Source organism: Trichogramma pretiosum, unplaced genomic scaffold (assembly GCF_000599845.2).
Source record: "Trichogramma pretiosum strain Unisexual culture from Peru unplaced genomic scaffold, Tpre_2.0 scaffold18, whole genome shotgun sequence".
NCBI lineage: Eukaryota > Metazoa > Arthropoda > Insecta > Hymenoptera > Trichogrammatidae > Trichogramma > Trichogramma pretiosum.
The window spans coordinates 1471604-1746197 of NW_019641681.1; the positions used below are offsets into that span (position 1 = coordinate 1471604).

Below are 274594 nucleotides of genomic sequence, written 5' to 3' on the forward strand. Positions count from 1 at the left end.
GTACTGACGAAGAACGAAGAAAATAAGTACTCGAAACTAGTACTTGCGATTTATGAATTTTTTAGATTTATTAGTATTCTTTTGTACATAGATACGACATACTGTATATCAAAGCTGCAACGTACGCAGGCCTATATGTATTCGTTACATCATACGCTTGGATGTAACAATTTTTTAATTTTGTCAATTGTATGAGAACACGATTGTAAATAGCGTTATATTCGCGCGCCGAAATGAAGGCAAAAGATCAAAACGATAGACCGTATGCGTTCTGCAATTATATTGTAATTAACGATCGCGTATAACAAAAAATTGTCTAGTTTTCTTTTGTTGTTGTCATGTTTTTTTTACATTTAGTTGAGAGATTATTGTTCTTATTTTTATTGTATAATGATCCTGATTGTTGAGCATGAGACTGACTGATTGAAAAAAATTGTCCTCTTCCGGATGAGAAAGTGTGATGTATAAATTTTATATATTGTAGTCGTTAGAAAAGAAAACTACACAGTCGAGGTAATGCGGTAGATGACAAAAAAGTATGCTCAACGTAAACGAAAAACAGATTACGAGTTTATATATTGTATGCCATTTTCATGTTCGACGATGACTAGAATTTTCATTGTACGGTAGTCATGACACAGGCGTTTCTATGTAGTTATCGTATAAAGTCTTTTTTTTCGCATTGTAAATAGGCGATTCCATTTACACTTTCGAGGCTAATTGTGCAAATACATTCATAAATCATGAAATTTCATCGAGGCCTATTGTAATCGTTAATTAGGCTCTTGGCGCGAATGTGTTCGTTTATATATAATATGTAATTCACACACACGTACATACATACTCGATTCGCATGAGAAGCATCGTCATTAATCTTTTTCGTTTATATTACCTATAAATGCATACCGCATTATCATCATTTTACTTTTATTATTCGAGGCCATAAGCACAAGAGCGACGTGCCGCTCGAAAAGTAAAAGAGAAAAAATTTGTAAATACATTAATGATCGAATGTAAATATAGAATTTTAATAAGGACGTTCAAACGGAGAGAAAAAGAAAAGACAAATGCGCACGGGAAGAAAACTATTTTATTAGATTATAAGTACGTATTAAATTAATACTCAATACGAATGGGGTTTATATTATAAATCTTACAATCTTATGTGAATACTAGAATTTTTTAAGTAAAAAATATTTGTATATCGACCATAAAGGGCCTTGTTTATTGCTTTATTAATCTATATGAACACGTATAAAAAGAGAATCGCGCGGATAAAACACACACGTCGGAATTCCAAAAGACAGAAAAACACCTGTTGCCGCGTGTAATCATATAATCATTAAGCCTCGACGAGGAAAAAGAGAGGAGTAAAAAAAAACCTTGTATCATCATAATGTTATACTCTCACTCTCGTGGCGGCAGCGGCGGCGAAGCGCAGGAGCCGCATCAGCGCAGCGCCGGTAATAAAGCAAAAAAGTCGAGCATAACGAAAAGCGGAAAAACCGCAAAATTATACAAAAACCGCATGTTGCGCCGACGACAACGAAGCTGACAACTGCGCCTCTTTCTCGTATATATATACTCCTTCAAAAGTTGGAGAAACGTTTAAGGCACATACACATGCAGACAAATACACGCGGAGAGATAAAAATTCTGGCGAATCTCCGTGAGTCTTGTCGTTTGCGAAAAAGAGAGCAGCAGCAGCAGCATCAGCCGCTATACAGTACCGCATCACCAGCTGTTCTGCCTCTTTCTCTCCTATATACTACGTGCATATATATAGTAGTCTCTTCTGGACTCTCTCGGCGCGCTCACGGGAGGCCACACACGACGTCGCGCCGGTAGCCGCTGCAGCGAAACTCGCGGCGGTGCAGGCGGCGGCGGCTGCGGCGCGGCCTTGCCTCTCTTTACCCTCTTTCTTTTTTTCAATATATATACATACACCATAATAATATAATAGAGTATATGTATGTAAGGAGAAAGAGAGAAAGAGCGAGAGAGGAGAGAAAACGTGTATTTGCAGCGGAAAATCAATGCAAACGACGCGCCAGGGCCCAAGTTGTAATTGCTGGAAAATGATTAGGTCGATGAGTGATTGAAGCTTGTATCTCTGTAATAAGCCGCGCATATCGCATGTATTTGAGTATACACGTATGCGTCTGCATCGATTATGCGCGTGGAAGTTTGCTGATTGATCGCTGCACTCGCATACATTCATGAGGGATGATGATAGAGGTCCCGACGTTTGTAGCTCCATAATGAGGAGGTGCACATACGTACGCTGAGAATGAGAAAATAAGAGCGACGACCGCCTTGAGTTATGATCGAGTAATTTCGCAAATGTCTGTATAATACCGGCACATAACTCTGGGCACATCGTTGATTTGAATTTTCGTTTCTTATTTTCTCTCTCGAGTGCGTGCAAACGAAAGCTCTGCAAAATTATAGATAAGTTGATATACATTATTTATAGACGACCCGTACGTGGTAGAAGACAAAGACAAGGACTCGTCAAGTTCAAGGTGATAATTATTTTGCAAAAATTCAGAGGATTGACTAATTAAGCGTTTCACGCGTGCACGCCAAACGCCTGTCCGTATAATGAAAGACTCGAAGCGCGCGCGCGAGTGTGCGGGAAAAAAGAAACAATTTGTCTTTGCCCGCGCCCGCGCACACATTCTCGCGACGTTACAGTGTGCAACACGTTTATTTAGCTCTATATACGTGTGCACTGTACGGACTTATGTAATCGTTTTTAAACGCCCCTGCGTTGCGGCGGATCGTCTTTGCGCTAGACGTGCTCTCTGCTGCGTGCTGCGGCCTTCGTATGTGCAAGCTGTGTGCGAGTGCGCTCGGGACGACCTTGTCCTTCCTGTATGGTTCTACGTGTGCCACTCGCGCGAGCGCAAGGAGGTGGTTTATTTTCTCTGCTATTATATACAGATCGTCGCGACTTACCGGCGACTTTCTCTCTCTCTCTATTTCTCTCTCTTATTAAGACTCCTCTTCGTGGCGCAGAGAAGCCCCGAGTTATCGTCATTATGTAGCAGTTATTATGCGCGCGCGCGAGCGAGCTCCGGTAGAAGAGTAACATTTTTTATTCTTTTAACTCTTTCCTCTCCGTTTTATTTTATTGCTTTTTATTTCGTTTTATATAACCACAGTGACGAATTGAGATGTTCGACTCGTGACACCGGGGAAATCGAAATCACGAGCTTGGGAGGTCTTTCAGCTGTATAACAACAAAAGCGTGGGTGTCCTTTTCTCGCGCGCTCGTTGTTTCATTTATTTTCTTTTTTTCTTCTACCCAATTCACGAAAAAAAAAATGAAGCTTCGGAACCAACGTACGGAACGCGCGCGTTGATGAGTTCCGCGAGAAAATGTGTATTTATGTATGCATGACATTATATACGTATAGACGCGAGAACGGAGATGACGCGTAAAAGCGAGCATTAGCGAGGGAGAGAGAGGATTTAAATGTGGGCGCGCGCGCGCACGGGTATTTAAAAAATCTCTGTGGATTCTTAGAGCTGCCGCCACCACGATCGAGTGAGTGAGAGAGAGAGAGACAGAGGGAGAATGACCCAGTTTGGAATATGTATGTATAGGATAGCTCCGATTAGGTGAGCAGATTTCGAGGTATCCAGGGGTTGTTTACGATTTAGTTTTTTGTCGCGCGAACTCACACGTTTTGTGCGGCTCTGCCGTTATAAGACTCTACAGTGGTATATAAAATAAAATAAGAAAAAGAGAACTAGGTGGAGAATCAATCTGTAAATTCGTACATGATGAACACGTTTTTATTCGTGTATAGGCTAATATAGTTCATTTTCCGGAATTATGCTTATTGGGCAATTTAATATGAAAAAAAATTTTTTCATGTAAGATTTAGTGGTACTGACTAGTTGAAGCAAAAATCGCGAGAAAATTCATACTGCCTGTAATAAAAAGAAAAGTATCAAACTTTTAAAGTGTAAGCAAGAAAAAGCTCGAAATTTTATGAATAATCGGCAGATACAGAGAACGTTAGGATATCTTTCAGTGCCATTCATAGTTATTGGATAAAAAGTTTCCAATAATGCTACCAATCAAAACAAACTAATCGGTATAACAAAATATTTATGCTCGAAAATAATTGCTATGGACCAGATATCACCTACTTTTATCAACTACCTTATAGGTGAATTAATTAAATCAATTAAATTTTCTGAACAATCTAGAATTTAGCTTATGTAAAAACGAGCTTTTTTACGCCTCAAGGTACAAAGAAAGTGTTACCAGCTCGAGAATTTTATATCAACAAAGATAATCATTTGATGAATCATTTGACGTGTTTTTTCGTAGGCAAATGTAGCTACACGTAAGTACAGAAGAATTTACCTTTTTCTTTAAAATCGAGAAGAATTCAACAATATTTAATAATCGGTGCACTTGATAAATTATTTGCATTAGCTTAGGAAAGTGGTACGTTGACACGCAATAAGTAGAATTCTGGAGAACGAGGCGTTGTGGTCGAGGCGTCTACAGCAGATATAAACTCGCGCGCGACAATCACTTTTTCGGATCATTAAGCAGATATCAATCGCGCCTGAGTAAATAAATCAACGAAGCGAAGGTTCAACGATCCTGCAAAGTTGGAGCTGTACAAAAACAACACGTGCCCGACGGTGCACTGTAAACATAGTTCAATAGCCTTTATAACAAAGTGTGTGTATGTGTATGCGTGTTATTACGATCGGTTGGACCCCGGTCTTTTGCGTCGTATCTTTCAAAAATCGGTCATGCGTGAGAAAGAAAATATGACACACGCACGTGTATAGGCACAGGCCCCGCCGAAAAAATCCATGTCGCAAATAATATCGCGTGTATAAATACGCAGAGTCGATCAGATATCTCGAGCTCGTGTGTGGACTACTTGCTTGAGGATTGGAAAGGCGTTAGAAATAAAGAATTGTATTAGTTCACGGGCTCACTGCTGACCACTGTGTTGTGGTTCTGTATAGGTGTGTGTCTAGCCGCTCCTAGAAAGTAGTCGCGTCATCGATCCTGCTCGCGCGCCCAAGAGAGAGAGAGCTCTTAGGTGCAGACCCCAACCGGAGACAGTTTGGCCCACAAATGTGTCCGTATGGCATATAAAAGATATATATATATAACAACAACACATGCACATGTATGTGTGTGTGCACATATAAAACGCGAGTAAGACAGAGAGAGAGGAACGGTTAAATGTGTCTGTGTGCATGTGTGTGTGTGTGTGTGTGTGTGTGTATGTATGTAGCTATGGCGAGAGGGCCCACACACGTCGTTCGTTGCTGTGACTTGAGCCCGTGGGCGAGTGAGAGAGAAAGAGCGACAGAAAAGGTATATATAGGTATACAGCGAACCCGCGGGGCCCACTGCTCCTCACTCTCTTTCTCTCTCTTTCTCTCTTGCTGTATATATACGCTGTATATATACTACCTCTGCGACTCTTTCTGTCTCTTTCTCTCTCTATCTCTCTCGTTCTCTCTGTCCGCGGTGGTGGACCACCCAACTCGCTCGAAGCGCGCAACTTAGAATCGCTCATGGGCTGCTCATACATATACACGCGTACCTATATACGTATACAATCTTTTTCGTTATACATTATATATATTTTTGCAGCTCCTTTTTTTTTTCGAGGTACATAGATTGCGCTTATTACTCGGCGGACTCGGACCCGCGCGTGCGTGCGGTATTATTAAGTTTACGTAACGAAATGCGCTCATCAAGGGATACGAGAGGATCGCTCGAGCTCTCGACTCGCGGCTGCTACTGTAATTATAATGCGATTAAGGCAGTACGTGTCATTTTATACGCATTAAACTCGGCGGCATAGCGGCGCGATTCAAAGTATGATGAATGAAAATCAACTGATTGCTGCGGCTGCTGCTGCTACGCGAAGCAGCAGAGGATGAAGAGGCGAGTTCGATGGCTTAATTTCGAGAAAATTACGACGACGATGCGTGCGCACTGCGCACAGCTAACGAAGGACGAGACCTTGCTCTGTGTAAGAGTGTATGTGTACACTGGGTTAACATCGATTCTGTTTGGTCCAACAGATTGGTGGAATGTGTTTAAGCATAGGAAATTCCGGCGTTACATCGGACAGAATCCATGTGTTAACCCAGTGTACGTTACAGCTGGATGGAGCGCGCCAACGTAACGAGCGAATCGCGAGACGTATAATCGGTATGGGGTGGCTACGACGCCTTCGTGAGTTTAACCACTACTACACCGAAGATCGACGGGTTGCGTATGTAGGCATGCACGATACAAACCTATCTTGAGATCGTTACATTTTAGCAGAACTAAAATGAAAGCTTTTACCGATTGAGCTCGCTGCAAACTTGGGTTTAGTTTTCCTGGTGCACATATAAGAGACAGAATGTTATTAACGTAATTTTCACAAATAAAATAAATATTAAGAATATCATAAGTTCGGTTTTATTATTACAGCATAAAGCGCCAGAATGTTGAAATTGCCTCGACTGGTAAATTTTATTACTCATAAAAGTAATATTTTTTACATTATATACCGATTTCAGTAATTAAACGTATTCAGGCCAAAAAAGATTGTTTATTAATCTTGAGAAAATTTTTTATACAATTTTTGATGCTCAAATATTATGATTACGATCGATAAAAGCGTTTTCTTTATCATCATCCAAAAAATCGTTACTCTGCTCACAGCGACTAATCGATCACTATCACTATTTAAGCTAGTAAATACTCGAAATAGTATATTATACAACAGTCGAATATCGATTAACTCACCTAATATAATTTTAAATACGCCCACGGTAACACCCACGACTTTTTGCGACAGCACCTATTACCGTGGGCCAAATGTCATGTAAATATAACCTATCTAAAATGTAAATATAAACTTCCTAAATTCAAACTGTAATCGGGTCTAGGTGAGCAAGAGATACAAACGAGAAATCATAAATTTATGGAATACGGCAATCACATCATGGCGTAAGGGTGGCCTATTTTGGAACAAATATTAAAATTTTTTTTGTGCTACCCCAACCTAAAGTAACATTTTACTCCTGCTGAGCAAAATAAAAATGTTACTTTAGACTGGGGGATTCACAAAATTGTATTTGCACCTATGTAGCGAAAAAACAAAGTCTCAGAGCACGTAATTATCAACCTCGGCTTTGCCTCGGATGATAAATTATACGTGCTCTGAGACTTTCCAGTTTTTCGCTACGTAGGTGCAAAATATACTATTTTATAAATGTGTGTAAGGATCTATTTACTCGATCATTTTTGTGTGAACTTATACTGTCTATAATTAGTTGTTCAGTTCCCACCGAACACATACACATACATGGCAATAGCAGCAGCTAGTGAGACGCGCGTATATCGTTTTCGCGTTATTGAATAGTCTTATAAATATTTTACGCGATGTAGTTTGTTTTATTGACCCGCTGACTTGACTCACGTGAATCGGACTCGTCGGAACGAGTCCACGCGCTACGCCTTCCATCTCACGGCCATGTATGTGCGTGATTCCCAGTGTCGTTAAGGGGTTACATTAGCTTTGAAATTTTTTTTTTTTTTTGAAAACTTATATTTTTAAAACGAAAAGTTCAATCGATTTGAAATTTTTGCACAATGAAGTTTATTCATTAGAAAAGCTGTAAAAAAATTTCAGATAAAAATATTGAAAATTGTTAATTTTTCATCAGTTTTCCTCGGTCATCCTGTTGTCCTGCGGTTTGCAAGATTTTTCTTGCCAGGATCATCTGAAACCAAAAATTCGACATCTTTTTTAAAGGTTATACCCTTGGCTAGTGATTGATCGAAGGAAAAGAAAAAAAATGAAATTTGATGAATTGACACGAGTTTGAATGCGTTTTTGCTTTGATTTTTAAGCATTTTTCAATTGTTGACCATTTTTCACTGCTAAATTTTATTTAAAATAACAACAAGTCGACCGATCAAAAATCCCTTCGACCAATCACGAGTCAGTACCCTAGAGAGGAACTGTGCAAAATTTCAGCTCAATCGGTCGACTCAATCTCGAGAAATCATGCCTACCGCACACGAAAACGAAGTTTCGAGTGTAATAGCGTCGTTGGACCTCTTTATCTTATGGTCTAGGCAATGCCCACTAACCACTAGTCTCTTAGATCACTTTCAAGTTATCTTGGTTATCTTGGTTATAAGGTTATAAGGATATAAGGGTTGTGTTTATCAATGTGATGGTTATGCTTGTTAAGGTGATAATAGTATGTGCACTGGCAATTTATTTGATGATTATTGATGGAAGCCAAGAACAACTGTCAGTAAGGAAGATAATTATTTTATGTCCACAACGACAAGCGTTGCTAACTGCTGAAAAAATTATCGGAATTGGGAAGATAATTATTCTCTGTCCACAACTACAAGCGTTGCGAACTGCTGAATAAAATTATCTAGATGTCCAGTTATGCACATAACTGCTGAATAAAATTCGCCGAGGAGGAAGATAACTATTCTATGTCCGCAACGACAAGCTTTGCTAACTGCTGAATAGAGTTACCGGAACGAAAGGTCAAGTAGGTGGATTGACGAAGGAAAGAAGGTAGCAAGATTAGTTTTACTTACTTTTAAAATAATGATTCCTTTTATTTAACAAAAATGAATAAAAATTGAGTTCGTTGTTTGGTTGCTAGGTAAGTAGGTAGGTAGAGAGAGATAGTAGCTAGCTCTAGACAAGAGCGATAGCTACAGTGTGATCTATTCGGATGTCGAACGAGAAGTGTCACTCTCAGGCCGAACAAAGATCTTTGCTTGTTCGAGGCCTTGTAGAGAGTGCGTGAGCGAGAGCTCGGTGAGCGAATGCTGCTAGGGAGCGAATGCTATCGATACTCTCCAGGGCCCCGTATTTATACGATTGGCGGGCCTGGCTGGAGTGGGATGGAGAAAGTAGGAGGTATTGGAGAATCTAAATGTTTAAAAAGGAGAGGCTATAAACCTATAGTTAGTAAAATAAAGGAGTTGGAAATTAGGATTGTAGGGAAATTTTCCTTTCCAACGATACCTCATGATGCATAGATAAATACAAAATGATTGTTAATAATAATTTTCCTATACTTTGTAACAATGTAGCTTAAATAAATACTTAGCTAGTTGACCATTATTGATATTAATATTTTATATAATTGTTGTGCACGTGTACTCAGCTGTGCAAGCAATAATTAATTGTATAATTCAGGTATGAGTTGATATTAATCGTTAGCAATTTATATTTTAACATTAACTCTAGTCACACTAAATATACGTATGCAACAATGTACAATTGTAAAATTGAATATAATTTTGATGTATTGAACAACTGTGGTTCGAATTTGTTTAACATAAATTAATATAATGTTTAATTGATAATAATGAGTAGCTCTGTCGAACGGCGATAGAGATGTAACAAATAACGTTTTATTATTTATTTAGGTCGACGCTTATGCGTCATTAATTTTCAGCGGTAATTCTATTACTTATGACGTTATGGTAGTTAACTAAAATTAACTAAAAATTATAATGTAATAAGTCAGCGACTTATAAGTCGGCTGTTACGGTGAGTCTTGTTGAGGAATCGGGTCGAGTTTAGTACCGATTTACTCGTTTTATCAATTAGAATGTGATACTTCATATAATAATATCGTGTGGTAATTTGTTTAAGCAGTGTAGCCAAAATTATTATTCATTAAAATACATGTAGAAAAAGATCAAAGTTATTTGTATGTCGAAATCAATAGAGTTGGCGAACACATGGCCTAGGAGAAAGGTGTGAAAAGCAATAAAACGTCTCGAAATAGATGTAACTGTCGTTCGGGCATGTAAGTAATACGCTCGAACTACAAGTTACAAACTATGTACAAGTAAGACAGCGAAATATAATTTTTTTATTTTAAAATGTATTTAGTTTGAATATTTCAACGATACACCTTGTAGATTAAACACATAAGAATCAGTTTATGCAGCAATTTCAAATATTGCAGGTAATATTTTTGCTGCAATTTTCCAAATAAGCTAATTACAGCTTTCGTTGTTTTTCTGTGTGAAACCACATACTCAGCTCGTCATAAATTGGTTTGATTGCAGCTAATTCATCATCTGGAATTGGTTTATAATCATGCTTGAATGTCTTCAAAGCTTTTTCAGCAGAAGCACGTTGACATGGACAATAAGATTCAGAACTGAAGATACCTTTTATGATGCGATTGCTCATTGTCAAATTTTTTTCATTGAATACTCTATAACTTCGGGAATATTGCTTGGATCTACTTGATATTTTGTCATAATATTCTTAAAGACATTTACTTTCGAATAGAATAATAAAAAAAATTTCGATTTTTAACCCCTCAAGACACTGTCGTTCGGCGGCTCTGAGCTGTACACAACATATATGGAGACTATAGTTTTCTTTTGACTACAGCCTCGCGCAGACCACGTTCATTCGCACATCATCGCTCAATACTTGAACAATAAAAAGAGGTTTTTTTATACAACTTTTTCCTCTATAATTGAAGTTTTTTTATTTCTCAAATTGATCCTGCCTAAATCAATATTTCTGAGACTTCAGAACACTTCTGCAGTTCTCGACCCGACATTAGTTTTTTTGGTTATTATTATTAGAATCTAGTTTTAGCAGAACAAGGTATGAGTAGATAAATCGGTACTTTGATTGTACACAATATGATCATGAACGAAATTGACATGGTTTCGTTAAGGCTTATAATGTTTATATAGTGAAATTAGTTTGAATGATAACTGTCCCGATGAAAACCAGTCATAATACCGAAAGATAAGTTTTACTCATTCAGTTTCCGTGGCACTTAATAGAAGAATCCATTGTTTAATTAGTTCGTCATAATGGATAAAAGTGAGAAGAAATCCGAAGAAGTTAACCCGAAAAATAATTCCAGTGAACACGACATTGTTGTGTCAAACGACAAAAAATACGTTTGCGATATTTGTCAGAAGTCATTTACATTGGAATCAAGCATGATAACACACCGAGACACGATTCACATTGATCAGATATATTACAAATGCGACAAGTGCGAAAAAAAATTCGAGTTCCGAAGTCATTTGAGTCGGCACCAAATATCAGTTCACAAAGGCCGCCAAGATTTTGCATGTGACAAGTGCGAGAAGAAATTTGTGAAAAAATCAAGTTTGATTATGCATCGAAAAATGGTACACGAAGATCGAAAAGAATTCATATGCAACAAGTGCGAAAGAAAATTTGAAAATAAATCAACTTTACAAAAGCATAAGAAAATATTCCACGAAGTCTTTAAGAATTACTTATGTGAAATGTGCGCGAAAAGGTTCGATAATAAGCAGAGTTTGCTTTTGCACATAAAGACAGTCCACGACGCAAAGATTCGCAAAGATTACGTATGTGATAAGCGTGAGAATAAATTTACACAAAAAAGGCTATTACACCTAAAGAAAGTCCATGATGGTCGCAAAGATTTCGCATGCGACAAATGCGAGAAAAAATATGGACTTGAGCATCATTTACAAACGCACCAAATGACAGTCCATGAAGGTCGGAAAGATTATCCGTGCGACGAATGTGAAAGGAAATTCGGAGAAAAATCTACATTGACTAAACACCAAAAGATAGTCCATGATGGTCGCAAAGATTTCGCATGCGACAAATGTGAGAAAAAATTTGGACATAAGCATCATTTACTAACGCACCAAATGACAGTCCACGAAGGTCGGAAAGATTATCCGTGCGACAAATGTGAAAGGAAATTCGGAGAAAAATCTACATTGACTAAACACCAAAAGATAGTCCATGATGGTCGCAAAGATTTTCAATGCGACAATTGTGAGAAGAAATTTGGACGAAAATGGATTATGATTCAGCACCAAAAGACAATACACAAAGGATGCAAAGATTATGCATGCGACAAATGTAAGAAGAAATTTGGATTTAAATCAGGTTTGTTGAAGCATCAAAGGTTAGTCCACGAAGGTCGAAAAGATTATGCATGTGATAAGTGCGAGAAGAAATTTGGGTTTCAAAGCAATTTGATAAAACACCAAAAGACAATCCATGAGGGTCGGAAAGATTACTCGTGCGACAAATGTGAAAAGAAATTCGGAGAAAAGTCTAAATTGACTCAACACCAAAAAATAGTTCATGATGGTCAGAAAAATTTTGCATGCGACAGATGCGAAAAGAAATTTGGACAAAAACCTCATTTGTTAAGCCATCAAAAGATAGTACATGAAGGTCGGAAAGATTATGAATGCAACAAATGCGAGAAGAAATTTGGATGTAAATCAGATTTGCTCAAGCACCAAAAAACAATGCACGAAGGTCGCAAAGATTATGGATGTGATAAGTGCGAGAAAAAATTTGGATGGAAATCAAATTTATTAAATCATCGAAGGATAGTACATGAAGGTCATTAAGATTATCAATGCAACGTTTGTGAGAAGAAATTTGTGAATAAATATAATATGACTCAACACCAAAAGACAGTACACGAAGGTCGAAAAAATTACGGATGCGACAAATGCGAAAAGAAATTCGGATATAAAAACGATTTGTTGAAGCACCAAAGAATAGTCCATGAAGGTAGTAAAGATTTCCAATGTGACAATTGTGAGAAAAAATTTGGAGTAAAGTGGATTTTGATTCAGCATCATAAGACTGTACACAAAGGATTCAAAGATTATGCATGCGACAAATGCGAGAAGAAATTTGTGATTAAAAGCAATTTTATAAAACACCAAAAAACAGTCCACGAAGGTCGCAAAGATTTCGCATGTGACAAATGCGAAAACATTTTTTGCTCTAAATCAGATTGGTCGAAGCACCAACGAGTAGTCAACGAAGGTCGCAAAGATAACGCATGCAACGAATGCAAAAAGAAATCATAATTAACAATTGTAAATATTTATCGATATATACTAATAAATGTTTTTCAAAAATTGTAATAAAAATTGACGAAATGATTATTTGACATGAAATATAATTGGTTCACTATCGTTATGGTGTTTTATTTTTTAACCAGATTTTGCGAACTACTAATTACTTATACTCTCTGTTCATTATTTGGCTACTTAGTTGTTAGCTCTTCATTCAAGTACATCAGCCTAGATTTTTGTCACGTATTGTTTGGAGATATGAGGGCGAGTGTTTATGAGGGTGTTTATGTATTTAGATTTTCATGAATGATGATTTTTATAAGTGATCGATAATAACAATAAGTTTTCATAAAAAAATTAAGTGGAAACCAGTTAATTTAATTTATCAAAAAGTATTTTCTACATTTCTTCAAAATTGGTAAAAGCCCTCCATAATCGTTTTCTCCCTTTCTTAGTAATTTTATTAGTAATTAAATGAGCAATTATTGAGATTCTTAATTTTCCAGAAATTTACAATTTTTCGCATCATTGAAGTGGTTTTTGAAAAATTTGCGTAGAGATTATGAAAGTAGAGCAGTTAGGTTTTAATTTGCGATAAAAAAACGTGGAAATACTTTACATAGGCGGAAGAAGATCTTTGCGAAAGTATTGACAGTAATTTTTAATTATATTTGTTTTAACGTGACAAACTTCGAAATCAATTAACTTTCAAAGCAAGTCATCTTAGCATCAATCAAAAATATTAAGATTAATGAGTTTTCTCCCAGTATTCCATTCAGAGTTTACTATAGGATTTATTGAGGGTATGAATTAATCATGTAATTTTTTCATTTTATAGATTTTCATAATAGTACATGAAATCTGCACTCGTCTCGTCGTAGTTTATTTTTTTCGTATTTTCAAAAAGGCTTTTTTTTGAATTACCGTAACAACTATATAATCGATCAAATAATGACTGCATTTGAAATGATTTAATTCGTTTTTTAACATCCAGATTTCTGTGATAAATAAATTTCAAATTTTAAAAAATATCGTGCCTCAATCGGTATTCTCTTTGTCGGTCAACTGTATGTTATGGTGTATTACCAATATCGCTAAAGCTTAATACAAAGTCCAATTGATTTATCTTGATTATGCACTAAATGAGCAGTCTGTAAATCACTGACTTTAATTCTGATTTATTTACCACAAAAATCCCATTATTCATTAAAATGTTACCAGGCTATTATTGTCACCTTTGTGAAATGAAGGGTATCCCATTTTTCAAATCAATTAATTCGGCAGACGTCTCATGATGGATTATGAATCATTTAAATGGACTCGTATATGAATGAATTTATTAGCTTACATGAGTTCATTGAACTACGAAACCAAACGTGTTATTAATTCGTAGATAAGCTTCTTCAGGTCTTAAGATTTTCATGTTTACACAAAATGAGCTGTGATTTCAATTTTATCTGCTCATAGATTATTTTGAGATGACGAAATGATGTTGGATGAATCATCTTCAGAATTATCTGCTAATGAGATGTAAGTACTTTTTCAAACAATAACACAAAAGTTTCAATGATTAAAAATCATAATTTATTGGTATAATTTTTCACTTGTATTAAAATTAGAATAATAACAATCACATATTGTGTTATCTATCTATTCGATATAATAACACTCGTATTAAAATGAGGCGACATAAAATATTTAGACACATCATTGGATGAATCGATGCCACAGAGCTTAAAAATCACGTAACGTTAAAAATATATATAATGTATACATATATAATATATATTTATATCCATGTATGTATATTTATAAACTGTCTTCGAGTTATTATACCTATAAATATTATTTTTATCTAAAAAAAAAAACTTATGTGGCAAATCGACCGCTCTTTTTCACGATCGAAATAAACAAACAAACGAACAAGTAGAAAGTTTATCTTTCTCATTTGAGCTTGATAACTTTGAGGCACCAATGGTATGCGCGAACCCTGTCTTTGGTACATAAGACCGATTTAATTTCATTGCATCGTTAATAATTAACTGTTGCTAAAATCTTTACACGAAGTTCGGAAGAATCAGGGCGAGAAGAAGAGATGATTGTTTGGAAGCATTTTAATGATAACTTTTTTTTATTTTTTATTTCGGCCACGGAATGTACTTAATGTAATTCAGCACACTGACCCTTCCATTGCTTGTTGGTTTTTTTTCATCTTTCTTCGTACTTTTAATTTTACAACTTAAACACTTATTACATATTGCATAATTATTAAAAATTAATCTACAATTGGGACGTGATACAAAGAACAAGGGAATTGAGAAGAAGGAAAAAGGAGGCAACTCTCATGCATTCCTTAAAACCAATAACTCGTTTACTCTCTCGCTCTCGTTATCGCTTACGAATTAAAAATTGTCATCTCACTAGGCATTTCAACGCTCACAATAAACAATAAAAAAAAAAGAAACATATCTCTCATACGTACAATTCCACACGTTCGTTTATAATATAAATTATGTATAATTTACTTGATAAAATTGTTCGTTTCGCACTCGCACACGCACATACTCTCGCATTCTCTTATCGAGTATAATACTCTTTTACATTTTACTTTTTTACCAACAATACAATGCTGCGGCAGCTCTCGCTTTGAATTTCAATTATTTCAAATCAATTTTACAAAAAATTGTCATTTTTTTTATCTAAATATATATATGTATATTGTAAAAAAATTTCCTAAAATTTCTTTGATTCAGATTAGAAATGAACAAGCTGGCCTGACTCATCACTGACACTATTTTTTTACAATACAAAAAAAATATGTATACACTACATAACTATTTCGGTGCTGCATTGTACCCTCAAGTTTGAAATGTTTCATAAGCTCAGTCTTCTTCCTTCTTTTCTGGCTTCAAATCAACCATTGCGTGTAATTCTTCGGGCGTGTAACTGTAAGGATAAAACAGAATATGAACACCCATTCGCCACTCTTGCTAGGCCGTTCAACTAATTATAAAGAACATTCTTTAGATTTGCGTATTCAACTGACCCTAGGAGATTCTGGAGATCGCAGACAAAACGGTAAACGTATCGTTTGCCAGCCGTTTTGTGAATTATGTTCTTGTCGTAATAGTAGCGCAGGCCACGACTGAGCTTTTCGTAATTCATTTTGGGCTTGTTTTTTCGAACACCCCAGCGGCGGGCCACCTCGTCTGGATCGGTGAGTTTGAACTCCCAACCGTCACCAGTCCACGAGATGAACCCTTGACAGCTCTTGTCTGTCAGAAGTTCCAACAGGAATTGCCACAGCTGAATGGGGCCAGAGCCTGTGAAACACGGACCAGCGCCAGACACTGTTGAAACAAACGAACAAAAGTTAATAATGTTTTTCTCATCGTTGCATCAAATGAACAATAAAAAATTATAAATACATAAAGTTGTTTTACCAGAGTTCGATTCGATGAAACAACTGTATAAGTTCAAAGTACCAACCTGAGTATCCGGCAAGCATGGCGCTCGATAAAAGTGGCTTCTGATGATCCTGATTCTGTACAATCTGGGCCGCATGATGAGCCGCCGTGTCTCTGTGGCCGAGGCCAGCGATGAATGAGGAATGATGCGTTAGCGTGTCGCCGACAGGCCCGACGGCCCACTGTTGCTCGTTGCCACCAGGTCCAGCCGGTGTGGAGGTGCCGCTGTTGCCGGGCGTGCTGCCCGGTACCGTTTGGAACGGCGCGTCGTACTGACCGTAGGGGCCCTCGTTGTAGCTGTCGTGATGATAATTGCGTCCCGCTGCGAAACGAGAACAGAGATGAAATGCGTTAAATAATGGCGCGTAAGAAAAAAAAGAACAGAGCCTAGCGCGCAGCACTCAAGTGCGTAGAAGTAACGACGACGAGGACGACGCGTCGCGCGTACAGATTCGAAAGGCAATATGATTCATATCTCGAGCGAGCAAGCGAGAGAGGTGCGTGTCTTACACAAAAAGCGGATGTAGATAAGCAGAACTGCGCATTTTTTTACCGAAAAATAAAAAAAAAAGTTAAATAAAAAAAAAATTCGAGCGAAAGAAAGAACTCGGTTTCTTTTGTCGCAGCCGCGATACACGCGAGCGAGACAAAAAAGCAACGATCGGCCCATCGAATTATTTTCACACATCACGTTCGAGCGATAAATTATTATGTTCGGACACATGTTTCGCGAAAGAGTTTCTGAATCGAGATGTCTTTGTCGAGATTTCATCTTTATTATGTAAATCGAGCTCACGGTGGCACGTGGCGCCCGCGAGACACGCGACCGACCGAGACAAACAAAAAAAAATCGAAAAACCCTTTCACGTGGATGTATCTAATCGAATCGGTGGATCTACATCATTGCCGATGCTAAACGGAATAAAGTTGTATAACATAAAAGAAGAAGAAATGAAGAAAAGCAATCACGTCTGATATAGACACTTACCACGAGGGTAGCCTTTGAACGCTGCTGCTGGATGATACTTTTGCTCGATGCTATGCATGCCGGCATTGTAGAAGCCATCGGGCGAATTATCGAGCCCGTATCCGTGTGGGTTCGAGTGATGATGCTGCTGCTGCGTTTGCTGCTGCTGTTGCTGCTGTTGCTGCTGTTCGCTCGACGTGCCCAGGGTGTGAAAATCGGCGGGCTCGTCGTAGCCCGAGTAATGCGCCGGCGTGAGGTAATTGTCGCTCGCCCCCGATGCCGAGGACGATCTGAGATCGATCTCACCGCCGGAGCTGAGATCGCTGCCGGCCTGGGACTGCATGCCCTGCGCGGGCCCGTGGCCCGTCGTCGCGTCGCTCGGCAGCGGACCATTGGTGTACGTCGCTAAACGAGGAACACAACAACCAAGTTGAGCGTTAGTCAGACCCGAGAGATACAGAGCGGTTAGCTCGCGACACGAGCTCTGATTCGGAATCGGTTTAACGGGCTTACTTTCAGCTTTCAGCTGATTGATGTTCCGTAGGTTGAGGTAGGCGTTGCTCGCCGTCGTGTTATTGTTGTTGTTGTGATTACTGCTGTTGTTGTTGTTGGAGGACTGGGGCGCCGTGGGGGCGGCATTGCTGCTCGCGCTGTTCGACGTTACTGACAAGGGACTCGTCGATTGCGGCGAACGGTCTCGGCCTCGCGTGTCCTGCTCCGCTGGACTTCGCATATGATGATAACCACCTAAAACCAGAAACGAAAAGTACATTAATAAATTGAATTACGAGCTGTCTCGTAAGAGACGTTAATAATATATCATTTGTTAATTAAAATTGATGCAATACGCGTATGAATTTAATGCAGCGCATCGTTAAACGTCACGAGAATTAATCTCAAGGCCGCCCGCATGGCAATCTCAGTTCTATCTCTCGTAGTAGTACAGCATTAGTTATTGGAATAAGATGGCATGGCCAGATTTAAATTGATCGATTCAAAGAAAATAGCCCACATGGATAGTTAAAAGCATATTAGTATGATCTTTTCAAATGACATTCGAAGATTCCACTCGAAGATGACACTTGTACACTCATGGACATTTGAGCTTGATTAAAGTACACACAGCGTCTTGTCCGAGTTTCGACAGTGAATGAAAAATATTTATTTAAAAATACATTGATTTATCGATTCGGTTTAAATACGAATGATCAGCGCATGTGTTGCACGTTGTATCTGTGCTGTACATCATACGGAGAAGCAAGAGAAGGGGGGCGTAGGCAGTCGAGATTCTGGAGCCTCGATTGGTGGATCCTAACTCCGCCTCTATGGCTGCTGCGAGTGAGTTTATTGGACTCTTCCCCCTCTTCTGGCGCGCCGCACGCGTCTATACACACAGCACACAGCTTACACGTTCGATCCTATCTACGCCGTGTATTATACGCTTACGCGACTTGCGGTGCACGGCGCGCTCAGATGAAAGAAATAATATATGATCCCCGAGCTTTTGATAGGTGACTTTGATGCTTCTAATGGGAATTATGTAGGAAAAAAATTAAGAAGCGCTCGATTTTTAATTCGATCCTCGTGTTTCAAATGAAATCAACGTATCTGAAGCTGCTTCGTTCAGTATTCGTGTGTCCCATCCATCTAGCGCAGATTACAAAAAGGCGAGACCTGCCAGAACTTGTTTTTTCATTCGTAAGATGAGACAAATTGTCTCATGGAAAATATTATATGATACATAAAACTGCCCCGTCAAGGTATCTATCGGTAACTTATTAAATAACGACTAAATGTGCACCTTGGAATACTCGACACATCATAACTTTCCTTACACATTAAACCCGATGTACATTGCATAAAAGCACTCGAAAGGTAATACGGCCTACGATGACATTTCCAAGTAGAATGAACTCGTTTAATCAACTCGCATATGGAATGGTAGCGCCATTAATACGATATCTCAACGAATTTGGCTCAAGTATCGATATACATTGTTCTAAACAAGTGACCGTATGTTATAAGTATGATTAATAAGAGAAAAAGACGAACAGACAATAGTATACACAAAACGACGCGTATCGTACATTTAAAACGATCGAAGAAAAAATTTCAGTTTTACCCTACCAGCTGTTCTTAGGCAGCTATATATAGTCTCCTCGGTCGAGTACCTTTCGCAAGCCGCGAGGTGTATATCTTGGGCTCAGCCGCGATGATCATCGAGCGCGCTACAAAATACACCTGCCCGAGTAGTGTGCGGCCGAGTCGAGACGAGACAGCCACACAGGCCCATTATAACAGCAGGTCACTGTGTATATTACAAACATCGCGCGCCGCATTCCCTTATATCTCTCGGGAGTTTTTTTCGGACAGTTTAACGCGCCTCTGCGCCTCTCTTTCTCTCTATAATATAATAGGCTGCACACAGCCAGCACCGCTGCTGTGCATTTGAATTTTGCTTCTGCTGCTGCTGCCGCCGCGTTAAATGACGTTTTAGCACGCGCAGATGCAGAGCAACTATTTTCGAGAAAAAAACAGCTGGCTCTATCGTCGCTCTGCCGAGACAAGAGCGAAGAAATACAGGCGGAGGGAGAGGAGAAGACACCATGAAGGCAACGAACGAGACGCGTGCCTCGTTGTCGTTCAATCGTGAAATACATGATTGAAGAAGTGCACGATAAGCGAATCAAGAAAAAAAAGATGATAATAATAATACTAAAACGACGACGGCGAAGAAGAAGAAATTTATGTATACGAATCAGCTACGATCAGAGAGACACGCGAAGGCACGCGCCAATTTAAGTGTTATTTCCGCTTTCGTTCTCTCTCTTTCTCACTCGTTCGCTCCTCGTTTACTGAAGCTGCTTTGCTTCTCTCTCTCTCTCTCTTGAGTATTATAAATATAGCACGGAATGAAAAACTAATGCCTTTAAGCACATAATACGCGCGCGCGCGCCTCGCGTTTACATATTATACATACACATAAATGGAAAAAATGGCTTTTTTCAGCTGCCTCCCTCTCGTTGAACAACAACACGATTCTAGACAAACTCACAATGTACTTAAGGGCTTGGCACCGCAAGAGAGAGAGAGAGACACGCGCACAACGAGCTTTTTGAATAATGTACATCATAATACAAGCTCGTCTCTCGTAGCTGGATTCCTATTTTCGATATAATTTTCCATTTTGGAAAGCTAAAAGCGAACGGGCCTCAACTAGGGGGCAACAACTGCCTGTCTGCCTCTGTCTGCACTTAGAAACATTCAAACTAACTCGAATCCCCAAGGAGTAGACTAATACCCACCCATTGTGAGATTACACAGCTAAAATTATGTACAAAAGCTCATTGTGAAATCATAAAACACTCATCAACACACACCTTGCAGCGCACGCGCGCGCGCAGTATATATATTATGTACACGGTGTAGAGCTGCTAATAATACAAATCAGAGATGCCGACGAGAGAGAGGCGAGTTATATGTGCGTAGTATATACATGAAAAACGAGCGATAAGAGAAAGAGCAAACATGACCAGGCCTATAATACAATATATTATATCAGCGCGCGCTAAGCAAACATAGCACCGACTTACAGCAGAAGAAGAAGAAGAAGGAGGAGGAGGATAAAACCCTTGAAGTATAGTATCATCATCACCCAGAGAGTGAGAGAGGCGAAAAAGAACAGGTGCTGTTGCTGCTGCTGCTGTGGCACGCGCCTCTTGCTCTGTAACTCGCAGGCATATAACAGCTGCTTCGCGTCTCGTGTACATTATGTATTATATCGTATAGTAATACAAGTCCTAATTTCGGCGAGTTAGACGGCGAAAAAAAAGGACATTCGTAGAACGTTTGCGCATTTTAAATGTCGTTTCACGCCTGCTTTTCCAATATATTACAAACTCTTGTATACAAAACTTTTGTTAATCGAGTGGATCGCTTAATACGTAAACGCATGACTCGGGAGAGAGAGAAAGATGTTGCCCAACTAAACAGACAAATAAAAGGGAAAAAGAGGATCGAATGACCCATCGAGTTTTTGCTGCTGCTCGCGCTGAGGAAAGAGAGAGAGAATTTCGGCGTTGTGTGTATTATATATTTTGGCCTCTAAATTGGAGCCTTTTGTAGAAATTCTTGTATCAATTCGGCAGAAATACCACAGCTCGTTAAAAGAATTAACTAAAATATAAAAAAAATACAGCTTATTATTACGTACGTTTCGAGAATCAGGTCAACGAGTAACAAAAAAAAATTTATAATAATGATAAATTAAGGCGCAACGCACGCGTAGCGTCTTTGTCGCCTCGAGTCTCTGATTAATAACTCGCTCGCGCCGCGCGCGGCGTTCGAGAAATATTTAATACTGTTTTTTTTATCTTCACGCACATGCGTCGCTCCGTGCAATGAAAGGGCGATCGCCGTCGGTTGCTTATGGCGCACGAGTAATTAGAGTCTGCGATCGAGCTGCTACTTACTTTGCTGCGAGCAGATGTTTTTTTTTCTCTCTCTCGGCACACGTCCTATAAATATACATGCAGCCAGAAATTGTAATCCTTTTACGCGCAATCTTAAATTTTCCGTTAAATTGGGAAGCGCGAACGGTTGAAAGATTTTTTACTTTACTGCACTTCAAATCTGGTAAAATTATATCATTACTGATCGTTTGATCCGTCGAATTAGCATTGTTACGATTAAGAAAATCATATTATTCATGTGGCATAATTTTTATGATATTTCAATTATTCATTGCTATTCAATTTCCTGAATAACGATCGAAGGAAATGCAAAAAAAAATCGATTGACAATTCGTAGCGCTTCCAATCGTCGATTAAATTTTATAATGTCATAACTCTAATGATATTCAAATTAGTTGGATTAATTTCAATTACTTGCACTATGACCCAATAAAATGCAAATTATAAATTTTTCAAGGCGCTTCGGAAGAAACTGAATAATGACTAAAACTCGTTAGAGACTTTAAAATATTGATTGGTTAAAAAAATCTATTCCACAAGGAATAAATACATTTTCGGCATTAAACATTTATCGAATACATACGTTATGTACACGAAAAGCGATATTCAAATAATTGAAAGGATCATCACAAATACATAGGTCGATATCCGGAGAAACATATGACATATGAAATATAAATATCCGTACGTCGAAAGATTTTACAATAATTACTTGAAAAGTTGGTGGTGTCGCGCGCACGGCAGCTTTATTTGATACAAAAAATGACGAAAAGCGCCGCAATTGCGGCGCTCTAAATCGAGAAAATCATTCGCTAATCCAATATCCGGTCGGAGAAAATATTTATACGTGTGCATAGACGCCGATATATTATCATTGGGGATTTTTCGCTGTGTATATACGTAGTGCATACGATATATAACGACGAGCTATGCCACTGCTTCGAAGCTCGCGCTGTTCATCCGGTATAATCAATTGATGTTTTGCTCTTTTTCAGTTTGGGAAAGCGAAGGAAATCACACATAGTCGTTGGAATTATTATTTCAAGTTTCACCAAAGATCTTCTCGTGTGCGTGAGCATTAGCCCATTAGAAAATAGCGCAATTTTTGCGCTAAAAAAGCATTGATTTTGATTAATTCAAGCTTTATCTTTCGTTCGTCCTCTCGCTGTTTCTTGTGTGCACGCGCTTAAAAAAGTATCGCATTTTTGTAATTAGGCACTTCCGCCCGAATGAAAACATAATGCACGCAGAGAGTCGCGTTGCTGCTGCTGCTACCGCACCTCGTTACTTTCGCTACTTTTTTGCTCTCCGGGGCTTATATTACTATACAATTTCTTTATACACCACACACATATACACGATCATCAAACGCATTTTTTCCCCGTCCGCGAGGCACCGAGGCTCGCCAGCGCGCGTTCTAATTTTCTGCCGTCCGATAAATACACTTTATCGCGCGCGCTTCGCGACGACGAGTCCTGCAATTCAATAATTCTCTTCTGTGTTTTTTTTCCACTGCCTGTTATCTCCTGTATACATGTGTTTGTACGTGTGTATGTGCGCGAGCATGGACGCGTTAATTAAGTACGATGAGGTTTGATAATTCCTCGTTCGTCTCTCTTTTTTTTCTTGCTCGCGATTTTCCAGTAATAGGCAGGGATTCCTTGAAATTATTTTTTTAAGGAGTTCAGCGCGAGTTGCGCGCCTGACACACGACAGAAAAAAAGAGAGAAAGAAAGAGAGAGAGCGAGAGAGAGATAAGGAGTTTTGTTAACACTATCGGGTTTGGTTTATTTATACACATGCCTTATCGGCAAAATTCGAGAGAAAACGAAGTGAATAAACCTTTTTAAAAGAGCGTATATATTATTATACGCGTAAATACTTCACACCATTGTTTGGTGTGGTATGCTATGTACGTATAAGCGCATTTTCCAAAGGATTACTCATCATTGCGGTGTGAACATCTACATAAAAAAAATTAATCATGAAAAAATGAAAAAAAAAAAGGCCAGAAAAAAATCCCAACTTCTATCCACTATTGCTATACCGTTTTTTCGCGAGTACACGCAGCAAAAATACAGTGGAAGAGAGTGAGAGAGAGAGAGAGAGAGAGAAAAATCCGTGAGACTGTAACTGCGTATACATATCAATACACCTTGTGTGCGTGTATATACGTGTATATACAAGCATATAATACACAAAACTGCCGAGCATAAAACACTGAAATTCTCTCTTTTTTTGGTTCTCATTCATAAAAACCACAACAGTCTCTCTCGCGCTGCTCTCTCTCTCTCTTTCTCTCTCACTCGCGGCTCACGGGAGCGGGCTCGCAAAAGCAAGAAGAAAAAGACGGAAAACCACTCGCTCATTCAGTTTTATCATCTCTCTCAGTCTTTCTCTCTCCTCCGCGTATATATCCCAAGTTTCCCCCGAAAGCGCACCTCCCGGCGCAAACACAGCGTAGTAAAGTAGAGAAGAAGAATATAAAAAAAACGTTCAAGAAGAGCATGCGATGTGCACAAGCAAAAGAGAGAAGCCCCGCGCGCACTAGAATGAGCGAGCGCAAAAGAGAGAGAGAGAGAGGAGAGAGAAACACACAGAGCGGAAACGGAAGCGAGAGTGAGACAGAATGACTCTGCTCTCTGACTGGGCTCCCTACGAGCGCAGTACTGTATGTGTCTGTGTGTGTGTGTGTGTGTACACATACAGTAGAGTACAGTATGTATGGTAGTCGGATGCTCTCTTGTGAATGTAAGACGCTTTACTACTACTACTACTACTACTACTCATGTACGTACATACGCGCGAGGCTGAAATTTTTGCTCTCGATCGAGTGTATATAGTCGCTTCGTTCGCGTGGTGCATGTGTGATATATATATTATCCTAACATGCGTGTTGCTGCACGCGGCCGAAGCGCAACAGTCTCAACGCATTCGCGTCGACGATCATCACAGGGTTGCAAGTGATGCAGTCGGTACGAATGGCTTTTAACGTATACGGACGATCGTTGTTCGTTTGAAAAACTTTTAATCGTCGATAATTTTCAACGCAGATCGGAGATGATTTGTTTATTTACATCAAGAGAATAGCCGAAATTAATATTGAGGTAAATTAAAAGTCACGAGAGTTTTGAATTAATAATATAATAATGAAAATTACTACACTAAAATTTTATTCACGATTAATAATAATTTTCAACAAACCTTTCGAATTTATTCAGGTAAACGTGTTTAATCGTAAGAAAGGAAACACCAATAATTCGACTACATGAAACTCGAAGCCACGCGCCTCAGATGAGCCGATTAATCAATCAAAATGAGAAGGTGTTGAAAGGTGTCAAAAAGACAATATATGATCTATGTAAAACAGATGTCATTATCTCGGTTCACTCGATCATTAAGTAAGACAATGCAACCCACAGAGTGATACACGCGTCACTTTTTCGGGATTAGTAAACGTCACGCCTTAATCCGAAACGTCAATAGAGCTCAATAATCTCCTCGATTTACACCTTCATAGGCATAGACCGCATGCTTCACAGAATACGCGACCGGGGTGTAATTATATATCATTTGATTTATACCTGTGGTATGATTCGTGGCGTCTAACGCGACGCTATTATGACTACTCAGTAGCGGCTGTGCCCTACAATGTTGCTGTGGATGTTGCTGTTGCTGTTGATGTTGCTGGTGCAATCTTCTTTGGCTATTGAACATTTGTTGGTGCGACAATTGCTGAGTAGTCTGTTGCTGTTGCTGCTGCTGCTGCTGCTGCTGCTGCACGTGGGGATTATTATTCATCTGATGCTGCATGTGGTGATGCAGATTCGTCATCGTGTCGGTGGTGAAGCTCGGGTAATCAGCGTAAAACGGCTCGTGGGCGCCGATCCCGCCGATGCCACCTATGGCCCCGTTGCCGCACAGATTGTCCAGCATCGACAGAACCATTTCCGACTGCTGCTGCTGCTGCTGCTGCAACGGCTGCTGATAGGACGAGGAGGAGGAGGAGGCGAGCTGGCCGGCGTACGACGACGTCGCGGCGGCCGTGGTGAGGCTGCCCAGAAGGCTGCTTTGCTGCTGGCTCGTCGTCGTCGCGGGGCCTTTTTGGTTAACGCAAGCCCGACCCAACTCGATGCTCGCGCTAAGCTTTTTTTTCTTTTTTCTTTTTTAGTTCTCTTTCTTTTCCTCTTTATCCACTCTTTTTTAAGCCGCCGTGCACTCTTTTTTTAATATTTATTATCTCGTTTCACCAAAAAACACAATTGATTATAAATACTCGGGGCACGGGGCACGTATATCACGAATATCAAGTACACCACACTTTAATCACTCGACGTCGATGACGACTGCTACTCTTAGCACTGACACTACTCGGTGTAAACACACGGCGTCCGAGAAGTTTTGAAGCTCCCGATGAATCGTCGGAGTACGAGGCACTGAGTTTATAATAAAATTCGTCGCAGAGTCGTTTTCGTCGAATCACTGCACTGCCGAGGCCCGACATTTATCTTTGGCATAGTAGCTACAATGATTTTCATCGAAAAATAACAAATCCAACTTTCTTTGCACTTTTTTTCAGCTTTTAAATTAAAATTTAATTTTCCTCGAAGATAATCAACGTTTCTCTAATTGAGCACTCGATTAACTTAAATGCACACCCACTAAATAGACTATATTTAGATAAACATTAAAAAAAGAAACTGAAAGACAAGAAAATTCAACAATAATAGATCGTTCTTTGGTCGTCGGGAACGAACGTGCGACACGGCCGATGGGGCTGAAGCGGCGGCTCTGCAGAGAGCTTTCTGTCTTGGGGCACGCGCTATGTGATACTGAATATAATATTCGTTTCAACCAGTGGTGTGCCTGCCTGGTAGCTTCCTTTTTTGCCCCCACTCCCGTCTCTCTGTCTCTCTTTCTGCTTTGCGCGCTCGCACACAGTCTCGCACGAGCTTACACTCACAGAGGCGAGTGTACAGGCTACTCCCTCCCTCCCGATTCACGTCTTGTACTCAGCTCTCGGAGCCATTCACTGCCTCCGAACTCCGAAATGTATACATGTATATACACACGCGATATATACAGATATACGTGTACGCGTGTAAAATGTGCACGCAATGTTTCCCAAGCAGTTTTATTGCAAACTCGAGTGGGGATACAGTGTGCGGGCATTCGCGCGAGTGAGGGAAGTTGCTGCTATGCTGCCTGTGCTATGCACGCAGGGCACTCTTATGTACGTTCGCATAAAATGCTTCTATATGTCTATGTGATACACATGTACGTGTACTTGTATACACACATTCACAGGCCGGAAGAGACGACGACGACGACGGCGACGCTGCAGGAGGGGTTGCAGTACGCCCCCGTTCCTTCGTTTACTGCTGCTGCTGCACATATTTGCGCGTGTATGTGTATAACCACCTGCTGCTGTTTTTCTCTTCGTCTTCAGCTTCGTCGCTGCTGCTGTCTTACAGCTACCGCTATATCTGCTGCTGCTTCAATGTATATGAGCAATTCTCTAAATGAAACGCATTTTTGGAGGTAGAATCGCGGCAAATTTTTTTTTCAATCTTCGCGGATACGGACCCCCGGGAAATGTTTTTGGGGGTCCTAGGAACATGTAACCACGTAGGAACCATTGAAATTTCAATAGTGCTTATTTTTATAGCTACTTTTGTGATTTAGAGGACGAAAAATCATGTTTTCTTGCAAAAGCGGCTAGTTACTCAATTTCTAAGTAACTGAAAAAGTGTGAAAACTCATTTAAAAATAATAGCTGGCTACTGTATTCGATAGGAAATTTTCTCAGCTTTCCAATGGTCGTACCAGATTTTCCGATAAGACGCACATTCACCGAGAAAATCGCTATCAAACATGCCAAGCTAAATATCTCGAAAAACTCGGTAAGGAAAAAGTGATCTTTGAGGTTCAATTTCGATTTTTCCTCGTGAAAATGAAATATATCGGAAAATCTGACTGCACCATGAGAAAGCTGAGGAAATTTTCTATCGAAATCATATCTTCATTTATTTTTTCAGTGGAGTTACGAGCTAGTTTTGATTGTGGCGAGCCGAAAACCTCGCGACCGCGCTGAATACAGCTAGGAAACAGAAAACAGCGAACAAAGTAAAAGAAATTCCCATGTATAACATTGTAATTCGACTCAAAAAATAAATGAATATATGATTTCGATAGAAAATTTCCTCAGCTTTATCACGGTGCAGTCAGATTTTCCGATATATTTCATTTTCACGAGGAAAAATCGAAATTGAACCTCAAAGATCACTTTTTCCTTACCGAGTTTTTCGAGATATTTAGCTTGGCATGTTTGATAGCGATTTTCTCGGTGAATGTGCGACTTATCGGAAAATCGGATAACACCATTGAAAAGCTGAGAAAATTTCCTATCGGACACAGTAGCCAGTTATTTTTTTTAGATGAGTTTTGATACTTTTTCAGCGACTTGGAAATTGAATAATTAGCCGAATTTGCGAGAAAACATGATTTTTCGTCCTCTAAATCACAAAAGTAGCTATAAAAATAAGCACTATTGAAATTTCAATGGTTCCTACGTGGTTACATGTTCCTAGGACCCCCAAAAACATTTCCCGGGGGTCCGTATCCGCGAAGATTGAAAAAAAAATTTGCCGCGATTCTACCTCCAAAAATGCGTTTCATTTAGAGAATTGCTCATATATGCGCTATCGCCGGTTACACACACACTTTTTTATTATTAGACAGACGCGACTAAAAATATATCTAACTCCCCACGATTGACGCGCAATCGGACGTCGCTTGCGCGCGTCAGGGGCTTTTCTCTCATTTTCGACGTTATGCAAAAGTTCGTTAGCCTTTTGACGTTTTTATTTGTTTTCTTTGCTCTTATAATATAGTTGTTCGCTGTGCCGTTTCTTGGCTATATTTTAGAAGCGAACGAGGAGATTTATACTTTATAGGTGGCGCCAATTCGCTCTCGAGAAAGTTTTTATGAATATTTAAAGGTGATCGTTAGTACAAATTAATTTCGTGTCCAGCGCTTATGGAGCGCTATTGGAGAAGCTGTGTATGCGGGTGTTACGTGAAACTTCATCACGTGAATTGGTCCAAGAAATTTTCAGACGAGAGTTTTCACGTATATATTTGTCAAATCCAGGTGTATCCAGGTCTCGAGTATCAAAAGACAACATATTTTGAGTCGTTAAGACGTCTCCTAGGTAGCATTCTCGAAAATACCGTTAATACATCAACGTTGTCACTGGCAATGATAATAAGAAATGAACTTGATATCGATCGAATTACTCGAGAATTCTGGGGACTCATCGAAGTCGCTTGATTGCCAATTGACCCCCGCATATGTTCGACACCAGATGACCATATGAGATGAGAAAAATGTTTGGGAAAAAAACGGACTTTCGAAGCTCGCTCGTACAAGTGCTTACAAACAATTTCATGTATAACGATATAGCTGCACAGCTACGAGTAAAAGAGCCTCTGCCTATGCAATGGTACGTTCGGTCTGACGATCTTACGAACTGAGGTTTCCAACGTCACGAGAGCCAAAGAGTGAGAGAGAGAGAGAACTGGAGACCGGATGTTAAAGGGTTGCATACACGATACACGGCCGGATGTACTCTCTCTCTCTCTCTCTCTCTCTCTTTCTCCCTCTCTCCTCTCCGCGACGCCCTCACTCTCTGCTCGCCGTAATGCCTTCTCTCTCTCGCTCGCTCTGTCTCGCTCTTTTATTTTATTCGCGCGTGCACTGGGTAGCGAACTGTTTTTCGGACTTTTTTTCTATATACCGCAACATGTGGGTATATATACGGCGGCACACGCACACGTACTTGTATGCAGCGCGTATAATTCACATGAGTATACGTACGTAGAGTCTCGTAGGCATGAATGAAACGATGCTATTGATGCACACGTTGCTTAGAAAAAATGACAATTATCGGGAAATGAATACTAGATGGAAAGGTATATGAGCGCGTCCAGCATAAGTCGGCCACCCCGCGCGATTACGGCATTTTTAGCCGAAAGTGTCGTATGTTTAGCTCGCTCGGAAACGTTTACCAAGGGTCAGAAAAAAAATCCAAACCCATAGATCGATAGATTTTTTCCTCCTCTTTCTAGTGGTGTAACTCAAAAAATTCTTAAAAATTGATTTTGAGGTTAAAACTCGACTTGAATGTTTAAGTCCATTTTCCCAAAAAATGTATCCTCCGATTGCAATTTAAACTGCACCAATCGAAAGAGGAGGCAAAAATCTATCGAAAACGATGTTTTCCAGGATGGAGAAATGATAAGAACTATTAAAGATATCGAGATGAATAGCGCGGGACGGCGCGCGCGGACCTGTTTTCCGTGCGCCAGCGGCGGCACACGCGCGGCGCCGTGTCTTTGTCTTTTCGACTCGCTCGTAATCGCTTAAAAAAGGCTAGAAAAATGATGTGAACACGTAAATCGATAGATTTTTTCCTCCTCTTTCTGATGGCGTTGTTGAAAAAATTCCCAAAAATTTTTTTCATAGTCAAAACTTGACTTGAATTTTTAAGTCAATATTTCTTCTAGTATTTTAGTATTTTGACCTCAAAATTAACATTACCAATCGAAAGAAGAGGAAAAAATCTATCGATTTACGTGTTTAAATTATTTTTTCAGCATTTTTTTAGCGAGTCGAAAAGACATAGGCAGGAAAACAGGTCCGCGCGCGCCGTCCCGCGCTATTCATCTCGATATCTTTAATAGTTCTTATCATTTCTCCATCCTGGAAAACATGGTTTTCGATAGATTTTTGCCTCCTCTTTCGATTGGTACAACTTAAATTGAAATCGGAGGATACATTTTTTGGGAAAATGAACTTAAACATTCAAGTCGAGTTTTAACCTCAAAATCAATTTTTAAGAATTTTTTAAGTTACACCACTAGAAAGAGGAGGAAAAAATCTATCGATCTATGTGTTTTGATTTTTTTTCTGACTCTTAGTAATCGTGTCCGAGCGAACTAAACATACGACACTTTCGGCCAAAAATGCCGTAATCGCGCGGGGTGGCCGACTTATGCTGGACGCGCTCATATAAAGTAAATTAAGGGAATATCACATGAAAATAAAATCATCACTTAGTTTAAATTTTTTAACAGTTATAACAAATTTTTAAAATTGGTACAAAAGTAACGTTTGCCTAGGTATGCAGGGAAGACGCCACCCTGATTGGTGTTAGATGCCATAATGGATTGAAAAACAATTTTTACACCCAGGGCGAATTTCATTTTTATAACACAATTCGTGTATCCTCTTTGAACATTTTCCACATTAACCGTAATCACATTTTGGTTTTTCTACACTGTTATAACTCTTTTTTTGGTGTGGCCATGTTGTCCCTACACTCGTACTGGAATTTTACCCCAAATACCTATATTGTTTTTTAAAGTGTCACAAATAAAAAGATTTATGACTTTGGTAGAACTGCGCCAAAGCAATCGTGAAGACAACACTTATTATTAACAATGAACACTTACACTTAGAATTGAAAAAAACTCAAATAATTAACAGCTGACGCTTACCGAAAAATTCGGAGCAAGCGAGGCTCTTCGATGCTCGAAAATCAACTGATAATACGAAGTGAGTAAAATGTAGCAAAGTGGCATCTTTCCCAAGCTAATGTTTATCCCCAATTGACCTTAACACAAATTTTTGAGGCATACCTAGGTTTTCCCTGTGTATCGTGGAGCACGTTTTCAGTTTGAAAAACATGAAAAAAACGTATGAGTTTTTCTGTAATTGGACTGATTTATATTTGTAAATTGACACTGTCATTGACCGATTTGGGGTTTTCTCAGTTTTCATGGATCAAATTGCCAACTTGTTCTAACTAAGATAAAATATACGAGTCTTTTTCTAATTTGATTGATTTATTCCTAAATTGACATTTTTCAAAATTAATAAAAAAACATCTGGTTGACACGTTCTCAATAAATTTTCCATCAGAGATCTTAGGATCTCTTTGATCGACAGCTTCAACTGAAATAACACCTTCTCGAAAGAAAGGGGTTACAATTCCCTAGTGAAGTACAATCTTTCGAGGTATTCGTACGAAGAAAAATTTATTCAAGGTCGAATTTCACACAGCTGATGCCGAATATAAGGTTGCATAGTCGATCCTAGGCGCCCAGAGGAGAGAGGGCTAGGGAGGAGGGGAGTAACGCACGTTGTAACGCAACGATCATAGGCCGGTCGCATGTGTGTCCGAAAAAACACACATGTGCGTCACATGTGTATCAGTTTTAATACTCGCACGGTGACTGTAAGCAGCGAGAAAATGAAGTGTACAAGGCTTAATTGATTTGAAACGACGAGTGCAGCTACACAATCCCGAGTTTACGAGTGTCTTCGGACTAACTTCGTTCATGTAATTACGCGTAGCATAATGAAAGCCCTAAATTGCGTATCTCTCTTGTGTCGCGCGCGAGCGCATAAAGTGCGCTTCTTTTTATTTTTGCCTCGGCTACTACTGGCAATCGCGCGCGTTAAGATGCTCAACAGCTTATATGCGATGGTACACACGAGCCCACACGTCGATTAAGTCCGACGCGAGCACAACTGAATTAATCGGGCCGTTGAGCGAGAGATAGAAAATCTCGTGTTACTGCTGCTGCTGTTACTCTCGGCCCTCGCTTTGGGATGATCTCGAGAGGCATATATTTTTTTTATATACACATGTATATTCCTGATGATGTATGAGATTTTGTAGGAAAAATATCAAAATCTTGTGGTTTGGAGATACGTTACGTTCATCGAATCTATGGCGCTCGGATACTTATATAGGCGTGTGTATAACGTATAGAGATTCGACTGCGCAGAAGTTCGATAGAAAAATAAAAGAGAAAAAGGACAGAGGATTCTGAAATTTTACGTGAGTGCGTGTGTGGGGTACGAGACTTTGTAGATAAATACTGCTGCTGCTGCTGCTCTCGAAAGCTCTCGAGTTACGCGAGCGCGCGCAACATCAGCGGAAGTGTCCGTAGAAGGAGGTGGGGTTTTTTCATACACATCTTCCATTTACAACAAAAACTGCAAAAGATAGGAGAGAGAAAGAGAGAGAGAGACACCCAAAACTCCGCGCTGCAAGTACCTTTAATAGGCTCCACCCTTAAATATGGAACGAAAGAAAAACTAGTTCCTTTTTCTTTTGTATTGTAGTGCGCGTGCTATCTGCGCCAGGAGCTGCCGCTCCTCCCATTGATGCCTCGAGTATCTTTTTTTCTTCTACTTCGTCTTATTTTCTTGAACTCCGATGTGCCTAGTGCGCACATATACCCCCTTATATAACGTATATAGAAGATGATGATGAAAATGAGGGTTGTTACGGGCGCGCGCGAGCGAGAGCAGTGCCTTATTAAGGGTGTTGTTGCACGCACTCGAAAAAGTACGGACTTCATTGTTGTAAATGTGTGTGTGTTGTAGCCGCGACAGATGCTCGCGAATCTCAATTGTTAAATACCCATGAACTTTTTCTTCGATGAAAAACGAGAGGAACGACGGTTGGTATGGCCGCGCGCACGTGTGCATCGCGCCGTTTTTTATATTCCACATACGAGAAATAAATAAAAAAAAAGGAATTACATCCTTTTGATTAAGGCAAAAGCATATAGGCAAAAAAAAACGAAGAATCATCGACGCGACGACGGACACATATTGAGAGTATATAGAAACTAATCGAAATGCATCGAAGCGCGCATATAACGTATATATCGCTAGCCGAGAGAGAGGCCCGAGACGGTTGTCGATCGGTAGGCAGTGCGTCGTGCGTCCATAAAGTCTCTGTCTCTGTCTCTGTCTCTCTCTACGCATCATGCAGTATAGGCAGAAGCGGCAGTGCTTACTTGCGTATATATGTGCGCGGCTGTCTGTGCATCGTGCGCGTGCAGAGGTGGCGGCCCTTTTTTGGACGACGATATTATATGCATGAGCGGTGCTTGCGTCTGCCTGCCTATGACGTCGTTCGGCGCGTATCGTTCGACAGAGACGGAGAACGAAAGAGATGCGTATGTATTTATCATGCGATATTATTAAGTCCTTATAGTTGACCTCGTCTCGGTATATATTATATGCGAGCGAACCTCCGTCGTCGACGTCGCCACAAGGTACGACGGCAGCAGCCACCAACATCGAAGTCGTCGGAGTACGGCGCATGTAGCGAAAATTGTAATTTCCAGTCGTCTATATATATTTCTCTGATTTGCCTGTACGATTAGAGGCATAATATACGGTATATTATCATTAGCTCACATACGCGTGTACACACATTGGGTCAGTGTTTTTATCGAATATTTTAACGATGAGTCAGTTGCGAGTTTAATTAAAAAAAGAAAAAGTATTCGCGCAGCCGTGCTATACAATGCGACATTTGCGCCGAGATCGTTCATGAATATTATAAAAGCTGCGTGCGCGATTACAAACGAGCGCGATATAACCCACAACGTCGCAACGTTATTTTTTCCTCCTTTTCAATTTTTTTTTCATTTGCAATTTGACGATGATTTCGAAAGTTTATATATAGGCGACACATCGGCACGGCCTATCGTGCGGTGCTCTCGATTAGGAGTCGCATCGAGTAACATACAATGAATCGCGACGTTTGCGTGAGCTACTATTAAAGTGTGTGTATTTGTACGTATCGAAGCGTAAACAGTTGCAGCAGAAGAGCCGTTTCGGGACTTTCGCCGTTGCGGCGGCGACGGTGCATCGACTCTCTGGCATCGGGTTTATTATAGCCACGCGCGCAAGAAGAGGCCCCGATTCTTTATACGGTCGCTCGAGCCGTTGTCTATATTATCCACCCGCGCGGCTGTATACGTACGAATTCGTGACGCAATATCTCCTCGTCTTTTCTAACTGTAATTGCCCCTTCGAGGAGTAACTAGACCGAACGCGGCGCGCGGGCCGCCGTGCGCTGTTTTGCGTACACATACGTACGTACAATCCAGAGAGCTGTATATATGTCTGTCTCGTCTGCATTTCGCAAATTTATGTTCTCTCTCACACGCAAAAGTCGAATACAATAGCGATTACAAATAGACTCGACATGATACTCTTCGTACCTATATATATAATAATGATAATAATAATGTACTCGCGGCTACCAGTGCCGAGTGCAGCAGTACGCCAGCTCTTCGAATTTATCGTCTTTTTATCGTTTTGGCTCGAAAATAAAAACATGAAGAAAGAAAAAAGGGAACGCGAAGCGAAATATAAGAAACGCGTAGTAACGATAAATCGAAAATGAAAATCATAAAGCTGCGCACAGGTAGAGTGAAGGAACGAGAGAGAGAGAGAGAGAGGCATAATGAGCGAGAGACACGTTAGTAGTATCGCAACTGCATATATACCGAGCGATGCGCTTCGAGTATGTGTGGCAGGCCACTATGCCGCGCGAGCGCACACGCGAGAGACGTTAATGCAACTTTGGAATAGATGCTATCACAGCGACACACACACACATACACAAACTCGAATGCAGTGCACAACACACAGAGTGCGCGAGGGAAGGCGGACTCTCTGGCTCTCTTTGACGTAACAATGAGAAATACACGGCGTCGGCTTTCGTTTGCATTACAATTGGCCAAGAAAAACGAGCTTGTCGCGATATATATTTTTGTCGTACAGCTCGTATACTCGTCGTTATATAGCTGCTGCTACTACTACTACTACACTACACACTACCCACAGTGGGAAAAAAACATTTGTATTTGCGCGCGCGCGCGTGGCATAATTTATGTACGCGTATATAACAACAACAATAATTTGGCTAAAAAAAAACTTACCGTCGGTGTGATAAGACCTAGTGGGTGGCATGGCCGAAAGATTCTGCGGCGATGATCGAGCGTTATTGTTGGCTATCACGGGTTTCGTCTCTCTCGGATGCTGCTGGTGCTGCTGCTGTGAATGATTATTGCTGACCCCTTGCTGCTGCTGATGCTGTTGCTGCTGTTGCTGTTGCTGCTGTTGATGCTGCTGTTGACTGTAACTCAAGTAATCGCCCAAATCGGGCATGCATACGGACTCGTACAGGTTCGACGGCATGTTCTCCAGCGAAGCTTTCTCGTTATCGACATCTACGAAAAAAAAATTAACGAAGAGAAAAATTAAAGATACGAAAATTATACACTTTAATTTGGCATATATATGTGAATTATGAATCTTGATGTAGGCAGGCGCACGCGCGGGCGGACATTGCACATTGATAATGAAACCCGAGCGAGCGAAATTTCATATACGCACACGCTTTCAAGTTTATATACTATATACGCAGTCGGAGCAATTTGCGCAACGGTCATTGTTAAAAATTCGTTATTTTTTTCGCGTATATAGATATAATTAATCGAGATAAGAGAGAGCCAAAAGTTGTACATCGTATATAGTTCAAGTTTGTTATTTTACAACTCCCCCTTGCAGCAATCCGTTATATTCAATTACTCGGCGGCGGAGGCAAAGGTTATTGCGTTAAAGCTCGCTTCTTCTTTTGTAAACCCTCGAAAAAATCATGCATACGATCGACTACTACTATACAGCGTGTACCATATAGTAATATAAAAAAAGAAAATTGCAATCGCACACACGTGTCTATATGGCATGGCTCTGCTACCGCGGCGAGCGATGCACTTGCTCCCATCGTTTAGAGCTTTGTATAGTATTAATTTTTATCTGCGCCTATACGAGACACTACATACATACTGCTACAACAGGTTTATTTTCATTGGCGCGCAGTGCGCGCGCGTGTGTGTGTGCGGCTCGGTGCAGTTAGATGGTGAGGCCATCGTTACGGCTATATAATATATACACGATAACGTCGCCAGGGCGCGCGTTGTTTCGCATGCTCGCTCTCGAAACAAAGGCAGAGTATATACGTATATAGAGTGAGAGAGAGAAAGAAAGATTCCGATCTCTCTCTCTCTTTTTTTAGGCGCTATATATATATTCAGGCTCGAGAATCGCATTGCAAAAGGCCCCCGACGCATGTGAGGGAGGAGAGTGGGAGGAAGGGGGACATTAACCGAGGCAAATTACGCAGCGCACCGAGGTGTACGCCCTCGACTGAACCTATCTCTCTCTCTGTCTCTCTTATACTCTTTCTCTTTTGCGAGCGCGCGAAATACAGCAACTGCTACTGCACACAGGCAGTGTATAACGAAAAGGAGAAAAAAAACAACAACAACTACGACGCGACAGCGACAAGTACGACACGAACACGAGCAACCCATTGGAAAACGTGTGTCCTCCTCGCGCGCGCGCGCGCGCGGGTTACGGATCGTCGGATGCTGCTACTACTGCCCGCGTGCAGAAAGGGAGAAATCGAAGCTTCCTGCTTCGTGCTTTTTTGCTGCTACTGCTGCTGCTACTCCTGCACTTTATATCCTGCACGCGCGAAAAGAGCCTAGGTGACGCTTTACTTTTGACCTTTTACGAAACCGCGCGCGCGGCAAAATTTTTTTGCGAAATTGAGCATGCAGCAGCTATTATAAACGACGCGACTTTCCTTTCGCGCGTGATTTGATTTTTCGTAACGGTATAATTCGCGGGAAACGGGACGACACGCGCGTGCACTGTGTCTGCTATTTATTTTCCCATTTATTCATTTTTTTTTTGGAAATTAGCTATTATTTATTTTATTTGTTTCTTTTTGACATGAACGCATGAATGAAACGTGCGTACGAACGAATGAATGAATGCGAGAATGAATGAATGAAAATGTATAAAAAGAGCAAGTGCGCCACGGATTGACCGTAAGGGCCCTCGACTCACAAATCCCCGATTCGAGCACAAAATTGTCAATCGCATAATATAATGAAAGGTAAGAAAAAAAAACTTTCACTCAGATGTCTGTGTGTGTTTGTATATGCTCTCGTACGCAAGTACGCGCGTGGTGTAGGCCCCTCTTCTAGATTTCAAAACGTCACTCGTACACATCAATAGCACAACATAATCACATCCCCGCGCGCGTCCACGGAAGCCGTCGTTTTTCGTCTTTCTTTACACTTTATATTATATATTATATATGCGCCAAAGAAAAAAAGGCCCATCGATGAATTTGTGTATGGCCTATACATATATTTGGCCAAATGAATGAGGTCGATTTGCGTGTCTATATGGCACATAATACCTGCTTAATGTGATCTTTATATGTGCGTATGGATGTATAAGCAAAGTGCGCACTCTACTCCGCAGCACCCGCGTCTCCACTCTCTTGTGGCTATTATGCTGCATTTCCGGAGACTGCCAGCTGACGTCGTATTATATATACAGCACATATACCTATAAGCAGGGCCATTTCTCTTCTCGAGATCAGAAAAGGAGAGAGAGAGAGAGAGGAGAGCGAAGCTACCTGTTGCTGCCCTCATCATCGGCCCGTGGAGATGAGTACGCGCGATTTTGTCGTTGCTCTCGCCGATACGCTATTATACGGAAATCTGATCTATTTTTCACCAATATATATATTAGACCGAATCTCAACAATGTCCAGAGTCACGACAGGATGTAAGAGAGACATGCTCATGCTCTTTTCTATCCGCGCGCGTCGATGCTTTCGCTTCTTTGCTTTTTTTTTCTCTCTATCGCGATCGAACTGTTCTCCTTGATTCGTCTTTTCGCGTTGCATTGACACGGAAAAACGCGATCGCAATCGAACTGCAAGTGGCTTTTCGAGCGTCGATTACATCGTCCTGTATATATAAAGTAAAAGCCGCGCCCCCTTCGTCGTCTTACCTTTCTGAAGAATTTCGAGATGCTCCCAGAGTATGTCGCCCATGAAGACCGGTGCATGTGCCAGGAACGACTCCTTGCCCATGTTGCAGATCTGCTTGCCGGTCATGTTCTGCCAAGGCTGCATGGCCACGCCCTCGAGTGAAAATTCGCCGATGGCCCATTGAAGCCAGTGCTTTACCGCCGATTCCGTCCATTGGCGTGGATCTGCAAAAAAACATTTATACGTATATTCAGCATCTTTGTACACATGAATAATATTTTTCGATACCCGATGGAAAAACAAAATGAGTAATCCACACTTTGTTGGGGAATTCAAATGCAGAGCTTTATCTTTAGTTAGAAATAGATGTAAAACGTGTGAACTTTTCATTAGAGCCCTATACAGAGGAAAAAAAATATGAGTAAAAACCAACGTTTTTTCCATTATAAATCAGCGGTGAATATACACTTGGTTAGTGCGTGACGCGCGCGCGCGCAAATACGCACACGAGCGCTGTTAAATATATAGCATAGGGAGCGAGCTTAAATAGGCGCGTCGCGGCGCGTTTCTCCGCACATTTGTCTGCTTTTCCGAATGGGACCCGTCCTGCGCTCGGAGAGAAATAGAGATCAAAAGCGATCGGCCGACGAGGCAATAGGCCATCGATGATGATGATGTGTGTGCACACATATTATACATAATATATACACACGCACCAGCTCTCTTCGGTGTATATATTTGCTCTCGCGCGCGAGCGATGATTCTCTATGCTTAAGAGCTCAATGCCTCGAACTATACGGAACAGCAAGAGAGAGAGAGAAGACCTTCTCGGTAAAATTTTTCAGGAAGAAAGGATATAGCTCCGGTGTATATATAGATATATTGGAAATGCCCAGTCGGCCGTGATACTTCCGAATACACTTGTGTGTGTTGCCGCTGCCGCTGCTGCTTCGTCGCTCTGTGTACCGAGGTTTTTTTTCAAGTGCTCGTGCCTCACTACTGGCTATACGCACACGGCCTAATAAACGATTATGATCTGCGGGTGACGCGCGCGACTCTCAAGAGGTGGACATTGAAAAAGTGGAGAAAAAAAAAGTAATAATAAAAGAGACCGAATAAAAAAAGCGGTTTGATACAGTTACCGAGAGACACAACAACACTCATGACCATAAAAAAAAAAAGCTAAATAAAAAAAACACTTTGGCAATGATGGGGAGCCGATGCACTGCTCCGAGAGTATATACGCGTGCGCGTGTATGTGTGTGTGTATGCGTATATAGCTCGCATCCGGTATGCGCATTCAGAAGCACGCGGCTGTGACGATACTTCCTCTCCTGCTGCTGCTGCTGCCGCTGGATTCTTACGTTATATATGTGTTGTTGATGCCTCGCGTACACTCTTTCTTTCTTTCTCTTTCACCATGGCTTTGACTCGATTTTGCGCGTTCGAGTATGTATACATACATTATGTAGGCGAAACAAAAAATTTATATTAAAATCCGAAAACCAGATCAGCGCCACTCACCGATTTGGAATAATGTACGTACTAACGGTAACGAGAGGCATGCGTGCGCGGGCGCGGGGATTAATTATTTGGAATTTTTCTTCTGTCGCCAGCGTCTATCGGTGTGTCGCGTACATAACTACAAGAGTAACGTGCACGTACATACCACTTTTTTTCGCAATAGAAACCCGAAAAAACGAGTATTTCGAATCGGATTAAAATAAAAAGAGAATAAAAGCTTGTCGCGCCCGCGCCTCAAAAGAAATTCCTTATGATTTGTCGCGCGCGCCCGTCGTCGTCTCTTTCTCGGCTCGGCTCCTGGCATTCAAGCAAACCTTTTCTTTTTTATCCTTTTTTAATTAAGATACGCTCGTGTATGTACAAGAAAAAATTTACTCGTTTTTCGTCATCTTACAATACGTAGTACGCCAGGGCCCATGGAGGCCCATGCACACGCGAGCCAAGACATACGTTCCTTAGTATTCATAAAAACTATAGATGTATATATATATAGTAGCCGAGTGCATTGTGTACTGACCTTTGGTTATATTGAGGCGAATTTGTTCCTTTTCCCACGAGGCGAAGGAGGCCTTCAAGGCTTCGGTCATCTTCTTGTTCGTGCCAGGTGTCAGCGGTGGCACTTGCGCCGGTATATCTGCAACAGACAAAAATGACAAATATGCAATAAATATCAACGATCCACATATCCATCGCACACGTGTACTACTTTCTTCGTACATATCTATGTATACATTAATATAATACATGCATCGATTCTAAATTGCACACATGTGTATTTTTTTTCCTTTACATTCTACTCTCTGTACGAGTACATGTAAATGCTTTCAAGTCGAGGGTGACGCGCGAAAAGGGTCCCGTCTCTGCTGCGCTCGCTCCTCGTGTTGTGACATTTGCGTTCGAGTATTGTCTCTCATGTCTGTTATAGTCTGACATTGGCCCGCATAAATAGATGCGTGGGTATATGTATTGAAGAAAAAGACTGTGAGAAAAGCTCGATTATCGAATAACACGCGAGCACAACGACTAGTATGGCTTTAAGTAATGTAGAGAACAAATTTTTATCTATAAAAAGTACACTCGTGTATTTTTCGACGAAAAGAATTAGTTGACTTTTCCCTGCTCTCTTTTTGCTTGTTTTTTCCGAGACACGCCAAGGCCATCGGTAATTTTTGGCTCGATATACGCGAATGACCCTTTGACGTACGTAGCTCTCTCATACACCCACCCACAAGCTCGCGCTCGAGTCGAGAGAAACGAGAGCAAAGCACAGTAGTTCACGAAACGAGCCATTTCCTTTGCGCTCGTCTCGCGCGCGCGCCCGACGCGCAGCAGCAAGTGCAAAACCCACGCGACTAATTGTCAAGCTTGGAAAATACACGCGCTCTCGGGATTTTTTTCTTTATTCTCTCTCTGTCTTGTGTTTTCGAAAGAAGAACTGCAATCCACGCCAGTTAACGCGCAAAAATTTCGTTAATTTCTTCATACACAATAGCGCACGAAGCCGCTGCATACACTTTATGTGCGTTATGGCAGAGCCGCAGGGAGAAACAAAACGAAGCTGACTTTAATTACGTTATATATATACGCGCATACTGAAACGAGCCTCATCCACCCACGCATAATTTTCGATGAGTCTGCCACTGTCTGCGTGCTATATATAAGTGTGTGTCTGTGTGTGTATATACGCGTGCTCTCTGGAGCGCGACGACTCCGAGGCTCTCTTCGCGAAAAAAGGGGTTTGCCTGCGCCTATATACCTACGTACCTACTGCTAGCACACAACTACGCAGACAAGGTGCGCGTCGTCGTACATATGTACACACGTGTGCGTGTATAAAAATACGTACACGCGCACACACATACACAAGCGCGGGTTGGGAGTGTCACGGAGTGAGACACACAGAGTCGAGTAAGTGAGCTTGCGTGTGAGAATCGCCATTAGGACGGCTTCTCACACGGTAATACATACACACACGCACACGGATCCCATTGTCTGTGTGGTGGCCCTTATAACTGCGAGCCCGAGCGGCAATGCAAGTAGCTTTCGTGAGCGCGTCAGGTGCGTCGCGCCGCACACAGCTCGCCCCCGATATACCATCGCGATGATGATGATGATGATGATGATTCGCTGACGTCGTCGTCGTCGTTGCTCTCCCTATTTTATAAAAAGTGAGAGAGAGAGTAAATTTGCTGCTCTTTGCTATGATAGCATCACGTGTGCGTATATGCCAGCACGCAGGTGTTTTTTTTCCTTGTAAAACTAATTTTTTCTTTTCGTCATATATATTACACCATAATTTTTTTTTCTTTCTAATATATTAATTATAATTTACGAGCGTGCAACGAGTGTACATGTAGCTCGTTGAAACTACTATATTATATGAGTGCAGGCTCGCGTATAACTACATACGTTTTTTTCTATCGCAATTGTCGCGTTATCGTTATCTGGTGTATATACTCGTCAGGCTTTCTCTCTTTCTCTCTCCTTTTTTTCCTCGCACGAAGACAACAACGGACGAGAGAAAAAACGATGATGTTCTGGCGCTGGTGATCAACCGCAGAGTTTTATGTTCAACACGACGTGTAAACACAATTTTTTACATTTTCAGATCGTCCCAAAGATTGTTGCTTATTACAGATAAATTATACGATTTCGTATAATCCTCGTTTTTGTATAGTGTTTATGCGACGAGCTCAGCCCAAAATTAAAATAAAAGATTCACGTGCACGAGCGCACGCGCGCGTGAACTCGTCCGTGGATTCATCTTTTTTTTTTGTGTCGTTGTCAACTTTTAATCATCGCAACAATAAACGCACGAGTTGTGTGGGTCACTCGGTCTTTATTTTTATTTTTGTGGGTTTTGGCATAAAAATATAATAGGGCCACAATGCTCGGTACAAAGAAGAGACTTAAATATTAAATCGATCGTGTCAAGATACATCGTTATATACGACAAATCTGCGCGCGCTATAATAAGCTACGTACACTCACAAAAGAAGGAATTAAATATTCCGCAAAATCGTGGCGTTGCCGTGTGTACAACATACACATATCGCCCAAATACACGCGGCACACACAGCGCCACGCACTATCTTATATAGCGCGCAATATCGAGGCTCATTAGCATGTGAATCGACGTATTTAAATTTTCTAAAATAAGGATCGCTCGGTTTTATTTATTTATTTTCTTTCTTTTCTCATTTCTGGCTCCGAAATATATATTTCGTATCTATCTGTCGTTGCAAATTATTTTAAACGAAATCTCGCGCACGCACTACGGCAACATCGAGTTGACGCGATAGATCGTTTGACTGCTGCGAGCGAGCGTTGCTGATCGTCAATTTCGTGAAACGAAGAATTTTAATTCGGATTGACCGACTCGAGTTGCTGCGTGTGCTGTATGCTTTACAATTATATATACGAATACACGGGGTCAATCGACACCTATAACCTCAGCCGGAGTCGCGCGCATACATTTACATAAGCGCCCGATATAATACGTGTAGTCGCGGCGACACAGGCGCGCACGCGCTCGATCGTTATTATTTCGTGCTCTCTCTCTCTCTCTCTCTCTCTGTTGTGGCTTATATACAGTTTTTTTTTGTTGTAACGCAGTTAATCGCTTCGATGTAAGGCTTCTTTGTCGTTGTTATTTTAAATCTTTTATTTATATTTATTAATTTTTTCCATAGCTTTTTTACTTCATAATTCACGTATATACTTGAGCGTTCTCCGATCCTGAGAAAAAAAAGCAAGCCTGCCGACACTTGTACTTTTCATATCACAGTCACGCTATATAAAGCGCGAAGGTAATTCATATCTAGACAGAGAGGGAGTGCTGGAAAAAAAAATAGCGCAATGCATCAGCGGTAAGCAACAACAACCTAAGAGCAAGCGAGAGTAAGAAGAATCCACGTAGCCGTATTCATATAAAAATTATAGTTGCCGAGTAGTAGCACAAGAGCGTGTCATATGGGGCAGTCGAGCGCACTAGGCAGGAACCGCACGACGTCGACCGTCTGTGTTATGTGTGGGTGAGCGTCTATTTGTGCACTGCATAAACGAGCTCGAAAGAAAAAGCTATATGCGATGTGCTCTACTCGCGGCAAGCGCACACTTATATATATTTATACAGCGAAGCAACGCGCGCCCGAGCACGTGACTCCTATATTTTCGCACACACACACGAGTCTGGAGTTTATTAAATATAATCTGGAAAAAAGTGTGCGCTAGTTTACCGCGTACGAACACGAGTCAGTGCTTCTCTTTGTACGTTAACTGATAGTACACGATAGTGCACACATGCGTTGTTGTATACCTGTTGCTGCGTCGGGCAATGTCATTGCTCGAGCTTTAGTACACCCCTAAATATAAAAGTATCTCGCAACTTGCACCCGAGAAAGAGAGAGAGAGAGAGAGAGAGAGGCGAGCGGGCGACGCGGTGCACCTGTTGACTCGAGCGAGAGAGCTGCTCACTTGCGTCGCATTAATCACGCCCGTTGACTCCCTTGTGCGAACGTGTGTGTTTGTGTACACACACGTATATAGTATCGTGGCAGTAAACTCTCCCCCTTGCTACAATACAGCGCCTAACTGCTGCTACCGCTATATATACGTACAACACTATATATAACGCATGCCAGTGCGGAATACAAGCTCACCACCGAGCGATAATTTCATAAAATTAAGCTACTCGCATGACGCGCGAGTAATTGCCGGGCGAGCTTGTGTCTTATGTATAGTATTAAAATAAAAAATTTACACCTGAGCGCACTTGCTGCCTATATTTGTTTGAATATAAAATGAAAAGTTCTCAACTCTTGACGGACGAATTACAACAAACTCACCGCAATCGGGCACTCTACCTATAATATAACACTCCCTCGCGCGTTCGATTGGCACCAGGGGCAACAGCAAGGGCGCATATGGAAAGCGCATAATCATCCTCTCCGTCTGTTGATACCAGCGCGCGAGGTATATACGTGTACATCGCAAGGGCGTCCACCGACTCGGTGCTATAGAGCGAGAGAGCGAGAGAGAGTGCAGGCGGTGAACGGCATTTTTCACATACATATAGGTAAGTGAGTGTGCACCTGTCGCACTTTTTATTTTCAAACGCGTACCACATACTGACGTACACAAGTGCGTATATGTGTGTCTGTGTGTATTATACGCATTAACATAAGAGATATGATCAACCGTTTATCTGTTATACTTTGAATTTTTTTTTCTTCACCTGTCGTCTCTCTCTCGCTCTCTTAGCCTTTGCGCCCTGTACGCCACAATACGTATACGCGCGCGGTTCAGTGCTTAACAGATTTTTTTATTTATAGCTCGGCAATGGGCTTATTACGCAACGATTTCTCAAAGGCGTATAATATATACGAGTAATTGTCCAAAAAGAGAAAAATATATTTATAAAATTCGAACCTCGAGTCGTTAGGAATAATCCGCTCGGCAACGGTAGCTTATACGCGCATTTATACGCGTTATACATAATATAAAACATAAAACATATATATGAGCAAGTAACAACCTCGGGGAGAGTAGCAGCAGCAGCATTATACATTTTATGCAACGAATTACACGCTATTAGGTTATATCGCGAGCGTAAAACAGCTCTCTTGGAAGCTCGCTCGTAGATGTATATAAATTAAAGCCGAAGGGCATGAAACGGCTAGATACGCGCTTAAAGCTCTCCTCGAGTCGTCTTGCTCGTCGTCGTCTTATATTGCTCAACTTTTCTTGCAATTGCCGCGTGGGCTCAATTATATTTACCGCATAACGATATTGATCGATAGCTCCGATTTTTTTCAATTTTACAAAAAAAAAAAGAAGAATTAACGGAAGCAACGAATCTAAAGTTGTACTGGGTGTAGGCGTGAACCAACATTGAACAAATCTGTAGGGAAATTTACTCCGAGTCCGAACTGTCTTTTATTATCTCACTCGGGCAGCAATGAGAGCTCGAGAAAGACAGAAGAGAGCGAGAAAAGAGAGATATCAACCAGACGCAGGCCACGCATATTATACGCTCGCGACAATGATAACGAGGCAAACAGCTCATGGCGTGTAATGTCTGCGAGTGGCGAACCGACTCAATGGCAACATTTTTATACATACAACAGACTTGATGGACGTGCTGATGATTTCGTACGAAAAAAAGGAAGAAACGCTCCACCGCCAAATCGGAAGTGGAGGGTAAAGTAATCATTTTTTCATCATCATCGAGATTTCGTGCTATCGAGTTTTCGAGCTGATAGTATGAGTTGATTACGACTTGCACGTCAGTAGACTGTGTTTAGCGATTATTAAATTGTCAAATGTCGCGCGCACGACGTTTTCTCTATGCGAAAAATGACGTTGTACTTCGTTGACGCTCGCGCGCAGACAATTTGTCCGCTATTGTGTTTTTCGAGTCGACCGCGGCAAAAATCGCGAGTGATTTTTTCAACGTCTAATTCGCAAAAAGCTGCATCGCGAGCGAACATCAACTTCACGAGCACGTGTCTCGCGCGCAGCGGAGCAGTATCGGATAATCGGTCATTTCGTGATTTGACTTTTTGACTGCTGTATTTTATATACACAGCCATCGTCCTCTTCACTCAATGATGCAACTGTGTACACAGTGATACAATGAGTATCCGTCATCGAATTTCCATCAATCAAAATTAAACTCACGATGCGCGTAACATCACATGCGCGCCGCTGACTGCTAAAGAGCCCGTAATCCATAATAAAAATCGTCGCTATGTTCGTATGTATTTCTGAAGATCTTCTTTTTAATATACACACGCACACATGTTCCAGATACAAAAATACAGCAGCAGTGCAAGTTCTGCGGGTTCACTATACGCCGTGGTGGAAAGTTGGTGGAGTTAGTAGTAGCAGCGACGCATTATGTGCATGTGTGTGTGTATCTGTGTACTCGATGTATGTGTTCTCTCTTTTATCCTTGAATTACGCGCATGTACGTAAATTGAGGAGCTATTATTTCTTGATTACCCTTCGCGCTCGCAACTAACATATACTCGCATATATAGCTTTTGATGTTTTGTAATTTGTACGTGCACATATCTATATATACACGCACGCACACACGACATGCGGACTATCCGTGTGTGTCTGTCCGTTGCTCCATTTTTTTTTTTGCTATATTTTGTCTTCTCTTGCTCTCTGCGCGCGGCTTGTGCACATTCAACTCGACTTAATTGTATAATTTTATCATTTCTTCGAACTCGCATTACCTATAATACAGATCCACTCGTGCACTCACACACGCACATACACACATGTGTATAAAAATCGGCATTCATCCCTTCTCATACGTAAGGTTGCTCGTATTATATACGTGCTCGGGCAAAACAACGTCGTTAATCAGAAACGTTTAATTATTAAACGTTTATTTATGCAGCGCTATATTGTGAAGATCCCAATCTGTCTCTCTCGAGCCGTACGAATACGGGTTTTAAGAGCTGAGAGATTTTTCTTCGTTCTTCTTGAAAATTATTCCCATTGTCTCGGCTTGCATCAATCTCTTTCTAACTAGCCACACACTGCAGATACTATAGCGTATATACACGTACAATACTGCACTCATACTTTGAGCGCGTCTCTTATTATTCACTTGACTAAATCTCCATTATTCCACTTACGTAAGTATATATAGTTTACTCGTGTCTGCTGCTGTTGCTGCTGCTGCTACTGCGTATGTGTGTGTGTTTGTGTGTGGGTATTCTGGGTGCATCATTCGTTTTGGTTTCGTTGTCGCACGTAATAAAGTAACGTTACATCGGATACACGATTTTCGGCTCGTGCATACCGATATGTATCGGCGAGAATAACAGTCGAAAAAAAAGGCATGCGAATAAAACGCGATCGCGTACAGGGAGTTACGAAAACGCACGGCAGATGTCGGTCGTTGCATCTTCGCTGCGTTTAAATCGTTTCACGTATGTGTGTATACACAAGCAACGTATATGTATACAGCATGTGTATAGGTATGCGTATAGACGCGCGCGCGCGAACGGACGAACCGAAGGAGAAGAGAAGGAGGTGGAGGAGGAGGAGGAGGCGCGATCGGCAACGAGCAGCTTATTACGCTTGGCCGCGTATCGGGCGCAACGCATACACCGAAGCAAAGTTTAACACTTGCGTATATAGAAGGGACCGTTGCATTATATCTGCACACACGTACATACACTTTCGTCTGCGAATCGCTTGGAGCGTATAGCAGGCATAAATGCTTACAACAAAGAACTTGGAGAAAGAAAGAAATGAAGAGTAATCGATTTTTGGATGTACCTATGCTACCTCTGAGTCGTCGATCGAACGGTTTGACGGCTTTGAGGCCCATACCGCCGACGTGAGCAGCCTCGGCTGCCGCTGCCGCTCCGTAGTCCACGTACATGTGTCGCCTTGCTCGTCGTTCCCCCGTCGTCGACGTCGTCGTTGGCTTTGAATCGCTGCCACTCGCAGCGGCAAAGGAGGAGGCTAATACTGCAGCGGTACCAACAACGCCACGACTCATGCATCAATGAAACGAGGGTACACAAGATCGGCAGCAACGCAGCACAGATGAGATTGTTCGTTTGTGTAACTGGCGATCGATGGCTTTTGGCGCACTTTTCATCACTACAGCGGGAATCACCGCAAACAACTACATCGTCACTATGTATTTGGAGCACTGATTCACTTGTGAAATGCTTGCGGATCACTTGCAGAATTCATTCGCACAATTAAATAAACATAACACGAAATACAGTCACAATACGATGCTCAAGATCGGATGTTAAGCCGATCGACGAGATCGAGTGACGTTACAGGTGCACCAGCGATCGAGTTTTGTATGTATACACTGCACAGAGCGTGAATTCAGCGGTAGCGGTAGCCACTGGTACTCGCGTGAGTCCTCTCCTCGTGCGTTCGCGTGCTCTATGGTATTATTATATCTATATACGTCGTTCGGTTGTGTGTGCGCCGGAGCCGTGCGCGTGCGGAGAGCGCGCGAGTCTCTCGCTCACTCGCTTATGTTGCCTGCACGCTCGCGGACACACACTGCACACTGCACATATGCACTCGCACACACAGACAAACTCGCGCGTTGTATAGAGAAGAGGAGGAGAGGAGGAGGAAGGGAGGCAAAAGGTGTGCTACAGCACCGCTGCACACACGCACTCACTCGAGCACCGCGAGTATACACGTATAGAGAAAATGGCCAATGCAGCACAGTTTATACGAGTGCAGCCCTTTGGCGCGCGCGCGCGCGACTTCACTCGAAGTTGATATAATACAGCACGTACTAGGTAGGTACACGTATGCTGGACCCGAGACGAGATCCACTCGATGTAAGCTCGCGCTCTCTACTGCTTAAAGAAACAGAGAGAGCCCGAGACGACGAGTAGCAGCAGCAGCAGCAACCACGCCGCGCAATTTCTTCCTCTCATTCTTCGCAAAACGTATGAATGAAACGGACAAGAAGCAGAAGAAGAAGAAGTAGAGGAGTGCGGAGCGCCAAAAATATACCCGCAGACGAGCAGTCACGAATACATACATACACGTATAAATACAGACAAGTTGCTCCGTTTATATACACATATACGTGTACTGCGAAAAAGGAGAGACGATTATATACTAGGCAGAGAGAGAGAGAGCACTATATATACGACTATACTTTGTACGATTCATGAAGACAGGTTCTTCTCTCTCTCTTATACTTCGCAGCAGCAGTCGTGCTGCGGTGTGCTGTGGACATGTGCCAAATAATCATGATGACGACTAGATGTGTGTGTGTGCTCTGGGCTCTCTTATAACATTATATACAGAGCTCGTCTTCGTCGAGTTCGTAATCGTCACGCGCGCAGAGAGACTCCGATCTTCTTCTCTCTCATACTATGCCAGCGTGTGAGACACTTTTGGCTTCTCTTCTCTCTCTCTCTCTCTTTTTCACTGTCTTGACGCGTTTATACCGGTTCAATGTATAATATACCGAAATTTCGCTTTTTTTCGGTTTCTCGGATTCGCCCGAGATCGCTTCGCACAAATAATATATTGGAGACACAACACTGAGAGAGCTTGGGAGCAGCGATCAGGCATCTATATTTTCGTGCACACGTGTTTTTTTTTACGTAACGCAATCAAAGTCATCGTCGTTGTGTATATATGGCCGATTCTCTGTGAAATCGAATGGCCAAAAAAATTTTTTTTCTGCAAATATGAAAAACTTGCTGTTCCCGATGTCAGAAATGTCCCCAAATTTTATTAGAATTTTTGGGACCATCTATCACTCTTTTTCAGGGGCCCGAAGTTGGCCATTTTAGGGTTTTTTTGAAATTCATGAAAAATCACAAATATTAAAATAATTCCTGGATTAAAGTAGAATGATTCAAAAGTAAAAGTGCCCAGCAACTTTTTTGTTGGAAATTGTCCAAATTTTCAGAAAAAAAATATGCCAAAGTGATTGGAACAATCTAGGTAAGTGTAAAGCAAAAAAACTGCCAAAGGGACATAAATGATGAAATCTAATCGAGTTCGAACCGGACTTTCATTTCCTAAACTATGTAAAAAGCTTCCCAAAGATGTCAACTACTGCCTGATAAAGTTTTGTAATGGGTCTTAAAGTTTAACGCAATGTAGACAACAATGTGTGGCGAAAAACATGCAAAAAAGGTCAAAAATAGGCCCAAAATGCCTAAAATCACCAAAAACAGCCATTTTCAGGCCTTTTTTGCATGTTTTTCGCCACACATTGTTGTCTACATTGCGTTAAACTTTAAGACCCATTACAAAACTTTATCAGGCATTAGTTGACATCTTTGGGAAGCTTTTTACATAGTTTAGGAAATGAAAGTCCGGTTCGAACTCGAGTAGATTTCTTGTTTTATGTTTTTTTTTTAATGTTTTCCCACTATGCTCTCTTTGGGTGGCTCCAATCACTTTGGCATATTTTTTTTCTGAAAATTTGGACAATTTCCAACAAAAAAGTTGCTGGGCACTTTTACTTTTGAATCATTCTACTTTAATCCAGGAATTATTTTAATATTTGTGATTTTTCATGAATTTCAAAAAAACCCTAAAATGGCCAACTTCGGGCCCCTGAAAAAGAGTGATAGATGGTCCCAAAAATTCTAATAAAATTTGGGGACATTTCTGACATCGGGAACAGCAAGTTTTTCATATTTGCAGAAAAAAAAATTTTTTGGCCATTCGATTTCACAGAGAATCGGCCATATACACAAACATACGTGTGTGACGTTACCGATTTAATTCTCCTCTTTTTTTTTCGGAGTCGAAAACAAGTGCAGCGGGTGATCGTACGATCGATACGTGTATCGATCGTACTCTTTTTTGTCTAGCTGTTGCTACACGGCACACATATATAAATACATGATGTATGTGTTATAAATATACCTTTGCAGGGGACGCTTATAAACGAGTATACAGTAGTACTGCACATACACATATCCTCGTCCGCTGTAAGCTCCCACCACTCTTTAATGCTCTTTGCAGTGCGCGGGGCTCTCTGTGTATCGAGATCTATATGTGTGCGTGTATACGTGAGAGCGAAAGCAATGGGTTTTATGAATGAACGACGACGTTCGCGCGCACCGATCCATTCATTCATCCGTGACTCTCGCTCTGTGTATATAATGCATATATCTGTATATACATGCGTGAGTGTGTGTATGTGAGTACATTTTCTTCGAAGTATATATAGTGGCAGCGCGGCCATTCACTTTTTCTACCGCAAATTTCGTTGGTTTCACAAACGCTCGCGTATATATTCGAGAGAAAGAGAATCGGAACTCGAGGGGATACTACTACTACTGCTGGTACGACTGCTTCGTGGGTATGTGTGTGTATACTTCAAGGAGTCGACCGATTCTCCATGCACATAATACACTTTGTGCACCCGAGTTAATTTTATGCGCGCAAAAAAGTAAAAAACAAAAAGCAACGAGGCAACGTAATAGATACGAGTGAAAAAGGAAAATATATACAGTATATAGAATGCATATAAGGCGAGGATGCAATCAAAGCTCTGCTATACGTACGCTGCAGCTCATAATACAGAAGCGGCCCCTCCAGTACTGGATAGTAGTGGTAGTAAGAGATATAGGTCTATATAATATAAACGCAATATAGCGCAATATAGTGAGAGAGAGAGAGAGAGAGAGAGAGATAGATAAGATAAGAAAATGAAGTCGCTGCTACTGCGCCGCGCGCGCAAGACACAAAGCACACGCCTATATACAATTCGATGCTCTCCGCGCGCCGCGTAAATATGAGAGTCCGCGCACTTGTGCAGTGTGCACCTCTCCGAGTTATATATATACACACATGCGAGCCATTAGCGCAAGAGAAACCGGAGGCAATGCACATACACACACACACACACACACACACAAGCGCGTATAATAAAGGGGGCTCACACGAGAGATCCACAGGTGGTATATAGACTATATGTACGTTGCAACGTATAGAGAGAGAATTGCTCGAGGCAGAAGCAAGAGCAGCAGCAGGTTTTTCAGATATTTTTCATTCTCTCTCGTTCGCGCTCGCGCCCGAGCGCGGGGCAGTAGTCTTATACAGATATAGTACCTAGGCATACACATACACACACACACACCCGCAGATCGACGCACTTGTAAGCGCTCTCGAGTATACGTATAGCGTGTGCTGAGGGAAAAAAGCCTCCTTTTCTAGCTCGGCCTCAGGATGTGATTCATTCACTCGCTCGCTGCACGTTTCATTCATACGTTTCGTTCGCCGATCCTCGTGCATGCAAGCATCTACGTATATGCTGCTAGTGTTTGTGCGCGGAAAAACAAATGCGTAGTTAAAAGTATAGCCGAGCGGCGCGTCGTGCGATCGTGCCACCGCGATATAAATGTGGCGTATAAATCTACTAACGCAGTTCGATGCGCGCAAAAATTATTACACAATGTATCTATAAAATATATTATGTATGTTATATTTATCGATGAGAGGTAGAAAGCGAGGGTGCATACACATAGGGGCGTGAGAACTGTACGTATAGTACATTAACGTCAAAAAAGGGAAGAGAACGAAATGCCGTTTATAACGTCTTCTCTCTCTCTCTCTCTCTCTCTTGGCTCTTGCACTTGCATGTGTGCGTGCGTTGGCTTGCATTAACCGCTCGCCCGTCGTTCGTTCGGCGTCACTTCCTTGGCAAAAAATAAAAATAAAGGTGCACTTGGCCGCAAAGACTCTCACCTGTGTACAAAGTCTACACGAAACGAGTAAGAAAGAGAGAGGGAAGGACTGGACGCGCACGACACGCATCCGGCCTAGACGAGCTACTTCCGTTCTCCGTAGCCTTATATGCACGCGCGTGCAGATATCTCTTCTTTAACCCGCAGCAGCAGCAGCAGCAGCAGCAGCATGAGCTTTTGTGCAATATATATGCCAAACAGACAGACATCGCACGGGAATCGACTGGCCATTCGAGCTTTTGCGCAAATTTTTATAAGGCAATATCCTCGCGAGTACGCAGACTGATGAGATGTGCATCTTATCGATATGATTTTCTCTCTCTGTTTTTCTCATATGTACTTTGCGGGCAGGAGAGCGCGATAATTTACAACCTAGACTGCGCGCGGGGCGCACAATTTCGACACGTTTATATATGATATCGCGCCTCTCTTTCGCGCGTATACATTATTATATACGTAGACTTTTGAAAGTGTTGCGATCGCTGCGCCAGTTAGAAATGTGAGTATATATGTGTGCCGTGATTATTACGTATTATATATGGATACGAGAAGACCCTCGAGACTTCCTGCCCGCTCGCACATGCAGCAATATCGTACGTATGTGTGTATAACAATATAAGCCCAACACCTATCAGTTTAATTAATGATAAACGGACGCAATATTGTTTCCTCAAAAAGGAAAAAGAGGAACAACACCGCGCGCCGAGAGATTCACTCGAGCACGCGGCCGATGTAATAAACTCCGGCGACTGCACAATGGAGGATTCGCTCGATTTTTCAGAGGCGTACGTTAACTCTCTTCTCCTTCGAGTCGAGAGTATTGTTATTAGTGACATCCGATTTGTCGCTCGATTGGTAAGCGAATATTTCCCACCGACTGACGAATCCGCATAATCGCCGGTCGACGATTGTCAGAACTAGCAAAATTATCATCATCGTTATATTTCTTCGCTACATAGGCGGCCCCCGTATACTGGATTACTGTATCCGAAGGGGGTAGGTATCTATATATATAAGATGTCATGAGATTTGCTGTGTAGCAGCTGAAGAATTAGCTGGCAGCATCGAATCAGCAGTATCAGAGGTAGAGAAACTGCGCGTATATACACACAGATCTCTAGCAAATAGAGAGAGAGAGAGAGAGAAAGAGAAAGAGAGAGCGGAAATGACGAGATGGCTCACGGCATCGGAGAGATATTTAAACTTATTACATCACGCAAAGGAGTCTCGAGACGATAGAGAAGATGGAGAAAAGATTTTTTCTCACTTTTTTCGGATCTTATTATATGCTGCTGCTGCTGCTGCTGCTACAGCAATACACAGCAGTTCAGGCCGATATTTGCCGTTAGTTTTTTATGAGACTCGAAAGGATTCTAATCCGGAGCCTGTGCTGTATACACCACGCAGTTGTAAACTATACTACGTATCTCTATCTCTCTCTCTCTCTCTTTACTTCCTTCGCGCGAAAGCTCGGTCATCATATAGACATTTATTTTTCTACGCGCGATAGTAGTATAGCAGAATAGTATACGCGGCTGAAACACAAAAAAATATAAAAGTATATACGCGGCTAACGCAACACCTAAGTATTTCGTACGTTTCCGGTCAGCGCCGGCTATATAGTACTGTATGCCTCGCTCGCAGAGCACACATACGTACCATATGAGTTTTCCCTTTTGCTTTTTCAAAAGACAATATCACCGAGAGAGAGGCTTACAGTGTATGTATGTATAATACGCAGGTAACAGGTTTGCCTTTGTCGTGATACGTAAACATGCTGTTGTGTATATAACGCGGCGCATTGCAAGGTACACATACGTACGTAAGGCGCCTAACGACTAATGAGAATGTATATTAACGATACGGAAGGGCTAATTGAGTCGTATAAACTCAAGAGAGAGAGGAGGTGGGTACAAATGTATGTGCATCGCGTATACGTATGGCGTTATTGTTGCTAATGAAGCCTTTTTAGCCGCGACGTTCGCTCGACGACGACGACTCGTGTCCAATGATCGATGCTCTCCTTTTTCTCTCCCTGTACGCGAATCCGACTCCTTATTTTCTACTTTTCTTTTTTTTCGTGCGCGCTCGCAATTAAAAGCCGTGGCGGAAAAGTGCAGCACTGCATGCGAAACAACAACGAAACGGTAGAAGTTCGTCAATCAGTGTTCATACGGACTTTAATTGATACGTTTGGGATCTATGTTCTCTTTTTTTTCATCTCTCTCTCGCTCTGTCTCGCGCCGCGCGTCTCCGGCGGATATTCTGAATTTCCTTCAAGCCGCGGGAGCGCTTAGTAGAGAGAGAGATGCACCGCAACGAGCTTGCGAGCTGCGCGAAGACAGTGCGCGGCATCGGTTTCGTAACATTTTTTCTTTCTCGCTCGTTTTTATTTTTTTGCATACCCTCCTCTTGTCTCTTCTAAACTCGCGCGACGCGAACGAACGAGCCGAGCGGTGCAAATCTTATTTAAAACCCATCAAGATTGATTACTTCCTCGAAGCTGCTTGTTGTAATTGAAACGAAAAATGAGCCCGAGTAATGTTTACAGCTCTCTCTCGTATTTGTGTAATAATCTTTCTCTGCTGTCACGATAGTGGCTGCTGTATAGAGACCTGCCGCGGCGCGTGGCCACCGCCGATGTAATATAATAATCAATATCGCGTATATCGTAAAAATTTTTACGGCCCCGCGCGACGACGACGCGCTGCGCTGAATTTTTTTCCCTACTCTGATTTTTCTACGAAATATTTATTCGTTATACACTCTGCCCATTGTTGAAACCCAGGTTGGGGTAATGCATACACTCGAGCGCAGCGTAATATAGTTGCAGAAATATCGTGTGATGCAAAGCAGCCACGCCGTCGCGGCTTTGATTATTATACTTTCTAGAAATCCGTTGCACTGTGGCCTATAAGGCCCGCAACTGTGCCGTACGCGATCTTTCAATTTTCTGGCCGTTTTTCTATATCTCTCGTTTTCTCCCCACTCTGTGAAATCACAATAATCGATAAGACGAAAAAATGTATGTGTACATGTATCAAATGTCTCTTGCATTCTGTTATTATCGCAGATTGTCAACTGTGTGTGCATTTTCAACACTGCAGCGATAAGTCATCGCGTTCGCATGAATGAAAAATCCTTCGGCTTACGAACACATGCACCCACACATACTTAGTCATAGAGACATGTAAGCGTCGAGCGTACTTGAAAAGTATAGAATGAAAAAAAAGGAAAAAAAACGAAGAAGAGAAAAAATAAAATACACGAGCGAATCAGAAGGTACCAGTGGCGGCGGCGGCGATGGTCGTCGTCGTCGCGTCGGGCACCAAAGCACATGAACGCGAATCACACATGCAACTACGCGTACCTCGCTGCGAAACTAGCGAGGCATGAAGCAATTTGAGCCTCTCTCGCGGCGTGGCAAACAAAATATATATACCTATGCGTGCGTGTGTATAAGCCTTTGCGCCGCGCCGTTGTCGTCGCCGTCACCGCCGTCAACGGCATGGGTATATACTCGCACTTGCGCACACACACACGCACACACATTTTATAATACACATGCACGCACAAAAACCTTTTCTCTTTTGTCTCTCAGGCGTATCTTTAGGGGGCAATCTTCGTGCGAAATCGCGCTAAAATTCCTATATGTACGCTCAAATACACGTGCATGTGTACGCCCTTTACAATACCCGAAAAAAAATCCCCCAGAAGAAATAACAACTTTGCGATGATTTTTTCGTGAGCTACTTTAATTGCTACTTATAATATATTACTCGCCAGATTCGCTCTCTCGCTCGCTGCTGTGTAGTGCTCCGTGTGTGTGCATAGAAGACAGGAAAAGGAGTTGCCAACAATTAAGAAAGAGAGAGACGCGATCGTACATAAGCGCGCGCGAGTTTTAACGAAAAAAAGGAGAAGGAATAAAAAACGAATTAACATCATTGTTTCAATCACGCGTGTACGAGAGTTCGTGGAGCAAATTTTGACTACTCGCATGGTTATTGGCTGCTCGTATTTGACTAATATGCTGCGAGGACGCGATGTTTGCTCGGGATTCACGTATATCCTCGTTATCTTGCGCGTATTTAGTGTATAGTTAATATAAAGGAGTGGCGATACCACATACTCTCAAATACGAAGTTATACATCATAAGTCAACAAATGTCCTCGTTACTTTTTTCTCTCTCGCACTCGCGTCGCAATCGTGATACATGCGAAGCTCGTCGTGGCGAAGGTAAAATAGGAGAGCACGGGGTTTTATTATAAAGAGAGAGGTAGAGACTCCCGATGTACTCCAGGAGCAAGAGCGTCAGCAACAGAAACAGCAGCAGCAGCAGCTACGGACCGTACACAAAGTTCTGCCTGGCTGAACGCGCGTCCGGTCATTAACGGAGCTTATCTACATGAGCACACCTCGAATGAGCGTGTGTATGTGTGTGTGTGTGTGTTTACGTGCAAGTGTATTATATATACGATACGTACGTATGTAAGCGATGAACAGCCCGTGCGACTCTTCGAAATTTTTCAGTGCATCATCGTGCACTTACGTAAGTTTCGTGTATTATACACGTACACAATACATACACGCGTACAGGTATATGTGCGTACGTGCGTTTATATACCTTTGCGACTTTTTAGAGATCGATCGTTTTGATATATTATATCGTATAATAAAATGTATAATGTGTCTTGTGTATAGGTGAGTGCGATATAAACAAGCGCTGCTCGATATACGTGTTCCCACGCGGTGGCAGCGGCGGCGATGATTTACATTTTTGTATATAAGTACCGAAAAATTTGGTATAATTGCCTTCGAGGGGTTGCCGTTGCAATTAGCGAATTATCATATATCGCAGCTTGTGTATTGCACACGACTGACAGATACACACGTACGCACACACACGTAGTGAGAGAGACATGTGGCGAGCAGTGAAGCTATATATTGTGTATAGTAGCGCCGCGAGCTTGCGCCGCTTCAGCGAGCGAGCTTTGAATGAAACAAACGTATAGGTATATGTAGGAGAACACGAGTGAGAGAGGTCACCCGAGAGGTTGAAGCCAAGAGAGAAAGAGAGAGAGAGAGAGAGAGAATGAGAGGGACAAGTAAGGTGGAATTACGCTTCGTTGCGTTTCGTATGCCTCTTCGCTCTTTCTCTCTTTTATAATACTGCCTCTGGCCGACGGCATATCACATCGCGTAGGTATACCTCAGCTCTCGAATACATCCAGTCAGTGCATATATATACTGTAGAGATGTATTCGTATTCTACAGACGACTGACCGCACTGATAATGGGAGAGAATTGCCATTTTTATACTCGTCAACTTGCCGCTCGCACACGCGCACGCTATACATTTTATTTATTGTACCTATCCAATTGACTGACATACGAGTGCACACGTGTGCGGAGGAGAGAAAAATTAATTTATATATCAGTGCGTAAAATTTTCTGACCTCAAGAGCAGCAACGCGCACTCATTGCGTGTATCTTAAGACTGGATGATTTTTTGCCTATACCTCTCGAGTTTGTGCGCAATAACACAAAAAGCCGAGACAAAAAGAATGAAAAAAAAAACAACGACGAAGAATAAAACAATCGAAGGTGTACATCGAGCGCGCGGTAACGTAATGCTACTGGAAAAACTCGATGCATCAAGCATAAATTAGCTAATTGCAGAAATACACTTATGTATATGATGTTTAACCTCTGTGAGCTGCTACCGCTGTGTACTCGATGTATCATTGCTAAGAACGCTGGAGCCGAACGGGCGCGTAATAAATTTATTCGGTTTTCTCACATGGCACCGTAGATATCTGTATTATGACATGTAGCGAAACGCCAGATGAAAATACAGATATATACAATGCAAGCGACAATCAATGCACATACAGACGTATATATAAAACATAATTGAGAAATTGAAAATAGCCGCGACGTAGAGAGCCTTGTAGAATTTCAAAATTTACGTCAGCACGTCCTGTCCACGGGCGGCTACTGTATACGCTACTACTATATAATAATGCCGATTGGTGTATATGGCGCTCCGGCCAGGATTAATTAATCGCAAATTAACCCGGTTTCGCCGCGACTGTGTGTATTATATATACCGAAGAGAAAAGAAAAATCGATCGCTGCAAGCACATTAATAGAACACAAATGTATAGACCGGGTCTAGCCCGTAGCAATCGTAGCGATATATTTTCATTGAAAAATCTCGACTTTTACTCGCGTGGAGCGAGCGAGCGAATGAATGAAAGCTCTCGAGTCACCTAGCTTTCGTCGACGCGTCATCACTTATTCAACACTCGTCGTTCGATAGTTGCTACATAGCCGTTTCGTATATACACCGCGAATTTTTCATTTATTCATGAAAATCATAAATCGCGCGATCGCGATCGTCTACAGCGTTTTCCCATTAAGATAATTTTTTTCTTTTCCTCTCCCTTTCTTTCCTCTATATCGTATATAAGTGCTATGCAGATGGACAATATTAAAAAAAAAAGAAAAAAAAAGACCAGCTCGAGCCGGCAACAAGAAGGAATCAATCTGTAAACTGCGAGGGCAAAAAAGAATCATATTAGCGGATTATCCACTTTGGTTGCGCGCGAGCGTAGAGAGAGAGAGAGAGAGAGAATATATATAATACACGCCGCGCTATATAAAGCTGCGCGTGATCGCCCCGAGCGAATCGCGGCGTAGTATAGTTTCGCGAGGGAGTGAGGGCGTATATAATTAAATCGGCGGGCAAACAAAGCTCGGGCTAAAGTCTCTCACGAGGATTCATACACACGCTGTGTAGAGTGCGTTATATACGTCGTATCTGCTGCTGCTGCTCGATATATATATATATGTAATACAACGCAGCCGAGTACGTTAAGCGAAAAACGGAGCGCGCGGGGGAGGGTATATAAGTAAGTTAGCCCCAGGGTCTTTAATTAGTTGAGGCGCCTCCCCGTGTGTATATATGCACACACGTATAATATAACGTATGTATATGTACTCGCACACATACACACAGACAATGCACAAGACGCGCATACGATATATTACGTTTAACCGAGAAGAGATGATGAGACTTTCGATGATTAGAAACTCGTAAGTGGCGGAGCGATTGACTTTGGCAGCTCCCGCACAACCGAGGCATATAATGTACCGCACCGAGCGAGTACTTCGCCGATTTAATTAAATCGATGCGCGTACACATTATATTATACGTAGCCGCCTGAGAAAGGCCCGAGCAAGTGTGTACTGCTCCATGTCTGTCTGTCAAGTGTACACACAAGGAGAGCACACATCATACAACATAGGTAGAGGTACATTTTGTCCATTATCTCGACGCGGTTTTACCCGGCACATGGTACACACATTTAAGCGTGAATTCTACGTCGAAGCTTTTGTTTCACGCGCGATCAAAGAGCGACTTTCGTGCAGAGAGAGAACTTGTAATATTATACAACCCCGCGCCCGATTGTGTGCCAGGGCCCTAAGTAACACCTGCCGAGCGCACAGAGAGTTTACAGGGGTGAGTAATATGCATAGTAAGGAGGCGAGATTGCGACCCGTACTTGTACACTTCATTTCAATCGCGTCTTTATATTGGCATTCAAATTTTCGTTTGTGGAGAAAGTCTCTCTCTCTCTCTCTTTCTCTGTCTCGCTTCCTATGCATTATACACCCGCCCTTGCTACGCGAACTTTCTCTTCCTTTGATATTATCCAAGCAATCGAGCGAGTTTCACCCTTTTCTTTTTCTTCGTTCATACACGGCGCGCACGCATATATATATTTAATTAGCAACAATTTACCAAAAATTACAATGCGAAATCCTTCGGAGAAGCGCGTCGCAGTCCTTAGAGGGTTATAGAGAATAATATGAGAAAGACGAGTCAACGGTTATAAGTTGCGCCCGTAAAGCTCGCTCCACTACATTATATACGCCCTCGCGAAAAATATAATATATCTCATTCTCTTTCTTTCTCACTCTCCGGCTTTACGATGCGAAACGACAATAATGGAAAAAAAGAGGCACCTGTGTGTGTGTGTGTGTGAGTACTGCGAGCGTTGTGTAGTGTATATACCAACGTAATGCGCTACGAGCCACCTGTAACTCAGAATTCATATATATAATCGAAAAAAAAGGGGGAACTCCACTATACCACTCGAGAGTCCTTCTACTTTATTACGCTTGTTCTTTTTACTCGTTTGCGCACTTTTTTTTCCTCGCATTACTTTTCAAGGCGCGAGTGTATACAGCGAGCGCAACCGATTTTTTCTCTCTCTCTTTCTTCTTTTCTACGCAAAAATTTTGACACACATACACGTATGCGTTCCACACACGTGTGTCCGCGCATCGAGTCACGCTACTACGAGGAATCGCTTCTCTTTTCTATATTTTGCAATATTGTTCGCGCTCGCTGGCTACTGCTGAGCAGTACAGCACGTGTGTAGTTATACGCAGGCGCGCGTATCTTACTGCACGTAGACGTGTGTGTGACGCAAAATTAGCCAGAAATTCAATATAATTACGTCGTCCAGTCATCGCGTCGAGTCGTTGACGTTCGAGAACTCGATAATTTGTACAAGATCGTCGTGTACAAACTCAATTTTCTTTTTTCCTTCTTTTCTCATACATTTTCAAACCTGTATCTCTGCACCCCCGCGAACGCATGATTCCGGACGTAGAGTTATCCATCGGTTTGATCTATGATTCACCGGTCGATCGCAATAAATATGTTAATGTGCATTATTTATTGGCCATGCGCGCGTTGGCACATGCGTTCGCGTGATTTTTTCTCTCTCTCTCTCTGGTTTTTTTCCAACTGTGTGTATATGTATGTGAGTACGACGCATCTAGTGCGCGCCCGAGTGCGCCAACAATGGAAGAGTCAAGCGTGATGCGTGTCTTTCCTTTTCATTTCACGCGGCAGCGGTTCGCGCGCGCGGCGCGTACATACGTATACACAGCAGAGAAAGAAAGAGACAGGCCTATGCACAGATCGTTAGATACGCGACACTGAGTAGTTATATACCGAGCGCGGCAGCTCTGAATTGTTGTCGCAAACGACGAGCGAGGCTAGGGCGTTGATTATATTATTTTTTTTCCTTCTCACTTCATAGTCTCGTTGTTTATCGCGCCGCCGCCGCCGCCGAGTGCACGCATTATTTTATCGCCCAGGTGCGCGCGTATCGTTAATAGATGCACGACGATATTGTGCGGTGCAATGCATGTAAAGCGGTAAATCGATTCCGTCGGTACGCTATAGTACCGCGCGTGAACCTTGGCATTTGCATTTTAACGCATTTGAATAATAATACTAAAACAAAAACAAAAAAACAGAGTATAGGTGAATACGATAAAGGATTTTAATCGACAAAAACAATCTGCTATGCAAAAATATCTCACGGTCAAAGTTTGCCGGCTTGCGCGCGCTCGCGCGACTGTATAATACGTATACTACATCTACGCGTATATACAACAATGCAAGCCTTGAAGCGAAGCGGCGGCGGCGGCGGGAGGCCAGAGGTTGTGTGCGCGCCTCGCGAGAGAGAAGGTGATTGGGTACGCGAATAGAGAGTAGGGCTCGCTCCGATCTCTCGCAAGCTCCTCCCGCGCACACAGCATATATACTAAGCTGCTGCTACTGCGGCACACAGCTCGCTCGCCGCGTACGTACGAGATGCGACGAACGCCCCGGTGTTTAGACGCATAGAAACAATCACGACACAAAGATGATCGCGTCGAATGCAAAAATTATCACCGACTCCGTGTATTATTACGATCCTGATTTTGTACAGAGATATACGAGTGAGTGATTTCTGTATACGAGTTTTTATTTTTCGGCCTTCGCCTTTAGTCTCCGCGAGCGATCGCGACCTCGCATTATCATCATCATCATCATTATTATTATTATTAGCTTCTCGTCTTTACTCTCGCTCATTCGATACGTCATTTACTTGCACACGTGTATCGTATATATGCGTATGCACTCGCACACTGATGGGTTTATTTTTTGCCCCCGATTATAATGACGAGACGGAGACAACGACGTAATTAGCCTCACTCTCGCTCGATATATTATATTATCTCTCTCATGCTACTAACTAACTGACCAATTTTTGTTTTTTTTTTATTTTTTTTCTCTTCTCCTTTTTTGATCACATCGGACAGCTTTGAGCTAATTTTCGGGAGCACTGCCGCTGCTACGCGCGTGTGTGTAATTTGTATGATTAATATAATAAAAGTAATATCACGTGTATAATACTTTGAGAGCTGCCTGCGCTCGGCGGCGGCGGCGGCGAATCGAGTGCGGCCCCGACCAGAGCAGCAGTAGCAGCTACTTTGTGCACAAACCAGTTTCGCTGCAGGTGCACACTGTGCACGCACACACAGATATAAGCATCGGCAGAGATCTCGTATACACACACACACTTTTGATCGAAGCCGATCGAAAGAGAGCAGCGGAGAGATTCTCGGGCAGATTTCGATATTAACGCTGGTGCGCGCGGCGCGGCGTTATTTACAAGTGGATTTAAGAGAAGGCAAGAAACTTTGTATAATACGATATATATTGAGGTGCAGTCCCACACGCGCTTGTGCACGCGCGTACGGGAGTCCTCTCTCCCGATTATTGAAAAATTATTTTTCAATCAGGTGCGCGGTGCGAGGAGATTTTCCGTCGAGTTGCTTGGCGACACTCCCGTGTGTGCAGCGTGTGTGATGTACACGCGCTAATGGCTGATTAATGTCACTCGCGATCGCGAGCAAGCCTATAGGTATTAGAAGAAGTAAATGATCATGGAGAAGAAGAAGAGAGAAAAAAACGAGCTGGTAATGCGATAAACTGCGATCGGACGTTACACACATACACACACATATATATATAAAATTATAAAATCCCGGTTCAACTTTTATATACGTACGTTCGTACATCCGTCGAGCTTTCGCTATATAAACATATGTAACACGCCTATATCATCGCCGGGGGAAGGGGTAAAAAAAGTGAGCCTAGCGCAGAATTTCTATAGATCATCGAGACCATTATCATCATCGAGGCCCGAGCTCGTAATATTCTACTTATCATATAAACTGCTGCGCGCGTTCCTATGTTTATAATGGGTTATATATGCGAGATCGCGCGCGCACACTTGTACCGTTACTAGCTAGATCTCTGCTGGCCCAGCATCCCCTCGGGGTTACTTAACGTTTGATGTCGGGGTAATTCAATCGCGCGTATAGGCTAAATTTCTCTCCTTTTTTATTCCTGTCCGCGTGATCTTTTATCGACTCGTTTCCGGTCGCGCGAGTGCGAGGCACTTACGATGATAACGCCCTATAACAACCTAAAAACCTCTTAATCGCGCGGCGCCGCACATTAATGTGAAGTTTGACGTTTCTAAAATTGTCCCGAACGACTGGAATATTATTTTGTCTTTTGACATGTTAAGTCGTTGAGTTGATCGATTCGGAAACTATTTATAGAAGCTACGATGCTTTCTCGATAATCGCGTACAATAAATCCAATAAAACTTTCAACGCAACTGTGGTGATAATGCTCGAGAAAATCGTCTCACTTTTTCTCTGTCTCTCTTTCTCTGGCCGACGTTTAAAACTCAATCCTTTAGGGCGCAAAGGTTTCTTTCATCTCCTCTTGAAGCGAACAATGAAATAAACTCAATGATCGGAAAGAAAGAAATGAGAGAGACACACAGAGAGCCAAGGAGAGAAAAAAAAGGGCACAAGCAGATGAAACATTCCAAGCAGTAAAAAGGACATCAATACACACGCATATAGCAGCAAAAGAGCGAGCGAGAACGAAGAAGAAGAAGAAGCTGCCGGTGTATAACAAGGAGAATAAACGCGGAGAGCGCTATGGGCATCGAGAGAGAGAGAGAGAGCCGAGAGATGCAACGATAATGCCTCGGAGTCGTTGCAGGCTGCAACGGCAGCAGGCAGTGGCGCAGGAGCCGTTCTGCAGGCTCTCCTCTTTCTCTCTTTATAAATAAATCTTGATCGCGTGGCTTTCATCCCTACCACCGAGTCTGGCGCGCGCCCGTTTTCTCTCTCCCTTTTTTATGCTTTTCTTCTCCGTATGTATGTGTGTGTATGTGCTGCTGCTGCTGCTGTTGCTGTTGTTGTTGTTGGTGTTGTTTTTTTTTATTCCGCACTGCCGCCGGAGGCCTTTTAAAGAGAAAAAGAGAGAGAAGGAGACGAGTAGCAGCAGCAACTCGTTCTGCACTATACGCTCGCGCGCCCGTGTATATATACGTACATAGGGCCCTGAAGGCATTGAAACTCCCCCTTTCATGCGCTGCAGAGCACAAGTGTACGTACATAACATGCGCCAAGTCTGATCATCTCACGTGCTATAGCTGCACATATGGAGAAAGAGAGGCCCGTGCAAGTTCTGCGGTATTATTGCGCGAGTTATGGGAGTAATTAATAATCGTAGAGAGAGAGAGAGAGAAAGAGAGGAACGGAGAGGCAGAGTTCTTTTTCTGCGTTATAGTTGTGTTGGCCGCGTTGTTGCATCGACTTGTTCCAGCGCGAATAGATAAGATCCCGTATCCACTGGGCTCTCGGTGGAGTCGGAGCTATAGGCGAGCTTATAAGGATTATTGTCTGCTTTATATACTAGCATACTTATTTATGCACGATATGACGCGAAGAAATTCGCCAAACTGCTCTTCTATTCTGGCCATAATAATAATTTCTCCCCGCGCGCATGTGTGTGTATGCGCACTATACTATATGTTCTATGAGGCTTATGTATACGTGTATACGGACTTCTCTCAACAGCCCCGCGCGCGCGAGTTCGATGATATATACTTTGCCGATCTACGGCAACGATAATAATTGCCAACACTGGCGGAGCACGTGTATATACAGTGTATAAAGTAAAGCTCGGACTCGAGCTACTATCATCGTTCGAAAATCTATCGAAGCGATATTATATGGAAGAAAAAGTCCTCTGCGTATGTGTGTGCATAATTAATCGCGAGGCATATTTTAGCTCCGTGTGCGCGCGGCCACTCTCTGGCCGATTGACACGCTCGATAAATGCCCCGCGCGTATTAATACGAAAAAGCTATATATGTGTGTGTGTGTGTGTGTCCGAAACACATACAGAGCTACGCACATTTGGTTGCTAAACTCGTGCACCTCTGCGGCTGCTGCTGTTACCACAGATGTATCTCTGCAGATTATCGACGAGACTTGGAAACTTACATAAGAAAATATATATAGATCGCAACGACGTATAATACGAAACTACACACGCATATATACACACGCGCACGCATTGCAATATGTATCGAGGTAAGTGAAGAGAAAACTCGTTCGGGGATTGGGTATATTATGGCGTGTGCTCGCTCGCGCGCGCGTCAATTATTTATTTCGCTACTTTATTTGCCTAGAGTATAGTGCCTCTCATAGTCATTACCGAGGCTATCGAACTCTCTGCCGCGCATATACGTAGCAGCAAATGTACCACACATACAGCAGCAGCAGCTAATGATCGTGTAGCGCTCGCGTATATGTATGCAGTGCTGCAGAGATCGAGAGCTGCTGCTCTATTGATCCTGTCCAGAGCAGTGCAGGATCGTTACTTTTTTTTATTTAACTGCTGCTGCTGCTGCTGTTTCTCTGCTCTCCTTATTTTTGGTGTGCGTGTGTAGTCGCGTGCCTCCGCGCTGTATGGATGGATGCATGTAATGTGGCCGCGCCGCGATCCTCGATGGATTATTACGGAAGCACGTGTGCAATATGATGCACGCGGGTCGTCGCGTGCGCGCAGCATAAAAGGGAAGCAGTAAGAGAGAGATATTGAGTGGACGTTCGGTCAAGCTCTCGCGCAGATGCGTAATATGTGTTCTGTGTTTCTGTACGCGTGTTTATGCAAATATAGTATAACTCGAATGTTTATAATCGCTTCAACGTAGAGTAGATTCCATTTGAATTTTTATCCAATTTAAATTAAATCTTTATGTATATTGCGTATTATATGGCTGCGAATGGTATATAAACGCGATAATCTTTCGATCGAATGTGCTGCTCTATCCAAACCATACCGAGCAGCAGCAGACAATGATCGGAGTTTTATTCTTGAATGAAAACGATAAATTGTCCACTTCCGAGTCCGAGATTATATTGTCGACGTCTTCCAGCTCTTGACGGAAAGAAATAAAAAAGGCAAATCTAAATAGATTTGTACATCTTGATTGCGTCATTATAATATGGGTAGCGGTCGCGCGACTGCCACACGCCAGAAGCAGCAGCAGCAAAACAAATACGATCGACGCAGTTTATTATAACTATATAATCCCATTATGAGAGACGATAAATGAATTCTCCTCCTTAATGAGAACGTTAAAATTCACCGCACGACGACGTGTGCCGGTATCATATACGATGGAGTATGTATAACCGATCCTATCCGAAGCTCGAGCGCTTTTCTATCCTACGATATTATATTGGCTCGCAACGAAAAACCACAGCTATAAGTACGTGAAATCTGATATACATATTTGTAGTAGCCGCAATTATAGTACATCATGTGTTCTCTCGAGTATCCATCTCTTACATAGTCCATATCGACAATAGATCGAACATTTTCCATTGGTCGCTTATACCTTGGCTCGTGCAGTAGTGTAGTAGGGGCTGCTCCTGCGTTAAAATAATTCTCATTCATAACAACGACGCGCGGATTAGCATAGGCAGAGCCCCTTCTTCGCTGTACTCTCACTTCGAGCTGTAGCAGATCTGCAAACGGAAGCAAGTGCATGATGTGCGCGCTCATATGTATAGCGGATTATCCTTGGCGCGTGCATTCCTTCGAAAGAGCCCCGGCTATCCCTCATTTATATCGGAAAAAGATCACTGCCACCGCGCGCACCAACCGATGATGATCGTGGTTGTTTTTGGCCGCTCGCGCGCTCATAATGCAAAATGTTAATAAGGAACCCTCTCGTCTCCCTGCGCAGCTCTATACGTAGGCGCGTGCGCGAGAGAGAGAAAATTACCGCACGCGCGCATACCTGCGTTGATCCGTATGCACGTACGCGAGTGAGTAGCAGCTTCTGTGTAATCGAGCAACTCCCCGCGATGCTTTAATAGAGCGATTTTGCCGGTGCGTATCGCGGCAGCGCGCAGCGCTTTGACAATATATATGGATACAGCCACGCGCTCATATTATCGCGCATGACAGAACGAAAAATGAAAAAAGAAAGGAGACAATCTCGTACGCTAATTAAGTTGTATGTACGTACGTATGCGCGTATATAGTATGTAAGTTTTTATCAGGGAACGCGAGCTGCGAGTATAATATCTAGGGAGCTACCGAGAAACAGAAAGAAACAGAGAGAGAGAACCTCGCGCGCATCAGCTGATAAAAGTCAAAGCCGCAAAACATTATATACACATATATATACACGCGCGAGCACAGGAAGGAAGTGGGCATACACACACATACGTGGCCTGGCGCACTCGTATACATACACACACATATATATAGCTAGGGTACATATTCACTCAATTAGCGTAATATGTATGAAATGTCTTTATTATCGCGACGCGATTTCACGTGTCTGTGTGTCTGCTAGCTATGTGCTATGCGCGGCTAAATATATTGAACGAAGATAGGACAAATCGGCCGAATCGATAGCACGTAATATATTCGTAATATGTATCTCTCCATTCTTTTGCGGTCTCGCTCCGACACATAACGTATAAAATACGTTACAGTGTACTGCTCGCGGGGCGGGTTTAAAATCGTGTGCCCTTATCTACGGGACAAGAGGAAAAAGAATCTTTATCGAGAGACTGATGCTAGCTTCCGTTGCATGAGGCCTTATAATCTGCCGGCCGATACGCTGCTCTTCGCCGTGGCAGAGCTTTTGTGATTCAAAACGCGGAGCGCGTCATTTTATAATAATAATTATGATAATATATGAAACGTAGACGATAGTAGCTGACCTGCTATCAGATACAGCGCGCTCGAAGCTTTTGTGCCATGCCACAAGCCGTTCGCGTGAAAAATTTTTATATTACATATTACTATTACTAGAGAGATGCGCGCATCTATTATCATAGTAATTCGAATGAAGCTTATAAAAGAAAGGATGAACAAAAAGAAGTGAAAAAATGGCGCTTTACGCGATCATCGGCGATCGGCTCTTAATTTATGCAAATGGACCAGTGATAGTACGTTACATATCGCTCTTTGCGCGCGCGCGCAACGTCGAACCGGTTACCCTCATCGCGTTTTATATATCGCACGCTCCAGCGAGCATGATCGGTGCGTCTATATATATACGTGTACGCGCACACGCGCGCGAGATGCGTATTATACGACTCGCGAGCGATGCCATTGATGACAAGTTTAATGAATACGCCGGTATTATACGATCTTCTATCCTATGTATGCGCGTGCGATCAGCTCTAGCTCGCTTGTCTCCTCGGCTTCCATATGTATACATTATAAGCCCAGGCTAGTGTGCTATTATATTATAAATCCTTGTTGATTTTTCATTAAAAACGTTTTTTGCGCCTTCTCTCGCTGCCCGCAACTATGTATCCTACGCGCCTGTCTATAATGCTATACAGCTTCTATGCTACGCGCGACTCTCTGCTATATAGGAGCGCGATGACGGTGCGTAATTTTTGCAATTTTTCCACAGCATATCTGTGTATTATTAAACATGCGATATATCGTTTAAAGCAGCTGCGTTAGAAATATTGTAATAATGCGTGTGTGTGCGTGTACGTAGCAAGTGTACCGAGAGCCAATTCATCCAGATCTGTGCGTGAGCACGGCGCGTGAAATAGCAGCGGCTCTCATGTACATACCGCAGCTGCAATACAATTGAATGCAGTCTGCATTACGTATGCAAGCGCTCGAAACATATACAGCAGCAGCAGCAGTGCGACCGGTGCTACACGTCTAATTGCAAAAATGCGCGTACTGCGCACAGCCCGACGCGACTGCACGCAGGTTTATATACAGACCCGCCGCCGCCGCCGCCACCACTGCTACAGGTAATATAACGAAGCCATTTAATTTCCAAGAAGCCAATTCTCAAACACATAGTATATATACCATTTACTATCTATCTCGCGGATAATTTCAATGGCAGTTTGAGAATTATTGTTGCGCCTCTCGTGCGCGCTAGTAGTACGCGCGCCGTAAATCGCCCCGCGCGCCGCACACGCACTGCGCTATAAGATAGCACGCAGCGAGGCGACTCAGAGCTGCAGTGAAACTACACTATAATATAATGTGTACAACAAAAAAGCTCGAGAGCTCTTTAGCTCGATCGCTCCCTCAGCGCCGCAATTTCGCCCAGGCGCATGGGTTTTATAACGACGCGCCGCGGAGCTATATCGGCAGTGTTGCGTACAAAGTCGCAGTGAGAGAAGAGAAAGAAAATTTCAAGGCGTGAAAAAGTGCATTTTTGAGGACTCGAGACCGAGAGAGAAAGAGAGATATGAGAGAGGGTCGAATATATGCACGCAAGTATACAAAATATATAGGCGGGGAAAATTCTTACGGTGCAGATATTGTCTATACACGTAGCAGTGGTGTGCATTTGAAAAATCATCGTTGTCTCGGACGGAGAGCTGGCGGCAAAAAGTGGCGCCTTTCTCTGCATTATACAGATGCTTAACGCGAGTTACGATACTAGATAATAACACCGGCTCCTGCAACTTTTGTATTATATATTATATGTATTACATACGACTGGCGGCGTGTACACATAACGCGGACTTATTATAAGTACAGCTTTTTGACTAGCTCTTAATTCTACACGCTAAACACGCATCGATGGCACAAAAGCGCTCCAAGATTAGATAGTTGCATCGTGCGTGCTATAAGCTAGGTTATAAAACAAACAAAAAATAAAAAAAAGAAGGCGATCGCTAATAGGTTTTTGTCCATACTTGCGGTCGTACGTATCCACGGCATCTTCGAGCTCGACCCATAACGATTTCATCAAACTACCAGCAGGCTCTTGAGCACACGCGCAAGCCACTATCTCTATACTGTATACCTTGCATTAAATTCCAAAAAAAGTCGCATTTTACGCCTCGATGTGTGTGCATGTGCAGTAGTTCGTATAATAATACGACTATGAGGACGACGATGAGGACGACGAAGAAAAGCCGCTCTCCCGATCGTTAACGAGTCTCTTGCATGTATAATAACGTGCCGATCTCTCTCTCTCTCTCTCTCTCTCTCTTTCTCGCGTGGCACGCGCCGAACTATAAAGTCCGCACCTGCAGCAGTTCGCTCGTTACGCGAGGATGTGCTGCAACTTGTAGGCTCGACTGCGGCCGCGCGCGCATCTCGTAGCTGTGTAGTATGCTGTATGCGCGCTGCAGAACACATTACAAGCACACACATACGCACATTTATATCCAACATCATCGCATGGACAAGAGCAAAAGGTGTCGGCGCGAGAACGAGAGCGGCGGCAGCGCACCGGTTCTAGTTTTTATTCATTTTTTCCCGATGAGATGAATGAACCCGATGCTGCAGCATAGCCGTGTTGCTACTACTACTGTATATAGTGCCTCAGTGCCAAGGACCCAAGTGTGTATCGCAGCAGCAGCAGCTGTAATCTTCTTATATCTCCACGCCCTTTTATATATATAGACGACGACGAGTAGCATCAAAGAGTGAAAGAGCGAGAAGTACGATATTATATGAAAACCAGAAGCCGCGATCGGCGCGTCTATTTTGCTCGGATCCGATGCCGTGATATTCCATTTGCTGCCGCATCTCTTTATATACATGTATCGCATGTGTATTATACGCAGCATTCAGCATATAAAGCACATATCTCGCCGATGAGATTTGATTGAGCTGGAAATGAGCTTCTCTCTCTTGGGATATATTATAATATTTATATGCCTGCAAACGGCTCACACTAGTAGTGCGAGATCGATTCGGAGCGATGATGATGTATCGGTGTATATACACGACGATCATGTGCATTATATACAGGAGAGCTCCGCAAAGGCGTTGAGCGAGCAACAACGAATATTAAGTATAGTACGGATCGGCTATATGTGGAGAAAATTCGACTTTGATTACCGAAGAAATGGCTTTTGAAGATCTCTGCTGCTGCTGCTGCTGCTGTGTGTACGAGGCGTTTCCGGCGATTATACAGATACGCGCGTCGATGTGTCGCGTGATCAACATACATACAGTACATATAGTACATATAGGTATCGTAATACACGTAGTAGTAAGCGTAGAGTTCCGATTTATTATTTTTTTTTTTGCGTCCCGCTCCAACTCGTGGTAGTGCGTTATACGACGCTGAAATCAATTTGAATCGGAGTCGTAAAACGATAAGTACTAGCCTGCCGCAGCTAGCAGCAGCCGCAGCTCTGTGAAAACGGCCAGAAAAATCTTTCAGTCACGCTAAATAAAGCTCGTTAGAACAATTCGATATCCCTCTCGTGCTCGAGAGAGCTCTAAGCGAGCCGCGGTGACTATATATATGCCAGCAGCAGCTACAGATAGATCGTAAAACATTGGTACAGATATGTATATATACAACACACGGTTTCGCGCTCGCGCTTGCACGCGCCGATCCATTTCTTTCTTCAATTATAATCTGCTTCCTGCTGTATCGCACAGAGAACCTTTTGCACTGCTACTGCCATACGGTACAATTTCTCGCGGAAAATCGCCAAGGCGATTAAAAATTCATAACGCGCGAGAGCATGATATACACTGCTACTACGCAATCTCTTTCTCTCTCTCACTCGCTCTCTGGCTCCGGGTAGATATTTTGAAATGTAAAAATAACAAGCTTAAGCCCCGTACTCTAGACTAGGTACATATAAGCCCGAAAGATACTCGCGGGGGGATTTGTTATATTATAATCTCGAGACGCGAGAGAGAGAGAGACTGAGAGAAAAGTCGAGCCCCCACGGGTAGGGGGATAATACGTATACACAGTCAGCGTTAACTTGCACTGCTGTATGTGTAACATTCGCAATAATAAATGCTGCAGCTCTCCGGTGGCTTATTACAAGAGTGCGAGCTGCAGTGGCGAAAGTAAAAACCTTCATTCGAGACCCGCGACGTGTACGTACGCGCATAATACATACAAAACTGCTATGCGTATACGCGATGCGGTATATTAATGTAATAAGCGAAATAAAAGATGCTGGGCGTGAAACAAGAAGCTCGATTCGCCACTCGAGGACTTTTTCTCCGAGATTCTATGTATATGCGCGCGGCGAGCGTTGGAGCTCGGTGCTGATCGAGCAAAATAAGCGTCGCGCGGGCTCTTTTGTGTAGTAGCTGCGAGCACAGCCGATAAGCGAGCAGCTCTCCTTTTTTCTTTCTCTTTTTGCCTGCTGGCCGAGACTGCGTGTTTTTTTACACTGAATGCGGGCTAATTAACGTACCATTTATACACACACATTTAATATGGTATATTATACGCGAAAAAAAGCAGATAAACTGGGGACTTTTTGTTTCTTTATCGGTATAGAGATAGCTGGTGTAGCTGTGTAGCTGCTGCCTCCACGCAGCCAAGAGAGAAAGAGAGAGAAAGAGAGCTTTTTTCGCGATAATAGCGTTTAATATGATTGCTGCGCGTTTGACGCTCTCGCATGCTGATGTTGCATACTTATAAATACCCATAGGCCGAGCAACTCAAGAGAGTTAATTAGTAGTAAAGACTCATTAATTATTAAAAAGTATTTCATATTATACGGCACGCGCCCGCCGTGTATGTGTAGCATATAAACGTGTATATAATATACGTACGTGTGTAACGATTTATTTGTTTTAGCGTCTAGACAAAAAATCCTGAAATAATTAGTGCCTCGCGGTGTGGTGTATACGATGCCCTGTAATGCGGCAACTATACTTACAACCGAGCGCGCTATAATATGCACGCAATTTTTATTCTTAGGATTTATGCGAGCAAAAATACCATTATATCGTAAAAGTGCAGCCGCCGCCGCCGTACCTTTGGAAAAGTAGTGCTGCGCGGTGCGTAACGAGAAAAAACTGAAAGCTGATTGAACGAAAAAAACGAAGGAGAAGAAAAAAGTAGGAAAAAAAGAAGAGCAAGGCAGCAGCATCTCGCTGCAGGTACATAATAATACACCGTGTTTTGAAAGTAGTTTAACGCCCGAAACTGGCGTTAAACTACTTAACAATCGCGAATTTAATAAACCCTAATATCTACATGTCGTAGTCTAATTCGTAAAATTTCGACGTCAGCTACTTGCGGCATCGTCGAGAACGAGTCGTTTTACTTGATAATCGCGAATTTAATAAACCCTTATATCTACGTCTTACACATAAGTTCGTAAAATTCGAAATTAGTACGAAAATCTGACAAATTATTCATTGATTTTTTTCTGGGCAGCACTAGAAGTCAGGTAGGTACAGCGTCGTTGACAACGAGTCGCTTAACTTAGAATCGCGATTAAACGACGTTCTCGACGATGCCGCAAGTAGCTGACATCTCCTGTAGCTCAGAAAAAAATCAATTAAAAATTTGTCAGTTTTGTTTACTGACATCTAATTTTACGAACAAGACTACGACACGTAGATATTTGGGTTTATTAAATTCGCGATTATCAAGTAAAACGACGCTTTCTCGAAGACGCTGCATTTAGGCGACGTCTAGTGTTAGTGTGTGTGTGTGTATGTGTACCCCTCGGGAGCACGCGCGAGCAACAACATTACGATCTACAATTACGCTCATTCGTGTGTGCGTTTGCATACACGTGTGTATGTGAGCCGCGCCGTATAATAGCTCCAATGCAAAAGTTATATCGTCCGTATAACCGGCCGGAAATTTGTATATAATATGTTGTAAAAGGTGTTGGTGCGCGAAAAACCGTATATGGATTTTTTTTCTCTCTTACATTATACCATGCTACACATATAACACACGAAGCTCGGCCGAGAGAGGAGCTCTGGCTTTGAGCGCGCATGAATGAAGGCGATCTGTGTGTGCGCGAGGCAGGCAAGCAAAGGATCGAGAAAAAGAGACCGCCTCTCGAGCTGCTGCTCTCATCTAGTGGGGAACACTGTGTGTGTGTGTGTGTGCTGCAATATGCACTAGTATGTCTCTCTCTTTTCTCTGTAGCGCCGTTGGTTGCACACGAGGCCGGGCCCGAGAGAGAGAGAGAGAGAGACTCTTCACGTCGCGCCGCGTATACGTCCAAGTCTATCACACGGCGTATCACGAGCTTCATGGGCTGCGAGAATGGGGGAGAAATGGAAAAGTATCTTGGCGCTCGCTCGCGTTCGGCCATTGATTTCGTAAAGGAAATCGCCGTCGGGTTTTCTACGTCTCTTTCGAGACTGTATCAGCTGCAGCGGCAGCGGTGCAGATTCCAAAAGAGACTTTCAACTTCCGCCGCAGCACAGCATTTCGCGCGCGGGGTATATACTCGAGAGCAGCACTACATAACAGTTGGACAAGCGAAAGAAACTCTTTCTCGCGTCTCTTTCTCTCATTCACTACTTCGCCTTCGGGAAAAAAATCTTGGCAGGCAGGTGTGACGTAACGCAATGCAAGCAAAATAGCAGTTCATAAGCAGCAAGGGGGGGTTGTCAATATCTCTCTCTCTCTTTTCGGCCCCCACTCGCTTTCCATGTGCCTGTCGTCTTCTCGAAAGCTTGCGATAATAATTCCCCGACACGAGATGCTGCTGTCGCGGATTTTTATTTCATATAATGTGGGTATAGGTATATACCACTGCTGATGCGATGATATACACACCCTCTCATCTATATACGAAAATATATGGAAACGGCATCTCATGAGAAACGCGATATATCGCAAAACGAGAGAGGATCCACCAACGAATTTACGGATGAGATCGTCTTCCTTACATGCGGACACACACCTATGCTGTATACCTATCGCGGGCGAGCAGCAAGTATATGCGTGTATGTGTGCACGTATAAGTTTTCGGTTTCGCCTCCACGTAACTGCGCTGCTGCTGCTGCTGTTACTGCTGCTGCCCATGGATATGCTTCGGTGCGAAATCTTCGAATCTCGCAATATATATAAAAATGTACGCACGTACACATATAATGCGTCAGAAATTTACGAAAAAAAAGGAGAATAAAAAGAAACGAAGACTAACTGAATCGATCCCGCTGCAGTCGTGAGAGAGAGAATGAGCGAAAAGAAGCGTATAGAAGCGAAGGCTTTAATTTTAGCCCATCTATATATGAATATAATACGAATACACGTATATAGCCAGATGATGATATTGTGCAACCGTTTGTGCGAAAACGAGGCCGAAGATAATGGCAAAAGAGGTAGTAGCAGCAGCAGCTGAGAAAGAAGAGATGCGAAAGAATAAGAACCAGAAAGAAGACGGTGTGTGTGTATGTGCATGTGCTATATACTACGCGTTGTTCCCACGGATCACTTCATGAATGAACTCGCGTGGCTACTCTCGGGCTCTCTCGGATCGCGACGCGGCCGCACCGCCGCTGCACACTACCGCACGATCTCCTCTCTCTTTCTCTCTCGAGTGGGGGTCTCTCACTCTCTATCTCTCTTTCTCTATACTCCTTCATTCACTTCCTCTCGATCGATTCCCTTCGCTCTCTGCGTTCGTACGTGTGTATATATCTATATCCCGACTCCTCATCGTCAGCCAAGAGTCTCTCCTCGCGTAGCTCCTTTTTTTTATCTTTTTCATTTTCAACTCGTTGTCCAGATGATCGTCAGCCACAGCAGCAGCAGCAGCAGCAGCAGCAGCAGCAACGCAACACACGCGAAGAAACCAGTATTTTATACGCGAATTTATTGTTAGTAGCTTCGTCTCTCTCTTCTCCTCTCGCGGGACCGATTTTCATTTACCGAGAAGTAAGACGTCATTATACGAACGTGGCTCGCGCGCCTATAGCGAGCGAGGCTGAGAAAAGGGCGACGCGCGAGATGGGTAATTGCACGCCTTGACTTTAATAGAATATATAGATGATTATGTTGATGATGATGATGATGATGACGATGATGATGATTATAATAATAATGATAATGACGACGACGACGACGATGATGATACCGATTACGACGATTGCGCGAGAAAACTTGAAACCGACGATTTTTCCGTACGAAAATGGCGCTTCAATGTCTCGGCGATACTGTCAATGTACACCTAGACGCGCTCGTAATATACACAAGATTCTAAAACCGGATGTTTTTGGTTGCCGCGCGCGAAGTAGTATAGTACGTTGACCGAGGCGCGCTCGGTGGCATTATGGTGCGGCGCTAATTTATAAGTAAGAAAAATATCCTCCTCTCGTAACGAGCACGAGCCGAAGCACCGCCACTGCTGCTGCCGCCGCCGCCACTGCGGGAGTGAAAGTTTCGCCAGATTTTGCGAAGGTTATAAGCCTTATTATTACCCGAAACCCGGCCGTGTGCATGTGCGTGCGTGAGTCGAGTTGAGTGATTTGAATGAACGTCGTGAAGGGCTTCGTCGCAATTTTGTGCAACGAAAAATGTAACGTGCAGAAAAAAAATTGTTAGAAAGAGAGAGATAAAAATGACGAGGAGAAAAAAAAACTCGATCGAGCGCGCGCGCGGCAGCCCTTGAAAAGAGTCTCGAAGTAATCTTCGCGATACATAAACGAGGCCTACATATCGTGAGATTTCAATTAAATTTTATAACCTTTGAGATAAATTCGATTCTCGTTTCGATTTAACAACTTGAATGAAGAAAAAAAACGGCAGCGAAGGCATGTTTCGAAAGAGCATAGGTAATAAATCCCCTTTACCTAAATAAAAAAAAATGACGTAAAAAAAGAATGAAAAAAAAAAAAATACAGAGAGAATGCGATTTAATACACGCGCGTACATGTGTAGTTTGAGCAATCCGCGTCAAGTAAATTCCCTCTTTTCCTCACTCCTGTTCTATCCTCCATATGTATAATAAATGCTGGCGAACATCGCTGCCGTTGCACGCAATACAATACGCATATATATATAGAACCAACTGTACATACATACGAAGCGAAAAAACAAAAAAGATATATATTATATGTGTGTGTACTGTGTACGTGTGCGAGCTCTAGTACTCATGTGTAAGGGAACGAAAGAGAGAGAGAGAGAGAGAGAGACACGCATCGTACATATCGGAAGAAGGCGCAGAGGCAAGAGGGAGAGAAAAAGCGAACGAAACGAGCGAGTCCGGCGCGTCGTTTGTTGCTGCTGCTGCTGCTACTACCATAACACAAAGCAGCACATCGGCCAAGGCAAAAAAAAGGGACCCCTCGTATATTTCCTACCTGTTGCTTCGCCCACACTCCCTATACTATACTTGCATACATGTAATATACTGCTACTGCTAATGGTGCATCGCGCGACCGCCGCGCGGAACACACGTGTGTAGAGCGTAGAGTACACAGGTGCCCCTGAAGGCACGACTGGAATACTCTACTGCTATTACCACGACGACGACGACGACGACGACGATGATGATGACGATGCTACTGCCATTGGCACTGTACAAGAAGAATGAGACGCGGATTTATTTCCTTTTTGTGTATTTTGTATTGTATACACACATCGCGGTGTATAGCGCATCGACATGGACACTGTGTGTTAAAGCTTCGATGATTTTTATTGCCGCCGTGTTTCCGATTTATATTAAAGTGTACATCTAGCTTTTATACGTATAATACATTGTCGTCGCTTGATGCCCCTTAAATGGCGCGATCTTTTGACGAATACAAATCGGAGCTCGGATAATAAAATTTATATACGCAGGGGTAATTTTCTAGTCTGAGAGATGCATTGGATTAAGGTGTGACTTCTGATGGATCAAGATCCCACCGTCTAATCCTCTAAGATGAATTAACGCGGTACTTTTCGCTGCTGCATAAGCTCCACATTCAGAGTTACAGCGCACGACCGTTATGGAGAACGGCAGAGACCTCGCGTACCGGTTTCATTCATAAAAGTTTGTATGTACGGCTTCGCGCACGATTACGTTGATACACACGCTTGGATCATTTACCGACAGCTTCTACTTTACCAGCCGGAGATTCCTCTTGGTTTAAGTACGCGTCGATGCCGCAAAGGCGAACTCGATCTGACGTACAACGAGCGCGACCTATCGGTGGATCATCGAAGCTCGAAGGTACTCGAGATCGACGCCAGAGGCTGCCACTTGCCTATCAGCACTCGATGACAGATCGAATTAGTTCTTGCTTTTTAATGCTCCGTTTTTTGTGTAAATAAAGACTCGAAAGGTAAGTTTCAATAATCGATTATTGGTTTAGAGTGAAAAATAAACGAAATAGCGAATATTCACGCTGGTTTCGTGCGCATCACCGACGTTGCTAGCTAAACACTTTTATGAATGAAACGTCACGTGCTACGGTGGAGGGGAGGATACGCGTAGGTATCGTTTCGATGAATGGACTTGACGCGGGCGCGCTCACACACACACACACATACACATATAACACGCGAATGAAAGGTTGATGCGAGGATTAGTTATGTATACGTATACGAGCTAGCCTGTGTGTATATATTATCGAAAAAAGAAACCCGACATCGTAGGCGAGCGTAACCGTGTGCGCATAATGCGTCCATACATATATTCACTTTACGAGCTTGTGCAGTGCATTGTGTACTGCCTCCTCCACCTCCTCCCCCTCCTTCTCTTCTCCGTCTCTCTCTCTCTCTCTCGCTCTTTTTTCGTTACTTTACTTTACTTTTAACGAATGTAAACACACATGTGCGACGACGGCGCGGCAGAGTACTGCTGCGACGCTGCCCACAGAGCTTACAATGCATATATTTACAGTATGAATAAGTGCATACTGCACAGCACGCCGAGCAGCGTATCATAAAAAATAATAAAAGGAATAATTCGCGGAATGTGAGCTTACGCGTCGTAGTTCGCAGTCGCAGTCGCGCAGTCGTTGTCGTTGTTGGCTCTTTCAACGAAATACGATATAAAGTCGAGACTCTATAGCACGGCGCAGATGACTCGCTGCGCTCATGTGTGCCTCGCGAGAAATTGCCCATGAGGGTTTTGATGCGCGCGATGCACTTGCCACAACGTTCGTTATTGTATGCGAAACGAAACGAGTGCACACGCGGTACCTATATCGTATCGATCCAGATTAGCTATTATTAGTACATGCACCGCAGTGAGCTGGCGATGGCAATGAACCGTGACTGGGCTCTCTCACGCTGCTGCTGGGTACGAATTTTATCACACGGCAGCGAAGATTCGTATACATATAATAATGCATCATCGATCCATACCACGCTTAGATGCGTCGATTATTGTACGGTAATCGTGCACGTGCAAAAATATTGCGATTCGACGAAACAATTAGCCGCACTGTTGACAATGAGCGCGAAATTATAATTTCCGCTGCGTGTAAGTACATAAAGAAGCGTGAATGCGTGCATGGTTATAGGTATACGTTTAAATAAAGGCGCTAACAGCCGAAAAAACCTCAACGCACGGGGTGAAGCGAACAAATAATATCGCATAAAGCTCACGCATGTGTGTATAGCAGAACACTGCCCTCGCGATTAATATCACGCAACGTCGAAGCTTTCTCGCGAGCAACAAACACCACTACCACCAGAAGCAGCAGACATCGAACGTGCGTGTATTATTATTGATGATGGTCTCTCGTGCACACGCGACATCCGATCGCAAAGCTCCTCTTCGTCTTCGTCTTCTTCTTTTCGGCCAGCTCCGCCAGGGGTATTATGTGTCTATACGTGTGTGTGTATTCTTATATGGACGCTCGCTCGATGCGCCCAGTTTTTACCCAAAAAATATTGTAATAATATCAATCGAGAACGTGAGAACGCGTGTATACATACACATGGGTGTATGTGTTATACACATAAGATGGGAGGTTTTTATTTTTACTTTCTTAGCTCCCTCGCATCTCCTTTTCTTTCTCTCTCTCTTTCGACATCCACCTGCGGTTGGTGTCTTTCACCAGCTACTTGTCCGTTGCTGCTACTGTGGCTGCTGCTGTTTTGCGCTTCGTGATAGATGCACGTATCCTTATAGTGCACGTGCGTTTCTTTTCGTAACGTAAGCGAAACACGCCTTTTTCATTTTCGTGAAGGTAAGAGAGAGAGAGAGAAAGAGAGAGAAATAATACGTAATTACGTTTGTGTCGTGTCTGGGTGGAAGTGACGACGCGATCAGTCGAGATTGAAGCCTTTCAATGGCACTGCACTGCACACACGACATCGCGCGGCTGACGTACATTTGAAAGCAGTAAAAAAATCGAAACTCACAAGCCCTCTCCTTCTGCTTTTTGCACGCGCGCGTAAACATTATCACGTGTGCCCGAATGTATAGATTGCAACACATTATATATACCTAGATGATGGGCTTCGAGGGTACACATTTTACCCGTTTTTGAGCGATTTTTTTCGTTCCCAGTAAAAAGTCCAAAGTTGCTTTGAAAGATAAATATTTACATAGAGCTTCTTTCTTGCGCGACGCGTTTCTTAATTGACTTCGTTTCAAAGGCGGGCCCTGTGTGTGTGTGTGCGCGCGACACGGGACAGATTTTCCCTTTTCCTTCTATTCAAAGACTTAGAGAACTAACGCCGAGTGTTAAAACAAATTTCAAAATTCGTAAAATAACAAAAATAGAGCACATTAGAGAGGGCGTCAAGTGTATTAACCCATGCATTGCCGTAATATATGCTAAAAGCGAGCAAGTCCGGAAACGATCGTGTCTACGCACACCGTATAGTATAGTTCCGAAAATTTCGAAAGTTTAAATATCACAACGGTGACATTTCTCTCTTTCTCTCTCTTTCTACCTGTGTACCTGCTGCTATGTACAGGTGCGCTCGTGTGTACATGATGTACGGTATGAATGTATATATTCATAAAATGTACGCGCGACGTCGCGACGCGCCGAGAAAAGTTATATGCCTGCGTACATCGGCGTCCAGTTTTTCGCACAGGAAGTTTGATCACGCGCGCCGCGTGCGGAAGAGAGCCGCGAGGAAAAAAAGTGTGTCTTGACCTAGCCCGCTCTATTTGTTGTACATGTATCTTACCTGCGCGCATGCTGCGCAAAACTCGTTTCTCGCATTTGATACAGCGGCGTTTCCATAATCTTTGCGCGATTCGCGCGCGCGACACGTTTTGCCCGCGACAACGCACAGCATACACAGGGATCAGAGACAAAAAAAGCACCGTAAAGTCGATGAACTCTCGCGTCGAGCCATACACCTCGCTCTGTGGGTCTCTCTCGCTCTTTCTTCTGGATGACTATTCTCGCATTATACACGCTGCGTGCGCACTCAAATTTTTTCCGAAAATTTTGTTCGCCACAGTTGCGCCGAGCTGCGAAATTCAAGCTTTCTTTTTTATCATCGAATTTCAAGCGAGTGAGAGAAAGAGAGAGAGAGAGAGAGAGAGAAAGAAGGGGGTACTGCGTATACTCGTTTAATACACCCGAGACGTTTTGCGTGGCCTGCGAACTGCAGCTGACGATCACCGAGACAAGAGCTCTGCGAATGCATATGGGAAGAAGAGCCGTTGCATCTCTTCTTACCGTAAAAAAAAGCTTCGAGAGAATCTGTCTCCTTACTCGTCTATCTCTTTACGGAGCGGACAAAGACATCTTCGAGTTTTTCCTCAATTATACGTTTTAATAAAACGAGTCGTGTGTCGCTGGGCATTAGCAAATTATTAGGACTGCGAGAGCTGCGCGCACACGTTTGAAGACGTTAATTTTGTTAATTGACACTTTTGGCAAGCTGCGCCGGCGGCGGTGGCGACGCTGCAGCGATACACCAGAGATTGAATTTCGCGCGATTAACGTAATAATGTGTGTATATAATGCGAAAAAGGGAGAGAGGCAGAGAGAAAAAGCGGATGCAAGCGATTGTGTATGTGTGTATGAACGCCGCGACGAGCTTGATTATATAAAGTTAGAGACTCTCTTGGACGACGACGATGCTCGCACCCGAATGATGATGTTAAAGATGAAAATTGGATATGCGCAGCTTTTGGCTCGAAACTTTGGAATTTTCTCAGGGCTTTTTTGTATAACATTAATATAACCGCGCGCGCGAGTTTGTCATCGAATGTATATGCGCGTGCAATTGGCGTCGTTCCAAAAATTTGCAACTTTTCTTATATTATACATAACCGAACGATATGCATTATGCGTGTGCTAATGCAAAAAAGAAATTAGAAAAAAAAGAATAATCGAACAATCGGTAGAGTTTATAACGCCGCCGTGCGTTCGAACGCACACTTGTTGTATTATAGACTCACACGCGTTAAAAGACACGCAGGAGAACAATGCGCGAGTTTAATTATAAAATTACACCGTTAAACGACCACCACGTGCTGCTGCTGCTGCTGCTGCTCGCGATGCGTGTAAGTGTGTTTTTGCAAAAGCTTCTCTCTGCTCGAGAGCGCAATGCCATTGTGCTTTGTTGCAGCGCGCGCAAGCGAGCCTATGTACGCGTACGAATACATACATGTAAGCGCGATTTTCTTCTTTTAATAGAACACATCGAGACATTCTGCAATTATGATTGCACGTATGTATTGTACAGAGAGGATCGACGCACACGCGTTGTACATAGAGCTTTATGCGATCAATTAAGCTTTTACGGACGCAAACTTTCGACTCGCGTCGCGCGTCGCAGTAAAAACAGAATAAGTAGAAAAAAAATTGAAGAAAGAAAAATATATGCTTACGCCTGTAAAATTTATTAATATAAGTCAATCAAGCGTTGTATGTGTCTGCGACGAGCAAACCCGAGTTTCCGCTTTGCGTGGCTATAATGTATGCGGAATCAGCTGCAAGCGCGGGTGCAAATTCGAATTAAAAATAAAATAAAAAGAACAGAATGATAATCGTGCGTGTGTGTATGCGTTTGCGATTTGATCCAAACTGTTCTTTCGTTTATGGATCTTTCTCTCTCTCTTTTTTTTCTTCTCGCTCTACCTCGTATATATAAACTCTATTTTATTGCCCACGACAGCCCACGTGGTGTTGTGCTGCATATATAAATCCGTCAACGCACACACGCGCACTAACTAACACACTGTATATATTGCTAACGGGGGCGTATAGAACAGAGCGAGCGAGAGAGAGAGGGACCCACTCGCAGCGCATCATTGTAATGAGGATGCCGCTGATTATCCAATTCGTAAATTCTCGCTTATACGTATATGGTGTGTGTATACGCACTACAACACAGCAGCCGCAGCAGTGCGTTCTAAGTCAAGATTCGCGTCCAGAGCGTGCGTTCTCCTTTTTTTTTTTTATTTTGCCTTTGCTTTGGCTTACGTGCCGCACGCTGATGCTTCTTTATTCGGATGTACACAGCAGCAGCAACTCGGACGAACTCATAAGACGTAATCTCTCTCGCGAAGTTGCTTAATTGGTCGAAAAGATAATTCGGAAGTCGTCGGTTGACGACGGAGAGATTTTTTTTTCGCTTATTCGGGGCTTCTATACAGCCGAACGCCCGCGCACGCGCGCACAACACGCGCTCAGCATGATGAGCGACAATTGGGGTAATTTTTTTCTCTCGTTCTAAGGTAATATGTGCTGTACAATACACTGCGCGTGCGGCCGATTAACAACAAAATTTTGGTCCAGTTCGTTATTTTCCGTTTTCTGTATTTAATTTAGACTTTAATTATGGGAAAATGAGAGCAGCTAATACGACTGCTTCACGCGAAAGGATCAATCATGCTACGAAATCATTATGGGAATCAAGAGCTCGTTATGAGCTTTGATATGCATACACAGAAATGATCCATTGGATTTTCGCCTCGTAATGGCGCTCAGTGGTAGCGACGTCATGCCGTTCGTATAATATTTTCAAACGATTTTGATATATACTTTATTGTATGGACGTGGCCAAATTCGAGCTCTTTAAATCATATTTTCTATAATTATCGAATTGCCATTTTCAAGCCAAGTGGTACGTGTCTATGTGTGTGGCGTGGCGCGTTTCCGCAAACGCAAGTGAATCGCGGAAATATTACGACGTGATTAAATTCGCGAGCTTCGTTTCTTTTCCTTTTTTCGTTTGTTTCGCATATGCATAGTCACACACAAACACACATGTGTGTATCATCACACGTACGCATACGTATCGCATCGATACGACGACGTTCAATGAACTTTATATGTACGCAGGCCCGACTCGCAATCATCATCAATTCTAATATATATTTTTTTCTTTATATGACTCTTGCACGCTACCCGTATTATATTCGTAGCTCCGAAATTGAATCGTGGCAATAGACAATTTATAAGTACGGATGCAAAATTCGTTCTCCTATATACCATATATATATCGAGCTTTAATTGCCGGTTTTTGAGCGACGTAAAATATACGTACACACACGCCATTGTGAAACTTTATCTCGTCGCGCGCTCTTGAACTATAATCTGCTGCTGGGGGATTTTTTCGCGAGAGTATAAAACGATTAAAGGCCGCTACGCGCCATGCCTTGTAATCCGAGTGTCGAAAAGTAGCCGTTGCTGCTGCCATATACGTTATACGTACGTATATTTATATTATATGTAAGAGAAAAAACAAACAAACAAATGTGTGCATCGTGGCCGCTCTCAGTATGTCTCCACGTAGTGAGCCTCGGTAAAACGATCATCGCCCGTGCCCGCACCGACTTGGTGTGGTCGGGCGCAAAAATTTCATGAAAAGCTAGTGGCCGCAGAATATATATTATATTATAGTATACTTGTGTGTATCTCTTTTGCATCATTATTCCAACGACGCAGAGAGGAAGTGTCGCTGCTGCTGCAACTCGCACAGGAAGCACGATATCGAGTGTGTGGTGCGAAGCGTGTATAAGTCAACGCAACGACGACGACGAAAGGGCGCGAGTATATAACCGTTTTATACACACGATATGACAAAAATATAACGAATAAAACGAAAAACTCGAGAGCGAAAAATAAAATGAGACTTACCGAGCGAGCTTTCGGGATCGGAGAGATCCGAGAGGGACGGCACTTTGCGCATGGCGAAGGAGCCGTTCATGCGTCCGGTGTAGCTTGGCACCACGCAGCCCTCCTCCTCGGCATCCGAGGGCAACTCTTGCTTCATGTATTTGGCCACCTCGGTCATGTCTCCAGCGGCGTAACCCAAATGGCCAAGAGAGAAATGTACATTCCGCTGCAAGAAGAGGAAAGAAAGAAAAATGTGATTAATTCACTGCTTTTGTACAATTTGTTAGTTCATTAATACATATTTTAAGGGACGATAGTTATTTATAGATCTTTTACCATATTTGACAATAATATAGAAATATTGTTCTCTTGACCACTTTCCTCAATCATCTTTACAACAACAGTGATACACATTGTATATAGGTTCACACGCAATGTTATGGTTCCCTCTCTCAGCTGAGCGAGACGAGCCCATCGGGCAATAACACGCCAATACAATAAATTATATTTTCTTTACACATAAATTTTAGATTTTGGTGAGGAGAAAAAAACATCTACGTAATTTTATTTATTTTTTTGCATAAATCTAGGCAAAAATTCGTGGGAGAAAGCAGGACGTCATGTAAGGCACGCGTGTGTATATGTGTTATACCTCTTTCTACAATCAGGTAAATGATGCGCATGCTAATGACAAATTGATCTTTTTTTGCGGTCAATTCTTTCTAGGAATTACTCTTTTTTTGCCTGGCGCCGCGAGTTCTCAATGTCGTCTCTTCGATGAAAAATATATTGCTCGAGAAATATGTCGCCGCGATTGGGTCAGCCTCGGGGGCTCCTCCTCGCATCGACAGATAGACATGTCATAATTAGGAAATAATTTCAGCAGCAACACTTTGACAATATTATTATTTCAGTTGTTGCGTGTATAATATACAAACATTATCGCCTCCCGTGCAGATGAAATTCCGCATATTTCCGGAATCAGGCGGATATCGAAATTTATCGGAGCAAAAAAAATTTTTATTCCCCTCCCCTTTATGAATTGGATTTCAGATTTTTTCTCTCCTTTTTTTATACGGTTTGAGGTTTGTATAACGCCCATATGTACTAGAACGAGATGACGACGCGCGCATATAATCGTAATCGGACCTCGCGCAACCGCGCATGGCTACGATAGCTGCAGCAGCATTTGCCGACCGTGCTAACGTACACGTATTTCATTCATGAAATTCTGTCTGCGTTACGCTTTTACGAAATCGTTCAGTAAACCGAATCTCAAACATCATCGCGAGGGAATAACGTATACTGCACTGTATTCACGTTATTCCCGGCACACAAAGACGGAGAAAATTAGCCAGACGCGGCGTACATACGCTACACCGAGAGACGTGTATTATAATATACATTCACGCTCTCCGGTATACACAAGGACCTGTAGAAAGGGCGTGAGGAGGAGGGAAAAAAAGGCACAAGAGCAGCGGCAACCTCGACCACAAGGCAAATAAAAAATAAAGAATCTAGCGGAAAAAAGGCAGAGAGAGAGAGAAAGAGAGAGAGTTTACAGTGGAGAAGTAAAGAAGAAGAAGAAGGCAAGTAAGACGGAGACGAAGAAACTGGAGAAACGCAAAAAAGGGGATGTGTATAAGATGCACTCGGACACATACAGCACGTACACATAAGGCAGAGGAGGCCCAAGACAAAGAGTCTGGGTGAAAAAGTGGAGTAAAGGAAGAAAACGAGAGAGAGAGGCAAGGAGGAGGAGGAGGAGGTGGAGGAAGAGAACGGCGAGAGATGTAAGGCTTCGCACATTTTAAAACCGACAAAGAGCAAGCCTATATACATGTGATTTGTGTGTGTACACAAGAAGCGTAGTACATACACGTACACGTATATACATATACAGCACATGTTCGGGCTGCGAATGAGCCCATGAATAATTTTTTCAACGGATTCATCGGTGTTTGCTTTGCGTTAGCTCCGCGCGCGACACGACTTTTGCGCACCGAGCCGCGCGGCTTACAATACAATACATTACATACATATTTATAATACGTTAATAAGGTAATGAGAAAATTAATAGAATTTTTTTTGTCATATAGTTGGACTTCGAGGACGACGACGACGACGTCGAAGTAGATGATGATGATGAAGACGGTCTTCAAGGCTAAAAGAGATCGAAAGTAATTCCGAAATTTCGCATTTTACGATTTTCTCGCGCACCTCGAATTGCAATTTCATTCAAGCTTTACTCGTAGAGTGCAGCTTATCGACCTCGCGTGCTGTGTGTGCGACATGCAACGGGCAGTGAGCTCGTTCGCTCGCGCCCACGTCAATCAGCGCTTCAACCTTCGATTACCAACCGACCTCTAACGATCCTTCCTCTCTCTCTTTATCTTTAAATGCGGGGGGAGCCCTTCGAAATTCAACGCAACGCAATGCGAGCACCATGTGCATAATGCGCGGCACGTAACCAGCAGCAAAAATAAAACAAGTCAAAAGTAAATTACAAATACATCTCGCGGAGTTGGTACACGCACGAATTACAGAGGAGGGGCGAAGAGAGAGAGAGAGAGAGAAGCGAATCCATGAATGAAACGCGAACCTGTATACACGGCTACCTACGAGCGTGTATGTAACGTACATTTACCGCGTATATCCTACGTAACACACACAAGTGCAACGGCTAAAATGTGCAGGGAAACGCCAGGCGGAGGGAAACGGACCGCTGACCACTTGACCTTCCTCTCTCGGAGCTGCATGCAGTGTACGTATATGTGTGTGTGTGGCTAAAGCAAAGACTCGTTAAGTAGCTGTCTGTGTGTATGTGTGGGGCTTTCATGAATGAAACGCGCGTAAAAGAGAGATAGAGAAACTTTACTCTCGTGGGCTCGCTGCTGCTGCACAGAAAGTGACGTAACCTATTCAGACTGGCTCTCGCTACGGAATTGGAGCGGTCAGCCGAGCCGTGTTGTTGCGGTCGTTTTATGTATACTTTGCGGCGTGGGAGAATATTTACTAAAATGTCATCGATTTGGCAGGTTTTTTTTTCAATACATATAAATTGATACGCATCCATGGGAATTCATCATTTTTTACGTTGGTACTTTCTGCGGTATACGCGTACGAAGCCCTACGCGACACGCGAATATATCGTTGTAATCTCACGGTAATCACGTTGTTGTGAAAAAAAATGAAAAACAAAAATTGAAGAGTCACGTGAGAGATGAAGAATAAGAAGCGACCGAGGCAAAGGTTTTACAATACCAAAATTGCGTTACATCTTCGCGTGAAAATCATCTCTTGCAATAATTGCGTATACAACGATTAAATATTATCGTTATTATATTATGAGAAAGAAAAAGATACTCGTTGCGAAACTACGTGCAAATATTATTGTCGAATTTTCAGTCGTGCGCGATGTATCGCTCTTGTTCGTTCGTTCGCCTTTTGCACAGAGAGTGAAATCTTCTTCTTTTTTTTTCTTCAAATTCCACATAAATACGAAGTGTACTTTTCTCTCGTCTCCCGCGCGTTCTCTGTTCTTTGCCGCCCCGCAAGTGCAAAGGCAGAAGGCCAAAATAACGCGCGGGAAAATAGAATAAGTTTCTCGAAAAGCCCAACGGTAGGGGAACTATCCGCGCGAAGAAGAAAAGAAAAACGGGAGAGAGAGAAAAGATCAAGGACCAATTGGACGAAGCACACTTAAATTAGAATCTTGACGCTCTCGGCACTCTACAAACGAGAGAGGTCAGCGAGCGCGTAGAAATCAAGCTAATATCATCACGGTGCTTTACGCACTCATCGAACATTGCGCAACAAAAGTTTCGCGCATCCGAGTCTCTAAGGATATTCCTTTTTTTCTCATACGGAACAAATTAATTCTACGGAGATGACTTCCTCTATCTCTCTTTCATGTACCTTTAAACGCCCGCGTACATAGCCAAGCATTTGTAATCGTCTTTGTAAGAATAGTTTTCGTGCGTGTGTGAGATAAAAATGAAAAGTAAAAAATCACGCTTTAATGGGATGCTTGTAATATATGGTCGCTTGTATATACCTGTACACAAGTACACGATGCTCTAAAGTCGTGAGTGTTCATCATCATCACCTGTTGCGTACTATATCTGCGTATATTTAATAAGTTTTTCCACTTTTGACCAAGAGCTGCTGCTGCTGGCCGAAGAAGAGAACGAACAAAAAAATGAGCCTCGAGCTCGGTGGTCCACCGTTACGAACTCATATACTGTTCTCACAATAATGTACGTACACGCACACACGAGCGCGCGTGAACAACAAAAAACAAAAATCTTCGCGTTTCACTGTGTATGGATGAGAAAAAAAATCAAGACGTTTTCTCTCGTAAAGCAGCAGCAGCGAGATGACACATTGCCAAGATAATAAAAACTGTCCGAGTCGAAGAAAGGTGCGTTGTTGTCTTCGTACGCATGGCGCGTACCATGCAACAGCAGCAGTTTTTTTCTATTCAATATCTTATATCGATGCAAAATGAACTTTGGGTAGTATAAAAAAAAAAGAAGTAAAGAAAGAAGAGTTGGTTATTTAAAGCGCGCAGACACACTGGCTCGCGCTCCGAAGCGATCGATGGGTTATAATACAAAAAAGAAGCGCGCGATGCAACCGATCGTTGTCATAATATAAGCTCGTAAGTATGTATACTCGTTGCTTAAGTGCTCGCGCGCCACACGCTTTATTATTATATAATTGTTTTGGCCAGCCGTCGAATTGTTATTAACATTGTGTATTGTGGCGCGAGCGTGCACGAGATTGGCAAATCGAGGTGTTTTATGTTTTGGAATTTCAAGTTCACATTCGAGACGCGCGTCGCACATGGTGCTGTGCGGGTCGGGCCATAGCAACTGGGAAAGGCCATCGAACTTGCGAACTATTTGACAATTCGCATTTTATAATACACCTACAACTCCGATTTTCGACGCCCAGTTAATACGTGTGTGTTAAGCCGTCGCGCCGTTCGTAGAATATCATTTTTTGACATTGCCTTGACCCTCGCCCTCTCCTCTCTTGCGCGAGCTCTAGTGTGAGAGCTCTCAAGCCTCGCTAAGCTAGTCACGTGAGCGAGAGAGAAACAGAGCTAAATTAAGAAACACCGATCAAATCCGCCTTCTTCGATCGCGAGCGAGCGCCACGAAGCAAAAAAGCAAAAAAGCGACGCGGCGATAGCAAAACCCACGCCTCGTTTGTTGCAAGATCGATTTCTTTTTCAGCTATTAACTGCGCCGTGAAAAATAAAAATCATACATGCAACGTTCGTATATTGTAACGTGTATATGAGCGTTCGCGGGCGCGCGAGAACGAGAGTGAGTGAGAGAGAAAATAAAAGGCCCCCCTCAAACGCGGTCGATAAATATGCAAGGAGCGATGCAGAGAGTAGAGCTACGTCTATAGCTATAGTCATATACGTGCTTCGGTGCAGCGTCGTGATACACACGCGCGCCGGGTCAGATGTGGCATAAATTTTCGCCGTGTACGCGGTCCGAAATAGAATTATCCGCGGCGTACAGAGAGAGCCAGAAGGGGCGAACAAGAAGAAGAAAACGTATTTCGTAGAAATATGTACGCTATGTTGATCTGCGAGCGCGCGAGTCAATGGTTCATTCATGCTATGCTAGAGATCGTGCAGCGGTTTAACCGAGTTCGCCTCCCGCGGTAAATGCATTATCGCACATTTTATCGACTTTTTGTCGTGTACGCTGCTGCTCGTTTTCTTTTCGTTTTTGACTGATGTATTAGTAGGTGAGAGAAGAGTCTCGCATTGTCAGTTTTAAAGGTGTGCAGCAGCAGTGTGACTCTGATGACGATGACGTTGCGATTATTCTACCAGATTGTCATCTGAGTCATATACCCCCGCTGCGAGATTTTTTTAATAATCTATTTGTTAAGAAATATCGTGTAATTTCGTTAGCCTCACTATAACGTAATAATAAAGTCGATTCCTCTCGCTCTGTATCACTGGGAGCGACGCGATTTAATGAAAACGTCGCGCGCGCTTTTATTCGTTTCTTTAATTATGCACGAAGACGGAGAGAGTCATACATCGAGTTTTTTATTTCAAAAATTTTGTGTATCACGAAACGAGATTAATGTGCATTTCCGCTGCAAAGTAGTCGAGCTGCAGCTAGCCCCGAAAGGGCCAAGCGCGTTTATTTTTAAAACAAAATATCGAATTCTCGCGATCACAGGCACTTTTTCTTCTTCGTCTTGTTGGCTGTATAGAAAATAAAAGTGTAACCTAATGAAGTATGCGCGCATGCGGAGCAGCGCAGGTAACCGTAAACCAAGAGAGCAATAACATTGGTCGCGATGCGCGCTGCGATATTGACATTGTTTAGGAATGACGTTGGCCGTGCAAAAGGGGGTGACGAGTTGAAAAGATAATGTATATTTTTAACGATATTACATACAGCTGTCAATTCTTATCAGGTGACTATGAATTGAGTGAGGGACAGAAGTCTGAGCTTTTGCTCCGAAAGATGTAACACAAAATTGTCAAAATCTTTTTGACGTTCGTACTTCGTGAGTCAGTCTAGCGCAGATAAGATTTGGCTAGAAAATCCACAAAATCTTTCCACAATAACAGAGTAGGGCAATCGGTTATTTTATCGTTTATGTGTAGATGAAGTATCACTCAAGAGATGACGCAGTGTATCTATTCACAACTGTAAAAATATTTTGAACAAAAAGTCAAGCTCTCGTCCAATGCCATCGACGATTAACTCCTCCGTTGACCGAATATCCATAGATAAAATCAATTTTTAACAGCCATACTACGCCGTATAGTATAAGAATCGCTCTAGTTGGTTGCCCTCGTGCACTCAAAAATAATTTCGCGTAAAGAAGGGCTCCACTCCTTTTTGGTAAATCTTTGATAAAAACGTATGTGAGCTAGAGCGCGCAGGCATGACAAATGATTCAGAGATTTATCTAAATCCTAATTTAAGATTCTACCCTTTCTCATTCGTGCGCGATGCGGTGGCGTACATACGGTTGAAAAAGTCAGCCTTGTACCGTCAGCTAGGCACAGCATTAAGTGCGCAGAGCTGTGGAACGAAACGAAGCAAAAGGTAAAAAAAAAGAAGAAAAAAATAGAAAGAAGATGAGATAAACCAAATCTGCTAAAGTCTGCTGCTGCCGCATGTGTAGAGCGAGCTGAGCTTTGAATAATAAAACAGTCGAGCAGCTCTCTCTCTCTGTCTCTCTCGGGCGCAGTTTGAGAGTGCGAGAGAGAAGGCAAACCAAAGGATCATCGCTGAAATATTCAATTAGTATCCATGCACGTAAATATAAATTCGAATGCGAGCGAGATACAGAGAGAGAGAGAGAGAGAGAGAGTCCAGGATTATATAGTGTAGTATAACTTGGAGCTGCTCGAGTTCATGTAATATGTAAAGTATGACGATTCAAGCTCTCGAGCATCTATCCTCCTCCCTCCTCTTTCGCGTGCGGCACACATTTTATCCATAAAAGATAATTTTAAACTTAGCCGCTGCGCGCGCGCACGCGATAGGTATATGATATATCCATCTACGCTTTATATATCTATACAAGTATACGAGAAAATCTGCATGACGAATTCATACCATTCACTCGCTGGGGCCATCGTCTGCCGAGGCGTTTATATACACGTTAGCTCTCGACGTGAAAATTACTTCAATTTGACATTTATAATGCACGTATATCGTGCGCAAGTTCGCTCGTTTCATTCACAGCTCTCGACTACTCTTTCTCTCTCGAACTCGAGCGAGTGGATAAATAAAATAATGCGAATGAACGGCGAAGCGATAATTTTAGAAAAATCGTTCTCTCGAAAATTGCGTCACACGCAGATAATACTTGTACGGACAACAGAGAGAAGCTTTCGCGGGCTTAACTCAGCTTGCGGAGACGCGTCGAAAACAATCCGCGAATAACGTTACAATTATTACTTTCTCGTCGACAGAGTTATTTGTCGGACGCGCACGTTAGAATGCACGTATACGACATTTGTGTACGATACGAGCTTGCGACGACGATTACGCGTTTATAAATGTGTATTATGTGTACGAGTGTATGCTGTGTAGTACGATGCAGTCATCGCGTTGCAAAACAACAAGCCGCAACGTTTTCATTATACGACGATCGGAGCTGATCACGATCAAGATCGTGTGCATTGACTGTGCCTCTGCAGCACATATCGCACACACATACGTCACACACGTCTCGTTATCACAGAGAGAGAAACCCGCTGCGTATATTATATTATAGCGATCGCGCGATCGCCCGAGTACGTACGAGACGAGAGCATTTCAATGTATATAAGTCGCATTAGAGATATAACATGTGTATGTGCAGTTCGTACTGCAGAGAGAGGTAGGCGTGGGAGGGGGAGAGCAAAGGCAGCAGCAGCAGTACAGCGTATAAATACTCGATTATTCAATTATTTAGCACTTGATATGGCCCGTTGCAAGAGCGACCGGCCGACCGTAATTGAATGCTTTCGCGTCTGCTGCTACTGCCGCCGCTGCAGTATATGTGTGAGTGAGAATTTAAACTGCCTCTCTCGGCCGCAGTTACGAGATCATCGTCTGCGTCAAAATACATATTATATATAATATTTTAAATTTGTAATATGATGATGATGATGATGATGATGGTGTACCTTCAACGGACGATGGTCAATTGGATATCCCTTGTGCGCACCAGGAGCCACCTGTGATGCTTCGTAAAAGTTGTGTTCTTCTTCCGCGTAGTCATACAATGATTCCATATCCATGTTATGAACCTGCAACGAGAAAAGGAGAAAAGAGAAACCGTAAGATTTGATGTTTTGTTTTCATTCAGTCAGAGATTTAAAGGTCCATTATTTTTTAATTTGTATACTAATACTACTACTAGTACGTGTATAACGTAGTCTTTCAGTTTGACGATTTTGTGAATGACGTATGTCACTCCTCGAAAAATCAACCCCCGCCCAAAGGCATTAGAAAGAAGCGTACTCGAATGTAGAGCAGCACACAAACAATATAATGACCGAGGCCGCCTCTCCTCGCGCGCACATTATATATAGACCAGTAATGCGTATATAAATGGGCCCTAGCTCATAATGTGTATAGGAATAGTAGCCCCGTTGAATGAGCTATTTTCTCACGTTGAGAGATCTCTCCCTACGCAGCAGCACATGTATATATCTGCGCCAGCGCGCGCTAAGATCCCGCATATCCCACACATAGAGCCGCGACGGCGGCATGTAACCCTCGATGTATACCTGCTCCCGTTGCGAGCTGCTCCCACACTGCACATGCTGGGCATTTGCGTACTACGTATAGCATCATGGCCCTCGAGAATTACCGCAGATTATCTTCGCGCCGAGGAAAAACAAAACCCTTGCCTCGCGCGAGCCCTGTTCTCCTCCGCGACGCGCGGCATATTCTCAAGCCGCAAATGCACTTTCTTGCTCTTTTTTTTTTTTAATAAACGAAGGGCCCTGAATGTTACGATATATACTCTACATAAGCTTTGGACATGCTGCTGTAGTATATGTATAGCAAGGCAAGAGTCTATCGAAGAAGTTGGGCCCCGCCGAGTTGGATCGCGCGAAGACTCTGGCTTTCTCTCGCGCCAGCACACGAGGATCGAATTTCGATGCGCTGCGCGGCGCACAACTTCGACGCGACGACGACGACGACAGATGGTACGTGCGTTGCTGCTGTTTCTGCGCTGCAACGTGTGTGCACAAGTGTCTAGCTCATGTGCTGGGACCGTGTGTATATATTTAAACCTGCTAAAACATCCAAGGACGTCTCTCACTCTCTCACTCTCTCGAGTGCATGCAACAGCAGCAGCAGAAGCTTTTTCAGGCGCGGAACTTTTCATCTTATAATGTTATATCGTCTGGGTGGCTAATATACTCTCTAGAGCGCGTTTCCGGACGGCGCGGGCGCGCAACTGTAATACTTGACGCATCGGTGCACGACGGTGCAGCACACGTCTGAGTTTTTCGGACGACTTGACTGATTTTTTTCAAACGTCGCGGTGGTCCTCTCCGTATAATAATATGCGCGCGTAAATCATTGGTGCGATCGGCTGTGTATTTAGGAAATTGATGCTAATTGAGCGGTACATGTCGTATTACACGAGTGTAACCCCGAAAATTACGAAAGTGTAATGTACTACTGGTTAATAAAAATTCCAGCGTATGTAAAGCGCGGGTGATATCTCTCGGACAAGAGCTGCGAGTGATGTGCGCGTAATTGCGCAACGAGGACATTTGAAGCTCGCTTACTTTCTATATGTTACAACTTTTTTATTTTGACTCACGTATACGCGAGAATAAAATTTCCCAAAAGTTCTTAATGTTCAAAGGTCGGAGTGAGTGCGTAAAAGAAAAAAAAAAGAAAGATAAAAGAAAGATTAATTAATAACTTCTCGGGCTGGGTCGGTAATGCACAATAGAGAGTGTAAATATATAATAAATTAGCATCTGAAAAGCAGCATTGTATGAGCTTGGGTCGCCCCAAGTAAAAAAAAGTCCTGCGAGCGCTCAAAAGGCCCCCGCGCGAAACGAGCGAGCGAGCGAGCGAGACAGCGCAATGATCATCGCAATAACGAGGGAATTCGATCCTCGCACGGCATAGCAGGTAGTACATATGAAGTAAGGCCCTTCTCTCATCGTGCGACACATACAGCGAAGCCATATTACACTGGTATATAATAATATAAAACTCAAAGTCACTTCCTTCATTATGTACATCGAAGAATCGTGTAAAAATCGTGAGAGAACGAGCCCTACTATATACACAAGTGAGCCGGCCCATGGCCATCGTAGAGTCTGTGTGACATTTATACGATCCGCGCAGATATATATAGAGAGTTTTGCGAGCTTTACACAGAAAATGGACCGAAAAATGAACTCCAAAGCCTAGGGGGTAGGGATTTGCTCGACGCGATATAATAGCCGAGGCGTGTGTACCATATATTCTTCGAGAGAGACCTGTGCGCCTTGTACATACATGTGGTATTAGCGCGCACTTGACCCTCTTAACTTTGGCAAATATACTAGTCTCGTTGTGTATCCCAAAAAGAAATCAAGACCCAAAAAAGTGGAGAAAAAAAATGTCTAAAAAAATGAAAAAAAGAGGAACGTTCTTTTCTCCATCGTCTCGGGTTTATATTTATTTTTCTTTAAAGCCACGTCTATGCGCCTCCGAGAATATTAAAGAATACACAGAGCGCAGAGTATCATAGAGTTTTCATTGTACGCGGCAAATGACGCTCGAGCTCGTTGATATTACATTATATTTAAAGAACACAGTCGTCGTCTTGGCTCCGTGTGGGGTTACAGCAACATGAACGCATCCTAGGGTTGTTTGTCTCTTATACGAAAACTTGTACAGTATGTGCCGGCGATCGTGCCTGCGCCCATCAAACTCGAAGCGTTCGAAGAATCGCTAATGAAAATATTGTCGATTAAAAGCGTATTAGAACGCGGATCGTTAAAGAGGGGGCCGATCCAGCCGACTACCACTACCACCTGCAAAGTATAATAAAGAACGATTCGTCCTGTTTATAGAACAGAGAGTGCTATCGATAATCACTCGATTCTTCCTTGTGTTACGTTACTTCCGAAAAGTTGACCACAGCGTTAACGTTTGGAGATGATCGTTTCCGCAACAGTAGCAGTAGCATTAGGAGCAGCAGCAGATGAATAAAAAGTTTTATAAGGCTCGATTTTATTTTTAGATCGACGCGATCGTGCGCGCGCGCGCGCGGGGGCGAGACCAAAAAAATGTGTATGCTTGCGTTTATACACACGACATATTAGATGAATAAATACGCGGTTAGAATACTCCGTAACGATCGCATTGGTGCGCGATATATGCACAACAGCAGTAGCAGCACATGCGATGCCGCGTATATTATACATCGCGCAGCATCTCAATACAACAGGCTCGGAAGAAACTTCTCCTTGCTTTTTAAGGCTCCACATGTGGTGCGCTCGTCGTCGTCGTCGCGCTTTATATTCGCTCGCACGTTTGCGCGTATGTGTTTGTAAGGCATAAAAGATCTTTCTCTCTCTCACTCTCTCTTTCGACTTGGCAGTAGCTCTACAAAATTAGCATCACCCTCCCCGTATACGATGGCTTCTTGGTGCGTAGCAGCAGCAGCGAGTGCAACACTATACAACAGTTTGGAGTTATAGAGGAAAATTGCGTAGGATATTTTTAGCAATTCTATAAGAGCCCGAGAGAGAGGTATAGTGTGGCATTATATATGTGCTTGAGAGTACACAAGAGGGAAAAATATATATATAACTCGAGTTTGTACGAATATAATGAGCGATGGCGAGTTTTGGGTAAAATAAAAGAGCAACGCCGAGCCACGAAGAAAACACACTACTACTACTACAACTAAGCTCGCGAGAGAAAGAGACAGAGAGAAAAAGAGAGAAAGATTCAGGTGAATTGACGCAGCTCGGCCATTTATATAAATCTCAGTTCGCCGCGCGGCACATTCTTGGAAAGTCTCTTACTGGCCTTTTCGCTATTGTAAATAACCGTAAGGAACTCCAGCAATACGTGAATGTGCTCCGTGCGCGTGTATGGATATACGAAAACGAGCCACGCGATCGTTTATGAATGAAATCGTATACTCGCATAATGTACGCGCGCGCACCGATTGCGAGAGATTTTGGCAGAAATTTTTTTTCCTCTCTTTTTTTTTGCTGCTTTTGCTCGATTGCCTTGGCTATATAGCAGATATTTATTCATGATAATTAGGCTAGACTCTCGATTTTAATAAATGAAGTCCACTTTAATCGACTACTCGAGTTTGATTTTTATTAATGCCATTCAACAAAATACACACACACGATATACCCATTGACACACACAGGCTCGCGCGCCGGATCCACCAGAATAATTAATCGACGCCGTGTGTATCTAAAAGACACATCGAGCGAGATTCATTTTTCATGTTCCAATGGTGTATGTATAATAAAGTTTGTAAATAATGGATCGATTTCGATTGCCGGGGGTTTGACGAGTTGCGTCGATTTAGCGCCCCGCGCTAAATTAAATCGCAATTGATCAATTGCACCTCGAGGCGAGATCATCGCGTTTTAAAAAATGAATCGAGCGTGTTAAGAGAGCATGGTAGTACGAGGAGGTAAAAAGAAGAATAAAAAACATCTCGATCTCGCGCGCGCGCGCTGACAGTTTTCTCAAAACCGAATCTCGTCGCCTGCTCATAATACATCATTGTTCGCGATCAACTGCGTGCATCTTGCCCATACGTGTATAGCAAGTATTATCTATCCAATCCATCTTTGCTTTTGCTTTTTTTTTCATCATCGTCGCATCGCGTATATAACCAAGCTCGAAGTGTTCCGCGTGCTGTTGTTGCTGCTCATTGATTACCTCATCGAGCATAGAGACGCGACGAAGGAGTTGGAGATGCTCGATCGAGTCCCCCGAAAAATACAATACCCTTTAACGTTCGAGAGATCTCTCGCTTCACCGATCACGCATCGGCTCAAAAGGGCTGCTGCTATAACCTCCTCGAGTTGCATCTTCTCTCTTGGCTGTCGCGGGGGCGAAAGGGGATATATAACGACAGTTTAAACGAAGACGAAACAGCTCCTTCACACGCTGCCACGCTACCCCATAGCAGCAGCCAGTGCATATTATATTGCTCGAAGTGCTAGAGAAGCAGCAAACGCGAAGAAGATGACGAAGATCGACGAAACTCGGGTGAATGTTTTTTATCCGATCGCTCGCGCGTCTTGGCGAACTAGTGAAATCGACGCTGCTACTACATGCTACTACTGTCGCACCCGCATATGGCGCGGACAGTATCTCTTTGCCTATACTACTATATGTAACGCACCAACAACGTATACTAAAGCATGAAAATTGAGCTTTGAGATTGAGAAAATATGCATGGAACAAAATATATCCAAAAGTGCGTATCATCGTTGTTGTTGTTGTTGTTGTTGTTGTTGTTATTGTTATTATTATTATTTTTATTAAAGGCCCCAAGAGAAGAGAATTCTCGATAACGGTACATTTAAAAATCAAATTTTCTCTCTCGTAATACGGGTGCATTACAAAGTAAACTCGGCGCGACTGCTCTGTGCATCCCTTTCGACCTTCCTCCCAATAATTATCTTCAATATGCCGAAGTGAAAGTATATTAGTACGAAGTTCGCGTCGAAAAAGTCACACGATAGCGACAGCACATTGTACGGTAGCCATCGTCTTCTTCTTCGGTCGTCGCCACTGCCACCGCCAACGTCTCTACTATCGCAATAAAGCGTACTAATGTATTTTTTTAAATATAAACATACATCGATGAGTATCTGTTACAAGAGCATTTGTACACATATTACAGACGTGTTTTACTTTTCTCCGGAGCAAACGTAAAATAGAGTTAACGACAGAAGATGTTACTGTTGCAACAGAGAAAAAGAGTAAGAGAGAGAGAGAGAGAGAGATTCGGAGTCTGCTCCGAGTTCGATTCTTCCATGTTTAGGCTTGCGCGGCCGTTACGTACAGACGACGGCAAAGAAAGAGAGAAAGAGAGAGAAAAAACTTGCACGGAGAGAGGAAGCATCAGCAGCAGCACAAGCTAAAACAGAAGAAGAAGGCAAAGACGACGACGAAGAAGACGCGCGAAGCTCACAGCTCGCATCACGCGATGTTGCCGCGCTTATATACTATAATATAATAGCGAGTTGGGAGAAAGGGTTTGCGCAGTAGTAGTGTTTGTGCTCTGCAACAACAGAAATTCTCGCGGCTACTGAATCACGACGCGCATTGCATTTAAGCTGCAGGTTTCTCTACCACACTACTGTACATATAGCAGGCTCGCATAGAAAAAAACTCAAGGTCTCTTTTTCAAGATAACGGGGTTGAGATTTCACGACCTTGGCCTAACCCGACCCGCACAAACCAGCTAGTAGAGAGAGGGAGAGATAAGAAAATTATTTTTGTATCGGGAAAAAAGGATATCTTATGTACCCGTAAGAGTCGAGTGCATCCTCGATAAGGAACGAGTTATTTATTCTATATATCTCGAGTTACTAACCGATCGATTTGTGGCTTAGGCAATCATGATCGGCCGTTATGACATATATTATTATGAACCCGAGAGATGCTGCTGCTCGTTACGCACAATCGCTCCTCCGACTTGCGCAACATTTATATTACAGCCTTTTTAATTAGTCTCTCTTACGAATCGACTCTCATTTTTTGCGTATCTTTGCGAATGAAAAATTTTTGCGCTTTATTTTTATTTTTATTGGCGAACTTAAACGAAACGAATTCAATAAAAATCAAACGATCCGCGTCGCGCATCAAATAAACCGTCAATTAGAAACAATTCGATCAATCGCTCGCATTAATATGGACATCAATCGCCCGTTTGTATTTTATACGAACACACACACACACATACATATCGACAAGACATAGATATACCGCCGAGTGCGCCTCCGTTCATTGATCAACACTCGCGTGCAATACAGAGAAAATGCTGCGCGAGGGACTAGTCGTATCGTAAAAAATATTTTTACTTTTTTTAATTGGAAAAAAGAACGAAAATAAATTTCTTTTTCATGTGTCCGCTGCAGCAGCAACTCCGCGGGGCAGTAGTAGAGCCAACTCCTTTTTTTACGGTAAATTTCGATGATGTTTACTCTTTGGGCCGTCATCACAAAGCAGCACCCGCGCGCGACTCGTTTACGAGTGTATTAAAAGAAGACGAACCAAGAAGAAAATAATAATAAAGTTTCAATTAACAGGTTCACTCTCTTACGCTATAGTAGCATATTTAAAATTACATGCGTGTGTATGTATGTATGCATGAATCAGCGATGAATCACGGGCGTACGTAGAGTCTCGCGCGTACTCGTTCGCGCGCAAAGTTAAATAATAGCAATGTATTACATTCTCGCATCACGAAAATTGGAATATTTGATGTTCAAATGCGTGCAAGTGACTGTGTATGTGTGTGGGTGATGGGATGTCCCGTCGATGGCGGTGGGCTGTTTATTTCAAGTGGATATAGCCTTCGGTGATGTATACACACGACATCGCGAGGAGCGGCTGTTATTATTACAAGTGAATTAACGTTTATCAAAACTATAAACGATGAATTTTTGTTTTTTTTCTTCGTCGTCTTCGTCGTCGTCGTCATCATCGTATTACTTGGCCAATTTTTCGCGTGACATTGAAAAAAACAAAACAAACAATAATTAATTTAATTATTTTTTGTTTCGATCGTTTATACGCAAACACATACATTACGAGTGGAGAGTCTACCAGCTGGTGACGCGCAATTGCGTAATATTTTGCTTGTTGTATGCATACACACTTGTACAATCGCGCGAGAGAGATAAAATGTGCATCGATACCGTACAATACGGCAGAGCAGTTCGCTAAGGAGTGTCTCTAATTTTTTCTCCGATACCTTATCGAATTAGTTAGCCTCTGTGGCTGCTGCTCGGCGTACAGTAACGCGCGTCTAAATAAAAAAATTCAACGAGATAAGGGAATGAAATTGCGTTATTTTCCGCGGAATCAGCGCTACGATGCGTGATGCCGCAGCAGCAAAACCAATTGCGAATGCACACGAGACTCCACTGTATATACTTTGTTCTCGTATAAGATTTTCGTGCAACGCAATATACATATGAATTTCAAAGTACATATTGAGACTGACGAAGAAAGATTTCGGAGAATCGCGGCTCCGAATCGTGTTTCATAGATATTTTTTTTGTAAAAAACACGTGTTTTTGTCATGAAAAATAATACTAAAAAAATAAATCATCAATCAGTATCGAATTTATCGAAAAAAAATGAAGAAATTATCAGCAATATAAGGACCATAATGATACGTGTCGTACACTTACTTACGAGAGAGACACACGCAGCATCACGAAAATCGGTATCTACGAATCTATTAATAATACGCTTATACAAGTGCTTCGTGACTAAGACCCGAGCGAATATCTCGCGCGCGATCGAATTATAAGCTCGAGAGCGTTTTTTACCCGAAAACCAACATTAGATTCGTATTATACATATTATAAGCGATTCGTCATCGACTAATCTCGCGTGTAAAAAAGGTCACGCGCGCTCGACGGTACGAAAGAAAGATCGCATCGTGCCTTCTTCCATTCTTCTTTTAACTTTTTGCGGCTATATTAAAAGTGTCCGAGGGACCCCCTCGACGACGCGTCGCGAGAAAGAAGAAAAGTTCAAAAACCTAAAATATAAACAAATTTAAACCCGCGCGTGAGTGGCTGTGTGTGTGCTTTTTGCGTCGGCAAAAAGGGCAATGGAAACGAATTGCCGGCGCGCGGAGTTTATACATGTATACAAGCTAAAAGTCGCTCCGATGGTGTGTAGGAGGAAAAAGGAGAAAAGATATTGGCGCAAGACTTTCTCAACGGGTTTTATACATATTATACGTATGTGTGCAAGTGTACATGTATACGGTTTGGAAATCATGTATTATACACACGCGCGCGCGGCGAGCTAGGGTACGGCTTATTAGAAACATTTATTTCGAAAAATTCGTGCTGATTATTCATGAGATACGGAATTTTGACACGCATCGATCGTGCCCCACTACACATAATAATAATGAACATAACATAAACTGACGTTGATAAATGAAGCGAGCGAAAAAATTTAACAATCGCCAAGCTCGCGAAGTGTATAGAGAGATAGGACAGCAAATAGCGAAAAAAACGAGGAAGAAAAAGAAGAGGAGAGAATCAATGCCACGGAGAGATATATCTACACGAGCTGCTATTCGATAAGCGCAGGAGGTAAAAAGTTAATACGGTTTCGCGCGCGAGTATGTACAGCACCCGATGCACAGCCGCATATTATATTGCGAAATAATGAAAACTGGCAAGTCTAAAAATGTTATTTTTGCCTCTCTCCTATCTCTCTCGCTCTGTTCGAGTGCAGCGCAGTGCGGCTAGCCCAGCGCTCAGCAGTCAGAGTTGTCAGGATCGGCAATTCTCTCTCGTAAAGCCAGAGCTGTGCTCTCCGCTGTGTGTAGTGCTCGGTCGGTCGTTTGGTCTCCCACTCGGAGTAGAGCCTGCAGAGCAGCAACAGTGCGGGGCCGTTTCTCTCCTTCGATACAAAATACTCCACCTACGGACTCTACTGTGCTCTGTGTTCTGTTTTTGCACTGCGCGGCTGCCGCGGCGAGCTCTCGGCCACATGTTCTTTCTCTCTCGTACACATACACAGAACACATACACACACAGCTGCGTTGGTAGCTATATATATTTTTGCGCGATTCATTCAACTCTCATTCATGCTCTCTCTCCCTCTTTTTGAAACCTCCTCCTACTCCTCCTCTTCTGGCTCTCTCACTGTGCTTTCAGTATGTATGCGAGTGTGTATGCACGCGTCTAGCTGTGTCTGCGTGCGAGAACTGCACCGTTTCAGCTCTGTGTATATCAAACCGAATACTCTTTTCTGTACCATCTCTCGCGCGGTCTCGCTCGGCCTTTTATTCGCCAGCTTCCTTTTATAGCCCTATACACCCATTATCGCGTAATATTATTCAAATCAAAAAGGTGAACTTGCCTGTCGCACGCATTCACACACGCATTCACAGGCATACACAGCGGAGCAACTATAAATGCACTACCACTGCATAGCTCGCAATCACCGCTGTATGCAGAGCAGCAAGAGCAATTACTGCCAATGTTGTAGGCGAGGGACGAGTTTTTATCAGCCCAGATAAATGTAAGCGCGCGCGCGCTCGCGACAAAATAAAAGAATGGAGAAAAAAAAACACGAGCTCCGATAAGAGGACTGCGCGCGGCCGTTGTTGTATATTATATGCATGCGCACGCGATGTGCACTGTGCACAGCGTAGAAGAAGATTATCGAACGGCGTAATATTAGGAGATGGCATTCGTAGAAAATGAACGAATATGTGCATTTATATGGATCATCTCGCTGTCAATGTGTATAACAAAGATCCGCGCCACCGCCGATCAGAAACGTCATAATATTATTATGCGAGAGAGAAGAAAGGGCGATTTTTTCCACAAAAAGAAGAAAAAGAAAATTAATGACTAGATACGGTTTTGTACCGATTTCTGGCGGCAGCGAAAATTTCCTTTTGCCGTGCAGTAGCAGCAGCAGCGCAGGGCACAAAACCGATCTCACTCTCTATGCTATATATTCGCCGACTCTCGACGCAGAGCTCGGAAGCGTGTCTTTTTCAAGGTTATAATATAACGCGCCTCGCTGTGCTTTCTCGATTCCTCTTCTCTCTGCTCTTCTTTTGCGCTCGTCCGCTCCGTGTTCTCTTCTCTCTTTCTCATTCATAGCACTTATAAAACAGCGAGACAGAAAGCGCGCAACAAACATATACACAACACAGCACACGCACACATAAACACATACACGAGAAAAGAGCGTAGGAGAGAGAGGCTCGCAGTACGGAGTTGAAAAAAAAAAGAGGAAAGAAAAAGAAATGTGGTCTGTGTGCCGCTATCGCGCGAATATAAGTATACGTGCGTAAAAAATAGCCAATGTATTGTAATATACCTTCGTAACGATTATTCAAGCGAGTGGTGGAAGGGACCTCGCTGCTGAAGTTTTGATACACGTTATATGAATGTCTGCTCCTCTCTTCGCAATTTATATGTATCGCGTTTGAGAGATGTATTCACATTCGAGCTGGACAACACACAAAACTAACTGTCCGAAACAAAACTGCCAATTTCACATGAATATATGTTTTTATAATATTCCAATAGACAGATCACACTCGGGCCACGAAGCTTCACTTTTTTTATCGATTCGTTTTGAGAACCATTCACTGGTCAATCATGAAAAACAATTGAATAACAAATACAAGCACTGTATAATCGCCCTTTTTCGCAAGGTATGTATGACAACAAACAAATATTGATATCGCAGCACTGCTTCAAGCGCACTGCACTTTAACGGTTTTTAATCCGTAAAATAATCGAACGTGCACTTTTTTCAAATTATTATACCATTAGAGCATCAAAACATTGGAACGACGGGTACAATACAAATGATATGGTGCAGCGGCGCGCCGGGATGGTGAATACACACAACGCGCGTGTATGTCTCGATCTATTCGTATACAAAAACGCAGCATCAAACTGTCGACGAAACGAGACAACAACACGGCGGCACGCAGAACGTATGTTGTATGTGTGTGGTACGGTCGCGCAGACTAATCGCTCGGAACTGTCGGAGGGACCATATCGTTTTGCCCAGCGAGCCTCCGCTCTGTTGCTGCTGCCTGCTAGTTCTGCCTGCGGCTGCCAGTGCCAGCGCCATGCCTCGCGCGAACGCTTCGTTCATCTGTGTGTGTGTGTGACACAATGTGTGTGTGTATAGATGTATGCGTGTGTGTTGGCAACCGGCTTCGCAGCAGCAGCGCGAGCGAGTCTCTCTCGCTCATGAATGAAACGAAAACGTTCTCTCCCTTCTTCTACGGAATCGCGCGTCAGAGACGTTTCCTCCCTCCCGCGCCTACCCAACGGCCAGTACGCATATAGATACTACTACGTCTGCAGCAGCAGCAGTGTCGTCGTCGTGTCGGTTCGGCCGAAGCTCTTCTCCTCTCGCGCTTTTTGTCAGCAGTGCGCGGCACGCTAGCGACATCTGCAGATTTCTGCCGTTGCTGCAGGTACTGCGCTGCAGCCCGCTATGCTCCGTTTTTGGAGTCGCGATATATGAAATGAAGGAGGAGCGGGGACCTTTTTTCGGAGTCGACGCGTAGTTTAGCGTTGGAAAAATCAGCTGGGCCTTTCGGATGGCACCGCGAGTGTGTGACACCTTACTCTCTTGCTGCTGTCGCGCACAAGTGTCGGCTCGGATTCCACGAACTAAGCAGTAGAGCAGTCATTGATATATGAGTCATTTCACGTCAAGTCTCCTAGCGCGGTGCCCGAGCGGCATTATTAATCGAAATTGCTCAATTTGTAACTCGCCAGAAAAGCACCTAAATGCACCCAGAAAAAATATGTGCCATATGATTTTGATAGGAAATTTCCTCAGCTTTCCGATGGTAGGGTCAGATTTTCCGAAATTTTCACTTTTCCCCGGAAAAACTTGACATAAACTTTCAAACTCAAATATCTCAAAAACGGCATTTTTAAGATTTTTTTAAATAGTGCCAATCGAAAGCTGAGAAAATTTCCTATCGATATGCAAGTTTTCAGAGAGTACTTTTGATAATTATTCAATGAAATACAGCGACGAACGTGTAAAAACGTGACATTTCGGCCCGTGCGGCAGCTGTTCCCGCGCGCAGTACCCCGCGCGGCGCAAAATCTCACGTTTTTACACGTTCGTCGCTGTATTTCATTGAATAATTATCAAAAGTACTCTCTGAAAACTTGCATATCGATAGGAAATTTTCTCAGCTTTCGATTGGCACTATTTAAAAAAATCTTAAAAATGCCGTTTTTGAGATATTTGAGTTTGAAAGTTTATGTCAAGTTTTTCCGGGGAAAATGGAAAATTTTGGAAAATCTGACCTCATCATCGGAAAGCTGAGGAGATTTCCTATCAAAATCATATGGCACATATTTTTTCTGGGTGCATTTAGGTGCTTTTCTGGCGAGTTACAAATTGAGCAATATCGATTAATAATGCCGCACGGGCGCCGCGCTAGGAGACTTGACGTGAAATGACTCATATATATAGCCGTGCGATATGAAAATATAAAAAGTATACTGGCGCGATGAGGAATTCCAGCCCGGCTGTGATTTACACTCTATGCGGTGTTCAGCTGCAGATTTGTTTACTAATCGTTATCGACTCCTACGTAAAATATATCGCACTGTTACTAATTATCCCGCGGTGCATTATTTGCTAATGCCACATGTAGCCCCACGCCATGGCTTTTTAATATTGCGTGGGCGGGAAACTCGTCTGTATAGACATGCGACAGTGTAGCGCGTGTAGCGATTCAAAAGGAGCCCCCAATGTTTTTCTCACGCAACGATCTCGTCTGATTTACGAAAATATGACTTTCTCGCGCTGTATACATACATGCATGTAATACGATGACACTCGATACGCGCGCGAGCTCCAGCACAGAGATCGATTTTTTATTTCATTCTTTTTCTTCATTTTGTAAATTTTCTCTCTTTCGCGCTGACTCGAGCACTCGAATGAATCGGAGCCGATGTGCGCGTATAATAATAATCGAGCCGCATGTGCCCGCTCGATATTCCCATGATTCCCATGAGATCGGTATAAAAGCGATAAATTGCCTACCCAATAAACTCATCTACCGCAAACCACAGCACAGCACTCGTGCGTGTGTGTCATATGTATTCGTATATAATAAATATTATATGCACGGCGAGACTCTGGGCTACCTCAAGAATCGTGTAAATGACCAATTATACAAGCTGCTGTGTCCAACAACGCGTCGTATTATATATAGCTGCCCTCGAGCTGTGTGTACATACTCTGCGCTCTGTGTGTCGTTGCTGTTACACACACGTCCACTGCTTATCAATTGACAGCTCTCGTCAATATGCGCGAAACGCAGTACAGCTTCCACGCGAGGCAGTATACCTTATACACAGCTCGTTCGAGATGGTGAAGAGAGAATGAATATAAAGAGAGGAAAAAAAAAGAATACGAACGACGAAACGAAAGAGCCAAATAATGTATACACAATTGCGTGACGGCAACGACGACGACGACAAGGCATGAAGCGCGCACCACGTATATTATCACGGCCACGCATGCACACGACGAGTCCTAAGAGAGTTGCAAGTTGCGCATACGAGATGAGGCTTTAGCGCGTGTGCTGAAACGCATCGGAGAACCGAGAGATGGACTGCGGCTGATGGCTTAGCGACAAAAGGGCTTGTGACTTGCGAGAGAGTGAGTGAGTCGCTGCTACTGCTGCTGCTGCTGCTGGTTTGACGCACACGCGAGAGAGAAAACAGTCAGTGCTGTATATGGCAAAAGAAAATAACAAAATCATTTTTTTCTCTTCTTTATTTTTTTCTTGTACGCACGAGGTGGTAAATTTCGACGCGTCGATGGAATATTGATGATTCAACGACGAGGTGCAGTGGTAGTAGCTGTGTACGTTTTTCGACTTGGCGGATATAAATAAATATACGCAGGGGCAGGAAGTTACACGATTATGCGAGTTGAATGTTATCGCGCTCGCAGCTCGCCTCCCGTATATATAAACCCCGCACACAAGTGCACAAGTGAAAACTTGATGGATTTTGGACAAATCGGAAAACAGCCGCACTCACTTGGGTGAATCTCATTAAATCATCGCGCGGCACTTGAGTCTGACAACAAGTGTCTGCCGTGTATAATATCTGCTGCAATCGCTATACTAAGATCGTATTGCGATTGGCGCCCTGAATTGTCCTCCCCCCACGTAATATATTCGAGCTTTTGTACATTGGCTCATTTGCCTCGCAGACGCGATGGACGTGCATTAGTTTCGTGATTTATTTGCTCCAGAGCTACGTGCGACGACTTGTCTCATACGCACATGTGCAAAGTCGATGCGACCAAAATGCACATGGGATCTTGTATTGGTAGCAAGTTGCGCTCGAGGGAATGTGTGAGATGAGAGCTCGGCATTGATAATATTCACACAACACTTTTGTAATTCTCGAATTACTCGATCATCGGTTCAGTTTTTTGCTCGATCGACTTTGTGGTTCAGATCTAAAGTTATGCTAGAGTAAGAGTTATATGGTAAAAAAGTTTATCGTCTGTTACTATTTGCTCTAAAAATAGTGTAATACTCGAAAAAAAATTTGCTGAGATCAACTTGGTGCACTGACATTGTTAGTTTTAGAAGTCCGAAAAATCCCTCGAAAAAATCTTCGCAATATAAATTTTAAACTGGATCAAATATTATAATAATATATAAGCAGATAATTCGGTAACTTAATGGTAAACAATATGATTGTAAACTATTTTGACATAGTTCCTCGAACCGCTGATCATGTTTATATGGTGAAAACTAATTACTTTGAATGTTGTCTTTCCGATGAAAACAATTTCATACCAAAATATAAGTTTTACTCGTTCAATTTTCTTGGTAATAAGAGGAAAAGTCCATCGTTTAATTTAGGCGTCGAGATGGATACAAGTGATAAGAAATCCGACTCGGAAAATAATTCCAGTGAACACGACATTGTTGTATCAAATGACAAAAAATACGTTTGTGATATTTGCCAGGAGGAATTTACACAAAAATCAAGCATGATAACACACAAAGACACAAATCACAATTTTGCATGCCAACAGTGCAAGAAGAAATTTGTGCAAAAATCGAGTTTGATTATGCACCAAAAATTAATACGTAAAGATCGCGAAAATTTTATGTGCAACAAGTGCGAGAGGAGATTTGAAAATAAATCAACGTTACTTAAGCACAAAAAAATATTCCACGAAGTTTTTAAAGATTACTTATGCGACAAGTGTGCAAAAAGATTTGGAAATAAACAGAGTTTGCTATGGCACATAAAGACAGTCCACTACGATAGCAATGATTTCACATGCGACAAATGCGAACAGAAATTTAAAAAAAAATCACATTTATTCTTCCATGTGAAGACAATACACAGCGTCCTCAAAGATTACCAATGTGACGATTGTGGGAAGAAATTTGGACATAAAAATACTTTGTTCTTGCACGTAAAAACAGTCCACGAGGGTCACAAAGATTACGGAGAACGATTTGGGAATCAAAGCAATTTGATAAGAGATAAAAGAATAATCCACGAAGGTCGGATAGATTACATCTCAAAAGAATTCAAAGATTACTTATGTGACAAGTGCGAGAAGATATTTGGAAAAAAATCACATTTGCTCGATCACCAAAAGACAGTCCACGAAGGTCGCAAAGATTTTGCATGCGACAAGTGTAAGAAGAAATTTGGGGTTCGAAGCAGTTTGATCAGACATCAAAACACAGTGCACGAAGGTCGCAAAGATTTCGCATGCGACAAATGCGAGAAGAAATTTGGACAGAAACCGCATTTAATAGTTCATCAAAAGACGGTCCATGAAGGTCGCAAAAATTTTGCGTGCGAAAAATGCGAGAAGACATTTGGTGATCCGAGCGTTTTGATCAGGCACCAAAAAACAGTGCACGAAGGTCGCAAAGATTTCGCATGCGACAAATGCGAGAAGAAATTTGGACAGAAACCGCATTTAATAGTTCACCAAAAGACGGTCCATGAAGGTCGCAAAGATTTCGCATGCAATAAGTGTGATCGGAAGTTTGGACTTGCACGTCATTTGTTGTGCCACCAAAAAACAGTCCACGAAGGTCGCAAAGACTACGCGTGCGACAATTGCGAAAAGAAGTTTATCCAAAAAGGGTACTTGTTTCAACATCAAATAACTGTCCACGAAGGTCGCCAAGATTACAACTGCGAGAAATGCGATAGGAAATTCGGAGTACAGAGAAATTTAAGAAAACACCAGCAAATAGTCCACGAAGGTCGCAAAGATTATGAATGCAACAAATGCGAGAAAAAATTTGGAGAAAAATCGAAATTGATTAGACACCAAAAATCAGTACACGAAGGTCGTAAAGATTACTCACACGACAAGTGTGAGAAAAAATTTTGACAACAGGGGCATATTTGTCGGTTTTGTGGGCTCTCACTAAAAGACAATCTATGAAAGTTGCAAAGATTAAGCATGCGACAGTAGTAAGAAGAAATGTTGATTAATAATTGTAAATATGTATGGATACTTATATGTATGTATTTTTTAATTTTCAATCAAAATTGTGCTTGCCTGAACCTTAGGCGTTTAACTATTATTACACCGTTGTACTCTGTTGTTGTGGAGAATAATTTATGCTAGTTACTACTTTCTTTTCATGTTTTCGACACTTGGTCCCTGCATTTATTCATGCAGTAATTGGCTGAGAATTTTTTTCACGTCTTGTTTGGGATGTTGAATGGGTTGAGTGTTCGTTGGCTACTGGTTTTTTTTAATAAACTTCACCTAATGATACGTGACCTTGATTAAATCGACCGTCCCTACGAAGAGTATCACCGTTCCAGTGAAGCACGATCAAAAAAATCTCTCCTGAAAATTTGTGGAGAAAAAAACTCTCTTTCGAAGATAAGGTCCAGAAAATCTCTCCAAAAATTTATTTTTTTTTGTTTTTGTTTTTTTTTTTTTTTTGAAGAGATTTTCTTGATCGCAGATTTTTTAGAGAGATTTTCTTGACCGCTTCTTTGAAAGAGAGTTTTTTTCGCCGCCGATTTCTGAGAGAGATTTTTTTGACCGCATTCGCATGAGTGATTGTCTTCGTAGGGACGGTCGAAATAAAACATGCACTAATAACGGATTTTGATAAATTTACCGATACACTGATTATTGCTGATAAGAGAGACGTGATTGGTAATCACAATAAGTTTTTACCAAAAATAACTAACGTAGAAGCTAGTTATTAATTTAATTATGTATTAGAGTTTGGTGAAGATCTGTGGCCCAGAGACGAAAGGCTCTCATTGTGAGTGGACAACCTTGCCATGTAATTTAGCGAAAAAACCGACTTCTCCAGAGAATTTCTCGCCGAGTCTAGTTTTCGACTTGGTGCAAAATTTATATTTTAAATACTAAATTCATTATGTATGCATCTGTACTTGATTGATTCTAACTTATGACTCAAGTTGACGAGTTCGAGTTCGAATCGAGTAAAACTCGAAAAATTGGAAACTCGGACAACAATGATATAGAGGAGAGGCGGAGACTTCTAGGATTTTTTTTATTATCTCGGCCGGGAGCAATAATATTTTTATACTATCAATTAATATTGTAATATTCTAATTTCGTTTGATTATAAGAAGCGTAAATTTTATCAAAAATCCACGTATACAAAATTTTTAGTTAAGAGTTTTTTGAACAATTATTTAAATACAAATTATTCCAATTCCAAATCATGAAATAAAAATTTAATTCTGTGGTGGAAAGGACTAACGAGATAACTCCATTTTTTTCGAAATCGAGTTTATGACATGAATTACCTATATGTTATGTCTACTTTAAGGTACAAGTGTCACAAAAGCTGAAAAGAGCACCTATCGTTCAATATAACACCGTGCCTAACGAGATAAGTCCATTTCGCAGCAAACGAAATGCGATTAGATTGATTTGAAAATGGAAGAAAATGATATTCCAACATACAAATGGCTCTTACACTCTTCGAATGTTGTGAATTTCACTATACGATTGGTACATTTGAAACGCGAGGGGCCATTTTCGCGATTTTCAGTGTGGCCTTTTTTCGTTGCATGATTTGAGATCTGACACCAGTATAACGTTAAATGAGCTATTTAATCCATGAAAAATCACTATGATGCGCCTCTCAATTTCATAAATACATAGTTCAAAAGATACCTCATAATAGGTAAAAATGTCATAGGTACAGATCTTTAGTCGTCCGCGTCTAGCTAGGCCTTCGTGCGCAACTTAAAACGCGTTTTTCTCGAAAACACGAAAAATGGAGTTATCTCGTTAGGCCTTTCCACCACAGAATTAAAAGCCTATCGTTTATTCATTTAAATTAATTATAATTAGATAGAATGAATTATTTTATTGAAAATGAAACTTTGATCAATATTCGTTTATTTTTAAATTGCGGTGTTTGTAAAAATGGATATTTTTTCAAAAATGACATTAAAGATATTCGTTAAAATATTAAATTTATTATCGATATTTGAATCTTGATGACACATAAATTGCCGAGCATAAAAATAATTTTTTTTTACAAATTTTTCATTAAAATTTCCATATTTCCATCAAGTTGAAAAATTAATTTTTGAATATGGAGGGAATATTTTTAATCGTACGCATGAGTATAGTAAAGATTCGTTTGAAATGACCACTTATTTCAAATAGATCTTCATACACAGAGTAGGAGTGGGAAAGAAAGTGAAATCCAATTTCATTTAGATTTGAACTAACGGACGTATTCCCCGTATTGATTGAATTTATCTTTTTCGTTTCAGTACAGATGTCTACGTACAAACACACTTAGTATAGACATGTAGCACACTCAATTGTGTTTTAATCACAGCGACTATCTTTTTATTGATGTGTATTTGATTTTATTAAATTTTGTTATAAAACAAAAATGTATAGACCACAGTGCGGAATTTGTCAAGAATTTATTGACGATAATAGTGTTCTTTTCACAATACCATGTGGTCATATCCAACATCATCATTGCCTGCTTCGTGTGTTGAGCGAGTAAGTCTGAGAAAAAGTTCACGTTTTCTTTTCTATATTTTTGTCTTCTTCGCTAATCTAGTCAATAAGCTTAAATAATTTGTTTGTATGAATTCTTATTAATCAATACCATTAGAGTCTAAGCGGGTTAAAATTTATGAACTCTTTTACCGTGATTTTTGAAGTATATTTTTTTCAGTAAGAACGAAATTGATCTAAGAATAATTTACGTAAAATATAACTTATAAAAAGTAGTAAATGAAACTTCCTATAAAGTATACCAAAGTTTTTTAATTTTTAGTGCGTGATCAAATACACGAACGATTGTAATTACATAAAAATCATTTTTTAATTTTTATCATTCGTGAAATAAAATAATAAAGTTATGCAAATTCCAATCGATTGTCAAAAATTATCCCATTTTTAAATTAAATTAAAAAGACTCAATTTTTTTCTGAAATATACCAATTTTATGTCTCTTTATTTACCTTATTCCTTTACACATTAGTCGGTCAAGTGCTTAGCAACCAACATGATAAAAATGATGATAAAAACGTCGACAGCTAAGTCGAGCACATAAGAAGCCATCAGGAATTGCCTTGATCGTCATCGATTTCATGTCATTGTATTTACGTCATTCATCTCCGCATCAGAAGGTTATTTGCTTAGCCATTGACTGAACCAATCAGAAGGCGAGCCCACGAAAACGCCGATATGGTCACTTTACTGATTTGCCTGGAGGAATAACAAACAAGGTCTCTCATTTACTTAACCCGCAACACCTTCTTTGTTATTCCACTAGGCAAATCAGTAAAGTGACCATTTCGTGATGTACGGCGTGACAATCTGAAAGCGCCCTTTAGAAGATGGGCACGAACCACCAGTGATCGTTTGGTTCCAACCTATTTATCTGTCAGACGCTGTAGTTTACATTTGTCTCCGCGATATGTTCCGGTATTTCTGTCGTTATAATCAGTAACTTTTCTGTATGCTTAATTCCATACCTCCACTGCAGTTGGGTAGAGCCTCTCTTTGCTTTGCGGTGCTCGTTGATATTAGTGAGGGCCAATATTTCTATCATCCTGTAAAATCTACATTTTCAAAACTAAATTGGTTTCTTGAAGATCTCAAGATTAACGAGTTGAACTGATGCTTTCGCCGATCAAGTTGGTTAAACAAAGACAACTTGGAAGCCACAACACTAAGAAGAAATAAAAATCTGTCGACTTTAACGGCAGTCACACTGAAGTACATCATGCAGATAATTATAAACTACATGGTTAGTAAGCTTAGTAAATTGGAACCAATCGATCACTGGTGGTTCGTAACTGTCTTTTATTTCGTCGTTTTTGTCTTTTCAACGTCTGATCGATTCAACTAATAGCTAAGCACATGACCGACTGATGTGAAGATGAATAAAGTGAACGAAATGACATAAAATAATTATATTTTTAAAAAGCTGAGTTTTTAATTAAGTTTAATTAAAAAGGTGGATTTTATTTTAACAATCGATTAGAATTTTTATTTTTATTTATTGACACTGTTTTCTTATTTTATTTCATTGACGCAAAATGTATAAGAAATCTATTGTATTATCTTTTGTATTTATATTGTTCTACATTTTCTATGATAATAAGGTTCGATTTATTCATGCGTGCTGCTTATCGATAATTTGAATGTAAAAGTGTCCAAATTAATTGGAAAGTTTATAAGGGTTATTGCATCTGTACAGATGAAACGTGTTAAAGTATATGTAATAAAAAAATGTGTAAAAAATGTACTACGAGCCCAAAATCATTTCCGCACCTCACATTTTCTTATACTTTTTTACTTATTGGTAAACCTCACAACATTGCTTATTCTAGCTAGAAAAATTTTCCGTAGGAGATTATAAACTTAAAGTTTGAAAAAATGTTCAAAATATATTCACAATTTGTAGATAATCTATAAAGAACCCATGTAATATTTTAAATTTCAATGTTATATTGTTGTAGTTCACAGACATGTCCCATATGCCGACAGAAAGCATCGCAATTGGATGCTAAGAAAGTTTTTTTAAATTTTTCTGCAATCCATGATGACGAGGAATCGCCAAGAATAAAAAAATTACGTAAAAAAAATATGAATTTGTTAGCGAGGCTGCGTTCAACTGAGCTCGATCACGAAAACTGCAGAGTGAAATTAGAAGAAGCAAGACGGTACGCGAAAGTTCTTGAAAAGGACTACTGGATAGCGTCTGCAAAAGAAATAAAAAGTACTCGCGCTTTACTAGAAGCGAAGAAAAGAATACAAAATTTGCAGTTGAAAAATAGTGAACTCCAAAAAGAATCGACCAATGAAAGGGAAAAATTTATTGAAACCATAAAGTGAGTTTTTAATATTTATTTTGTGCCATTAAAATATCTAATATTTATTGTTAGAGAAGTTGTTAAATTAATATTTATTGTATTTCTCTCAGAAAACTGGAAGAATGGAAACAAAATACCTATTGGGTAGCAATAGGGTTTCATACTTGCTTGTTGATTATCATGCTTATAGACCAATTAGGTGGAATAGAATATTTTGGTATTTCGAAAAGTACGTTTCTTTCGAACCTCGTTTTTTTAATAATTATTGTTTCATCGACACTTATAGTAGATGGATTTCAGTGAGTATTTTCGATCGAACTGCGTTACATAAAATAAGTATATAATAGTATAATAAGTAGTTAATTGTAACTATTATTGTGATATTATTGTAAATATGGTTATAAATATGGAATGATATAAATTACTTTGGTAACAAATATCATGCGACACCTAGTGTAAAAAAATTATAAATCTTACAGTCCTTTTAAAGAATTATTATGATAAACAATTAGAAATGTAATTATGATCAACGAACTATTGCGAAATTCATGAAAATTTTTATGTAAGATGTGACCAAAGACTGTGAAAAAATTAAGGTTTATGTTTCTGGTTTCAAAGTCAAAAAGAAATGATTAATTGAATCCGATATGAAAAAGTAAAAATTATACTTTTCTAGTATAAAAACTATTACTACAATTATCTTACATGAATAAGTTATGCTATAAAGACGATAATATTAATAAGATGTTATGAATTCATAATCACATTTTATATTAAGGTCATTATTATCGCATTATATTGTCTGGTAAAAAATAAAACACGACTTCTGATTACTTATTACAGTTTTTATTTATTTTTATTGACTTTCTTTGAATAATGATTTTTTTATAAGTGAAAAATCACTGAAAAATACAAGTTTTATGTTATTCAGATCTATTTGTACAAAATAAAGCTTAACAAAAGTTTTTAATGGTTCATTATGCTTTTTTAGTTTTCTGGCAAGACTAAAAATTATCTGCCAACCAAAAAATGAGTATTTAAAATTCAAAATTTTAGTTTACTATTTGTAATGGCTGTCAAAAATACAAATTCAACCTCGAAAGATGTTAGAAAACCAAGTAAAGCAGATTTTGTTCTTGGAATTGAAATTTTTATTCAAAAAATATTTTTTTTAATTATGTTGTATTTATTATCGTCAAAAATTGTCGACTTGTGACATTTAACATTACTGCGCATGCGCGCCTCAAGACAGTTTTCTGCTATGTTGATTACTCCCACTCCCTACGGCAGTTGACTTCAGTAAAATCGAAGAACAATATGTAAGTCGAACATTTTTTACTTCTATTGTTTATTTTATTTCGCACAGTGAAAGTTTTTCAATTTTTTTGATTAAATAGGTTTTATTTGACACTTTTTAACTCATTACAAGTTCTAATGTTCGACTATGATTTGACAAGTGGCTCATAATACAATTAACCTCTAAAGTACTATAAATCAATTCGCGGGACGAAGAATTCGCAAAGCGCAGTTATGTAACGCGTGATTTTTTTAACGATTTTTAATATTTATCAAATATTTTTTTTCCAGCTCATCAAAACAAAGCAAGAATGCTGTCAAAACGCTTGGTTGCAGCTGTTCCACAGCTTGCAAAACGCAATTTTGGAGTTGCTGCTCCAGCCCTGAAACAAGCCACTGACCCTATTCAACAACTTTTCCTCGACAAAATCAGGGAGTTTAAAAACAAGTAAGTCTTATTTATTTATTATTATTTTTAGATGTTTGATTTGTTATCTATAATGTATGTAACATTTCATGAAAGAATTTTGAAGTAATGTAAATTTACTGCCAACGCAATTCAGCATTCTTGTAAAATAAATGAACCTTTCAAGTTAATTATAAAAATATTCAATTTGCAGAGGTGGCAAAGCTGAATTGACCCCTGAACTTGCTCAAATGAGGAAGCAAGAACTTGAAAAAGTTGCCAAACAATTTGGCGGTGGTGATGGTGCTGACATGACCGCTTTCCCCAAGTTCAACTTCCCAGGTTAGAATTGTTTTCTATTTTATTTAAAAAATATTAATATTTTCAAAATAATTTTCAATTTTATTTATTTTCTTTCAGAACCCAAAGTTGAAGTTAATCCCGTCAACAATTAAGTATCTTTATTAAGTGTAAAGTTCACAAAAAATTTAGAATAAAAGTTATTAATTGTTAAGGGTAAATTTTTATTCTTTTTGATATCCTTATACTTGAATATTATCTATACAGCTAATAATAACAAATTTACAATTTATTAAATCAATGCTATTCGATATTTGTCAACATGAAGTCTAGGCTTTCACCTAATAAAGGCATTTGACATCTTGTAGATATAAGCCTCAATATTTTCAAAGTTCTTATAAAATTGTCTCTTGACAGCATTGTTTTAAAATAACCAGAGCATGAACATCGTTCAGCTATGTTATCTTGTTTTACTTCATTACATGTTAAACACTGAACATCTTGGATCATATATCCTACACTCTGTCTATTCAATGAATCAATTAAATTAAATTCAATCTGATCATTATCATATGAAAGATGGCAATTCGGACATTTCCACATTTGTCTGAAATACAATAACAATTATGTAACTTTATGTTTAATGCTCAATATAATAGCTGTAATTTGAACTCACTTATTATCTTCGATATGCTGATAACTATCTTTACAAAGATCAATATTTCGAACGTGATTACAGTTTTCACAAAGAACTTCTGGCAATGTAAAGGACACACATGGATCCTTCCATTCTGCTTTATCACTAAATGCTCCTACATCTATCAGTCTTAATAAATTTTTATGCAAGTTAGAAACCTCTTCTTCGATTCTTGGATCCAAAGACAAAACCTATTAGAAAAGAAATAATAATGAAGAAAATAATTTAAATTAGATAGTAAAATTTCAAGGCAAATTTTACCTTGCATATTGCTTTTGATAACTCAAGGGCTGGATTTATAGTCATCTTTTTGCTTTTATGATCAAAGTCTAAATGAGGATATTCTTCAAGGGTCAATTCTTTTTCTGGATGTTTTTTATGTATAGCTTGAATGTAACTAAAAAATAATTTTATTAGTTACAAATACGAATACGAATTTTATTAGATACAAATTCAAAAACCTTTAAAAATTTTTAATTGACTTACTGAAATAGTTTCTGAGACATTTCACCAGATATAAGATCTTTTACAGTTTTGACAACATCTTCTGGTTTACTTGTTAGTAAATTTTCATATAGAGTACCATAATAGGTAGAAATTGTTTTTGTAAAGGTCAATTGACACATTTCTATTGGCACATATTCAATCATGTTCCAATTCATTACTAATTCCACCTTAAAAAAGAAGATTTATTTACTTATTTTATAATTCCTATATAATTGATTAAAATTAAATACCTCTTCTGATCCCGATTGAGACTGTGCTACCTCTGATTCTTCAGGTGGAGTCATATTTACGTCTGTTTCTTCTAATCTTTTATTTTTTCTAATTCCAGCAAAATTTGACTATGAAAATAAAATTTTTTTTAATAATCATTTTATCATTTGGAATCATTAATGTATGAACCTACCGCATCCAACCAAACAAGAAATTCCCAACATCTACGGACTTCAAAATGAATACTATGAAAGAGTTCTTTGTTCAATATTGATTGAATGATAAATTGGGTATAACCCTGCGCATCGCTCGTGACTTTTTTCTGTGTACACAATATGATTTTTGTAAAATCTGCATGAATTATGGTCGAGCCCATTCTTTGGAGCTCTGACACCAGCTGGACGAATAATTTTTTCGTGTAATTGTGTAGAGTACGACGTAGAGCCGGGTCATACAAGAACGATGTGGGCGAACGCAACCATCTATTCGATTAGAAATGAATTATTACGTTAACAAATGATTCCATGTATCAGTGAATGCTTTTAATTTATTCTTACCGATAAAAGTGCATGAGCAAATAGTCAGCGAATGGATTTTTAAACTGACTGACTTCTTTGAGCCAAGTAGCTACCATATGCTTCATAACTTTGAAAGCTGGGTTACACAAGGCTGCCTCATCATAAGAGGGTATTCCATTTATTAATGCAGCATCGCCCGATACAATATCCTTTAACGAATTATTGGATTAATAAATTATATTTTTTAATCTAAAATAATTGATTTTTAAAATTTATACCTGTAACGATGCTTGCTGCGCATTGTGAAACGCCACATACGAACTGGTACCTTCAATATCGTTGATGTGATGCGACTGCACCAATGCAGTCACAGCTAAACTGATTAAATCCAACTCGAAGCAAACGTTAATATAAACACCAGGATGAGTTTTAGTACACCCAGATTTCTCTTCAATATCGGTGAGTAGCCTACTGTCGTCGTTTTCGCTGCCTCCGAAATCTGGTTTTTCGGTAGCCGACCACCAGAGCACAAAATTGGCTTTCTGCAAGTGTCGGGCGTAAAACAAGTCGGCGCCGAACATAATGACGTCGGTTGGTAAATTTCCAACCGGAGCATAAAAATATCGAGCCTGCTCGATCAAAGTCCTCAGGACCATTTCGTTTTTGAAGTAATGCCGTAGCATCATCTTGGATCCAGCCCTCTGCCAATCGAGAGTATCGTAAAGATCGTCCAGATCTTGAATGTGATTTTTCACTACTGGAAATTCGTTCAAGTACGGCATTTTCGACGTCAACATCGTTAGTGGCATGGGTGTTTGAGCAACTAAAATTGTAGCCCCACTCACTTCTTTTTTGTAATTTTTCAAGGAGTTCTGTATACGCGTGTAAATGGCTTTTACGTCGGTTTCAAATTTCACTTCGAACTGCAAAGTTTCGGGAGTTTTATCGACAAACTCTAATTCCTCCATTTCGATTCTATATAACAAAAATTGGTACTTTCAAATTTCGAACGAAATTTCATTTTCTCACAATTATACTTACGCTTTGTTTCTTTCGTTGGTGTACAAGGTATTCATATTAGGCATGCGATCGGTTCTAACGGTGTCCAATGCAAAAATTTGACAAATCTTCTTCTCGGGCAAAAACAAGCTCCACATGCCTCTTTTAAAATTACTACTGACAGACCAATGGTGATACAAAAATATTTTCTTCATTTCTCCGATCTGTATTAAGAATAACATTTTAATGAGTATTCGATAATGTCGATGGAGAATGATGTTGTTTAAAATTAACGCACTTGTTTTAGATATGGCTGTGTGGAAAAAGTTCTAAAATTCAATTGTTCCAGATCGAAGGTATCGGTGTCTTTGAGCTTGGGCATCGCTGCCCTGTCAACCGCGCACACGCATCCCAAGTTCATTATTGCACGAAACTCCAGAGACATTTGCGTTTCGTAAATACCCTCGATATCCGGTTCTATGATGTCGTTCATCAGCGCTCTAAAATTAATGTTAAAATTAAAAATGTACGTTCCGAGTGATGAAAATGAATCTCAATACGCACCCACTGTGTGTTTTGAAGGATCGTTCGGGTAAAGAATACCTATAGAGATGATAAACCGGTCGCGAACGCGGTAATATTCTGTGGCACTTTTTCCAAGCTCTTTTCTCATCATCTCCTGCTTCTTGTCTCTCTAGGCGAGTATTGACGTAAAAAATCCTCGGCACGTTGAGTTTGATCAGCTGCAGCTCTTGGTCCACGAGTATCCAAACTCGGAACAAACCGGGTTCGCTGGTTTCTATCATCTAAATGAAAAATCATCTCGTTAGTCTCAAGCCCGATTAAAAGAGGGTGTCATTGAAATTACCTGAATAATTTGCCACGGTGTTTCCAATAGCTTTTGTTGAGCGCGTTGCAAAAAGCCACCGAGTAATCCTTGATTCTTGGATGCCGGTTTACTACTCGAGGGAACTGCAAAGCCCATATCCATTCTCGATCGTTTCGGAGCACCGAATTTCTTTTTCGCGGCTCTTTGCTTCGCTTGGTAGGCCCACTTTTCTTTGTGGAATTTCAACCACGCTTCAAATTCTTCCTGTCATAATGAAAATCAATAAAATTGTTAACGTTGCTTGAAAATCAGAGAATAAAAATTGAAACTTGAGCTTACGTGAGTGGTTGGATTTGCCGGTGGATTACCCAAAACTTTCCTCCAATTATCCTTCATTAGGCTCTCGTGCTCCTTCTCGGCCGCCTCATGCTCTTCGTCGGAGAACGTTCTCTTCCTCTTGGTGACGGTGTAACCGAAAGGTCGTTGACTCGCTGAACCAGGAGCAGCGCCGATGTCCTCCATGTCCATTATCGAGCGCTCGGCCTCGGCATCCGAATCATCGTCCTCCTCGCCCTCTTCCTCGTCCTCGTTCACTGGTTTCTCGATACGCTGAAACACGTCGGTGATCTTTCGCTGCTTCCGGCCGTCCGTCTTCTCAAGCATCTTCTTGTGCAGCCAATCGGGATGCGGCACCCTCGGTACCGGATTGGAAATCCCCTGCAGAGCCGCCGGAATGGTGATGATCTTCTGTATGGTGCTGCCCAGACGCTCGATGTAATACTGCCAATCGAGAATATCTCGAATCTCGATCTCCTGGATGCTCGGATCCTTCAGCCAACGTCGCAGGTAGTGCCGGGTTACCGAAGGTTCCGACTGGAAAATAGCCAACGGCACGGCGCGTTCCGTGACCGGTGCTCCGAGCGGCTTTCGCGATATAATGTATTTACAGGCCAATCCGGCGTCTTTGACCATCTCATCGCCGAGAAATTCGGCGAGACGCTTGGCCGTCGATATGGACGTCGATTTCTGGGCTCCGTACTCGTCCAGTTTCTTCGACATGCTCTTGTTTTCCGAAATGAGATCGAACAGCTCGGTGTCGGTCACGTGGGCGCCTTTTTGAAACAGAATGTCGAGCCAGTAATTGGCAACTTTGGCCACCTCGGCGTAGCACTCCTCCAGCGTGCCTCCCTTCAAGAAAGACTCGAACACGTTCGATTGGAAGAGTTTAATGAGGCGCAGCTCTCCTCGTCTCTTCACCTCGAATCCCTTCAGTTCCGCCAGCGAGCCGTCGAAATTGAACACGGCGTATCTCTTCTTCAGCTTTCTGCCCTCCTCCTTGGCGGCTGGCAGCACCATCGCGAGGTACGGTCCGTCGACCTCGAAGAAGATCGAGTTCTCGCTGCGTATCTTGTAGCCTCGGTTGGCCGGATCGACGAGCTCGTGGTACTGATCGTTCGTGAACTGGTCCTTCACCATGAAGTTCAGCATGGCGTTGGGATAGGACACGACGAGCTTGCTCTTCTTCGGGTTCGTCGTCTTGACGATGAAGTTGTCGGGAAAAGAGCCTGGCAGGATGCACCAGATGCCGTCGGTGTCGAGTTCGAGCGGTCGGCCGACTTGCTCGACGATCTCTCGAGCCTTCATGATGATGTGGGCACCGGTGTAGCACACGATACCGCCCATCTCCATGCTGAACCAGCGCGAACCCTTGCGCATCACGTATCCATAAAATGAATTCAGAATGCACTTGTGGGCTAGCTGCAAGGAGTCGTAGAGAACCACGCGACTGTTGGCCGATTTCACGGCTGCCGCATCTTTGTTGGCCTTGGCCTGATCGAGCTGAGCCTTGGCTCTCTTCGTCAGGCCCTTGTACTCGTATCTTCGATCTCGGAACGCCCTGACGGTGTCGACGTAGAACGAGTTCTCGCGCTGACACACGGTCTGCGTTCTCTCCTCCGTCTTCGTCTCCTTCACCTTCTTGTACGTGCGCTTGCAGTAATCCGACAGTCGTTTCTTCTCGATCGCAGCTTGCTCCTGCTTGCTGAGCTCGTGGAAGGCCCGCTGTCTGCCGCCCGGCAGCAGCGGCGGAAATTTCTCCGTCTCGAGCTGCTGCTGGGTGCGCTGGTACTCGCCCGCAGTGGCCTTGAGGTACTCGCCTCGCCACATCCATTCCATGTTGCGCTGGCACTGGGCGCCAGGCTTGTTGTAGTCGCAGGCGGCGCAGGCCGACTCGTCGACCATGGCGTACGGTTGAAGACGATTCGTCAGGATGATGTTGGGGTACATGGCGCCGACGTCCAAATGATAGATGATGGGTTTCTCTGTTCTCAGCGGCTGGGCTCGCAACGCCGCGAGTTTCTCCTTGACCTCTTGCACGACCTCGTCGAAATTCGTCACCTCCGACATCGGTACTTTCTCCTCCTCCTCGATGGCGTGTCTCAGGGCGTTCTCGACGCCCTCCATAAGCTCGTCGACGGCGCTGGGTACGATCTTGAATTTGTACGGAATGTCAGCGCGGAAAACGCCCGATTCGAGGGCCTCGACGTGTCCACCGACGTATGTTTCCACGTCCAATAAATGCCCGTCTCGAGTGAATTTGGTCCACTCCGCTTCCTGTTTGTTGGGATAAATGACGTTTACTCGTTTGGCTTCGACCATGAGCAGCGATTCGCACAGAGTTCCCGAACCCTTGCGCAAAACTTCCTCTGGCTCCATGGGAATGATGGTGCACAGAGCGAATATGAACGGATGGACGTATTTGTGATAGAGATAGAATGTGGCCACGGCATCGGAGACCGAATAGTTGCACATCGTTTCTGGATCCTCCGCCGCGAGACGACACATGTCCTCGGGATCTGAAAAATTTCAGAATTCAATGCCGATGCATTTTACGATCGATGCCAAAGCTAATTTGGCGTTTTACCGATTTCAACCGGATCGTAGCGCAATTTCGCTTTGGAGACGGCTTTGAGACCTTGTGATCCTACGGGTAGATACGAATCTCTTTTTACCCAACACAAACAATCCAAGTGCATCGCTGCTCTACTCGTGTAAACGCCATCCTTGTTTTTGGCAAAACCAATTCGTTCTTTCATGTTGATATCGTGAATTGCTGCGCGAGCCTCAACGAACGGCCAATCGAAAAAATCGCCGTTGTATGTAACGAATATGTGAGGTTTTACTTCATTTATATGATTGAAAAATTTGTTTATTACAGCTTTTTCGTTTGGCTCATTCCAGACTGTGAAACGGCCTTCATATTCAGGTTTAGGTGTATACTCAAAATCGTCTACATCAGCTGATATGATTTCTCTGTTATTAATCAAATAGCCCTATTAACAGAATCAAGTATTAACTAATTGAATAAAATATTCAATTTAATATTTCAAAAAAGTTTACCTGTCCATCTAACATATAAGAGATCATCATAATTTGATCAATTGCAGCATCTGGAAATTTGAGAGGTAATTTTGTTGTTTCAATATCATAAGCAAGAACTACTGGTTCTGGAGGTTCAACAAGATCAGCTTTGGCAGAGATAATTGGTGGTGCAGTAGCTCCTAAAGTTCTGACATTGTACCACTTGCCAACAAAGATTTCTAAATCAATTGATACTCTTACATGATGGGGAACATCATGTTCTCTAAAAAAAACATGTACTTGAAAATGCAAGAAATACTTTTTCAAATGTTAATTTGAGTATCATTTACCTTATGTCAATGACATTATCCATTTGATCAATAATTTTCCTTTGATAGTGTTCTTGATTTTGAAATGTTTCTGCCAATAGCTTAGCATAATGAGTATTGCTTTTTTCTCGTTCTTTATTAACTTTCACAGCACTCATAATATCTCTTTTAACTTTTTGTAAATTAACAATATTTGTAAATGATAATTTCAAATAATCTCTTGTCAAACCGGCTAAATGATTGGGCTGCAATAATTGAAACAAGATATTTTAATGAGATTAAATATTTTTATATAATATATATTGTAATGTATAAAATTATTACCAAATCTAGATCTTCTTTAGAAACAATTTCTATTTTTAATAAAAATCCTGAAAATTTCTTTTGCATGTATGTTATTACTTCTTGATTGGTACCATCTCTACACAATACATAAAAGTATGGATTATATGGTAATGAAATTTTAAATCTTGAACCATCATCTTCAAGAAAAAACAAATCGACTCCAGAGAAAAGTTGTTTATCATCTTCAACGATTTCAGTCTAAATAAAAGAGTTATTTATGAATTTAAAGTTTTACATGTTGCATAAGTAGTAATGAATTTAAATTGATAGTAAACATTACTGTGTGCATATTTATAAGGAATCCGACTCTGTCTTTGACATCTGTAACTCTGTGAAATCCATAGAGACCTTCGCTATGATTGTTTTCTTTGACTTGATACAATCTACCCTCTGGAGTATTCTCCCTAAGCATAGAAATTTAAATATATTGACATAACTTCTATAAGTATATCACATCATAATCATGTCATTTATTCATAATTTTTTTAAAATAATGGAGTAAATTATCTAACCTCGGAATACCTCCATCCTGGTAATTGTAATCTTTACTCCCCCTATCTTTAGTATATTTTCCCGTGTTGACAGGCATGATGTTGACTAAAAGTTTGATCAATAATTAGTGTCAACACCTCACTTCATCATATTTGGCTTTAAATGAATATTAAAGTTTCAGCGCTCTAATGTCACACTTATTAACGTTGAAATTGCTAACAACTTTTCGCGCGAAATGTGACGGCTGAATCCCGAAACTGTGGCGCTTTCGCAGTATAAAGCGGCAACGCGCTTATTTCAAGTTTAATTTCTATAAGTGAATGAAAAGGTTAATGAAATAATGTAGGCACATTTATAAATAGTGATAATTTTTTTCTTAAAAAAATACGGTCGTTTTATTTACAAAAGAATAAAATAAATAAAATAACAATTAGGCTATCTCTTCTAACTCGCTTAAAAATGTTTTACACTTCTCCTTCAAAACTTCAACAGCTTCAATAAATATGGTGGAAGAGGGCAATGCTCCAACCGATTCAACAGTAACTGTAACATAATTATTTTAAAATGTTATCAAATAATGAATAAATTAATTAATTAAATATTTATGAATTGAATACTAACAAATGAAGTGATCAGCGACCCTTGATAGCTTAATGCAATCCTTCAAATCATCGTGTCTGAAAAAGTTTCTGGAGCAACTTTCATATCTAGCATCTTTTACTACTGCTTTTTTAATTCCCTGAGAAACTTTTACATCAATAACTCCAGGACTAAAACATGATTGCAGTCTTTCAGCAGCCTCTCCTGTAACTTCCTTGACTATCTCTATGTCAGGTAAAAGTCTGTACGCAGCAGTTGCTAAAAAATAAATTCAATCATTTAATTTTAAGCTTAAAGCTTTAGAAAATTTTTATGTTTGACAATGGAAATTTTTATAACTCTTACCAACTGGTGAGAATTTAGCATGATCTTTGCCTATTCCTTTAACAGCATATAATTGTGCGTGGATTTCATGCCCTGGTCTCATTTTAGCAATTAAAATATCATCATGAATTGGACCAAACTTCTTTGCTCCATCAGGATGTAGCAAATGTTGCTCTCCAAGTGGTACCCATTTGATGTCACTGCTGTAAACTTTTATCAAAGTAATTAGTCTCTTAATATCAATAAAATAGAATAAAATAGAATAAAATAGATGATAAAATAGATAGAATAGGAAAAATTTAATATTAGCAGGTGCTTACCATTGTGATGTAAGTAAATGTCACTTGGTCTTCTTGCGTCTTTGGGAGCTTGTGGATTTCTTTTACAAGTAACTTTTAATTCAAAGCTCAAAGTAGATTGTTGATCAACTTCGTCTTGCTTCCATTCGCCAGCAGGCCATTCAAGTAACTTAGGATGAGCTTTTAATGGTATCAAACCCAATCTATAAAATTATTGATTATATTAAGTAAAATTTTTCTATATTCTAAAATCAAATAAAGTTATTTCCTTTTTACCTATGAGAAAGTACTTCATCCTGTATGATGCTGGTGTTATTAAACATATACACTTTTTCTATTGCTATTGTTGGCACTTCGCTGAGGAGTATTCTCCTAAAAGCATTGGCCAAAGCAGCATTACACCCAATCAAATCAAACTCCAATTCGAATTTATCAGGAGTTTCTCTGACAATTTTAACAGAAAAACCCTAAAATGTTGATTGATTTAGTTTTAATTGAAATGATTCAACGGTATATTTTAAAAAAATTTAAATTTCAAGTACCTTTTTAAACTTTTCAAATGACCATACAGACGATCCATCGAGAAGGTTAGCAAATTCGAAAGTCTGAAATAAATGAAAATTAACGAATTAAATCAATTTTGTCTATAACTGTATTTGTAAAATATTTGAAGGTATTATTTACATTGGGAATGCCGTGTTCTCTCATGAGAATTTTACGATCTTTTTTGCTATTTTTTTCCATTTTGACAGATTTGTTAACCGGCTCACACGTGTTCTTTGTAACCTCGAAAAACACCAACACTCAGAGCAGACGAGAACAACGAACACTGAGTGAATGATGCTAGCAGCAAAGATGTCATACAACGTGCTCTCGATTTGAAACGCCGATCACGATCGATGCTCGCAAGAGGGAGTGAGATAGAAACATTGTTGGCGGCGCACATGATCGACCACATATTTAATTTCATATATTTTTTCTCACTTTTTCGTATTTCTGTCAAATTCGAGCCGTTTTCGGAAAAGTGACAACTATGCCGAAAGATTTGGGGTAACAGTACGGTTTTTTGGTGAGTGCCACTTATCCAAACACTGAATTTAAAGCATGGGTATTATTAGCCTCAAGAGATTTCAATTATAAGGCGATAATAATTATAATATTAACAATAAAATTAATAATTACGATGTACTTTCAATGAAATGAAAACTCATGGTTTTAATTAATTATAAAATAATTATTTTTATTGAGTCTTTCAAAAAGTGCGTTTTATGCTTTTTTAATTTGAAATTAAAAAAGCATTTGTAAAATATTTTATGTTACATTGTTTCATTTCAAATTCAACATGAATAAAATTGTATCTAATCATTTAGTAACTACGACCAAACAGAGTATAAAACTTTGGTGTCTCAGAGCAGCTGTTGTGAATGCATTTCAAAGATTTGATGTTTTCCGCAGATCCATCAGGTTGATTGAATGGTATACACAATCCTTTAGCGCCCATAGCTGGAGCACCGTCGTCAGCTTCATCGGATCTGGATTTAGAAAATTTTTTATGAGAAAAAAACGTATGCTATATTTTTGAAGTATAAGAAGTTGATTTTTTAAAGTACCTTGCACTGTCAGCCTTTATCTTTTCTTCACATTCTATTCTACCACAGAATGGAGCAAGAATGACATTCTTTTCGTCAAGGTAGCTACAGAATTCATTCCAGTCATGGGTTTGCTTTGTGTGCTGTTTCAAATCCATTTTTGCTCTATAAAAAATATATTCATTAGTAGTGCTGCATTTTACAAAGAAAAACTACAGTTATGCAAAACAAAATGTACTTTTCAAACAAGCTCATTTGAATATCATCCAGCAATTTCAAAAGCATGGAATAAGCTTCACTCCTCTTAGCAGTTGTTCGTTCAGCTGTATCTCTTCTAACAAAGGTTACTTGTCCCTTTTCCAAGTCTTTAGGTCCCAATTCAATTCTGACTGGTACACCCTTGAGCTCCCAGTGATTGAATTTCCAGCCAGGACTGTAATTGTCTCTGTAGTCACCCTTTATTCTCATCACGTCATCTTTTTTGAGTTCGTTTTCTAATATATTGCACTCAGACATGAGTTTGTTTTTCTGCTCTTCGGTTGTAGAGGCAGTTATACCGCAAGGAACAATTACCGCTTGAATGCTAGCTACTTTAGGAGGAAGAACAAGACCTTTGTCATCTCCGTGAACCTTGAAAAAAAGTTAAGATTAGCGGATATGATTCATAATTTTGATAAGTTAAACTTACCATAATCATAACTCCAATCGTTCGTGTTGTAAGACCCCAAGAGTTCTGATACACGAATATCTTTTCGCTACCCTCTTGAGTACCTTCGACCTGAATGTCAAACATTTTCGAGAAGTTTTGACCCAAGTGATGACTCGTACCGCCTTGAATTGCACGTCCACTTGCCGATATAAATGCTTCGACCGTTGTGGTGTAGTCACCACCAGCGAATTTTTCTTTTTCAGTCTTGCGACCCTTGACTACGGGTATGGCCAAGTATTCCTCGTAAATACGCGCGTACAAATCTAAAATTTGTAGCACCTCCTCGTCAGCCTCGGCTTTAGTCGCAAACGCTGTGTGACCTTCTTGCCATAAGAACTCCCTCGTGCGCAGGAATGGTTGAGGATGTTTGAATTCCCATCTCTGAAGAAACAGAAATTTTCATTAATTTATATTATGAATTTTTTCTAATTGAAAAGAATCGTATTCACTTACCACAACATTGTTCCACTGGTTAAGTTTGAGTGGCAGATCTCTGTGCGATTTAAGCCATTTGGCATAAGCGGGGTACATGACGGTTTCAGAGGTCGGACGGATGGCAATGTGTTCGGCCAGATCGGATTCGCCGCTCTTGGTGACCCAGGCAACTTCTGGAGCAAAATCGGCTATGTGAGTCTTCTCTTTTTCCAGTACGGTTTTACTGACGAAAATTGGGAAGTAGCAGTTTTGTACTCCAAGTTTCTTGATTTCCCGATCGAAGAAATCCTTTATGACGTCCCAAATGGCGTAACTCCATGGTCTGAGGATGTAACAACCAGAAACGTCGTAGTACTCGATCATTTCACCTTTGGTAATGACTTGTGAATACCAATCTGGCAAGTTTTCAAGTTTCTTCGCCTCCAAGCCAAGCCTCGTTCCAGTTTTGCTAACTTCTTCTTTCACTTCAGCTTTTTTGTTGGCCTTAGCTTTTTTCTTCGACTGTTCAGCTTCCTTCTTTGGAGCTTCACTCTTAGCTGGAGCTTGGGCAGACGAAGAAGATGCTGTGCTTGGTTTCCAATCTTGACCAGTAGCTGATTTGTATTCAGCCTTGAGGCTCAGAAGAGTTTTTACTTCCGCGTCGATTTCAGCTTTTCCGGCTTTAGCTGCTTTGAGGTCGCGAACCTTATTACCTTGGGCAACGATTTTATCATTGATGGTAGCAGCAGGTCCATTACCAGATGATGCTGGCTCACTCTTTGGAGCAGCTTCTACTTTAGTATCCGCAGGAGCTACAGTGCCTGGTTTCCAATCTTGACCCGTAGCTGACTTATATTCAGCCTTGAGACTCAGAAGAGTTTTTACTTCCGCGTCGATTTCAGCTTTTCCTGCTTTAGCTGCTTTGAGGTCGCGTACCTTATTACCTTGGGCAACAATTTTGTCATTGATGGCAGCAGCAGATCCACCAGTAGAGGGTGCTGGCTCACTCTTTGGAGCCGCTTCGACTTTAGGGGCAGCTGTAGGAGCCATACCTGGTTTCCAATCTTGTCCAGTGGCTGCTCTATATTCTGCTTTCAGGTTCAAAAGAGTTTTGACTTCAGCGTCGATTTCGGCTTTTCCTGCTTTGGCAGCTTTCAAGTCTCGCACTTTGTTGCCCTGAGCTACAATCTTTTCATTGATGGCAGCAGCTGATCCACTTGCTGAAGAAGCAGGCTCACTTTTGGGAGCAACTTCTACTTTAGGGGTAGCTGGTGGTACTGCGCCAGGCTTCCAATCTTGACCAGTAGCTGATTTGTATTCAGCTTTCAGGCTCAAAAGAGTCTTGACTTCGGTGTCGATTTCGGCTTTTCCTGCTTTGGCAGCTTTTAAGTCTCTTACTTTATTGCCTTGAGCCACAATCTTTTCATTGATAGCAGCAGCTGATCCACTACCTGACGAAATGCTTGTAGCAGTCTCAATTTTAGGAGCAGATGCCGGTGGTACTGTGCCAGGTTTCCAGTCTTGGCCAGTAGCCGATTTGTAATCAGCTTTGAGACTCAGAAGAGTTTTGACAGCAGCGTCAATTTCAGGTTTGGCAGCTTTAGCGGATTTCAAATCTCTGACTTTATTGCCTTGAGCTACAATTTTTTCGTTTATTTCAGCCGCTGAACCACCACCTGATGATGTGCTTTTAGCAACCTCGACTTTAGGAGCAGCTGCAGGTGGTACTGTGCCAGGCTTCCAGTCTTGGCCAGTAGCCGATTTGTAATCAGCTTTGAGGCTAAGAAGGGTTTTGACTGCGGCGTCAATTTCAGGTTTGGCGGCTTTAGCGGATTTCAAATCTCTGACTTTATTGCCTTGAGCTACAATTTTTTCGTTTATTTCAGCCGCTGAACCATCACCTGATGATGTGCTTTTAGCAACCTCGACTTTAGGAGCAGCTGCAGGTGGTACTGTGCCAGGCTTCCAGTCTTGGCCAGTAGCCGATTTGTAATCAGCTTCCAGACTAAGAAGAGTTTTGACGGCAGCGTCAATTTCAGGTTTGGCCGCTTTGGCAGATTTCAAATCTCTGACTTTGTTACCTTGCGCGATTATCGATTCATTCAGAGCAGCGGCGTTTGGTTTGTCGCTTACAACCTGTAATTCAAATTAAAAATAGATGTGAATGTTTTATTACAATAATATAAATATCAATGTTTCTTAAAATACTTACAGCACTTGTCGCGGCAGCAGGTGGTGCATTGGCATTGTAATCTTGTCCAGTAACGGATTTAAACTGGGCTTTTAAAGCCAACAATTCCTTTACAGCTGCGTCAATTTCAGCCTTGGCAGCTTTAGCAGTTTTGAGATCTCTGACCTTGTTACCTTGAGCAGTAACTTGGCTATGTAACTCAACAGCTGATTTTGTTGATGAAGAGCTCTGTTAAATAAGTAAAAATTTATTTTTAGTTAAAGAAAATATTTTACACGGATTAAAAATAAATTTGCTTGTGTACGTGTATGGCGCGCGTAATGTGAATGTACGATAAAAGTCCCTGATTTTTGGCGAAAGGAGAAAGGTCATTCAAAATTCAACGCGAATGTAGGTGAGACAGAGTGGGAGAACTCCCAATCACTCCTGCCCCACTTTCTCTTTCATTGTATAATCATAAGCATGTAATCAATCAAGTTATTTCAAAACGCTTAAATTTTAGTAAGATTTTGAAAAATTACCTCTTTAGACTTTTTAGAGTCTTTGGCGGAGGCTTTGTCGACTGCAGCTGATGCAGTGCCGGAGCTGCGCCCATCAGGTATGTGGAACAATATTAGTGGTTGTACCCTGTTAGAGTAAGGGCTTGGACCTCCATAAGGTACATCACACCTGAAGAAACCTTTTCTTTGAAGCTCGATAATTTCTCCCTGTTTCACGCGTCGAAGTTCGGGCTCACCGACCATTTCGACTTCTCTCTGTAAAATTCGAAAAATATTTTTAATATTTAGAAAAAATTTTACGTGACCATACGCACAAGAATATTTACCCTAGTATCTTTGGCGATGAAATCTTTGAAGTCATCGTCCTTTGCTAATACTGGTTTCGTTATGATGTGTTCGAAGTAGACGGTGTAACAGGGTATCGTCGTAGATTCAGGTTTTTTATAAACATCCGTAGGCTCATCGGCGATGATCCACGTTAATTTGACGGTGTTTTTGAAATCTTTGTTATCAAGATTTAGAGAAGCGTTAACAGAGACAATTTTGTCATTTTCTTTGTTAATCTTTTCAATCATTAGATTTCCCCAGTTGATAAATGTAGCATTGCTGCCTTCTTTAAGTTCTAGTGCATCTTTGGCTTCGATTAAGATTTGTGGGCCAATTCGCACTTGTTTGGTTCCTTTTGATGGGTCTTTGGGATGATTGTTAACAGTGAGGACACCTGCCTCAGCTCCTTTTACGTTTACTACTACCGTTTCGCCGGCTGTTAAGGCAGTATACCTAAATGCAACTGGATCGATCACTTTTTTGTTGAATGCCCAAATTTTATCCCATTCCATAAATACTACCGATCTCGAACTGCCTTGGGCGATGATGAATTGTTTTAAACCCTCGACCGTCATACCCCGACGCAAAATACCTCGCACAGTTGGGAATCGTGGATCATCCCAACCATCAACTAAACCTTCAGCCACGAACCAAGTCAATTTACGCTTTGATAAGACGGTGTTGGTCATATTCAAACGAGAATATTCATAAATGTGAGGACGGTTAAGACCAAGATGTTCGATGAACCAGTAAAATTGTTCGTCCCGATCATGGTACTCAGTTGTTCGCAACGTGTGCGTAACATTTTCTACTGCGTCGACGATGGGGCACGCAAAATCGTAAGTTGGGTAAACCCTTAAAGAATTATTGCTTTATTAAAGAAAAGCTTGTTAAAAATAAATGAATAAAGGACAAGACGTTACTTGTATTTGGTGCCAGTCCTTGGGTGAGGTTCTGGTTTACATCTGTAGATGGTTGGATCACGCATGCAACCATTGGCAGATTCGTGGTCAATTTTGGCTCTCACACAGCATTCTTGACCTTTTGGTGAACCCTTGACCATTTCTTTCCACATCTCTAAATTTTTCTCAATAGCTAGATAATTGGAAATAATGAATAAGTAATACAATTTTGAACAAAATTTAATTGAATAGAAATTTCAACTCACAGTTATTTCTATTTGCTGATGGTAACTTTTGATCACGGAGCTCTTTCATCTCTGCTGCTGGAGTATTATCAACATAAGCTTTACCTGCCTTCAATAATTTTTCACAGTATTCTAACATCAGATCAAAGTAATCAGATGAATGAGTAAATCTATCTGGCTTAATTTCAAGCATTTTAAGATCTTCTAAAATGGCTTGTTCAAACTCAACATTTTCCTTAGCAGGATTTGTATCATCAAATCTCATGATAAGCTGACCTTGGAAAGTCTGAGCATAATACTGATTTAGAAGAGCTGCTTTAGCGTGACCAATGTGCAAGTATCCACTAGCTTCTGGAGGAAAACGTACAATAACTTTTCCCATTTCTGCACCAGGCAGTTCAACAAATTTGGCTTGCTCTTTGTTGGAAGACTTAGCATTCTTTTGAGCTTCAGCTCTACTTTTGCCACCTACTCTTACTACAGGCTTAGATTTTGGTTTTGCACCAGGCAGTGAACTCAAGCATTTTTCAACTTCAGGCATAGAGGCTATCAGTTTGTACCATCTAGCAATATTAGGGTATTTTTCTGTAAGCGTATCAATGTCAAATTCGCTGTGAATTTTTGAAAACATACAGATGTCAGCAATAGTGAATTTTTTAGCTACTAGCCAGGTTCTGGTTGCAAGAGCTTTTTCCAAGTATGCCAATGCTTTTTCAGAATTATATGCATTATTATAGGGTTTTTCAGCATACATAAGCCAGTGATCAACTTCAGTGGTTTCAAAAGGATCTTGGCAAGCTGTAATTTAAATTTTCATTATTGTTCTGCACTCATAAAAAATCTTATTTCGTTTGAAGAATAAGTTAAATTTACCATAAAGTTCAGGAGCCTTTGATCTGGCTAAGTATCGAGCAACATCACAACTTCTATTTCCCAAATCAGAACCGTCATTGGCAATGAATTTTAACTTCTCGTTTGGTGCAAAATCTTTGGAGAAAGTGACTTCGACACTTCCAGCTAACTTCGATGCCAATAATTCCAAAGTAATAAGAGCTCCTGCAATATTGAATTTATTTTCATTTATAAAAATTCATAAAACAATTACGTTAACTTTGCACAATAATTGAAGATGATGTTTTCATACATCAAAAACAATTGAATGGAATTCATTGTTTATAATAACGTAATAATAATAGCCACATATTGCACTATAAGAATCAAAGAATATCGAGATAAATGTACTAACCTACTGGACGATTAGTTTCATTGATGATGATTTTCACCATTTTGGCAGAGAGATATCCTCTCGGACGATAATAAAATATTTACTATTTACTATCACCCAAAAAAACACAGATATCGAGTTTTGCCGAACCGTAGGTTAGAACTTGTGTCGAATTCTTCGAGCACACGTTGTTTCCTTTTCCAGTATTTTAAGTATCGTATACCGTATTGCACCGCACAGCAGAGCCGAGACGGGTTTATTCACCCAATTCGCCGCTATTCTTGAAACATGCGGCGCTTAAATCTGACGTCATTCGTGGAGAGATTCGTTGAATATTTGACAGTAAGAGGACCCCACTAAAACGTGCATGAAGAGCAGTCGAGTGCTGTCATAAGACCGAACGTAGAAAACTCGGATTGCGAAAAGCCCCGCACATCGTGCGAAGCAAGTCCAGCGCGAGCGTCGACTGCTTCGCTGCAGGTGCAGCAAATTGCAGACAGACGATCGGGGCTGCACAGAGTAGGGCTCTCGAGAGCTTTTGTAATATTTGTTACACCGACCATCGTGTGCCCCAGTGATTACGTTACGTGCTAAAATCGTGCGTTATGCAAGTGTATAAGGGGATCACGGCGTCGCTAGTACTGTTTTGTGCAGTTGCACTTCTGCACTGCACGGGGTGATATTATAGATCATGCGCAGAGCTGAGCTTGCAAGTTACGTGTGTACGTAATATAAACCCTCGTCGCTCGGCGTTCTGCTCTCGAAATAAGGGTGTATTATAGAGGCGGTCGTATCATTTGTACTACGATATGTAGGTGGACGTACGCGTACTACAATTTCTTAGCGTTGCATATAGCTTTCCAACCATAGCAGATCTATATTGCCGTAGAGCTATAAGCACTTGTCAAGCTTGCGTCTACTGCAGCGGCGTGTGTATGTACACACCTTATAAAAAGCTTAGCCGTGAATTGGTCGATAGAACATATATACGTTTCGAAGAACTTGAAGTAATTATTTGATTTAGAGCTGAAAATCTACCGAAGGTGACATTTGCTATAGCTCCAAGTGTACGGAGAGCCGATGCAATACCTGACTCACAGCACTGTCGTACCTGCTAGCTCGTATGTACACAAGACATTTATTGCCGGTGTCGCGTAGAATGTAATAGCGCAATTGCAATGTTTTTAGCATAAAAAAAAGGGATTACATTGCACTTGTGCCCTCGTGATATCGCAGTTTTATAGTCCACAGGCACGCGCATACTACACGAAAGCCGCTGCTCGACGGCACATTATATACTGTGTTGCTTTTCTTATCTTGAGAGGAGGCGAGCGAAATATGCAAGTGCATGTGTGAGCGATCACCGAGTGCAATTACAAATCCAAAGATTATTTGCTAGAATATACTCGATATGTACCGACACGTATCCACGTAGGACGCGTAACACGTATTGCCTAGTCAAGAGTAAGAGAGAGGCCACAAGATGCTTCATCGATATTTGCTCAGTATTATATACACCGCGACAGGCCGCAACACTCGCGAGTGGCCGTTTTATTTGATCTAAGCTATAAGCTTTGAAAATTATTCAGGCAGGAGCGTACACGAATAGATTTATGAATGTGCGAGAAACCAACGTTGTCGAGGTCAGCTGTTATTGAATTAAGAAGTCATTTTACATGTGAATTTTCTCAAAAACACACACCGCATTTGCATAATAATAGTGATGAGGCTTGGCAGAGAGTACGTCAAGATATCTTGCCAGTGTGTTATTACTTTTAGTCGATAAAGGATGCAAAGGATAGTATCCATTTGAGCAACAGTATTTTCTTTGTTTATTGATCAGCAATAGAAAACAAACATGAAGGAAGAAAATGAAAAGTTCACGGATGTGCTTACAGAAAGGAGGAAAACTTATGATTTCCTTTGGGCATCAAGAAGCTTGCAGCTTCAACCAGCTTATAAAAGGTCTGGTGGTTGGATATACTCCAGAAAAGAAATTATCGACCATGTTTTGGAGAATCAAAATGTAGAACTTGCCCTTAACGTTATGGCACGTCAAAAGAATGTTCCATTGACTGTTGTTCAAAATGAAGCTCGACTAATTATTGAAGAAATAGCTGGAAAAATGCATATGCCAACAGTCAGATGGCTAGGTGAGTAAATGTCTTTTATGAATTAATTAAGCAGTAAACTTTATTTTAATTGATGATTGATCATTTTTGTTTCAATTTATTTACCTTACAGCTCTTATACTATCAAAAATATTGAAAAGGATACTAGTTAGTATTAGATTGAACGACGATATGCTTATTCATGTAAAGAATGAAATGCGCAAGAATGTTTCACAGTTTGTTTTTGTGCCTACCCATAGAAGTTACATGGATTTCATTTTGTTATCATATTTATTTTTTACCTACGACATGACAATACCCAATATTGCTAGTGGAATGGATTTTTACCACATGAAATATGTTGGAGAAATGTTGAGGAAATTAGGTGCTTTTTATATGAGAAGGACTTTTTCCAATGATCCATTTTACAAGCATATATTTAAAGCTTATATTAGTACATTAGTCGCACACAGTGACAGAGCCATAGAATTTTTTATTGAAGGAACAAGGAGTCGTAGTCAAAAGACATTAACTCCTAAATATGGTAAGTTCTCAATATTTCTATATTCTACTTTTCAACACGTATTTTTATCTTTGCACTCTTCTTCTGATAAAATAAATGATTGTTGTTATACTGACAGCTTTGTAATCTGGAGATAAGATAAAATGATTTTTGACTTATTTCAATATCTTATTAAAATATTACGACAATTGAGAATGATTCTAGCTTTTATGTCAAATGAATTTTTATAAATTTAATTATTGAATTTGAATTTTTAGGTTTATTGTCTATGATTTTGGAATCTTTGTATCTCAGTCAAGTGCCAGAAATAACATTTATTCCTGTCAGCATTTCATATGACAAGCCATTAGAAGAGCGTTTATTTGCCTATGAGCTTTTAGGAGTTCCAAAACCTCCAGAAACTACTTCTGGGCTATTTCGTTCATTGTCAATACTTAAAGAACCTCTTGCTTATGGAAATGTATTTTTCAAATTTGGAACACCAATAAGAGCTGGTGATTACATTACTCATCAAGTGAGGTTTGAAAATGTTTGCAGACCAGAAAAAAAGTTACCACACGAAATCACTACAAAATTGGCTTATGATATTATTGAATGCCATAAACAAAATACCATCTTATTGCCATTTAATCTTGTTGCATTGTTATTCAATAACAGAGTATATACAAATCCAAAAGATTTTTATTCTGTGGATAATTTAATTCTTGATTATAAGTGGCTGAAACAAATTTTAATAGAAAAATTTCAAATTAATTTTAATCCTACAGCTGTAAAGTAAGTTCAAAAGAAAATATCTCTCATAATTTACCAAATTTTTAATAAAAATAAAAATAAATTTTGTTTTAGTGCACCTACACCTGAAAGTATGAAAGAAGATATTGACAAATATGAAGTATTAAATTCTTTACAAAATCATAAAGACTTACTAGGAATTGATTCAGATCAAAATATAAAAATTAAAGATAGACACATTGGAGGTATTCAATCAAAAAGTATTAAAGGATACTCATTGAAAGAAACAACTTTGAAATTAGCTATACCAGTAATCAATATAATGATATACGTCAATCCTGTTTTTGCATATTTAAGTAGACCAGCAATGGCAGCGTTTTGTATACTAACATCTCAAAAAGGTACAATTTTCTTATATCATTAGTCATATGAAATTACTATTTTAAAAAGAGAGTCATAAAAAAGATGTAATTGAACTTTTTTTTTCAGATTTAGTATTGAAAAATTATATAATGTTGAGATCTCTTTTGAGTGGAGAATTTGCTTTGCCCACAAATTTAAATGAATCGGACATACAAAAAGAAGGAGAGATGATGACTGAATTTTTATCTCAAGATATTTATATACAACCTTTTGATGAAAATGCTATTGATAACAAAAATCGATTAAATTTAATTTTGAGTATTTTAATCTTGCCATTTGTAGGATGTTTACAAAATATTTGTAAAGTTTTGATAGAGGTGAGTTATTGCCTTTTTAAAAATTAATATTATTTTTGGAAAACTAAATGGTTTATTTTATTAATTTTTAGTGGTGTAATGTGCATAACTTATTACAAAAAACCATCGTGATAGAATGCCAAAAATTAATGGAAGAATCGTTGTATCATGCAACTGAATTAAGTAGACATCCGTACACTCTTGCTTTGGATGTTTATCCAGCTATATTATCTAGTCTTGTTAAGTGTGGACACGTTACCCTTGATGAAAATCAGTTTTACAAACCAAACAAAGAAAATCTAGTATCAATTGTTGTTGAGCTAGATAATATGTTAGGACAATGTTCGAACGGATCATATTTGAATGCTTTTCCCTCACTCATTCCAGAGGAGATTTTAAATCTCCAGGCTAAACTGTAATTACCCTAGTTTCATTCTCTAAGTCATGTTCATTTATTGTATCTTATAAATTGCAATAAATTTTTATTGTTACATAAATATTAAAAATCTGTCTTTTTATTTTTATTTATTTCACAATTTTAAAATAGCACTTTGTTCGATCGATAAAACAGTGTCAAATTTTGAAATATAGAGACCGTCGACCGGCCGGGTTCTCAAACTCTCAGTAGTCGTCTATATTTACGTATCGCGCGCGAACAAAGAGCAAAACAACAGAAAAAAGTACATTCTCAGTCATTCTTCACGCATTCTCAAATTAATTGTTGCTTACAAGTGATCAAGGTCAAGTTCTTTGAAGAATTAAGAATTTTTTATTAATCCCTTAGGGGTTTATTCAAAAAAACGTAGTTGGACACGTAATCGGCATAATCATTCTTTATTTATAACAGTTTTGTGTTAAAAATTTTTGGCAAGATGAGACGTAGCGCATGCTGCTGCATATGTTCCTTATTTGTCGCTGTTTTGATAGTTTTCGGGACTTTTTACGCCTATTCTTTAATTGATTCTGCAATAGGTTTGTACAAATAATGATTCAAATAAGTAGAATGAAAGATAAACTTCGCTCTTTGCTTTACACATAAAATCTTTATTGTTTTTTTTTTGCAGCCGGTCATAAAGATTGTGAATGCATCAATTATGATTGTGGTTGTTGTGCTCATGTGCACGTAAGTGATATACTTGATGGGAATTGTAAGTATAGGCTGTATAAATTGATTTATAAATAATAACATTTGACAACATTAAATATTGATAATTATTAACCAAAATTTTTTTTTCAAGTATGTTCTAACTTCACATATTTACCTGATCCTGACTATGGTATTTCTACAACGATAACTTATAATAATCTAACTATATTCAATAAGACTGTATCAGGTATTAATTTCAATCATTATATTGAATTATATTTTAATTCTTTACTAATACATTTATAATATTTTAGCAAGAAATCCACCACCAATTTGTGTAATCCATGTAGAGAAAATTGAAATGGAATTTTGCCTTCGTTTTGAAGACTTGGAAATAAAAGATAAGTGTTTTACTGGACATACAGAAGTTGAAATAGAATTCTTCCATGTCGTACCACTAAAACATATAGATCTAGGACATTTTGCAATTAATTGTCCTAAACCCCTTGCTTGGTATACAAAATTATGGAATTTAGTTAACGTTCCTATTTAAAAATAGTGTATGAGTATTGGGATTATAACAGATAGAGGTATTCATTCGATTTTTTGTTACTTAATTGTTTTCTGATATACTATGTTTTTATAATTAAGAAAGAAATGACAATTTTATTAGGCATCTTCTTCAAATGATGTAAATGCAATAAACTATGCGATTGCATTTGAAAGCTGGACAGATGTTGATTTTAAATAGACACTGAACTTCACTAAGGTGTATTGATGTATCTTCAAAAATTTTCTAATTCAGCATTCCAATAAGCATACGTTTTCGTTCTCCTTCAACATCACTCTGCAAAAAGTTCGATAAACAATCGTACTAACTAATTTCATTATTGTATTCAAAAATTAGTACTAATAGACAAAAAAAATTAAGGTCAATTTTTTGTTTAAATTGGCGAATTTATTAATGATATGACAAAAATATTATAAACGTATTATAAAAATACTTGTGCAGTTTTATGCGAGCAGATTGTAAATTAATTGAAATGTTTGGATGATTCGTGTTCTTCATAAAATTAGAATTAATTCAATAGCGCAATCAGAAGTCGTTTCAATTCACCACCGCAATCGCTCTGCAAAAATATTAGAAAATACAATTTCAGTGTTTTTAATCGTTATTTGACAATATTCTCTGGATTGATTATGTTTATCCAGCAATAAGTTAGATTAAATATTTATAAACCATTTCGTTAAAAAAAGCGTACCCAAATTGATCTTAAACGCATTTACTCCGAAAAAGTATAATTATTAATACTAAAAAAGCGAGTTTAATTTTAGTTAAATTTTTCTAATACCAAATATCAACGTTAATGAACAGATTTAACTTATAAAGTACAAATGAATAGGTATTTTTCTATGCTGTTGACAAATAATTATTTATAAATGAATATTTTTAATAAAAATTTTGTTGAAAAATAGAAAAATAATACGTAAAATTATTTGAATTTGTCCTTTCTACTTTTTATTTCGTCTATACAATCCTAGCAGTCTTCTTGATCTTACACAAAATACAACAGAATACATTTTCAACCGATTACATGCAAATAATACGGCGCACGAACGCATGAAATTTTTTCACGAGATACAAATCGTTAATCGCAATTATACAACGGAAAATCGTTACAAGTATGCGTAAGAGAAAAATAAGAGAAAATAATCCAATAACCATTTATATAGGCGGTCATGCTTTATAAATTGTCAAAGTTCAACTTTGACTTACACAGAATATTTATTTAATGTATGAATAAAATAAATATAGAATTAGAGGCGATGTAAAACGGTTATAACAAACAATAAAGTATAAGCAGATCTACGTGCGGCATGTATATTACACTTATATATTTATGATTCGTGGCCAATCAAAGTAAGCAATAGTCTCTTGTAGTCTCCCGAACAGTCGCTCTGAAAGTATGCATTAATTCGTAAAGGTGATTAATCACGAATGACGTGATACGATATATTGAGAAAAATTAAAAGTGAATCAAGTTAGGATAGAAAAAAAAGGAATGAATAAAGTTCGAGAAGATGAGGGAAAAAAAAATTTAATATGAATAGTGTAACTCACATCGATATCGGCAGCCAGCTGCGTTCCGTATTTTTGCTCGTAAGCCTCCTTGATGTCGCCCAAATCGATTTCCGAGCGAGCGATGATGATGCGCATGAGGGTCTTGTCGTCGGTGCCCATGCCCTTCATCGCGTGCTTCAATCTCTTGGCGAAGTACGTCGTCTTGTCGCGAGCGCATCTCACTGTTCGACAATATTTTTCAATTTTCTTTTTCTTTTCCTTTCAGAAATCGATATTCTTGTTCTTATGATAAGTTATATACGGACCAACGGCGAGATAGCCGGACTCCAAGTGTCCGGAGAACTCGCTCTTGACGGCGTCCTCGATACTGTTGCCGGTCAGCCGCTCGTACTCCTCGAAGATCCGCCTGAGGTGGGGGAAGCTCTTGGTGATGAGGATGGCGTTGAAGGTGCTCTCGTCGGTGCCCCAGCAGCCCTCGCCTGCCTCGATGAGGCGCTCGGCGTCGGCCGTCGCGGCCGCGGGATCGACGTCCGGGTCCTCGTTGCGACTGGCGCAGCACAGCGAGACCAGCAGCCGCTGGAAGTGGCCGGAAGTGTCGCCCTTGATGTCGCTCTCGAGATCGTTGCCGTACACTGCAGAGACACGCGTCATAAAGTAAATCCAACATTTTAACAATAACAGTTTAATTATCAAGCTTATAACTCACGATCTTTGTAGACGGCCGAGATGGTCTTGATGCCGTAATTACTGAGCGAGGCGAGGATCTCGATGATGGTCTCCTCGTCGGTGCCCGCGCCGCTGATGGCGTCGTGCAGCTCCTTGGCGTAGAACTGGGGCAGGGGCGTCATCAGGCCCAGCACGGCGTTCTCGAAGTCACCCCCGAGCTCGGACTTGAGCTCGCTCACGAGGTCCTTGCCGTACATGGTCTTGAACTTGTCGGCGATCTCGAGTCGCTGGACGACTCCGCGATGGGCGAGGACGTCGATGATGGTGCGCTCGTCGGTGCCCATGCCCTTCATGGCCTTGCGCAGAAGCTCCGCGTCGAGCTCGGGCTCGAAGGGATCGGCCGGATAGACCGTCGGCGTGCACTGCGCAGAAAAAGATTGGAAGATGAGGATCGATCGTTTAACGATGAGTCGGACAGGTAATTGCAAGGAATTATGCATTAGATTATGGAGCTGGAGATCGTTAAATCTCGACAAATGTTACAGCTCACGGCCCGCGAGATATTTGGATCCTCGCACAGAAAACCGAATTATTTCGACGCGGTATCTAATTGCTACATAACGATGCGCGAGCTTTGCAACGTAGTCGCTTCGAAGAAATGCTCATAAAAGTCCATTAAACGAACGCGGCCGAGGTCGCGTCTATGTGCAAGTATATCAACTTTATACAAATAGCTGCACTTACCGCGCGCGGAGCTCGTATGGCATTTAAATGGAAAAAAGAGAGAAAGGAAAAACATCGATTCGATGCTTTGGATTCACCCAGTGAGATAATATCAGATACGATGATATTGGCGATCGCGAGCGCTGTGGGAATGCATACATAATACATAATGCATCGGGTGACACACGCATTACGAAAAAGCTAATTATTAATTTATATCCATAGTAGGTACGTGCGTACGTAGCGTCGCGCACGGATATTTTTAACGTCGTGATTAAATAGACGAGGTAGATTACGAATCGTCAGCGCTTCAATTTTTGATATTCGTTGCACGAAAACAATTTTTTTTTCATCGATTAGAAGTTTGAATTATCGAAACGGAATACATGTTATATATTGTGGCGACCTCGACGCTCCTCTTTCTTCCTTTCACACTAGACAGGATATATGTTTGTGTATTATAGATGTGCTGCAGGCAGGATCGATTCTTAATTTCGCTATTACGACAATGCGCGCGACGTCGCGCCTTATGCGCGGTGGTGATTTCATCGCCTGTCAATGGCATTTTTGCACCGACACTATATAGGCTCGCGCCGTGTGAGATAATAACATATGAAATGCCTCTATAGCTCGTTATACCTTTCTCTATCGGGCGCGCGCGCGCTGCAGGTGAGTCATTCGAACGCATCGCGCTAAATATTCATCCCGAAATCTTCCTAGACGATTTTTGCATAATTTATTTTTTCTACTTCGAGATCTATCGTTCACAAACAAAATAAATAAAAAGACTCGATTTAAATAGATGCTCGATGGTACTCAATATAAATGTAATACGGCGATGCTTATAAGCGCGAGCGCATATATTTATTGTCTGTACTTGTCGGCGTGCATAGCGGCAATTGTGCCAAACGACGACACGCATAATCCATCAATTGCAAAATGAGGATATTTAACTCGTCACGCCACGACGCGTCGTGCTGCTGGCCGAGTGCAATGACACTTGTTACGATATATTTAATATTAAGTTTGCGATTTTATAATTTTATAATGTGAGCACTGACCTGGACGTGGTAGTACTGCGAAGCTGCCATTATATCGCGTTCCTTTGGATTTTGTCTGGAAAATGTAAAAATTTTTGGGTAATTCTACGTGACTTAACTAGAGTAGAAAAGTAAAATATAAATTTAGGTCGAGTCGACGAGTTTTGTATATGTGCGGCGGCATGGGTGCAGTTTCTCGACGCGTGCAGTGCTCTCCGGTACGTAACGATTCTACATGTCGGCATTTCTCACGATCGCGTTTACGATGCACGGTTATAAATTCATTTAGTGTGCCTTAAATTTTCTCGAAACTCTGTGACAGCACTTTCTCAATTGCAAAAAATCTTCACACATACGCCGGTTCTGCGAGTTTTTTTTGTGGCGCACAGCTTGTGGAGAATAAAAAACTCGAGTTTGACACACATCGATTCGATTATATACCCGTAGGCATGTGCACTTCCATGGGTGGGTTAAAACTCGTCGACCGATTTCTTCGCATCGTGTCACTGCGGTATGCGAGCAAATACATAGAGATAATATAAAAATCAATACAATGTATGGATGGAAAATAAGTATGTATACCGAAGCAAGCGAGACAGAGGCAAACTATATATCGTCGTATTATTATCTATATAATATGTTGCTGGTTGGAGAGTCGAAGCTCAACTGCAGCTAGTGGCACAGCTTGGCTTCGGGCCAGTGGTAGTATAGCGAGCGTACGGCGAGAGGAAGTTACCACGTACATATAGCGCGTTACAGAGCTCGGGTGTGGTACCGCAAGCATATACGTGTATGTATACTATATCGCCGGTCTCTCGTCGCTATATACTCCGCGCAGCACGACTACAAGCTCGTTTCTCTTTTTTCGCGGAGCTCTGTGCGCGATGATGACGCTGCGTGACTATATAGGATGTAGTAGATGCACGGAGATTTCGCTGTAGGTGTTTCTTTCACTTTTGGACAAATCATCATCGCGTTGTGTACCGTACGCAGCTCGATTTTCGTTTTGTTTTCGTGATAATAATACCGATCGTCGTTGAGTTACGCAACCGATGTATTATGATTCATATAAAGCTACGCAACGGCAAATTTAACGCGCGTATTTTTTTTCTCTCGATCTGCAAATGGAATCGATACCTCTATAATACTTCGCAAATGAAAACACGGTTTTGTAGCGCAGATGTATGTTTGGATCTAGAAATATATATATATATACGTAGCAGTTGTATAAATGGATGAAGCGTAACGTCGCTCGAGCGCGAGTCGAGACGTCCAAGGATGTACACAGTCTGGAAAAGCGGCGACACCGTGACGGACTACGTCACGGAGCGATGACGATATATATGGATGTTTTGTATTCCTTAAGACTGTGTAAGCATATACCTATATCTCTTTACATACTTACGCTCGCTATGTACTATAATATGTACTTTTGCAGAGACGAAATCCATTGCGATCGATTCAATTACGTTGAAAGTTTTTATTTTAAAAAGTAACGCGACGTGAGTTTATTAAATTGCGATTAGCTAGGTTGCGCGAAGAGGGACAGTCGTTATGCACTCGGCTTAATTAGAAGCATAATCCATTGGGTATTTCCTTGGAGGCTCGTGCAATGTGCAAATTTTTTAAAGATAAAAATTAAAAAACAGTACGCAAATCATCCAAGAAATGCGAGCAGTTTCGCGCGTGATTCATTCCGACGATGTTTTCACAACCGCGAAGATTACGTGATTATGAAAATATCCTTCGTTTTTCCAGTCATCGCGTGAGATGTATCACGTCCATGGACAACGAGGAGTCGTACATATATTTTCGTCGCTTCCGTGATCGCACGTGCGTCTTCTAGACGGATTTTAATTACGAATTCTATTTTCCCGCATTATATAGATAGACTGGGTGCGATCGATATAGTGCATTCTTTTCTATATACGCTCGATTGCAGATAAATATAGTTTAATGAATATGTCTCTGCGAAAAATGACTCACCTTTCTCAATTTAATATACTGCTCTATGATTCGTTCCTCGTCAAAAGTACTCGTGCACAACTGCAACTCGCTCGTATATACTGTCACTCTTATACGATAGTGCCGCAGCTTTGAAATTTCGCGCAATAAAAGAGCGCTGATATGTAGAGGGAGCAAAAGTTCGAATTTGTTGAGCGAAAAACGATCAAAAAAGAGAGCCGGAGAAATGCGCGCAGAAAAAAATCGTCGTTCCTCTTTCTATCTACTTTGCGTTGCACATGCCAAACACACAAAACACAGCGCAACACAACACAACACAACACACAACAGCAGCTCAACAAGTTGGTGCTGTATATCTGTGCAGCGCGTAGCTCGTCGCACAAGTTTTATTTGTACACGGAGCAGCGTCGTGATAAAAACAAGGCTTCGAGCGTCACTACTCTCGCCCATATAGAAGATCAAATAAATTCGTGAAAAATGTCTCTCAAGGTATGTTAGTTTTGGCCCTCGATACGAACGATTCATTTATTACGTTTTATTAATTAGAAATTTTGATCACGATTTTTTGATCGACTCGAATACGGACGAGCTTTGAATTTATAAATACACATAATCTCGACTCGCGATAAAATGATCAGCTCATGCGTGGAAAGATAATAATACTATGTTAGGCCATTTTTTTGCATATCGATGATATTCAATAACGATTTTTAATAAGGACTTATTCGAATAATAATCAAAATTTTTCAACAGCCTATATTGTACTCGTACTGGAGGAGCTCCTGCTCTTGGAGAGTCCGAATCGGTAATTATAATCCAATTCAAAATTGATCAGTGTAGATTCGCGAGCGTCGCTGAGCTTTTTTTTCTTCATCTCTTTCATACATTGCCCCGCAGCTTTGAACTTGAAGGGAATCGCTTACGAGACGAGAACGATCGACTTGTTAAAGAATGGAGGGGAAAACAACAGCGAGGATTATCGAAAGATTAATCCGATGCAACAAGTGCCTGCGCTCCACATCGATAACCACACCTTGATCGACTCGGTGAGCTATCGAAATTTTTACTACTTTTTGTGAATTAAATCTCATACATCGTTATATCGGTTTATTGAAAAAAAAAAATCCTCAGCTCAACATAATAGAGTACTTGGACGAGACGCGACGCGATCCACCATTGCTGCCGGCCGATCCTGCAGAAAAGGCGAGAGTACGCGAGATGTGTCAAGTTATCGTGGCGGGCATCCAACCGGTTCAGAATGTCACTGTGCTCAATCGACTCGACAAAGAGCGCCGCTTGGAGTGGGCTCAGCACTTCATCTCTCGCGGTTTCACCGGTAAGCTATCGCGCCACCGACGATGCAATGCGGGAAGAAAATTTTGATTTTTTCTTTGTGCTTAATTATGAATTTCAGCTTTTGAAAAATTACTCGCCATGAGCAACAGTAATGGCAATTATTGCTACGGAGACAACATCACTCTGGCCGATTGCTGCCTCGTGCCACAGGTCTACAACGCACGCCGATACAAAGTCGATCTGACGCCGTTCCCGAAAATCGTCGAGATCGATCGCAATTTGAGCAATCATCCCGCCTTCCTGGCCACTCATCCGGACAAACAGCCCGATTGTCAACCTGACTAAACTTAGAAAGACTGTACCAGTTGTACTATTTTTTCTACTTCATTATTTATCATAATATATTAAAATCATTTATTACAATTTTTTATCATTAAAATTTCTTATTTTCACAAATAAAAAAAAAAATGTATTCCTTTGTCTTCATCGAGTATCAGAAAATCATGAAATTCGGAGTAAAAAATAGTACCAGCGCCATCTTACTGCGATTCGAGTTACTTCTGCTGCAGAGTGGAGACGGCTTTTTTCGTGAGAGTTGAAAAGAGACGGGTATATTGACTCTGCGGTCGTTCGTCGCATTGACAGACAGCCACGTGGTCGTCGCATTGGCGCGCCGGGCCCCCACATGTGTTCATTTTCAGTTGCACTTGAACTACAGTATAACCTAAGCAGAAGATTTAAATTCTGCGTACACGTGACTCGTGTTTTTATTTAGTATATTTATTTGAAACCGTCAAATAATTCACCATGAGTTCGGGTTTGTTTGTTTCTAAAAACTTTGAAGATGAAGTCAGTGCCGAGCAGGATCATTTGGCTGTGTTAAGACAGCAAATTGCAGCGAGAGCAGCAGAGAGAGAAAAACAACAAAAAGAGGCAAAAAAAAATGAGGTCAATGAAAAAGATCTTAATGCTCCAGCAAGTAAAACACAGACTGACAACAATGTTAAATCAATTGAAGAGAACGAAGGAAAACAAGGTGAAGGAAAGAAGGCTAAAGTGCTATCAAACTTTACAATTTTAGGCAAAAAACAAAGTACAAAACAGTTGAAAGTTAAAAGAGTATTGCAAGATTGGATAGCTCATCCAAAAGTTGTGAACTCAGAGCTTAGTAAAGGTGAAAGTGTTGACAGTTTTGAACCATTGTTGGACTCGCATCTAATAACAAAACTCAAGAATGATGGTTTTGATAAATTATTTCCCATTCAAGCAACTGCATTGAAATGGTTACTTGATACTCATCAACATTATAGACAAGGCATGAGGCCACGAGATACATGTATATCTATGCCAACTGGAAGTGGTATGTAACATCTGTTCACTTTTATGTTAATAACTAAACTTTTTGATGTTCAATTAATAAACTTGTAATGTTTATAGGAAAAACGTTGTCCTATGTTCTACCAATTATACAAATACTTAAAAATAAGTTTGTTCGGTTGGTTCGATGTCTGATTGTGTTACCAACGCAAGAGTTGGCTACACAGGTGTATAAAGTTATGACTACATATACTAAAGACACTCATTTAAAAGTAGCTGTAATAACAGGAGCTTCATCATTTGATGAAGAACAAGAAAAATTAGTGAAAAAAGGTAAAAAATTGTTAATTTAATTGTTACTGAATTTCAAACAATTTGAAAAAACTTTATGAATTTAAAAATTTAATTAAAAATTTTTTTTTCTAGAGGAAAACGGAGAATATATTAGTAAAGTTGACATAGTAATTGCTACACCAGGGCGTTTGATTGATCATATAAAAAAAACAGAAGGGTTTAACTTAGAAGCTTTAAGATTTTTAGTAATCGATGAAGCAGATCGCACTACAGATTGGCTGCGATATCTTCCACCTCTACAAGTTACACCTCCACAGATAACAGTGAATAACTCTTTTGTTGGTCTTAATTGGTAATATTGAATTTTTTTTTTTTCTATTGCATTTATAAACAAAATGTCAAAATATAAGCTAAAAAATTATTTAATTGCAGTAAATTACCAGCTCAGAAGATTCTTTTAAGTGCTACTTTATCTTTAAACCCGGAAAATCTTCACGATTTTTGTCTTCATGATCCAATACTCTATACATCAGCAGCCGGTGATCTGAGTGAATTAGATGGAGATTTGAATCTTGACGAAGATTTCACTAGCTGCTATGGAAATCCCAGTGAACTGACTGAGAGAATTTTCCAGAGCTCCCAAATGCAGAAGCCTCTTGCAGCCTATCATTTGCTCTTGAAAAAGAAGGCATACAAGAAAGCTTTAGTTTTCACAAATTCCTGTGAGTCTGCTCACAGTTTAGCTCTGCTTTTAGCATTTCTTGGTGAAGAAAAGAAAATTACAGTAGGAGAACTCACTGCTCAACTTGGCTCTAAACAACGAGAACAGACTCTCAACAAATTCAAAGATGGATCTTTACAAGTGTGAGTTTAAAAAAAACATCTTTAATTTGATTATTTTGTATTAGCCTTTAGTTGATACTAATCAATGAAGTTCGTGAATAAAATTAAACTAAACTCAGTCTAATTTCAAAGATAATTCACGTACTTCATGGAACTGATTGCTAGTATTAGCTCAAGGTGGATTGAGATCACTTATTGTGTAGCAAAAAAATTGTGCATCCTAAACCGCAGAAAAGCATTGGTCTTATGAATCAATGTTGAACCAATGTGTTTCTGCACTTTAAGATGGACATCGTGATGTCAAATTGAAAAATTTTCCAGTATTATATAATAATATATTTTTTGCAGACTCGTGAGTTCTGACGCTCTAGCTCGTGGATTAGACATTCCTAAAATAAAATTAGTGATCTCCTACGATCTTCCAAAACACGTCAAGGGCTACATACATCGTGCTGGCAGAACTGGACGTGGAGGTGTTCCTGGTACAGCCGTTTCTATTCTTTTAGACAATCAGATTCCTCATTTCTCCAAGATGTTACGTAATGTCGGCAAGACTGTACCAGAGGTCGAGACCGAGAGTCTCGATGAATTGGCCGAGTCTGTGGGTTACAAGAAGCATTTGGAAAAACTGCAAGAAAAGCTTGACTTGGAAGACGAGGAGAAAAAGTTGTCAGGCAAAGCAGTAAAACGACCGAAAAGAAACTAAAAAATGTTCTCGATGCCCATTGAAATAATATTTTTGGTCCTACGTTGAAGACGAAATAGTACATTATGCAACGGGGGCAGGAGATTGACGACCGTCCCAGTTGCGTATTATATTTTTGTTGTCAAAGCGTACAGGAAGTCGATTTGAGGATTTTTCCGTACGCTGTGCTGTGTGAAAAAGTAGCACTTTCATCATGTAGTGATAAAAATTTTATTTTCTGTCGGGGGTTGAAAAAAAAGTTTGAGCATCATCTGCAACATTATCATCATTATTAGGAGCATTATAAGAGATGAAAAAGAATGTCTAGATCGCATGTAAATTAATAATCGAGGCGACAAAGCAGCCGTGTTTTATTTCGGCATCGCTTCGGATTTTTTTTTTTTTTTTTTTTTAAATATAAATTTAAGTATATCTATACCAATTACATAATTTCATGCCTGGGTTGAAGATTTATATGTGATCCAAGATGTACCTTTTATCTCTATTGATCCGTAATCGAAAATTTTAAAGCAGTGTAAATCAATTTTCATCAATAAATAAACTGGAACAATTAACATCGATCATAACATTTTATTGTCTTGAAGTTAATAGTATTATATATAGTCTTCACTTTTCTCATCAGCTGCAATAGCTTTCACACTCTTTTCACTGTTTTGCCATTTTTCCTATTTTTTTTTCTCAACAAACACTAAAAAATTCTCGCGTTCTACACTACCTATGATATCGCTCTAGTCGTGCATTTTGTTTGCATTGACCAAGGCAAGATACGATTTAATTAATATAACAAAAATAATCATTGCGAGATCATTCATCTCTTTATAATTTTTCCCCTTTATTGCTATTATTTTTTATTAACAAATTCGATATGTTAAAAAACAAACAAAGAACTGTTTGTATGCCGCGCTGTTATATTTTTTCGTTGTATCCAGCATTTTTCATACATCAAAAATAATGATTTTTTCCCCATTTTCGTCAATGCAATTGCAAGATTCAACTGTTTTCCTTCTTTTTATTTATTTTTTTTTAATTTGTACAAATATATTTTACAAAGTTAACCCGCTGATTCAAGGGTACAAGCTAAGAAAAATGTTTTAAAAGAAAAAGCTTTGAATGGTCGTAATTACATGTTATTTATCGTTTAACTTTACATTAATGAATTCGTATTTTTTGGACCACTCGAAAAAACATTCCTAATGTATCGAATTGAATACGATCGATCGTAACTTGCAATTCGAAGATTTTGGTAATTTTTCCACAAATGTTCAACGCACATTAACTAAATCATATTTTTTTATTTCGCTGGCAGTGTATTTTCGCAAAATGGAAAACAATTTTATACGCAACTTCACGAACTATATTTCTTCACTCTGTCGTACAACAAAAAACAATACACCAATTAATGATTATTTTTTCATATTGCTCACTAGTGTCTCGGTAATCGAGTGCCAATGACGAAAAATAATCGAACTTTTGTTCCTTTTATACACCATTAAGATATGCACTGTCGATTCATCAAAAAAGGATGAATTTACATACGTTGTATATTATTTTTTTCATAGATCATAACAATATTCGAGTTTATTATTTATTTTACGAGTTATACAAGTTACATCTCTTTTAATATATATAATTTTTTTATTTATTTATTGTCGTGATTCACCCTCTCACAGGTTCCATACATACTACCATATGTACTTTACGAGTAATAATTTTATAAATATAATACGCTGATGGGCGTATCGCTCGTTTTAATAAAGCACCTGAGTGAGTTTTTTTCCTGCTCGCACATGTTTAGCTCGTCTATACAATATGTTTTATATTATCCCTTTTTTTTACGTCATTATACACCGTTTTATTTAATTAAATTTATCTTACCGGGTTTATTATTATTATTATTCATCTTTTTTTTTTACAAATGTTTACAATCGTTTGCGCTCGTACCGTAAAATTGCGCCGCAATAAACGCAACGCTCGTCAGCCTCGTAAATACACGATTTACCAAGGAAAACAATTGTAATACCGCACTAGACTTGCTCGGCATACCCACATTCACACACATACACACATACACACATCTACACGCGCATACAGTCATTCCCTGAGCGTGTTAAAACTGACCACTATCTCGTATGGCAGTAGCAGTTGCAGTAGCAGCGGCAGCCGCGTCGAGCTTAATTAACATCGCGCTGCGGAGCTTAATCCGCATCAGAGTAACGCAGTGGCACGTATATCGGATACTTCTTAAGGAGCAGAAAAAAAATACACACACACACATGCACACGGGGTGGACACTGCTCTGGGCTTGAATAAATTAAACGGGATTTCAGAGCAAAGCGTTGTGAGCACGCGTTGTTTTACGAGGCTGGACAACAATGAAGAAAAACAAAAAGAAACACGCTTGCACGAACTTTGAAATCAGAGTAGATTATTTTTCTCCATTGGATTTGCTTTTTACAGTATTGTATTATTTTGGGTACCATAGATATAAAAACTTTGATTTTCATTGCTGCGTACATGTAAGGATAGGTATATACAGTAACTAGGATTATTATTATTTCTTTTTTTTTCTATTTTTTTTTTTTCGTAACTCGCTCAGCTGGAACGGTATGGAATTCGATGAACTTGCTCAATTTTAATTTATTCTCAATATATATTTTAAGTACGCGTTATTCATCGCAGTTATTATTATTTTTCATATAAATACAATGTGGTTTTGTGAACCACGAATCATTGCAATTTCCCCTTGATTCGCTGTAAACAGTGAATCTTTTTTTTTTATTATACCATTAACTTACGTCTACGATTAATATATGTACAATCGAATAGTCTGAAGCATATTGAGCGATGGAACTCTAGATATTTGAAGATGGATAAGTATCGTATGTATGCATGCATCGAATGCATTTATAATGATAATTATAAAAAAAGGAAGACGAAGTTATGCTCCTTTTGTCTTTGGATCGCAAGGAATAGATAAATATATATTATTTATATTATATACGTATCCTATATGTATATGATACAATATTATATACATTCACGCACGAGCGAAACTGCGCGGGTCGATTTTTTGCCGGTTCACTTGTCTTTCGCGCAGCAGCTTCGGCTTCTTCTTCTTTTCTCGCTGACGCAGTGCAGTTGTTCCGCGCGCGCGAGATATCGTAGTCGTGCTGCTGCGAGTGCCTTCCCCGCCACACACAGCAGAGACAGAGATAGAAAAGGAGAGAGAGCAAGAGATAGTCAAAGAGAGAGAAAGAGATAGGCAAGAAAGAAGAAATATATCGCGAGTACGTGCTCGGGGTGAGAGTCGCAGAAGCGGTTGCGTTTATTACGCGCGGCCCGGAGTTTCGATATCGCTCGCGCGAGTCATACGCGCGCGACGACGACGAAGACGACTTCCGAGCGAGATCATCCGCGCGGATTGTTAGAAACGTAAAAAAAAATCGATATGCACCGAAAGAGCTTTTCTCGTACACGATATGAATCGTTTGAGAAAAAATTAAATTTTAAAGATCTCGATATTATTCGATTCGACTGCATGTAAATAATTTTTTTTCGGGCAGCGGATGACGTATATATTTACAAATCGCTTTGTACAGCAACGATAAATATCCCCCTTTACTGATTTTAAAGTATCCTCGACACGATACCGATCATCGCTAGCATCTGTAGCGAGCCGAGGCTCGTGGTTGCTCTCAGCATAATACCGATCGAGCCCGAGCCCGGATACGAGGACGATCTCGGCTTGTCGTAGTTGCGATGCTGCTGCTGCTGATTGCCCGAGCCCGCGCTGCCGCCCACGCGCTGATGGCCGTTCTTGCCGCCGCTGCCCCCGCCGCCGTCCATCGTCTGGGTGCTGCTGTGGCCGAGACTGTTGCCGCTGTTCGAGGAGGTCAGGAGCTCGTTGTCGTGGCCCTGGCCGTGGCTGCCGTCGTACTCGCCTCCGCCGCCCAAGCCTCCCTGATTGTCGTCGTCGTCGCCGCCGCCGCCGCTGTCGTGATGACGCTGGCTGAACTTTCTGCGCGACGACTTGGAGCCCTGCTGCTGTTGCTTCTTGCGATTGGGTCGCAGATCGTTGGGACGCGACTGCGTGCCCGGCGCGGACGTCGTCTGGTACACGTCCCGCACCAATTCCAGCTCTGCGAATCGATCGTTCACAAAAGATCGTTTTTAAATTATAATTGTAATAGAGAGGGTGAGACGTGTATTGCATGGTCCAGACGTACCTTGTAATCTGACGGCACCTTCGGCTTTGCCAAGGGCATTTTCCGACGAGCAGACGTAGCCGACAAAGTCACCTTTGTCCAGGCTACGGATCGTCAGGTTCATTTCCCAGGAGTAGTGATTTATCGGGGCCTCCGACATGGAGTATTTGTCGTTGGGAAGTAATTTTTCACCTGCAACGAACACATTCACAGATACACGTATACAATACCCCGTGCGGAATCGTTTGTATCTATATCAATCATTATTTTTTCTTTTGGGGATTTGTTTTTTTTTTATATCCGACCGATGGTAACAAAAACAATAACAAAAAAGTAAAAAGACTAAAACAATTCGTTAATTTGTGAGCAGCCGAGTGGAATGCCTCAAACACAAAAACTAATTCCTCTCTCTTTTCTCGCGCGCGTAGTGTGCTTTCCCCCGGTGGGGGTGTATGTGCGTAGGTGCATTTGATCCCTTTTTTTTTTACTTTTCACATAACAAGTCGAAACGGATATCTGCGCTACGATTGAAAGAGTATGCGAGCGCTTTGAGAGAAAAAAAATCAATTCGCAATGATTGCAAATGCCGATGGCTGGCGTTGTTCCACTTTTTTCCTTCTCTCTGTCGGCGCAGCACACAATCGCGTATCTCTCGAATTGTGCACCCGTGTAAGAATTATCCCCGCGCGCGCCGCGTTTTGCCCAACCAGTCGAGATTACACACGCGAAAAGGCAAAATGAAAAATTCAATGTACAGTTTATTCAGCGATAAAATATGATACTCTGGCTCGCGCCCTGTGTATATGATACAGCAGATCATTAATTACCTTTGTCAGTGAACCACGTGTTCATGGCTTGGGGCGAAGCTTCGACGATGCACTGCAGCGTGACGTTCTTTGTCACCGGCGCACCCACCACGTGATTCGTCACTTTTATCGATGGCTGGACTGCATCGGCCCCGCACAGAATGAAATGTAAAGAATTTTTTTTTTTTATATATTGATAAAGGTATGCGCGATTTGATATTATATAATATTTTGTAGCTTCGGATGCGTATGCCGCGCGCGTCTTAATATACGTATAGGCTTTGGCATGAATTTTGTCGATAATTTGCTGAGCGCGCGTATTTTCACGTAATTCTTGTGTTGAAATATTTTCATAAATGTGCAGAATTTTTGTAAAAGGAATTTTTTCCTGTACCCTTCTATATCGATGCAAAACAATGCACAATTTAAACAAGGACGCGTTATATTAATTGTGCGTAATGTAGGACACGCTGCATTGTTAATTAATTGCTATTTTCTTCCTCGAGCTTTATATATTTTTCGACCATCAGTGAAAATAGCTTTCGAATATTTTATCGATCGGCCCTTGGGATTGGATCGCAGCGATCCGAAATATCTCGCATCGAATCCGATACATTTAAGGGAAAATTACAACAACTCACACTGCACATTAACGGCGTAGCGTTTACTGACTGTCGGCGGTATGCCGTTGCTCGCTATGCAGAGATAAGTGCCCATCTCTTGGCGCAGCACGCCGGTTAGCTCGAGCTGCTCGCCCTCGTATTTCTCGAGTACTGCAAAAATAAAAGAAGAATCAAGAAAATAGAGATTTTGCAACGTTTAGATAAAAACACATTTTTCTCTCTACTATCGCTCTGCGTGCGCGGCGCATAGTTGAAATTTCAATTCAGTCAATATAATCGTAGTCGTCGAGGCTTACATTTTTTTTGTCCGTTCTCTCTCAGCACAATCTTATGGCCGTCCTCGCGCTTCCAGGTGACGTTGGGCTCGGGCGAGCCCGTTGCGACGCAGCGCAGCTTGATATTGCCACCCTCGTGCGCCACCAGGCCCTCCGAAGTCTCGTCCATGATATCGGGCGGAATGACGACAGTCATGTAACCCATCTGTTTTTTTCCATTCGCCCCCCGCACGAATTCGGCGCAGCAGCGGCAGCATCGTGTGCAGAGAAAGAGGGAAATGAAAAATTCAACAATTTTTTCCTATTTTTTTTTTCTACTCGCTCCCTCAGCTCCTTTTTTCATAAAAGAAAGAGCTGGAGCTGCACACGTAAGTATCTAAGAAAATCTGATAATATTCACCTGGCTGAGCATGGGTTCGGTATTGACTTGGCACATGTAGGTGCCGGAATCATTTTTCTGCACGTTCGACACGTGCAGCTTCCAGGTGTTGTGGCCGTTGTGCGTCACCGACAACCGTGGATTGTGCGCCACCAAGTGCGTGTGTATGGCCAGAATCGCCCTCGAGTCCGACTTGATCCAGGCGACCTTTAATTATGATAAAAAAAACAAAAAATCACGCAAGTTCGAGTTATGCGCCGGACATTGTTTCAGAGCTTATGACGTTATATAGCTTTCGTATGTATAATGCGTGCGGCTGAAAATTACTCGATTAATCTTACCCTGTAGGACTGAAGATGATTGACGACGCACGTGAAGGACACTTCTCGGCCTTGGATGACCGTGTGGTTTTCCAGCGGTGCCAAGAATTCCGGCATAATCTCCGGCGCTATTTGACCTGCAACAGCGTATAGAACAATGCCATTTTTTACATCATTCTTATAAGATATTTATACATGTGCATTTCGTATTATATACGTATAGAAGAGTGAGATTCAATAAAAGAAAAATAAAATCGTAGCTAAGGGTAAAAAGCTCTCGGTACACGACTTTTGTTTCGCGAAATTTGATGTAAGCGAATATATCCAATACAAAAACGTCTCTACGATGTACGAAGATTTATCTGCCCGCGCCTTTGTACTTGATTTTAAGTCAGCGAATTTTTTCTCGCGCTTCCCATCCGCCCGCCCTTGCGCAAAAGGAGAAGGAAGTAAATAAATGCCATAAAAAAATTCGCGAAAGAGAATAATACAATTCAATTTTCACCAAAAGTATATATAAGTACTCTTATACATGAAAAATAAGCTCCGGAATTTGAATCCCTGGCAAGAGTGAGCGAGCGAGCGAGCGAGCAAGGAGGAGAGTTATGAAACATCTTTAATACGAATGCATTCATACTTTAATCTTATCTCACATATTTTAAACACACACGGACGCGCGCGCGCAAACTCATACTCCCTCTCTCACACATGCATACACACACTTATAGACACACATGCACACACGTGCGCGCATTGAGTGCTCGAATATCTCGCACGCGTTCGTGCGAGAGAAGCGATAAATGGAAAAATTCTTCGTTCGTTTTCCTGAAGAGTAGAAGCAGCAGCAGCTATCCTATATGCTATGTAAGTGTGTGCTGCTGCACGACGACGACGACGACGACGTGTCGGAGCGAGCCTGAAGCATCAAACACTCACAATGGTAATCCCAAAACTCGCGAAGAGCGAGAAGCATGTGTGCCTCGTGCGAGAGAAAAGATATCTCTGATGCATGTGCCCAAGAGTGCTAGCTGCGCGAGTAGTCCTTTACCATATTATATCTCCTGCGCAAGCTGAGAAAGAAAAATCTCAAGCTTTTTTCCTCATCTCCCGTTCGTTCGATTAATTGTCAAATTTTTTGCTCCTCTCCCGTGTACTCTAAGTAATCGGCATTAAAACAAAATCTCGGGATATTATACCTCCTCCTAGCCCGGGGAAGAGGCTACTTTATACATAGGCTATATATGCTCGAGAGTTTTATTGTCGGCAGTGCAGCTCAGTAGGAGGGGAACCGTATAAGGAATTCTAATTTTGCGTTTAACTCTTATTTGACTGGCACGCGTACACGGAGTAAGCCACTTTGAGCTGTTGAGAGCTTCAGCAGCAGCAGCAGCAGCTTCTTTTCTGCCACTGTCCCCCTTCATTCGTTTATCTTTTTTTCTCTCTCGTTCTTTCTCTTTTTTTCTCTTTCGATCCATTCACTGCTTTAAACCCTCTCGTTTAACCGATATACATATATATTATACGCTTCGCGAAAGAAAAGCGGTGGTGACGGCGGCGACGATGATGATGAGATTTTCAAGAATACGCGTCCGCGAGTTGTGAATATACTTGGGCGGGGGAGATGGGAAAAAGATGACTGCGAGAAATTATGCAGCCACAGCAGCACAGAGTCTCTGTGTAATATAACGTCTGAAAAGGGTTATATGCGAATAAATATATGCTAAAAATGTTGCGCTTTTCAAAAGTTAGCTGCCTCTCGCGCGCTTCCGAGCTCGCTCCATCTCTCTCTTTCTCTCTCTTTCGCGATGACGACGATCGCGATAGCTTTAATCGCTTTCAAAAGTGTAGCATAGAAACTGACTGGCTTGGGCTAAGCGCGCGGCGCAGTACGGCAAGGGTAAAAGGGAATAGTAGTGGTAGTACGACTACGACTACTGCTACTACTACTACTACTAATCTCTAGCCGAGCTACCGGGCGAGAATAGTAGGATTCAGTCGTAATCTCCAATGTTAACTGCGGATTAAATTGGAAGGGAAAAATTTAATTTAAATCCCTTTCTCGTTGAATGCAGAAAAGCAAGAGGGAGAGGAGGAGGAGGTGAGCCGAGTGAGTAAGAGAGAGAGAGAGAGAGAGAGAGAGAAATAGTATATAGTAGAGACGCAAAACTTGGACGCTCCTCTTGCAGGCGCGTGAGAGTAATTTTCTGAAAAGATTGTTACGCATGGATTATAACGTGCGCGAAAGCGGCCCGGCCAGCGTTATTATCATACTGTTTCTTCGAGTCTCCAGTACATAAATTCATTTTCTAAGCTGTGTTGGCCGTACTCTTTTTGCTTTTTTTTTAATTTTTAAATTGTCTAAGCCTCGTGTGCGAGTACGGATAATTGGAAGATATATTATAAGTTTTAGCCTCTCCTACGACTAGCTCGTACAACATCGCCTGGCTCCGGGAAATATTCTTCTTTCCGTATACTGTGCACTGACGTCTCGATCCTTAATGGTTATGTGCTTTACGACTTTGGTACACAATATCCGCGTGGTAGAGAAAAAAAGTCTCGACGATCGCGAAAGAGAAAGAAAGAAAGAAAGAAAGAAACGGAGGTAGAGGTTGCGAGAGAAAACTTTTTTTTGCTCTTCGATTATCGCATTACACGACGAGGCGCCCACTCCCCGCTTCACAAACCGTCCTCATAGACCCGAAGATATAGCGTATATAAACTTCAATTTTACGCTCGAGAAGACTCGCCTTAAACACGCGATGGAGAAAGACACTCGGGCAATCAGCAAACTTATGCATTCGCCGCGAGGAGGGAACAGTTCTGCCTTCTTTATACAGACACACACAGGGGAGAGAGAAAGTGAGTCAACTTTTCTTTATTCTTTCACTTCGACTTCTACAGCCAAGCTTGGCGGATCAGGGTTAAAGCGCGCGGGGGAGAACGAGGTAAACTTTCGACGGACGATCCGTAGCGCGGGGCCGCGGCGCGTCATGGATATAGATACCGGAGCATCATTATCCATACGATACGAGATTTACCTCGATGCCCATATATATTTCCTTGGGACGAGCAAATTATCGAATGTCCGGGCTGAGTTATACACGCATAGGGGATCGTGTATCTCGTATGTGGAAATTTCATCGCTCGTTTGTTCGCGAGTTTGCTTTTGAATTTGGAAAATCAAATTTTGGAGAAAAGATTCGTTCCGACTTATTTCACTATGTGTAATTAGTCGTGTAAATAGAGAGAAAGGGATGGAGGCAAGAGAGGAGGTCGGGTTTGTATACACGTAATTTTCCGCAATGCTTTTCTATGCACAGCTTGTGTTATATATACACACACACTGCACAATCGGGTGGTAGCCGAGAGTTGTTTATTTTCCAACCAAATGAGAATTTATACGAGTCCCCGAAGAACTCAACTCATCAAGAGTCTCTCTGGCATATCCGGTTCGTATACCCGCCGTAACATCTGCCTCGGCTTCGCTCTCGATTTCGCAGAATGGGCCACGGGGTTATCCGGGAGAGCTTGTTCTTGCGCTTTCTATGTACGCGCGGCAAGCTGCAAGCTGTGCATATACTGCATCGCACCGCAACGAGCACAGGTTCCTTTGCATAATGATTTCGTGTAAATTTTCCTTCGCCAAAATTTATTTATGCATATACAGGGCATCGATGTTTATTTTTACGGACTCGTCTGCGAAAGCATCAGCAGTTGAGATAATTTCATCCCCGCAGCTTCGGGGAGCTGTTAACACTTTTCCATCCTTGTTTATCGCTCTCGTGGCCCCCCTCGACGCAGCACAGCCTCGACAGACTTAATATTTTCGACAAGAATTTTGATTAATCAAATTTCATCGTACAACTAAGATTCGTTGCGGAACTAAAATCGCGCCTTTCGCTCTCTCTCTCTCTCTCTCTCTCTCTCTCAGCCCCTCTTTCTCAACTCGACTCAGTCAAATTGCTCCAGAGTGTCTTATTTAATTTGTACAGGGATGGAGCTTGTTTTATTAAATTAAACGAGAAATTTCAACTTGATGTAATTACAGCCTTTTGGTGGTATCTGTACGTGTGCCGCGCTCTGCCTTCGCGTGTAAAATCACTCGAGTGTACCTATATATACCGCTCGATGTAACTCGTTCCAATAACGACGACGCCGGTGATACTTCAAGGTACGATCCTCGCGTGTTAAGTATCTGATCTCTTTTTAACAAAAAAAGAAAGAGAGAGAAAAGGAAAAAAAAAGATTTTCATTTCAAACGGACTTCCATGGTTTATATCGATCGCAAAAACTCGTATGTTAGCCTCGGACTAACCGCATTATATATATACGTCGACGAGAGAGAAGACAAAACGGCCAGCCCGAGTCTTGATTTAGTTTTGAACCTCCGCAAACGTTTCTCTCTCTCTCTCTCTCTCTCTCTCTCTCTCTCTCGCAACGCCTGTATACGAAACAGAAATAGTAGGAGGATTCGGCCTAGCGGAGATGGTATTTATTACGCTATAGCATATTGTGCAACTATCTCTCTCTCTCTCGCCGCGCATTGTTTGCGTTTTGTGCACCGTGGCATATGATCCTCCCCCGTTCCTTTTTTTATTCCATCTGGTTTCTTGTATTAAACACTGCCTGCACGCGCAAGCTTGTCAAGAGTTGTGTAATTTTCCTTGTTTGTTGCCGCTACACGCGCGTACCACGCTATATAATGCAATGCCGCGTTTTTGGGTACGCTTTTTTTTTTGTAAGTTAAATTTTTGCCCAAACGCGCTGCATGTGACGCGAAGAAAAAAAAATTAAGTAAATAAAATTTAACGTTTTTGGGATCGATGTGCACGTGGAATATATATGCTATGCACCAACGTACCGCCGGAAACGTTCATAAGCCTCTTATTAATACAAATGTATTTACAGACTATAAGCGAAACATATTTTGGAGCCGACAAAACTGTCGCGGGCTTTCGATGTATGACAATAAATACTTGCTTGCAAAAAGCCCCCGAAATATCATCCGGATCCCGGCTGAATTTGATACTTTTAATGCGCCCCCGCGTGTGTGCCCGTATCTATATATTATTCATTTCCCACGCGACGCTCAAGTGTGCGTATACGCGCATATCGCTCGAATTGTTAAAATTGTTATATCCCGTGATCCGCGGTAAATAACATTCGCGAAGCCAATAACAAAATATTCCCCCGTGCTTGTGTATTTCGATGGAAAAAAAATTTCGTTCGCGCACGACGCACGCAAGTTTGCCATAAATTTACGCCGGACATCGTGACTTTACGACTCATTATCGTCGATTTTCTTTTTTTCCCCGCGTCAGGGGAGACAATAAGGTAAAAATCGTAAAGTTAATTATTGATTTTTCGATGACGCGAATGCGATTGATCATAACGTATTCCATTTACAATGTTCACCGACAAATGAGGGCCTCTTTAGTATAAATGTCTGCTGCTGCCTTTCACGCGCGATACCCATTAACTGCATCATTCCTGGGGGTTGAGTATTCAATTTTTCGAGTTTCAGTCAACTGAAGAAAATTCGAGTACAGTAGTTTTTTTCAGAAATCCAAATTTTTTTGCAGAATAGCCCAGTATTTCAACATTTTCAATGCGCTGGAGTCAGGGTCGGATTATGGAGTACGCTAATCACACCATGGTGTGATCAACATTTTTCAATTATACATATGAATGAGGATTTATTCAATCGATGTTTTTTTTCGTGAATTCGATGATATCTGTCGAGAGTTGATTTGGAAGTACTTGGTTTTAGAAGACCAACAAATTTGTCAAAGGAATCGTCGCCAAGTTGGAATTAAAGATTGTTTCAAATATTTTAGGTATAAACAGATAAATCGGTACCTTAATAGTAAACAATATCATCATAAAAGATTTTGACATCGTCGCACGAATGCTTATCATGTTTATATAGTGAAAACTAATTAGTTTGAATGTTAGCTGTCCTGATGAAAACAAGTCCTAAAACCAAAAGATAAGTTTTACTCATTCAGTTTCCGTGGCACTTCATAGAAGAATCCATCGTTTAATTTGGTCATCGAAATGGATAAAAGCGTGAAGAAATCAGGAGAAGTTGACTCGGAAAATAATTTAAGTGAACGTGACATTGTGGTTTCAGACGAAAAAAAATACATTTGCGATATTTGTCAGGAGTCATTTACATTGGAATCAAGCATGATAACACACCGAGAGACGATTCACATTGATCAGAAATATTACAAATGCGACAAATGCGAAAAGACATTCGAGTTTCGAAGTCATTTGAGTAGACACCAAATATCAAAACACAAAAATAGCAAAGATTTCGCAAGAGACAGATGTGAGAAGAAATTTGTGAAAAAATCAAGTTTATTCACGCACCAAAAATTAGTACACAAAGATCGCCAAGATTTCACGTGCGATAAATGTAAGAGAAAATTTGAAAATAAATCAACGTTACTTAAGCACAATAAAATATTCCATGAAGTTTTTAAAGATTACTTATGTGAAAAGTGTGCGAAGAGATACAGAAATAAACAGAGTTTGCTCTTACACATAAAAATGGTCCACGATGGTCACAAAAATTTCCCACGTGACAAGCGTGAAGAGAGGTTTAGAAAAAAATCGCATTTGTTTATGCACATGACGACAATCAATGAAGGTCACAAAGATTACCCATGCGACAAGTGCAAGAAGAAATTCGGAAAAAAATCGGATTTGTTCAGGCACCAAAAAATAGTACACGATGGTCGGAAAGATTTCGCATGTGACAGGTGCGAGAAAAAATTTGGAGGAAAAAAAAATTTGCTAATCCACATAAAGACAATCCACGAAGGTCGCCAAGATTACGCCTGCGACAATTGCGAGAAAAAATTCGGACAAAAATCGAGTTTACGGTTCCACCAAAGGACAGTACACGAAGGTCGCAAAGATTATATATGCAACAAATGCGAGAAGAAATTTGGGGATCAAAGCAATTTGAGAAAACACCAAAAAACAGTTCATGAAGGTCGTAAAGATTACGCATGCAACAAGTGTGAGAACAAATTTACACAAAAACAGAATTTGCTCAACCACCTAAAGACGGTACACGAAGGTCAGAAAGATTATGCATGTGAAAAATGCAAGCAAAAATTTGGATATAAATGTATTTTGCTTTTACACCAAAAGACAGTCCATGAAGGTCGAAAAGATTACAAGTGCGACAAGTGCGAGAAGAAATTTGGAAGTAAATCAGATTTGTTGAAGCACCAAAAGACTGTTCACGAAGGTCGCAAAGATTACCCATGCGACAAATGTGAGAAGAAATTTGGTTATAAATGGATTATGATTCAGCACCAAATAAAAGTTCATGAAGGTCGCCAAGACTTCGCATGCGACAAGTGCGAGAAAAAATTTACACAAAAAAAGAATTTGTTCTTACACATACAGACAGTCCATGAAGGTCGCAAAGATTTCGTATGTGATAGGTGTGAGAAGAAATTTGGACATAAACAGTCTTTGCTGTTACACCAAAAGACAATCCACGAAGGTCGCAAAGATTACGAATGCGACAAGTGCAAGAAGAAATTCACACAAAAATCGGGTTTATTTAAGCATCAAAGGACAGTCCATGAAGGTCGAAAAGATTTCGCATGCCACAAGTGTGAGAGGAAATTTGGGGAACAAAGCAATTTGAAAAAACATCAAAATACAGTCCACCAAAGTCGCTAAGATAACGCATATAACAATTATGGTTAGAAATGTAGACATAAATCGAGTTTTATAATACACCATAAGACAATACTCAAAAGTCGCAAAGATTGAGCATGCGATAATCGCGAGAAAAAATGATGAATGAAAATTGTAAATATGTATTGGTACTTATATATACATTTATTCTAAAATTTCATTAAAATTGTGCTGAAATGATTCTGTATAACCTGAACTTTACCTCTTATCTACTACACCTTTGTTCATTAACGTTGTGGTTTTTTTCAGATTTCGCGAACTACTGATTACTTTACTCTCTATTCAATTTTTGGTCACTCTGTTCTGTATTAATTTTTTCGGTCAGTTTACGTAAAAAACATCAATAATTATATTTATTTATTAGTAATTATATATACGTTTTGTGTTTTTCTGGACACTTGGCATGTGCATGGAAGAAAATTGTTAGCCAGAATTAATGGAATGTTCATTGCAAGTTGGTTCAATAGTTTTAATGACATGCGGTACCGACATAAATCGCAATACATAACATGCCTAATATCGATGGTAGAGGGGGAAAAACTATGAAGAGTAGTCACTAATATAATAAGTAGCATAAGTCAGTCTGGTATCTGAGTCTCTACCTACAATCAAGGTACAGTGTTGGCTACATAATACACATAACCTCGAAAAATTATTAGTGTAAATCGTGAAAATTCACAGTAATTTCATATAATAAAGTTAAAGATGGAAAGTAAAGAGGATATAGTTAGGTGTGCTTATTTTTGTGCTAGTAATGATATTGTTTATGAAATCCTTTATTCGAATTTTATTATTTTATAGGGTAAGAAAAGAGTTAAACGATACTTGGACCAATGCACCCGATGATAATATTTTCTATGTAATGAATTCTTCCAAAGCCAAAAACTTTGAAACATTTCCGTACTATGAATTGCCAGTGAGTTTAGTGATATGAATTATGTTTTAATTTCCTACTATCAAAAACTACAAAGCAATTTAAATTTTAGACCAATCTCAAGTATGAGGTTATGGCGTTACAAGAAAAGTTAGACGAAATAATATTTATAGATTTTGAGTGTAAGTATGTACCTATAATAAAAATAGAAAAGCGAATTCAGACAAGTTACACGAATGAAAAAAGTCTAATAATTTTAATTGAGAAAGGATTCGATTACGATAATAAGTGCCGATTTCAAGAAAAGTCTCAATTAAAAAGTGACGAACATAAGGAGGTAAAAATATTGAAAAAAAAAGTCTCCGACCAAATCATTTTATGAGTATAAAAAGCGTCCAAAAAATAAAGAAGTGATTCTAAACAGATGTACAAGCACGCCACAAAAGAGCATTAGACCATATAAATGTGAGATTTGTTACAAATCATTGGCAAGCAAAAATAGCTTCAAAACTCATGTAAATAAAGTACATATTCATCGTAAACCCTTCGAGTGTGATATTTGTCACAAATCATTTGGAAAAAAGGCAACCCTCAAAACTCATAAAATTACAGTACATGATCGTATCAAACCCTTCGAATGTGATATTTGCTACAAATCATTTGGACAAAAAGGTAATCTAAAATCTCACGTTAATACAGTACACGATCTTAGTAAACCCTTCGAGTGTGAAATTTGTCACAAATCATTTGGAGTCAAGAGCAATCTCAATCAGCACATAATGGCACTACACGATCATAGCAAACCCTTTGAATGTGAAATTTGTCACAAATCATTTGGCCGCAAGAGTGACATTAAAACTCATATAATTACAGTACATGATCGGAGCAAACTCTTTGAGTGTGGCGTTTGTCACAAATCATACGGCCACAAAGATCGCCTCAAATCCCACATCAGTTGAGTTCATGGTAATATGAAGCCCATTACAAATGTGACATTTGTCACAAATAATTTGGATACCAGCAGGGAATCAAAAAGTCTTCGTGAAAATGTAAGCACTCACATGCGTACACTGCGTAATTTTGTAAAATGTTATCTTAATAAAATATTTCAAATTGTTATTATTTTGTTCGATTCATTCTTTCAAGTATTGAATTCCCAATTCTCCATATTAGTATTGCGAGTAGAAAATCTTGATCTTAAGAAATGATTATTAATTGATATCTTCCAGCAACTCCCGCCCGTACGCAGTAGATTTAATAGCATCTATCTAAACTCTGCTAAGGAATGGCAATTCAGTTAACTTGTGTGGTGCCTGCATGAGCCGCAAAGAGAGAGTTGGTGTGCAAGCAATAATTCCAACTGCTATCACAATACGTTCTGCGATGACACGATCAGGCCAACACTTTTTTAAAAGAGAAAAAATATATTCGAAAAAACTTCCTCTCGTTTCTCTAACTTTACGCTCGTATTTTTTAAAGACGTATCATCCGTATACTTTCTGCACGATTAATGTACTAATTTGAAGTGTACTTTTTACTGCCTTAAATTATAATATTATAAAGTATATATCTCGATAAATAACTCATTTTAAAGCTCAGAAAAGTTGAATCTCTTGTCAGGCGTCCATAAAAAATGCAGTCACGCGTTATCGTATTAAATCGTCGTAAAATCATGCGTATAAGCGTAAGCTGTCCACGCGCGGCTCGGATGCAAATGCGAGAGCCTCGCTCCCCTCCGCCGTTAGATTATCGTGAATATTTCAAGTCACACACTCGCGGGGGGGAAGATATACGTTTAAATATATGTATATATAACGTCGAGGCTCGACATCAAAAGGATATATCCCCGGCAACAGGTTTTCCGACGTCTATATGCATGGCATTCGTCTGGCGTTGGCAGCAGCTGCTCCTTTTGCGCTCGCCGTATCTATATATTGCGGCAGCCGCGCCAAGCCTCTATATATAATATCTATATGTTGGCATTTGAAAGGAAGGTACCTCTAATAACGTGTATAATGCAGGCTGAAGTCGATAATATAAAGCACAATATTGTGTATGAGGAGACAGACTTACACAGACATAACTGAAGCAGCAGCAAGGTGGCGAGGAGGAGCGAGGTAGCGGCAAATTCGTGCGATGCCATCGGGACCGAGAGACAGCGCCTAGCTCCTCCGCTTGCTCGGGCTCGTCGTCAGGTACCTGCAACGAAATAATCATGTTATAAGACATGCGATGCAGACTGCGCGTCATGAAAAATTATCAATAATTCATCGTTTTATATACCTCTCTCTTTCTCTCTCTCTCTCTCTCTCTCTCTCTTTCGGCGCAATAAAGAAGAAACGAAATTGTCGCTTGACGTCGCGCGGGGGCCTTTGAAAATCAAAGAGCGAGGAAGATAGAGAGAGACGCGATGACGTATAATCCGTTAATGGCGACATGTATAATATACCGTACATAGTAATGCAGCCTCGCGACTATCAACCTGCCTTAATACTACGGTGTATATACCTTTATATGCACGTGTAAAAGCTACGAATCCTCAGCTATTAAGCGGAGCTTCAAAAATTCTCTCTGTGCTGCCGTGAGCGTACATATATATAAAGCTCACATCAGCAGCCTCAGCTACTCTTCATTCATCAAAGGAAAATTCACTGCCGCCGCCGCCACTGCTGCGTGCGGCGTACTGCACTGTGCAGCAGCCTTCAGCGATCGATCATCTCTCGCTCACTTTTTTTCCATAATAAACATCAAAGTTCAATTTAGCCATATATACGTGAGTCGAGAAAGGGGGGAGGGGGGTCAGGTTTGAAAAAAATTGAAAAATAATATAAATTATGTCGATCGATCCATCGAGCTCGCTCGAGCGTCGCGGTGCAGTCAGTGGTATAGTCGAGGAAGATGTGTGTATAATTGAACGATTTTTCAGCGCATAGATGCTAGTTTCGGAGAGCAGTGCTATATAGCTGCTTCTCTCTCACTCTCTCTGCATCGAAGTGTTTTCCGTCAAGCGCGTGGCGCGCGGTGATTTCGATGTATATGCGTATACAACGGCGCGAACAAGGAAAAAAGAGAGAGAGAGGGAAATGTATATATGTATATAGGCGCGTCCTACTGCACGTGTACAGCGGCGAGAGTGAAGCGACATAAGTTATGACTCGCGCCGCGTATGAATTTATGCATGAGATACGAACTTTATGCTTTATGCATTGGACGCAACTGGCGATAAGAGAGTAACTCGAGGTATATACACACACACACATACTAATGTATATACGTATGTGTGGATGTGTGTGTATGTGTGTGGAGGAAAATGGAGAAGAGGTGAGGTGAGAGAGAGAGAGAGAGAGAGAGAGAGCTTTGTGCTGCTATACACAGTCCTAAGGGTAGTTTCATCAATTTAATCGTGCGAATCGTATTCTTTTCAATTTATAGACATTATATAGCCGAAGCGCGTGGAAGTATTTTCAACTGCGATCTGCAGTCTAGTGTATGTGTGTGTGTGCTCGCGGCTGCAAAGTCACGTGCGCAACGCGCTTTGCCTCGACTCGCCCACTTTCTTCGAGTGAAATTTATATACGAGCTCTCTAATAAGATAAGAAAAACTAGTTTTCGCTCTTTCTGTCTTTCCTCGCGCGGTCTAACTCGCTCCCTCTGCACCGCAGCAGCAAGTTGTGCGCCTAGGAAATTTATGCTATTGTGAAGTATACACAAAGTCGTGCGGTGCGGCGCACACACGTAGGTATATACGCAAACGAATATATAATATATAATAATAAACACGGATTCTTTGCCCGAACAAATAACTTCTGGCACAATGAATAATCATAAGAGTAGATATATAATTTTTGCGCGCCGCGCCATGCATTCGCGCGCCAGAGAGCTCGACAAAACATTTGTCTTGCTCCGCTTTCACGCGCTTTTAGTGACTTTATTAACTCTCCAGACCTCGTGCGCAGCACACACGCGTCTATATATATCTGGCTTTTATTACACCTGCCATATATATAATAGTTGGCAGATAAATTTCCAAACTGTTTGTGGGTTTGTAGTGTGTTTCTCCCTCTCTACCTCTCTCTCTCTCTCTCTCTTAAGCGCGGTGCACTCGCGATGTAAACGCGATAAAACGCAGGTTCCACGAAATGAGTATTTATCGCTCTCGGGCCCGCGCAAGCTCGCGCGAGCTTGCAGCACCAAGTTTTTGTCCGCCCCCGCGCACGGAGCTAGCTCGCACACGAGAGAGCGATAATAGACATTGCATATTTAGCCGGTGCTCGCGCGCCGTGCGCGGGGTTTAAAAGAGCTGCGCCGCAGTTTGCAGCGACCGGGAGCTTTTTCACCCTCTCGTCGTTAATTATACATACAACTGCGCTGTGTAGTTTTGCGCTCGCACACTTTTGAATGGGAAAGAGTCGAGCGTGGCTCGAGTGCAGCTGGGCCGGGTGGGTGGCGGCGCGCCGGTAAAAACGTGTAATGAATATAATTGTGTATTTATTGTGCGAAATGCATCACGCGGTCTCGTAATTCAAAAATAAGTGAGCTCTCGCACGGAATCACAGTGCAGACTCGGACGTATTATCTTCGAGACTTTTCGACGTAGACGATCGAGTCGGTTGAGCGTTAAGTGCGTGATAGTGCTTACAAAAAGCCATTGAAAATGTGTAAGGGTATCAGCCCCGGACGCGCGCAGAAAATCGGTATGAAATTTGTCGCCCGTAGATATTGCCAACGACGCCGACGCACGATGACGCAGCTCTCAAGCCTTTCTACATATATTTTGATCACGCAGGGCAATTCTCCTTTTTGATTTAAGTTCAAAAGGCACTTTTCTAACACGTTGCAGCAGAGCCGAGCGGAGGGACGTCGTTTGGAAAAGCTGCGCGACGCAGCAGCAGCAGCCGTAACAGCATAGCAGCAGCAAGCAGCTTCTAGCCCCGGGAAAATATACTTGGTATGCGCGACCGCGAGCTAGCCCAACACGTTTCTCCTATCACGAGAGAGCGAAAGCGAGGTTCTCTCTCTCTCTCACTCTCTGGCCATCTCGTTGCGAAAATGGACCTTTGCACGCAATATATTTCATAATATTCGCCTTTTCTCCTTCGCAGAGCAGAGCAGCTATATAGCGCGTGAGAAGCCACGTCGCGCGTATATAGAGAGAAAAGGTGACTATTAATCCTCGCGCGCGCTCGAGCGCATACGAACTAGAGGGAGAAAGATCGTCATATAGCCTCGATTTATCCTGTTTTTCCATTTTCCCCGGGGCGTGAGACTGAGAGAGAGAGAGAAAGAAAGAAAGAAAGAAAGAGAAAGAAAGTGAGTGCACGTAGCGATTTATATATAATAAGTCGGAGCTACAGACGAGGGCGAGTAATTTTTTTCTATTGCATCCGTGCGCGCTCGCGATATAGATATCGCAATTGATCGTAAAAGCGAGTATGAAAATGCGTGCCCACCGTTAAAAAATATATACGAGACACGAATCGTGAATAAACCACTGCAGTGCTATTAATTAACGATGATATTTTCGAAATAATAAAAAAAAAGGTAGATAATAAGTCTGAAAAAAAGAAGGAAAAACACATTTAATCATATTGTGCACAGGTTGTATTCGCCGCGTAAGCCGTGGCAATAAAATAAGGAAAAATCGCCCCGCGACGTTAATAACCTGTATTAATATCAACGACAAAGAGGGGACAAAACTTTACGATAAAAACACTCCTCTCCGTTTCTCCTTAAATATATACGACAAAAGAAAAAAAGTACAACTGCACACACAGCTCTGCTACTGCTGCTGATGCACGAACAAACCGCAGGGCGCGAAATACCTACTTTTCTCGTCAAAACAAAAGCTTTCACCCAGGCAGCTCGTGCGATCTGCATTTTCGTAGAGAGAAAAAAAGATGGCGCATTTAAAAAAAAAAAAAAAAAAGAGCGAGAGAGAAGCAAGAAAGTAGAAGCGCAAATGCAAATTATCGTAGCGGTAGAAACGAAGCAAAGAAGAGAGAGAGGGAGAATGAGATTTACATCCGTAATGCGGTACATAAGCGCGTAAACTCTGTGCCGGTGCCGCTGCTGCTGCGCGATTGTCATTGCACACCGCCGCGTCTCTCGTAAAGTTTTGCTCGCGCTGTCCCCGACGCTACCATAGCGGACGCGTTATATACAGAAGGCAAGATTCTTCTTATGCGTTCGGCCTGCACTCGTGGTAGAGCACGGCGAGAGATTAGATCGGTGAGAACGATTATTTCATACTGTACGTATTATAGATAAAGTTTTTGGTGGGGTAATAATTGTTCGTTTAAAAAGTCGTCCAACGCGTCTTTCTTTTTTTCTCGGATATATTTTTTTGTCACCAATGAAAATTGCACGAGACGCATAAGAAAGTTTAGCAGCAGCGAGAGAACCGCAAGCCGGCTGTATAGTAGGAGGGCAGTGGCCGAGGCGCGTGAGCGCAAGTAAAATTAACGAGAGTACAAGATTAACGTAATACGCGCGTGGTCCGTAGTATATCTCGTTGGTACCCTACAAACTTGCCCATACGCGTGCTGCGAGTCTGCCTCGTCGCGAGGAAGGGTTAAAAGCAGTACTCTGGACGTATGGCGCGAGGTATAATAAACTTTTTCAAAAATAAAGGATTACCATTAATATCCATGGTAATTTTGACGGGGTTACGCGAGAGAGCTAGAGCCCCAAAAAAAGGAATATTAATGAAGCCGTTTAAATTTTTTTTAACCCTCTGGATTCTACGCGCGAAAATAACTCGCGGCTGCGGCGGCGTCGCAAAGTACGTCACGCGTGTGCGTGTAAAATTTTTTAGACAGACATTTATTTTGTTTTTTTTTTCGTAAAATGCGTGCGACACTCTTGAACAAAATATGTATGTGCTGCAGCGGTATTTCTCTCTCTCTCTCTCCTCGTAACAACGGAGATAAAAAAAATTTTTTTTTTCATTTTTATCTTTCAACAAATTTTCAACGTTACAACCTTAAAATCATTCTTTAGGCAGCCGGGGGAACTTTATCTATATGGCGTACACGTTTTTTGCACATCATCCAAGAGGCAAAAAAAGAGTTGGCGCGCACACGCATAGATACACCAAGAAAAGCTCATATAATTCGGGCTAGCTTGCACCAGCAGCGCAGCCGTGGCAGTGCTGTGCTCGCGCGAGTAAGCACAAGTAACAATCCTCTAGAGAATTTCTGTCTCTCTCTCTCTCTCTCTGCAGTGCGTGTGTATTATTATATGGTGACTCGTGTTGTGCAAGAGAGACAGAGAGAGAGAGAGAGAGAGGGAGAAAGGGATGGAGAAGAAGAACAACAATAACAACTACAACAACACGGTGGAGTCTCCGGGAAAACTTAATTCAGGACTCGACGTCAGTGTTTCTGGCATTTTGGCTGCAGCGCCGAGTGTATTCAGCTCCTGGCGCAGAAAGTGAAATTCTTATACGATTGCGAAGTCGTATATAGGTTATACCTACGAATCCGATGTTTATATTACGCGTGTATAGTATATGCGGTTACCCTGCTGGATCCGCGTCGTCGTCGTCGCCGTTGTCGTGCGTATAATACGAATACGTATATGGCGCACCGTAAAAAAATTCATTTCACGCGCTCTATCTATTATTTTTCCTTTTCCGCGAATCATCGCTCAATTTGCATTTCATTTCACTTTGGCGACAGTAGTAAATAAAACATTCGCGCGCATCTAACGATAACGCAGAGCGAAGAAATTCGTGCCGTGCATAGCTCTCGTATGCATGCGTCTTCGTTATAACCGACCGCACAGCCATGAGGCATGACAGCCTCGCTAAGAGATCGTGATTGGACTTCCTTCTTAATGAATATCTATCGGTCCGAACTGAATATCTTCCAATTTCGATTTTGAAATAAAAAAGCTTGACTTTTGACACAGAGGTGAGCTTGCGGTGCGGTGCGGTGCGCAGTGAGAAGGGATATGAAATACCCTTTTTTTTTTTTCTCAACCACCGAGACTACACGATGAAAAAGAGAGAAAGAGAGAAGTATGTCCTCGAAATCCAGCCGTTGAAACGATGATTTACATCGCAGTTTCAAACAAAGCCCGAGCAACGGAGCTTCGCTAATAATAAAAAGCTCGAAAATATAGTATATATATTTTCGGTGACTATACCTGCCTGTGAGTGTGTATGTGTATGTGTGTGTGTCGAGAGTCGCGGGGGCCGATAGTCTCTCGGGGGAAGAAGAGAGAGGGAGACACGCGAAAAATGGGACAAAAGCCAATTGAAAGTAATGGCATATAGATATATCCATCGGATCGCGCTGTACAAGAAAAAAAGAAAAATAGAAATGAAAAGCTAAGATCAAAGCTGCAAATTTCTCATATCCTTTTATATTTTTTTCCTCTTATTTCCTCTTTCCTTTATTTTTTTTGTCTCTCTCAAGGCCTAAAAGAGAGCCGCACACAAGACGTACACATAGAGGTACGCCTGCCGAGCATAAGACCGAAAGCTCCTGGGCGAAGCGCGCCAGGTGGGCCGTATAGTCGAAGATCTATCGTTGTGGTGGATGACGCTGGCACCCAGGGATTAGGATAGCCACCGACGTCGCCACATACAAACACACGCACACAAACACTCACCTATATACAGCTAAAGTCCTGATGCTGAGTTACAGCTAGGCCTAACCGCCGCACCACGTCCCACGATGACTGACCCGTAAATATACGAAGCGTATAGCAAGCAGTGTGTGCTGTGTATACACACAGCTTGCCGAGAGATCTTGACGCGCTCCGCAAGCTCGAAAGATATCGTGTGTGTGTGTGTGTGTGTGTGTGTGTGTGTGTGTGTGTGTGTGTGTGTGTGTGTGTGTGTGTGTATGTGTGTGTGTGTGTGTTTGTGTGTGTATTAGGGAATCACTGAGATTTTTCTTTCTTTTTTTTCTCTTCGCAAAAATTACGCTTCGTCGTGATTCGTGTAAATTCGTACACGATAAATAAACTACAGTAAATTCCCAGCTACGAAGGGTTGATATATAATTCAATTTTGGTCGGCGTGCGCGACGCGATCGTCCTGCGCCGGGTAATGGCTTTATATATTTTAGCGTGCGCGCGAGATGCGTCAAATGATACTCCCCTCCGTGTGGGGTCCAGACCTGCAGCGACGAATATAAAAAATCGTATATTTTTTTTTCTCCGTCGCGCGACCGCCGAAAAACCGCAGGTTGTAAATCGAGTGTCAAGCCGATAATCTTCCGGCATCGAAGTTCGTTGCGTAGTGTATCTATGTATTCAGTACAGTAGATGTATATATACGCTTGCAGAGTTTCCGCAGTAAATATCCTTCGCAAAAGCGACGTTGCAACGAGCAGATGCAGCATCTGGTCGACGCAGTATCCATGGTCATATATAGAGATATTAATAATAACCAAAGGTCAAAAGCAGCCTCTTGCTCTGGTGTGCATGTCTACATGTGCGTGTGTGTTTGTGTGTAGGGTGCTGGGATTATTACGAGGGAAATCAAGGATACATGTGCAAATTGTACGTGTATGTGTGCTCGTGTATCCCCAATATATATATGTCTATACATATATTGCATACACAGAGATCGCGTTACGTTTGACCCAAATATTATTCGATGCAATGCACTTGCCTCCGTCCCAGTCCCCCCTTGCACCGCCCTGCGCTGCACCTCGATTTATCGGCATTTGAGCATATATAACGCACAAACACAAGGTACACAGCTACTGTACAGTACGGAGCTCACAAGAGCGAAGGAGGAAGGGTTTACTCAACCTCTCACGAGCCAGCAGCAGCAGCGCATCACGGTCCTCCGCTCCCCTCCGGTGCTTGTCTCTGTCACGTCTGCACACTTCAACGCGCCTACCCCGAACATTTGATTTTAATGCACGCCTGTGTTTGTATATACGCTCGAGCTATATAATAATATTATATATTCAATGCCGGACTGGCGCGTGTGTATGTGTATGGGTGCGACGAGCGAAATATAAATTGCAGTTAACCCCGCGCGTTCGCGGAATTAACAATGATCTTTCTATTCTTTTTTTTCTCTCTCTCCATATATACGGACGACGACGGTACGAGTTTGTGTCAGTGCACGTGGCGAAATTTCGCAGCCCGTGGCTATTACGGTGAATTTGGCTCCCCGTACTACGGCAGCAGCACATTCGAATGCGGCGCGACGACTATGCAACAGCAAAAAGCAAAAAAAAAAAACGGTAAAAAGAGAAAAAGTTTTGAATCACATTTAACTTTATGAAAGTATTTACATTTCAATTTAAACGTGTATGTATAGCTCTGGCTCGAAAAAGGCGCAAAGTTTGGTGTGTTTGCAAATAAAGCAAACGCGTTTAAATGCATAATGTAAGGTTATCGTTGCGCAATTAATAGATTGCGCCCTTTCGAGCGCGCGCACAAATCAAATTTATATGTATACACTCGCGCGTAAATCGAAGCGATTACCGCGGCACAATTCGTATAATCAGTGCATCGACGCGTTCATTTATGCACATATGTGTGTGTGTGTGGGTGTGCCGAGATTATAGCCTGTGACTCGTAGATTGATTTTGTCATGCCGTCGACATACATACGTTACTGCACCGAGGAGAGAGAAAGAGAGAGGCAGGTGTATACCTGCAATGCTCGTGAGTATTAAATATCATCGTCGTTATGAATTTGTCATAAACAGCTTCCTAAGTAATCCAACACTCGATATACACACACGACTCGTAAAATTATAATTCTCACCCTCTGGGGAATCCCACGCAATCGAGCTGGCCAGTGCGAGGAGCACAATCGGGCTTCCAATTAAAAAACAAAAAAGTCCGAATCACGCGCGCAAATAAAAACATCGCAACATATACACACAGATAGAGGCAGACACGCGCCAGTCCCTTCTGATACTTTCAATCTGCCATCCGAAGAGTAGAGAGAGCGAGAGAGTTGGATTTAAAAAAAGGGCGTAACAAAAAAGTCGGGTGCAAAATAAAAAGCTCGCTCGGGCAGCGTGCAGCAACAACGACGAAAAAAAAATAGCCAAAAAAAAAGGGACAGAAAAAGTAGCCAGAGCCTCTATCTCTCTCTCGCTCTCTGTGCCGTGTGCCAGTAGTAGCGTCGTCACGGCGTAATTTTCGGACTGACGTATATAACACTCACTGGCACCGACGCACACACAGACACGGACACATGCCGCCCACACTCGGTAATGGCTATTGTATGCCTCGAGCGAGACTCTCTCTCTGTATTTGTATTTATGGTATAGAGCGTTTATAGCTTGGCTGCGCGCGAAGCGTATAGTATAGTAGCTAGCACTTGTGCGTGCCACGTCCGTCCGTGTGTGTGAGTGCGAGTGCATGTGCGAGAGCCAGCAGCCGCACAAGGGAGATAGAGAGTGAGAGAGAGAGAGAGAGAGAGCTAGCTGTCTCACGGATGGCACCGTTTGATTAATTAGTCCACGCATAGCAGCCCCTCCGCAGCTCGCACACACAAGCTGTTACTACTTATAACGCATCCAGCTATTATATACCGCCGGCAGAGGTATTATAGCACCACCTCTTTTCCGGCGTCCCTCTCGCCAAAGTATGATTTTCATTATTCTTTTCTCTTCCTATTTTATTCTTTTCCATGCGGCACTTCTCAATCGTTAGCGCGCGGGGACAACAAATTCGCTCGGCGTTTCGGTAATCAAGATAAAGTCGAGCGCTTTGTACGCGCGTGTACACGTTGTGCATTTCAATCAGAGCATAATTGTAAACGGCATGGCGACAAACAAGGGGGAGCTTTTTCTCTCACTGTCTCTCTTTGTTGTGCGTGCGCGGGATGGCAGTAGTGGCGGTGGTGTGTTTTCAGCGATTGCAGAGCATTAGCAATACTTTCTGCTGCTTCCAGCTATAGCAACCGAAACTTTTTTACGCAAAACTTTTTCTTACGAGATTTTTCCGCTTGTCTTTTTTGTTATTCACCGACGGAGGAGGAGGAGAACTCCGAGATGGAGGAGGCAAGGGGGAGGGAGGAAAAAAGCTTTTTCGCGAGCTCGTTTACGCGCATAATGCGGCCAAAGTATCTTAGTGATATTTTTCCCTCGTCCTCGATTTATAAACATTACACGCGCGTGCATGCAAAAGCTCGCGCGTACTAGTGTACCACTGGGTGCGGAGCTGGGCACAAAACGTTGCTCGAGCATACATTAAACAATTGTGTATTTACGTCTGTTGCGAGTTTCTTTTTCATTTCTTTCCTTTTTTTTGTATCGTTTTATTTTATTCAACTCACTTCTTCGGTTTTCTTCTTCCTCTTTTTGTTGCGTCCTCCTTTTCCAAACGAGGAACGCGATGTAAAGTAATTACTGAATTAGAAAAGTGATCCAATCTATTGTGTTTCGTGTGACATTGAGCTGTTGAAGTAATTAAAGGTAAGCGTGCTCGGGTGCAAAAGTTTCTCTCTCGAACCGAGCCCGTTGCCGCCAACGCCGCGTCCCTCGCATAAGGCAGAGAGAAACAACTAGTCTCCGACAGAGAAGAGAAGTATAGCAAAGCTTTGTTCAGCACCGAGGCCTGACTTAACTTGGCTTAATGCTACTTGAATGATGAATTTTGCTATCTAAGGATCAAGAACCAAAAAAAGGAAGAAAACAAAAAAAAATACAACAATAACCAGGCAATTTGAGGAATTTATCGGGGGAAAAATAAAAATACAATTAATGCCTCGGCGCTTCGTATGCATCCGAATAGAAAAATGCAGTCTGCTCGCGCACACCGCTTTAGCATATAAAACCACTTTTGTAGCAGCTTACGTATACCTATATGGGCTTTATTTTGCTCTGCGCAAGAGTTCGTATATTGCCTCCTCTTCTTTTTCTTGCTGCTACTGCTGCTCTTCTTCTTTTTTTTTCACTCAAAAAATAGTACCAAAGTTAAACAAGTATCAACTGCAGGGTTTGTGTGTTGCGCGCCGCTCGCACGCTCGAGCTCGTGCCTCGCCAATTTTTCGCCCGTGCAGAGAGTGAGAGAGAGAAAAGTAGTTCATTCTTTTGTGTCCTTCTATCTGTGTGCCGCAGCACACACATACAGGACTCGAACAGACGAAGTGTATTGTACAACCAATCGCGTCTGGTATATAAAAATTCGCAAAAGTTTTGGGTCCGCGACGCCCGCACCGCAATAGTTTCCCCATAATACGGAACTTTTTTAACCCGAATGTAAAGTGCGCGCGCGTGCAGTATGACGCGCCGCTGCTGGAAGAGGAGGATTTTTTTCCCGCTGTTGCGGTTGCTGCCGCTTCGCGTCGTTCTTTTAATCCATACGGCCAATAGCAGTGTCATCGATTTTAATAAGTAGCCGAACGTCTTTGTTTCGACGCTGTTGAAGTTTTTCCCTCATCCTCCTCTGCTTTTGGAATATAGAGGAAAGAATTTCAGGCAGCGGCACGGCGGCCAATTGTGCACAGCAACAGCAGCAGCAGTAGTAGAGATAACAGCAATAGTGGGTGGAATGCGAAATTTTCTTCTAGCTTGAATTTATCGAAGGTGGTTGACTCGTGGGTTGGGGGGTATATGGTAGTGCCTCTCTCTGTATACACGAATAATGGGGTATAAATTTATTCCAAACGTTTGTTCGAGGTGGTATGCTTTGTGTCGAAAGTTTTGCCTTGAAGTGCTGCTGCTGCTGCGACGGGGGGCGCCCGCGCGAAATATGGCTCTTTTCGTAATAATTTAAAGCATTAAAACGTCAAAGTACACTCGATAATGTAAATCAATGTTGAATTGTAAGCGCTCGCGTGGCGCCTCGCGAAAGAGGTGTGTAATGTACCTTTCGGATAAAGTCGTTTTCAGTCGAGTGTGACGCGATAGAGGAAGAAAGGGGAGAAAAGAAAATTTATAAAATATTGCACAATCGTCTACGGCTGAAAAGTCTAAGGAACTCTCGGGGAGCTCTTTTTGCGGTCGGTCAAGCTTTTGATGTGCGTTGCGTAATATTCCCTTACACGCCGCTTCTATACCGTCTACTGGTATACATAAACATTCATTCCCCTAGTACATATACCGGCGAGCGCGCGGTTTATATTGCCCCGCGCGGTTTTAAGGTTTATGTTATCTCACTCGCTCATTGTATAACTCCGAGAGAGAGCTCGCGAGCTCAAGCTAAATCAAATGGGGTTTGGGCTGTATAGCAGCAGCAGCACATGTATGTGATGAATCGAGCCTCCGCTGGATACGGCACGTACATGTACGCGATATATATTTCAAATTCGTATTTACAGGCATTACATTATGCACTGCGTATACACTAGGCAATTGAATTATGACGATTTTATTCATTCAATTTGTAAACAGCAGCAGCAGTGGCAGCAGCCGAGAACGTGATGAAGCTGCTGGTCCCTATATTATAGTAAAGTAAGATATTTCAGGGCTCGTACATAATACGCGCGCCGTTCGATAGATAATGTGTATACACAGTGTCAATAGACCTCCTAGTCGTAAAATAAATCTTCGGAAGATTAGCAAAGTGTATGTATTATGCGTGTACGTGAATGTGTGTTAAAAAGCTCAACTATTGCACAATGGAGCTTGCGTAGCATCCTTGACGCAGCTTTATCAATTCCACAGACGCACACGCAAACACGTACAGCAGCACGCATGAGTGATTTCAGTAAATGCGTATTCGATGTATATATGAATTAATCTCGACAGAGACAGGGCCTGAGAGAGGGAGAGACATCTTGTCTCAGGGCTTGCAGGCGCGCTCGCGCGACGTACCCATCCAGTAGCGGCTGGCATTGACGCGTATACGCGCGAGCAAGCGAGAAAACGGAGGTGTACAGGGCGGCACTATTGAGCACACACACACACACACACACACACACACACACACACACACACACACACACACACACACACACACACACACAGACACACACATACACACATATACACAATAAAATGTGTACTTACGGAACACAACAAACCTAGCTACATACTTCATGGGAACTTGCACCCACACACGCGAGCAAGATGGTCGCGAATAAAATCGAAACTTGTAACTCGCGACGTTACGGACAGCCGGGGGCCGGATGTACATAAAAGTAATCGCTGCAATTCATAGTTTTGTGACCTTAACATCCTGTTTTTCTCTCCCTTTCTCCCCTCCACTTCCTTTCGCTCTCGCTCTTTCATGCACGCGAAGCTCAGCTCGGGAAACCTACTCACAATTACCCGGGTATATATAATACCATGTCTTTCTCTGTCTATCTTTGGGGCGCGCACATACTGCACATACGTCTATGAACGAGGGACTGGTATTACCGTGCAATCACATCGGCTGCATTTACATCTGCTTACCGACGAAATCCGCTTTACGTTACGACGGATAGCAACTACTGCTACTACTACTGTTACTGCGACTACTACTACGACTACTAGTGCTAGCTACGACTGCCGCTGCTTTTACGTCTCTCTGGCAAACTATATATGCCATATACTGATTGCTAGCGAGCTTGCGTACATGTATGTATGTACTTCTGGATTTTCATTCCTCCGACGCACAACGTATCAAAAGCCTTCTTATTGCAGTTGTTTATTCTTGTTTTTATTGCGCTTTTCCCCGAGGCTTGCTTACGCGGCGCGAGCGGACGGCTTAAAGCTTGAGCCAGCTGTATTACATACATACGTCATTCGAAAGCAGTCATTGAATTTACCTTAATTTTTCACTCAATCGCTCGAACGGATGATAACATAATTTTCTATATTATATAAATGGCAGTAAGTAGTATAGCTCAGCGCGTAGTCCGACGATCGCGCGCTTATGTGCAGGGTGAAAAAATTGAATAGCCGGAATAAGCTGCACGCGTAGAGCGCAAGCTGTGGCCTTTCTTCGTACGTTCTATAAAAAAAGCGACGAAGAAGCAGCCCATAAGGGCGGTGAGAAGGACAAAAAAGATAGAGAAAACATAATATAGTGACTGCGAAGGTCGAACTTTTTCTCCGCTACTGCTATTCCCAGCTCCTGCTGCGCCGAGCGCTGAGTCGGTGCTTTTTTCGGTCATTCGCGATTTTTTATGTTCGCGCCGCGCGCGCGCTCGAGTCATGTCCGAGCCGCGCAGTACGTGTGCACGTGCCCGACCCACTCGCGTGCATATATGCAAATGTCTCGAAAGAAAGGCGCGCCTCACTCCGCGATTACAACGTTCCATCCTTCTTTTCTTTATACTATTTTTCCTCCCCAAAAAGTCATAAGAATAATGTAAAAGTTTAAAAAATCACCCGGAAATTCGGGCGTAATTGTCCCTTAGGTCACACGCATGACGTAACCCGGATGGGCGCACGTAGTGACTTGAATATCATTTTATTACAGCATAGTTCGATGAACCGGGACACACGTACACGCGTATACTCGGTCACGCTACCACCACAACTGCGCCAAGACAAAGTTGCACGCGCAATGATTCGAAATTCTCCAAAGGCTATTTCTTCGATAATGAGAGTTTAATGAAAATATGTTTGATATGGCTACGTGTACATATTTATACACACGCACGTATTATACAATGGTGCTCTGGGTAAGAGATCGCTGCTACCACCGCCGCTAGTTTTAAAGTTTCGGTCAGGCAGGCAGGCAGGCACGCGAGCGAGCGCCGCGCGCGTAGCAGGTTCGCTGATCAAAGCGAATGAAACGAGCCGTATATAAATTTGTTCGACTTTGAGAGTGTCTGCGTGTGCTGTATGCTGTATATATACACAGCCAAAGCCTTGAACCAATAATTTTCGCAAACAGGGGGAGGGAACAAAAATTCAATTTTGGACGATCGAGCCTGGCGTGCGCAGAGATAGCTCTTTCCCTCTCTCTTTCGACTCGTGCTGTATTCTTTGCCCGGTGCGCGTTCGCTACTATATACACCAGCTATATATATATGGGCTTGAACTTTAATGACCGTAGCTTTGTTAAAAAGTAAAGGAAACTGATGCTTGGAATTTTCAGCACGATTTACGATGTCAAAGGAGTTCCAGGGGAAGAGAGAGAGAGAGAGAGAGAGACAAAATTTCGTGTTTGACTTGACGGTAAAATTTTTCTCTACTTGCGCACCAGCAAAGTGGATGACGACGACGACAACGCGACGATGTAGCAGCAGCAGCAGCAGTAGCGATGCTCCAATTCATTATGATATATACACGAAGCTTAATGCAAATAGTCGCCTCGAATTTGGACGTGGACGATTTCGCAAGGGAGCAGTAGCTGTGCGCGCGAAGTGAGCTAGAGCCCGAGAGCTGCCGAGAGAGAGGCGATAATTAACGACGCGCAGTTCGCGTGTAACTAATCATTTTCCGAATGCTCGGGGCCCGCGCGTTATACATATCTATACGTACATACCCTTTCGGCAGCTCCGCAGCGCACCGCGAGGCATAAATCACGAATCCTCTATATTCGCTCGCTGCGTATACGTATACGAGGTAATTACCAGTTAAACAGGCAAAGACGGCTATAGCCCAGCTTTTCCCATGCAGCGGCATACAGCGCGAGGAGAGTATGTCGCGATCGGCACGCATATTTCGCGAAATTCCGTAATTGTGTTGTTCGCTCGTGTTGTGCTCCCTGTGCTGTATGTTGCGCGTAACCGAAATTAAAGAAGAAAACAGACTGCGCGGCACCCGTGTGTGCGAGAGAGAAAGAGAAAGAGGGAGAGAAAGAGAGATAGGGGCTTGAGAAACACTACCTCGGGCCATGGCCTAATGAGCTTCCTGCGCCCTCTTGCACTCTCTCTCTCTCTCTCTCTCTGCGAGGAGCATATACTTTTCGCGATTATTCAGAGGAGCAGAGCTTGCGAGATAGAGAGAGAGGCAGAGAGGAAGATCCCGGAGGCCGCGGAAGCGCTTCGAATAAAAAGGGCCAGCGCGAGGGAGCGCTACCGCATTTTGCAACTCCACTCTTCAGCCCCCGTCAAGAACGGAGAAGAACTTCAACAATCGGCCTCCTCATTGTCTACTTTCTCTCTTTCCCTCGCCCGTACACACACGTATATAGACGCACACACACAAAGTTAAGCTTTGCTTTTTTACGCCCGACTGTTTTAATAACGCCACGCTTATGTCTGCCGTGCGCTTACCGTCTAGCGTCTCTCTCGCAGTGCTTTCTCTTTTTCTCTCTCTTTCTTTGTCACTCCGCAGCGCGATTCAGACTCGCTATGCCGCTGCAACTAACGCTCTTTCTACTGCTGCTAGCTGCAAGAAGCTCTCCTCCGGTTTTGTGATATAAAAAACATTTATAATAATATATAACGTTCTCTGAACGCGTTAAACTAGGAAGCTCGAGAGCATAGAAAAAAGCCCCAAGGCCTCGGCACGAGGCAGGCAGGCAGTCGAGAAGCTGCTTCGTTATTTTCCTCCACCGAGCTTATCATTTTTTTCGACTGAGCCGGGTTACACGGAGAGAAGCGTTAAAAGTGTAAGTTGCAGTGCGATTGAAGCTGCCGTACTGCTGCTGCACACAGTGCAACACTCGGTACAAAAAGAAAGACTTTAGCAAAATGATGTATACTACGGGCGTAGTACGTACGCGCGAGCAGGAAATAAATGTATTATAAGGACTTGAAGAGAAAAAGATTGCCGTTGTGTGTGCACGCATTTGTGTATGTGCATGCCTATACATGTCGCATATACGAGCAGCTATACTCGCGTTTACGTAATATAATATACGCGCGCGACTCGTTGTTGTAGCTTTCTCTGTCTCTCTTATATTCGTCAGCACTTTTTTACACCGGTTGTGTGTGCCCCGCGTGTTATGGCACCGCCGCCGCGGCAAGCCCGCTGCGTGCGTACAGTGCGCAAAAAAACATATATATAGCTTTGACGAGAGAGAAAGACTCGAGCAAGCGAGCTAGGGCAGTGAAAATACGTCGACGACGACGACGAAAAAAGACAAAACGACAAAGCAGAGAGTGACAGTTTCTTTTTCGCGCATAAAGGTGTGCGTTAGCATGTGCGCGATATACACAGGCGAAGTACGAGCAAAAAAAGAAGAACGAAGGGTCGTTTTTTTTTAAGTTGAACTCGCGCGCGCGCGGGCGAGGTGATAATGATGTGCACACACGGATACTTTTCGGGTGCTGCTAGCGCGTGCGCGCGCCTAGCGACGAAACTTTGTCTCGATAAAACAAAAAGAATAGAGAGATAAAAAGGACGAAAGAAAAAGGGAAAGAGAAAAGACAAATTCGCGTGCGGAGCTCGCTTAAATTGCTCGTGTCAATTTTCCAGCTCGCGCCGCGATAATTGACTCGCGGGGAGCGCTCCGTGAAAAAGAGATATATAAATACGCTATTAGCGGACGAGCTTTGTTAACCGCCGTGAAGCTGAAAAATACGCATTATATTATAGCGTTGAAGCTGAGAAGGGGGGCCAGGGCAAAAGTCAGTGGAGCGACTCGACAGCCGCTGCTGCGGGGGGAATATAATAAAGAGCTTTAAACGATATATCTTTTAAGCTGAGCACGGCACGAGCTTATTTTACGTTTAGAAAAGACAAACAAATATATATATGCCAGACTTAATGTATGCCAAGACGTGCATGTACGATGTAAAGCGCCGTATGCGCTTTTGAACGCGCAACGCAACGCGGGGACAACTTAAAAAGGGCGCCGCGCGCACGGATCTCAACGAGCGAAGTACGTTACAGTATTAATCGCACCTGCAACGGAAACGACCGAAAACAATAAAGCAGCAACAGTATAAGAGAGAGAGAAATGTATATAACAAAACACACACACACATACACAAACTAGGTGTAACGAAATGCACGAGCCCGAGCGCAAAGGAAATAATGTCCTCTGAAGATATGGCGCACGTCGCGTCTAATACTATTATATAGCCTCGTTCGGGCGCGGGGGAGAGAGAGCGGCATAGTAAAATTATGCCGTCAGCGGTTGTGTGTGTAGTAGTCACAGAGAGAGAGAGAGGACTTTTAAGCGCACTGCTGCACGACCGAGGCGTTTCTTCGAGAGAGAGAGAGAGAGCTTACACAAGCTCGCGTCGTTCAACTGTGCCGAGTTGCTGCTGCTGTTGCTCCGCTGTGGCTGTGCCACTTCTACTCGAGCATAAAATTACACGATTTTACGGTCGCAGCTGTTGACTTATATCGCGCTACAGTGCGTGCCTTCAACTCTTCCACCTTCCAGCACAGAACCGAGTCGAGAGAGAAATCTGATACGATTTGTTTATAAGCGACGTGATATGTATGTATAGGTGCACTGGATAGATGCTACATATATATCGTGTACACAAACTACTGACACATTGGAGCTGGGATATCGGATAGCATATATTCCCCCAAAACGAACCGAGTTTCTATATATTTTTTTCATTAACGCCTTGGCTGTATATCGATCGTGTACATATAACGTCCTAAAAGACAATTCAATTTGATCCGTGCGGCTGCAATTTATACGTCACTCTTAATTACCGGCGCGAGCAACAAATAATGTTAACTGTCATTGAAATCGAGCAAAGGGTTATGAGCCGCTAAAAGTCAGCACTTTTTTTCCACTCACACTCACACACCTATTATAAAGCGAAGCTATTTCAAGCATTGCAGTTACCACCAACGTGTCTCCTATATATCGCAAGTTTCCAGCTGCTGCTGCGGCGCACTCTTCTCCGCGGCGATTTTCGGGGGCTTATATACTTCCTTCTTCTCCGTCGGCTAGCGGTGCAAAGGGGGTGAGGGTATAGTATATTATATAGCGTTTGACCATTTTGCGCTGTATATGTATTTTAGGATAAAGTTAGGCCGCACGATAGTCGCATATATAGAGCTCGCTCTCTCACTCTCAAAGAAGCCGCTCCAGCGAATTCTCACGCGCCGGCTTCGCATGTGCAGTGTATAGGAGTAGTGAAAAGCAGCAGGCAAGTTTTCAGCGGCAGCAGCAGCGGCCCCTTTTCGCCACTATACCGTACCTCTAGCCCCCCGCCACCGTAGCCGACAAAGGAAGGGTGGAGCGCGCGGCGCACGCGGAAAGCTCGGGGAAAGAGATATGCTTCTTGCCACGGCCGTTTATGCTATACATATATACCAAAGTATACGCGCACACACGTACAGAATATATACTCGAGATTTGTTTGTTAAAGCTTATTGTTCGGTTGTATGTACGAGCTTTGTGTATATAAATCGAAGGTATGTCTGTGTGTGTGTTAGTGTATAAATGACTGAGCTAGTCGTCGAGATTGAAAACGAGTATTATTTAGCTTTGATAGGATTTTTCGATTACAATACGCGAGAGTCGAGCAGAGGTAGAGTTATAGGGAGCGCTCGCGCGCGACGTTCGCAAAGTTTCGAATTGACAAAGAAAATTATCCTTTTGTCAATTAACGAATTTAATAAATTGGTATGTGCAGTTTACGATCGGGGCTGCACCAACACCAGCAGCAGCAGCCAGCGAAATTCGCGCGATAAAACAGAAATCGGAGAAGTAATCCGATAATTGAAGGTAAACATTGCATTCGCGCGCGCGAACGTCCGCGTGTGCATGGCAATGGAAAACGAGAGCGAGACGAGAGAAAGGCAGAAAGAAAAAGAGATCGAATTTAAAAGCGACAATTGTTTCCTTTCTTCTCTTATTTCTCGGCTGAGCAGCAGCAGCAGCAGCAGCAGCGTACGTACGCGAGAGAATGAAGCTAATCGAATTCTTCATTCGACTACCAATCCCTGGAGTAAAAGAGCGAGAGCTGGGAAGAAGAAAAAAAGGCTCGCACGCGTGTACGTACCTACGTATGTTATCCGTTTGCCGATATTCACCAGCTCTACCAGTTTCTCTCCACCGAGATTATATATTAAAAAGGTTAGCTTGCTCACCTTTGCTCGCCCTCGATATTCAATACTGTACTCGTTAAGGCTTCAAAGTGATTATTATAATGAAATAGTTTCGGATCGGTTGGCTCACGCAGCTCAACTTTTCGGAAACATTTTTCTTTCATACATAACCAGCTCCAGTTTCTTCCTCCCTTTTTTTTCGTTGAACTCGACACGATTGCACGAGTACATTCTGATTCGAGTGGCCGTATTCTCCGAGAGCGCAAGTGTAGGGAATCATAAACTGACTTTTGACGAGTTTGGCCGCAGCAGCAGTAGCAGCAGCAGCAGCAGCAGCAGCAGCAGCAGTGGTGGTGGTGGTATGCCGCGCCACACGTTCGCACACGTACGTATTTATGTGGCGCTGGGGCAGCAAATGAAAACTTAATTCTACTACCTTCCCTTCATACTCTGTATATACCAGCTACGACTCTCTCTCTGCACGAGCTACCAGTTACTACTACTGCTGCTTCTACTACTACTACCTCTACTGGTATACGTTTGGGCTGCATTGGATAGAGAGAGAAAGATATTAGACGCCGGTGTGTATATACACCTTGGAGAATTCAGAGCCTTGGCCCTCCCTCCCCAAAGTTTCGAGTGCAGTTTTCATTGAAGTTTGATTGCGCCAAATTCTCTCGAACGTATAGACGCGAAAGCTTAGGCCCCCTACCGAGCTTGCAGCAGGAGCAGTAGCACCGTCTGCTCGAAGTATTAAGATTGCGCTCTTTATTAACGCAAGGCGCGGGGACTGAACGAACGTAACGTAAAATTTTCTATATACTGTACTTATAATGTATGCTACGTACCAGAGCTTATCAAGCGAATCGGTGCAGGCGTTGCATTGACGCGCATCTGTAACAAAGAAAGAAGAAAAAAGAATGAGTATACTCGTAAATAAACACGCGGCGAATAATCAACACCGCGCGCGCGTGCGACCAAAGTACCTTTTCGCGCGCACAGCTACGTGTTTATGTGTGTACTCGTGACACAGAAAAAAGAAACAGCTAGTAAAAGAGATACGGTCTGGGCAATGATGAATACACCTGTGCGGCGGTCCCCCCGGTCTACAGCCGATCGCGTACAATCGCAACCAGGCACGAACTCTTGCAGCGAGAGACTCTAATGAGTCCTCCTCGTCGAGTCGAAAGCTCGTTGTCGAAAATATAAATGCGGATAGCTACAACGCGACAATGGATGAAAAATTTCTTAATGAGCTTCGGGTGTTGGTAGTGTTGAGGGCGTTGGTTGGTGGTGACGAGGAAAGAGAGAGAGAGAGAGAGAGAGAGAGAGAGAGAGAGAGATAGAGAGAGAGAGAAAAAAAAAGAGAATCAAAAGGGAATTCGCACGCGCACTAACGAACATCCCGTTTTCGCAATGGTATACGGTATATATACAGGCTATGATAGTAAGAATAGTGAGAGGGCACAAATCGCGAGCAGCAGCAGAAGAAGAAGAAGGAGAAGAAGAGGCAGCGGAACGGCTCAAGTCACAGCTCGCTCGGCGAATGAATAGTCATTCCAATTTAAGCATAAGATATTGCCTTCTAAACTATTCGAAATGAGACTTTCCTAGACTTGCGAATTGACGAGTAGCAGAGAGTGAGAAAGAGAGAGAGAAGCTCCGCGACTTTTCGCATTGTTGCTGGGAGAGGCCGCCTTGATGCAGAAAAATTTTCATAATTAATCAAAGCTCGATCTATAAACGCGCCACGCGCACCTCGCGACGCATTCTTAAACTCTATAGCCTGACTCTTGACATGTCGGAGCTCGCACCGTGCGTGGCACCGAGATATATAAACATTGTTAGAAAGCTCGCGCATACGTATGCTCGAAGTCTTCCACACGTACTTTGTCTTTCTCTCTCTCCCTCTCTCAAGAGGAAAGGGAGTTTAAGTCAATCTTCGCAGAGTCAATCTTCTATACATCTGCAGGCGCGCGCGCGCCCCTGCGCAAGACTTAATTAATATTAAGTTTGACATGATGACAGACAGCAGCTGCTGTTATATTACTTCAAAGCTTCATTACCATGTGGTTCGTGTCTTTCTTCGTATGTGCGTGTTTCTCTCTCGACCCTGTTATTCTAAGGGGCAAATTGCATTTTCAAAGGCAAATTTTCGCTGCGTAAGTCTGCGCTGCGCTCCGTTTCGCTCCTCTACAGTGTGTATAGCACGAGCTTGCAGCGCGCAAATGACAAGTAAAGCTTACAAGGACTTCCAAATCTGCTAGCCACAAATGCTCTACTGTATGCACATATGCTACGTATACCTTAGGCATACACACGCGAAGCATATTATTTAGGCTTTGATATTGCACACTTAATGGCACGTGTAACATCTTCGAGCCTCTTTGCATTGCGGCGTGATATATTTGCTTTCTTCACAAGGAAAATCTGTGGTAGGCTCGAAAACGAATTTTTTAATTAAGTGTTGTAAAGTAATAAGCTTTTTAGGTCAATTTTTTAAAATAAAAAAAAAAGATTTTTGGTTTTTTGTATGGTTGCAGTAATTTTTTAGAATATATTCACAGTTATTACAAAAGAAGAGAAGTAATTCTTTTCTTTAGGAAAGAATCGTGAAACGTTAAGATATTGTTACTGTTTTTTGCCGAGTCTTACATGTAGACCTTATGAGGTGCGGAACACCAGTTTCTGAAATATTTTTTGGGGTCTTCATTAAGGTTTAATGGTAACAAATAAGAGTACCTAATAATGAAGCTCTCTATGCTTACTTTAATCCAATGGGTCTTATAGACCATTTAAAAAATGATTTTCTGTTCTATAAAAAATCTTTGCGATTTTTCATATTAAAAAAGAATGAGTTTAGAAGAAAAACTCTAGGAACAAAAATGTCTCAAAATTGCTCAAAGAATATTCATATGAAATTGAAAGAAATAGTTATTATATATTATTATTTAAAAAAATTCAATTGTATTCTCTAATTAATTCTAAGATTTGTTATTTTTTCTATTTTGTTTCCTAAAATCCTTTCTTTTCAAGATATAAAATAGCAACAATTTTTTAATAAAAATATATCGTTTTTTTATATGATCACTAATACCAATTGAATCTAAGTAAACGTAAGTGGTTTCATTATTAACCCATTAACGCGCAAAAGTGCAATTTTGTGCATGAATTTTCCGTTGTAAAAAAATTATAGATAAAGTTAAAATATTTTCTTGAAAATCCACACCCAGGGGTTTTTGAGTATGCTCTTTCAGTATCCGGTGTTATTTTTGCGATAAATAAACATTATCATCGCATATTTTGCCATTAAAAACAAAAAAACGTGATTTTTTGACTCAACATTTTTTTTCAAAGTCGATTTTCTACCTTGCCCTGCCTTCGGAGGGCTCCCATAACACCAGAAATCGTGCACTTTTTCTCTGAACCTACGAAAAATGCGCTGCCGCGATTTTTATCTAGCCCCTATATTTCTAAAATGGCGAATTGGGCAAACCCTTTAAATGTGAAATTTGTCACAAATCATTTGGAGTCAAGAGCAATCTCAATCAGCACATAATACCAATACATTATCGAAGCAAATCCTTCGAGTGCGACATTTGTCACAAATCATTTGGACGAAAAGATTCCTTCAAAACTCACATAAAGATAGTACATGATCGTAACAAACTCTTTGAATGTGAAATTTGTCACAAATCATTTGGACAAAAACAACACCTCATACATCACATAAGTGCAGTACACTATCTTAAAAGGCATATAAAGGCAGTGCATGTTTATAGCAGTCCATAGGAGCGTGTGGAATTTGTCTGGAGCCGCAATGAATACATCTACAATCATACGAATGCTCTGCGAATTTTTTTAAAAATGTTCACATAAATATATTTCAATTTTATGAAAAATAAGAGAGTACTATAAACTGTTACTAATTTAGTCGTGACTGTGAATTTATATTGCTCATGCTTTTTACATTAATTAAGATATAAACAATATTTCTAAAGTACCTATATATACCCTTGCTTCGAATAATTAGAATTATTCTTAAACTTATCTTCTTGCCTCTTTGACTGATTTCCATGTAACCATCAATTTTCAATTTTCTTTTAAATTGCGTAGTTAAACATTTTTTTCTATTGACAAGACTAGCTTTTTCAGAGTTCCGGACTAGTTTTCAAGAATACTTTCACATGCAGCTTTATTGAAGAATATTTTAAAAGTGACATTCTAAAAATGAAATATCGTTTTTTTTTAATTTCTTAAATGTTTCTACTTTCTTTTTCAAACATTTATAATTTAAAAGAATAACAGTTTATTTTATCAACATTCATATATTATTGTAAAAATAATCAAACTTTCAATAGAAAGCTCTTTGACAAATGTATTGGCAACGGTTTTTTTCTCAAGTGATAAATATAATGTACTTACACTTTCATTCTGGGCTAAATAACTCCAAGTCTCGAGTAAATAAAAATATTCACAAGAGAATAAATAATTCATCGGGGCAAATTTTTTCATATTAGCCAGTGGAGAACGACGACGACAACGACGAGGACGACAACGACGGGCGAAGAATCTTTAGTATGAAATTCAAAGTAGGCGATGGAAAGAAAAAAGCTACGATATAATAATAATAATGGTATAGCAGAGCCGAGCGACACGAGACGTGCGCACGAGAGAGAAAGGAAGAAAAAAAGAAAGAAAGAAAGAAAAGCTCGAAGGAGTAAAAACAGTCGCTTCGAGCTTTCAATCTGTTGCGGGATATTTTATCCCGCTCGCGCACTCGTCGTCGCTATATATAGATACATGCCTCGAGAGCTGTTGCTGCTGCTGCTATTGATATCCGAAAATGCGATCAAAAGTGTCGTTTCGCTCGCAGATTTTTTTATACCTCGACCGCGCGCATATAAGTACTATATATAGGTTCTCTGGCTTTCTTTTTCCGAGTTATAATTCGCAAAATAAATCCAATAAACCACGTATATGCCGTACACGATTCGCTAAGTCACCGACTGTGTGTGTAGCACTATAAGAGGCGCGCGCGCTTGTCTAGCCGTGCGGTAATGGAAACTGTGTTTTGCATGGTATTCAAGAGTTCACGCAGGACATGTACACACCCACATCCACATGAAAAAATAATACATGTATCTGTGTGGAATATATATTCCAAACGCAGCAAACTCCCTTTTACCCTAACATACATACATACATGCGCGCGAGTCGGGTAAAAACTTTATTCTTCGAACTTTGTACTGAGGCAAGCATCTTTTCAATGTACATATGTATGGCCGTGCGGCGGCGGTGGCTAAAGTGCTCGAGAATAAAAAAAAAGAATGGAAGAAATACTTTAAGACTTTGAGTTTGCAATAAAAATGCATATATCGCGCGTATATACGCTTAGGAGAAGAGGCTGGTGCGCGTGTGTAGGCAACGCCAACTCGCAGTTATACACGCGGTTAGAACGAAGATTTGATACGATTTAAAAAAAATACATGCGACCTTATATGCACAATGAGAGCGCGTAACAAAACAACTGCAACAGCAGCAGCATCAGTGGTAGCAGCAGTGTTAAAAAAAAACGAGATTTTTGGGTCAAAGCCTCGGCGCCGGGTCAGACGGATACGCATCCTTACACACACAACACATGATATTCGTCGAACAAAAGCTTTTTCAAAGTCTTCCTTGCAGGCTGAGACGCGTATGCTGTCGTATACTCTCACTCGAGAGCTCGGTCATTCTCTGCTGCTCGGTATTCACGCGCGCCTCAAGGCTGCCAGCTCCCCGTATACTACTCGGCTCTTATATATATACAGTGTATACATAGAACAGCAACAGCAGCACGTAAAGTGCGACGTACGCTACGGTTGCTGCTGTATACGTATACAATGCAGCGAGGGAGAAAAAAAAGCGCAACGATCGTGAGAGCCGAGGCAGCACAGCTTAAGAGATAACGGAGTGAGAAAATGTTTGTATCTCGTTTAAAGTTCAAATATATAATGGATCTCCTTTGATTGATTCTCTTCCATTGTATGAACGAGCTGAGAGCTTATTAGATTTTTTTACTAAAGACAAGAGAGTGAATATAATTGATATAATTAAAAATTTGTCCATCTCTCTCTTTGCACGTGGTGCTGCCCAGAGTGTGTTTTCACTCAAGATAAAAAGGAAAAATAGTAGAAAAAAAAGAATAGGGCCGAGAAGGAGAGAAACAGTATCCATGGAATGACACGAACAGAGTGCGGCAATTTCGTGCAATACCCTTTCTCTCTCTCTCTCTGCCTCTTCGTCGTCTTCGTCGTCGTCGCCGGCAACGGCAACGGCAGCGGCGGCATACCAGGCAAGCGGCGAGGAATGTGGCTTAGCATTTTCCAGCTGCCACCCGTTGTTCCTATCCCCTATATGCCTCTGCGCGGCAGCACCACTACTGCTCTACGCTATACTGCAGTTGCTGCTGCCGCTGCTTTTCCGGAAAAGGGACGTGCCACGCGCGCGCTCTGCTACAGCAGCAGCAGCAGCAGCAGCAGCAGCTTCTCTCCATTGCGCGCGAGCAGCGCACCCTTTTCCCCAACTTGACGACGTTTAGCTTTGGCTCTTGCTCGTGCATATATGTATGCATAATAAGTGCTGTACTTGTATAAAGCACATCTGTTTCAATTCTCGGTATAAATATCTAGCTGCAAGCTCGAGCTTGCGATTGTCAAAGTTCAAGCTTAATTTGTCCGTATATCGATATATTGAACTTTTTCGAACGATACGGATTGCTACAATTATATTATGCATCCAAACGAGAACCGTCGATTTTTGAAGTCTGATAAATGATGAATAAAGCTTGTTCTATTCAGAAAAAAATCTTCTCACCCGGCCGCGGCAGGAAAGCTAGTATCAGAATTGGATACAGAAAAGGGAAACGAAAGCCGAACAATGTTTAAGCTCAGTCGTCCACGAAACGCGATAGAAGCTGCTCTCTTGGCTCTCTGGAAAAACGTGCTCCGCGCACTCCGAGAATTGGCTCTAGCACGTGCTGCGGCAAGGGACTCGACGCACACACCCATACATACATACATTCACAGTGAGACTTGGTTCGAGTATAAGAAGAGCGACGAAGAAGAAGAAGAAGAAGCAGAAGCAAAGCAGAAGAAGAAGAGTTTGCACAGGATATCGTGAAGCGCACTCGAAAGCTAAGAGAGGCATGCTCCTATATACATAGATATATAGAGAACGCGCGCACACATACGTACGTACGCGCTGGAGCGCGCAAGAACCAGAGTCTAGCTCGTTCTATACTATACGTATATGTATATAGATAACAAGAGGATATCGGGAAATGCAGTTCACCGCAACTTACCCTACACTCACGCGCTCGAGCTTGCGAGCTTGCGAGCAAGAGCGAGAGAGAGAGAGAGAGATAAGGTTGAAGCAACGAGTGATAGCAGTAGCAACCGCCACAGTAGAACCAGCAGAAGCAGACAGAGTGGCTCTGCAGCTGGAGAGAGAGAGTGAGAGAGAGAGAGAGAGAGAGAGAGAGAGAGAGGAAATGAAAAGAACACGGACGTACGAGCGAGTGCAAAATTGTACGAAAAAAACAGAAAGAGAAAGTGTGTGCGCGCCCCGGCGAAAACTAGACAGTGAGTGAAAGCTATATATAAGAGCTTACGTGTAATGAGAAAAAGAGAGAGAGGGTCTATGTGTGTGTGTGTGCGTGTATGCGTGTGCGCGAGGATCGCCTCGAACGAAGAGAAAAGAGCTTCGAGTAATTTAATATAACGATGGCTAAAGTGAACGAAAATTAAAATTGGCCGCTCTCGCTCACGCGCGCGTGCACCTATATATAACAGCAACAGCAAGCAAGCACGGACGAGAAGAGAGCTTTCGGGAGGGAGGGCTAAATAAAATTACGTGGATGTATATAATACGACGTTTTATTTTCTTTCCTTCTCATAGACCAAAGCCTCTGTTTTGATGGAAATGTGTATTAGAGGCCGTGCAGCGTATGTGTGTAGTGTACACACACACGTGGGTCATTGTTGTCCTCCTTTTTTTTTATTTTCTATAATTTATACTGCAGCCATCCAGCCAGCCATACGAGCGAGAGAGAGGGCCAAAAGTTATATCGGTAAAGCATTAACGCAGCGGCGTACACATACTTAATCGAGCGTTAAATCCACGAGAGCGCCTATACTGTATATATACGCAGGAGCTTGAGGGAGAGAGAGAGAAAATTTATGTATTGCATAAAAAAAGCGCTTGACGCGAGAGGACGGCGGCCGCTTTATGCTGAGGATTGACACGTGCCTTGGTAGTTAAGCTGTTGCGTGACTATTTTCCAGGTGACGAGCTCTCCACTCTCCTCTCGTCGTTATCATCGTACTCGGAGTTTGTCTCGAGCCACGCGATATATATATAGCGCAGTGTATACGCGATAGGCTGTTTTAGAGGCTCGTAAAGAGTTGCACCAGTAACGGCGGCAGTAGAATAGCTATATAGCAGCACCAACAGATACGTGTATATATATAACCGTAATGCGCGGGCAAGAGATTACTTTTCAATCAAATATTTACTGTGACGTCGATAACGATTGAGCGAGCGAGCGACGCGCGAGTGTGCCGACCTTTTATCATCCCGGGAGGCTTATTCTTTTTAAAAGTCGTAAAAAATCGAAAATATATTTATAAATAAAATAAAAAAGAATTTTTTTTTCAGTCATCGTTAAAAAAAAATATTCTTCATTAACTTTCATTCGGGGCTCGTCGTCGTCGTCGTCGTCGTCGAATAAAAGAATCGACTTTTGAGCGTTACGTACGTATAACGTGTATATCCCGGCTAGAGTACGCGATGTACGTATGTACGCTAATTAAATTCGACAATCTAAAGGTTTATAATACACACACGTATACGCATTAATACGTACACAGTCCACACGCACATACACACGCGTTTATTCTCGTTGCTTGCTTGCTTGCTTGCGCAGCAGGTTGCAGCTAGCTAGCTAGCGCGGCAAGTCACTTTGGCAAAATTGAATTACGACTTTTACGACGAAATCCAATTCTGAAAGCTGCCGCGCGCTGAGCATCACGTATAACCGTAAATCCGCGAGTTTCCCGAGACCTTTATTCTTTAAGTCTCGCACCCTGCCCCTCTCCTCCTCAGCTGTGCGAGCTGTTGCTGCTACTGCTGCTGCTACTGCGGCTGAAATTTTCCTCTAACGGACGAGTAATTTTTATATACCCGTAGCTGTAGCAGTAGCTAAACCAATGGATACACTCGGGCACACGCTGGTTACGGTACGCTTGATAAATCTTGTACATCGAGGCTATCGCACGCGCACTTTGGTCAGCGTCGAGGCCATAATATATTCTCTTGTTTGCCACGGCTTTTTTTCTTCTCTCTCTTTAACTCGTAGAGAATTAACGTCGATCCAACGGGCTTATGTACACTATATACACGTACACGTGTGACAAGTTAATAGTGTATCCCTCCCTTTTTGTCCCTATTTTTTTCGGCAAAGTATTATATCAAAACGAGCGAGCACACTGGAAAAATTGTCAATTTTTTACTTTTCGTAATATCGAGTACGAACGATGTGTACCACTGCCCATGCCGTTGCTGGGACACGCGCGGCGAGCTTGCCGGGGATGGCGGTGGGCGCAACGGCACAAAGCTAAATGGAGTGTTTTCACCTTTTTGAAAGGAGACTTTTCATTGCCACCCATGTGCAGTGGCAGCAGCGGCAGCATAGCGAGCGTGCGTGTAACGTGCAAAAAATTTAATATTTCTTTATACGCGAGTATTCAAAGCTCACCGCGCACTGGTAAGCTTTACACTATTCGGCTCGTTATATAGCCGGTGTATAGAGGGTGAATAGAGGTACGTACACACACACACGCGCACATGCACACACAGACACATAGATTCGGGTGGGGACTTCATCAAGTATGTGTGTCAGCGCAGGAGAAAGAGGCAGTCTTTGATGCACGCGTGGCGGCCACTACTATTTATTTGTGTATTTATTTTCTCTACGTATATATGTGTCTTTATGTTTTTTTGTCGCTGTTGTACACGAGCGGCTAGGCATAGAAATGAGAGAGCGAGTGAGAGAGAGAAAGAAAAAAGGGAAGTCGTTAATATTTTGTTTTTTCACTTAGTCTTTCTCTCTTTTAGCGGGTATATGCATGAAAATGTCAGAAAAATCAGCGTGAAAAAGATAAATGCACACCTTTCTCTATCTCTCTCGCTCTCTTTTGGGCAAGATTTACATGTGAAAAGAAAAGTCATACAGTGAGAAAACTACTACTGGATGGTATTTTCCCTCTTCTTTTTTTGTCTCCTCGCGTTTTTCGTTCTCTCTGCTTTTCTTTCTTCTCGTTCGCGTAGTAAAAACACTCTCCGCACTCGCCAAAAAGAGTAACGGTCGGAAATATTCACCGATGCGCGGCGCGGCCCCAGCGCTCGTATAACCGATACTATAGGCACAGAGAAATGCATAAACACACACCTATATACCGGTTAAATATGTAGGTGTACTGCACGGTGAACGGGACCGACAGGGGGAGAGGGAGGGGTTGGCTGTATACAGCTAGCTAGCTCTCTCTCGCGCGCGCAGGAGGATAATATTCATTGTTTAGAAGCAACTATTAACATAACTCAAAGTGCAGCCGAACCGCACAATGAGCGACGAGCTCGCGAAATTCGCTAGTTAAAGCATTATATATTGCGTTTGGCCCATGCTCCTCCGTATAGTAGTAGTGGTAGTAGTAATATACATTGACGGCGCCAGCATAGGACTCGAACAAAAATAGAGCCACGCCGCCGCGCAAGTGATCGTATGCAGCCAGCGGCAAACCATTGGGCCAACGGCTGCAGCAGCAAAATTGTCAGCATACTTTATAAGAGCATCATATTCAAACTATGGATCGGCATGTCACGTGAAAAGCGAAGAAGATATAGCTGCTGCTGCTGCTGCTAGGTAGAGAGAGAGAGACAGCGATATATTATTATATCCCCGTACTTATATAGCTGTGAGCTTCTGCTGCTGCTGTGGAGGAAAGCATATAGATATTCGACATTCAGCGAGGAGAGAGAGAGAGAGAGGCTAACAATGCCGGAATGATTGGCTCGCCGTCTATACGCTCACGTGCATAGGGTACCCTATGCTCAGAGCGTCGACGGCAGCAGACTACCTTAGCTCTACTTCTCTTTCTAGCCTGTGATGCACTACTAGCTCACTCACTGCGCCCCGTTGGTTGGTGGGTGTGTGTGTGTGTGCGCCTAGACCAAGATAGTATAGTAAGAGCTAGCTGCGCGCAGAGAGCTGAAACTGCCTTGAATACGCGTGGCGTACGGTATTCACAGCCAAGCTATAGTTAGACCTTAAAACACGTATAGATATACCCATATATCTATATAAGCGCGCGAATATATAAGGTATATACCGTACGCGGTACAGGGAGTACTATCAGGAGCTTCGAGTAGAGGCAGCCACGGAAGCACGTACTTCTCAACTCCGCAAGCGCTAATAGTTCTAGTCCTATGGGCCGAGCGCCGCGTACACACATGCGCATATAATATATAGCTTTGGGAGCAGCAGCAGCAGCAGCAGCATATGATAAAACGCACAGCGAGCGAAATCGCGACTCCTTGACGACTGATCGTCGCGTACGTGTGCCTATGCAGGTATTCTATTTCTATAAGGTATTAACTCGAGGATAATCCTAGACCTATTGTCGTTCGAGAATTTAGACGTACTCTCTCTCTCTCTCTTGGAGCACACAACGAGGAACAATCGTTTAAGCGACGAGTTTTCGTTTATAAATCGGACAAAAAAGGCAAGTAGGTATGGGCAAATATACAACGAGCCGATAGCCACTGATGTTGCTTTTTCAAACGTTAATTCGCCGCAGCGAGGAAAATATTGCCGTCAAAGGCGATTGATAGCTATCTCTTGCTTCTTTTTTTTCCACTCCTTCTTCTTCTTCAGCGGTAATTTGCCGCGGCGATCCTTTTGTAGGCATTATTATTTCTTCTTCTACGTTTTATTTTCTGTATACAGATATATATTATACCCCGTGCTGTATAGGCGAAGAAAAAACGGAATATCATATCTCCCGAGCTTTATATCATCGGCGGAAAAGAGAGAGAGAAGGAGAGAGTAAAAGAGTGAGCAAGCGAGTCGCGCAGCAGCAGCAGCTTTTTCTTTTGTCAAAGTCGAGACTCGATACGACTACGCGCGCGCGCGCGCCCAGCCCAGCCGCCTTCACTTTGCGGAATAGAAACTCTTTCTCGACTGCTCTACTGCTACTGCTACCGCCGCTTCATTGTCGGTCTGTATAAACTTCGCTTACGGACCTGCTGCCGCTGCTACGCCACAGAAAAATAAAATAAAAAAAAAGTGAAAGAGAGAGAAATAGAGAGAGAGAAGGACCGAGACGAAGTAGAAGAATATCTACAGTGTTGGACATGCCGAATGAGTCGAGCACAAGCACACAGTCTGTGCCGTGTGCTTGTGTGTAGCTTATTGAAAAGTTGTCCGTTGCGTTGAAGCCGAGGACGATTCAGATAGCCACCACCCCCGTCGCCACCGCAACCCCAAATTTTCTCTCCAGGCCGACCTTTTTTTTTTATTATAATATCCCACTTTAAAAACTCTGGACACAGGCTTTCGAGCGCTCTGGGATTATTACATAATACACTTTGCCTCTCTCTCTCTCCCTTCGCTCTTTATACTCGAACAAAAACTTCTTTATTTTTCTTTTGAGATTGATAATTTTTTTCCGCTTCTCTCTCGTCTATCACTCTATCTCTCGCGTCTGTGCGCAACTATCAAGTTGAGTAAAAGAAGTCTCGCAATGATTTTTCCGGGGCATAATTCATGAGCGGGCGGCGTGCATACGAGCGAAAAGGGAGAGAAAGAGAGGTTCGTTAAGTTGTTTTCGTCTCGCACAACTCTCACACTCGGCCGGGGCGGTTTAAGCTTTTTGAAGAGCTAGAAACTTGAAGCGCGCTCTTTCTGCTTTATGCCATTGCTCCTTCCAGCGTTGCAGAAAGTAATGCTGGATGCACAATTCTCGACTTTTCGTAGCGAGCTTCGCACTCGTACACGCATGTACACATAATATTTGACTACATGGCATTCATAATAATGACGATAATCGCATAATTAAGAATATTAATAATAATAGTAAAATGATAATAACACAACACTCGTTTCGCTGCGAGGCGCTCGCATATTCGTGTTCTATATATATGCGGAATATGCGTACAATTTTAATTAAAATCACCGGGCAACGAGACCGAGCAGAAAAGTTGAGCCTGCCATGCAGTAGCAGTGGAGAGCTGCAGCACACAAGTTGTTATGGTGCCGGCCTAGCGCTTGTATAACAGAACATACACAAAACATAGCCGGTGTCGTCGCGCTATTACATTTCACCGTGTGTGTATGCGTATACGCTATGCGGCCCTGCAACAACCTGAAATTTCATTTGCTTCAACTCGCTTCGTTAAGTATCAAATTATGAATTATTATTATCGTCGCGCTGGTTGTATATAAACACAAACGGAGCTGCACGAGTCGAGCTGCGCGCAGACAAACGACAGGAGATACGGCTGTGTACAGAGCGGATAATTGACGATCTTGCCCTTGTAACGAGCTAAATGTACACATACCTGATGTGGAGGGAGGGCAAAGCTCGCGCAAGCTCGTGCAAAGGTACATATAAAAGCTCGCGCGCGCGGGATCGATCGTATCTACGAGCTCTCGCGGATAATGTATATAATTAATCAAAATCGAAAAGTATGTGCGTATGCCTACATCCAAATTGTGACGGTTTTATATATTTATCCCATATAACTACTCCTCTCTGCACTCCTCGTTCAACGGTTAATGAGGGAAAAGCCGTCGGCGCGTGAGTCGATGCTTGAGCACTATTTAGTATATAGTCCGGGTGTGCGTAGGAAAGGGGCACGCGTGGTGCGGCAGCGGGGCAATCGTGCGTTATAAATGGAAATTAGGTGATAAAATCATCGTAGCCACCTAATAATTCGCTTTGATTAACTATCCACCCACACACATACATACATACATACATACATACACATACACTCGGTGCGGCACGTACAAATAAAGTAAGGATAAATCTTGCCTGCCGCGTATATATATGGGGCCGAACGAGCCGAACGTATAGTGCAGCGCAGCGCAGACAGGATCGATTCGATCGTCGAAAAGCAATTACTTTTTCGTTCAGCTGATGAACTCGCCAGTTTTCTCTCTCGTTTCGCTCGCTCGCCTGCTCGCTCGTTCGCTCGAATTTGGATTAATGGCTCTTAATTCGATCCTCTCTCTTTTTCTCTCCATTCGGCATGGATCGTTTGAAAATTTTTCTAATCGCCATTAATTCAATATAAATATGTTCAAATGATATATAAATTGGCTTATGCATTTCATTTACTTTTACAGAAAAGCCATACTTATGAAAACTGATTTAAAAATTTTCCCGGGACATTATCCTGAGCCAACGTATTAGGAGCTTGCGATGCGTCACCCCGGGGTACGATGTTTACGCGCTGTCGTGTAATATACGCAACTAATCCTTCAATTAAAGTTTCACACACGGAACGCGCGAGATACTTTTATCCTCGAGCTGCGCGAGCTCGAGCTTGCGGACTTATATACAATTTTCCTATACGCGCACACACATATGTACGCACACAGGCACGTGGATTACTCGTGCGTGGATACAGGCCAAAGCTCCGTCCACATGTACCGTACATACATACATGAATATATTTTATTTCGATCAAGAGCGCGTATGTATGTATGTATGGATATAGGCGAGGGATGCGCGAATTGAAAAATTCATTCGCGAAAGAGAGGACCGAATCAAAAGTTGCTTTGCATATGCATGAAGCACTGCATACGATTATACCGTCCGCAGCAATTGTGCGCATTTGTGTGTGTGTGTGTCTATGTATACGTTCACCAGTGGAAAAAGGTCGTCTACCTTCTTTCGATACGTATACGAATGTATGTGTACGAGAAGTATATATGGGAATTCGATGATCGATGTCGTTGGGGTCGCGCGCGCGTATAGCGTAGCATATTATACGTATATTTCGAGGATCCGAACACGCGATACCCATCATCTTTGAGTGATCTATTGTAATGTCGTGGAGCAGCAGCAGCAGCAGCGAGCAGTTGTACAGTCGATATACGTTTAAGTAGCTTATTCGTATGTATACGTATACCGTATACGAATGCAATAGCTTTGCGGCTCGATCACCCATGTGATTTTCTCTTGGGCCGCGCAGCTGAGTTATCGCGTGTGGTATACATATTTGGTGATATGTAAATCGTTATTATATGCTTGCAGCTCGGCATAAACGATGATTAAAACGAATTTATCGGATGCGCCTCGAGTAATATACTTGTATGTGCGGTTGCTCACATAGAAAATATATGTGAGAAAGCGCGTAAAAAAAATGAGTAAAGGTCAAAGCGAGAGAGAGAAACCAAAAAGGGGGATAGTTACGGAGAATATATATCGGCGCTCGGAAACTCGGAGTAATGAAATCTTCGATTCATCTAATGACGTCGGCACAAAAGTGTACGTATCTCTCTCTGAGCGAGAGCTGCTGCTGCTGGGGTAGGAAAAGCCAACCTGCACAAGCCAATCAGCCTAACGAATCGGTAAATTGAATCAACTTGAAAATCCAAGGAGTGAGGAAGGGTGGTAGAAAAGAGAGAGAGAGAGGATACGTGAGCAAGTTTATATCAACTGCTCTAGCTACTACTACATACTAGATACCACTATCAGAATCGTGTGTGTTTACTTTAACCCGATATATACATATAGTTGGCTAGGGTATGTTACTCTTGCGCACCGATGACGAGACGATCTGATTATAAGCTTATACACGGCGAGCTTGCAGCACACACACATACCCACAGCAATTCGATGACTCAAAGACCCGCTACAGGAGAAGAAAATAAACGGGGCGACCCGACGGAGTTTCCACGTATACCTATATAGAAATACGTCGGCGCAACACAAGTGCCTGCAGTCGACATTATATACACATATATATAAAGGTGAATTTTGATTTATAGACGCAAGCTCGCGTGCAGTAGGTATACGTATACTCGGTAGTGCTGGTACGGTGCTTGTGCGGCGGAAGCCACTGTATAGCTCGTACGTCGAGTTATATACGAGAACGAGCGCGCGCGGTCTAATCGACTGATAATTGATTGCTTTGTGTGTGTGTGTATACTCGGAGCTCTCTGGTTTGTAAATAGGGAGGGGGAAGGGGTGCTGCTGCTAGAGCCACCCCCGCATTCGAAATGCGGATAGGCGCCTGCCTTCAAAGCTACGTTTGTCTTACCTTATAGATATATATGTACGCATTGCCGCCCGCGTGGCTTTGGGTTCCAAGAGGGGGGAGACTATGATTTGTAGCGACAAATTAAAGTGTGTTCCTATATAAATGCCGCGTACTATATACGCGCGTATGTGGATGAATGGTGGGGGACGTAGGGAGGAAGGAAAGCTCATCACGGCAAATGGAAATCTAAAAGCATCAAAGCTTTCATAATAACATACAATATAATGTATAATTCACTCGAGTCGAGCCCAGCGTCACGCGTATGTATGTGTGCGGGAAAAGAGAGAGAGAGAGAGAGAGAGAGAGAGAGAGAGAGAGTTTCGAGTCTTAGGGAAAGATTAACTAAATCAGAATTATTAATACGCTCTCTATGCATGCTGCAACATTATAGAGACGTGTGGTATAGTCCAGTTCGCTCGAATCTCTACGTGTGTGTGTGTGTGTGTGTGCGTGTGTGTGTGTGTGTCTCATGCATGTATGTATAATTCTAAACTCTCGAGCGCTCCCGAACTATATATATATTATTCCGTATATTGGCGCAAAGCGAGCCGGAGTCATTATGAGCATTGCGCCGAGCGGGGGGCTGCTGCTGCCGCTTCTGCACTACATCCGAAGGGTGTAAAACTCGTCGTTTCGTAATATACCTACGTACCCACACACGTACACATATGGCGATACGCCTGTACAAATACAGAAAATACAATATTTTGTATGAGTGCATGTATGTGTGTATCTGCGTGTGGTTGCGAGCGAGAGAGAGAATACAGAGGAAGCTGATATTCAACGGCACGGGGGTAATTAGAAAGGAAGTATGAGCTTTATGTCGAAACTCACGCTCGCCAGGCTCTACGCTGCCGCTGCCACTGCTGCTGCTGCTAGCTGCAGTACACTGTATACGCGCACACGGCAATGAATAACCAGCTCTGCATCAAAAACATATATATATATATATATAGAGAGAGAGAGAGCAAGAGGCCATAAATCTGCTTGCGTTGAACTGGCGTGAATGGCTCTAGCCGGCTAACATACATACATGCCACGGCTATAGTATACCCACACACGCACGTATAGACGTGGCCGTTGTGCAAATTTCGACACGCGTGTGAACGAAACAGCAGCAGCAGTAGCGGCTGCACGAGGACGAGAACGACGACGAGCATCATCATCCACCCACACGCTGCTGCTGCTGCTGCAATTTTTTGCCCAGCAAATCGTTATGACGATGATCGTGCGCGCGTCGCACTCGGCGAGCGCAATTGCGAATAATTTATTATTACGCGTGATATAAGGTATATATATATATACTCGCAGTGTTGAGAGGTGAGAGCTTGCGACCGAAAAAAAGAGTAGAAAAGAGAGCGAGCTAGAGGGTAAAAAAGTGGAACAAAAATAAAAATTAATTGAACTTTGGAAAACCTATATAAGCGCGCGCAAAACTGCGCTAGCTGCCTTGCGCGGGCGCGGCGATGAAGAAAATTGCGACGCAAGAACTGTACATAATATCGAGAGCGCCAAGAGTTGCGCGACTCGACGATACCATAGATGTGCATGGGGCGTATTTTAATAAGGAGTCGCTTACTGCACGACGCGTATATATACGCGAATAAAAAAAACGGCTTCAAGGAGAAAAAGAAGAAGAAGGAAAAAATGTTGAAAAAAAGAAAAAAAATGAAAGAGTCGAATCAGCGTCACTATTACTATCGACTCGGCTGCGGTGTCGGCTCGACTTATATAAGTTTAATCAATCGTTTGTTTTACGCGCCTCTCTCGAGTCGATTGAAATTAATTAAACGAACTACCACCACGACAACGACGACAAACTCACCTATACATAGATCTGCTAGGGGGTGATCTCGAAAATCGAATCTCCCGTAGCCTAGCAGTAGCAGCAGCAGCAGAAGAAGAGAGGCGGTCATTCTAATAATCTTGGTGGCCCTCTGCAGCCACGATATCCGCGCGCTGCTGTGCTTGCAGAGGACTGCGTAAGCTAGTGCGGGCTTAAACTCGGACATTCATCTGCTCTTGACTAATAATAAAATCCGAGAGAGAGAAGCGAGAGCGAGAAGATATATATTCCGCGGGGGTGGGTGGGTTATAATACGCAAGCCACACGCGTACACCATATAGATATATTTTCGCGTACTACCATATACGAACGTATAGAAGACATATCATTTCTAATCCTATATTAAAGGAGCTACAGGGCCACATTGTATGCATATTCAAGCAACTGGCCGTCGCACGCGCGGACTACTCCGCTCTATATCCATATATATAGCTTCTGCTGCAGCAAGCACACGGATTTCCGACCTGTTACCTCCTGTGAGTTTTCGGGCCGCTCACTCGACGATCGTACCGTAGCTAGCTAGCTAGCTCGACGGGTATAACGCTCGGTGACGGGCGCCGCGCTGAGAGCTGTACATGCCGTGCTGCATACATTCGCACACCCACACGTGTGGAAACAGACGAGAGTCAAGTAGCTTCGTTCGTTCGCTCGCTCGTACGCTCCTTTTTTTTTACTTTCGCTTACTCGTTCTCTCTCACGCTCTCACACGTTTGCAGAGATCCTACATACACGCATATAGCAGCCAGCAGTAGCAGTGCTGGTGTGATACGTCGAATCAGCGAAAATTTTTGGGCGCGCTACGCACATCTATCTCAGCTGCCGCCACTGCTGCTGCTGCTGCTGCGGTTTCGAGTTCTCTGGTGCGAACGCGACCGAGAGGTGATATAATACCTACCCTGAGCGCGATACGACGAAATTCAGCCCGAAATACGTCAAATCGAGGATTTCACGCGTGTGGAAATGTATATTATTTAGTTGAATTTACAAAAAGGGAAGATAAAAAAGGAATAAAAGAGGAGGGGGATTTGAATTTTCATAATGTAAAGCAAGACACTTGATCGGAATTAAGGGCATTTAATCATCTTCTCGTTCAAGAGTAAGAGAGAGAGAGAGAGAGAGTTTTTTTTTCTTGACTGCTGCTCCTCGTACCCTCATGAAGCGGATGCAAAAAAATAAAAGGAGGAGAAGGAGGCGAAGGAAAAGCTGTGCTGCACTACACACAGTCTCGAGCTTAAAGTACACGTGCAGACTGAGAGAGAGAGAGAGAGAGAGAGGGAGAGTACCGTTACGCCTATACACTCGGGTAGGTAAAACTAATTTCGCGAATGTTCTCGAACTTTTATCCACGCGCTTGAGAGAAGGAGAACTAGAAGAATAAAAAAAAACATTTTACGAGCGTACACACGCACACACGTACACAAAAAAAGAAGCGAATCCCTTTCGTTCATGCGCTCGTTTATATGCCCACCCCCGCGCCTCGGACGGGTGGGCGAGCGCGTTATGCTTTATAGCCCAAGCGCGAGTGGTGTATGTACGCACTTTAAGGAAAAGAAAGTACCTTGATTTTTCGCTGCGTTATAAACGGATATATAATTTTTTTTTTTTTTTTTTTTTGCTCGACTCGCAAGTCTGAGTTTTAAACGCAGACAAGTCGAGCGAATGATTGAAAAGATTCGTCGAGCTTTTCATGCAGTAGGTCGACGTGTCCGAAGCATATTACTCGCAATTACGTTAACGACTATTTTGATAATGATATTTTGGCATTAAAAAAAAAGATAACATTCTGCGCATTACATCGTTGCTGCACTCAGTTTGGAAGTGATGCAGCCACGCACACACTTTGTCCGTAAGAAAGCTTGCATTATCGTAATATCGCGCGAGCACCACCGTGTGAGCGTACTCGACTCGCGAGTGCAAAAAAACACACGTATTCTGGGCTACGCTCGCGCTCGGTAATAGAGCCTCCGCAACGTTTAAAAACCTCTCTCCGGCTCGACTTTTCAAGAGCTGCCAAGAGAGAAAGAGAGAGAGAGAAAGCAAAGAGTCAAGAAGCGTGTGCTGAAACGCCCCTCCATTTCGGATCACTGCCTCGTCGGTTTTCTCTCTCTCTCTCTCTCTCTCTCTCTCCCTGAGAGACTCTCATAGCTTGTGCAGCACAATAAAAGCTCTTGCCGCGTAAACTGTATGCGATTTTAATGCGACTCGTGTCTGTTATCGTAGTACATGTGTGTTGGCAGCTCGCAACACCGTGTGTGACTTTTTTGCTGCACTAGCACACACAGGCACAGAGACGGTACATCTCAAAATTCGCTCTGACGTACACACCGTATCGAAAGGGCAGTGTGTGCTGCTGAATGGGCACGGCTCGCTTGGCGCTCGCGGACATTATTTAACCTCGGGAAAAGTACGAATGAATAAAGTTAATCAATAAAGCATTGACAGCAGCAGCGCGCGTGCGTATGTGTGTGTACCAGCGTAAAAGCCTAGTAGCGGACGCGGGTATATATCGTTATGGTCTGTGTATATGTATACCTATCTACCTGCCTACAGCTGCAGGGCTTGGTGTGTGCCCTACAAAGTCTCTGGGTCTCTATACTATACCATTGCCTGCACTCCTACTGCTATACGCGCGTGGAAATTAATTTCGAACGATCGCTCGGAGGCTGATAAAATCTATACGTGCGGGCTATCAACTAGCAGGCTGGAAAGTCGAGTCGTGAGAGGCGGAGGCGGCGCAGCTGTATATAAACGCGTGTGCTGCGCGCCAGACTGCAGCCAAGGAAATAAGGAGTATTATTTGATTATATCGACTACTGCTGTAGTTAGTATAGGCACTGGCAGACTTAGCGATCTCGCGCGCTAGCGGTGCGCTGATTTTCGGCTGACAAAGTCCGAATTGACTGCGCGAGCGTAAACATGCGTGGCACAGAGAATGAATTGTGTCGAGGATCCTCGACATCGATTGATATACTCTTGATCGAATCGAAGCGTCGTGCGCGTCAATAACCGTGGGTGGCACGTAATGGGAGCTATATATGAAGAATTAACGTTCGTTGTTTTTCTCGATCGCGTTCAAATTCGAGTGATACATAATTTTCGCCTCGCTAATGACGAAAAAGGGGCTAATTAAGGACTTTTTCGCGCTCTTATGAAACGACAGTAGCAGCAGCAGCAGCAGCAGCAGCAATAGCACATACAGTTAAAATGATAAAAGTTTTATGAGTGAGAATGAGAAATGCCCGAGGCTTGCGCGCTTGCTGAAAGTTATGTAAGTACATAGGATTTTCGTTCTCTGACCCTCTCTCCCACATCCACCCATCCTCTCTCTCTCTCTCTCTCTTGAGCGTCAACTTTTACTGCTGAGTCCAGTGAATCGGAATGTGATGATTTATTCGGCGTAGAGAGAGGGGCCACCCGGAGCGCGAACTTGGCTGGAATTCGGCTATAGGCTCTCTGTGAATCCCTCTCATTCTCGTTCTCCCTTCGCTTACGACGGCGAGCAGCGTCCACTCTTTAGCGCGAAAGAACGAAGACAAATTTTCCCTAGATTTCATAAAAGCTTCTGTCCATGACTTCCTTCTCTTCTTATCCCTTATACGAATAAAAGTGTATTATTAGTTATATGTAACCCTCGCTAAGGTATGCTAATATTTTTGCCTCTTGCTCTCTATCGAACGGATCTTTTGTTCGATTTAATTACATTGTTTTCTCGGCGATTGAATTTAATGGAAAAGTTTAAAAAGCTCCGTCGCAATCGCTAATTATAGAGAGAACGATTCTGAAAAAAGATTCGAACAACAATTGCTTAAAAAATCCCAATGTTTTCCCATCCTCGAAGTCTGTTTCTGCCGATAGGTGGTCCAAATATTAAATGAGCTTTAAAAAAAAACAAGGTAAATTCACCGGACACGTTTTCGCTTTTCTCTCATTTTCTCTATTTTTCACTCGAGTCGCGACAAATAATTTCCCGTTGCGATATTATTCACAAAAGAGCACGTCTCTTATTCGCGATAAATTTTCCAAATAATATGTACGCGCGCGCATGCATACACACAGACACAAAAGAAAAGTGTAACACACGAAAAATCTTGTATTTCTTCAAGAATAGCAACGGCAGCAGCAGCAATGAGCGGTAGTAGGTGGTGTACACGAGGCAGGGGTGGATTCATGCTGCTGCTATACTGCCGCTGTGCTACTTCGTGTACACGCTCGCGAGCGCAGCAGCAGCAGCGAGTAGGTTCTCTGCTAGCGACGTGTGCGTTCCACCGTGAAATAAAATGATTCATTTTGCGAAACTTTTCGCCGTCGAAGCGTACACTACTACTACCAGTTGTTGTATATATATATATGTATATGTGTAGGAACTGAGAGAAAGAGAGAAGAGATCGCGCGGCATACCTATCTGCTGCCTTGGCCCCCCCCCCTCCCTTCTACGTTTCTCGCTCGCAGCTCTGAGATATCCACTCGAGTAAGGGAAAAAGGCTATTTGTCTAAATTAGATGTATGTAATGTACACCTAGATTTTTATTAATGTTTTTTGGGGTCACAATTAAATTTTCCATGCGTCTTTTTCTAAAAACGCGTAAACGTATACAAGGCCAAATTACGCGCAAAAATCAGATTGGGGACTTTCGTTGAACTTTATTTTATACACGCCAAAGTATATCTACCCCCAAAAGCTGCGCTTCTGCTTTCCGATGTGCGATGCCACGCACACGTCACTCTCGAATTTCTCTCACACGCTATATATATACGTACTGTGTGTGTGAGCGCGCGCGCGTGCTTTATCGTATGTAAGCAAACCCCCGCGTGCCTCCGTGCGAGGCTGGGATACGTTTTTTTTTTCGGCGATAGAAGGACGAGCAGCAATGCAATTTCAGCGGCAGCGCAGCAGCACAACTAAACTGATTTCATGGATCTTCCCTCTGGCTTCTTCTTCTTCTTCTTCGTCTTCCTGCTCGTCGACGTTCGCTTGTACGCATGACTGTGTGCGCGCTGCATGCGATACGTATAGATATACGGAGCGTGCGGAGGGCGGAGGAAAGTAGCAGTAGCGGAGATAAGAGTTCGTCAAGGATGAAGTATATGAGATGACCCGCGGCGCACACGCGACTGCAGCGGCAGCGAGTCGAGATGTGATTTGTGCTGTTCTCGAGCTTGCGAGCAAAAAAAAAAATCAAGCTGCAGCTTTCAGTCTCTTATATTTATAGAGATTCTCGGTATATATGTAATATGTATAGACGGGAAAAAAGTTGGGTATGTATATGTTGACTTGTTGATTTACTCTGTATTGTGCGGAAAATGATACGGCCTCGGCTCGCTTCCTTGATAAAAAAAGTGCTCCGGAAAAAGCCCGAGCTGCTCTCGTGCGTATAATATCTCTTTTGCCTTATAGACGCAGGTGAAACAGATAAGGGGGTGGAAAAATTGTGTATCTCCCTGCAGAGGCACTTTGAGAATCAAAAAGTATTCGGCCCAACTGCGCGGTATATATACCCGTAAAATTTAGAAACTTTTGGCGACTATGCGCGCTTGATTTTCTTAGAAAAGTGAGTGCCTTGTAAGGATTGAATCGTCGCCTCTTCCTCTCTATAGGTGTCGCGGCGACTGCGCATAATTTTCTAAAACGCGATTATAAAAGTTGGCACCGCGTATATAGTGATACGACGAGATATCTTTCGGGACTTGATGGTGAAAATTTTGACGATCTATGAGGCGCAAAATGAGCATCATCGTGCGCTCGCGCTGGTGAAACTTTTAAATTGGCCTTTTCTTTTTTTTCCCCTTTTTTTCGGCATAACCCGTGCGCGTGTCTATAGCCTCGGCGAAAGGTCCGCAGCGATTAGCTGCGACGAGATTATATAAACATGTCACTGGAGGTTCATGGAAAAAGTTGAGCGATATCGATGCGAGTGCGGATGACTACTTGATCGCAATCTCGGGCTTGATGGAGTTTGGCACAGAGAGAGGAAAAAAAATATGGTTGTCATTCCAAGAGAAATTCCTATATTTATTTTTGCTACCAAAATATTTTCGGTGCTGTATACGAAAAACGTTACTATCGGTTATATGTTTGAAATATTTGCAGGCTGGGATGTTGTAGTCCAATAATTTAGCACGATATAATAGATTTACGATATGCGAATCAAAGTACGAGTAAAAACGTTCTAGCTCTCTTGCCTACACGTATGTATCGAATACACGCGTGTATGCGTTACACATCCGGTGCAGAGAGTGAAAAGTGACTCGTCGATATGAAAAAAATAAAATTGTCGTGGGAGAGAGCGCTAGAGAGATAGGTAGAGAAAGAACAGATTTCAATATAATATCGAGTCTGGTAGCTTCTGCTGCGCATAAGGCACATACACCGAGGAATGAAGAAAAAGAATTTCAAACATGATTTTCATGCTCTCATTTCTCCATATATACATACATTCTTTGGCAGCCAACCGAACAATTCGATACAGTGCATATTTTTCATAAAAAACTGCGTGCGTGCGTAGATAGCTCGCGCGCGTACTCGTGTACGTATCATGAAATTACAAGAATGTATGGAAAGTTTTAAAGAGTTAGAATTTCCATTTTATGGATGAAAATAGTGGTTTTGTTATTGCGAGACGCTGTAAACGAAAAATCGTCGACAACTTTACAATCGTACCATTTAGCCCTTTTTTGGAATAAAAAAAAAAAAAAGAAAAAAATGAAAAATAAAAAGGAGGAGAAGGAGCGCTTAAAAAAACTAGCAACACTTTGCCCATCATCCGAGCTTATTTCAGTAGCGCATCCAGTAAGTAGAACACTTGGCACAAATCCCTTTTCTCTCTCGCGCGCGCATACACGCCGTGTTGTTGCTATATTCCTGCCCTGTATCTATCCATTCTTCATGCATGCTCACTCTCAACCGGCAATTACCTCTCTCACTTACTCTCCTCCTCTTCTCCCTCTTTTTTGGCGTGCGAGAAAAATAATTATCTCCCACTGCCAGTCTTGCTTCTCTCTCTCTCTCTCTCTCTCTCTCTCTCTTTCCTGTAAAAAAAAAAATAATAAAATAGGAAAAAAAACGAGGGAAAAAAAACAAAACACCGATGAACCCACACAGTATGTACGAAAAAAGCAGTACCAGCAGCAGCAACACCGCAAGGAAAAGACTATGAGCGAGAAGTAAAGCCCAAGGAAAAATCCCAAGCATTTTCTTTCCACTAAGTTCAACAGATCCCAGGGAGAAAGAGGGAGAGAGCGAGAGAGAGAAAGAGCTTGGCTCCTGTTAAGAGTAAAGCTAGTGTAGCCCGCTCGCCCGTAATCATTTCCTCCTTCGATGGAGCGCGGCAGCCTGGCGATGTAATCTCCGTAACGGAGAACCTCTCTCATTTCGTCGCTATATATATACGCGCACACACACCTTTAAAAAAGCAGCAGGGAGGAGATGCAACATAGCACAAAAAAAAGACGGAATAAAGCTGAAACACGTACGTGTACACCCCCGTATACGCGTTCGCTCGCACTCACACCCACACATGCACACGCACAAGAGCACACACACACATACGCATTTTCTTTCAATCGCAAAAAACGTAAGTGCGATACGTGCGTAAGCTGACGGCCTTTAATTCCTTATTTATTGACAGGGCGTGACTTTTCTCCAGCTAGCCGCCTGACTGCCTACATTTTACACGTATATAGTATATGGGTAGGTGACCGAGTGTGTGCGTGTGGTTTAGGGTTATTGTGTTGGATATCGAGCGACCGAAAGGGGGGGGGGGGAGATTTCATACTGCTGGATTCGAAAACGGAGGTATGTGCGTGCGTGAGCTCGAGTGGGGGTGTAGAAATGATTATTGCCGCAATTCGCCTTTATTATGCTATACACACACATATGAGTCGGATCGAAGAGTTGGATGGGTGCTGATCAGTCGTTCTCACCTTTCGCTTTTAGACAAGCTGCCAATTGCTTTTATGCCGCTCTCTCTCTCATACTAGAACCGGGGGATATTGGCCCGTTTATGAAGCTTATATAGATATTGCTATTGGAGATTAGATAATTAGTCGAGAATATAGCAATTGCTCGAGCTTATAACACATAGGAGAGCTGCTGCTGCTGGGCGAACTCTTCTCGCACTCGAAAAAGAAAAGTATCCCCTTGTCGCGCGATATCTATTGTACAGTTGAAAAGTCGATCGTCACGCCGAGCTCGAGCCGGAGCCCGAAGAGAGAGAAGAAAAGGCACGACTATGTATATAGTACGTATAAACTCGCACACGAGAGCGTGGCTAGTCCTTCCATTGTCTCAGCTCATTGAACAGCAAAGAGAGAACGGTACAAAAGGGGCTGCTACTGCTGCTACCCTTTACGCTATATACTCGACTCACGCGGCCACTTTGCGTATACCCGCATATGTGCTACTGCTGCATTGCGGCTATATATATTCACCGGCGGCTCTTTTCTATCGTGTAGTCGCGCGCGCGGCAGGACGACGACGTTCTATACATGCATGTGAATCGGGCTGACTCCTTTTTTACTTTTTTTTTCTCTCTCTCTCTCTCTTCAACTGCTTGAGTGATCCTTTGTTTTAGATGTGATTTTTTCGGCACGTTTTGTGTGTGCGTGAGAGAGACGGAGAGAGTGAGAAAGCGTCGACTCCAATGATTTAGAATACGAGCGTTCGAAATTAGACGAGTGTGTAGATTTCTATTATTTGTTTTATTGTTCTCGCTTAATATGACTTTAATTCTTTGAATGTTCGAGCGCAGTTGGATGTTTGTGCACCTACGGCATGCGTATATACAATAAATTATCACGAGTGTTGAACGAATATATATTTTCATAAATGCAGCTCGCATATAATATCTTCGAGGTAGAGTGGGAGAGAGAAAATGAATATTTTCACTAAATATATATTTTGCCTAGGTAGGTCTTATTAAATTTGAACTTTCGTAATAGGCGCTCGTATACGTACTACACACAATAAACACGAAGCGTAATAAACTCGTTTGCTCTCTCTCTCTCTCTCTCAAGCAAAAGTCTCGAGAGCAGAGTGGAACGTGATTTACGTTCAATTTTCAACGCACAAACAAGACAAACTTTCGATCGATGGTTTTTTTTTCGAAATCTCTACGCATACAACCGGGGGAAAGGGAGTCTCGTCGCGCGCGCGATGAAATAACGACGCTCGTACACACTTCATGTGTACTGCAGTGCAGTGCGGTGTACATGCACAGTGTGGCAGTGCACACGACTGTCATATAATACGCCGCATGGCATTTGACGTTCTCTCTCTCTCACGTGCGCGGGTTTATATATCGCCGGCAGATCTTAATGACTTATTGCTCGTGTTGCCGCGCGTATACCAGTGCACATTCTCTCTCTCTCTCTCTCTCTCACTGTATGTTGCTGCTGCCGCTGTTGCTCGATGCCTGCAGATTTGCGCCTGTGTATGTGTATATATACGTGTGTACGACCCGCGCCTCATTAATTACCCTTCTGCAGTCGAGATAGAGAGTGATACGCCCGCGGAATATGAGCCCATTGACAGTTTATGCGCTCGCGAGCTTGCGTAGTGCCATGGTGGCTGCTGCTGCTGCTGCTGTTGCGGACGAGTTAACGGATGGAACGCAGATTTTTCCCCGGTGAAACTTTTATCGGCTCTTGTCCCGGCCGATACAAGCGTATACTATACATAGTTCAAGCTGTCTCTCTTTCCTTCTCCTCCTCCATTTTTGTCACGATATGTATTTCCAAAAATACATACTCTCCTATAAAGTCGACGCATTATTAATTCGCCTCGAGCTGTCGATATTTTTGTCCCACGACTCGCTGCGCCGTGTAACGAGGCAGTGAAATCCTGTTTCGACCGCGATCTGCGCTATATACACACTTGGTTATATACGCGATAACTTAAAACGTAAACGTTGAAATTTTGGTCCATCCGAAGATTTACGCGGTCTGGAAAAATGTACTTTGGTGCAGAGTACTGCTGCTGCTGGTGTATATATAGTATAGTATATATAATACGTAGTGCACGCTCGTGCGTCGCGCGCACTTCACTTCAGTTTTTGCCAGCGACACACGCACACCCCGAAAAAAGACCGAGAGAGACGGAGAGGTGGTGGCTAAGGGCGATAAATTTACGTTGCTGCCACGCAAACCTATCGCATATACGGTAAATATGCACCAGTAGCAGAAGCACCGCCACTACCATCTCTCCACCGCTGCCACCAGAGAGAGCGAAAGAGAGAATCCTGGCATACATCCGCTGTTATGCCTCCAATGCAGCAGCAGCAGCACGTGCGTGTTTGTGTGTATGTGTGGCTGTGTGCATGGATGTGTGTTGCATATGGAACAATTTATAACACGTGTGTACGTATGTGTAAGTATACATACAGCCATACTCTACCCCGCACACGCTTTTGCGGATAAACGAGCCGGACTAAAACTTTTCCGGCTCGTGCGAGTGTGGAAAAGTGTTAGTTGTGCGTTGGCAAGATGAAAAAAAAAGAAAAATAAATAAACTGTCCGAGCGTTTATCGCCTGATAAAACGGTTCTACTACTGGGACAGCACATAGCACACATCCACACACCACCACCATATATACAAACACATTTACTCGCGCGCGTTATTTGGATATTTATATACGCTATACGTATTTTGCGCGCGCGAAAAAAGATTTTCCATATTTTTTCGTTATTTTTTTTCGTTTTTGTTTTTTCTCGCACGCTGCGTTGATAATATTTCGACGCGTCTGGACCGGAGTACGCGGCAACGATTAAATTTAGTCCTTATTTTACAAAAGTGTATGTGAGAGAGAGAGAGAGAGAAAGGGTACGAGATTAAGCGATTAGTATGAAAACCCCATTGCCAGACCGATTTAAGCACGTGTATAATGTTGAATATAATATTCTCCGGTGCGCTCGACGCGCGAGTTACTGGAAAATATTTAAAAATATATATAAAATATGCACCTGAGTACAGAGAGAGATTTGCTTGCAGTAATTCGATATCCCCCTCTCGGTTCTAAATGAAAAGTAAGCCAGTTATTTATGTAAGCTCCCCTCCGCCGCCGCCGAACTTTTCATACCGAACGAACATTAGTCAAAGTTTGAATAAGACACGCTTAAAATACTCGAAACTCCGCTGTAATTCCTTTCAATCAAGCGCGATCCCGTGCGGCATAATCTCCGCGCGCTCTGCGGAGTGGGGTGGAAAACGAGAGGAGAAAAATTATATGACGAGAAACGTTGTTTGAGTCAAACTTTCCAATGGTTGTCGCGCTGGTTTGCGGCGCGAAAATATCTCCTCGTTACTGCTATAATAAGGCGCGCGAGGAGTGAATTTTTCGCGTTACATATACTCGCAGCGTTGCAGCACTTGCAGAGGGCAGCTAATACTCGAAAGCTCACCGTGCCAAGCCAAGCCAAGCCTCGCACTCACACACGTAGACGTCGTTATCTTAGATTGCCATCTGAGTGGTTTTGTCAGCCCGAGTCGATTTATGGCCATCTTATACGACCCCGCGTCTAGCTTGCCCTGCTTGCGCAGAGAGCAGGTAGTGGTAGTGGGTGAGAGCGAGATCGAGAAAAAGGAAATGACAAGTATAGCGAGCTGCTGCTGCGGCGGGCTAGATATCCGCTAGCATCTGCGGAGAGCCTTTACTTTGAGGGAAAAAACGTATATAACACAGTATCGTTATTTTCTCTCGAGCTTTCTGTTCCTTTCTTTTTTTCCGCTTTCCTTTTCTTCTTTCTTATTTTTTTCATTATTATTATAAATATTTTCTCGCGCTCGGCGTCGATCACGTTCATTAGCATTTCGAGGCTGCTGCTGCTGCTACTGCTACTGGTGATTAATCGATTGCACTCGTTGCACATTCTAATGTAGCTATGATCACCCCCTCCGCGCCCATCGTTACTCTCTTCGTCGAATGAAAAATGATTTTACCCTTTCATATGAGAAAGAGCGAGAGAAAGTGCCCAAGGGTTCCATAATTTTTCTCCTTCCACAATCCACGTGCGTACACATATGGAGCTTGCACACATGTGCTCACATGTGGCTGTACGTGCATGTAAGTGTGTATGCGGCTGATGAAATGCACTTTAAAAATAATAAAACACGAAAGAGTTTTTTTTTCTCCATCTGCACACACTCGCACACGTAGGAGAGAGAGAGAGAGAGAGAGAGAGCTCGTAGCGCGCTAAAAATATCTTGGGCTCTTACGAAAAATTAAATAAACTCCAGCTAGCTGAGCACATCCATCGAAAGCTTTTATAGCGCATTATACTTCAGTAATATAAGGGGCTACTGCTTTCGCTGCTGCTCCTATATAGAGCGCATGTATACGCCGAAAGAGAAAAGAAAAAACCGAGTAACGAGCTTTTCTCTCTCTCTCTTTCTGATCGCACGCGCGTGCTGCTCTGCTGCAGCTCTACTGCACGGGCACGCCAGCACAAGAGAGAGGGAGAGAGAGAGAGAGAGATAGAGAGATAGAGCGGAGGATAGTGAAAAAAGCCTTTCTGAAAATCCAATCATTTATAGACATTTATATTTGCGCAAAATCGATACAAACGCCGCGTATATAAGCGCGCGCGTGCAGCGATATAAAGACCAAGACGAGCAGCTACCCTTTCGCATGCACGCATCGCGCTAAGAATTTGCAGCGCGCACGGTCCAGAGAGATATAATACCTAAACATACATCTTACGTAAAGGATATAGTTTGTCTATGCGGGGCAACAGGTCGCCCACTACCGGGGCCTTTAAGCATTCATTGGCAATCATCCAATGCTAAGAAGAACTCGCAACCCTCCTCCCCTAAAAGAGTAGAAAAAAAGGCAAAGGAAGGCGGGTGTATAACTCGCCTATATATATAGCGAGATACGCGCTTTGCGGCTATAAGGAGGATCGCGCTCTTATGTATGGGTTAGAAGACTGGAACGGAGTGCGAAGAGAGGAAGAAAAAAGAGGAACGCGCACGGATCCCCGTAGCTATACAAATACGGCAGCTCTTATTATTTTTTGCTGCCATCCGTGTGTGTATAAGAGATTTTTAACGCTCGCCTCCTGTATAATAGCACTGCACGTATGTATGCAAATGTCCTCTGTGCGCGGACGGTGAGCAGGGGGTGGCAAGGCTGCCAAACACTGAGTGAGCGGCAAAGAGCGGAATGTATGGAAATTCGACGCGCAGCGCGCCTGCATTTTCGTTTTTTCGCGTGATATAACTCTCGACTCGAGCGACGACGTTTTTTGCCTAATTACGCCAGAGTGTGCAGTGCAACTCGAATGGGTCGACGTACTATTCATACCTATATTTAGCAGGCGTTCGCTCGCTCGCGAACCTTAAGACCGAAAGTGGAAATGAATATAAATTTCGCACCCTGGATGGTTACGGTGTTTTTAAAATAAAAAGTGGGGTGAGAAGCGAAAAAAGACAAGAACTTCATAGTAGAGAGGTGGCGATATCGCGAATGGACGTGGTGGCTTTCGGCCATCGTGCAGTATTCTATATCAGTCTATATGATTCAAGAGCTCGAGCAGCAGGACGCGCGTAGCCGCAGCAGCAGCAGCTGTTGCTCGCGCACATTAGCTTTTTGTTTCTCTTTGGCGCGCGCAAAATTTTTATATCATATCTTTTGCTTTTATTTTCATTTTTGCTCCAACGTCGCCGGGAAAATATATAAGTTGATTCACACATACGTACATACTACACACACGTTGCGCGTTCGGCAAGATAATGTTGATTGATTGCGAGAGAAGGGAAGGGGTGGGGGGCTTTGGTCATTTGTGGCTCCTATACGGTATATTAATTATTAAATAAGCGAGTGTCTGTATATCGCTCGAAAAAGATTGATTTATCGGTCAATAACGAAGTTTTAAGCATCTTTTTTTTCCATCCATAGCATTTGGATTAGTAAAGCTGAGACGCATAGAGAAGGGGTAGTGGATTGCACGGCGCATTGCATTGATCAAATATCACCGAGACGATGCGTACGCGTGCATATGTGTACACACACACACACACACAAGGCGCGTGCGATGCGGTATCGATAGGGCATGTATACCAATTGGCACGCGGTGATGCTGCCCTGCCACTGCCGCTGCCGCACATATCTATTTCGGCGGCGAAATACCACGACTGCCTCGACGTTCGGGGTTTTGCCCCGAGAATGGAGAAAGGGGGAGATTCACCGCAGTATTGCCATACAGTCCCTGCGTATATAGAATGGCATATACGCGTTTCTCCCTCTCTCAATGCATGTATCGTATGTAAGTATGTAGATAGATATAGACCTATATACAGATCTAAACGATGCCATTTACACGAAACAATTATCTCGTCCTCGAAGCGATATACACATTACGCGGCACCGCCAAATCCCTGGGAGGTGTGAGCCGATGCTGTTTAGTTGCTCCCGCGCTGCTTCGTACCCGAGTCTCCGTTGTGATATAGAAACATATTCCTCTCGTAAAGTGTAGGCAGCAACCCCCTTCCCCACCCGCCTATTTCAGCCGCAGAGCAGAGATGTTTCGCGCGCGAATACATCCCCCAACGGTCCAATACTCTTTGGCCGCAGCACTGCACACACACGCACAGTAGACCCCGACAGTTGCGAAATTGCCTCGCGCTAACTCGAGAGCGGCTCGTATTATATATATATATATAGCTACAATAGATGCCGTATCCATTCGATTGATTCTCCGAGGCTGCAGCAGCGGCAACATAGCTATACGTTATATCGTAAGCGGGCTCGCGTGCATGTAATAACTCGGAGCTCGAGCGCCGCAGCCATGGATATAGAGATACTTCGGCGCGAAAAGTTGTGTAAAATAATTAAGGTGCGCAGGAGGATCGAGCGATCGCTCGCGGCCCGGCGAGCAGTAGTATAATATAGTAGCAGTAACGGCAGGCTAATATAATGCACGCGCCCGCTGATGAAAATTCTTCTACTCCGGCGCGATAAATAGTAGAGATTTTTTTTGTACACGAGGCGAGCGAGACGAGCGCAAAAATTATCAAGCTCCGACGCGGTTCTCGGGGCATACGCCGAATATCTGTAAAAGTTTAACGAATTTGAATTTTTCCTCCCCGGCGCGTTGCTAGCTTGTGCTGTGCTGTGTATGTAGTCAATAAAACTATTTCGATTTTTTTTTATTAAATTACACATGCAAAATTTCTGCTCGCTCTCTCGCTCAAGGGAAATAGATAGATAGAGAGAGAGACTAAGTGAGCGAGCGAACAAACTGATACTTTGCTCTCGGGCCGCTCGCGCGCTCGATCGATTATCGATAGCAATTTTTTATTCTCCAAAGAACGTAACAAAACCAAGAGAGCATCAGAAAATTAACTCCTCTCTCTCTCTCTCTCTCTCTCTCTCTCTCTCTCTCTCTCTCTCTCCACACCTACATACACTCGTATACTCACTTGTGCGCATGTATGTAAGCCAGTGGCGCACTGATGGAAAGCCTCGCGCGAACGTTCGCTATATAAAGCTCACCTTTATGGACGCGTATACGAAACTCGCGGACGCGTCGGGGCAGCAGAATGCACACGAGGAGTGAGAGAGAGAGAGCAAAGAGCGAACTTCTCGATCAACGATGAAATATTCTACACATTTTCCTCTGATCTGTTTTGTGCGATAAGTATAAGGCCGATTCTCTGTCAAATCCAAATTATCGAGAAATTTTCGTTTCCACTGAGATGAAAAATTTGTAGTTTTTGATGTCTTACGAGTCCCAGAATTTCACAAGAAATTTTGGGACCGCACGTCAACCTTTTTCACTGGTGTGAAGTTGGCATTTTACCGAAATTCACGAATATTGCGAATATTTCAACATTTTAAGCTTGATCCCGAGTTACTTCACGAAAAAAATGCTCGAGAACTTTACTGCGAAGCTTTGATGGAGCAGTTAATTTTTTACATTTCAAATGTGATACGTCAATTTTATAAGTTTCGTACTTTTGATTTTAATCAAATTGTCATTAACACTGGTACGTCGCATTTATTATACCAACAATGGAATTGATTTCCAAAAACTTGCTTCGAGGTTGAAATATTTCTTAGTTACAGTAAGCTAATTAATTTACTGAAGGAACATCAATGTTCTCTAAATATTCAGTTAAGGGCTCAAAGGGGGCTTAAATAATTATATATTTCTATATATATTCTTTTATTCATTAAATATTATTTTGGATAAATTTTAATAAAATATTCTATTAAATTGTATGTTGAACTAGTCAAAGTTGATCTTATGCTTAGCTTGAGGTTGCGTTGATTCATCAAACAAAATGAAATCAAATACATCTCAATTGTGTCAAGCAAACACTTGGAATCTTACGGCAAACAGATTAGACATCCCAAATGCTTATCGCTGAAGGTTTATAGACTTAAACCAGTTAATTTAACTGTTTGTAAGTATTTAACTGGACAAAGTACTTTCAAATGGGGTATTGAAAAAGGCTCTTATGCCTGTTGTCTGGAAAAATATTTTTCAACTTTTTCAGCTTAATACTATAAATAAAAATATATAATTATTTAAGCCCCGTTTGAGCCCTTAATTTTTTCAGAATATTATTAATTTACCTCAGCCTTGTTACCTCCTTGAAGTAATCAATCAGATTAAAATTTTATGCTTTTATTAATTTTTTTGCAGCAATAAAAACAATTATTATTAAAGATAAATGGTTAGAAGGACTGAGCTTCGACTTATACAATTATTTTAACTTTGCCACTTGCAGATTTACAGGTAAAAATGCTCGCCGAATTAAATCCACATTTATTACCATTCACAAAGCCTCCTTATGAAGTCAACTAATACTTCCTAAATTTTTGTCTTCCGGCTTTAGAATTGATATAAAAATAAATGAAATATGTTTTAAATTTGATTCCTATTCACATTTTAAAAATAACCATCAGCGCGTGTTTGAATTATTTATGCATTCTAAAATTTTGCACGAAACTTTGTTTTTTTGAAAACTTCGAAGGGGCCTTATGGTGAATTAAATTTATTATTTCATTCTATCAACATAATACACCTACATTCACTCTGCTATCTAGAAATACTACCAACTAAAAGATACAGAAAAGTCGAATTAAAGGTTTGCGTTATACAGTAATCTCGATATCGCTCGAATGAAAATTTCATTGGATCGCGCGCGTCTGTGCTTGCAAATATGGCTCGCGGCGTTACACGAAAAATGTCATATCAAAGAATGCTCAATTCTCTGCGATTAGTTCTCGTGCGACGTCGTCGTCTCTCCCTCTCTTTTCCTCAGTCGCACCTTAGCTATTACCTTATTCGTATTATACGACTGGCTCGCACTGATTTCTCTGTATACATAGACGACGACGCCGACGACGAGTCAGAGGTGAGAGTTTACAAAGTCGAGGAGTGAGAGCTCGCGCGGGAGGATCATAATACCTGTTGCAAGTTTATCGACAGCCCGCAGCTCTTCGGGCGTACTGCTTACACACGAACACACGCATACACAGCCACCTACAGACACACACTGCGGGCTATGTGTAGGAGTACGGCATAGCGGCAAACGCGCGACTTCGAAAGCTACGTACAGATATGTGCAGGTTATATTGCTCTTGGCAGGCAGAGCTATGCGAAATGGAGAGCCGCGCCGTTTGCGGTTTTGCAAATTTGTCGAAGAAATCCCGAAGTCGACGCTCGGTACATCTACATTTATCCATACCGTATTTACGACTTCGAATGTCCGCCTCGCACTCGAATATACGATACTTGAATTTTCGTTGACGCGTCGATCTGAACATTGCGAGTTTGCAAGCTCACGCTTTTTGCATTCGAAATATATTTATCTGCGATATAAAAAAAATTACGATTGCTTATTGAAGACGGTCGATCTATTTTGCTATATACTGTGATTTTCCCGCATTTCCAACGTCAAACCAATAAAGCTGATGAGTTTTCACGGGTACGCTTGCCATCGTCGGGAGATGAGGATGAATAAGAGATAAACGTTTGCAAAGATTCGGGCTTGCAGCTCGCCAAGAATAAAGCCGATAGACGTATTATCAGGGGCAACAAAAAGCAGCAGCTCATCGAGCAACGCGCGGCGTTTCTCTCGTTTTCTGCCACTCCAAAGCGGCACGTCGTCGGCGGCCGGCGGCGGAAGGGGGGCCCACCCTTTAAAACGTACACTTGCCGCGCTCCACGATAAATAAGAAGCGCGCCTCTCTCACGCGCGCTGTTTAAACGAGCTTGCAGCAGTAGCTATAACTGCAAGCACAAATGAGACCGCGAAAAATCGCCTCGAGCCATTTTGCACTTACAGTCTATGCGGTGTATAAATGTGAGAGGAGCTGCTTGACTGAGAAAAATGGCTCTCTCTCTCCCTTCGCTAAAAGCTCTGACAAACCACGCCGCTTTTCTCTTTATTAATTATTCCCTTGGGATGTGTAGTATATAGAGAGACTCTCTAGTGCAGAGCAGCCCCGTTGTATAGTGAAAAAACGGAGGGCGCGGTGAGATGAAAAAAAGGGGAAAATAATAACACATCGTGAAAGAGGAAGAGAGAGAAACGCTCCCTCGGTGCACCTTTCATCAACAGGTATCTTACTCGCAGTGCTCCTACGCAGCCAAACAGGTGGATAAGGTGCAGGGGCTAGCTCGCGACACAGGGGGACTATTGGTTGCGCGCGAAACGATAATAATACACCGAGCGATCACGAGCGTGTTCTCAAAACAATGATCGGAAAAAAATTGAATGGAACGATTGACTTACCAGATTCTAAGTGGAAGTGCTACGAGGAGATTCTTTCTTTGGTAACAGTTCGTCGAAGAAATTTTTGTATTCATAAATCACTGCATTGCACTGCATCGACTCGTACTGAAGCGATCATCCAGTAGTTTCTTTTTTTTTTGTTATACGTCCCTCGATTCGATCAATTTTATTGCACAGTCATTCGCACTGAGAAGCAAAAAATTCGTCGATTTATTTCCCTATGATTTTTTCGATCGAGATAACCCGGAACGTTTTTCGTGAATATTGGCGCGACGTCGAGTCACTATCCGCGTACGGGTAGCATACAGACGGCTGGATCGTCGCGAGGCGACTGTGCTGTGTACCAGAGCCCGCCGTGCACAATCAGCCGCTGCTGCTGCTACTACTGCCTCTCTCCGGCTTCGCTGCTGCTGCTGCTGCTGCGCGTCTTTGTCCTGCCTCCAAGCCTGCGTGTGCCGGCTGTGCGACGCGCGCGCGTCGCTGCTCCAACCAACCCCCAATCCTACTACTGCTGCTGCTGCTGCTGCTGCTACACTAGCTCCCATACACGCGCACTCTCGGCTTTGTGTGTTTGTATGTGTGTGTATGTATGTGAGCGGGGGAAAATGTATGTGTTATATATATATACGTTACGGTAAGATTGCGAATTTCACTTATCCCTATTTCTGTGAGATATGACAAGATCAAGATTCGATTGCCTGTCTGTGTGTGTATGTGCGAGCGCATGTGTATACATTTTCACCCCGCTCCCACTATGAAAATATGTGTCAGTCTGTTTGAGTGGATAAATCGGCAATGGATTTTTGATGACTTGATGTGTCGAGATTTGTTGCGTAAATATTTAAATCGTCGATGCTCTCCGCCGAGTGAGGCTCGCTAACGCAAGATGATCCCGACAAAATGTTTAGTAAATATTTCGTTTAAAGCCGTAATCTTTTTGTAGGTTGTAGGTGTAGGTTTTATGCAAAATTAGATTTCTCTTTGAAAGCTATTTGCTGTTATTCCGTTGACGTTTTCAAATATTTAAGGTCAATATGACTATAAAAATAAAAAAAATATTCCTCGTGATTTTTGCGATTGTTTACTCGGTAACAATCGTTTTATACATTTTTATTTCAGCCCGCGTGCGTGTGTCGGTCGCGCGATATTTGTAACGGCCCGCGTCGACGGACGCGAAATATTTTGCTTATTCAATGATGTTATTTTGATAAAAGTATCTTTCAATAGAATATACAAAATCGTGCGACGAATCGCTAAAAAAAGTTCGAGCTCGATTTTTGTGTTTTATGAGGATTTTTTAGTGTCGTACACAAGTAATGCATACACGAGTAGGAATAAATTCATTTTTTGGCCATTAATTGCCCATTATGATTCATAGTGATCGGAATATCAGGCAATAACTCGTTTATGTTTTCGTTTTTGATGCATAAAGTTAAAGTTGTATTCTCTTGGATGTAGAAGAATAAATTGAAAAAATGTGATTATTTTTATAATTATTTATGCTTACAAATAATATAAAACATTGTCCAGTTTAAAACTATAATCCATTAGGATTATGCGATAGTATTCTTTAAAAAAATTCCGGGCCTCTTAAAAAGGTTGATGGACTCCGGAAAGCTGTGAACCATTTTGCTGTGGAATTTTTTGAGTGATTAGGAATAAGTTCAATAGTTCGGCAGATCAAGTTTAGAAATAATTCTTGCTTTAAGTGAAGAATATAGGTATTTACTTGGTAAATACTAATTATAGTTAATGTTAAACACGGGAGCCGAAAGTTTTTTGCAATCACGACAAAATGAATTTAAGTTTCAAATACTTTATTATTTTCTATGAAATTTAAAAATATTTATGTTGAAAGTTTTTTTAAAAATTGCGTAGTGCATTAATGTGATTGCTGATGTCTTCAGCGCGACCAAATTAAATATTGTAACACTCTCAGAATTTACTCCGCTCATGCATTCACTTAACATGCCTTTTAAGCCTGTTTTTGTATCCGAATGTTTTGTGACAAACCTCACCCTAGAAGGATTTGCTCCGATTATGTACTATATTCAAGTGACGTTTGAGTTTATTCTGGTATCCAAATGATTTGTGACAAATATCACATTCAAATGGTTTGCTCCGATCATGTACTGTAATTATGTGAGTTTCAAGGTCACTCTGGCGGCCGTATGATTTGTGACAAACCTCACATTCGAAGGGTTTGCTCCGATTATGTACTGCACTTATATGTCTTTTAAGGTCCCTTTTTAGTCCAAATGATTTAGGACAAATCTCACATTCAAAGAGTTTGATACGGTCGTGTACTGTACTTATGTGAGATTTAAGATGACTATTCTGGCCGAATAATCTATGACAAATTTCACACTCAAAGGATTTGCTATGATCATGAACTGTAATTACGTGAGTTTTGAGGTAAGATTTGTGTCCAAATGATTTTTGACAAATGGCACACTCAAAGGGTTTGCTCCGATCATGTACTGAGCTTATGTGTTTATTGAGGACACTATTGTATCCAAATGATTTGTGACAAATCTCACACTCAAAGGGTTGGCTCCGATGATGTATTGCACTTATGTGTCTATCAAGGTCACTTTTAAGTGAAAATGATTTGTAACAAATGTCACATACAAAGGGTTTGTTTCGATTGTGTACTACATTTATGTGACGTTTGAGACTGACTTTTCGTCTAAATGATTTGTGACAAATTTCACATTCACATGATCGAATGTTCTTTAGTAATATATTAAAATGTCTCTGTAGACTTACTCCTTCTACACTCATTTTTCGACACAGCTTACCCCTATGAGATTTGGTACTATTGTCAAATATTTTCACCACTTTGGTTTCAGCTTGTTTCAATTAGAATTTGAGTGGAAATGGACAATTATTATCATAATCGAATTCGTTTCTTATTAAAATTGACAAATTTCGATCTTTCAAGTAATTGGTCTTATTTTCATTTTCTACTTTCACGAATGGTTGATAACTTTGATATTCGATTTTGCAGATTTTGGTCGTCAAAGAATTCAATTCAGGTTTCATATATTTGAACTCAACATTTATAAATATACTTTCATTCGTGTAATTGATGTGACTTTTGTTTTCTATTTTCACAATAGGTGGGCAAGTTTGATCCTCAGTTTTGCAGATTGTTTCTGATGAAAGCTTCAATTTTGTTTTAACATTTTTGAATTTTAAATCTATAAATCTTTTTTCGTCTAATTTTTCTTGTAACGACATAACCTCATTCGTGTGGTGAGCTTAAAATGAAAATTGTATAAAAGTTTCGAATAGTGGAAATACAGATTATAAATTATGTCATTAAGCTCACTGATGATTGATAAAACGGAAATGTTTCAACATTTCTGACTTCACCAGTGTCCACCGAATTCAAAATATAATCATCGCCTGCCTCTGGCCAGGTATCATTTGGAATACGATAATCGATTCAATGCATTAAGTACTTTTAAAAATATCATGGATGAGACTAAAATATTATACCTAGGCGTGTCCTCTCTGTCTTCCATCACTCACTTGATTAAATGTACTCACTATGAATTTTCACAAAACACACTGAGAAAATTTTCTAGGTTATATGCCTCGAGTAGCCAACTCTGTTAACTCGATTTCACTTATATACTTTTATAGATATTTTTCGTAAATAGTTGTTATTGAAGGATTTAACTTCTCGTTACAGACTGAAGCTACTATTAGAATATTACCGATATGACCCTTAATTGTGATAGCTGTTTAAAGATACTCTTCACCTCTACCGTCTGCTGGTCATATGAAGTTATATACTGCGATACGCAGAGTCACTAGCGTGTCATTAAAAGTACACCGAAATGACAATAAAAAAAAAAAAGATTCATCATTAAATGTTTCTAATTAAACAACCGAAACCTTTGAGATAAAAGGATTGAATTTCCGTACTTTCTCGGACCTTAGAAGTAGACTCTTACCGTAAATCGTATTGCGAACGCATTCATGAATTATTTGATTTTAATCGAAATTCTTCGTACGTACGATTTGGGCGCGTATGACTTTTTCTCAAGCGCCATTACGCCTCATGAACTTCTTCGTAGTGACGATGACGTGTGCGGCTGAAACAACGAGACGCGCGCGTGTCGCACACAAAAAAAAAGTTCGCTTTCAAGCTCCTCGCTTTCTTCTTCCTGTCCGCAAGAAAAAAACATTTTTTCCTTCTCTCGCCCTCCACTCTCGCAAATGTATAGATATAGTTTTTTTCTCTCGCAGTGCACTACGACGCGAGTTTTCAAGCCTCGTTCTTTTCAAGTTTAAAAGAAAAAAACAACGCGCCAGCGAAACATTGTTTTTCATGCTCGCAATTGTGGCGCACAGTGCGTGGCAGTAGCACGTAAGACCTAAATTTCTTTGGATTTTTGGGTCAAATGCGGAATTTAAACACTCGTTATATTTTATACTTTCTTTACTCCGCAGTCTCTTGTGCGCATGTTGTTATAGTGCTAATTTTTGTACGTACTTTTTTTTCTCTCAATTGTATACGAAAAAATCATCGCGCCTCCCGCGCACAAAATGTTTTTCAACGATGTACAATTTTCTCTCAGGTGAGCAGTTGTATATAGCGAGGTGAAAAAAGAAGAAAAAAAGAGTAAAAGCAAAAAAGCAAAATCGCTAAACTTGCCTATTCTCTTTCCATCATAACAACTTATACTCTCTGCTCTCTCACTCACTCTGACTCTCTTGTATTTTTTTACCACCTTATATACAACAAACTATAAAACTGAAAGATAGATTTCTCATCGCTGCCTGTATACTTTTGCCCTAAAGGCACGTGTATACACGCAGCCTTGATCGCTTGTCGTCGCCCACTCTCCTCACTTTCCAAATTGTTTGCCAATATCAAGTGAAATTGAGCTTTCCCGAGCCCGCGCCGCGTCGCACCGCGCGCGGAGTGCCAGGGTTTATAATAGAAAATGGGATACTTTCTGGCAGAAGATACACACCCGTCTATACACTCAGCATTCACTTACACGGTGGGGTGTCGTATTTCAATCAAGAAGTCCTGTAAACCTCGGTGTATATAAGAAAGAAAAAAAATGAAAAACAACGCAGTGCGACGCGGCTTCCATACAATGCCGTACTCTATACTGTACCGTACAAGTGGTAAAATGACTCGCTCGCTCGAAACTATACGCGGAGCAAGGTGCGGGAGTCAATGACTTTGTTTCCAAACAAACACTTTGTTTTCCTCTTTGCAGGGCCAACTATACTCTCTCTATCTCTGGCGAGATCTTCAGCGCAAGATCAAGAGACTCCCCCTGCTGGTCCCCTGTAGAGAACGCGGACGCAAGAAGGTAAGAGGAAAAAAGACGAGACAAAGAAAAGCAAGTCGGTCGAGGTGTTCCAGTCCTTTAACGTTAGATTACCCCACCTTAAAAAGCTATTATAGCGCAGAAACAACAGCAGTACTTGCAGTAGTAGCAGCAGCAGCGCAGCGGCACGATTTCTTACTCCATCTAGCTTAAGGCGCGCGTTATCGTTATTTTACGTTCTCTTTGACGAAAAAAAATAAATAAATCGCGGCTTAGCCGCCGTGAATAAGGCCGAGAGGGACGACACAATTCTCGAAAGAAAAAGTGAATTTTATCCTCATCTGCCAAGTGTAAAAGCTGCATGCACCAGCAGCAGCGAGAGTATATATAGGCTCCACGTGAAAATGCTATCAACCATAATTGAGTTCTCTCGCGCCTGCACACGTTTGCAAGTATAGTGCGGTTTTTCCGTTGCAGCTACGACGACGACGACGACGACGACGATGGGCTGAAAGGTTTGCGCTCGAAAATGTTTCACCTCGATAAAGGCTCCTTTTTTTTCCTCGTCGATGTGCATAGATATATAGCTGTTGCGTTTGTGTGTGTGTGTGTGTGTGTGTGTGTGTGTGTGTGTGTGTGCATTACGAGAGATAAACGGGTGCTAAAAGCTCGACCCCGCACGCTCGCACCCCATACTTTATTAGATTGCTGCTCCTCGCGCGTTGTATATAAGAGCTGTGGGACGAATTTTCGATTAATTACGACATTTTTCAAGCCTCGTGCAGTTTCTCGTTGAAACGTATACCACTGCAATCGTGTGCGCGCAATTGCGTTTTAAAGACAAATATCGTGTGCAGTGAGTTATGCAGCTGGAGTCACTGCATTCGGAGCCACCTGAAAATATCCCGGCACACAGACTTGATACGCACTGAGAAATATGCGTGCGGCGCAACTATATTCTGCAGTCACACATTCTCTCCGCAGCCGCCGCCGCCGCCGCCGCCGCTCACATGACTTCTGACGTCTTGCCTATAGTCTTGCCTATATGTATCTGCCATGTACAGATAGACTTAGGGTATATTCCTGTAACATAGAGTTCAAAGCCACGCATATACGAACACACATACAGAAGTACATGTACAAGATGTGTATACGCAGTACCACGCTCAGTCTGGCAGTATTATAATGTATAAACGAGTATATATACGGCGGAGTAGTAGCTCGTTTAGGTAGCGCAGCGTCAGTAGTCCATACCCTTGTACTTTCGTCGTACCAGTAGTGCATCAAAGTAAGGAGAGAATACCGAATATTGCCCTCGAGCTCAAAGCTCCGCCACTGCCACCGCGCGCGCAGGGCCAATAGTCATGCGCTCGAATACATGTACACATCTATGTATATAGACGGCAAGAGAATATAGAAATGGGCAAGTTTCATATTGCTCTTATCGAGTGGGTACGTTATAATACTACTACTCGATTTCTCTTTCCTAGCCTCCCTCTTCTCCGGTCCTTTCCTGCTCGCACCCTCGTGAGGATTGGCCTAAAACTATATAAACGCAAGCGCGCGAGTAGTACTTCTACTGCGAGTGTGTGCAGGCAAGTAATAGTAGCAGCAGCAGCAGCAAAGATACATCGAGAGCTGCGGTTCGGAAACTTACCAGAAAGAGAGAGAGAGGAACTTAGTGCGGCGGCTGCGAGCTTGCAAGCTCGTTCTATATGCTCCCGCGAGTACCACAAAGATCTACTCTTTGCGCTTATTGTATGTGTGTATGTGTGTGACTGCGAGTATCACGGATGTGAACAAGGCAGAGATTTCGGAATTTTCGATGTTTTCGAGAAATTACCAATGCCTTAAGTACATTCACGGAGTTTCGCGCAAGATTTATTGCATTTTAAATCGAGTTCTGTGCTAGAATATTAGAATGAAAAGTCGAGAGAAAGAAAATACGCGAAATATCGCAGGCGCAAACTGGCGTAAATATGTCACTGTTGGCAGTATAACTCAGCAAACATACGCGGATATTATATCGAAGCTCAAATGTGCACGCAAAAGGTAATGCCGATAATGTGTGTGCTAGCGATACGCGCCTTTATGTATGTATGTGTGTGTGCACGAATGCGAAACGTTATAGATAAGGACTATGTACTTGCTCGTTGCACGCATTGATACATGCCCATTGATTGAAAACCTTGAGCTTTCCTCGCGTGCACGCGGCCTGCACACAAACGAATATGTATGCGCGACGAAACTGATGTGACTTTCCATTCCATTTACGGGGGAGGTATTTTTTCCCTCCCTTTTTTTTCGCGCGCTATGTGCGACTGAGGAGAGATACGAGCTTTCGCCATTTATCGCAGTATTATCGTTAGCCCAAATATATTCTATTACTCGATTTACTCGCTGGATGCCGTTAATAATGTTAGAAGCCGAAAGCCCTATAATGGCCGGAATATTAGTCCATATATAGTGCAGTCGAAGCATCTTTTCTTTCAAACCCATACACACGCACACACACAGATCGGTTCTTACGCATTCACATAATAGCTGGGCGCTATATACAGCAGACTTTGGGCTAAATTCAAAACTGGAGTGCGAACTTTATTGGGCGGAATGAAGCGCGGGACGGTTGGAAGATTACTTCCTGGGCGAGATGCCATTGAAACTTCCGAGTAAAGAGCAGCGAGAGTCTCAGCTATCGGCGCAGAGGTATATTATTATATATATAACGTGATGCGCGTCGAACGGTTAAGTCGACTTCGCGCGCTGTGCCTCGAGACACCCACCACCCCCGATGGACTTTTCATATCTTTCCGGAGGCAGGAAAATTTGACGCGTTGCTCGAGGAAAAAAAATAGAAAAAGAAAGCGTCTTTTCTTTGAGTCTGTGAGCTTCGTAAGAGCGACCTAAAACGCGATCATCGACGTTTATACGCTAATGCCGATCGTCGCTGGGTAAATGTTTGCGATCATTAGCGGTTGCCTGATTATTGCAGGGTCAATAAACAGTCCCATTGGCATCATCATCATCATCATCACTATCGACCTTACCTCATCACCCCTGGCATCGCTATTTGTCGTTTCGATACTTGATGTGACGATCAAACGTACTCGATCTATACATGCGGTCTCGTATGTGGTCAATATTACATGTACACACCCCCGTCTAAAAATAGAAATCTATCCGAGGAACGAGTTTATAAAATTTAACCATATCTTTCCCTCTCGATCGCAGATAGCCACATACGCGTGTGCTTTATGTAGTATAGGTATACGGCATAAGTCTGGTCTACGAACGGTAGTGCGAATAAATAGAAACCGGAAATACAGACACACGGACAGGAGAGAGAGCGAGTTAAAAGAGCGAGAGAGAGTAGGAGGTAGAGTGTGGAATAGAGCTGTATAGCCAATGTATATAAAGTACCTGCGTTGCAGTGATGTTTCCACGCGTAGAGTCCTACTCTGCACAGGACCGTTGTTTGCACATCCACCGCCGCACACGTCGTGAAAGAGAGAGAGAGAGAGAGAGAGAGAGAGAGAGAGAGAGAGAGAGACAGAGAGAGGGGCAGAGAGACAGAGCAGCATAGCGAGCTTCGGAGAGAGCAGAGACTCGGCTATCCTTTGACCAAAGCGTACTGCGCAATAAACACGCTCTCCGCTTACCAATGCACGCGTGTGTGTGCGTGTCAGCTGGTATTTTAATATTTCCTTTCTCGTTTTTTGCTTCGCTTTGTCTTTGTAACCGAGAGCGCCCAAGCGTACCGTATCGGGACTTGCACAGCAGCTAGAGTAGCAGCAGCAGCAGCAGCAGCAGCAGCAGCAGCAGCAGCAGAAGCAGCAGCAGCAGCAGCAGAAGCAGCAGCAGTTGTCGCAGCAAGTCGAGTTTTGCGCGCCGCAGCATGAACTATCCTTTCCCTCTGCATGATTGTGTGCTTGTCTGCGTGTGTGTTCAGGAGGCTTATTTAAACATTATTAGCCGATTGCTATTGGCGATTTTCGGACTGGACTTTGTGCTTGCGCGAAACACTTCTGCGTGTGCAAGTACACAATGAGGAGATGGAGCCTGCCTCATCGGACTTTCTCTTTATGTACCACATTTTCATGCCCGATGCGAGCAACAAACAAATACGCACGTATTACAAGGGCCGAGAAATGCCAAGCTTCAAGTCAAAGATACCTTGATGCACGAGAATAAGGATTATATACTACCGTGTGCGTGCAGTACGCTTGAAAGCTTTTTTGTTTTTCAAAGTAGCTTAAGTATGGCTTTAAGAATTACTTGTACCTTGTTGATGATTTAAATAGAAAGAGAAGGATGGAGGCTTGAAGTTGATGCTCAAACGTATTATCGGTATTATATTCTCGACCAAATAGATTTTTCCCCCGGCTCACTCGAGCTGTGCATCCGAAGCACGGCAAAAAAAGTTACGGCTTCTGCGCGCAGACACAAGAGGCCTAGAAAGGAGGGTATGCAGGGAAAAACGTAGTTTTCAAGAATCATGATTATTTGATGGATATATCTTCTACGCGCGCGCAAGAGAGAGAGAGAGAGAGTTTAATCCTTGAATGTACGCGCAAGCGAGAACCGTTTAAAGTCAAAGTTTGTATACTCTCTCTCGCGCGAGCTGCGCTGCACTGCTGTGCACTTCAGACTTTGACTAAGTACCTGGCCCAAAGAGAGAGAGAGAGAGAGAGAGAGAGATAGAGTTAGAGCTGCGGAGCTAGAGTATTTTGACTATTCCTTTGTTTCCTAAATAGTTAAACCAAAACGCGTTATTTGAGATAGTGTACGCAGCGTGTGGTTGCAGCCTTCCTTACTCGAGCACGCGCGCGGGTGTTGGCAAACAACTGTATTCGCGGTCGAATAATTTTTTTATTTCGTTCTAATCGATCGTCGCCTGCACACTTATACGCTGCAGATGACCGAAACAGAAAAAGAGAAGGAAAAAAAGTATTAATCATTAATAAATAATGGACAATCGGCTGCGGGGCAAACGAGAAGAAAACGTCATAAGCACGTCTGCGTGTAATAGAGCGCGCGAGCGGGGTAGCTGCTGGTCAGAGGCCGAGGCATACATACGTACATACACATATACAGTACTCGCTGCGTTCGTGTAGTGCTGTTGGTTGCAGTCACGGTGAGTTTGGCTCCCTCCATGCTTTTATACATATACGCGCATATATATAGAGCAGCAGCACGACGTTGAAATCGTTGTAAAGGCCATGATGCTACGACGATGTCTACGCGCCATTGAATCGGCGATTTATCGAGTGTCAGGCCCGTATGCGTGTGCTCGTACGTACGTGTGTATAGGGCACGACACTGCAACACACAGCAGCGGCGGTAGCAGCAGCCGAAGCGGCTCTAGTGTTCCGATAACTCGAGCAAGCTAGAGAGAGAGAGAGAGAGAGAGAGGACAATACTATAGTTCTGTGGCCGAAGGATAAATTAGTCCTCGGGCAAATATAGGTAACACCGAGCGAGAGAGAGCGAGGGAGCGAGTGAGAGATCAAATTACCTCCCTTATACGCAATCATAGTCTAGTCTCTCCCTCTCCTCCACGCGCACACACACACACACACACACACACACACTTGCAGTTGGAATACGTCACAAAGCTTCGCTACTATATATAGATTTCGATCTATCTATCTATATACGTGTGCCTGGCTGCGTATATATTATATAGTGCAACACGCGAGTCGCGCGCGTTGAACTTTCAATTAACGTCACTTAGGTTGGACAAACAACGCACGAATGGGGAAGGCGACGGGGGCGGAGGCGCCCCGTGCACTACTGCGCGCAAAGCACATCGACAGGATGGAATCTAGGTGTGCGTGCGGATGAACATACACACACGCATACTGCAGCCTGTCTTTCTTTATGTACACGGTAAAAAACTCACTGCAATCTGATCGGGTCTCCGACTCCGTGCGAGCGCATCCGGTACAGCTCGCAAACTGAAAAATGTGCGCCCCGTGTGTATATAGAGAGAGAAAGAGAGAGAAAGAGAGAGATTCGACTAAGTGCTGATCCCGCCGCTGCAGCACACCCTTTGTTTGCCGATCGACGCACAACGACCAGTTGTTATTATTTTGAACGTTGCGCGCCCTGTTTGTCCAGCGATTTTGATACACACGTACGCACACACACGGAGCGAGATTCACAATTTGTATCGTTACGCGTGTCTGCATCTATGTGTGTTTTATATAAACCGGGGATCCGATCGTGTAACTAATACGATGAAAAACAAGACCACTACATCGAGCAAATTTCGTAAATACGCACGTTCGATATACAACCACGCCAATACCTACGAATCTCGAGTGCTCGAAATTACATCGATCCGATATCGAAGCTTTCGGGTATATATATATACACAATGGCAGCTGGGCCGCGCTGAACTCGACTGCGTCTATTCTTTAAGCCAGTTTCACACTACTTAAGAACAGAGGAGAGCCTCTTGGGAGCAGCAAATTCGTTTTACCGCAGATTACCCCTTCGCCCCCCCCCCTCCCCCTCCTTGGCCCCGGAAAACTCAAGGTATACGTATACACGAATAGACGGTGGGGGCAAAGAATCACAATTACGTACGTAAAAGATAATTGGCCTCGTCAGAATATCGACTTAGCTCCAATGATTCGAAATGGTCGGCCAGAAGTTCAGCTTGAGCTCGCTCACTCACATGCACGCCAGTACGCGCGGGGGCAGAGAGTAAATAGAATCGGTGGCAGTAGCGGCTACGGCGGCACGGGGCACGCGAGGCGTGTGGCTGGATTATCGGCGCTCTCGCTCTCTCTCTCTCTCCTCCGCGCGCGCGTACGGCGAGTCTTTGCTTAACTTCCAAGCTGCAGCTAGATAGTTTACATAGTTAAGAAAGTCGGTACGCGTATACGTGAGTGTGCGCGTATGTACGCACACGCGTCCACACACAGGGACGACGACGATGCGCCGTAGGGCAAAGTGAGTCTTCTCTTCTTCTATGCGGAGCTTATGTATACGCCGTGGAGCAGGGACTCGAGCCTTAACTTGTACACTCCAATCAACGTCGGGCGGTGCTTGCGCGCTCGCGCGCGAACGAACGAGAGCCGGGGCTATATACGCGGCGATAAGGCTAAAAACGTACGTTAAGATATATCTATATAGATACAAAAGCAAGAGCTCGATGCTGCTTGGGCTCTCCTCTCTCTCGCTCGCAGAGAAGATCTTTCGAGGATCTATATCCTTTTAATTTAATTAGATCTGTTTAACTTATCGCCTAATGCTTTTTTTTCCCTTCACTGCCGAGTGTGTGAGGCTGGCTGGCTGCCTGTTGGTACAGTTTTGAATCGATAAGGGTTGCGTGATTTTTTTCCCTCTCGTCTATAAGATAAGAAATTCTATACGTACTGGATGTGGCAGACTGGATTTCGTAAGGTGCATAAAGTCATCTTCTCGGTTATCTCGTGCTCAATGTTGGCTGCTGCTTAGAAACTCGTCGATCGACGTTCGGTGCATTATGTACGTCGTGCGCAACGTTTGCGTAATATTTGTGTAATTGGACTCCCAACAAGACAATCCACCGCCACGATAAACGTCGCAGCATCGTTATATAGTACTCTCGAGCGTAGATAGCGTCGCATTCGTAAACGAGGGGGAGGGTAAGGCGGGAGGATCGAAGATGCGAGCTAGCGCATTTCTTGGTCGCAAGCTGCAGACGACACGAATCGCGAGCTTCGGGGTCAATGCGGTTAGCCGCAATAGTGCTTGTGTCGTCACCGCCTGGGTAATTAACTATTATCCTCGGCGCGCCTTTGATACTGAAACTCGAGACTATTGCATGTAAACGTATCGATTGGCTATAGCTCCTGCCGCGGCTACTGTATTGTAAATTATTATTATACAAATCATACGCACGCGCAAACGTTTGGAGACTCCTGTAGACGATACATTATTGTAAGCGTGGACGATAAATCTCGCCGTTCTTGGGCATTATGTACGTGAAACGAGAAAAAAAACGACGACGAAGGAGCTAGCGTAAACTGGCATGCAGTAGTAGTAAGTATCGAGATTTAGTCAGACGCGCGTAAAATTTCCTTACACCAAGACTCCTGCAAGCGTTGCGTGCAGTGTTTAAAAAATTGTGCTCCATGTTGTACGTTACAAGTAAACGTAACGTATAAGTAAGCGTATATATAAACTCTCTTTCTACTCTCGGTTTAAATTGCCTTTTATCAACGCGTGCGTGGGGAGAGAGAGGCGAGGTACACAGAGAGGATATGCGCTCTATCATGTGGCCTCGACGCTCTCTCTTTCTCTCTGCAGAAGGAAAGGCTATCATCTTTCAACGTCAATGCGTGGACTCTCTCTTGAAATTTCGATAGCCAATTCCAAGACTTGCACCTTCTCTTGGCGTGCAGGCTTAGAGATGTTCTGCTGCTGCTGTTATATAGCTTGATTAGACCTTCCGAGTTTCCGACGCAACTCTCACACACACACACACACGCGCGTACACATGCAAGCACGTGATTAATCGTTCTCTACTTTATATAAATCGCGCACAGACCTCCGAGGCCCCAACGTGTGTTTGTATTATCGATATTATGTTCGCCCATTTTCAGCTTTTTCGAGCTTAGTCGCGAGCTGCAGTTTTAGCCATGTTTCTTTCTCGTATATATAGCAGCTAGCGAGCTCGGCGTGGTGGCACAACGTTACAATATAATGGCCAATGAAATGACTCGGCGAAATTCTTGGCTCGCGAGAAATTGCAGCCGGCTGCGCGTTTATATATACGCGCGCCCCGATCTTTTTTTTGTACTTACCCCTTTCTGTGCCGCCGCGCGCGCGCGAGTGAAAAATCATAAGTTACCGTCGTGCTCCGGTTTTCTGGGTTTTTTTTTCTCTCTCTTTAGCTCATTGCGCGCGTAGGAACACGTACACGGTAGCAGGCATTTTTTAATGAGTCCAGAGATTGATAATCGTACCATAAATATCTTGGCTAAGCGATGGATTACCCATTACTTTTTTCGCTGCTGTTAACCTACGGGAGCTGATCCATCTCAATTGAATTATATAAAATTGTAATAAGTTGCTAAATACGTGCGCTTACCACAGAGATATAGATTAGGAAGCAAGCAAAAAAATATTTCCAAACGCAGCGGCGGATGACAAGCGAGATTTACATCACGGTCTCGTGTGCCAACATTTATGAGCGAAATATAAATCAAGCCACGCGGCGCGAGGACGTTTATAATGTAGTTCTTCGGTCTCTGTCTGTCTCTCCCTAGCTTGAGCGTACCTCTTGTTTTGTGATCAATCCCAGCAGAGGTTCGCTGCAGCAGCTTCCCTATATATACGTATTCGTATGGTACGTACGAACATTGCACCGCAGCAACACTTCATTTCAATGCCAGAGAGAGAGAGAGAGAGAGGGAGAGAGAAGAGAGATAGAGACAGACGCTTCTCATTCTGTCTCTGTCGTCACAAGCCTCATCGTCGGAGTCGTAGTAGTCTCGCAGTCGCGTACACCTCAACTTTGCCTATATACGTAGTGCTGCTGCTGCATGTGCACGCGTCAGTGTGTGAGTGAGTCAGGTCACGTAATATTACGGAACAGCAATCAAAGCCCCGCCGCGGAGCCCTGATGCGCGCGCGCGTATTACACGCGAATACAAAGTCTATTTTATGTGTACGCGGATACGTCATTCGCGGAGCGCTGCGGCGCGCGTATTTACGTAGCGTGCATGTACCTACTACCTACTGACGAAAATAAGCGTATTGCTTTCTTCGGGCGTTAAAGGATTTATATTGCTCCAAAGTAACGACGAGTAGAATAGTTTAGATCTTTGCGTACTCGTGTGTTTGTACGTACGTATTATATGCGTGTGTGGAGAAATCGGAAACTCGTATGACTCTGCGCGTATGAGTTTGCCAGGCGCACTACGACGTTTATCTGTAACTGCAGCTAATCTTGACTTTGACTCGGGGAAGCTGCAAACTTGTTATTATTCACTCAGCGTCACGATTTCTATGGGGCGCCGCTGCTGCTGCTCTACGGCTGACTTTCGCGTTCAATTACTGATTCGCCTGATTTACGTGTACGCCGAGCTTGCTCGCAGCAGGAGCTAAAAATCTCTGCGTATAAAGCCCGAGTGGGGGATTAATTTTTTCCTTGTTACCGCGCACATAAACAAGCTCTAATTATTATAATCCGAAGAAATAAATTTATCCCACCTACCTTAACAAGGCCATTTACATGAAAAGCTGTGAGCGCGGCTTTTTTTCTTCTTCTCTGTGTGTGCGGGCGCCAACGCCACTATTACCTCTTTGGCATCCTCCTCCTCCTACTGCTTCTTACTCGTCGCAGCAGCAGCTCTCTTTATTCTTCGTCGCGCGCTACTACTACTACCACTCTTACCCCGTTGCATTGCGCACGTATTCTTCTTATTTTGCGTCGCTTCGATTCTTTCTTCGGGGGCACTTTTCTCTTATTCCTCGGGGCGTTGCACACTGCATGCACGCAGCGAAGACGGGGAATTTCTGCCCCGCAAAGCGGATTAAGGTTTAAAGGAGAGAGAGGAAGGGAGAGATCTTAAAAGGTGGGCTGCCACTGCTGCTGCCTAGCTAGGCAGCGCCACGTAAGAAAGAGAGAAGAAAGTGAAAAGCCACACCATCGAAAAAACCAACTTGACTTCCTTTTTTTCCGTCTGGCTTAACGTTTGCCGCGACTGCTGCTGCTGCTGCTGCTGCTGCTGCTCTTGCCGTGCTTTATATCTCGCCAACCCGCTTCCATACCACAGACGCGTACACGTTACCCATGCATATACATGCCATACACTCGCTTAACGGCGCAGCATAAGGTATGCAAGGGAGCATAATTCCTGCCTGATTTCGATTCTCCTCGTTGGGAAAGTTACGTATACATAATAGTCGAGAATCGCTGCAAAAGAGAGAGAGCGAGTGAGAGGGAGAGAATTACCGTGTGCTCGGAATTGGAAATTTTATACACTTTAGTCGCGGAAAACCAGATTAAGACGTTTAATGCTTTTCCAACGTTTTTTTTGCGCTTTTTATTATTATTTTTATGATTATTGTTATCCTTATTCGTCTGCCGTTACATTTGTATGGAAACGAGAGAATTGATATATATAATATCAATAAGGACGTGATATCCAACAGGGGTATAGCGGGGGGTTGCGGAAGTACAGCAGTCGAGCCCATATACTCGCGAGTGGCAGCTGATTCTACTTTGTAAGCCGCTAGCTGTTAGGGCAGCAAGCACGTGGAGATTATACTCCGCAGCGAAGCAAGTGGGTAGCGGTGGCTTAACGTCAAACGTTACGCCTCGTACTTTTATATGTATATAACTATATGTCGTGCATGTGTATGTGTGTGTGTGTGTGTGTGTGTGTGTGTGTGTGTGTGTGCGTGCGTGCGAGCTGTATTACTATATGGTTGATTCTCCCAAAATCGGAGTTTTCGGGTAAAGAAAATGAAAAAATCGTGAAAATTTTTATTTAACATTGAATGGCGCGAACTAGTTTACCCTTATCCATAAAACATAAGTAATCATTGAATATGGAGTCTTGAGATTTCGTTTTGCGAAAACTAGGTCCAATTTTATGCTTAAAATGTCCTATTTTCAGTTACGGAAGTGACACACACGAAGGTGACAAATCCCTGCTTTGACCAACTAAGTATGAAAAATAAGAAACGCACAAAATTTTCCGTACAACCCGAAATTCGGTCATGAAAAACGAGTCTTTTGACGGGGCGAGCGGTTGAAAAGAATGACCGTAGCTCGAGATATTCATTTTCACGGAGGTGACAGTTTTTTTGAAACACGTGAATTTTTCAATAGAATAATTATTGCTGCATAGCTAAAATGTAAAATTTGAACCCGCAACCAACACTAATCGAAAGTTGAGTCATAATACTTGACATTTATGTATCTAGGGACATCAAAAATGAGTTAGCGACTAAAACCAGGCGGTATATTTGAAATTATTCAGAGGCACAATTAAAATCCGAGACATTTCTCAATTGTGGGGGAAATTTTTTAAAAACATTTTTTAAAGCCCGATGATAGACTTAAACTTTACTTTGGATGTATAGAACCTGGTCTCGTAGTTATTATAGGGTTAGGTGCTTATGAGAATACATGGTATATGCAAATAGAGGTGATTTTAAACTAAACTCTAAAAAATTGAAATATTTCTATCCAATCAGAAAAAATACAATAATTTTGAATGAACGACCGATCCAGATTTGACTTATCTTCACTAGTTTAAGAACATGGCATGTAGAAATGCAAAAAGCAAATTTTGAGAGAATCAACCATATACGCTGGTGGTACCAGAATCCTGAAATCTGCCGCTCGTATAAATGCGTACAGAGAAGTGGTGTGTGGTGCTTCTCTGCCCCGTCTCTTTCTCTCTCTCATATATAGATCTCGTTAAAGTGAAAGTTTAATCCGACCTCGCGTAGTGCCAGGATTTGACACGGTCCTTCATGATGCTCTCTTTATCCCAAGCTCCTGCTGCTACTGCTGCTGCTACTCGCGCTTTGTTTGTTCCTCTCTTGCTTCTTCCCTATATACACTCATATATACACACACATATTGCCGACTTTGTGCAAGTTTCGAGTGTCGTTTGAGGCGTTGCTCGGATAAAAGCATCACCTGCAGAGGACCGTACTCCTATTTTTTTTGTGTTGCTACTACTGCTGCCACACTGTATTTTGTCGTTACGCTCTGTTTCGTTTGTACGCGCGTTTGCTTCTCTATGGTTGATCTCGAAATTGGGCCAGTGTTTGTATATTTTTATTTCTCTCTCTCTTTTTTTCCGTTAGTTCCGATTTGTTTCGGCTGGGCATTTCTTTCGCCGAGTTTGTTTGCGAAAGAGATACGTGTGCCATGCAGTCACAAGTACTTTGGACTTTACGCACCAATTATGAATTTATGTTTTTGCGTATACACACCGCATATGTATACACACTGCCGGCTCAAATTGAATCATTCTAAATTCGTACATATACGTAGCGGGTAAAGTGAATTAAGCTTGCGCGAGCGAGCGAGAGCTTTAATTTTGGCTCAAATCTCGTGGAATTCGGTTGGAAATTAGAGCTTGCAGTGTGTGCTACCGCTGCAAGTGCGCCCATGAAGAGGGAGGTGGCGAGGGCGAAAATTTGTAAGAAAATGATCTAGAGTTTCAAAATTGCCAGGCCGAATTGATTGCCAAAGTTGGCCTCTGCGCACCACAACTATAAGAATCTTTAACCCTGCTTCTGCTGCTGCTGCTGCTGCTAGAATACATTTATTAACGCTTAGTTACTCCCGCGTAAACTTTCAATTGCCTGGACTCAATTTAATTTGCTCTTATTCTCGGCTATATCGAGCTACTTTTTAGAATTTATCGACGTAATTAACTCTGAAGAATACTGAACTTTTACACAGTATATACGTATACATACACACAAAAATACAAGAGCGAAGAAGTATGACGAAGTTCACCATGTACTCGACTATACTTTTTTAATGGCCGTAGGGTAGGGAAAAATATTTTTTCCTACCTCGCATAGAATTATTTTTTTCCATTCCCTTCCCCTTTTCTATCCTTAGCTGATCCAAGCCCTTCGATACGCAGCTGAAAACCCTTTCGAAATTTTAATTAAAATCGCATTGCCGGTGTAACCTCGTTGTTGCAATTAACTCTCTTAATTTTTCTAAAGATGCGTCGAGCGAATCGCAAATTGCCCGATAAAATCCTTTATAACCGCGCTTTAGTCTCTTATCGTCTTGATCACGGCGTCGAAGTCGTTGCGTTGTTGACGAAAACGCGTCAAAGTTTCTAGGCACGGTAGGGTCGCAGGTCCAGGACTAAAACTAATATATACACGGGGCTATGCACAACCCGCACGGCAGCGATAAATTCAATTATGTTCCTTATATCACGTCCGGTCTTTGTGTGCATACTTATATTGACGTACGATTTTGTGCCTGTGTGTGTATGTGTGTATGTGTGTTTAAGCTCTTAAATCATTCGATCGAAGAAACAATGCGCTCTAGGGCAGAAACAAGCGGGCAGGAGAAGGTAGAGGATCGCGGAAGGCGGATAGGTGGGGATATGCACTGATTGGCTTTGTATATATACAGCGCACTTCTTACAGCAGCACAGAGTCGAGAGTGTATAGTACCCCTTACTTTCTTGAAATAGCAGTAAACATTTCTTCCCCTACCTGCTGCTGCTCCGTACTCCTGGCTTGGCTGGGTCTACTCTGAAAACGATTCTCTCTCGCTCTCTCTATGGCGCAGTGCTGCCGCTGCACCGTTAGGTGAGTGAGTTTAAGCTTGATTTAATGGGGTGGAAACGCGTATACCCCAAGCCTCGATCAAGTTGTATTCAATTATCCTTATACACATAGCAGCAAAGCGGGCCTCTCTCTCTCTCTCTCCTTCGCTTTGTTGCTGTATATACCTTCTTTGGCTTCGTCTCCTTCTTCTTCTACTTCCTTACTTCCTTCTCTTCTTTTTCATCTCGGCTCGGCCTCTCTCGCTCACTCTCTGTGTAACGTAGTGTGTATACAACAACTCGGGCTTAGATTCGATCTGGACCGAGCTTGGCTGGCTGCGATGGATAGGGTGGGTGGGTGTCGGCACACACAACATATCTATATGTATACACTGCAGGGTTGCAGCCCAGAGAAGCAGTATATTATCAGACGCGAATTGCGATGAAAAGCTTTTTAACTGTGTGTTTAGTCTTGTAATAAAACAGGGTCAGAAAGTAATAAAGTTCTCACACGCTAATTAAACGCGCGCATCGACTCTCTATATTTTTTGTTTTCTTTTCTCGCGCGCGCTTAATAAATTAAACGAGGGTTTATTATATCGGAAAATTTGTGCGCGCGCTTCGCGAAAGCAACGAAAAGAAAGAAATCGCTAAAAAATATTGCCTCAAAGCGTGTATGGAAAATTTATATTCGATACGCGCTTATCTATATAGCAGCTGAATACCCAAAGTTGAGCTTCTGTTCTGCTAACAGTGCAGTTAGATAGAGAGTGGGTGAGAGACAGAAAGCTATAAATAGACCTTCTGCGCGAGTGTACATGTGTGTCCTCTCTCTCTCTCTCTTCGCCTGTATATACATAGCCTCTTAGCGATGATTCGTAGTGGATAAGCCGATTACTCTAGATTACAGCTTGTAGCACAAGCGATCGGCACAATACCCCGTCATGCACCGGCCGCCCGCCATACGTACTATACACTCGCGCTCATCACACAGAGGCGCAGATGCCTTTCTATCGGATTCATGCGAGTATGTTTTACAATTAGACAATATAATATGTATTCTCTGCTAATACTGCATGATCAGGACCGTTGCACGTCGACGCGTTCGCTCCTGGGAGCAGTCGTGATTATTATTCGAATACGTGCGCCGCTCAACGTCGGCCGTATTTAATGTATTATCCATTTTGTGAGCGGTCGGCATGTGATTTATATATTCGGATATATCATCGTCATGCGCGATAACAATGACGATATTAGCCGTACAAGTGCGCAGCTCCGCGATTATATAAAAAAAAAAAAAGATTTCGTGGCATACCTATAAAGTGTTTCTTTGGCTGCATCGTCGCAAGCTAGCGAGACCACAATCGCGTATGTACACGCGTGTATTCCTGCTGCTCGAGTACACGATGATATAAATTAACTGCCAACCGAAGTTGGCAATTAATACAAGCGTGAGACCTAGATATTTACGTGGTGCGAGTGGGTGCGTCTCTGGAAGAAATGCTCTCTGCACTGCTCTCCATGTGTATATGCGCTTATCGTGGCTGCAGGAGTGACTTTCTTCTTTGCCAGCGTCTCTCTCTCTCTCTCTCTCTCTCTCTCTCTCTTTTGGTTTCGGTCTCGTATTATGTTTGCGAGTTCTCTCGAGTGGATTAAACAACTGATAAACTCTCCCCGCGCGCACTTGATCCAGGCGCAATCTACACGTGTATTATATAATACACACACAAACACACATATACACGTGTGTATACACGTGGTATATATAGCTTGTTATTTGTTAGGGGGGACGAATTGTGTTGTTACCAGTCATACCTCCCCTTTCTGTCTCTCTTGCTATAACCTTTGCCAGCATTGCGTCTTTACCGAGTTACCCAGTGCACCGCTGCTACCGTGCCGCTGCTACGAGTACTACAATCCTCCTGTACTTTCCAGTCGAGCGCCTATAATTGAAACTTTGCGTCTCGTTTGTATGTATCGTATCATGGTGTATATAAACTGAGCGAACAGGAAGCAACGGGATTAGCGGCTCGAAATCGCTTCGGTCGCGCGCAATCGGTATGCGTATATTAATACGAGCAAATCTAACCTGTGGATATGCAGATTTTATTTTTCTTAACGTAAGCCTAATAGTTTATTTTAAAAAAAATTAGCCTGGATGACATAATGCGTGTCATTTTGTTGCAGGTATATTTATTAAAACTACAAGCAGAAAAATACATAGTCTTGCAATAAATTAAAGTCAAAGTCCGGGAGTTGGCTAGTCCTCGATTTAGTAAAATAAAATAAAAATTACAGCAACGCGTATGTAAGCCACTGAGAGTAAAACAAGGAGAAAAAAAACAGTTTTCCTGCTGGGTGTGTGTCTGCCTGTTCAGCCAAGTTGATTTCTGATAAACTTTACTGTGGTTTAAAGATCTATAACGAAGAACAACTAAGGAAGCTCGAGCTAAGAGACAAAGAGCGAAAAATCGAATCCAACCGTTGGCTTTTATTGAGCCGAATGAAAAACATTTTCTTTTTCATTTAATTAAATTCCTTCGAATCGAGCTGCTGCTGCTGCTATCCACGCGCGCGCCGCTACTGCGCTCCCTCATGCGCGTAGCTCCTTGTGCAGCTGCAGCACAGGAACCTGTGTATATAGTGCAATAATACTACACGTCAATCTTTATCCGTTCGCGCGCACGGATGAGCAGTAGTAGCAGCAAAATCGGCTGATGAGTATATACAATACGAGCTAGCGATAAGAATAAAAGTGCCCGACGAAAGACGACTCGTCTCGAAGACGACGACGATGGCGTGTACGCGTTTATTTATATCTAATACATATATAACGGCTCTCAAGTTAGCGTATTATATAATGGCCGTGCCGTGCATATAATGTACAGCCCCCGTTGATTAACGACCGAATTATGCCGCTTAACGCTGCGTAGGTAGGGTGAGGCAGAGGAGTACATGCGACTATATACAGGGCGGAGTATCGAAGACAAGGAACTACTATACGAGGACGACGAGGTAGTAGCCTCTCTCTCTCAGCACTGACACCTCCTCTCGATGCTCGAAAGCTCGTCGAGTCGCTGCCGCCGCGCCGCAAGCTCGTGCAGTAGTGCAGTTACGTGCATTAAACACCGCGTGTATAGATATATCTATCTAGCAGCACCGACTGTCTCGCCCACGTTATAATGGACTAAGGAGCACGTGTCAGAGTCACGATCGTCGTGCATTTAATACCGGCGCGAGCCTGTACCCCTTAAGTGCATCCACGCACACACGGCTCACACCATATGCGTATACATGCACCCACACCATTGCGTACACGAAATCTGTCGTTTCGCTTGAACGTGATATATATAAAATGAAAGAGGTGGAAAGTATTTTCGTTCCCTCTTTTTTCTCTCGCTCTCTCTCTCTCTTTCCGAATATAATGGCGTGCGTGTAGCACGGCGCGAGGCATAGTTTCGCGCGGCAGCTCCTATTTCGTCGACAATTGAAGATGCATGAAAATGGATTGTCGCTCGAGCACACATATACATATAAAGCCTCGGGTACACATATAATGCACGCGTGTTGTACGATGACGAGTGTACGAATGACGAGACGAGTATGCATCTGTATGTGTATACAGCAGACTTTTCACCCACACATACACGTATTTGTAGACTGCGCTGATATTATTGTGAGTGCGTTTGAAGAAGTGCTTTTTTTCGACATTATACGTGCGCACACCATATACATGTATTATATACGTATGCATTGTTACGTCGACCCTGCCTGTGTTTTCGCCCGTTGCACACGGTACGTACAACTACACGTATACGCGTATGCGGCAAAATTTTTTTACTTTGCTCTCCTTTTTCTCGTACAACAATGCGTAAGAATTTCGATTTAATTTGCGACCGACTTCGGAATCACTTTAATTGTTACTGCACGCTGCTGTACCAACCCTCTACGAGTTGCATCGTGCCCAGTTCGAATTATTTACCATATTTCGTTGATAAAGCTTGTTTTTAAGATGGGGAGTAACTTTTCTCTCGTATTAATATAATAACAACAACGACAAGAACTGACTTATTCGTCTTCCTTTCTCTCTCGAACCCAGCAGCATTGAGAGAAAGAGAGAGCAAGCCTTAGCTTTATAAAACATCAAAAAGTCCGAAAGTACAAATCTCAGTCATGGAAGTTGAGCAGAGGGGGGCAAGGTGGGCAGTGCAATAGAAGCAACGAGTTTCAAGCAATAAGTATCGTTATAAACTTTTGTACTTTGAGAGTATAGCTCGAGTTTAATAAAGTAAAACGTATATGCGCGCGGGTTGCGAGCTCAAGCTCGTGAGAGAGAGAGAGAGAGAGAGAGGAGAAAAAGGTTACGGGTTGCGGGGGGGAAGGAGAGAAAAAGAGGGAAAGAGAGAGAGAGTAAAATCTCTATAACGATATAAAAGCCGATCATCCGGGGGCGATAGCGGCGCTAGCACGGCAGCTTAATGATGTCCTGCAGCTCGTGTGTATACAATGCTCTATACACGTATAGGATAAAATTAAAGCTGCGTTTTTCACAAGCTCTCTCTTTCTCTATCCCACGCGCGTGTTCACTCTTGGGCGTGTGCGGATAAACTAAGCTCCAAGAGAAGGCAACATAATGGAACGGTATGCACTCTCTTGGTTGGATCCAAAACTGTGCGCGAGAGAGAGAGAGAGAGAGAGAGAGAGAGAGCTTGAATTCCCAAGTGCACGAGGCAAAAGTATGCAAGCTCTACCTTGGCGCGCACGAGGCAAAAGGGTTAAAGCGTTGCCCTTAGGCGTTAAATGCGTGTATGTATGTGTGTATATACGGGCAAGGGAGCGCATATACACTAACAATAATGATAATAACGATATAATGCCACGCGCGATGCACGTCGAAACGACAACGACGACACACACGCGTGCACACAGGATGCGGAGCCACGCACACATACACGAAATATTTTCCTTTTTGGAATTTCTGTATATACGCAAGTAATGTTACAGTTGCTGCTGCTGCGTCCCATGCATACGTATACAGGAGTACAAGTCAATGAGTTATCGGGCACAAATTGCCACGTCGAATTCTCCGCGTGTATGTGTCCCAAGGAATTTTGGCCCTGCTGGCTATATAGTTACGCTCAGTGCGTGCGTGTACGCGCTTATATGTACACGATGATATCAAGAAATCCCAGACTCTAACGATTCGGGAGGATGAAACAAGAAAAAAATTGGAGCGAGGCAGACGAAGAGTACGAGAAAATCCTAATTTGTTGAAATAAAGAGAGCTGCAGGTGCGATGAATGGTGGCTAATTACGGCTAAGCTCTTTTCCAGTTCTAATAAGTGCGCCGCGCGCGAGAGCAAAAAAAAGGGGGAAAACAGGAAAAATAATTATGAGGCGCGCTCACGCTGCTAAAGATATACAAACGACGATTTAATTGACTGAAGCGGAAAGGAAAAAAAGCCATAGGAGAGCGCATAAATCTGATGCGGAGTTTTAATTGTTTAAATAAGCATTTGTATAGCTCTCGGCACAGGATGCACGGCTTATGGAAACGCGCACTGCATGGTGGCTGGTGGCTGGGGGATGATACTGGGCCGAAATTGCCAGTGTGGAACGCGTATAGTGTATAGTCGAAAAGATATCAGCTATGCGCGAAGAAGATGGGCAAATTCCTATTCATAGGATGCTGCTACTGCTACTACCGGGGGAGGAGGGTATGAGAGTTGAATGTTATACAAGCGAGTAAAGGGGTAAGAGAGAGCGAGAGACAGAGTGAGAGAGAGCAAGAGAGTGAATATTATTACTTCTTGAGGTTGATGGAAAAATTCTTGGATGCTTCCCGAGCAAAGAGCTTAAATGTTCTCCACCTCGAAAACGTTCCTTTTTCCCCTGATTTATTCAAGCCAACACGCGCATACACGCAGGCATTTTAACGCTCGAGTCATTAAAACTGATTTTTTCTCTCTCGCTCGCGCACTACCTTATACTTCCACCCACTTGCGCGCACTTACGAATTATTTTAAATAAAAACTTATCCTTCTGCTTGCGCCAGCCCCGAAAAGCGCGTGCAGAAATGCGCCCGTCTTCTCCGACCGCGCGGTGCATTATATAGCCTTGTATTATACGTCGCGAGAATGCACATAATGCAAAATACGTCGAAAAATGTGAGCGCGCGAGAGCTTCCTCCGCGAAAGAGAGAGAGAGAGAGAGAGAGGCCGATGCTATATAATACGTGGCGCACAAGCGCGAGAAAAGTTGAAGAAAAGGCGGGCGGTTGAGGCGCGAGAGTCTTTTATTTCGATTGATTTTGCCAACTATTCGAAGAATGTTCGCGAGAAGAACCGATTCTTCGGTAGAAATACTTGGCGAACATAAAAAGAGTCTTAAGCGAGGCAAGCTTGCCAGAGAAAGAGAGAGAGAGAGAGAGAGAGAGAGCTCGAACTAGCAGCCACGCCAAGGCTAAGTTTTATGTTCCTTTTTTTGTTTTTCATTTTTCTTTTTTTTTCTTTGACTCGAGCATTTCAAGCAAAAGCTACTGCGTGGCTCAGCTATACTCGTGTAAGGATTCGCCGAAAAATATAATAAGCTCCCGTGTATATAATCGACGAGTTTGATCGTAGTTATTATGACATAAAACCGGAAAATTAAATATAAAAATGAGAGCTCAAAGCGTAGCGTACATGTGCCCCCTGACGTCCGCTTGACGTTTTCCTTTATAACGTAACGCGTTTTCACTCTTCAGTGGGTTTTCTCATTTTTTACGATACACGCACCTGCAAACGATCCATCGATTATATTCGACGAAAAATCGGCCCAAAATTTAATTAATATACGCTCGAAAAGAAGCCAACGACGACTCGAGTTTTGTATTATAGCCCGGCCCACTTTTTACCGGTGGCGTAGGGATAATAATACCATGCGCGCGTAATGGCTTGGAAAATGAAGTTCTCCTCGTGTGTGTGTGTGCGTGTGTATCGGTGTGTGCCATGCCTTAAACTCGACCCTCGGCTCGTCTAATGCTTGCGCATACCACCTATATTATAATAACGTAATATAACTTGGCTCTTTTGAGCTGCTCGACGACGACGACGACGACGACGACGACGTACTAGAAGCCAGCGGCGTATGCCGTGTGCAGCTTTGTCGCGCGTTAACCTTCAACTTTTCTCTTCTCTCTTTCTCATTCTCTTCCCGAAGAAGCCCATTATCTCGAATAAACAGACTTACGCCCGCGAAGTGAGCTTCAAGAGTTGCTGCTGTTGCTTTTGCTGCTGCTGCTGCATAGAAGTAGTAATGAATTGATAAAGTCGCGCTATCAAAATCCAAAGACCTTTGCCGGCGCGTTAATTCCCTTTCAAGTCTTAAAAGCTATACAATTATACAGGACTGTACGGCTTGGGGAATGCATCGGATAGGCAAAAGCTGCACAAGGAGGGACAGAGAGTGAGATAGAGCAGCAGCATCGAGGATTATTCTCGCTCGCGCAGGAGTACTTGTAAGACGAGATGTTATTGCTGCCTCTGCAGAGATGTCTCTCGTTATATTACCGGATAATAGTTTCTCGAGCGTTTCCTCTCGTTGCTACTGCCGCTTCTGCTACTGCCTCTTGATGTCAATGATTATTGTGTTTTCTCATTGATGATGCGTGTTGTACGTGTTCGAGTCTCCGTCGTCCTCCTCAGTTTACTCTTTCTCTCTATCTCTCTCGCGTTGAGATGCATTTTTCAAATTCTCTCTCCATGCGCTTGCCGTATAATTGCAAGTGGCAGTAGCAAAGTAATGCGCGCAGTCGAATGAGCTCAAAGCTCTCGAAGAAAGATCGTTATAGCACATTGTATCCATATCGAGCCGATGGCAGCGCAAAGACAGCTTTCGCTAAAAATCATGACTGCCCACACGAAGAGCACGTGGTCTTCGAGAATAAATAAAAGCAGAGATAAAAATAGTTTTGTACGCAAATCCATTCGTCGACTTTAGCGCGAGGAAAATCATTAACGTAGAGATAAGAGATTCTCGCTCAAAAGTCGCTCATTCTTGTGCGAGAAAACGAATCTGACCATCCAAGAATATAAAAAAAATAGTCAATCTCAACCTCATACACCGCGTATTCCTTATTTGGAAGTACCTGATGTTATGAAACATGGTTTTAGAGTAAAAATCAAAGCAGAATTAAAAATAGTTTTGTATTCAAATCCCTTGTCGACTTTAGCGCGAGAAAATTAGTAACGTAAAGATAAGAGATTCTCGCTTAAATGTCGCTCATTCTTGTGCGAGAAAACGAATCTGACCATCCAAGAATATAAAAAAAATAGTCAATCTCAACCTCATACACCGAGTAGTCCTTATATTGAAATGACAGCAGAGATAAAAATAGTTTCGTACGCAAATCCTTTCGTCGACTTTAGCGCGAGAAAAATCAGACCACCTCAAGAAGGTCTGTACCCCACATTGTTAACCTACAAAGTCGAAAAATGGGTTTTATTTATATCTTTTTTTCTACACTGAATATCGAAAAACGGCTGTATGAGAACCTTCATTTTATTGCTCTGAATAACTGGACAAAGTTTTAGCTTATCCCACCGACCAGATTTCCTGGAAATAGTATTTGAAAATTTCACACGTTTTCCCAGCTTTAAATTTTTAAACACGTTTTCCGGGAAATCTGGTCGGTGGGATTAGCTAAAACTTTGTTTAGTTATTCAGAGCAATAAAATGAAGGTTCTCATAAAGCCGTTTTTCGATATTCAGTGTAGAAAAAAAGATTTTAATTCAACCCATTTCTCGACTTTATAAGTCAACAATGTGGGGTACAGACCTTCTTAAGGTGGTCTATACCCCACACTGTCGAAAAATTTGTTTTATTTATATATTTTCTTCTAAATCGAATATCGAAAAACGGCTCTGTGGGAACATTAATATGGTTGCTCGCAACAGCTGGTAAAAATTTTAGCTCATTTCACCGACCAGATTTCCCGGAAAACGTGTTTGAAATTTGCACCCGTTTTCTCGGCTATAAATTTTCAAACACGTTTTCCGGAAAATCTAGTCGGTGGAATTAACTCAAAATTTTACCAGCTATTCATAGCAATAAAATGAAGGTTCCTATAGAGCCGTTTTTTGATTTTCGATTTAGAAAAAATGATATAAATTAAACAAATTTTTCGACTTTGTAGGTTAAAAATGTGGGGTACAGACCTCCTTAACCAAACTCTTTCATTAATATCATTTTTTTTTAGGAAGCTCTTTGCTTATAAATTGGCAGCGGTTTTTTTATTTTTATCGTAGTCAAATTCTATTCGACTCGACTCATTGACTAGACAGTTTTTGCCACTACTCAACGCAGAAAGACAGCGTTTCGACCGTGTTCGAGCATTATTTTTCCTATTATTCCGAATAGCGTATGCAGCATTGATGCACATTTTCTGGCTTTTAAAGGAATTTCATTTGCAGTACACCGACCAGTCCGGATATTATCATTCCCATTACGCTCGTCCCAACAAGAAAATGTGATTATTAAAACGCAAATCATTTAAACTCTCTAGCCGATATTACTTGCAAAGTTCTCGATCTTGTTGAGTATATGACTCATATTAATTTGCGATCATCCCCCAATACGACTTTAAGCGAGATATTCTTTTGTGTGAAATACTGCAGTCAATTTTATTTGGCATTGTCCCGATATTAGTTGCCAAGAGGTTGCGCACTCCTGTCATCCGAAGTCATGCGCACGGTACGGTTTTGGTTTGCTGCTACACTACATATAGTGAAAAAAAGTTCGTGATCTGCTTTACAGACGTTACACTGCAGAAATAATAATAATGATAATATTTTGGATAACGCAAGTGCGCCACTTCATGATTAATTCATATCGGGACAATGCCTAATAAAAAGTAAAATATTGTCAAAGTCGCGTCTGTTCGCGAGGAACATACGAAATAAATCATCGAAACTTGAGATGTATACTTGATTGCTACAGACGTATGCTTCATGTATATTATGAGCGCACGAGTGCGTGTGTGTGTTTGTACACTTGCTATACCATTGGCGCAGAGTGATCGAATCTGAATGGATATGAATTTGAAAATAGTCGCGCCACTGTATGCAGCCTGTACGCGGGAGCTAGTTATACATACTACATTCATACGGTGATCCTGACTCCAACGACGACGACACTAACGACGAGAGCTTCGTTTTCTTCCCGTTTCAGGTCAATCGTTCACTCTCGTCTTCATCAAAGGATCCATTCATAATCGCGTATATGGAAAGACGCTTTATAGCTTATACTGATAGAGTATTGATTTTTTCCCACATTCGCTTACACGCACACACACACACACACACACACACACACAGTGGCATTGTCATAACTCAAGCAAAGACAAACGTAAGCACAAGATAAAGCAATACAGAGTATAACGCCGTTAATAATAATTCAAAAGTCGCAGTCGAGATGGGGCTCACCACTACTCGTAGGCGGTACCGTGGCTACGATATTAGCCTCTCATCAGGCTTCGCACTCGTACGCACGTAGCTGTCAATGGGTGCCGAGGGCAGTTATAATACGTGCTCGACGTCGAGGGTATTCATCAAATACGATACGTCAGCTACAAAGCCGGAAAACGAATGGACGATCTAGCCCACGAGTACCGTACTACATATCGACGCGCGGCTGCAGGAAAATTTGCAGCCGACGCGAAATAAACGCTTCCGTTTCAGCGTGGCGCTACCTATATATAATCCAAATGTGAAACTGACTGGCTACATAACTGCATTTTTAACACACAGAATCCAGAGTTATGGCTTCCGCCGCTGCCGAGCCCGAGATGCGGTCGAATAAGAAAATTGCATCGAAACGCGCGCACACGATGAGAAAAAAAATAGTAGAAGAGACGTACGGGCGATGAGAAATAACGACTTTACACGTATGGCCACCTCGACCTGCAACGCCGGCGGTAAACGATAAAGGAGCCGATAATTAGCGTTCGTGCAGCTGTCAATCGAATGAAGTACGCACGTGCGAGATGTGCGCGCGGCTCTACCCTTGCAAATTGAATCAAGCGCGCCTATCCTCGTGATCGCTGTAACATTGACGCGTGAGTGGGCAAAAAATTGAATTTAAATTTCGCACAACGCGTCGATGATGTGTAGAGTCGGGTTCTGTCTCACGTGCGATTAAAACTAGAAAATTTAGACGTATATGCCTCTGCTATAGTGCATGCATATCCGTAATAGTTGAGAAAGTTGACTTGAGATTTTTTCTCTCAAGCTACGTTGAGCGATCCTCATAATCAGCTCTGCGCGTTAACCCATTCTTAAGCAAGAGATCCTAATTTTTACTTCTTAATAATTTTTACTTTTTAATGTTTGCTTATGCATCAAAAAGGGAGTTTAAATGTGAACGTAGCACAATACTATAAAAGTGCGCACAATACCCATCAAAAAGTGTTACTCATGGCATTTGTATCGTAAAATACCCTTTTTATTTCTTGTTGGGCTGTAAGTGGACCCAACACCTATAGTTTTGAAAGTTTGAAAATTTGCACGCATACACTGAATCGCAATTCTCATACAGCTTAGTGGAACATTCAAAATAATGCTTTGCTCTAAATATGAGAAGAAATCAGAAATAAGTTCAAGAGCAACTAATTTAGTATAGTCTATATAATTAAGTAACACATTGGACTGCACCATGCACACGTACCCGCGTAAAAAAATTTAGGTTTCGCGGAACTTTTTTTAAGTTTGGCGATTTTGCCGAATTTATATGAACTTCATATGAACTTTGGCCCGTGAGACTCTGCCAAACTTACGTTTTCATGGACTCATTGATTGTGCAAGTTTGGCGAAAGTTTCGCATAAGTTTTGCGAAACATTCCGTAAAACTCATATAAACTTTGTAGAAACCTTGGCCCAAACGACTTACCAAACTAACATCTTCGTAGAGTCATTGATAGCAAAAGTTTCGCGAAACTTAATGTACATTTTGTGTAAATTTCTGCATTCCGCACAGTTAATATACACTTCGTACGAACTTTCGTTCATACAACTCGCTAAACTTTGCTTTTTGTAACTTGGAACTTTTTTCCAAGAAATCAAAAAAAAGTTCGTCTCGATACGATGAATATAGACAAAGATAGATAGAAGCATTTGAAAATTGACAACATTTTGATGAAACTTTTTTTTCAATACTTTTGTTGAGTAGTGTAGCATGTCCCGAACAAAAATTGTTTGTATGAAAAATCGTAAATATTTATAAAAAACTAAAAAATTACTATAAATTACAATTAATGAATGTCTGATTTGGCTTTTTATTGGTTTTCAGCTTCAATAATAACTTTTTCATAAATATCTTATTTTTGTGTCCGATGTAAATTACGCACATGGCTCAATTGGTACCGTTCACGACTCCCACTCTCAAGGACCCAGGTTCAAATCCTACCCGAGGACTCTCCCAAAAAAATCTTTAATACAAAAAAATCTTTTAAATGCCTGCGAAGTTTTAATCGCTTATCTAATTCTTCATTAAGCCTACACTGGAAGCTAAGAAATGAATAATTTTTTTTATTATTTATTAATGCTTGAAATGAAAATTAAAGTTTCGCGAAACTATCGCGAAAGTTTCGCCAAACTTGCACTACTTGAAGTCACCGAAATCAAAGTTTGGCGAGTCTCATGGCCCAAAGTTCATATGAAGTTTAGATCAACTTGCGGATTTTAAGTTTCGCAAAAGTTTCGCGAAACGTGAATTTTTTTTACGCGGGTATACATGAGGTTCCTCAAGGGTGATAAACTTTGCCGAAGCCGCAACAGCAGTTCTGCCATCAGGAGTCTCTTTTCGTCTTTTCCTGTGTCTACGTATTAATATATACGTATACATGCAACGTCTAGATGTCGCGATATTGGACGGAATTTCTAGGGTTTTGATCGACGCGTAACTATGCAGCGAGTGTTAGTGGGGAGTCGGGGTGACTATAAGCGAGAGTTGGATTTTATCATTGCCACATCTGCCACTCCGTTATATGCGTTGAGTGCGTGTATGTGTGTGTGTGCGAGCACTACCTACTACCGCTGCAAAACTTGCGTCGTGATACAGCACATGCTTTTCCGAAATCCGAACTTCCTGCATTTTCATTAAGCTTAATTATTCTCATACGCACTATATAGCACGCAAGAGCGTAGGCACTTGTGCGCGCGTGCGTGTGTTTACCAGGCTTTTCTTATGTAGGTATGTGTATTATTTTGTGCGCGCAAAGCTCGCGCGCCGGGAAAATTTATTTGTTTACCAAGATCCCGGCATTTTTCGGCAAAGTGTAAGAGAAAAAAGTTTTTAATGAAATAAGTTTCACGCATTTTATGCGTCGGAATAATTCATTCACTGCGAATTCCCTCTATTTTATCTCCTTGTTAAGTTTATAAATTAAATATAAGTGTGTATTGGTGCACCTACCGGTAGTGGATTAAAAAATGTGCCGCCCCCAGGCAAATTATCATTTGCCGCTCCCGCAGCCGGCAGCTGTTGATTTTTAAATACGGCAGAATGTGGTAAGTACCAAGAAAAATGATATTTTTTACGTTAATTTTTCAATAAAACATTATTGTTCTTACCCTTCATTTTTCTTTTAGCAGAAATAATCAGTGTCCACTGTCCATCCACAAAGTTATCAAAATCGTTCAATAGTTATCAAATCATGTTTGATAAATTTAAGGGGCCTTTCGTTACCCGACGTTTATAACAAATCCAGTAGTCAATAAAATTACACGCCCCATTCATACTTTTAAACAAGACATATAATAAATATTCTCGGCTGAGGTTTGCTCGAGCCAAATAAGTAGCAATTAGGAGTAACCCGGTTAAAAAAGAAAAGCACCGACCAAGATAGTGAACAAAGGTGTGATGATAGTTGATAGCATGAGGTTCAGTTATGACACAATCATATTGGCCCAATTTTTATTGAAATTTTAGAAAAGCTTGTACTTGAACATCTATCAAGTTTCTATATACATTTATAATTTTCAAGAAAAATAGGCTCTTTTCATTATTTCACTGATGAAATTTAAATTATTTTCTGAGAAAATATTCAAATCATATGTCTGCAATGAGTTCGAGAAATTCGTATGAGCAAAAAATTATTTATCAAAGCTGGATTATCATTTGACGTGAAATAAGATGCAATTGTGCATACATTTTTGATTATAAAAAAATCATATTTATCACATACGTGTTCTTAACAAACTCCGAGAATTGTCCGATTAATAGTTTTCAAGAATTTTAATAAACTGTTTTTTAATGTCAACTGAAGTTCGATGTAAGTACACAAATCTAATGATCTTGGTGGGCCGTCATTTGGTGCTTCGAAAAATCTGATTTATTTCCAAATTTCCTCTCGCACTTGTCGCATGAAAAATCTAGCTCGTGAACTGTATTTTGGTGTCTAATCAAATTCCTTTGCTTTCCCAATTTATTGTCGCAATTGTCGCATGGATAATCTTTCCTACTTCATGGGCTGTTTTTTGATGTCTCATCAAATTGCCTCGTTGTCCAAATTTTCTCTCACACTTGTCGCATGCGTAATCATTGCGTCCCTCGTGTACTGTTCTTTGATGCTTCAACAAATCTGATTTCGTCCAAATTTCGTCTGACATTCATTGCATGAGAAATTTTTACAACTCTTAAGTATTGTCTTTTTGGTGGTGAATCACAATCCATTTTTGTTCAAATTTCTGTTCGCATTTGTCACATGCAGAATCGTTGCAACCTTCATGTACAGTTTTTTGGTGTTTGTACAAACCTGATTTTTGCCCAAATTTTTTCTCGCATTTATTGCATGCAAAATCTTTGCGACCTTCGTGTACTGTCTTTTGGTGTGAAAGCAAATGCGATTTTTGTCCAAATTTCTGCTCGCACTCGTCGCATGCGAAACGTTTGCTATCGTCGTGGAAATCGCTGTTTATTACCAAATCTTTTGGCGCACTTTTCGCATAAGTAATTCTGAAATACTTCGTGGAATATTTTTTTGTGCTTGAGCAAATTTGATTTATTTTCAAATTTCCTCTCGCACTTGTTGCATGTGAAATCTTCACGATCTTTGTGTACTAATTTTTTATGCATATTCAAACTCGATTTTTTTACAAATTTCTTCTCACATCTGTCACTTGTAAACTTGTTGCGGCCTTTGTGTACCAATATTTGGTGTCTACTCAAATGACTTCGGAACTCGAATTTCTTTTCACATTTGTCACATGCGTAATTCGTCTGATTATTATGAAATTTGTTTCGGTGTGTAATTATATTCGATTCTTGTGTAAATACCCCGTGGCAAATCTCAGAAAAGTCTTCTTTGTCGTCTGAAACAACAATGTCGCGTTCACTTAAATTAGTTTCCAAGTCAACTTCTTCGGATTTCTTCTCTTTTTTATTCATTTTGATAAATAAAATGATGGATCCTTCTATTTATTGCCACGGAAATGGACTGAGTAAAATGTATCTTTTGGTGTTATGGCTTGTTTCATGGGAAATGATAACATTCAAACTCATTTATTTATATTATAAACATGATTAATTTTTAAGGGACCATGTCCAAATCGTTTCTGATCATATTGTTTACAATTGAATTACTGATTTGTCTGTTTAAACATTGTCCTTCCAAATGTCAACTAGTTTAGAATTTTAACTTAGTGACGATTTCTTTAAGGAGTTTTTTTGCTCTTACACAATATATCATAAATTATAAAACAATTTAATATTCATTTTGAAATTTATCGCCCCACACCATGACGTGGTTCTGTACAATATATATTTATTCGATTAAACCTATAACAATAAGTAATCGGAAGGCAATGATTAAGTGATTTGATGAAAGAGCTGTATATCAAATATGATAAACTCAAAAACGGTAAACGTTTAGAGACCCCCGCGTTTCCGATCGTACATACAACAAAGTCGCGCAAACGCGATTTTCTCGTGTTTTCATCGCTTATGTGTACTTCTTCTCTTTCGTTCTTGCGGGCTCTTCTTCGCAAACGCGTCTATTGAAACTTTGGCGTACCGACTGCGGCTGCCGTCGTCGTGCGGCGTGCAACACGGCCCGGACACGAAGCAGCAGCAGGGGGGCTAACAACTCAACTTTTCTCTCCCGCGCGCGCGCGATCTCGAGGAGCGCTTTTAGCGCGTTCAGGCAGTGAAAAGCCTATAGCTCGCGCCTGCAAAAAAGTTACGCTCTTTTTAATATATATCATGCTACCTTTCTCACGATTGTCACACTTATAGTTGCGCACACATACATGCAGTAAGAAAATATGACTTTTCATAAGTAGACCTATACGCGTTTCAGAAAAAGTCATAGCTAGCGACGCTCCAAAATTCGTATATCATACTTCGAGGTAATGATTGAGCTTGGCGAAATTATATGAAGCCGCGCGCAATGGTCAGTTGTCAACTCAAATGTCTTCTCTCTCATTATCTCTCTCTCTCTACTACGTGATCTCAATGACACACGATATACATTACGTATTATGTACAATGTGCGGATAATCGACGATGACGAGCTGCCGTTCGACGTGAAACACTCGAAGCTCACAATACGAGAGAGTATCCCACGTGCATGCGGATGTACCAGTAATAAACATAAATTCCCTCACTGCCCGCGAGAGCTGTCAACGCAAGCGGATAGTAGAAATAGCTCGAGAGTGTATTACTTGCATCGCTATAGATATAAATTTAAAGCCACAAAATTTCAACCGAATCGAACTCTTAGATAGGCATTATACAGCTCATATAAAAAATAAAATACAACACATAACGCGCGCGCATAAATCGTCGCAAGTTCTGATACAAGCGCGAGATGTGCGTATGAAATTTCGATTAAAAGTTATATAACAGCGGCTGCAGCAGCAGCAGCAGAGAGCGCAAAGATTGTTGAAAAGTCCTTGAAAGCAGTGCAGTTCATCGTCGTCGTAGTCGCGGATTCGACAAGTTTCTTCTCGCGAGAGAGGAGCACATATAGTGCGTGAGAGCCAGATATAAAGTTACTTTTTGCTTACGGCTACATTCCGCGCGAGCTGCTTCTTACCCAAGTGTAGAAAATCTGTAAAGTCTGCTGATTAGTTTGCTGCACTGCTACTGTGACAAACTTACCTCGCGCGCGCGCCTGCAGATATATATAGAGTGAGTGAAAGCACTATTACCCCTTACATCTTCAAAATTGAAATTTCATTAATAATCATTTTAAGCGCAGGGTGCGGATGAGAGAGAGAGAAAATCTGTGCGAGGCTGGAGTAGTGGAGCTTCGGAAATATTTTCCGCACGTGCCGTCGTTTTTTTTCTCCTGTTAAAGTAGCGGTATTTTCATTACATATACGTATGCTTGTGAGCTGCAAGCACTCGAAGATCCACTTTTACCTATTCATGAGCTTGACTGCTCCCTCTTTTTCTCTCTCTTCCTTTTCCTCTGTCCTGGGCACTGTACGCGCGCTCGTACAGCTACACGCTGTGCTGCTGCTGCTGCTGCTGGTCAACGAAAAATAAAAAGGACGCCCAGTACGTTGTACATAATGCAATTTGTCTCAGGGCATTTTTGCCTAAGTAGAGGCTTAACTTTATTCGCCCTCACGAGTTGTCCCGCCTCCACCTCTCTCTCTTTCCCTTTTTGAATAACATATTTACGGCTCGCTACGTAGCTTATCCGTTGCGAGTCAAGAGCGAGGCAAAAATAAGAAAAGGAAGAAGTGGTGGAAAAAGAAAAGAGAAAAATGATAGGGAGGAACTATTCGATAATATCTGGGTAGAATGAAAGAAGGAGCGCGAGCGAGTGAGCAAGAGCACTTGTCGAGTTCCGTCACGTGTCGTATTCGGTGACATATACGCGTCTGTGTGACGACACATAAGAAAGGAAAGAAAATCGAACGGATTTCGTTTATTTTACCTTCTTTTTTTGTCGCTTCTCCCGCGCGCGCCGCACTGCTTTTTCTCTTTTACGGAGCTGTACTAGAGAGAGAGACAGAGAGAGAAAGATAGGATATTGGGACAAGACCAAAGTAGACTTTTTCCTTTCGTCGGCTGTACTTCCTAGTCTCAGCTGCTCTCCCTCCCCCTATTATATATTGTTCGGCGGTCCGGGCTGCTCATGGGCGCGTTTGATTTTCCAGATGAATTTTTCATTTGATTTATAAAGAAAAGCTCCGCGAAAGCTAGAGTCGAACTTATATACCGGGTCGTCTGCCACAAGCTCCGCGCTTATTATCTTTCCATTTGTCCGAGCTTCCGGCGCTGATGCATAATAATATGCATAACAATTGGCCGCAGATCGTGTTCTTTGATATACTACAAAGTTCCATTCGTTTTCCGACGCGGCGGAATTACAATATCTTCTCCGAAAGAGGTTGCCATCATTATAATTTCGATAGATGTCCTTGATTCGCTATTCACAGGCTGGAAATCATTTTTGGTCCGAGTCTCGCGCCGGGCGTCACGCACACATCGATATGATATAAATCAAAATCAGAATCCTCTCGTCGTGTTCCGCGCACATCACGTATATCTAATTAATTAATATCTCGGCTTCGGGAGCAGTAGCAGCGGTGGCGGCGGCGACGTCGGCGGCGAGAGTTACTCCATCGGAATGTCAATACGAACTATACGATTAACCACTGCGCGAAGCTGCATATAATATACGTAACACCGGGCTGGGTTTAATTCTCACAGAATTAAACTCGCAAACCAGTGCTTATAATAATCGATACATATAATAATAATATTATACTATTATGCGTCCATCGCTTAGCGAGCTGATAATTAATATTCTGAGATCGTGCTCGATTCTTTTTTTTCTTTTCCCTCTCTCTCGTCAGTAAGGCCGGCAAAAACCTCGACGAATATATGGAAATTTAATAACGATACTTTCTTGTTTGCTCTTGTTTCGAGGCCTACGCGTATCTGAAAATAATTTATCACAATTTGCGCTCAACCCCACACAATCGGCCTTTATTTCGACGCAGTGCTTAATTTGTACGATTGGCTATACTAAGAATCTTACATCCATTGCGATGTGCGTCGGACGTGTACTACAGCACTTGAAGGGTAGTAGCGAGCGATTGCCGTTGACACAAGGGGGCTCATCGATCCTTGCCTACGTCAGAATCAGAGAGAGAGGTGTATCGGTGCGAGCTGCAAAGAGAAGCAAAACGATCAATTATACGCAGGGAATCGGGACAAACTCGTAAATCCAGCATCCGGAGCGCTATATACGTGAAATACCGCATCGCAGCAGTTACAAGCCGAGTTCCAAGCGTAAGACGACGCGCGACGATATTAAAACAACGTCGAAGGGGTTAACAGTCGTATTTGTACAAAGTCTGGTGCTTCACACATAGGATGTATAATATAGAGATAGGAGCCGACTTGCTGATCGTGCACACAGCAAACATCATACATAGCTCTAGGAGAGAGTCGTGAGAGAGAACGAGCTTTTCGACGATCTGTCCGCACGTGTACGTATCGCACTGTAACAACGTCGCTCGCGCGCGCTCGGGAGCGCATGGCGCATTGCGCTGACCAAAGCGCGTCGAGCCGTACTGTATACGCGTGTGACGAGCTTGCACACACACACACGAGCTGTATACTGCCAAGCGAGTTTGTACCCGAGCGAGCGTCACAGCTGCCAGCTGCTGCTACTCTACTCATGCTGTACTTCTCTGCAATAACATGTATATATAATTTACACGAGCAAATGATCGTCAACGTACACAAGGTGTCTGTGCATGCAAGTCCTGCGATGCGAGAGGTAATCTAAACCGCATCAAGGTGTGACGCGGCGGGCAAGAATTTCTTCGATTTTTCCATTTAACCGTTGGTGCGAGGGGAAATTCGAGCTATTTGAACGCACACGTGCTCGTCCTCTAAAAGAGGACGATTTAACGCTATGATATTTTAAGCGCGTCATTAGCCGACTCGCCGGACTCGCGCTGCGAATGAATATCGTAGATATCGCATCCGGCGATCCCTAAAATGGTACAATGGACAACTGCTGATGTCTATTATACGCGCTTTGCGTGTGTGAATATGCGTGTATGCAGTCATACACACATACAGAGAGAGCAAAGGTCCAAAGCTGTGGTTCATTACACGAGACAAGAGCTGTGTATAGCGGGCGCACAGCTCGTCGCCCCGACGGTGGTCGCCCATGTATTGCCCAGCAGCAGCAGCGGCCTAGGTATATAACGGTCTAATTTGCTCTTCTCGCGCGAGCACCGAACATGGCCCCATTGGCTCTATATAGGATATATACCGCTGCCTATGCAGTTGCAGCAGCACAAGCACAAGCAGCAGCAGCAACGCGTGGAGAGGATGGACTTTGACACTGACAGCGCGTGGCTAGCATATGTCTCTCACCACTTTGTCATTTGCCTCGTGGGTCTCTCTCTCTCTATCCCTCTCTACCTCGCTCTTTATACCTGCTTCTGAATATATATGCGTATCGCATACGACGAATATATATACCTATAACTATCGCTATAAGTGTTATACGCGCGCCTGGCGATTGATGGACACGGGCCGGTTGTGCGATATACCCATGGAGCATGAATGCATGTGCGCGCAGTGCAACTATACACGAACGCAGACAGCGGATAGTATAGTAAGGGATGCGGAGCTTTCAGTCATATCGGCCCCATTCGAGCTTGCGACGAGAACGAGGTTGCTGCGGGCACTTATTGTGTTTTGATCGATCAACGATTTTCGACGCGCCTCTCAAAATTTTCCTCTCGTGTACTTGTGAAGCACTAGTATATACGACGGGAAATCCGTTGCGGTCATTGTATCAAACGTAATTATGTAAGAGCTTAATTCAATGATGTATTAAATAAGTAGGCACCGGCTGCGCACGTTTTCGAGACGATTTTTCGTTTTTATGCTACTTGCAGAGAACAACATGGTGGGGTCGTCGTTCGGCTAAGTAGGCGGGCGGCGGCACGAGATTACCGACGCCAAATAGACTGCTGCTACTGCCGCGGCACACGCACTGTATACGTGCTGCAGGGGGATGCTCACAATCGCGCGGAAGACCCAATGTTTACCAGCAAGCTCCGCGAAGCGCGCAATAGACAATAAGCATCGGCATTGTCTTTTACTTGGAGCGCACAGACAGGCAGGCAGCAAGCGGGAACTCCGCGAGGGAATTGCCCCGGCTAAGACGCTTTATGTTCATCGTCAGCGTCAGGCTCGAGTGAGAACAGAGAGAGAGAGAGAGAAAGACGGAGACCACTGTAACGCGGTGGCAGATTTCGAGTGGCTGCTTTACCTATTGAGTGAAAGGGTGAGATAGAGAGAGAGAGAGGTTTCTGGGCGATCGTCTACGCCTGTATAATAATTAATTTCTCAGTTTCTCTCTCTCGTAAAGGAACTATGTCGCCGGCAATTATATGCTCAAGAGAGAGAGAGAGGGAGAGGGTTGCTAATAACTCGAGTTCTACACAGGGGCCTTCTCCAAGAATACATTATAGCTATTATTATTTAAGAGATGTTAATTGAAAATGATAAAGTATGCCTGCACCTGCAGGTCCTGCACACTACATGCATAAATAGAAATTTTACCCAATTATAAGCATCGTACTGCTAATGTTTGTAACCCAACAAACATAAATCGATACAGATTCGTATATTTGAGAATGAATGTGTGCAAATGTGGGAATCGATACATTGTTGAACATCATTTTTAAATAAACTCAAAGGCTTGTCACAAATGACATGTGTCATTTTCTTAGAATGTACAAATTAAATTATTATGTTTCAATTTGATAAAATTATCATGTGAAAAGAAAAACACGTTACAATATTATAAAAACCATGAAAATGTCTCACACTTTGCATATATAAATAATTTTTAAAAATAAAGAGAGAATATGTATTGAGACACAGTTGAGACAGCAAAATTGAGTGTCCACTACATTCTTGGTTGAGTTCAAATGTAATCGCTTAAAAAATTTTAATTTGCTACCTTGCGACAAATATTTTTAAAACAAATAAAAGTGATTTTTAAGTAATTTTTAGCAATTTAGATGTTAAAAAATTTATTCAAATGGTAAAAGTCAATTTTGATTGAAAACTTTATTGATATTTTATGTTATTAACTTCAAGCATACTTAAAGAATGTGATGAATGTTGGGATTGTAATTGATAACGACTAAGATTTAAATTTTTTTTAAGATTTACTGATTTTCTGTTATATACATCTTTGACATTCTGCCTCCTTACTATCAAAAATAAAAACTTGAATGAGAAACTTGTGTATGCCACAAAATCAGTCCTCCACGTATATAAAACTTAATCCAGCTGAAACAATTAATACAAAATTAATGTAGACTTTGCTCATAACTCATAAACATTAAAATTTCATTAAAATATAGTTATATTGGGTATTCAACCAATATACATAAGAAAAATTTTAAAAAAGTTTATAAATAAAAATTGGGTGTAATTGTTATGAATCTTTACCTTCTTGAAGCCGATGTCAGCAGCGTATTCTCTGAAGCACTGACGACACAGGTTTAATCCGTATTTACGGATTATACCATGTCTATTGGCGCAAGCACCGCTGGAAAAATTAATATATATTTTAGAAAAACTAAAACAAATTACTGAACATATACGTCGGAAACACATAAGCGTGAAACACGTGGTACATGAGGTTAAGAGATTTTTAAATATATTTAACCGATGCGTCTGAGTTCATATAGCTCATAGGAAATATTTTTAATTAATTGATATTAAAAAATATAAATCAATTATTAGTAAACAATATAACTAAAAACCACAAGAAATACGTAAGCTACAAACGCTACGTTTCGGGGTTAGAATACTGTGTCAACAAAAGTTTTATAATGTTACATTGACTCGGCGCACGAAATATCAATAAACAAATTGTAAAACTTACCAGGATCTGGATCCTTGACCGTATTTGCGAGGATGAGAGTAATGGATATTTTCATGACCCATGATTATCGAGATTTTTAATTCGGCGAGCGAACGGTTATATCGATTTGCGAAAAAGAAAGAAAATTTTTGTGTTGCTTCGGCAGGTTTAATGCTCTGTAGTCCGATGTGCGCGCGTCGGTGCACGATCAAAGCTCTTCAAAGCAGCACCTATAGTAGGCGGGAAAATCAAATTCGTCTAAAGACGTAAATTAAAATATATATTGTAAATTTTTTTTCATTTATTAAAATAAAAATAATTCAAATATTTTCATAATTAAACCATAGACCATACCGTAATGCCAGGAAAATTATCGAGCGTGTAAATTGAAAAGAAGAAGTTTTCGCCTTGTGTTAGAATTTCAATGCAATACAAAATAATACATTTCACAAGAATTGTTTATTGTTTCATCTACATATGTACAGAAAAAATTTCAAACAGTAAGTATAAGAATGAAGGATTGAATAAAAGTGTATTATTTATTACCTGTTATTGTATACCCTTACCTCTTAGCTATTGCTTCAACAAGATTCATATTTATAGTATCATGAATAAAAATTGGTTTTTACATAAAAGTTAATAATTACTATGTATAAATGATATTGTAGATTAAAGTGACAAGAAATTATACAGTAAAAATGAATATTTCATTAAACAATTGTATATAAGAATAAAATATATAAAATTTACATCTCGTGATTGGGATAAAAATATACTTGAAAAACTAAAGTTAGACTTTAAATAAGTTTTCTATATTTACTATTTGTTCGCAGGGCTCTGAAATGATTAAATATAATTCGTATTCAATCGACAAGTCTAAGTAATTAGATTTTGACATAACATGAAAATTGTCCATAGTTAATATTATCATCATTGGGTCTTCTCACTGGTATCATTCGATTTTTTAACTTTACAGTAATAAAAGCGCTTTTCAATATTCACGTTAGAATCTTTGTACCAATTAATACTTTTCACTCTTACTTGCTTGTATACTTATAATTACACATTTACAACCACTAATAATAACTCACTAAGATTTTCTAAACTCTAATGAAATTTTGTTTTATAATTCTACTAATGCCAAATCATCTCATTTACATTACACAAAATATATTATAAATGTTTATGTTGCAAAGCTTATTAATTTATTTATTAGACTGAGAATAAGTTTTATCTTTTAACAGTATTTTTTCTAATACTCAATCGTCGTGCACGGGGAAGATAAATAAAATCATAAGTATATAAATACAAAACTTCTATTATTTGATATAGGTATTATTTGTATGACCAATACATAAGACAATATACTTTTTAATTAACTATTATGTTACATTATTGAAGTTCATTTTGCAACTCAACATGAGATGATTTCAGCAGGTATTTCCATGCAAACTATATCTTAATTTATTCAACAAAGCATAGAAACATATTTTTTAAATATGCACTGCAATTTCAGCTTATATACAAAAAAACATGAGAGCATATTTTTAATATCCACTACAATTTGGACTTATATATCACATTTACATTTATTACAAGCAGTCCTCAAATAAGAAATTTCACTTAACTAGAAAAATTCATGCAACCATTCACTCTTTTAATGTAAAATGATACCATTTGGAAACATTTATTCAAAGAATGAATCACTCAAGAAGAGTTGCAGTAATTCCTAGGTCAATTTGATTACAAAACCGTCCAATTGTTTGTTACTGGACACGCTTTGATCCGTCTTTACTTTCTTAGTCTTAGAAAGATCGGAAGAAGCAGATCGTTTAAGAGTAAACGTTTTTGCAGTTGGAAAAGTATCAGTTTTGGAGTGCCCTCCAAAACCATCGAACACAGTGGTTGAATCTTTTGATAGAGTACCCTGTGGTAAATAATTAAATAAGTTATTTGTACGATAAAAATAAAATAAAAAAATTGTATAATTAATTACTTTTTGTGCAGCTTCAAATTTTTTTGAAGACATAAACATTCTGTTCGATACACTAGTGCGCGATCCTCTTTGAGTATCTCTATCTTTCAGACCCAATACACTTTTTGATTTAGTAGGAAGGTATGGTGAGTTTTCTTTCATCCCCTTGAGGTTTGACTACAATTGAATTTTATAATTATTATATTATAATACAATGGAAAGTAAATGCAAATAAATAATTGATTATATTTACAGATACTATAATGAGATCTGAGTCATCCTTATTATTGAAAAATTTCAATTTTTTGGAAGCTCTAGTTGGAGACTCATCCAAAAATGAATTATCTCGCTTAGAAGAACTTTTGGTCGAACAAGATGGCAGAGCACGATAGTCCGGACTTTCAATGCTATCTAAGGAAACATTGTGCAATATGACTTGCTCATTATCTTTAGTTTCTTGGTTTTTTCTATCAAGTTTCCTTGTTAATTCAAGATTTTCACTTCTATTTATAGCAAGTTCTTCTTCCAATCTTTCACTATGAACCACATGAAGAAAATTTAATTCATATCAAATGTAAATAATTCAATTTGAATAAAAATAAATTTCACAAACATTTTTTTTTGAAAGTCTTCTACCAAAGAAATTTTTTCAGTTTTTACAGTTTGTAATTCATGTTGCAGCGCATGTATTTTATTCCTCATTTCTTTTCTTTTTGCCAAACAGATAGTCATTTCTCTGCAAAGTAAGCAACATTTTCAATAATACCAATAAACCTTTTGAGTAATTTAATAATTTAAGAATTACCCCTTTAGAATGGCGATATATGTACACAATTGTCTGTGATCTACATTTCGCTGGAGTAATTCCTCCACTTCATTAGATGTTGAGCATATTAATTGCTTAATACTTAAAAAAAAAATTTATTTTATATTACTTATTGAATTGCTTTTTATAAAAAAAATTTTTCAACAGATAACTCACTTCTCATAAGTATCAATTTTTTTTTGTAAACGTTCTTTTTCTCTGCACACACTATCATAATCTTGGCACTGAGATCGAAAATGTGCAGTTTGATCTTTTAAAGCGTGTATAGCAGATATTTGTTTTTTCACTTCAGATTCTCTTTTCTTCACCTCTTCGCGTAAACTACTATTTTGTTTCTTCAAAGTATGAAGCTCTGACTTGAAATTTTTATTTTCAGTTTCTTTGAGTTTAACTTGAAAAGATAAACTATCTAACTTTTGCTGAAGAGTAAAACTATCTTCTTTCACAGCTTCAGTATTTGCAAAATTGAAGTATATCCTTGTGACACCGTCACGCTTTACCTTGGCTCTGCATTGTGGACAAGTCTGAGACCTGCAGTAATAATATTAAATTTATCAAATTTCTGCATAACTGATTTCAGCAGAAGAATAATGATAATAAATTTTAATCAATTCATGTTTCAATCATTCACACAAATTTTATAAACACATAAAAGTATCGATGAATCATGTTAATGAATACACAAATAGAATTTATGCAAATTCAAGGGGACGAAAATATCTATAGCAAAGGTTAACAATTTTTATTCTCACTCACTTTTCCAACCACTGAACGAGACATGGAAAATGAAAGACATGGCCACAAGGTGTAATGAAAATATCGTTGGATGGTTCCAATACGTCTTGGCATATCGCGCACTGGATGTTCATTTTTCCCAGTAGAACAAAGACGCTTCAAGTGCGTAGTAAGTGAAGGTATAAGTGCATACAACATGGGAGACACATCGAACTTGATCTTTTTCTCAAGGGACTTGCTTCTGTTGGAGCTCGACAGCGGATTGTCCCATGCTTTCCTCAAAAAATAAACACTGCGCGAACAGGTTTTTTAAATGCCAGTCTCGATTTCGACGTGAGATAAGACGAATAATACTACGGAAATTCGATAAGAAGCGTCGTCCCAAACAAAACGGTCGTATATAGATATGCAGTGTGAGCGTATCAGCTGAGAGACCAAAACATTACGTCATTGGCACTGAGAGTCGTACCGAGACGCGCGGACTCGAGGTTGTATTTTCTTTTTTTTTTTTTTAAATCTTTTATTGGCTTTGGTATGATTACAAAACTGCCTATATCTATAACATAAATTAAAACCTCATGGTTTTACATGTAATACATATTCCTGGGAGGTTGTAATTAAATTCGCTCTTACATTAATCAGTATAGTAACTTAGAATTATTTTCTATGTGTACAGAGTTATAGTAATTTAAAACTTAGTTTAGATATTAAAATCACAGTTTAGTACAAAGTCAGATATGATACTAATAATTTCGTTGTTTATATTCGACAACAAGGGTATGACAGAGTATGGACCGAGTAACTGCAGTTTTCTCAACCTCCTTAACATTTTATTCCTTTGTGTTTCATATAAATGGCATTGCCAAAAAATATGTTCCACCGTCTCATCGTACTGTTCGCATTTGCATTTGCTGCTACTCACAATTTTAAATCTTGATAAATGCGCATTCGTTCCATTGTGTCCACATCTGATTCTATTGATAGTAGTAATAACTTTTCTATGCGCTCTGATATTTTCAAACCATGGCTTGCTTCCCTTGTCCCAGTATGTTTTGAAGTATAGGGTTCCTTTGGTTTCTCCCATTTCTTTGGTGTGCGTTACATCTTTTTCCTTACATAGGTACTTAAATTTAGCAAATATATCTGATACTGGTATGTCTACATTAGAGCTTATGTCTTTGGCTGCGGCTTTTTTGGCGTTTGTATCTGCGTTTTCGTTTCCTTGTAGTCCGATGTGCGCCGGGATCCAAAAGATCTCGACTTTAACATCTTTATCAGCCAGCTCAATGAGCTTTAACTTAATTTTTTCCACCAATGGTGGCTCGTTTTTGAGACCATGGATTTTGTTTAGGGCTTCGAGGTTGCTTCGTGAATCTGAAAAGATCCTGAAGACGTTCGCATTTGACTCAGTTGCTGTTTCGTTCCAGCGGCTTATTTTTTCTAGGGCGAGTATAATGGCTAAGCTTTCTGCAGTGAAAATAGACGCTAGGTTTGGTATTTTCATATCGGTTCGGAAGAATTCTTTGTTGCTCCAGACTGCACACCCAACTGCTGCATTGTCAATGTTGCCTCTTACTAGTTTTGAGCCATCGGTATAAATATCTGTTGTAGTGGCGTTTGTCGGAAATAGCTTAGAGAATTCGTTTTCTGGGTTCTTTGAGTTGAGCAGTTTTTTGCCCGTACTTACGTCGCAATTAGCTTGAAAAAAGAGTGCACTGAACGGTACTTCAAACCTGTGGTAGTTTTCGTATTGGAGAATTTGACCATTATAAAACTCACATTCTTCAAAAGTCCTGATCGTTCTTGATTTGTTGAAATTGTGTTCGTATATTGTTGTATTTGCAGTATTGGCAAGATTTTCAATGTTTCGTATGACTGGGTGGTTATGGATACTGAGACATCGCAGCAGATATCGACTGCATAAGTAGTCAAGCCTGGAATCTAGCATTGGCATTTTGGCTTCTGCGTGCATTACGTTTATAGGTGTGCTGTTTGTGTATCCTAGACACA

At 41.8% G+C, this 274594-nt stretch overlaps 15 protein-coding genes across 21 annotated transcripts; 7 read left to right on the forward strand and 8 right to left on the reverse strand.

The window, feature by feature from the left end:
- Nucleotides 1-15009: 15009 nt before the first annotated feature.
- LOC106660222 (protein C-ets-2) lies at nt 15010-106537 on the reverse strand. Of its 2 annotated transcripts, XM_014383145.2 has the most exons (11): nt 105882-106537; nt 94958-95080; nt 86305-86509; nt 40597-40713; nt 38576-38779; nt 35638-35928; nt 17858-18091; nt 17366-17749; nt 16400-16699; nt 15957-16260; nt 15010-15856 (listed from the first exon to the last, which is right to left on the reverse strand). In XM_014383145.2, the coding sequence occupies exons 2-11, from the start codon at nt 95069-95071 to the stop codon at nt 15793-15795; spliced, it is 2217 nt and encodes a 738-aa protein (XP_014238631.1). In that variant the 5' UTR covers nt 95072-95080; nt 105882-106537; the 3' UTR covers nt 15010-15792. The 2 variants fall into 2 exon arrangements, with proteins under 2 accessions (XP_014238631.1, XP_023316778.1); XM_023461010.1 differs by lacking the exons at nt 94958-95080; nt 105882-106537 and adding an exon at nt 86620-86703.
- A 7795-nt stretch (nt 106538-114332) lies between these two features.
- On the forward strand, nt 114333-117750 carry LOC106660006 (E3 ubiquitin-protein ligase TRAIP-like). Its single transcript, XM_023461023.1, has 3 exons — nt 114333-114590; nt 116564-116935; nt 117028-117750. Exons 1-3 carry the CDS (start codon nt 114475-114477, stop codon nt 117218-117220), a joined length of 681 nt encoding a protein of 226 aa, XP_023316791.1. The 5' UTR covers nt 114333-114474; the 3' UTR covers nt 117221-117750.
- A 429-nt stretch (nt 117751-118179) lies between these two features.
- Nucleotides 118180-119139, forward strand: LOC106660211 (ATP synthase-coupling factor 6, mitochondrial-like). Of its 2 annotated transcripts, none has more exons than XM_014383120.1 (4): nt 118180-118236; nt 118505-118661; nt 118834-118961; nt 119040-119139. In XM_014383120.1, the coding sequence occupies exons 2-4, from the start codon at nt 118525-118527 to the stop codon at nt 119072-119074; spliced, it is 300 nt and encodes a 99-aa protein (XP_014238606.1). In that variant the 5' UTR covers nt 118180-118236; nt 118505-118524; the 3' UTR covers nt 119075-119139. The 2 variants fall into 2 exon arrangements, with proteins under 2 accessions (XP_014238606.1, XP_014238607.1); XM_014383121.2 differs by lacking the exon at nt 118180-118236 and adding an exon at nt 118249-118401.
- On the reverse strand, nt 119123-127420 carry LOC106660210 (DNA polymerase epsilon catalytic subunit A). The gene is made up of 19 exons (XM_014383118.2): nt 127226-127420; nt 126994-127117; nt 126693-126911; nt 126390-126613; nt 126079-126322; nt 125603-126011; nt 123019-125534; nt 122719-122943; nt 122415-122656; nt 122149-122350; nt 121893-122074; nt 121130-121826; nt 120891-121060; nt 120527-120815; nt 120354-120461; nt 120103-120290; nt 119878-120013; nt 119596-119807; nt 119123-119526 (listed from the first exon to the last, which is right to left on the reverse strand). Exons 1-19 carry the CDS (start codon nt 127300-127302, stop codon nt 119223-119225), a joined length of 6768 nt encoding a protein of 2255 aa, XP_014238604.1. The 5' UTR covers nt 127303-127420; the 3' UTR covers nt 119123-119222.
- Nucleotides 127421-127583: 163 nt separating this feature from the next.
- LOC106660135 (DNA-directed RNA polymerases I and III subunit RPAC1) lies at nt 127584-129277 on the reverse strand. Its single transcript, XM_014382983.2, has 7 exons — nt 129113-129277; nt 128971-129033; nt 128705-128895; nt 128450-128631; nt 128151-128339; nt 127827-128063; nt 127584-127748 (listed from the first exon to the last, which is right to left on the reverse strand). Exons 1-7 carry the CDS (start codon nt 129170-129172, stop codon nt 127636-127638), a joined length of 1035 nt encoding a protein of 344 aa, XP_014238469.1. The 5' UTR covers nt 129173-129277; the 3' UTR covers nt 127584-127635.
- Nucleotides 129278-129717: 440 nt separating this feature from the next.
- LOC106660155 (bifunctional glutamate/proline--tRNA ligase) lies at nt 129718-136720 on the reverse strand. Its single transcript, XM_014383015.2, has 12 exons — nt 136552-136720; nt 136179-136361; nt 135327-136103; nt 135082-135253; nt 134158-135013; nt 133853-134086; nt 133353-133559; nt 131180-133276; nt 130706-131107; nt 130256-130647; nt 130039-130182; nt 129718-129960 (listed from the first exon to the last, which is right to left on the reverse strand). Exons 1-12 carry the CDS (start codon nt 136589-136591, stop codon nt 129795-129797), a joined length of 5670 nt encoding a protein of 1889 aa, XP_014238501.2. The 5' UTR covers nt 136592-136720; the 3' UTR covers nt 129718-129794.
- Nucleotides 136721-137049: 329 nt separating this feature from the next.
- Nucleotides 137050-141112, forward strand: LOC106660169 (dihydroxyacetone phosphate acyltransferase). The gene is made up of 6 exons (XM_014383036.2): nt 137050-138683; nt 138775-139185; nt 139422-139938; nt 140011-140297; nt 140386-140636; nt 140708-141112. The coding sequence occupies exons 1-6, from the start codon at nt 138389-138391 to the stop codon at nt 141032-141034; spliced, it is 2088 nt and encodes a 695-aa protein (XP_014238522.1). The 5' UTR covers nt 137050-138388; the 3' UTR covers nt 141035-141112.
- A 94-nt stretch (nt 141113-141206) lies between these two features.
- On the forward strand, nt 141207-142278 carry LOC106660173. The gene is made up of 4 exons (XM_014383041.2): nt 141207-141587; nt 141680-141763; nt 141854-141949; nt 142017-142278. Exons 1-4 carry the CDS (start codon nt 141488-141490, stop codon nt 142253-142255), a joined length of 519 nt encoding a protein of 172 aa, XP_014238527.2. The 5' UTR covers nt 141207-141487; the 3' UTR covers nt 142256-142278.
- On the reverse strand, nt 142216-148284 carry LOC106660170 (annexin B9-like). Of its 5 annotated transcripts, none has more exons than XM_023460989.1 (6): nt 148201-148284; nt 146236-146290; nt 144492-144873; nt 144091-144417; nt 143825-144006; nt 143196-143661 (listed from the first exon to the last, which is right to left on the reverse strand). In XM_023460989.1, exons 2-6 carry the CDS (start codon nt 146263-146265, stop codon nt 143602-143604), a joined length of 981 nt encoding a protein of 326 aa, XP_023316757.1. In that variant the 5' UTR covers nt 146266-146290; nt 148201-148284; the 3' UTR covers nt 143196-143601. The 5 variants fall into 5 exon arrangements, with proteins under 5 accessions (XP_023316755.1, XP_023316756.1, XP_023316757.1 ...); XM_014383037.2 differs by lacking the exon at nt 148201-148284 and adding an exon at nt 146797-147034; XM_023460987.1 differs by lacking the exons at nt 143196-143661; nt 146236-146290; nt 148201-148284 and adding exons at nt 142216-142549; nt 145196-145357.
- A 294-nt stretch (nt 148285-148578) lies between these two features.
- LOC106660171 (probable maleylacetoacetate isomerase 2) lies at nt 148579-149900 on the forward strand. Its single transcript, XM_014383040.2, has 5 exons — nt 148579-148668; nt 148933-148984; nt 149077-149225; nt 149311-149515; nt 149594-149900. The coding sequence occupies exons 1-5, from the start codon at nt 148657-148659 to the stop codon at nt 149818-149820; spliced, it is 645 nt and encodes a 214-aa protein (XP_014238526.1). The 5' UTR covers nt 148579-148656; the 3' UTR covers nt 149821-149900.
- Nucleotides 149901-150151: 251 nt separating this feature from the next.
- LOC106660116 (probable ATP-dependent RNA helicase Dbp73D) lies at nt 150152-153182 on the forward strand. Its single transcript, XM_014382957.2, has 5 exons — nt 150152-150835; nt 150913-151125; nt 151219-151438; nt 151519-151950; nt 152278-153182. Exons 1-5 carry the CDS (start codon nt 150283-150285, stop codon nt 152633-152635), a joined length of 1776 nt encoding a protein of 591 aa, XP_014238443.1. The 5' UTR covers nt 150152-150282; the 3' UTR covers nt 152636-153182.
- Nucleotides 153183-156198: 3016 nt separating this feature from the next.
- On the reverse strand, nt 156199-226671 carry LOC106660007 (lachesin-like). Its single transcript, XM_014382819.2, has 10 exons — nt 226578-226671; nt 190472-190517; nt 169916-170041; nt 159265-159380; nt 158945-159130; nt 158566-158749; nt 158288-158419; nt 157668-157787; nt 156862-157032; nt 156199-156774 (listed from the first exon to the last, which is right to left on the reverse strand). Exons 3-10 carry the CDS (start codon nt 169983-169985, stop codon nt 156263-156265), a joined length of 1491 nt encoding a protein of 496 aa, XP_014238305.1. The 5' UTR covers nt 169986-170041; nt 190472-190517; nt 226578-226671; the 3' UTR covers nt 156199-156262.
- Nucleotides 166735-168453, forward strand: LOC106660111. The gene is made up of 3 exons (XM_014382953.2): nt 166735-167699; nt 167770-167884; nt 167955-168453. Exons 1-3 carry the CDS (start codon nt 167674-167676, stop codon nt 168222-168224), a joined length of 411 nt encoding a protein of 136 aa, XP_014238439.1. The 5' UTR covers nt 166735-167673; the 3' UTR covers nt 168225-168453.
- Nucleotides 226672-268325: 41654 nt separating the features above from the next.
- Nucleotides 268326-269220, reverse strand: LOC106660061 (40S ribosomal protein S29). Its single transcript, XM_014382891.2, has 3 exons — nt 269070-269220; nt 268631-268730; nt 268326-268468 (listed from the first exon to the last, which is right to left on the reverse strand). The coding sequence occupies exons 1-3, from the start codon at nt 269129-269131 to the stop codon at nt 268460-268462; spliced, it is 171 nt and encodes a 56-aa protein (XP_014238377.1). The 5' UTR covers nt 269132-269220; the 3' UTR covers nt 268326-268459.
- Nucleotides 269221-269488: 268 nt separating this feature from the next.
- On the reverse strand, nt 269489-273047 carry LOC106660060 (E3 ubiquitin-protein ligase TRAIP-like). Its single transcript, XM_014382890.2, has 7 exons — nt 272606-273047; nt 272006-272380; nt 271829-271930; nt 271637-271759; nt 271277-271559; nt 271045-271200; nt 269489-270975 (listed from the first exon to the last, which is right to left on the reverse strand). Exons 1-7 carry the CDS (start codon nt 272716-272718, stop codon nt 270778-270780), a joined length of 1350 nt encoding a protein of 449 aa, XP_014238376.1. The 5' UTR covers nt 272719-273047; the 3' UTR covers nt 269489-270777.
- Between the last annotated feature and the right edge of the window lie 1547 nt (nt 273048-274594).

What these genes read in the sequence shown, in the direction of transcription:
- LOC106660169 (XM_014383036.2), top strand. Translation starts at nt 138,389, where the DNA reads ATGAAGGAAGAAAATGAAAAGTTCACGGATGTGCTTACAGAAAGGAGG. An exon ending in GCCAACAGTCAGATGGCTAG is followed by an intron (nt 138,684 to 138,774) that starts GTGAGTAAATGT and finishes TTTACCTTACAG; the next exon opens with CTCTTATACTATCAAAAATA. An exon ending in GACATTAACTCCTAAATATG is followed by an intron (nt 139,186 to 139,421) that starts GTAAGTTCTCAA and finishes TTGAATTTTTAG; the next exon opens with GTTTATTGTCTATGATTTTG.
- LOC106660155 (XM_014383015.2), bottom strand. Translation starts at nt 136,591, where the DNA reads ATGGTGAAAATCATCATCAATGAAACTAATCGTCCAGTAG. An exon ending in TCATCGCCAAAGATACTAGG is followed by an intron (nt 134,087 to 134,157) that starts GTAAATATTCTT and finishes CGAATTTTACAG; the next exon opens with AGAGAAGTCGAAATGGTCGG. An exon ending in ATAAAGGCTGACAGTGCAAG is followed by an intron (nt 129,961 to 130,038) that starts GTACTTTAAAAA and finishes TTCTAAATCCAG; the next exon opens with ATCCGATGAAGCTGACGACG.
- LOC106660116 (XM_014382957.2), top strand. Translation starts at nt 150,283, where the DNA reads ATGAGTTCGGGTTTGTTTGTTTCTAAAAACTTTGAAGATGAAGTCAGT. An exon ending in AGAAAAATTAGTGAAAAAAG is followed by an intron (nt 151,126 to 151,218) that starts GTAAAAAATTGT and finishes TTTTTTTTCTAG; the next exon opens with AGGAAAACGGAGAATATATT. An exon ending in TCTTTTGTTGGTCTTAATTG is followed by an intron (nt 151,439 to 151,518) that starts GTAATATTGAAT and finishes ATTTAATTGCAG; the next exon opens with TAAATTACCAGCTCAGAAGA.
- LOC106660111 (XM_014382953.2), top strand. Translation starts at nt 167,674, where the DNA reads ATGGAAAGTAAAGAGGATATAGTTAG. An exon ending in AGTAAAGAGGATATAGTTAG is followed by an intron (nt 167,700 to 167,769) that starts GTGTGCTTATTT and finishes ATTATTTTATAG; the next exon opens with GGTAAGAAAAGAGTTAAACG. An exon ending in TTCCGTACTATGAATTGCCA is followed by an intron (nt 167,885 to 167,954) that starts GTGAGTTTAGTG and finishes TTTAAATTTTAG; the next exon opens with ACCAATCTCAAGTATGAGGT.
- LOC106660061 (XM_014382891.2), bottom strand. Translation starts at nt 269,131, where the DNA reads ATGGGTCATGAAAATATCCATTACTCTCATCCTCGCAAATACGGTCAA. An exon ending in GGTCAAGGATCCAGATCCTG is followed by an intron (nt 268,731 to 269,069) that starts GTAAGTTTTACA and finishes TAATTTTTCCAG; the next exon opens with CGGTGCTTGCGCCAATAGAC.
- LOC106660210 (XM_014383118.2), bottom strand. Translation starts at nt 127,302, where the DNA reads ATGCCTGTCAACACGGGAAAATATACTAAAGATAGGGGGAGTAAAGAT. An exon ending in CTAAAGAAGATCTAGATTTG is followed by an intron (nt 126,614 to 126,692) that starts GTAATAATTTTA and finishes CAATTATTGCAG; the next exon opens with CCCAATCATTTAGCCGGTTT. An exon ending in CTACGATCCGGTTGAAATCG is followed by an intron (nt 125,535 to 125,602) that starts GTAAAACGCCAA and finishes GAAATTTTTCAG; the next exon opens with ATCCCGAGGACATGTGTCGT.
- LOC106660007 (XM_014382819.2), bottom strand. Translation starts at nt 169,985, where the DNA reads ATGGCATCGCACGAATTTGCCGCTACCTCGCTCCTCCTCGCCACCTTG. An exon ending in AGAGAACGGACAAAAAAAAT is followed by an intron (nt 158,420 to 158,565) that starts GTAAGCCTCGAC and finishes TTATTTTTGCAG; the next exon opens with TACTCGAGAAATACGAGGGC. An exon ending in CACGTGGTTCACTGACAAAG is followed by an intron (nt 157,033 to 157,667) that starts GTAATTAATGAT and finishes TGTTCGTTGCAG; the next exon opens with GTGAAAAATTACTTCCCAAC.
- LOC106660173 (XM_014383041.2), top strand. Translation starts at nt 141,488, where the DNA reads ATGAGACGTAGCGCATGCTGCTGCATATGTTCCTTATTTGTCGCTGTT. An exon ending in TGATATACTTGATGGGAATT is followed by an intron (nt 141,764 to 141,853) that starts GTAAGTATAGGC and finishes TTTTTTTTCAAG; the next exon opens with TATGTTCTAACTTCACATAT. An exon ending in ATTCAATAAGACTGTATCAG is followed by an intron (nt 141,950 to 142,016) that starts GTATTAATTTCA and finishes ATAATATTTTAG; the next exon opens with CAAGAAATCCACCACCAATT.
- LOC106660222 (XM_014383145.2), bottom strand. Translation starts at nt 95,071, where the DNA reads ATGGATATGGAATCATTGTATGACTACGCGGAAGAAGAACACAACTTT. An exon ending in TCGCCTCAATATAACCAAAG is followed by an intron (nt 38,780 to 40,596) that starts GTCAGTACACAA and finishes GTTTTTTTGCAG; the next exon opens with ATCCACGCCAATGGACGGAA. An exon ending in CATGCTTGCCGGATACTCAG is followed by an intron (nt 16,261 to 16,399) that starts GTTGGTACTTTG and finishes TTGTTTCAACAG; the next exon opens with TGTCTGGCGCTGGTCCGTGT.
- LOC106660060 (XM_014382890.2), bottom strand. Translation starts at nt 272,718, where the DNA reads ATGAACATCCAGTGCGCGATATGCCAAGACGTATTGGAACCATCCAAC. An exon ending in AAAATTGATACTTATGAGAA is followed by an intron (nt 271,931 to 272,005) that starts GTGAGTTATCTG and finishes TTTTTTTTTAAG; the next exon opens with TATTAAGCAATTAATATGCT. An exon ending in GAAGACTTTCAAAAAAAAAT is followed by an intron (nt 271,560 to 271,636) that starts GTTTGTGAAATT and finishes TGTGGTTCATAG; the next exon opens with TGAAAGATTGGAAGAAGAAC.
- LOC106660135 (XM_014382983.2), bottom strand. Translation starts at nt 129,172, where the DNA reads ATGGAAAAAAATAGCAAAAAAGATCGTAAAATTCTCATGAGAGAACAC. An exon ending in CATTTGAAAAGTTTAAAAAG is followed by an intron (nt 128,896 to 128,970) that starts GTACTTGAAATT and finishes TCAACATTTTAG; the next exon opens with GGTTTTTCTGTTAAAATTGT. An exon ending in GATGAAGTACTTTCTCATAG is followed by an intron (nt 128,632 to 128,704) that starts GTAAAAAGGAAA and finishes ATAATTTTATAG; the next exon opens with ATTGGGTTTGATACCATTAA.
- LOC106660006 (XM_023461023.1), top strand. Translation starts at nt 114,475, where the DNA reads ATGTATAGACCACAGTGCGGAATTTGTCAAGAATTTATTGACGATAAT. An exon ending in CTGCTTCGTGTGTTGAGCGA is followed by an intron (nt 114,591 to 116,563) that starts GTAAGTCTGAGA and finishes ATATTGTTGTAG; the next exon opens with TTCACAGACATGTCCCATAT. An exon ending in AAATTTATTGAAACCATAAA is followed by an intron (nt 116,936 to 117,027) that starts GTGAGTTTTTAA and finishes TATTTCTCTCAG; the next exon opens with AAAACTGGAAGAATGGAAAC.
- LOC106660170 (XM_023460986.1), bottom strand. Translation starts at nt 145,342, where the DNA reads ATGTATTATGTATGCATTCCCACAGCGCTCGCGATCGCCAATATCATC. An exon ending in CCATACGAGCTCCGCGCGCG is followed by an intron (nt 144,874 to 145,195) that starts GTAAGTGCAGCT and finishes TTTTCTGCGCAG; the next exon opens with TGCACGCCGACGGTCTATCC. An exon ending in GTCCGGCTATCTCGCCGTTG is followed by an intron (nt 144,007 to 144,090) that starts GTCCGTATATAA and finishes ATTGTCGAACAG; the next exon opens with TGAGATGCGCTCGCGACAAG.
- LOC106660171 (XM_014383040.2), top strand. An exon ending in ACCACACCTTGATCGACTCG is followed by an intron (nt 149,226 to 149,310) that starts GTGAGCTATCGA and finishes AAAAATCCTCAG; the next exon opens with CTCAACATAATAGAGTACTT. An exon ending in CATCTCTCGCGGTTTCACCG is followed by an intron (nt 149,516 to 149,593) that starts GTAAGCTATCGC and finishes TATGAATTTCAG; the next exon opens with CTTTTGAAAAATTACTCGCC.
- LOC106660211 (XM_014383120.1), top strand. Translation starts at nt 118,525, where the DNA reads ATGCTGTCAAAACGCTTGGTTGCAGCTGTTCCACAGCTTGCAAAACGC. An exon ending in ATCAGGGAGTTTAAAAACAA is followed by an intron (nt 118,662 to 118,833) that starts GTAAGTCTTATT and finishes TTCAATTTGCAG; the next exon opens with AGGTGGCAAAGCTGAATTGA. An exon ending in CCCCAAGTTCAACTTCCCAG is followed by an intron (nt 118,962 to 119,039) that starts GTTAGAATTGTT and finishes ATTTTCTTTCAG; the next exon opens with AACCCAAAGTTGAAGTTAAT.